At 63.5% G+C, this 265,775-nt stretch overlaps 24 protein-coding genes and 2 non-coding genes across 51 annotated transcripts in view; 13 read left to right on the plus strand and 13 right to left on the minus strand.

The window, feature by feature from the left end:
- The window catches only part of PC (pyruvate carboxylase), a 30,628-nt gene extending 25,530 nt beyond the window's left edge, over positions 1 to 5,098 (plus strand). For all 4 annotated transcript variants that reach the window (XM_071801488.1, XM_071801487.1, XM_071801486.1 and 1 more), the window contains 4 exons: positions 99 to 278; positions 1,089 to 1,346; positions 3,032 to 3,172; positions 4,817 to 5,098. In XM_071801488.1, the coding sequence (XP_071657589.1) occupies positions 99 to 278; positions 1,089 to 1,346; positions 3,032 to 3,172; positions 4,817 to 5,065 (828 nt within the window). In that variant the 3' untranslated portion in view covers positions 5,066 to 5,098. The remainder of the gene's footprint in view (positions 1 to 98; positions 279 to 1,088; positions 1,347 to 3,031; positions 3,173 to 4,816) is intronic.
- A 13,744-nt stretch (positions 5,099 to 18,842) lies between these two features.
- Positions 18,843 to 21,244, plus strand: RNASEH2C (ribonuclease H2 subunit C). Its single transcript, XM_071801513.1, has 5 exons — positions 18,843 to 19,036; positions 20,024 to 20,088; positions 20,473 to 20,573; positions 20,641 to 20,760; positions 21,105 to 21,244. The coding sequence occupies exons 1-5, from the start codon at positions 18,858 to 18,860 to the stop codon at positions 21,147 to 21,149; spliced, it is 510 nt and encodes a 169-aa protein (XP_071657614.1). The 5' UTR covers positions 18,843 to 18,857; the 3' UTR covers positions 21,150 to 21,244.
- Positions 21,245 to 21,575: 331 nt separating this feature from the next.
- KAT5 (lysine acetyltransferase 5) lies at positions 21,576 to 35,759 on the minus strand. Of its 2 annotated transcripts, XM_071801503.1 has the most exons (14): positions 35,697 to 35,759; positions 35,532 to 35,598; positions 34,894 to 34,962; positions 33,564 to 33,694; positions 32,091 to 32,240; positions 30,863 to 30,943; positions 29,495 to 29,569; positions 28,075 to 28,323; positions 26,403 to 26,492; positions 24,836 to 24,976; positions 23,892 to 23,985; positions 23,099 to 23,258; positions 22,352 to 22,433; positions 21,576 to 21,806 (listed from the first exon to the last, which is right to left on the minus strand). In XM_071801503.1, the coding sequence occupies exons 1-14, from the start codon at positions 35,706 to 35,708 to the stop codon at positions 21,672 to 21,674; spliced, it is 1,536 nt and encodes a 511-aa protein (XP_071657604.1). In that variant the 5' UTR covers positions 35,709 to 35,759; the 3' UTR covers positions 21,576 to 21,671. The 2 variants fall into 2 exon arrangements, with proteins under 2 accessions (XP_071657604.1, XP_071657605.1); XM_071801504.1 differs by lacking the exon at positions 32,091 to 32,240.
- Positions 35,388 to 48,037, plus strand: RELA (RELA proto-oncogene, NF-kB subunit). 4 transcript variants are annotated; one of them, XM_071801498.1, is made up of 12 exons: positions 35,390 to 35,977; positions 37,707 to 37,751; positions 38,256 to 38,422; positions 39,224 to 39,372; positions 39,763 to 39,854; positions 40,543 to 40,594; positions 40,638 to 40,674; positions 43,149 to 43,253; positions 44,242 to 44,454; positions 46,104 to 46,184; positions 46,744 to 46,816; positions 47,161 to 48,037. In XM_071801498.1, the coding sequence occupies exons 1-12, from the start codon at positions 35,731 to 35,733 to the stop codon at positions 47,736 to 47,738; spliced, it is 1,839 nt and encodes a 612-aa protein (XP_071657599.1). In that variant the 5' UTR covers positions 35,390 to 35,730; the 3' UTR covers positions 47,739 to 48,037. The 4 variants fall into 4 exon arrangements, with proteins under 4 accessions (XP_071657600.1, XP_071657599.1, XP_071657598.1 ...); XM_071801497.1 differs by having other exon boundaries at positions 40,543 to 40,674; positions 46,104 to 46,162; XM_071801500.1 differs by having other exon boundaries at positions 35,667 to 35,977; positions 40,543 to 40,674; positions 47,161 to 47,580.
- Positions 48,038 to 48,593: 556 nt separating this feature from the next.
- DRAP1 (DR1 associated protein 1) lies at positions 48,594 to 52,459 on the plus strand. Of its 2 annotated transcripts, XM_065862305.2 has the most exons (7): positions 48,594 to 48,742; positions 49,216 to 49,288; positions 49,631 to 49,724; positions 50,599 to 50,718; positions 51,246 to 51,333; positions 51,649 to 51,731; positions 52,045 to 52,459. In XM_065862305.2, the coding sequence occupies exons 1-7, from the start codon at positions 48,701 to 48,703 to the stop codon at positions 52,145 to 52,147; spliced, it is 603 nt and encodes a 200-aa protein (XP_065718377.2). In that variant the 5' UTR covers positions 48,594 to 48,700; the 3' UTR covers positions 52,148 to 52,459. The 2 variants fall into 2 exon arrangements, with proteins under 2 accessions (XP_065718377.2, XP_071657637.1); XM_071801536.1 differs by lacking the exon at positions 50,599 to 50,718.
- A 1,098-nt stretch (positions 52,460 to 53,557) lies between these two features.
- On the plus strand, positions 53,558 to 63,903 carry LOC136116076 (solute carrier family 22 member 6-A-like). The gene is made up of 11 exons (XM_071801435.1): positions 53,558 to 53,715; positions 55,275 to 56,127; positions 57,065 to 57,168; positions 57,956 to 58,110; positions 59,647 to 59,815; positions 59,896 to 60,019; positions 60,089 to 60,204; positions 60,914 to 61,128; positions 62,054 to 62,162; positions 62,264 to 62,467; positions 63,721 to 63,903. Exons 2-11 carry the CDS (start codon positions 55,294 to 55,296, stop codon positions 63,782 to 63,784), a joined length of 2,094 nt encoding a protein of 697 aa, XP_071657536.1. The 5' UTR covers positions 53,558 to 53,715; positions 55,275 to 55,293; the 3' UTR covers positions 63,785 to 63,903.
- Positions 63,904 to 65,061: 1,158 nt separating this feature from the next.
- On the plus strand, positions 65,062 to 82,287 carry LOC136116077 (uncharacterized). The gene is made up of 21 exons (XM_065862302.2): positions 65,062 to 65,567; positions 66,535 to 66,638; positions 67,198 to 67,352; positions 67,932 to 68,100; positions 69,346 to 69,469; positions 70,112 to 70,227; positions 70,323 to 70,537; positions 70,956 to 71,064; positions 71,135 to 71,338; positions 72,163 to 72,234; positions 73,495 to 73,604; positions 74,127 to 74,518; positions 74,710 to 74,813; positions 75,388 to 75,542; positions 76,498 to 76,666; positions 77,203 to 77,326; positions 78,111 to 78,223; positions 78,792 to 79,006; positions 80,225 to 80,333; positions 81,140 to 81,343; positions 82,132 to 82,287. Exons 1-21 carry the CDS (start codon positions 65,172 to 65,174, stop codon positions 82,196 to 82,198), a joined length of 3,426 nt encoding a protein of 1,141 aa, XP_065718374.2. The 5' UTR covers positions 65,062 to 65,171; the 3' UTR covers positions 82,199 to 82,287.
- A 761-nt stretch (positions 82,288 to 83,048) lies between these two features.
- On the minus strand, positions 83,049 to 97,935 carry DPF2 (double PHD fingers 2). Of its 4 annotated transcripts, XM_065862306.2 has the most exons (12): positions 97,795 to 97,935; positions 96,372 to 96,532; positions 94,467 to 94,574; positions 91,995 to 92,158; positions 91,054 to 91,146; positions 89,847 to 89,925; positions 89,284 to 89,325; positions 87,577 to 87,714; positions 87,203 to 87,331; positions 86,028 to 86,140; positions 85,202 to 85,283; positions 83,049 to 84,696 (listed from the first exon to the last, which is right to left on the minus strand). In XM_065862306.2, the coding sequence occupies exons 1-12, from the start codon at positions 97,866 to 97,868 to the stop codon at positions 84,611 to 84,613; spliced, it is 1,269 nt and encodes a 422-aa protein (XP_065718378.1). In that variant the 5' UTR covers positions 97,869 to 97,935; the 3' UTR covers positions 83,049 to 84,610. The 4 variants fall into 4 exon arrangements, with proteins under 4 accessions (XP_065718378.1, XP_065718380.1, XP_065718381.1 ...); XM_065862308.2 differs by lacking the exon at positions 89,284 to 89,325; XM_065862309.2 differs by lacking the exons at positions 96,372 to 96,532; positions 97,795 to 97,935 and adding an exon at positions 95,332 to 95,567.
- Positions 97,936 to 98,595: 660 nt separating this feature from the next.
- On the minus strand, positions 98,596 to 101,963 carry CDC42EP2 (CDC42 effector protein 2). 6 transcript variants are annotated; one of them, XM_071801546.1, is made up of 3 exons: positions 101,738 to 101,963; positions 100,584 to 101,187; positions 98,596 to 100,223 (listed from the first exon to the last, which is right to left on the minus strand). In XM_071801546.1, exon 3 carries the CDS (start codon positions 100,161 to 100,163, stop codon positions 99,540 to 99,542), a length of 624 nt encoding a protein of 207 aa, XP_071657647.1. In that variant the 5' UTR covers positions 100,164 to 100,223; positions 100,584 to 101,187; positions 101,738 to 101,963; the 3' UTR covers positions 98,596 to 99,539. The 6 variants fall into 6 exon arrangements, with proteins under 6 accessions (XP_071657647.1, XP_071657646.1, XP_071657648.1 ...); XM_071801545.1 differs by having other exon boundaries at positions 100,921 to 101,187; positions 101,738 to 101,960; XM_071801547.1 differs by having other exon boundaries at positions 100,921 to 101,079; positions 101,738 to 101,959.
- Positions 101,964 to 103,130: 1,167 nt separating this feature from the next.
- LOC139826291 (uncharacterized) lies at positions 103,131 to 104,759 on the minus strand. 2 transcript variants are annotated; one of them, XM_071801543.1, is made up of 2 exons: positions 104,468 to 104,759; positions 103,131 to 104,400 (listed from the first exon to the last, which is right to left on the minus strand). In XM_071801543.1, the coding sequence occupies exons 1-2, from the start codon at positions 104,757 to 104,759 to the stop codon at positions 103,643 to 103,645; spliced, it is 1,050 nt and encodes a 349-aa protein (XP_071657644.1). In that variant the 3' UTR covers positions 103,131 to 103,642. The 2 variants fall into 2 exon arrangements, with proteins under 2 accessions (XP_071657644.1, XP_071657645.1); XM_071801544.1 differs by having other exon boundaries at positions 103,131 to 104,468; positions 104,507 to 104,538.
- An 11-nt stretch (positions 104,760 to 104,770) lies between these two features.
- POLA2 (DNA polymerase alpha 2, accessory subunit) lies at positions 104,771 to 113,075 on the minus strand. Its single transcript, XM_071801542.1, has 18 exons — positions 112,854 to 113,075; positions 112,140 to 112,267; positions 111,969 to 112,054; positions 111,777 to 111,831; positions 111,572 to 111,675; positions 110,416 to 110,609; positions 110,230 to 110,318; positions 109,991 to 110,146; positions 109,850 to 109,912; positions 109,731 to 109,773; positions 109,532 to 109,650; positions 109,019 to 109,057; positions 108,759 to 108,832; positions 107,585 to 107,693; positions 106,777 to 106,883; positions 105,954 to 106,013; positions 105,703 to 105,829; positions 104,771 to 104,905 (listed from the first exon to the last, which is right to left on the minus strand). The coding sequence occupies exons 1-18, from the start codon at positions 113,029 to 113,031 to the stop codon at positions 104,771 to 104,773; spliced, it is 1,866 nt and encodes a 621-aa protein (XP_071657643.1). The 5' UTR covers positions 113,032 to 113,075.
- Positions 113,076 to 114,194: 1,119 nt separating this feature from the next.
- On the minus strand, positions 114,195 to 127,690 carry CAPN1 (calpain 1). Of its 3 annotated transcripts, XM_071801541.1 has the most exons (22): positions 127,493 to 127,658; positions 125,222 to 125,485; positions 124,403 to 124,472; positions 123,740 to 123,858; positions 121,610 to 121,743; positions 121,360 to 121,528; positions 120,363 to 120,446; positions 119,405 to 119,490; positions 119,254 to 119,328; positions 119,011 to 119,171; positions 118,765 to 118,940; positions 117,984 to 117,995; positions 117,656 to 117,867; positions 117,534 to 117,573; positions 117,392 to 117,457; positions 116,141 to 116,198; positions 115,981 to 116,045; positions 115,800 to 115,868; positions 115,604 to 115,682; positions 115,358 to 115,474; positions 115,167 to 115,225; positions 114,195 to 114,507 (listed from the first exon to the last, which is right to left on the minus strand). In XM_071801541.1, exons 2-22 carry the CDS (start codon positions 125,483 to 125,485, stop codon positions 114,481 to 114,483), a joined length of 2,142 nt encoding a protein of 713 aa, XP_071657642.1. In that variant the 5' UTR covers positions 127,493 to 127,658; the 3' UTR covers positions 114,195 to 114,480. The 3 variants fall into 3 exon arrangements, with proteins under 3 accessions (XP_071657642.1, XP_071657640.1, XP_071657641.1); XM_071801539.1 differs by lacking the exons at positions 114,195 to 114,507; positions 115,167 to 115,225; positions 115,358 to 115,474; ... (5 more) ...; positions 117,534 to 117,573; positions 117,656 to 117,867 and having other exon boundaries at positions 117,902 to 118,940; positions 123,740 to 124,038; positions 127,493 to 127,690; XM_071801540.1 differs by lacking the exons at positions 114,195 to 114,507; positions 115,167 to 115,225; positions 115,358 to 115,474; ... (5 more) ...; positions 117,534 to 117,573; positions 117,656 to 117,867 and having other exon boundaries at positions 117,902 to 118,940; positions 123,740 to 123,906; positions 127,493 to 127,688.
- A 715-nt stretch (positions 127,691 to 128,405) lies between these two features.
- SYVN1 (synoviolin 1) lies at positions 128,406 to 143,791 on the plus strand. 2 transcript variants are annotated; one of them, XM_071801485.1, is made up of 17 exons: positions 128,406 to 128,900; positions 129,090 to 129,178; positions 130,542 to 130,700; positions 131,568 to 131,660; positions 132,611 to 132,763; positions 132,849 to 132,897; positions 133,640 to 133,743; positions 134,643 to 134,769; positions 135,407 to 135,506; positions 136,523 to 136,588; positions 137,105 to 137,221; positions 138,095 to 138,240; positions 138,986 to 139,084; positions 139,723 to 139,833; positions 140,928 to 141,114; positions 142,017 to 142,096; positions 143,396 to 143,791. In XM_071801485.1, the coding sequence occupies exons 3-17, from the start codon at positions 130,569 to 130,571 to the stop codon at positions 143,515 to 143,517; spliced, it is 1,686 nt and encodes a 561-aa protein (XP_071657586.1). In that variant the 5' UTR covers positions 128,406 to 128,900; positions 129,090 to 129,178; positions 130,542 to 130,568; the 3' UTR covers positions 143,518 to 143,791. The 2 variants fall into 2 exon arrangements, with proteins under 2 accessions (XP_071657586.1, XP_071657585.1); XM_071801484.1 differs by having other exon boundaries at positions 128,407 to 128,900; positions 130,566 to 130,700; positions 143,396 to 143,790.
- Positions 143,792 to 146,383: 2,592 nt separating this feature from the next.
- LOC139826253 (pre-mRNA-processing factor 39-like) lies at positions 146,384 to 164,805 on the plus strand. The gene is made up of 14 exons (XM_071801444.1): positions 146,384 to 146,493; positions 147,011 to 147,419; positions 148,394 to 148,519; positions 150,079 to 150,197; positions 152,103 to 152,270; positions 154,783 to 154,957; positions 156,177 to 156,290; positions 157,154 to 157,318; positions 160,103 to 160,229; positions 161,343 to 161,611; positions 163,144 to 163,328; positions 163,913 to 163,987; positions 164,089 to 164,203; positions 164,620 to 164,805. Exons 1-14 carry the CDS (start codon positions 146,384 to 146,386, stop codon positions 164,680 to 164,682), a joined length of 2,220 nt encoding a protein of 739 aa, XP_071657545.1. The 3' UTR covers positions 164,683 to 164,805.
- On the minus strand, positions 164,797 to 166,988 carry MRPL49 (mitochondrial ribosomal protein L49). Its single transcript, XM_071801436.1, has 4 exons — positions 166,872 to 166,988; positions 166,042 to 166,189; positions 165,728 to 165,852; positions 164,797 to 165,020 (listed from the first exon to the last, which is right to left on the minus strand). The coding sequence occupies exons 1-4, from the start codon at positions 166,938 to 166,940 to the stop codon at positions 164,874 to 164,876; spliced, it is 489 nt and encodes a 162-aa protein (XP_071657537.1). The 5' UTR covers positions 166,941 to 166,988; the 3' UTR covers positions 164,797 to 164,873.
- On the plus strand, positions 166,944 to 169,500 carry FAU (FAU ubiquitin like and ribosomal protein S30 fusion). Its single transcript, XM_071801437.1, has 5 exons — positions 166,944 to 167,064; positions 168,757 to 168,837; positions 168,923 to 169,073; positions 169,157 to 169,212; positions 169,320 to 169,500. The coding sequence occupies exons 2-5, from the start codon at positions 168,763 to 168,765 to the stop codon at positions 169,443 to 169,445; spliced, it is 408 nt and encodes a 135-aa protein (XP_071657538.1). The 5' UTR covers positions 166,944 to 167,064; positions 168,757 to 168,762; the 3' UTR covers positions 169,446 to 169,500.
- Positions 169,501 to 170,577: 1,077 nt separating this feature from the next.
- WDR74 (WD repeat domain 74) lies at positions 170,578 to 175,873 on the minus strand. 3 transcript variants are annotated; one of them, XM_071801468.1, is made up of 11 exons: positions 175,770 to 175,873; positions 175,570 to 175,679; positions 175,366 to 175,487; positions 174,600 to 174,663; positions 173,463 to 173,606; positions 172,608 to 172,709; positions 172,421 to 172,491; positions 171,726 to 171,781; positions 171,403 to 171,548; positions 170,894 to 170,950; positions 170,578 to 170,826 (listed from the first exon to the last, which is right to left on the minus strand). In XM_071801468.1, the coding sequence occupies exons 1-11, from the start codon at positions 175,819 to 175,821 to the stop codon at positions 170,701 to 170,703; spliced, it is 1,050 nt and encodes a 349-aa protein (XP_071657569.1). In that variant the 5' UTR covers positions 175,822 to 175,873; the 3' UTR covers positions 170,578 to 170,700. The 3 variants fall into 3 exon arrangements, with proteins under 3 accessions (XP_071657569.1, XP_071657568.1, XP_071657570.1); XM_071801467.1 differs by having other exon boundaries at positions 172,421 to 172,521; XM_071801469.1 differs by lacking the exon at positions 173,463 to 173,606 and having other exon boundaries at positions 172,421 to 172,521.
- A 649-nt stretch (positions 175,874 to 176,522) lies between these two features.
- Positions 176,523 to 176,590, minus strand: LOC139826295 (small nucleolar RNA SNORD31). Its single transcript, XR_011736240.1, has one exon. It is a non-coding gene; the product is annotated as a small nucleolar RNA SNORD31 (small nucleolar RNA).
- A 5,763-nt stretch (positions 176,591 to 182,353) lies between these two features.
- On the plus strand, positions 182,354 to 205,243 carry HNRNPUL2 (heterogeneous nuclear ribonucleoprotein U like 2). Of its 3 annotated transcripts, none has more exons than XM_071801461.1 (15): positions 182,354 to 183,084; positions 187,804 to 187,912; positions 188,018 to 188,091; positions 188,818 to 188,957; positions 190,174 to 190,264; positions 190,353 to 190,465; positions 193,149 to 193,412; positions 195,692 to 195,814; positions 196,753 to 196,881; positions 198,728 to 198,896; positions 201,146 to 201,346; positions 203,173 to 203,258; positions 204,272 to 204,379; positions 204,980 to 205,052; positions 205,187 to 205,243. In XM_071801461.1, the coding sequence occupies exons 1-14, from the start codon at positions 182,442 to 182,444 to the stop codon at positions 205,046 to 205,048; spliced, it is 2,319 nt and encodes a 772-aa protein (XP_071657562.1). In that variant the 5' UTR covers positions 182,354 to 182,441; the 3' UTR covers positions 205,049 to 205,052; positions 205,187 to 205,243. The 3 variants fall into 3 exon arrangements, with proteins under 3 accessions (XP_071657562.1, XP_071657563.1, XP_071657561.1); XM_071801462.1 differs by lacking the exon at positions 205,187 to 205,243 and adding an exon at positions 205,104 to 205,136; XM_071801460.1 differs by lacking the exon at positions 205,187 to 205,243 and having other exon boundaries at positions 204,980 to 205,097.
- A 2,708-nt stretch (positions 205,244 to 207,951) lies between these two features.
- On the minus strand, positions 207,952 to 210,038 carry GNG3 (G protein subunit gamma 3). Of its 2 annotated transcripts, XM_071801465.1 has the most exons (3): positions 209,938 to 210,038; positions 209,202 to 209,307; positions 207,952 to 208,145 (listed from the first exon to the last, which is right to left on the minus strand). In XM_071801465.1, exons 2-3 carry the CDS (start codon positions 209,298 to 209,300, stop codon positions 208,017 to 208,019), a joined length of 228 nt encoding a protein of 75 aa, XP_071657566.1. In that variant the 5' UTR covers positions 209,301 to 209,307; positions 209,938 to 210,038; the 3' UTR covers positions 207,952 to 208,016. The 2 variants fall into 2 exon arrangements, with proteins under 2 accessions (XP_071657566.1, XP_071657565.1); XM_071801464.1 differs by lacking the exon at positions 209,938 to 210,038 and having other exon boundaries at positions 209,202 to 209,706.
- Positions 210,039 to 211,479: 1,441 nt separating this feature from the next.
- Positions 211,480 to 219,352, plus strand: BSCL2 (BSCL2 lipid droplet biogenesis associated, seipin). Its single transcript, XM_071801463.1, has 9 exons — positions 211,480 to 211,780; positions 212,425 to 212,500; positions 213,141 to 213,284; positions 214,707 to 214,841; positions 216,817 to 216,914; positions 217,745 to 217,904; positions 218,482 to 218,542; positions 218,752 to 218,808; positions 218,999 to 219,352. Exons 1-9 carry the CDS (start codon positions 211,506 to 211,508, stop codon positions 219,172 to 219,174), a joined length of 1,182 nt encoding a protein of 393 aa, XP_071657564.1. The 5' UTR covers positions 211,480 to 211,505; the 3' UTR covers positions 219,175 to 219,352.
- A 38-nt stretch (positions 219,353 to 219,390) lies between these two features.
- Positions 219,391 to 221,021, minus strand: LOC139826254 (uncharacterized; the record flags this gene model as incomplete). The annotated part of the gene is made up of 3 exons (XM_071801445.1): positions 219,391 to 219,511; positions 220,109 to 220,546; positions 220,868 to 221,021. Coding segments are annotated over 3 exons (660 nt in total), but the record flags the coding sequence as incomplete, so codon positions are not given.
- A 446-nt stretch (positions 221,022 to 221,467) lies between these two features.
- LOC139826296 (small nucleolar RNA SNORA57) lies at positions 221,468 to 221,599 on the minus strand. The gene has a single exon (XR_011736241.1). It is a non-coding gene; the product is annotated as a small nucleolar RNA SNORA57 (small nucleolar RNA).
- A 2,433-nt stretch (positions 221,600 to 224,032) lies between these two features.
- SIPA1 (signal-induced proliferation-associated 1) lies at positions 224,033 to 236,523 on the minus strand. Its single transcript, XM_071801446.1, has 14 exons — positions 235,858 to 236,523; positions 234,859 to 234,971; positions 234,134 to 234,307; positions 232,981 to 233,155; positions 232,214 to 232,317; positions 231,231 to 231,376; positions 229,503 to 230,094; positions 228,709 to 228,983; positions 227,530 to 228,027; positions 226,772 to 226,829; positions 226,618 to 226,699; positions 225,916 to 226,090; positions 225,349 to 225,421; positions 224,033 to 224,882 (listed from the first exon to the last, which is right to left on the minus strand). Exons 1-14 carry the CDS (start codon positions 236,438 to 236,440, stop codon positions 224,700 to 224,702), a joined length of 3,231 nt encoding a protein of 1,076 aa, XP_071657547.1. The 5' UTR covers positions 236,441 to 236,523; the 3' UTR covers positions 224,033 to 224,699.
- Positions 236,524 to 240,229: 3,706 nt separating this feature from the next.
- LOC139826259 (uncharacterized) lies at positions 240,230 to 249,693 on the plus strand (the record flags this gene model as incomplete). Its single annotated transcript, XM_071801459.1, is given in 13 exon segments — positions 240,230 to 240,745; positions 240,747 to 241,028; positions 241,030 to 241,072; positions 241,518 to 241,695; positions 243,238 to 243,359; positions 243,362 to 243,385; positions 243,962 to 244,131; positions 246,172 to 246,364; positions 246,980 to 247,096; positions 247,212 to 247,266; positions 247,578 to 247,654; positions 248,058 to 248,789; positions 249,053 to 249,693. Coding segments are annotated over 13 exon segments (3,018 nt in total), but the record flags the coding sequence as incomplete, so codon positions are not given.
- A 204-nt stretch (positions 249,694 to 249,897) lies between these two features.
- Positions 249,898 to 265,775, plus strand: part of LTBP3 (latent transforming growth factor beta binding protein 3) — a 23,210-nt gene continuing 7,332 nt past the window's right edge. Inside the window, 18 exon segments of the mRNA XM_071801458.1 lie at positions 249,898 to 250,981; positions 252,607 to 252,936; positions 253,570 to 253,736; positions 253,738 to 253,809; positions 255,187 to 255,292; positions 256,027 to 256,119; positions 256,724 to 256,840; positions 257,336 to 257,494; positions 258,079 to 258,255; positions 258,880 to 258,899; positions 259,685 to 259,757; positions 260,606 to 260,701; positions 261,291 to 261,416; positions 262,168 to 262,299; positions 262,865 to 262,993; positions 263,702 to 263,821; positions 264,308 to 264,433; positions 265,145 to 265,264. Of these exon segments, the coding sequence (XP_071657559.1) occupies positions 250,681 to 250,981; positions 252,607 to 252,936; positions 253,570 to 253,736; positions 253,738 to 253,809; positions 255,187 to 255,292; positions 256,027 to 256,119; positions 256,724 to 256,840; positions 257,336 to 257,494; positions 258,079 to 258,255; positions 258,880 to 258,899; positions 259,685 to 259,757; positions 260,606 to 260,701; positions 261,291 to 261,416; positions 262,168 to 262,299; positions 262,865 to 262,993; positions 263,702 to 263,821; positions 264,308 to 264,433; positions 265,145 to 265,264 (2,464 nt within the window). The 5' untranslated portion in view covers positions 249,898 to 250,680.

Raw genomic sequence — 265,775 nt, forward strand, 5'->3', positions numbered from 1 at the left:
CCCATGCTGACGTCCCCATGGCGCTGTCCCCATGATGTCCCCATGATGTCCCCATGCTGACGTCCCCATGGCGCTGTCCCCACCCTGTGCCCCCCCAGGTGACGCCGTCGTCCAAGGTGGTGGGGGACCTGGCGCAGTTCATGGTGCAGAACGGGCTCTCGCGCCAGGAGGTGGAGGCGCGGGCGGACGAGCTCTCCTTCCCCCAGTCTGTGGTCGAGTTCCTGCAGGGCCACATCGGGACCCCCCCGGGGGGCTTCCCCGAGCCCTTCCGCTCCCGGGTCAGCACTGGGGGCACTGGGAGGGACTGGGATGGACTGGGAGGGGACTGGGGGGCACTGGGAGGGACCGGGAGGGGACTGGGGACACTGAGAGGTACTGGGAAGGACTGGGGGGCACTAAGAGGGAATGGGAGGGACTGGGGGGCACTGGGATGGACTGGGAGGGACTGGGATGGACTGGGAGGGACTGGCGGTAACTGGGAGGGGACTGGGAGGGACTGGGGGATACTGGGAGGGGACTGGGAGGGACTGGGGGATACTGAGAGGGACTGGGGGGAACTGGGAGGGACTGGGGGCATTGGGAGGGACTGGGGGGAACTGGGGTGGACTGGGAGGGACTGGGAGGGACTGGGGGTAACTGGGAGGGACTGGGGGGCACTGGGAGGGACTGGGGAGGACTGGGAGGGACTGGTTGCCATAGCAACACCCCAGGATGCTCCACTCCCTCCCCATGGTAACCAAGGCACGCACTCCCCATGGTAACCATGGCATCCCGCCCCATGGTAACCATGGCAACCATGACATCCCTCCTCATGGTAACCATGGTACCCACTCCTCATGGTAACCATGGTACCCACTCCCCATGGTAACCATGGCATCCCGCCCCATGGTAACCATGGCAACCACTCGCCTTGGTAACCATGGCACCCACTCCCCATGGTAACCATGGCATCCCGCCCCATGGTAACCATGGTAACCATGGCATCCTTCCCCATGGTAACCAAGGCACCCACTCCCCATGGTAACCATGGTAACCATGGCACCCCTCCCCATGGTGACCGTGGTAACCATGACACCCCCCCCCCGCAGGTTCTCAAGGACCTCCCCCGCGTCAAGGGCCGTCCCGGGGCCACCCTCCCCCCGCTGGACTTCGAGGCGCTGGGGCGGGAGCTGGGAGAGGGGCGGGGGGGGGACGGGACCCCCCTGCCCCCCGAGGAGCTGCTGTCGGCCGCCCTGTACCCCAAAGTGTTCCGCGAGTTCCGCGAGTTCCGCGACACCTTCGGCCCCGTCAGCGTCCTGGGCACGCGGCTCTTCCTGGAGGGGCCCGCCATTGCTGAGGAGTTCGAGGTGGGGGGGTGGGGGGTGGGGGGCGCAATGGGGGGATGGGGGTGATGGGGGGTGGGGGGGATTGGGGATGAGGGGGGGAATGGGGGGATGGGGAATGGGGGGATGGAGGGGAGTGGAGGGATGGGGGACAATGGGGGTGATGGGGGAACCCGGGGTGATGGGGGGAGTGGGAGGGATGGGGGACAATGGGGGTGATGGGGGAACTGGGGGTGATGGGGGGAGTGGGGGGAATGGGAGGGATGGGGGACAATGGGGGGGATTGTGCCACCCCCACCCAACCCCACCCAACCACACCCAACCCCACCCAACCCCACCCTGCCCCACCCAACCCCACCCAACCCCACCCTGCCCCACCCAACCCCACCCAACCCCACCCTGCCCCACCCAACCCCACCCAACCCCACCCTGCCCCACCCAATCCCACCCTGCCCCACCCAACCCCACCCAACCCCACCCTGCCCCACCCAACCCCACCCTCCCCCACCCAACCCCACCCTGCCCCACCCAACCCCACCCTGCCCCACCCAACCCCACCCAACCACACCCTGCCCCACCCAACCACACCCTGCCCCACCCAACCCCACCCTCCCCCACCCAACCCCACCCTGCCCCACCCAACCCCACCCAACCACACCCTGCCCCACCCAACCACACCCTGCCCCACCCAACCCCACCCTCCCCCACCCAACCCCACCCTGCCCCACCCAACCCCACCCAACCACACCCTGCCCCACCCAACCCCACCCTCCCCCACCCAACCCCACCCTGCCCCACCCTGCCTCACCCAACCCCACCCAATCCCACCCTGCCCCACCCAACCCCACCCAACCACACCCAACCCCACCCTGCCCCACCCAACCCCACCCTGCCCCATCCAACCCCACCCAATCCCACCCTGCCCCACCCAACCACACCCAACCCCACCCTGCCCCACCCAACCCCACCCTGCCCCATCCAACCCCACCCAATCCCACCCTGCCCCACCCAAACCCACCCAACCACACCCAACCACACCCTGCCCCACCCAACCACACCCTCCCCTACCCAACCACACCCTGCCCCACCCAACCCCACCCAACCACACCCTGCCCCACCCAACCCCACCCAACCACACCCTGCCCCACCCAACCCCACCCTGCCCCACCCAACCCCACCCTGCCCCACCCAACCACACCCTGCCCCACCCAACCACACCCTGCCCCACCCAACCCCACCCTGCCCCACCCAACCACACCCTGCCCCACCCAACCCCACCCAACCCCACCCGACCCCACCCTGCCCCACCCAACCACACCCTCCCCCACCCAACCCCACCCTCGCACCCCTCCCCCTTTCGCCCCTTCCCCCCTCGCCCCTCCCCCTCTCGCCCCTCCCCCTCACACCCCTCCCCCCCTCACACCCCTCCCCCTCACACCCCTCCCCCCCTCACACCCCACCCTCACGCCCCTCCCCCTCTCGCCCCTCCCCCTTGCGCCCCTCCCCCTCACACCCCTCCCCCCCTCACACCCCTCCCCCACCCTCTCGCCCCTCCCCCCTCACAACCCCCACGCCCCTCCCCCTCTTGCCCCTCCCCCTCTCGCCCCTCCCACTCTTGCCCCTCCCCCTCTCGCCCCTCCCCCTCTCGCACCCCTCCCCCTCTCTCACCCCCTCCCCCTCACCCCCCACTCTCCCGCCCCTCCCCCCAGGTGGAGCTGGAGCGGGGGAAGACGCTGCACATCAAGGCGCTGGCGCTGGGCGACCTGAACAGCGCGGGGCAGCGCGAGGTTTTCTTCGAGCTCAACGGGCAGCTCCGCTCCATCCTGGTCCGGGACACCCAGGCCATCAAGGTGGGGGAGGGGACACGGGGGGGGACATGGGGGGGTGGGGGGGATGGGCTCCATCCTGGTCCGGGACACCCAGGCCATCAAGGTGGGGGAGGGGACACGGGGGGGACATGGGGGGGTGGGGGGGATGGGCTCCATCCTGGTCCGGGACACCCAGGCCATCAAGGTGGGGGAGGGGACACGGGGGGGGACATGGGGGGGTGGGGGGGATGGGCTCCATCCTGGTCCGGGACACCCAGGCCATCAAGGTGGGGGAGGGGACACGGGGGGGACATGGGGGGGTGGGGGGGGATGGGCTCCATCCTGGTCCGGGACACCCAGGCCATCAAGGTGGGGGAGGGGACACGGGGGGGACATGGGGGGGTGGGGGGGATGGGCTCCATCCTGGTCCGGGACACCCAGGCCATCAAGGTGGGGGAGGGGACACGGGGGGGGACATGGGGGGGTGGGGGGGATGGGCTCCATCCTGGTCCGGGACACCCAGGCCATCAAGGTGGGGGAGGGGACACGGGGGGGGACATGGGGGGGTGGGGGGGATGGGCTCCATCCTGGTCCGGGACACCCACCCATCAAGGTGGGGGAGGGGACATGGGGGGGATGGGAGGGACATGGGGACATGGGGGGTTGGGCTCCATCCTGGTCCGGGACACCCAGGCCATCAAGGTGGGGGAGGGGACACGGGGGGGGACATGGGGGGGTGGGGGGGATGGGCTCCATCCTGGTCCGGGACACCCAGGCCATCAAGGTGGGGGAGGGGACACGGGGGGGGGACATGGGGGGGTGGGGGGGATGGGCTCCATCCTGGTCCGGGACACCCAGGCCATCAAGGTGGGGGAGGGGACACGGGGGGGGACATGGGGGGGTAGGGGGGATGGGCTCCATCCTGGTCAGGGACACCCAGGCCATCAAGGTGGGGGAGGGGACACGGGGGGGGACATGGGGGGGGGAGGGGACACAGGGATATGGGGGGGACATGGGGGGATGGGCTCCATCCTGGTCAAGCACACCCAACCCATCAAGGTGGGGGACGCTGAGGGGTCCCAAGGCCATGGGGCTTCCTAAGGGTCTTGGGGGGCTCTACAGGGACATTGAGGGGTCCCAAGGCCATGGGGCTTCCTAAGGGTCTTGGGGGGCTCTACAGGGACATTGAGGGGTCCCAAGGCCATGGGGGGTTCCTAAGGGTCTTGGGGGGCTCTAGAGGGACATTGAGGGGTCCCAAGGCCATGGGGGTTCCTAAGGGACTTGGGGGGCTCTAGAGGGACATTGAGGGGTCCCAAGGCCATGGGGGTTCCTAAGGGTCTTGGGGGGCTCTACAGGGACATTGAGGGGTCCCAAGGCCATGGGGGTTCCTAAGGGACTTTTGGGGCTCTACAGGGACATTGAGGGGTCCCAAGGCCATGGGGGGTTCCTAAGGGACTTGGGGGGCTCTAGAGGGACATTGAGGGGTCCCAAGGCCATGGGGGTTCCTAAGGGACTTGGGGGGCTCTGGAGGGACATTGGGGGTTCCCAAGACCGTGGGGGGGTCTGAAGGCCACGGGGGGTTCCTAAGTGACCCGTGTGGCTCTGTGGGGTCACCTTGGGTTCTCGCTGCCCCCCATTGACCCCTCCCCCCCCCCCCAACCCCGTTTTGTTTCCCCTCCCCCACAGGAGATGCACGTGCACCCCAAGGCGCAGCGGGGGGTGAAGGGGCAGGTGGGGGCGCCCATGCCGGGGGAGGTGGTGGAGCTGCGGGTGGGGGAGGGGGAGCGGGTGGCCAAGGGGGCGGCGCTGTGCGTGCTGAGCGCCATGAAGATGGAGACGGTGGTGACGGCGCCCGTGGCGGGGACGGTGACGCGGGTGCACGTGCGCCCGGGGATGAGCCTGGAGGGCGACGACCTCATCGCCGAGATCCAGTAGAGACCACCCCCCAAAATACCCCCAGACCCCCCCCCAAAATAACCCAACACCCCCCCCCCCCAAAACCCATCCGAACGGCGCCTTCGCCAAATGGTGCGCGGGCCCTTTAAGAGAGAGAGAGAGAGAGGGAGGGGCCGCCCCGCTGGAGCGCCCCCTGCTGGGGGGAAAGGGGGTACAGCCCCCCCCCCCCAAATAATGAACCTACACCCCTCACTAACCCCCCCCCGCCCCCCCACAAAACGCCACTTTTGCTAAAGGGTACGCTGGCCCTTTAAGAGAGGGGCCCGCCCCAGCACCCCCTGCTTGGGGGGGAGGAAGGGGGTACAGCCCCCCCCCCCCCCCCCCAACCCATCCCAAAAATCCCCCCCCCCCCGAAAACGCAGCCTCTGGGAAATGGTACGTGGCCCCTTTAAGAGATGCCCCGGAGCGCCCCCTGCTGGGGTAAAGGGGGCACCGGGGGGAGGGGAGGGGGGCTCTTAATTGGGGAGGAGATGCCTTAATTGGGAAAGGGGGTACAGCCGCCCCCCCCCCCCCAAATAATGCACCTACACCCCCCCCCACACTAACCCCCCCAAACTGGCACCTTTACTAAAGGGTACGCTGGCCCTTTAAGAGAGACCCCGCCCCCCCACGCGTAGCTGTGGGGAAGAAGGTACAGCCCCCCCCCCCCCCAATAACCCCCCCAAAAAACCCCCCCCAAGATCCCCCCAAAAACGCAGCCCCTGGGAAATGGTACGTGGCCCCTTTAAGAGATGCCCCGCCCCCCCCCCCCCCCCCCCCCCCCCCCCCTCGCTACAGCGCCCCCTGCTGGGGGAAAGGGGGAACGGGGTGGGGGGGCAGCTCTTAATTATGGGGGGAAACGCCTTAATTGGGGGTCAGCTTCTAATTGGGGCGGCTCAAGGCTTAATTGGGGTCATCCCTTAATTAGGGGTGGCTTCTTCATTGGGGGCATGACCCCTTAATTGGGGGCCGTGGCTTAATTGGGGGGGGGGGGCCTGTTAATTAGGGGTCAACCCTTCATTGGGGGGGACCCGTTAGTTGGGGTTCATTTCGTAATTAGTGCGGGGGGGCCACCCCTTAATTACAGGGTCATTTCTTAATTGGGGGTCACCCCTTAATGGGGCATCATGTCTTAATTGGGGGTCACCCCTTAATTAGGGGGGGGTCACCCCTTAATTAGTTCTCATCTCATAATTGTAGGTCACCCCCTAATTAGGGGGAGGTCACCCCTTAATTAGGTCTCATCTCTTAGTTGTTGGGGGGGCCACCCCTTTTTTGGGGGGTTGGCCCCTTTAAGGGGAGGGGCTTCTCGGGGGCCCCTCCCCCCGCCCCTGTCGTGCTGCCTTAGGGGGGGATGGGACCCCCCCCCCGCCCCTCCCCCATCGCTGCCAAACGCCCCTCCCCACCGTGGGAAAGAGGAGGCGGAGCCTGTGACCAAAGGGGGCGGGGCCGAGACTGGAAAATGGGGAGCAAACCGGAAGGGGGCGGGGCGAATGGAGGCCCCGCCCCCCCCGCGGCGGGCAATAAAGAGACTGGACTAACAGCCACGTGTGGAGCGAGGGGGCGGGGTTGGGACCGAGGGGGCGGGGCCTGGGACCGAGGGGGCGTGTCCATCCCGAGGGGGCGGGGCCTCGACAGACACCGCCTGGTGGTGGCTCAGGGCGTTTAATTCGCGCAGCAGCGGATCCAGAACCCACAATACAGGGGGGACCCCCCCTCCACCCCCCACCCCCCCCCCAAAAATGGGTGTGTCCCCCATTTCCTGTCCCCCAGGTTGGTGTCATCAGGTTCCTGTCCCCCAGTTCCTGTCCCATAGACATTGGTGTCCCCCATGTTCCTGTCCCCCAAACGCTGGTGTCCCCCACTTCCTGTCCTCCCCAGGTTCAAGTCCCTGGGTCCCCCAGAGGTTCCTGTCCCCCCAGGTTGGTGTCCCCCAGGTTCCTGTCCCTCTTCCCCCACTTCCTGTCCCCCCAGGTTCACATCCCTGTCCCCCAGAGGTTCCTGTCCCCCAGTTCCTATCCCCTAGACACTGGTGTCCCTGGTTTCCTGTCCCCTAGACGCTGGTGTTCCCCTATTTCCTTTCCCCCCAGGTTCACGTCCCCGTCCCCTGGGTTCCCGTCCCCCAGTTTCCCATCCCCTAGATGCTGGTGTCCCCCAGTTCCTGTCCCCCCAGGTTCATGTCCCCGTCCTCTGAGTTCCCCTCCCCTAGACGTTGGTGTCCCCCAGTACCTTTCCCCCCGGTTTCACATCCCTGTCCCCTGGGTTCCCATCCCCCAGTGGTTCCTGTCCCCATCATGTTCCCATCCCCCAGAGGTTCCTCTCCCCTAGACCCTGGTGTCCCCCGGTTTCCTGTCCCCCATTTCCCCTCCCCTAGATGCTGGTGTCCCCCAGTTCCTTTCCCCCCAGTTTCACATCCCTGTCCCCTGGGTTCCCATCCCCCAGTGGTTCCTGTCCCCATCATGTTCCCATCCCCCAGAGGTTCCTCTCCCTAGACCCTGGTGTCCCCCGGTTTCCTGTCCCCCATTTCCCCTCCCCTAGACGCTGGTGTCCCCCAGTTCCTTTCCCCCCAGCTTCACATCCCTGTCCCCTGGGTTCCCATCCCCCAGAGATTCCCCTCCCCTAGGCACTGGTGTCCCCTATTTCCCTTCCCCTAGACGCTGGTGTCCCCCAGTTCCTTTCCCCCCAGCTTCACATCCCTGTCCCCTGGGTTCCCATCCCCCAGAGGTTCCCGTCCCCCAGAGATTCCCCTCCCCTGGGCACTGGTGTCCCCCATTTCCTTTCCCCCCAGCTTCACATCCCTGTCCCCTGGGTTCCCATCCCCCAGAGATTCCCCTCCCCTAGGCACTGGTGTCCCCCATTTCCCTTCCCCTAGACGCTGGTGTCCCCCAGTTCCTTTCCCCCCAGCTTCACATCCCTGTCCCCTGGGTTCCCATCCCCAGAGATTCCCCTCCCCTGGGCACTGGTGTCCCCCATTTCCCTTCCCCTAGATGCTGGTGTCCCCCATTTCCTTTCCCCCCAGCTTCACATCCCTGTCCCCTGGGTTCCCATCCCCCAGAGGTTCCTCTCCCCTAGACGCTGGTGTCCCCCATTTCCTTTCCCCCCAGCTTCACATCCCTGTCCCCTGGGTTCCCATCCCCCAGAGGTTCCTCTCCCCTAGATGCTGGTGTCCCCCATTTCCTTTCCCCCCAGCTTCACATCCCTGTCCCCTGGGTTCCCTCCCTCCGAGGTTCCCGTCCCCCAGAGATTCCCCTCCCCTAGGCACTGGTGTCCCCCATTTCCCTTCCCCCCAGGTTCACATCCCTGTCCCCTGGGTTCCCATCCCCCAGAGATTCCCCTCCCCTAGGCACTGGTGTCCCCCATTTCCCTTCCCCTAGATGCTGGTGTCCCCCATTTCCTTTCCCCCCAGCTTCACATCCCTGTCCCCTGGGTTCCCATTCCCCAGAGGTTCCCATCCCCCAGAGATTCCCCTCCCCTAGGCACCGGCGCCCCCCCATCCCCCCTCCCCTAGACTCCGCCCCCGTCGTGCTTGTGGGCGTGGCCGGCGCGGCGCTCGAGCTTGGCCAGCAGGGGGCTGAGCGGGTGGCGCAGGCGCAGGTGCGCCAGGTGCGCGTCCTGGCTGTCGGCCGTGCCGCCGCACTCCTCGCACACGTAGAGCTTGGCGCGCCGCTCCTTGTAGGCGTAGCGCTGCGCCACCCCGTGGATCTTGCGCAGGTGCGACTCCAGCGAGCAGCGCTGCGTGAAGGCCTTGTCGCACAGGCTGCACTTGTAGGGGCGCACGCCTGCAACGAGAGGTTGAGCATCGTCAACATCATCATCGTCGTCATCATCATCAACATCAACATCGTCATCAACATCAATCATCATCGTCATCAACGTCATCATCAACATTGTCATCATCATCATCGTCATCAACATCAACATCATCGTCAACATCATCAATGTCATCATCAATATCATCATCAACATCATCAATATCATCATCAACATTATCATCATCATCATCATCCAGATCATCATCATCAACATCATCATCATCATCATCAACATCATCATCATCATCAATATCATCATCAACCTCATCATCATCAGCATCATCATCAACATCAACATCATCATCCCCAAGGCCTTGTCGCACAGGCTGCACTTGTAGGGGCGCACGCCTGCAACGAGAGGTTGGGGATCGTGAACATCATCATCGTCATCATCATCATCATCATCAACATCAATCATCATCGTCATCAACGTCATCATCAACGTTGTCATCATCATCATCGTCATCAACATCATCGTCAACATCATCAATGTTATCAACATTGTCATCAACATTATCATCATCATCCACATCATCATCATCAACGTCATCATCAACATCATCATCCAGATCATCATCATCAACATCATCATCATCAACATCATCAATATCATCATCAACATCATCATCGTCATCAACATCAACGTCATCGTCAACATCATCAACGTCATCATCATCATCAACATCATCAATATCATCATCAACATTATCGTCATCATCCACATCATCATCATCATCATCATCATCATCAACATCAACATCGTCATCATCGTCATCAACGTCATCATCATCATCAATCATCACTGTAATCAATATCATCATCAACATCAACATCATCATCGTCAACATCATCAACATCATCATCAATGTCATCACCAACATCACCAATATCATCATCAACATTACCATCATCATCAACGTCATCATCATCAACGTCATCATCATCATCAACATCATCATCATCAACATCATCATCAACATTATCAACATCAGCACCATCAACACCATCAACACCATCAACATCACCATCAACATCATCGTCATCATCAACATCATCATCAATGTCATCACCATCAACATCATCATCAACATCATCATCATCATCAACATCATCATCAACATCAACATCATCATCCCCAAGGCCTTGTCGCACAGGCTGCACTTGTAGGGGCGCACGCCTGCAACGAGAGGTTGAGCATCGTCAACATCATCATCATCATCATCATCGTCATCAACATCAACGTCATCGTCAGCATCGTCATCATCGTCATCAACGTCATCATCAACATTGTCATCATCATCGTCGTCATCAACATCAACGTCATCGTCAACATCATCAACATCATCGTCAACATCATCAATATCATCATCAACATTATCATCATCATCAACGTCATCATCATTAACGTCATCATCAACATCATCATCAACATCATCAACATCAACATCATCATCAACATCATCATCAATGTCAAAATCATCATCATCATCCCAATCCCCAACGCCTTGTGGCTGCACTTGTAGGGCTGGACGCCTGCAATGAGAGGTTGAGCATCGTTAGCATCATTAGCATCGTCATCGTCAACATCAACATTGTCATGGTCATCAACATCATCATCATCATCACCATCATCATCATTATCAATGGCATCATCATCAACGTCATCAACATCATCGTCATCATCAACATTATCAACACTGTCAACATCAACTCAACATCATCATCATCATCATCATCGGCATCACCATAACCAACAAACATCATCATCATCATCCTCATCAACATCATCATCATCATCATCATCAACATCATCATCGACAGCCCCAAGGCCGTGTCGCAAAGGCTGCACTTGTAGGGGCGCACACCTGCAATGAGACATTGACCATCATCAACATCATCATCATCATCAACGCCATCAACATCTTCAACACCATCAACATCTTCAACACCATCAACATCATCATCATCATCAACATCAACATCATCAGCACCATCAACATCATCATCATCATCGACGTCAACATTATCAAGATCATCATCATCAACATCATCATCATCATCAACATCATCATCAACATCATCATCTATATCAACATCATCATTATCATCATTATCATTATCAATGGCATCATCATCAATGTCATCAACATCATCATCAATATCATCATCATCAGCAACATCAGCATCATCATCAACATCAGCATCATCAACATCATTATCATCAACATCATCATCATCATCATTATCATTACCAACGGCATCATCATCGATGTCATCAACATCATCCTCTATATCAACATCATCATCATCATAGATCATCAACATCATCATCATCATCATCATCATCATCATCATCATCATCATCATCAACCTCATCATCAACATCATCATCAACATCATCATCAACATCATCATCATCATCATCATCATCATCATCATCATCATCATCAACATCATCATCAACATCATCATCATCATCATCAACCTCATCATCAACCTCATCATCAACCTCATCATCAACCTCATCATCAACCTCATCATCAACATCATCATCAACATCATCATCAACATCATCATCATCATCAACATCATCATCTACCTCATCATCATCATCATCATCAACATCATCATCAACATCATCATCATCATCCTCTATATCAACATCATCATCAACATCATCATCTATATCAACATCATCATCATCAATGTCATCAACATCATCATCATCATCACCATCACCATCACCATCACCATCACCATCATCATCACCATCATCCTCTATATCAACATCATCAACATCATCATCATTATCAACAGCATCATCATCAATGTCATCAACATCATCATCAACATCAGCATCATCCTCATCCAATCCCCATCACCATCTTCATCTTCATCATCTTCATCTTCACCACCTTCATCTCCATCTTCACCCCATCCCACCCCACCCCACCCTTATCCCCATCCCCATCCTCACCTCACCCCCATCTTCACCTCCTCCCCCCCCCCGCCCCTCCCCCTCCTCACCCGTGTGGGTCCGCACGTGCCTCTTGAGGTCGAAGGTGTCATTGAAGCCCTTGGCGCAGAAGGGACAGCGGTGCCGCTTCACCTCGCTGTGACACTTGAGGTGCCGAGTCAGCATCCGTTGGAACCCAAAGCTCTTCTGGCACACGGGGCAGCGGAAGGGCCCCCCCCCTCCCCCACCGGATGTGGGGGGGACACCCCCCCCCACCCCGGATGTTGGGGGGACACCCCCTCCCCCTACGGTTGTGGGGGGAACCCCGGAAATGGGGACCCCACCCGAAATGGGGATGGCGGGGGGGAGGGGGGAGCACAAGGGGCCGGATGGGACCTGTGGGAGAGGGGGAGGGGTGGTGATGGGGATCCCCCCATTTGGGGACAACCCAATGGGTCAGCCCAGCTTGGGACACCCCCATTTGGGGACACCCCCATTTGGGGACACCCCATTGGTTCAACCCAGCTTGGGACACCCCCATTTGGGTCACCCCCATTTGGGACACCCCCATTTGGGGACACCCCATTGGTTCAGCCCAACTTGGGACACCCCCATTTGGGGACACCCCATTGGTTCAGCCCAACTTGGGACACCCCCGTTTGGGTCACCCCATTGGTTCAGCCCAACTTGGGACACCCCCATTTGGGGACACCCCATTGGTTCAGCCCAACTTGGGACACCCCCATTTGGGTCACCCCATTGGTTCAGCCCAACTTGGGACACCCCCGTTTGGGTCACCCCATTGGTTCAGCCCAGCTTGGGACACCCCCATTTGGGTCACCCCATTGGTTCAGCCCAACTTGGGACACCCCCATTTGGGACACCCCCATTTGGGACACCCCATTGGTTCAGCCCAGCTTGGGACACCCCCATTTGGGACACCCCCATTTGGGGACACCCCATTGGTTCAACCCAGCTTGGGACACCCCCATTTGGGGACACCCCATTGGTTCAACCCAGCTTGGGACACCCCCATTTGGGACACCCCCATTTGGGGACACCCCATTGGTTCAACCCAGCTTGGGACACCCCCATTTGGGACACCCCCATTTGGGTCACCCCATTGGTTCAGCCCAACTTGGGACAGCCCCATTTGGGGACACCCCAGTGGTTCAGCCCAGCTTGGGACACCCCCATTTGGGACACCCCCATTTGGGGACACCCCATTGGTTCAGCCCAGCTTGGGACACCCCCATTTGGGACACCCCCATTTGGGACACCCCCAGTTTGGGGACACCCAGACATGGGGACATCCCATCAGGGGACACCCTCATTTATGGGGACCCCCAGTATGGGGACACCCCATTTGGGGACACCCCAGTCATTGGGACCCCCAGTATGGGGATATCCCATTGGGGACATCCCATTTGGGGACACCCCCATTTATGGGGACACCCCCAGTTTGGGGACCCCCCATTTGGGGACGTCTCAATTTGGGGACCCCCCCATTTGGGGACACCCCAGTCATGGAGACCCCCAGTATAGGGACACCCCATTTGGGGACACCCCATTTGGGATTCCCCATTTGGGGACATCCCATTATTTGGGGACACCCAGACATGGGGACATCCCATCAGGGGACACCCCCATTTATGGGGACCCCCCATTTGGGGACACCGCAATTTGGGGACACCCCATTTGGGGACACTCCCATTTGGGGATCCTCCATTTATGGGGACACCCCCATTTGGGGACCCCCCAGTTGGGGACACCCCCAGTTGGGGACACCCCAGTTGGGGATGCCCCCATTTGGGGACATCCCAGTATGGGTACCCCCCATTTGGAGACACCCCCATTTATGGGGATACCCCAGTTTGGGGACATCCCAATTTGGGGACCCCCCCATTTGGAGACCCCCCCATTTATAGGGATACCCCAGTTTGGGACACCCCATTGGGGGACACCCCATTGGGGGACACCCCCATTTATGGGGACAACCCAGTTGGGGACCCCCCATTGGGGACACCCCCACTTATGGGGACACCCCCATTTGGGGACACCCCCTTTCTAGCAACAACAAGCTATGGGGACCCCCCCCCTATCCACAGGGACCCTCCCCCCCATTTATGGGGACCCCCCTATCTTGGGACTCCCCCAATCTTGGGACCACCCCCATTTTTGGGACCACCCCCATGTCCCCATGCCCCCCCCCCCCCCATTTTTGGGGTCCCCCCCTTACCTGGCCCTTGGGGTGCAGGAAGGGGGCGCGGGGGGGCGGGGGGGACGCGGGGGACGCCCCCACAGCCGGTTCGGGGTCCCTGTGCAGGGGACACCCCCCCAGGCAGACTGGGGGGGGGATGAGAGTTGGGGGGGGCCCTGCACCCCCAAACCCCCAGTGTCACCCCATTGTCACCCCATTGTCATTGTCACCCCCCAATAGGGACCCCTTAACATGACCCCCCCCCTTGTCACCCCCCAATGGGGACCCCCCCCAATCTGACCCCCCCAATCTGACCCCCCAAGTGATCCCACCCAATGTCCCCCATGTATCCCCCCATTGTCACCCCCCAATAAGGACCCCCCCCAATCTGACCCCCCAAGTGACCCCACCCAATGTGTCCCCCATTGTCACCCCCCAATAGGGACCCCCCCCAAGCGACCCCCCCCAATATCCCCCCATTGTCACCCCCAAATAGGGACCCCCCCCAAGTGACCCCCCCAATATCCCCCCATTGTCACCCCCAAATAGGGACCCCCCCCAAGTGACCCCCCCCAATGCCCCCCCATGTATCCCCCCATTGTCACCCCCAAATAGGGACCCCCCAAATTCGACCCCCCAAATGACCCCCCCATGTTTTCCCCCCCATTGTCACCCCCAAATAGGGACCCCCCCAATCTGACCCCCCAAGTGACCCCCCCCAATGCCCCCCCATGTATCCCCCCATCGTCACCCCCAAATAGGGACCCCCCCCAAGTGACCCCCCCCAATGTCCCCCATGTATCCCCCCATTGTCACCCCCCAAATTCGCCCCCCCTCCAAACTGACCCCCCCCTAATGACCCCACCCCCCCCCCCCTTCCCAGGAGGAACTGGGGGCCCCTCCCCTCCCCCCCCCCAACCGGTCGAGCGGCTCCGACCATGACGCCCCAAAATTAGGGGTTTCCGGCGGGTGGCGCCGCGTGGGGCCCCGGGGGTGACGCCACCACCCGCCCAGCCCTGGAGGGGACCCAGGCGTCCGGGAACCCCCACCCCCCACCCAGGGACCCAGGAGTCCGGGGGAACCACCCCATAGGGGACCCAGGAGTTCGGGGGAACCCCCACCCCCCCACCCAGGGACCCAGGAGTCCGGGAACCCCCACCCCCCCACCCAGGGACCCAGGAGTCCGGGGGAACCCCCACCCCCCCACCCAGGGACCCAGGCGTCCGGGAACCCCCACACCCCCACCCAGGGACCCAGGAGTCCGGGGGAACCCCCACCCCCCCCACCCAGGGACCCAGGAGTCCGGGGGAACCACCCCATAGGGGACCCAGGAGTTCGGGGGAACCCCCACCCCCCCCACCCAGGGACCCAGGAGTCCGGGGGAACCCCCACCCCCCCCACCCAGGGACCCAGGAGTCCGGGGGAACCACCCCATAGGGGACCCAGGAGTCCGGGGGAACCCCCACCCCCCCACCCAGGGACCCAGGAGTCCGGGGGAACCACCCCATAGGGGACCCAGGAGTCCGGGGGAACCACCCCATAGGGGACCCAGGAGTTCGGGGGAACCACCCCCTAGGGGACCCAGGTGGCTGGGAGTCCCTAAACGTTCAAAAAGGGACCCAGGCGTCCGGGGGCTTGTTGACCCCTGTGACCCTAGAAGGGACCCAGGAGTTCGGGAGGGACCCAGGAGTTCGGGAGGGGACCCAGGAGTTGGGGAGGGACCCAGGAGTTGGGGAGGGACCCAGGAGTTCGGGGGAGACCCAGGAGTTCGGGGGGGACCCAGGAGTTCGGGAGGGGACCCAGGAGTTCAGGGGGGACCCAGGAGTTCGGGAGGGACCCAGGAGTTTGGGAGGGGACCCAGGCGTCCGGGAGGGACCCAGGCGTCCGGGGGGCCCGCCGGGCGGTGGCCGCGTGTCTCCTGCCCCACCCGGGCGGGGCTGAACCCCAACTCTGTCATTAAGGGGGTTTAATCACCACCCGGACGCCTGGGTCCCCCCCGGGGGAGAGTTGGGGGGGGGGGAGAAGAAAAACTGGGTCCCCCCGAACTCCTGGGTCCCCCCCGAACTCCTGGGTCCCCCAAACTCCCACATCCCCCCGAACTCCTGGGTCCCTCCTGAACTCCTGGGTCCCCCCCAAACTCCTGGGTCCCTCCCGAACTCCTGGGTCCCCCAGACCCCTGGGTCCCCTGAACTCCTGGGTCCCCCCGAACTCCTGGGTCCCTCCCCGAACTCCTGGGTCCCTCCCTGAACCCCTGGGTCCCCCCCGAACTCCTGGGTCCCCTCAAACTGCTTTATCCCCCCGAACTCCTGGGTCCCCCTGAACTCCTGGGTCCCCCAAACTCCCACATCCCCCCGAACTCCTGGGTCCCCCCCTCAACTCCTGGGTCCCCCCCAAACTCCTGGGTCCCCCCAAACTGTTTTATCCCCCCGAACTCCTGGGTCCCCCGAACTCCTGGGTCCCCCCCTCAACTCCTGGGTCCCCCCCAAACTCCTGGGTCCCCCCAAACTGTTTTATCCCCCCGAACTCCTGGGTCCCCCGAACTCCTGGGTCCCCCCGAACTCCTGGGTCCCCCCCAAACTCCTGGGTCCCCCAAACTCCTGGGTCCCCCCGAACTCCCGGGTCCGTCCCTGAACTCCTGGGTCCCCCCAAACTCCTGGGTCCCCCCAAACTCCTTCATCCCCCCAAACTCCCATTCCCCCCCCGGACGCCTGGGTCCCTCCCGGACGCCTGGGTCCCCCCGGACGCCTGGGTCCCCCACATACTGGGCACGTAGATCTCCCCGCGCTGCTCGTCGGGCAATTCGCTCCAATTGCGTTTGGCCGAGGCCACGCTCGGCTTCTTCACCAGGAACGCGCGCGGCATCGCGATCGATCGATCGATCGATTGATCCCGATCGATTGATCCCAATCGACCCCCTGCTCAGCCCCCTCCAGATCCGGCTTCAGCTCCACCCCCGGATCCCGGATTCCTGATCAATTCTGGAGTCGGATCTGGATCCTCCGGTGGTTTTGGTGCCGGATCCCGGATTCCTGATCAATTCTGGAGTCAGATCCGGATCCTCCGGTGGTTTTGGTGCCGGATCCCAGATTTGTGATCAATTTTGGTATCAGATCCCGAATTCTTGCTCAATTTTGGCACCAGATCCCGGATTCTTGATCAATTTTGGCGCCAAATCCCGAATTCTTGCTCGATTTGGCTCCCAAATCCCAAATCTTCGACCAATTTTGGTCCCAAATCCTGAATCCTCGGTGAATTTTGGTCCCAAATCCCGGATCTTTGGTGAATTTTGCTCCCAAATCTTCGACCAATTTTGCTCCCAAATCCCGAAACTTCGACCAATTTTGGTCCCAAATCCCGGATCTTCACTCAATTTTCCTCCCAAATCCCGAATCTTCCGCAAATTTTGCTCCCAAATCCCAAATATTCGGCCAATTTTGCTCCCAAATCCCGGATCTTCGATGAATTTTGGCTCCGAATCCCGGATCCTCAATGAAATTTGGTCCCGAATCCCAGATCCTCGATGAATTTTGGCTCCAAATCCCGGATCTTCGCTCAATTTTGCTGCCAAAATCCCAGGTTTTGGGTGAATTTTACTCCCCAAATCCCGGATTTTGGGTGAATTTGGCCCCTAAAATCTCGGATTTTCACTCAATTTGGCCCCAAAAGTGTCGGATTTCGCTGGATTTGGCCCCGAAAGCGCTGGATTTGGCCCCAAAGCGTCGGGTCCAGCCGGGTCGGGTGCGACGGGCGCTCTGGCGGCTCCGGTGCCGCGATCCGGTGCCGGTGGCTCCGTGTCCCCTCCCGGGCGGGGGTGGCGCCGGGACCGGCGGAACTGGTCGCACTGGGTTGAACTGGGACGCGCTGGGGGGGGCGGGGCCGGTTGGGAAATAACGGGGCCACGCCCACACCCCCGGGGACGTGGGGACATTGGGGACATGGGGGGTATGGGGGGTATGGGGGGATATGGGGATATGGGGGGATATGGGGGATATGGGGGGATATGGGGGGATATGGGGACATGGGGGATATGGGGGGATATGGGGGGATATGGGGACGTGGGGGATATGGGGGATATGGGGATATGGGGGGATATGGGGGATATGGGGGGACATGGGGGATATGGGGACATGGGGGATATGGGGGATATGGGGGGATAGGGGGGATATGGGGACATGGGGGATATGGGGACATGGGGGATATGGGGGATATGGGGGACATGGGGGATATGGGGGATATGGGGGGATATGGGGACATGGGGGATATGGGGGATATGGGGGATATGGGGGGATATGGGGGGATATGGGGATATGGGGACATGGGGGATATGGGGGACATAGGGGATATGGGGGATATGGGGGGATATGGGGACATGGGGGATATGGCGGATATGGGGGGATAGGGGGGACTATGGGGACATGGGGGATATGGGGGATATGGGGGATATGGGGGGATATGGGGGGATATGGGGGATATGGGGGGACATGGGGGATATGTGGGGGGACATGGGGGATATGGGGGATATGGGGACATGGGAGATATGGGGACACTGGGGACATTAATGGGGGGACATTAATGGGGGGATATGGGGGACATTGGGACATGGGGGGATATGGGGACATGGGGGGATATGGGGGGATATGGGGGGATATGGGGACATTGGGATATGGGGGGACAGTGGGGGGGACCCTTGTGACACAGGGACCCCCCAACGCGCCCCCACCCCCTCAGCTGGGGCCGTGGCCAAGGTCCCGCCCGGACGCCTGGGTCCCCTCTCTATGGGTTCTATTTGGTTTCTATGGTCTCTATGGTTTCTATTCGAACTCTATGGTCCCTGCAGGCCCCGCCCCCCAGAGCGACAATTCGCATCACAGCCCCCGTCTCCCCGCCCCTTTCCGGCGACGTGCGTGCGTCACTTCCGGCGTGAGCAGCATGGCGGGCGGGACGCGGATCCGCTCGGGGGCTCCGGGGCTCCCGCGGCTGCGGCTGCAGATGCTGCCGTGCCGGTGAGAAACGGGCATGACCGCCTTAATTAGCGGCGTTAATGGGCTTAATGACGGCGTTAATGGGCTTAATAACCGCGGGAATGAGCGTTCGTGGGGCAGCGGCTGCCGGGCCGGTGAGAAACGGGCATAACCGCGTTAATTAGCGGCGTTAATGGGCTTGGTAACGGGGTTAATAACGGGGTTAATGAGCGTTCGTGGGGCAGCGGCTCCGTGCCGGTGAGGAACGGAGACAAGGGGGTTAATTAATGGGGTTAATGGGCTTAATAACGAGGTTAATGAGTGTTCGTGGGGCAGCGGCTCCGTGCCGGTGAGAACGGGAATAACGGGGTTAATTAATGGGGTTAATTAATGGGGTTGATTAATAATGGGGTTGATGGGGTTAATGGTCATGGGGCAGCCGCTGCCGTGTGGGTGAGAATGGGAATAACGGGGTTAATTAATGGGGTTAATTAATGGGGTTAATGGTCATGGGGCAGCTGCTGATGTGTCGGTGAGAACGGGAACAATGGGGTTAATTAATGGGATTAATGGGGTTAATTAATAGGGTTAATTAATGGGGTTAATGTTCATGGGGCAGCTGCTGCTGTGTCAGTGGGAGGGGGAACAACGGGTTAATTAATGGGGTTAATTAATGGGATTAATGGGGTTAATTAATTGGGTTAATGGTATTAATAATGGTGTTAATTAACAGTATTAATTAATGGAGTTAATGGTCATGGGGCAGCTGTTGTCGTGTCGGTGAGAATGGAACAGCAGGGTTAATTAATGGGGTTAATTAGTGGGGTTAATGGTCATGGGGCAGCTGCTGCTGTGCTGGTGAGAATGGGAACAATGGGGTTAATTAACGGGGTTAATGGTGTTAATTAATGGGGTTAATGGTCATGGGGCAACTGCTACCATGTTGGTGAGAATGGAACAAGAGGGTTAATTAAGGGGGGTTAATTAAGGGGGTTAATTAAGGGGGTTAATGGGGTTCCTGCCCTGCAGGATCCAGTTCAATGGGGCTGCGCCTGTGGACAAGTTCATGGGGGAACCAGTGGAGGAGAACGGGGGTGAGTTCATGGGGGACCCAGGAGTTCGGGGGGGACCCAGGAGTTCGGGAGGGACCCGGGAGTTCGGGGGGGACCCAGGAGTTCAGGAGGGACCCAGGAGTTCGGGGGGGATTGGAAGGGATTTGGGGGGTGGGTTGAGGGGCCAATGTGGGGCTGAGGGGGTTATAGGGGTTAACATGGGATTGGGGGGTTAATATGGGGCTGGGGGGGAAATGTGGGGCTGGGGGATGATTTGAGTAGTTAATGTGGGGCTGGGGGTGTTTAGAGGGGTTGATGTGGGGCTGGAGGCATTTGGGGGGCAGTTTGAGGGGTCAGTGTGGGGCTGGGGGGTCGCTATGGGGCAGCTGTGGGTCACTGACCCCCTCTTTTCTCCTCTCCCCCCAGATCTCTGGGCCTCGTTCCGGGGGCGGCGCTTGGGGGGCCGGGAGCTGCTGCTGCCTCATGGATTCCAGGGGCTGGTGCTGCAGGCGGGGGGCGACCCCCAGGTGAGGGCCCTCCCCCCCCGCTGTGGGGCAGAGCTGGGGGGCAGGGCCTGACCCCCAACCCCTGCAGGAGCCGTGGGTCACGGTGACGGGGACGTTCGACCGCGTCATGGACTGGGGGGCGGACACCGTCCCCTCTCCCAACATGGGGCTGGCGCTGGCGCTGCAGTGGGGCCCGGTCGCTGTGGGGGTGAGTTGGGGGGCCCGGACACTGGGTCCACTCTGGGGGGGACATTTGGGGGGCCCGGACGCCTGGGTCCACTTTGGTGGAGGGTTCCAGGGTGCTCACCTGGGGGTCCCGGATGCCTGGTTCCCCTCTTGGGGGGCCCAAATGCCTGAGTTCACTTTGGGGGGACACTTGAGGGGCCCGGACGCCTGGGTCCACTTTGGGGGGGACATTTAGGGGTCCTGGATGCCTGGGTCCCCTCTTGGGGGGGAAACTTGGGGGGCCCGGACACCTGGGTCCACTTTCTGGGGACACCTGGGGGTCCCGGACGCCTGGGTCCCTCCTCACTCTCTCTTCCCTCCCCCCAGATTCACGCCCCAGTTACTGATGATGACGAGGAGGCGGAGCCTTGAGAGACCACACCCACAAACAAGCCCCACCCCTTTGGGGGTGGAGCCAAAACAAGCCCCACCCCCACATTTTTTTACATAAAGGAGCTAAAAGGTGATGAAGTTTCATTATCAAATGTGGGGTAATTAGAGGGGTGCGGCCGGTGGGTGTGGCTTGGGTGGGTGTGGCCACGATGGGCGTGGCCACGATGGGCGTGGCCCCGAGGTGGGCGTGGCCTCATTTTCCCCATTCCCTTCAATTTGGGGGGTAAAATGTTGACGGTTGGTGCTGACGCTGCATCAGCCAAGGGGGCGGAGTTGGGATGGACCACGCCCCCACACGAAGCCCCGCCCCTTTGGGGTGGAGCCAGCAAAGGTCCCACCCCCTTTGGGTGGAGCCAGCAAAGGCCACACCTCCTCCATCCGTTTCTATAACAGCTGCAGACCAGAAACAAGTGACAGCGTTTAATTAATTAACAAGGGGGTAACGAGGGGGTGTGGCCGGTGGGTGTGGCCTGCGGGGGGCGTGTCTGGGGGGGCGTGGCCTCACCACTTGCCCCGTTTGCTCCAGTCCTTGGGGGTGAAGTGCAGACACTTGGCGTCGATGCGCAGGACGCGCTTGAGCATGGCGCGCTCGTGGCCCTCGACGATGTCCTCGGACAGCGTCAGGATGTACTGGCCCTGCGGACCCAGGCGTCCGGGGGACCCAGGAGTTCAGCGAAGGACCCAGGAGTTTGGTAGGGGACCCAGGCGTCCGGGAGGGACCCAGGAGTTTAGGGAGGGACCCAGGAGTTCAGGGGGGGACCCAGGAGTTTGAGGGGGACCCAGGAGTTCGGGGGGGGGGGGGAAACCAGGACTTTGGGGAGGGACCCAGGAGTTGAGGGAGGGACCCTGGAATTTGAGGGGGGACCCAGGAGTTTGGGAGGGACCCAGGAGTTCGGGGGGGGGACCCAGGAGTTCAGGGAGGGACCCAGGAGTTCAGGGGGGGACCCAGGAGTTTGAGGGGGGACCCCGGAGTTCGGGGGGGGGGACCAGGAGTTTGGGGAGGGACCCAGGAGTTGAGGGAGGGACCCAGGAGTTCAGGGGGTGACCCAGGAGTTCGGGGGGGACCCAGGAGTTCAGGGAAGGGACCCAGGAGTTCAGGAGGGGACCCAGGAGTTCGGTAGGGGACCCAGGAGTTCGGGGAGGGGACCCAGGCATCCGGGAGGGACCCAGGCGTCCGGCACCTTGTAGTAGTTGATGAGGTTGAGGTACTGCAGGGTGGATATCACGTCCTCCTTCTTGATACTCGTGATCTCGCTGATCTCGCTGGCGAGGGAGGGGCTGCGCTGGGGGGCGGGGCCACCCCGACCCCGCCCACTCCCCCATAGCTCCGCCCACCCCCCCTCCTGACCCCGCCCCAAAGCCCTGTGCAGCTCCAAGGGTGAAGAGAGGGGCGTGGCCTCAGGGAGAAGGGGTGGGGCTTAGCGCTGGCTGGGCAGGGCCTAAGGGTATTAATTAAGTAGGGGTGGAGCCTTTGGCAAGAAGTGGGTGGGGCCTGAATGGGGCGTGGCAGTGGGTGGGGCCAAAGAGGTGTTTCCTGTCTAATATTGGGAAACTAAAGGGCGGGGGTTTAGTGAGGGGGTGGGGCTTTGTGGAAGGGGTGGAGCTTCAGGAGAGTGGGAGGGGCTAAATGTGAAGTGGGTGGGGCCAAGAGCAGCATCCACCTTATAAAATCGCTGGGGGTGTTTTGGGGGAGACTGAGGGGGGGGGCGGAATTAAGGAGGGGGTGGAGCCTCCTGCAAGGGGGTGGAGCCTTAGGATTGTGGGTGGAGCTTATGCCGAGGTGGGCGGGGCCAAGAGCTGCATGCAGCTCATAGAACATTACCTGGGAGGGGGTCTGGGGGGGGGTAAGGGAGGGTGTGTGTGTGTGTCTGGGGGGCGTGTCCTGTAGGTGGGCGTGTCCCGGTGGGCGTGTCAGGGGCGGGGCTTACTTGATGGTGATCTGGGGCCGCTCCCCCCCCTCGGCCTTGAGCCCCATGAGGATCTCCAGGATGGTTTGGGACCAGTAGCTGCGGTAGCTCAGCAACCCCAGGTCCGACAGCGGCTTCTCGGGGGTCCCCGTTTTGCCCTCCACCTTGGACAGCTCGTAGCCTGGGGCGGGGCCAGGGGGCGGGGTCAGACGGGGGGGCGGAGCCAAGGGGGCGGGGTCAGCGGGGAAGAAAGGGGGCGGAGCAACAGGGGATGGAGACAATGCAGGGGGTGGAGCAAGAGGAGGAGGGGCCAATGGGGGATTGGAGGAAAGGGGGTGGAGTCAAAAAGGGGTGGGGCCAAAGGGGGTGGAGCCAATGGGGGTGTTGCACACAACGGGGTGGAGCCAGCGGGGGGCGGGGCCAATAAAGGGCGAGGCAACGGGGTTCCCGCCACCCCCAGCCCCCAATAAGGTCCCTTTGGGGGATATTTTGGGGGTCTCGCGGGGGTTCCCCGGGGACCTTTTGACCCCCCAGATATATTTTGGGCTCCCCCCCACCCCCCGGTGCATTTTGGCGTCACTTTGAGGGATTTTGGGGTCCCCTGAGATATTTTTGGGGGGGGTCTTTACCCCCCAGGATGCTTTTTGGGGTAATTCTGGGGGATTTTGGGGTCACCACCACCCCCCTTTTCCCCCCTTTTTCCCTTTTTTTGGGGTGTTTTGCAGCATGTGGGTGGATGGGGGGGGCAGGTGGGTCTGGGGGGTGTTTGGGGGTTCGGGTGTAAATTTGGGGGGGTTTTTGGGGGTTCACGCACTGAACTCGATGAGGAGTTTCCCGTAGCCGCGGCGCTGGTATGGGGGCAGTGTCAGGATACACGCCACGTTGTAATCCTCCGTCGACTCCTTCTCCTGGGGGGGGGCACATTACGGACATTGGGGGCTTGTATTCGGGGGAAATTTGCATATTTTTGGGGAAAAAATGAGCAAAAATGGGCACTTTGAGAGGTGCATTTGGGGGCTATTTGGGTGGATTTGGGGCTTGGTTTGGGGCATCTTTTGATTTTGGGGGGGGGAAATTTGGGTTATTTTGGGTGGGGTTTGGGGTTGTTTGGGGTTTGGGGGTGTTGGGGACCCCCCCCCCCGAATTTTGGGGTCCCACCCGAATTTTGGGGTCCCCCCCGAATTTTGGGGTCCCCCCCCCTGAAATTTTAGGCTCCCCCCTGTGTTTTGGGGACCCCCCCAGACATGGAATCACCTGATGATGTCAATGGGGGTTTGGTGCTTCATTGAGGGTTTTTGGGGTGATTTGGGGGTTGGGGGTCAGGGAGGGTGTTGGGGTCCCCCCTTGAATTTTGGGGTCCCCCCCTGTATTTTGGGGACCCCCCCAGACATGGAATCACCTGATGATGTCAATGGGGGTTTGGTGCTTCATTAAGGGCTTTTGGGGTGATTTGGGGGTTGGGGGTCAGGGAGAGTGTTGGGGGTCCCCCCCCTGAATTTTGGGGTCCCCCCCGGAAATTTGGGATCCTCCTATTTTGGGCTCCCCCCTATTTTGGGGACCCCCCAGACATGGAATCACCTGATGATGTCAGTGGGGGTTTGGTGCTTCATTGAGGGTTTTGGGGGCAATTTGGGGGTTGTTAGGGGGGTTATTTGGGGTTGGGGGGGTGTTGGGTCCCCCCCCGAATTTTGGGGACCCCCCCCTTGTATTTTGGGGCCCAAAAAGCCCCCAAATGGCAGGAATTTGGCCCCAAAAGACCTTGGAGAAGTAGCCGACGATGTGGAAGCCTTTGCTGTCGTACTCGGTCATGACGTAGAACAGGAAGGGGTCGGTGTCGTAGTACAGGGTCTTGTGGTCCAGGAAGCACTTGGCCAGGAGGCAGAGGTTCTGGGAGTAGCTCTGGGGGGCACGGTGACGTCACATGGGGGATCGGGAAATTCGGAAAATTGGGAAAAATTGGGAAAGTTTGGAAAAATGTGGAAAATTTTTGAAAATTTGGAAAATTTTTGAAAATTTGGAAAATTTTGAAAATTTTTGAAAATTTTGAGGATTTTGAAAATTTTTGACGATTTTGAGAATTTTGAAAATTTTTGAAAATTTTTGAAGTTTTTCGAAAATTTTGAAAATTCTGAAAATTTTTGAGAATTTTGAAAATTTTTTAAATTTTGAAAATCTTTGGAATTTTGAAAAATTCTGAAAATTTTGAAGAATTCAAAAAATCTGAAAATCTTTGACATTTTGAAAATTTTGAGAATGTTTGAAAATCTTCAGAATTTTAAAAAATCTTCAGAATTTTTGAAAATTTTGAGATTTTTTGAAATTTTGAAAATTTTGGAAATTTTGGAAAATTCCGAAATATTGAAATTTTGAAAAATTCCGAAAATTTTTGAAAATTTTGGAAATTTTGAAAATTTTGAGAATTTTTGAAAATCTTGAGAATTTTTGAAAATTTTCGAAAAACTTGAAAATTTTTGAAAACTGAAAATTTTTGAGATTTTGAGAATTTCTGAAATTTTGAAAATCTTTGTAAATTTATGAAAAATTTCGAAATTTTGAATATTTTTGAAAATTTTGAAAAATTCCGAAAATATTTGAAAATTTTGAAAACTTTGAAAATTTTTGGAATCTTGAAAAATTTTGAAAATTTTTGAAAATTTTTGAGAATGTTGAAAATGTTCCCAAAATTTCCAAATTTTCCAAGATGTCCCAAAATTTTTCAAATTTTTTCAAATTGTCCCAAAACTTTGAAAATCTTCAAAAATTATCCAGATTTTCCAAAATTTTCCAAAATTCTCAAAATCTCCCAAAATTTTCAAGATTTCCGAAATTTCCCCAAATTTTCAAAATTTTTCAAATTTTTCCAATATTTCCCAAAATATCCAAAATTTCCCCAATTTTCCAAAATTTCCCCAAATTTTCAAAATTTTTCAAATTTTTCCAATATTTCCCAAATTATCCAAAATTTCAAAAATTTCCCCAAATTTTCAAAATTTTTCAAATTTTTCAAATTTTTCCAAAATTTCCCCAAATTTTCAGAATTTTTCAAATTTTTCCAATATTTCCCAAATTATCCAAAATTTTCAAAATTTCCCCAAATTTTCAAATTTTTCCAAATTTTTCCAATATTTCCCAAATTAACCAAAATTTTCAAAATTTCCCCAAATTTCCAAAATTTTTCAAATTTTTCCAATATTTCCCAAATTATCCAAAATTTCCCCAAATTTTCAGAATTTTTCAAAATTTTCCACATTTCCCCCAAATTTTCCCAATTTCCCCAATTTCTGGGGCTATTTTGGGGGGGTCCACGGGGTTTTGGGGCCCCCACCTTGTTCTTGCGGCCGTCGATCTCGAAGAAGGAGATGGTGCCCTTGCGATAAATCTCGTTTCCGGGGGGGTGGCGCAAATCGCACTTGGTCTGCAGGAAAATGGGGTGAAACGGGGGGAAATTGGTTAAAAATGGGCGAAAATGGGGCAATTTGGTTGAAAATGGGGAAAAAATTGGTTAAAAATGGGGGATAAAATGGGTTAAAAAGGGTTGAAAATGGGGGTAAAATGGCTCAAATTGGGAAGAAATGGGAGGGGAAAATGGGGAAGAAATGGGGGAAAATGGGTTAAAAATGGGGGGAATTGGTAAAAAAGGCGTCAAAATGGGTTAAAAATGGGGGAAAAGGGTTGAAAATGGGGGTAAAATGGCTCAAAAATGGTGAGAAATGGAAGGTAAGAATGGGTAAGAAATGGGGAAAAATGGGGGGAAATAGGTAAAAATGGGTTGAAAAAGGGGGAAAATGGGAAAAAGGGGGAAAATGGGAAAAAGGGGTCAAAATGGGTTAAAAATGGGGGGAAATGGGTAAAAAAAAGGGGTCAAAATGGGTTAAAAATGGGGGAGAAAGGGTCTATCCCCCCATTTTTGGGGGTGTTCTCCCCTTTTTTGGGCTCTATCTCCCCATTCTTGGGGTCGTTTCTCCCGATTTTGGGGTCGTTTCCCACGTTTTTGGAGGTGTTCTCCCCATTTTTGGGGTCATTTCTCATGTTTTTGGGGTCGTTTCTCCCATTTTTGGGGTCATTTCTCATGTTTTTGGGGTCTCTCACCTGGTGTCTCTGCAGACACCTCAAGCTGTGCCCGTATTTCATGTAAAACTCGCGCAGGCACAAACCCATTCTTGGGCTCTATCTCCCCATTCTTGGGCTCTATCTCCCCATTCTTGGGGTCATTTCTCATGTTTTTGGGGTCATTTCTCCCATTTTCGGGCTCGTTTCTCCCGTTTTCGGGCTCTCTCACCAGGTGCCGCTGCAGACACCTCAAGCTGTGCCCGTATTTCATGTAAAACTCGCGCAAGCACAAACCCATTCTTGGGCTCTATCTCCCCATTCTTGGGGTCATTTCTCCCATTTTTGGGGTCATTTCTCATGTTTTTGGGGTCGTTTCTCCCGTTTTCGGGCTCGTTTCTCCCGTTTTCGGGCTCTCTCACCAGGTGCCGCTGCAGACACCTCAAGCTGTGCCCGTATTTCATGTAAAACTCGCGCAGGCACAAACCCATTCTTGGGCTCTATCTCCCCATTCTTGGGGTCATTTCTCATGTTTTTGGGGTCATTTCTCATGTTTTTGGGGTCGTTTCTCCCGTTTTCGGGCTCGTTTCTCCCGTTTTCAGGCTCTCTCACCAGGTGCCGCTGCAGACACCTCAAGCTGTGCCCGTATTTCATGTAAAACTCGCGCAAGCACAAACCCATTCTTGGGCTCTATCTCCCCATTCTTGGGGTCATTTCTCCCAATTTTGGGGTCATTTCTCATGTTTTTGGGGTCGTTTCTCCCATTTTTGGGGTCATTTCTCATGTTTTCGGGGTCTCTCACCAAGTGTCTCTGCAGACACCTCAAGCTGTGCCCGTATTTCATGTAAAACTCGCGCAGGCACAAACCCATTCTTGGGCTCTATCTCCCCATTCTTGGGGTCATTTCTCCCGTTTTCGGGGTCGTTTCTCCCGTTTTCGGGCTCTCTCACCAGGTGCCGCTGCAGACACCTCAAGCTGTGGCCGTACTTGAGGCAGAACTCGCAGAGGTAGAGCACGGGCAGCGCTGTCAGCTCCTGGGGGTATGGGGAGAAGTACCAGGGCTTGAGGCGGTGGCGGCCCAGCTCGATGCACTCGATGTTCTTCATGCGCGTGACGATGTCGTCGTGGCTCCGGTCCGAAACCAGGCTCCCCGTCATGCGGGGGGCCGAGGGGGCCCCGTCCGACGAGTCCTGCGAGTCCTGGCGGGCAAAGATTCCAATTTCGGGCCATTGGAGAGAGGTTTGGGGGGATTGAGGCCTCAGTTTCCCCATTTCCAGGCTCCTTTCCTGCTCATTTCCCCCCTGTGCTTCAGTTTCCCCCCTGTGCCTCAGTTTCCCCATTTCCAGGCTCCTTTCCTGCTCATTTCCCCCCTGTGCTTCAGTTTCCCCCCTGTGCCTCAGTTTCCCCACCCATTTCCAGGCTCCTTTCCTGCTCGTTTCCCCCCTGTGTCTCAGTTTGCCCCTCCCAGTTCCTTCCAGTTCCCTTCCCAGTGCTTCCAGTTCCCCTCCTATTCCCTCTCAGTGCTCCCAATCCCTCCCAGTCCCTCCCAGTGTCTCCCAGTCCCTTCCAGTGCCCCCAGTGTCCCCAGTGCTCCCAATCCCCCCCAGTTCCCCCCCAGTCCCTTCTATTCCCCCCCAGTCCCTCCCAGTCCCCCCAGTGCTCCCAGTCCCCCCCATTCGCTCCCAGTCCCTCCCAGTCTTCCCCAATCCCCCCCAGTCCCTCCCAGTGTCCCCAGTGCCCCCCGGTGTCCCCAGTTCCCCCCAGTGTCCCCAGTGCCCCCCGGTGTCCCCAGTTCCCCCCAGTGTCCCCAGTGCCCCCCAGTGTCCCCAGTCCCCCCGTCCCCCAGTGTCCCCACTTTCCCCCAGTCCCCCCGGTCCCCCCAGATTCCCCCAGTGCCCCCAGTGCTCCCAGTCCCCCCCATTTGCTCCCAGTCCCTCCCAGTCTTCCCCAATCCCCCCCTGTCCCTCCCAGTGCTCCCAGTCCCCCCGATGTCCCCAGTTCCCCCTGGTGTCCCCAGTTCCCCCCGGTGTCCCCAGTCCCTCCCAGTCCCCCCAGTGTCCCCAGCCCCCCTGGTGTCCCCAGTCCCTTCCAGTCCCCAGTCCCCCCAGTGCCCCCCAGTGTCCCCCCCAGTGCTCCCAGTCCCCCCCAGTCACTCCCAGTCTTCCCCAATCCCCCCCAGTCCCTCCCAGTGCTCCCAGTTCCCCCCGGTGTCCCCAGTCCCTCCCAGTGGCCCCCAGTGGCCCCAATGCCCCCCATCCCCCAGTCCCCCCGGTGTCCCCAGTGTTCCCACTTTCCCCCAGTGTCCCCAGTCCCCCCAGTTTCCCCCAGTGTCCCCAGTCCCCCCAGCACCCCCAGTGTCCCCATTGTCACCTCATCTGTCCCCAAACAGGCCGATTTCCGTTTCCGTCCCGGTTGTGCAGCCGCTGCCCGGCGCGCTGAGCCGTTCTGGGAAAGGGGGGGTCAGCACCCCAAAAACCGGACCCCCCCCCATGGGGACACCCCCTAGAATGGGGACACCCCATGGGGACACCCCAGAATGGGACCCCATGGGGACACCCCAGAATGGGACCCCCCCCATGGGGACACCCCCAAAATGGGACCCTATGGGGACCCCATGTGGACACCCCCAGAATGGGACCCCATGGGGACACCCCAGAATGCGACCCCCCCCCCATGGGGACACCCCCAAAATGGGACCCTATGGGGACCCCCGGGGACACCTCCAGAATGGGACCCCCCCCCCGCCATGGGGACACCCCCAAAATGGGACCCTATGGGGACCCCATGGGGACACCCCCAGAATGGGACCCCATGGGGACACCTCAGAATGGGACCCCACCCCCCATGGGGACACCCCCAGAATGGGACCCTATGGGGACCCCCAGGGACCGCCCCCCCCAGACTTGGGGACACCCCCTAAAATTGGGACACCACCCCCACCCCCCCCCAAGACCTGGGGACCCCTCAGAAATTGGGGACCCCCCCCACCCCCGATTTTGGGGACCCCCCCAGAGAGCGGAGGGGCCTTACTGGTATGACTGGGGGTTACTGGTGTTACTGGGGGGGCTCACGGGGGGGTTACTGGTTGGTTACTGGTCTATACTGGTGTGTACGGGTCTATGCTGGTCTGTACTGGTCTCACCTGTGGGAACAGGGCGGCTGGGGATGTCTTGCTGGGGGGGGTTACTGGTGTGACTGGGGGTTACTGGTGTTACTGGGGGGGCTCACGGGGGTGTTACCGATCGGTTACTGGTGTGTACTGGTCTATACTGGTCTCACCTGTGGGAACAGGGTGGCTGGGGCCATCTCGCTGGCGGGGGTTACTGGTGTTACTGGGGGTTACTGGTGTTACTGGGTGGCTCCCGGGGGGATAACTGGTTGGGTACTGGTCTATACTGGTGTGTACTGGTCTGTACTGGTCTCACCTGTGGGAACAGGGCGGCCGGGGACGTCTTGCTGGGGGGGTTACTGGTGTGACTGGGGGTTACTGGGGGTGCTCCGGGGGGTGTTATCGATTGGTTACTGGTGTGTACTGGTCTATACTGGTGTGTACTGGTCTATACTGGTATGTACTGGTGTGTACTGGTCTCACCTGTGGGAACAGGGTGGCCAGGGACGTCTTGCTGGGGGGGTTACTGGTGTGACTGGGGGTTACTGGGGGGCTCCTGGGGGTGTTATCGATTGGTTACTGGTGTGTACTGGTCTATACTGGTATGTACTGGTGTGTACTGGTCTCACCTGTGGGAACAGGGCAGCCGGGGACGTCTCGCTGGGGGTGGGGACAGGGGTGGCGGGTGACACGACCTCCACCTTGCGCTTCTGCGGGGACAGCACCAGTAAGGACCAGTAAGGACCAGTAAGGACCAGTAAGGACCAGTCCCTCCCCAGTTCCCTCCCCAGTTCCGCCCCCATCCCCCCCAGTGCTCCCAGTTCCCCCCCCAGTCCCCCCTCAGTGCTCCCAGTTCCCCCCCAGTTCCTCCCAGTCCCTCCCGGTGCTCCCAGTTCCTCCCAGTTCCCTCCCAGTGCTCCCAGTTCCCCCCCCAGTAAGGTGACAGGGACATGCTGGGACAAACCCAGGGCCCCCTTGGGGACAGGGACCCACTGGGGACATGGGGGACACTTGGGGACAGTTTGGGGACATCTGGGGGCCCTTGGGGACACCTGGGGACATGGAGGGCACTTTGGGGACACGTGGGACATCTGGGGACATTGGGGACACTTGGGGACATTGGGAACTCTTGGGGACATTTGGGGACCCCTGGGGACATTGGGGACACTTGTAGGCTCTTGGGGACCCTTGGGGACATTGGGGATACTGAAGGACACTGGAAACACTTTGGGGACTCTTGGGGACAGTTTAGGGACATTGGAGACTCTTGGAGCCACTTTGGGGTCACCTGGGGACATTGAGGACCCCTGGGGACATTGGGGACACTTGTGGGCTCTTAGGGACCCCTGGGGGCTCTTGGGGACACTGGGGACATTGGAGACACTTTGGGGACACCTGGGGGCTCTTGGAGACCCTTGGGGACCCTTGTGGGCTCTTGGGGACCCCTGGGGACACTTGTGGGCTCTTGGGGACATTGGGGACACCTGGGGGCATCTGGGGCTCCTGGGGACACTGGGGACCCTTAGGGACCCCTGGGGGCTCTTGGGGACACTTGGGGTCACCTGGGGACATTGAGGACACCTGGGGACACTTGTGGGCTCTTGGGGACCCCTGGGGACTCTTGGGGACATTGGGGACACCTGGGGGCTCTTGGGGACCCTTGGGGACACTTGTGGGCTCTTGGGGACCCCTGGGGGCTCTTGGGGACTCTTGGGGGCACTGGGGACATTGGAGACACTTTGGGGACACTTAGGGACACCTGGGGGCTCTTGGGGACCCTTGGGGACACTTGTGGGCTCTTGGGGACCCCTGGGGGCTCTTGGGGACGTTGGGGACACTGTGGCCGCCGGGCGTTACCGTGGGCAGGTGCCAGCGCAGGGTGACGTGAAGCGGCACCAGCGTCCCCGTCCCCGGCGGTGGCCCCGGTGACACCGGCGCTGGCCCGGGAGGTGACACCGGTGGTGGCCCCGGAGGTGACAGAGTCGTGGCCACATCCTGGCTCTTCCTCTGCGCCGAACAGGAGGGGACATTGGGGACATTGGGGACACTGGGGACACGGTGGGGGGGGACTCGGGGACAAAGCCACCAGGGCTTTGGGGACAATCCTGGGGCCACTAAGGGGTCCGGGGGCCAGGAGGAAGAGGAGGGGACATTGGGGACACTGGGGGACATGGGGACAAAGTCCCCAAAGCGACAAGAGTGTCCCCAAGGATTTGGGGGTGTCCCCAAGGGCTCAGAATGTCCCCAACATGGGGGGATGTCCCTATAGGTGACAGGGGTGTCCCCAAGGCTCTGGGGTGTCCCCAAGGTGACAAAGGTGTCCCCAAGGCTCTGGGTGTCTGTCCCCCCCAGGACTGTCCCCTCCTGTCCCCAGCGTGTCCCCGAGGGCCACCCCCTGTCCCCAAGGTGCCCCCAATCAATGTCCCCATGTCCCCCACGATGTCCCCATTGTCCCCCTGCCCCCATATCCCCAGATTCCCTCGGTCCCCATTGTCCCCCCATTGTCCCCACTGTCCCCCAGCCCTCCCATTGTCCCCCTGTCCCCAGTGTCCCCATGTCCCCCCATTGTCCCCATGATGTCCCCGTGTCCCGTTACCGTGTCCCTGTCACGGGAGCCGGGCTGGGACCCCCTGTTCTTGTCCCCATTGTCCCCATGTCCCCCCACTGTCCCCATTGTCCCCCTGCCCCCATATCCCCAGATTCCCCCGTCCCCATTGTCCCCCCATTGTCCCCACTGTCCCCCAGCCCTCCCATTGTCCCCCTGTCCCCAATGTCCCCATGTCCCCCCATTGTCCCCATGATGTCCCCATGTCCCGTTACCGTGTCCCTGTCGGGGGAGCTGGGCTGGGACCCCCTGTTCTTGTCCCCATTGTCCCCCTGTCCCTGTTACCCCCATGTCCCCATTGTCCCCTGTGCCCTCATTGTCCCCATGATGTCCCCATTGTCCCCCTGTCCCTGTTACCCCCATGTCCCCATTGTCCCCGTGTCCCCCCATTGTCCTCATGAAGTGCCCATGTCCCGTTACCGTGTCCCTGTTAGGGGAGCCGGGCTGGGACCCCTGTTCTTGTCCCCATTGTCCCTGTTGTCCCCATTCTCCCCATGTCCCCCCATTGTCCCCGTGTCGTCCCCATGTCCCCCTGTCCCAGTTACCCCCATGTCCCCGTGTCCCCCCACTGTCCCCATGATGTCCCCATGTCCCGTTACCGTGTCCCTGTCACAGGAACCGAGCCGGGACCCCCTGTTCTTGTCCCCATTGTCCCTGTTGTCCCCATTGTCCCCATGTCCCCCCACTGTCCCCATTGTCCCCATGATGTCCCCATGTCCCGTTACCGTGTCCCTGTCGGGGGAGCCGGGCCGGGACCCCCCGTTCTTGCCGGGGGTGCGGGGTTCCCTGCGGGGCCCCTGCACCCGCTGCAGGTCCAACCGCTCCTGCGTCACCCACTCGTCCAGCCGCTTGTTGACTGGGGACACAGGTGACAAAGGGTGACAATGACACCCCTGGGTCACCCCACATCCCACAGTGTCCCCTGTAGCCCCCAGGAACCCCCATGTCCCCCTGTGTCCCCCCATGTCCTCCGTGTCCCCTCCCCGCTCCTGCGTCACCCACTCGTCCAGCCGCTTGTTGACTGGGGACACAGGGGACAATGGGTGACAATGACACCCCGGGTCACCTCGTAACCCCCTCATGTCGCCCCATGAAGCCCATTGTCCCCCTGTGTCCCCCATGTCCCCCATTGTCCCCGTGTCCCCCATTGTCCCTGTGTCCCCCATTGTCCCCCGTGCCCCCAATGCCTCCGTTGTCCCCCATTGTCCCCCATGTCCCCATTGTCCCCTGTGTCCCCCATGTCCCCATTGTCCCCAATGTCTCCGTTGTCCCCCATGTCCCCATTGTCCCCTGTGTCCCCCATGTCCTTGGTGTCCCCCATGTCCCCATTGTCCCCCGTGTCCCCCATTGTCCCTCAGTGTCCCCCACATCCCCTGTGTCCCCCATGTCCCATGTCCCCCATTGTCCCCCAGTGTCCTCTGTTGTCCCCCATGTCTGCAGTGTCCCCACTGTCCCCCATGTCCCCATTGTCCCCAGTGTCCCCTGTTGTCCCCCACGGCCCCGTTGTCCCCCATGTCTGCAGTGTCCCCACTGTCCCCCGTGTCCTCAGTGTCCCCTATTGTCCCCAGTGTCCCCTGTTGTCCCCAGTGTCCCCCGTGTCCCCACTGTCCCCTGTGTCCTCCACTGTCCCCCATGTGCCCAATGTCTCCATTGTCCCCAGTGTCCCCCACATCCCCTGTGTCCCCCATGTCCCTTGTATCCCCCTGTGTCCCCCGTGTCCCCTGTTGTCCCCCATGTCTTCAGTGTCCCCACTGTCCCCTGTGTCCTCGGTGTCCCCACTGTCCCCTGTGTCCCCAGTGTCCCCCACGTCCCCTGTGTCCCCCGTGTCCCCTGTTGTCCCCCATGTCCCCCGTGTCCTCGGTGTCCCCTACTTTCCCCATTATCCCCAGTGTCCCCTGTGTCCCCATTGTCCCCTGTCCCCCCCGTGTCCTCCCATTGTCCCCCGTGTCCCCCATGTCCTCAGTGTCCCCTACTGTCCCCATTATCCCCAGTGTCCCCCATGTCCCCCGTGTCCCCCATTGTCCCCCCCGTGTCCCCATTGTCCCCCATGCTCACAGTCGATGTAGTGCACGTAGAACAGCTTCCTGCCGCTGATGTCCTTCACACTCAGGATCTCGGCCAGCGCTGGGGGGACACCGGTGTCACCACCCCCCCCGTGGGGACACCCCCAGTGTCCCCAACCCCCCCATGTCCCCATCAACCCACCCCGGGCCCCAAAGTGGCCCCTAAACCCCCCAAATGGCACCAGATCCCCCCAATGGCCCCACCCCCCATGTCCCCAAACCCTCCAAATGTCCCCAAACCCCCCGATGTCCCCAAACGTTCCTCGCCAGGCCCCGCCCCTCCTCGCCAGGCCCCGCCCAGCCAGACCAAGCCCCGCCCAGCCAGACCAAGCCCCGCCCCCAGCCCCCGCCCTCCCGTGACAAACCCCGCCCCGCTTCCCACCTTGCGCACGGACCACGCCCCCTCCCCTAAAACCACGCCCCCTCCCTTTATACCCGCCCGTCCCTGCGCGCAGACCACGCCCCCTTCAAACCCCGCCCCCTCCCCTAAACCACGCCCCCATCCACTTTTAATCCCCCAGTTGCCGCCCCGGCGCGCAGGCCACGCCCGCTCTCCCCAGGCCGCGCCCCCTGCCTTCCCGAGCCCTCTCCCCAGGCCACGCCCCCTGCCGCCCGGCCCCGCCCACTCACGCCACTCATCCTCGTTGTCTTGGTTACGGCGCAGCACGGGCAGGCGGCAGCCCTCGGACACCTCCCCCTGCGGGACGCGGGGACACGGACACAGACACAATGGGGACATTGGGGACAATAAGGACCCCTCCAAACCCCCCGGACTCCCCCCCGCCCCCCACTCACCACCTCCGCCATCTTCCCGGCCTCCTCTTCCGGGATGCGCGCCACACTTCCGGTGCGCACCTCCCCGCCCCTTCCGGTTTTTAGGCATCGTAGCCCCGCCTCCTCCTCGCTCCTCCCCTTCGCGGGGGCGGGGCCTTCCCGGCGGTCACGTGGGGTCGGCGGAGGCGCTTCCGCAAAAAAGCGGCGGCGCGATCGTGTCGCCCCCGCCCCGGGGTCACCGGGACCCTCCTCCCCACCCCGGGGTCATCCCCCACAGCCCCTCCCCCCCGCCATGGAGGACGGTGAGTCCCGCCCCTCCCCCCGGCCCGGGGTTCCCGCTCGGACCGCGCGTGACGTCACGGGCGACGGGGGGGAGGGGGCGTCCGTAGGTTCCAGGGTTAACACGGCGGGTTAAGGGGCGTCAGTAGGTTCCAGGGTTAACACGGGGGGTTAATGGGCGTCAGTAGGGTCCAGGGTTAACACGGCGGGTTAATGGGCGTCAGTAGGGTCCAGGGTTAAGGCGGCGGGTTAAGGGGCGTCAGTAGGTTCCAGGGTTAACACGGCGGGTTAATGGGCGTCAGTAGGTTCCAGGGTTAAGGCGGCGGGTTAAGGGGTGTCAGTAGGGTCCAGGGTTAACACGGCGGGTTAAGGGGCGTCAGTAGGTTCCAGGGTTAACACGGCGGGTTAATGGGCGTCATTAGGTTCCAGGGTTAAGGCGGCGGGTTAAGGGGTGTCAGTAGGGTCCAGGGTTAACACGGCGGGTTAAGGGGCGTCAGTAGGTTCCAGGGTTAACATGGGGATTGAGGGCGGGTTAAGGGCCGTCAGTGGGTTCCAGGGTTAACACGGGGGGTTAAGGGGCGTCAGTAGGTTCCAGGGTTAACACGGGGATTGAGGGCGGGTTAAGGGGTGTCAGTAGGGTCCAGGGTTAACACTGCGGGTTAAGGTGCGTCAGTAGGGTCCAGGGTTAACACGGCGGGTTAATGGGCGTCAGTAGGTTCCAGGGTTAAGGCGGCGGGTTAAGGGGTGTCAGTAGGGTCCAGGGTTAACACGGCGGGTTAAGGGGCGTCAGTAGGTTCCAGGGTTAACATGGGGATTGAGGGCGGGTTAAGGGCCGTCAGGAGGTTCCAGGGTTAACACGACGGGTTAAGGGGTGTCAGTAGGTTCCAGGGTTAACGTGGGGATTGAGGGCGGGTTAAGGGCCGTCAGTATGTTCCAGGGTTAACATGGTGGGTTAAGGGGCGTCAGTAGGTTCCAGGGTTAACGTGGGGATTGAGGGCGGGTTAAGAGTCATCAGTAGGTTCCAGGGTTAATGCGTCACTTTAAGGGGCATCAGTAGGTCCCAGGGTTAACACGGCGGGTTAAGGGGCGTCAGTAGGTTCCAGGGTTAACGTGGGGATTGAGGGCGGGTTAAGGGGCGTCAGTAGGTTCCAGGGTTAACGTGGGGACTGAGCACAGGTTAAGAGTCATCAGTAGGTTCCAGGGTTAATGCGTCACTTTAAGGGGCATCAGTAGGTTCCAGGGTTAACACAGGGACTGAGGGTGGGTTAAGAGGTATCGGTAGGTTCCAGGGTTAACGTGGGGGGTTAAGGGGCGTCAGTATGTTCCAGGGTTAACATGGGGGGTTAAGGGGCGTCAGTATGTTCCAGGGTTAACGTGGGGACTGAGGGTGGGTTAACGGTCGTCAGTAGGTTCCAGGGTTAACACGGGGACTGCAGGTGAGTTAAGGGGCATCAGTAGGTTCCAGGGTTACCGGGACACTTTAAGGGGCATCAGTAGGTTCCAGGGTTAACGCGTGGACTGAATGCGCATTAAGGGTCGTCAGTAGGTTCCAGGGTTAACATGGGGACTGAGAGTGGTTTAAGGGGCATCAGTAGGTTCCAGGGTTAACATGGGGACTGAGAATGGGTTAAGGGGTTAACATGGCACTTTAAGGGGTGTCAGTAGGTTCCAGGGTTAACACGGGGGTCTGTTGGGGGGGGCTGAAGGGTTTTGGGGGGTCACGTGACACCCCCCTTGTCACCCCCCCCCCAGTGACCCCCCCGGAGCTTCTGCCCTTTCTGCTGCAGCAGGACTGGGGTGAGTGGGGACCCAGGCGTTCGGGGGGACCCAGGCGTTCGGGGACACACACACCCCCGGATACTTGGGTCCCTTTATGATGGGGGGGTTCCCCGAACGCCTGGGTCCCTCCCCGAACGCCTGGGTCCCCCCTTCCCGGACACCTGGGTCCCCCCTCCCGATCTCCTGGGTCCCCCCTCCCGATCTCCTGGGTCCCCCCTCCCGATCTCCTGGGTCCCCCTCTCCCAATCTCCTGGGTCCCCCCCTCCCAATCTCCTGGGTCCCCCTCTCCCGAACTCCTGGGTCCGCCCTCCCGAACTCCTGGGTCCCTCCCAAACTCCTGTGTCCTCCCGGACGCCTGGGTCCCCCCACCAACTCCTGGGTCCCCCCACCAACTCCTGGGTCCCCCCACCAGTTCCTGGGTCCCTCCCGAACTCCTGGGTCCTCCTGGACATCTGGATCCCTCCCAAACTTCCGTGTCCTCCCGGACGCCTGGGTCCCTCCCGGACGCCTGGGTCCCCGCAGGCGGCCCGTCCCCGGCCCCGTCCCCATCCCCGGCCCCGTGGGTCGAGATCCTGGAGCAGCCGCGGCCTCGGGGGCTTCGGTTCCGCTACAAATGCGAGGGGAGGTCAGCCGGGAGCATCCCCGGGGAGCACAGCACGGACAGCAACCGCACCCACCCCACCATCCGCGTGAGTACCAGTATAGACCAGTATAAACCAGTATAGACCAGTATAAGTCACTATAGATCAGTGTAGACCAGTATAGAACCCAGGAACCCATCCCCGATCCCCCCATCCCCAGGGCACACAGCACGGACAGCAACCGCACCCACCCCACCATCCGCGTGAGTACCAGTATAGACCAGTATAAACCAGTATAGATCACTATAGGTCAGTATAAACCAGTACAGACCAGTGCAGACCAGTATGAGCTGGGAGGGATTTATAGCCCTTCTAGACCTCCCCCACCCAGCCCTAGGAACCCACCCACTGCTTCCCCACCCCCTTCCAGTCCAAACCAGTATAGACCAGTATAAACCAGTATGAATTGGGAGGGATTTATACCCCTTCTAGACCCCTCCCCCAGCCCCAGGAACCCACCTCCCTGGCTTCCCCACCCCCCTCCTAGTCCAAACCATTATAAACCAGTCCAAACCAGTATAAACCAGTCCAAACCAGTATAAACCAGTATGAACTAGGAGGGATTTATACCCCTTCTAGACCCCTCCCCCAGCCCCAGGAACCCACCCCCCGGCTTCCCCACCCCCCTCCCAGTCCAAACCAGTCCAAACCAGTATAGACCAGTATAAACCAGTATAAGCCAGTATAAACCAGTATGAACTGGGAGGGATTTATAACCCTTCTAGACGCGCCACCAGCCCTAGGAGCCCACCCCCCGGCTTCCCCACCCCCCTCCCAGTCCAAACCAGTCCAAACCAGTATAGACCAGTCTAAACCAGTATAAACCAGTACGGCCGCGTGTCTCCGCAGGTGAACAACTACCGGGGCCCGGGGCGCGTGCGGGTGTCGCTGGTCACCAAGGACCCCCCCCACCGGCCCCACCCCCACGAGCTGGTGGGACGGGGCTGCAGGGACGGGGCCTTCGAGGGGCCCCTGGACCCCACGCGCAGCGTGCACAGGTACCCGGACGCCTGGGTCCCTCCCGGACGCCTGGGTCCCCTCCCGAACTCCTGGGTCCCTCCCGAACTCCTGGGTCCCCACCCGAACTCCTGGGTCCCCTCCCAAACTCCTGGGTCCCCTCCCGGACGCCTGGGTCCCCACCCGAACTCCTGGGTCCCCTCCCAAACTCCTGGGTCCCCCTCCCGAACGCCTGGGTCCCCCTCCCGAACGCCTGGGTCCCCCTCCGAACTCCTGGGTCCCCTCCCGAACTCCGGGGTCCCTCCCGAACTCCTGGGTCCCCTCCCGGACGCCTGGGTCCCCCTCCCGAACTCCTGGGTCCCTCCCGAACTCCTGGGTCCCCCGGACGCCTGGGTCCCCCCCAGCTGACCCCACCCTGGTTTTGGGTGCAGTTTCCAGAATTTGGGGATCCAGTGCGTGAAGAAGCGGGAACTGGAGGCGGCCGTGGCGGAGCGGATGCGCACCAGTAACAACCCCTTCAACGGTACTGGGAGCACTGGGAGGGACTGGGAGGGACTGGGAGGACTGGGGGGGACACTGGGGGACACTGGGGGGGACACTGGGAGACACTGGGGGGGACTGGGAGGGACTGGGTTGGACTGGGGGGAACTGGAGGCGGCCGTGGCGGAGCGGATGCGCACCAGTAACAACCCCTTCAATGGTACTGGGAGCACTGGGAGGGACTGGGAGGACTGGGGGGGACACTGGGGGACACTGGGGGAGACACTGGGAGGGACTGGGAGGACTGGAGGGGAATGGGGGGGAACTGGGAGGACTGGGATGGACTGGGGAGGGAACTGGGGGGGGACTGGGAGGACTGGGCTGGACTGGGGGGAACTGGGAGGGGACTGGAAGGGAACTGGGAGCACTGGGAGGGACTGGGGGTGACACTGGGGGGGATTGGGGGGGAACTGGGTGTTACTGGGAGGCACTGGGAAGGTTCCTGGTTGGGCTCCTGGGTGGTCACTGGTCCCTACTGGTCCCTACTGGTCCCTACTGGTCCATACTGGTCCCAGTTCCTGCAGAGGTGTGAGGGGTGGGCATGGCCTGGGGATGACTGGGGGGGTTCGTGGGGACTGTTACCGGTTCATAGTGGTTTATACTGGTGTGTAGTGGTTTATACTGGTCTGTACCGGTTCCTACTGGTTTATACTGGTTCTTACTGGTCCCAGTTCCGCCCGAGGCGCGGGGGGGCGAGTACGACCTGGCCGCCGTCCGCCTCTGCTTCCAGGTCTGGGTGGGGGAGGGGCCGGGGGGGCTGCGGCCCCTCCCCCCCGTGCTGTCCCAGCCCATCTACGACAACCGTGAGCTGCCCCTCCCCCACCTGGCCCCTCCCCCACCTGGCCCCTCCCCCCCCCTCCCCCCCGACCCCCCCCCCCATCCTGACCCCTCCCCCCCTCCCCCCCTCCCCCCACCCTGGCCCCTCTGCCCCTCCCTCCACCCCCCCCACCTCCATGACCCCCCATGACCCCATGTGTGACCCCATGACCCCCCATGACCCCATGTGTGACCCCCTCGTGACCCCATGTGTGACCCTCCCATGACCCCACATCTGACTCCCCATGACCCCATGTGTGACCCCATGCGTGACCCCTGTGACCCCCATGACCCCATGCGTGACCCCATGTGTGACCCCCTGTGACCCCATGTGTGACCCCCTGTGACCCCATGCGTGACCCCAAGACCCCCCATGACCCCATGTGTGACCCCACGCATGACTCCTGTGACCCCACGTGTGACCCCCCAATGACCCCATGTGTGACCGCATGACCCCATGTGTGACCCCATGTGTGACCCCATGACCCCGTGACCCCATGTGTGACCCCATGTGTGACCTCTTGTGACCCCATGCATGACCCCCATGACCCCACGTGTGACCCCTGTGACCCCCCATGACCCCATGCGTGACCCCATGTGTGACCCCCTGTGACCCCATGCGTGATCCCCCTGTGACCCCGTGCGTGACCCCAAGACCCCCCATGACCCCATGTGTGACCCCACGCATGACTCCTGTGACCCCACGTGTGACCCCCCAATGACCCCATGTGTGACCGCATGACCCCATGTGTGACCCCATGTGTGACCCCATGACCCCCGTGACCCCATGTGTGACCCCATGTGTGACCCCATGCATGACCCCGTGACCCCCCGTGACCCCATGTGTGACCCCACGTGTGACCCCCCATGACCCCACGTGTGATCCCCCGTAACCCCATGCGTGACCTCTTGTGACCCCATGCGTGACCCCTGTGACCCCCATGACCCCCATGACCCCACGTGTGACCCCTGTGACCCCCCATGACCCCATGCGTGACCCCATGTGTGACCCCCTGTAACCCCATGTGTGACCCCCATGACCCCATGTGTGACCCCAAGACCCACCATGACCCCATGTGTGACCCCCTGTAACCCCATGTGTGACCCCCATGACCCCATGTGTGACCCCAAGACCCACCATGACCCCATGTGTGACCCAACGTGTGACCCCCGTGACCCCATGCGTGACCCCCATGACCCCATGCGTGACCCCATGCATGACCCCTGTGACCCCATGTGTGACCCCATGTGTGACCCCATGTGTGACCTCCGTGACCCCACTCGTGACCCCTGTGACCCCCCATGACCCCACGTGTGATCCCCCATGACCCCATGCATGACCCCTGTGACCCCCATGACCGCATGTGTGACCCCATGTGTGACCCCCCAATGACCCCATGTGTGACCTCTTGTGACCCTATACATGACCCCTGTGACCCCCCATCACCCCATGTGTGACCCCATGCATGACCCCTGTGACCCCCCGTGACCCCATGTGTGACCCCACGTGTGACCTCCCATGACCCCACGTGTGACCCCCATGACCCCACGTGTGATCCCCCGTGACCCCATGCGTGACCTCTTGTGACCCCATGCGTGACCCCTGTGACTCCCATGACCACCCATGACCCCATGTGTGACCCCGGTGTGACCCTTGTGACCCCATGTGTGACCCCCCAATGACCCCATGTGTGACCTCTTGTGACCGCATGCATGACCCCTGTGACCCCCCATGACCCCACGTGTGATCCCCCATGACCACATGCATGACCTCTTGTGACCCCATGCGTGACCCCCATGACCCCCATGACCCCATGTGTGACCCCATGTGTGACCCCATGTGTGACCCCATGTGTGACCCCATGTGTGACCCCCATGACCCCCATGACCCCATGTGTGATCCCCCCATGACCCCATGCATGACCCCTGTGACCCCCCATGACCCCATGTGTGACCCCATGTGTGACCTTTTGTGACCCCATGCGTGACTCCCGGTGTGACCCCGGAGTGACCCCCGTGACCCCCGGTGTGACCCCCGTGACCCCCGGTGTGACCCCCGGTGTGACCCCCGGTGTGACCCCTGTGACCCCCGGTGTGACCCCCGTGACCCCCGGTGTGACCCCTGGTGTGACCCCCGGTGTGCCCCCCGTGACCCCCGTGACCCCCGGTGTGACCCCCGGGGTGACCCCCGTGACCCCCGGGGTGACCCCCGGGGTGACCCCCGTGACCCCCGGGGTGACCCCCGGGGTGACCCCCGGGGTGACCCCCGGTGTGCCCCCCGTGACCCCCGGTGTGACCCCCGGTGTGACCCCCGGTGTGACCCCCGTGACCCCCGTGACCCCCGGTGTGACCCCCGGTGTGACCCCTGTGACCCCCGTGACCCCCGGTGTGACCCCCGGGGTGACCCCCGGTGTGCCCCCCGTGACCCCCGTGCCCCCCGGGGCGACCCCGGTGTCCCCAGGCGCCCCCAGCACGGCGGAGCTGCGGATCTGCCGCGTCAACCGCAACTCGGGCTCCTGCCGGGGGGGGGACGAGATCTTCCTGCTGTGCGACAAGGTCCAGAAAGGTCAGCGCCCCGGACGCCTGGGTCCCCTCCCGAACGCCTGGGTCCCCTCCCGAACGCCTGGGTCCCCTCCCGAACGCCTGGGTCCCTCCCGAACTCCTGGGTCCCTCCTGAACTCCTGGGTCCTCCCCTGAACTCTTGGGTCCCACCAGAACTCCTGGGTCCCCTCCCGAACTCCTGGGTCCCCTCCCGAACTCCTGGGTCCCTCCTGAACTCCTGGGTCCCCCCAAACTCCTGTGTCCCTGGACGCCTGGGTCCTCTCCCGAACTCCTGGGTCCCTCCCAAACCCCTGGTTCCCCAAACCCCTGGGTCCCTCCCGAACTCCTGGCTCCTCCCCCGAACTCCTGGGTCCCTCCAGAACTCCTGGGTCCCCCAGACCCCTGTGTCCACAAACCCCTGGGTCCCTTCCCGGACACCTGAGTCCCTCCCAAACCCCTGAGTCCCTCCCGAACCCCTGGGTCCCCCCAGCTGCCTGGGTCCCCCAAACCCCTGTGTCCCCCCCAGCTGCCTGGGTCCCCCAAACCCCTGGGTCCACAAATCCCTGGGTCCCCCAAACCCATGGGTCCCCCAGACCCCTGGGTCCCCCCCGAACCCCTGGGTCCCCCAGACCCCTGGGTCCCCCCCGAACCCCTGGGTCCCCCAAACTCCTGGGTCCCTAAACCCTTGGTTCCCTCCTGGCCGCCTGGGTCCCCCAAACCCCTGGGTCCCCCAAACCCCTGGGTCCCTCCCTCCCGAGCTCCTAGGTCCCCCAAACCCCTGGGTCCCCCTGGCCGCCTGGGTCCCCCAAACCCCTGGGTCCCCCAAACCCCTGGGTCCCTCCCTCCCGAGCTCCTAGGTCCCCCAAACCCCTGGGTCCCCCTGGCCGCCTGGGTCCCCCTGGCCGCCTGGGTCCCCCCCAAACCCCTGGGTCCCCAAACCCCTGGGTCCCCCCCGGCCGCCTGGGTCCCCCCGGCCGCCTGGCTCCCTCCCGGACGCCTGGGTCCCCCCGCAGAGGACATCGAGGTGTGTTTCTGCGCCGAGGGCTGGGAGGCCAAGGGCTCGTTCGCGCAGGCCGACGTGCACCGGCAGGTGGCCATCGTGTTCCGCACGCCCCCCTTCCGCGACCCCGCGCTGCGCCGCCCGCTCACCGTGCGCCTGCAGCTGCAGCGGCCCAGCGACCGCCAGCGCTCCCAGCCCATGGACTTCCAGTACCTGCCCCACCAGGGTACGGCGGGCACGCCCGGGGCCTTTTGGGGCACGCCTGGGTCCCCTGGGGCACGCCTGGGTCCCCTGGGGCACTACTGGGTTCCTCTTGGTAACCCATGGGGAACTCCTGGGTTCCTCTTTGTAACCCTTGGGGCACTCCTGGGTCCTTTTTGTAACCCTTGGGGCACTCCTGGGTTCCTCTTGGTAACCCCTGGGGAACTCCTGGGTTCCTCTTTGTAACCCTTGGGGCACTCCTGGGTCCTTTTTGTAACCCCTGGGGCATGCCTGGGTTCCCTGGGGTATTCCTGGGTCCTTGTGGGGCACTCCTGGGTGCGTTTGGGGCACTCCTGGGTCCTTTTCGGACATGCCTGGGTCCCCTGGGGTACTCCTGGGTTCCTCTTTGTAACCCCTGGGGCACTCCTGGGTCCTTTTTGTAACCCCTGGGGCACTCCTGGGTCCTTTTTGTAACCCTTGGGGCACTCCTGGGTTCCTCTTGGTAACCCCTGGGGAACTCCTGGGTTCCTCTTTGTAACCCTTGGGGCACTCCTGGGTCCTTTTTGTAACGCCTGGGGCAGGCCTGGGTTCCCTGGGGTATTCCTGGGTCCTTTTGGGGCACTCCTGGGTCCTTTTGGGGCATGCCTGGGTCCCCTGGGGCACTCCTGGGTTCCTCTTTGTAACTCTTGGGAAACTCCTGGGTCCTTTTTGTAACCCCTGGGGCATGCCTGGGTTCCCTGGGGTATTCCTGGGTTCCGTTTGGGGCACTCCTGGGTTCCGTTTGGGGCACTCCTGGGTGCGTTTGGGGCACTCCTGGGTCCTTTTGGGCACGCCTGGGTCCCCTGGGGCACTCCTGGGTTCCTCTTTGTAACCGCTGGGGCACTCCTGGGTCCTTTTGTGGTGCTTCTGGTTTCCATTTGGGGTACTCCTGGGTTCTTTTGGGGCACGCCTGGGTCCCCTGGGGTATTCCTGGGTCCCTTTGGGGTATTCCTGGGTCCTTTTGGGGTATTCCTGGGTCCTTTTGGGGCACGCCTGGGTTCTTTTGGGGCATTCCTGGGTTCTTTGTCACTGGTTCTTATTGGGGGTAACTGGTGGTTACTGGTTGTTACTGGGGGTAACTGGGACGTAACTGGTGGTTACTGGGGGATCACTGGTTCTTACTGGGGGGTCACTGGTCTTTATTGGGGGGGTCACTGGGGGTTATTGGTGGTCACTGGTAGTTACTGGGCGGGTCACTGGGTCTTACTGGGGGGGGTCACTGGTTCTTACTGGGGGGTCACTGGGGGTCACTGGTGGTCACTGGTGGTTACTGGGGGGGGTCACTGGTTCTTACTGGGGGTAACTGGTGGTTACTGGGAGATCACTGGTTCTTACTGGGGGATCACTGGGGGTCACTGGTGGTCACTGGTGGTTACTGGGAGATCACTGGTTCTTACTGGGGGTCACTGGTGGATACTGGGGGGGTCACTGGTGGTCACTGGTTCTTACTGGGGGTTCACTGGGGATCACTGGTGGTTACTGGGAGGTCACTGATTCTTATGGGGTGGTCACTGGGGGTTACTGGGGGGTCACTGGGGGTAACTGGTGGTTACTGGGGGGGTCGCTGGGGGGGTCACTGGTTGTCACTGGTTCACACTGGTGGTTACTGGGGGTAACTGGTGGTTACTGGTGCAGGTGACCTGGAGTGCATTGAGGAGAAGCGGAAACGGACCCGCGAGACCTTCCGGGCGCTGGTGCAGAGCAGCGGGCTGCCCAGTAACGGGGGGACTGGGGGCACTGGGAGGGACTGGGGGGGACTGGGAGGGACTGGGGAGAGTTGGGGGGAATGGGGGGATTGGGGGAATGGGGGGACTGGGAGGGACTTAACTGGGGGGACTGGGGGAACTGGGGGGGAATGGGGGGAGTGGGGGAAATGAGGGGGAATGGGGGACATTGAGGGGGAATGGGGGACACTGGGGGGGAATGGGAGGGACTGGGGGGCACTGGAGGGGACTGGGAGGGACTGGGGGGACTGGGAGGGACTTAACTGGGGGGACTGGGGGGGAATGGGGGGAGTGGGGGAAATTAGGGGGAATGGGGGACACTGGGGGGGAATGGGAGGGACTGGGGGGCACTGGAGGGGACTGGAGGGGACTGGGAGGGACTGGAGGGGACTGGGAGGGACTGGGGGGACTGGGAGGGACTTAACTGGGGGGGACTGGGAGGGAATGGGGGGACTGGGAGGCACTAGGGAGTGGGGGGGACTGGGATGGACTGGGAGGAATGGGGGGACTGGGAGGGACTGGGGGGTCCCTGACGTGCCCCTCCCCCTCAGGCCCCGCCCCCTCCCGCCCCCCCCGCCGCATCGCGGTTCCCACGCGGTCCCTCCCCCCCCCCGGAGCCGCAGGGTGAGTGGGGGCGGAGCCAGGAAAGGGGGCGGAGCCAGGGGGAGGGGGCGTGGCCGGGGAGGTGGCGTGGCCAACGGGGTGGAATAAATGGGGGGGGCAATTTGCGGGTTTAATGGGGGTTAAAGGGGGGGGAGGGGGAAATTTGGGTGGGAAATGGGGGGAGGGGTCCACTTGTGGGGGGAAATGGGGGGAGGGGCGATTGGGGGGTAAATTAGGGAGATAATGGGGGGAGGGGCAGGGGGGGAGGGCTGATTTGGGGGGTAAATTGGGGGTTCTGGGGGGCCCAACCCTCCCTTAAGCCTCCCCATCTTACCCCTCCCCCTCTTACCCCTCCCCTCCCACAGCCCCGCCCCCCACCGCCGTGGGGGAGGGGCCGGAAGTGGGGGGTCCCCCCGCCCCTCCCCCCCTGGAGCCGCCGGTGCAGGCGCTGCAGCTGCTGCACTTCCGGGAGGGGGGAGGGGCCGCCCCGCCCCCCGGCCCCGCCCCCCCGCTCATGATGTCATACCCGGAAGCCATCACCCGATTGGTCCAGGGAGGGGCGGGGGGGCAGGACCCCCAGACTGGGGGGGGAGGGGGGAACCAGTTTGGGGCTGGGGATTCCCAGTTTGGGGGAGGCGATTCCCACTTTGGGGGCATTTCCCAGTTTGAGGGGGCGGGGAACCAGTTTGGGGAGGACATTTCCCAGTTTGGGGACATTTCCCAGTTTACGGGGGACATTTCCCAGTTTGTTGGGGACGTGTCCCAGTTTGGGGGGGGGAACCAGTTTGCGGGGGATGTTTCCCAGTTTGGGGGGGATTCCCAGTTTGGGGGTGATTCCCAGTTTGGGGGAGGGGAGTCCCAGTTTGGAGTGGGGGAGGAGTCGCTGCCGTCACTGGGTGAACTGGACTTGACCGAATTCCTACGGCAGCTCCAGTCACCCTAACTGGGAGTTACTGGGAGGTACTGGGAGGCTCTAAGGGGTCACTCGGGGTCATTGGAGGGGTTACTGGGGGTCACTGGGGGTTTACGGGGGGTCACTGGGGGTTGCTGGTGGTCACTGGGAGCAGGTGGGAGGGTCCTAATGGGACTGGGAAGCACCGGGAGGGAACTGGGATGAACTGGGCAGTCCTCACCCCTTTGGCCCCGCCCATCAGCATTAACCCCGCCCCTATCACCCAAGTGCCTGCGGTGGGCGGGGCTTCTGTGGCCACGCCCCCACTCAATAAACGGTTTGATTGACAACTCTGGGGGCGTGGTCGGTGAGGGAGGCGGGGTCTGTGCTGAGGGGGCGTGGCTAGCGCGGGGGGCGTGGTTTGAGCGATGAGGGCGTGGCGGCCTCGGAGGGCGTGGTTTGCTCGGCGGGGGCGTGGTGACTCCGGGGGGCGTGGTTTGAGCCGCGAGGGCGTCGCAGGCTCCGGGGGGGCGTGGTTTGAGCGGCGGGGGCGTGGCGACTCCGGGGGGCGTGGTTTGAGCGGCGGGGGCGTGTCGACTCCGGGGGGCGTGGTTTGAGCCGCGAGGGCGTGGCCGGCTCCGGGGGGGCGTGGTTTGAGCGGCAGGGACGTGGAGACTCCGGGGGGCGTGGTTTGAGCCGCGAGGGCGTGGCCGGCTCCGGGGGGGCGTGGTTTGAGCAGCAGGGGCGTGGCGACTCCGGGGAGGCGTGGTTTGAGCCGCGAGGGCCTGTCCAGCGCGTAGGCTGAGCCAATAGGGTCGCACGAATCGCAGCGCCGCTCCTGCCCGGAAGAGGCGCGGCCTCGGGGCGGAAGTGGGCGGGGCGGAGCGGGCGCTAGGCCGCAGCGGAGCCGGCGGGGCCGGGGAACCGGGGGGACCGGGGGCGGCGGAGCGGGGCCGGAGCGGGGCCGGAGCGGGGCGGGATCCGGCGGGGTCCGGCGGGATCCGGGGGGGGCGATGCCGAGCAAGAAGAAGAAATACAACGCGCGTTTCCCGCCGGTGAGCGGGACAGCGGGGCCGGGGCGAAGGGGGGGGGGGGGTTGGTTACCATGGCAACGGGGGCGCCGCGGCAACGGGGTCTCCGTGGCAACGGGGTCTCCATGGCAATGGGGTCTCCGTGGCAACGGGCCTGGGGGCACTGGGGGGGGCACTTGGGGGGGACTGGGAGTCACTGGGGGGCCGTGGCTTGGGGAGGGGCGTGGCCTCGAGAAGGGGCGTGGCTTGGCTGAGTGGACGGGGCCTCATCCCCTCCTTTCCGTAGCAAATAGGGGCGGGGCTTTAGGGGAGGTCTCGGGGGCGGGACCTGAGTGAGTGGGTGGGGCCTCCATGCCTTCCCAGCCCCAGTGGGGGGTGGAGCCAAAGGGCGGGGCCTGTGTGAGGATGCGGTTTATTGGGGGCGTGGTTTAATCGGGGCGTGGCCTGTGGGGGCGTGGTTTGAGGGGGCGTGGCCGAGCCTCAGTGTCCCCTGGCAGGCGCGGATCAAGAAAATCATGCAGACGGACGAGGAGATCGGGAAGGTGGCGGCAGCCGTTCCCGTCATCATCTGTATCCGCCCGGACGCCTGGGTCCCTCCCGAACTCCTGGGTCCCCTCCTGAACTCCTGGGTCCGTTCCCAAACTCCTGGGTCCCCCCTGAACTCCTGGGTCCCTCCCAAACTCCTGGGTCCCTCCTGAACTCCTGGGTCCCTCCCAAACTCCTGGGTCCCCCCTGAACTCCTGGGTCCCTCCCAAACTCCTGGGTCCCTCCTGAACTCCTGGGTCCCTCCCGAACTCCTGGGTCCCCTCCCAAACTCCTGGGTCCCCCTTGGGGTGGGTGAGGGATCCCAGTCCCCCCAGTCCCCCCCGGTTCTCCCAGTGCTCCCAGTGCTGCGGTTCCTTAGCCGCCCAGCACGGGCGCTCGAGCTCTTCCTGGAGTCGCTGCTGCGCAAGGCGTGTCACGTGACCCAGTCCCGCAACGCCAAAACCATGACGACGTCACACCTGTGAGTGACACCCGCCGCCCGGACGCCTGGGTCCCCCCCGAACTCCTGGGTCCCCTCCTGAACTCCTGGGTCCCTCCCGAACTCCTGGGTCCCCTCCTGAACTCCTCGGTCCCTCCCGAACTCCTGGGTCCCCTCCTGAACTCCTGGGTCCCTCCCGAACTCCTGGGTCCTCTCCTGAACTCCTCGGTCCCTCCCGAACTCCTGGGTCCCCTCCTGAACTCCTGGGTCCCTTCCGAACTCCTGGGTCCCCTCCTGAACTCCTGGGTCCCTCCCGAACTCCTGGGTCCCCCCCAGACTCCTGGGTCCCCTCCTGAACTCCTGGGTCCCCCCCGAACTCCTGGGTCCCCTCCTGAACTCCTGGGTCCCTCCCGAACTCCTGGGTCCCTCCTGAACTCCTGGGTCCCCTCCTGAACTCCTGGGTCCCCTCCCGAACTCCTGGGTCCCCTCCCGAACTCCTGGGTCCCTCCCAAACTCCTGGGTCCCCCGCAAATGCCTGGTTTCCCCAAAACTGTGGGGTCATGGGGGTCACACGGATGGGGCAGGGGTTTGGGACCCAGGGGCGGGGTTTGGGTGCCGGGGGTGGGGTTTGGGACCCGGGGGCGGGGTTTAGGACCCAGGGGCGGGGTTTAGTTTCTGGGGGCGGGGTTTGGGACCCAGGGGCGGGTTTTGGGACCCAGGGGCGGGGTTTGGGACCCAGGGGCGGGGTTTGGGACCCAGGGGCGGGATTTAGGTTCCAGGGGTGGGGTTTGGGAGCCAGGGCGGGGTTTGGGCCCCGGGGGCGGGGTTTGGGCCCCAGGGGCGGGACAAGGGGGGCATGTCCCAAGTGGGTGTGGCCAGTGGGCGTGTCCCTAGGCCCCACCCATTTCCTTTTAAGGAAGCAGTGCATCGAGCTGGAGCAGCAGTTCGATTTCCTCAAGGACCTGGTGGCCGCGGTGCCCGACATGCAGGGGGACGGGGACGAGGCGGCCGGGGACGGGGAGCGGGGGCAGCGCAGGTCAGCCGGATGCCTGGGTCCCTCCCGGACGCCTGGGTCCCTCCCGGACTCCTGGGTCCTCCCCCGGACGCCTGGGTCCCTCCCGGACGCCTGGGTCCCCTCCCGGACGCCTGGGTCCTCCCCCGGACGCCTGGGTCCCCCCCGGACGCCTGGGTCCCTCCCGGACGCCTGAGTCCCCTCCCGGACGCCTGGGTCCTCCCCCGGATGCCTGGGTCCTCTCTGGGGTGGGGTCTCAGTCCCAGTACCCCCAGTGGCCCCAGTAGCCCCCATAGCACCTCCCAGTGCCTCCCAGTGACCACCCCCGAACGCCTGGGTCCCCCCAAACTCCTGGGTCCCCCCTGAACACCTGGGTCCTCCCCAAACTTCTTGGGTCCCTCCCGGACGCCTGGGTCCCTCTGGATGCTTGGGTCCCCCCAAACACCTGGGTTCCCCCCCAAACTCCTGGGTCCCCCCGAACACCTGGGTCCCCCCGGACGCCTGGGTCCCCCCGGATGCCTGGGTCCCTGAGGGGGCGGGGTCTGTTGCAGGGGGCGTCGCCCCGGCCGCAGGAACGGGGGCCCCGGGGGCCCGAAGGGGAAAGACCCGAAACAGTCGGGAACCGACACGGAGCAAGAGGTGGGGGAGGAGCCGCCCCGGACGCCTGGGTCCCCTCGGGAGGTGGGGGGGGGGGAAATCCCCCTGGGGTGGCCCCGGATGCCTGGGTCCCTTGTGGGTGGGGGATGGGTCCACTTGTGGGAGTTGGGGGGGGTTACCCGGATGCCTGGGTCCTTTTTGGGGGTGGTGGGGAGGGGGTCACTGTGTGGGGGGAGGGGAGCCCCGGATGCCTGGGTCCCCTGGGAACGTAGGGATGGGGGTGTGACCCGGACGCCTGGGTCCCTTTCCCGGATGCCTGGGTCCCCTGGGGTCACCCTGTGTCCCCTCCCCCGCCAGGAGGACTCTGAGGACAGTGACAGCGACGGGGACGAGGAGCCAGCGCAGCCCCTCCCCCCACAGCCCCCCCTCGGCTTCCCCAGGTGACGCCCCTCCCCCACTCCCCGGACACCTGGGTCCCCTATGGGGGTCACCCGGACACCTGGGTCCCTTTTTTTTGGGGGGGGTTGGGTTCTCCCCAGGATGCCTGGGTCCCCTATGGGGGATCACCCGGACACCTGGGTCCCCTCCCGGACGCTTGGGTCCCCTATGGGGGTCACTTGGACACCTGGGTCCCTTTTTTTGGGTGGGGTTGGGTTCCCCCCAGGACACCTGGGTTCCCTATGGGGGGGTCACCTGGACACCTGGGTCCCCTCCCGGACGCCTGGGTCCCCTGACCCCCCCCTCTTCCCACAGCCCTGGGCTGCCCTTCCCCCCCCTTGGTCCCGCCCCCATGGCGGGGGGGGGCGGGGCCGGGGTGGGGGTTGGGCTGCCCCCCGCCCCCCCCCCGCGAGGATGAGGATGAGGAGGACGAAGATTACGACTCGTAGCGCCCAGTCGGGCACTGGGAGCGCTGGGGGGGCACTGGGAGCACTGGGAGCGCCCCCCCTCCCCCCCCCCCCCAGCCATGGGGCCGTTCTCAGTGGGGAGGGGGCTCGGCCCGGACGCCTGGGTCCCCTCCCCGGATTCCTGAGTCCTTCCCCGGACTCCTGGGTCCCTCCCCGGACGCCTGGGTCCCCTTTTTGGGTGGGGGAGGAGGGCAATTTTGGGGCCGTTTCGCAGCTTTTAATGAATTTGGGGGGGGTTTTCAATAAAGTTCTTGTTTCCGTAACTGTCCCCCGGATGCCTGGGTCCCTACCCCCGAACTCCTGGGTCCCCCCCTGAACTCCTGGGTCCCCACCCCAAACTCCTGGGTCCCCCCCGAGCTCCTGGGTCCCCCCAAACACCTGGGTACCCCGCCCGAACTCCTGGGTCCCCACCCCGAAATCCTGGGATCCTCCCGAACCCCTGGGTCCCCCCCCGAACTCCTGGGTCCTCCCGAACTCCCGGGTCCCCGCCCCGAACTCCTGGGTCCCCACCCTGAAATCCTGGGTCCCCCCCGAACTCCTGGGTCCCTCTAGACACTCGTGTCCCTTCTCGGCCGCCAGGGGGCAGCAGAGGCCTATAGGGGGTTGTAGGGACCTGTGGGGGTTTATAGGCACCTGTAGGGTTCTGTGGGGGGGGTTTAGGGACCTATAGGTACCTAGGGCGGGTCTATAGGATTCTATAGGGTGGTTTATCCGGGTCTATAAGAATCTATAGGTGGCTGTCAGGACCCAGAGAGGATCTATAGGGGCCTGTAGAGATCTATAGGGGGAACACCAGGGCATTTGAAGAGTTACATAGGGGATCTCTGCGGCATCTATAGGGCTCGGTGGAGGGGCTATAGGGGCTTATGGAAGGCTGTGAGGGTCTATAGGGGGTATTGGAGCCTATAGGGTGTCGGGGAATCACTATGGGGGGGTCTAAAGGCTCCCATGGGGAGCTGGGTGGGGCTATAGGGGCTCTATAGGCGTCTATAGGGGTTCGGGGGAACCTATAGGGCTCCTATGGGGGGTGCGGGGGAACAACAGGTGGGGGGGGTCTGTGAGGGGGAGGGGGTTTCTATAGGGGGTGGGGGAGTCTATAGGGGCTCTATAGGCCCCTCCAGAGACGTATGGGGCAAGTGGGGGGACCCGGGAGCTCGGGAGGGACCCAAGAGTTCGGGGGGGACCCAGGAGTTCGGGGGGGGACCCAGGAGTTCGAGAGGGACCCAGGAGTTCGGGGGGGAGGGGACCCAGGAGTTCGGGGGGGACCCAGGAGTTCAGGAGGGACCCAGGAGTTCGGGGGGACCCAGGAGTTCGGGGGGAACCCAGGAGTTCGGGAGGAACTCGGGAGCTCAGGAGGGACCCAGGAGTTCGAGAGGGACCCAGGAGTTCGGGCACCCGCGGCGCTGGAATCCGCCCCTCCCCCCCGCCCCCCCGCCCGCAGCCGGTGACACTTTAACCAAAAAAGCCGCTTTTCGCCTCATTTCCCGGGAGCAGGAGGGGCCGGGAGGGGACAGCGGAGGTACCGGGGCCGGGGGCTGGGGACACCGAGGGGACATCGAGGGGGACACGGCGGGGGGGACACGGGGGGGTTTGGGACAGGTTGGGGACATCGGTGACAGGTTGGGGACATCGTGGGGGGGTTGGGGACATGGAGAGGGGACACGGGGGGGGTTGGGGACATCGGCAACAGGTTGGGGACATCGTGGGGGGATTTGGGGACATCGTGGGGGGGTTTGGGGACATGGGGAGGGGACACGGGGGGCTTGGGGACAGGTTGGGGACATCGGTGACAGGTTGGGGACATCATGGGGGGACACTGGGGGGGTCGGGGACATCGCGGGGGGGGGGGTGGGGACATCGTGGGGGGGTTGGGGACATAGGGGAGGGGTCACGGCAACCGGTTGGGGACATCGTGGGGGGGCTGGGGACAGGTTGGGGACATGGAGGGACACACAGAGGGGGTTGGGGACCAATTGGGGACATCGCGGGGGAGTTGGGGACATCACACTGGGGACATGGGGGGGTGGGGACATTGGGGATGGGACATGGGGGGGGACACAAGTGTCCCATCTGGCCGGATGTCCCATCCCCAGGGACGCGCTGGGGGGGGGATTGGGGACAAGTGACGCGAGCGGTGACACCGTCCCTGTGTGAGCCCGTGTCCCCATCTTCCCACGATGGCCCCAGGTGTCCCCGAGATGGCATCTGGGTCCCTCCTGTCCCCATGTCCCTATATCCCCATGTCCCACACTGTCTCCATCTCCCCACGATGTCTCGAGGTGTCCCCAGGTGTCCCCACGATGTCCCCATATCCCCATGTCCCCATGATGTCCCCATGTCCCCAAGGTGTCCCCGCAATGGTGTTCGGCTCCGTCCTGTCCCATGTCCCCATGTCTCCAGGTGTCCCCATGTCCCCATAATGTCCCCGTGTCCCCATGATGTCCCCACGATGTCGTTCGGCTCCGTCCTGTCCCCATGTCCCTATATCCCCATGTCCCCATGTCCCCATGATGTCCCCAGGTGCCCACGATGGCGTTCAGGTCCCTTCTGTCCCCATGTCCCTATATCCCCATGTCCCCATGATGTCCCCATGATGTCCCCATGATGTCCCCAGGTGTCCCCATGTCCCACACTGTCCTGGTGTCCCCATGTCCCCATGATGTCCCCGTGTCCCCCACTGTCCCCATGTCCCCATGATGTCCCCGCGTCCCCAGGTGTCCCCATGTCCCCGTGATGTCCCCATGTCCCTGTGATGTCCCCATGTCCCCACAATGTCCCCATGTCCCCAGGTGTCCCCGCGATGGCGTTCGGCTCCGTCCTGTCCCCATGTCCCACACTGTCCCGGTGTCCCCAGGTGTCCCCATGTCCCTGTGATGTCCCCATGTCCCTGTGATGTCCCCATGTCCCCACGATGTCCCCGTGTCCCCAGGTGTCCCCATGTCCCTGTGATGTCCCCATGTCCCTGTGATGTCCCCATGTCCCCACGATGTCCCCGTGTCCCCAGGTGTCCCCATGTCCCTGTGATGTCCCCATGTCCCACACTGTCCCCATGTCCCCACGATGTCCCCGTGTCCCCAGGTGTCCCCGTGTCCCCGCGATGGCGTTCGGCTCCATCCTGTCCCGCGTCGGTGGCCTCGGCCGCTTCCAGCTGCTCCAGGTGTCCCTGCTCTCCATCCCCATCCTGCTCATGGCCTCACACAACCTGCTGCAGAACTTCAGCGCCGCCGTCCCCCCGCACCGCTGCCGCGTCCCCACTGTCACCCCCGGGCTCCCCAGTGCCACCCCCGGTGTCCCCAGTATCCCCAGTGCCACCCCCAGTATCCCCAGTGCCACCCCTGGTATCCCCAGTGCCACCCCTGGTATCCCCAATGCCACCCCCAGTATCCCCAGTGCCACCCCCGGTATCCCCAGTGTCACCCCCGGGGTCCCCAGTGCCACCCCCAGTATCCCCAGTGCCACCCTTGGGGTCCCCAGTGCCACCCTCATTGTCCTCAGTGTCACCCCCATTGTCCCCAGTGCCACCCCCAGTATCCCCAGTACCACCCCAATTGTCCCCAGTGCCACCCCCAGCATCTCCAGTGCCACCCTTGGGGTCCCCAGTGCCACCCTTGGGGTCCTCAGTGTCAACCCCATTGTCCCCAGTGCCACCCCGGAGCCACCCGGCCCCATCTCTGGTGGCACTTTGGGGGCTCCTGGTGGCATCTCAGCAGTTTCCGGCGGCACCTTGGGGACACCTGGTGACACCTTGGGGACACCTGGTGACACCTCGGGGTCCCCCGATGGCACCCTGGGGTCCCCCAATGCCACCCTGGGCTCCTGTCACCTCTACGTGTCCCCCAGCAATGGCAGCGGTGGCCCCGGGGCCATCGAACCGTGTCCCCACGGGTGGGACTACGACCGCAGCATCTACGTGGCCACGATCGTCACCGAGGTGACACGGGGGAGGGGACACGGGGGACACGGGGGTCACTGAGAGCATGGGGGGGACCGTGGGGAGGTGGAACCATGGGGAGATGGAGATGGGACCATATGGAGATGAAGAGGTGGAGGTGGAACCATAAGGAGATGGGGTGATGGAGGTGGAACCATGTAGGGGTTGGTGGGATGGAGATGGGACCATATGGAGATGGGGAGATAGAGGTGGAAGCATCTGGAGATGATGGAACCATCTGGGGAGGGAGAGATGGAGATGGAGACACGGAGGTGGGAGGGCGGAGGTGGAACCGTATGGAGATGGAACGTATGGAGGTGGAGGTGGATCCATGGGGAGATGGTGGGATGGAGGTGGAACCACAAGGAAATGGTGGGATGGAGGTGGAACCATGTGGAGATGGAGGTGGAACCATCTGGAGATGGAGGGATGGAGCTGGAGAGATGGAGATGGAACCATCTGGAGATAGAAATGGAGATGGAACCATCTGGAGATGGAGATAGAAATGGAGATGGAACCATCTGGAGATGGAACCATCTGGAGGTAGAAATGGAGATGGAACCATCTGGAGATGGAGATGGAACCATCTGGAGATAGAAATGGAGATGGAACCATCTGGAGATGGAGATAGAAATGGAGATGGAACCATCTGGAGATGGAGATGGAACCATCTGGAGGTAGAAATGGAGACAGAACCATCTAGAGATGGAGTGATGGAGATGGATGGAGATGGAGAGATGGAACCATCTGGAGATGGAGATAGAAATGGAGATGGAACCATCTGGAGCTGGTGGAACCATCTGGAGCTGGAACCATGTGGGGCTGATGGGTCCATGGGGCTGATGGGCCGGAGCTGTGGGACCGGGGAGCCGGGGGGGGACACGCGGGTGGCCGGGGGGGACACGTCCCCGTCCCCTCACGCTGTCCCCTCCCGCAGTGGGACCTGGTGTGCGGGTACCGGCAGCTGCGCCAGATGGCCCAGTCCATCTACATGGCCGGAGTCCTGGTGGGCGCGCTGCTCCTGGGGGGCCTGTCCGACAGGTACCGCCCCCCGCCTCGCTTGCCCCCTCCCAGTGCTCCTCCCAGTCCCTCCCAGTGCCCCCAGTGCTCCCAGTCCTTCCCAGTGCCCCCAGTGCTCCCAGTTCCCTCCCCAGTGCTCCCAGTCCCTCCCAGTCCCCCCCATTGCCCCCGGTGCTCCCAGTTCCCTCCTCAGTGCTCCCAGTCCCCCCCACTGCCCCCAGTACTCCCAGTTCCCTCCCCAGTGCTCCCAGTGCTCACAGTCCCTCCCAATCCCTCCCAGTGCCCCCAGTGCTCTCAGTCCCCCCTACTGCCCACAGTGCTGCCAGTTCCCTCCCCAGTGCTCCCAGTTCCTCCCAGTGCTCCCAGTCCCTCTCAGTGTTCCCAGTTCCTCCCAGTGTTCCCAGTCCCTCCCAGTGCCCCCAGTGCTCCCAGTCCCCCCCACTGCCCTCAGTGCTCCCAGTTCCCTCCCCAGTGCTCCCAGTCCCTCCCAGTGCTCCCAGTCCCTCCCAGTGCCCCCAGTGCTCCCAGTCCCCCCTACTGCCCCCAGTGCTGCCAGTTCCCTCTCCAATGCTCCCAGTCACCCCCAGTGCTCCCAGTCCCTCCCAGTCCCTCCCAGTGCCCCCAGTGCTCCCAGTTCCCTCCCCAGTGCCTCCAGTTCCCCCCAGTGCCCCCAGTGCTCAAAGTCCCAATCAGTGCCCCCAGTGCTCTCAGTGCCCCCAGTGCCCCCAGTGCTCCCAGTGTTCCCAGTCCCTCCCAGTCCTCCCAGTGCTCCCAGTCCCCCTCAGTACCCCCAGTGCCCCCATTGCAGGTTCGGGCGCAAGGCGCTGCTGCTCTGGTCCTACCTGCAGCTGGGGGTGATGGGCACCTGCACGGCCTTCGCGCCCAACTACGCCTCCTACTGCGTCTTCCGCTTCGCCGGCGGGATGGCGCTGTCGGGCTTCGGGCTCAGCATCGCCTGCCTGGGTGAGGACACGGCACGCGGGACGGGGGGACACGACGGCCATGGAGAAGGGTGACTCAATGGCCATGGTTGGGGACAACTCAATGGCCATAGATGGGCTTGAGCCAATGGCCATGGATGCGGTTGACCCAATGGACATGGATGGGCTTGACCCAATGGCCATGGATGGGGTTGACCCAATGGACATGGATGGGGTTGACCCAATGGCCATGGATGGGCTTGACCCAATGGCCATGGATGGGGTTGACTCAATGGTCATGGCTGGGGACAACTCAATGGCCATGGATGGGCTTGACCCAATGGACATGGATGGGGTTGACCCAATGGCCATGGATGGGCTTGACCCAATGGACATGGATAGGGTTGACTCAATGGCCATGGTTGGGGACAACCCAATAGCCATGGACAGGATGACCCAATGGTCATGGACAGGATGACCCAATGGTCATGATTGAGGACAACTCAATGGCCATGGACAGAGGTGACCCAATGGCCATGGACAGGGGTGACCCAATGGCCATGGACAGAGGTGACCCAATGGCCATGGACAGGGGTGACCCAATAGCCATGGTTGGGCTTGACCCAATGGCCATGGATGGGGGTGACCCAGTGGCCATGGACAGGTGTGACCTAATGGCCATGGTTGGGGACAACCCAATGGCCATGGGCAGGATGACCCAATGGTCATGATTGGGGGCAACTCAATGGCCATGGACGGGGTTGACCCAATGGCCATGGACGGGGTTGACTAGATGGTCATGGATAGGGACAACCCAATGGCCATGGATGGGCTTGACACAATGGCCATGGATGGGGTTGACCCAATGGCCATGGATGGGTTTGACCCAGTGGCCATGGACGGGGTTGACTAGATGGTCATGGATAGGGACAACCCAATGGCCATGGACAGGAGTGACCCAATGGTCATGGTTGGGGACAACTGAATGGCCATGAACAGAGGTGACCCAATGGCCACGGACAGGGGTGACCCAATGGCCATGGTTGGGGACAACCCAATAGCAATGGACAGGAGTGACCCAATGGCCACGGTTGGGGCAACCCAATGGCCATGGTTGGGGTAACCCAATGGCCATGGTTGGGGTAACCCAATGGCCATAGATGGGGGTAACCCAATGGCCATGGACAGGTGTGACCCAATGGCCATGGACGAGTTTGACCCAGTGGCCATGGTTGGGGACAACCCAATGGTCATGGATGGGGTCCACCCAATGGCCATGGATGAGGATGACCCAATGGCCATGGATGGGGACAACCCGATGGCCATGAACAGAAGTGACCCAATGGCCATGGTTGGGGACAACCCAATGGCCATGGGTGGAGACATCACCATGGTCATGGATGTCCCTATGCCATGGAGGGGGACAACCCAATGATCATGGTTGGGGTCACCCAATGGCCATGGACGTCCCCATGGCCATGGAAGCGGGGGGTCACCCTGGCCAAGAAGAACGACGTGGACCCACGGAGGCCACCAGCTGTGTCCCCAACCCCTGAGGTGACCCCGTGTCCCCCTGCAGTGGTGGAGTGGATCCCCACCCCCTACCGCGCTGTCACCGTGGCCATCACCGGTTTCTCCTACACGCTGGGCCAGATCCTGCTGGCCGGGATCGCCTACGCCGTCCCCCATTGGCGCTGGCTGCAGCTCACCGTGTCCCTGCCCTTCTTCGGCTTCTTCTGCTGCTCCTGGTAGGGCCTGGGGACACCCTGGGGACACCCGGGGGACACCCTGGGGGTCTCTCGGTGCCTCAGTTCCCCCATGGCCGCAGGTGGTTGGCCGAGTCGGCGCGGTGGTTGGTCCTGTCCGGGAAGGCCGAGAAGGCCGTGAAGGTCCTTCAACGCGTGGCCAAGATCAACAGGAAGAAGGAGGAAGGGGAGAAGATCACGGTGGAGGTTTGGTGGCACCACTGGGGGGGTGGCGGTGGCCTCGCTGTCCCCTCCCAACCCGCCCCATGTCCCCAGATCCTCAGGTCCAACATGAAGGAGGAGCTGGCGGCGCTCAAGTCGTCGTACACCGTGTCTGACCTGGTCCGGACCCCCGTGATCCGGCACATCTTCTTCTGCCTCTCCATCGTCTGGTGGGGCCGGGGGACAGTGGGGGGGTTGGATGGTTGAGACGATGGTTAGTTGGTCAAGAAGATGGTTGGTTGGATGGTTGGTTGGTTGGTTGATTGGTTGGTTGGTTGGTTGGTTGGTTGGTCAAGAAGATGGTTGGTTGGTTGGTTGGTTGGTTGGTTGGTTGGTTGGTTGGTTGGTTGGTTGGTTGAGAAGTTGGTTGGTTGGTTGGTTGGTTGGTTGGTTGGTTGGTTGGTTGGTTGGTTGGTTGAGAAGTTGGTTGGTTGGTTGGTTGGTTGGTTGGTTGGTTGGTTGGTTGAGAAGATGGTTGGTTGGTTGGTTGGTTGGTTGGTTGGTTGGTTAAGAACATGGTTAGTTAGTTGAGAAGATGGTTAGTTCGTTGGTTGGTTGGGTGGTTGGTTAAGAAGAAGGCTGATTGGTTGGTTGGGTGGGTGGGTGGTTGGTTAAGAAGAAGGCTGATTGGTTGGTTGGGTGGTTGGTTGGGTGGGTGGCTGGGTGGTTAAGAAGAGGATTGATTGGTTGGTTGGTTGGGTGGTGGGTTGGTTAAGAGGAGGGTTGATCGGTTGGTTGGGTGGTTGGTTGGGTGGGTGTTGGTCCTGCAACCCTCTCCCCCCACCTGACACCCTGCCCATGTGACAGTGACACCCCCAAGAAGTTGGTGACACCCTGGAGGGGTCGGTCACCCCACTCAAAGTCCATCTCCCCCGCCAGGTTCTCCATCAGTTTCTCCTACTACGGCCTGGCCATGGATCTCCAGAACTTTGGCGTCAGCATTTACCTCATCCAGGTGATCTTCGGCGCCGTGGACGTCCCGGCGAAGCTGGTGGTGACCGTGTCCGTCAGCTACGTGGGCCGGCGCCTGTCGCTCATGGTCGCGCTCTTCCTGGCGGGGTTGGTCATCATCGCCAACATCTTCGTCTCCACAGGTGGGTGTGGGGGACGCGGGGGATCTGTCACCGGGTCCTCAGCAGGACACGTCCTGCTTGGGGCTTCACCCGTTGGTCCCTTCTCCAGATGTTGGGTGATGCACCTGCATGCATCTCCATCTGTCCATCCATCCATCCATCCATCCATCCATCCATCCATCCCTCCATCCATGTGTCCACCCATTCACATCTGCATCCAACAACCCATCCATCCATCCATGTGTCCATCCATCTGTCCATCATGTGTCCAACCACCCATCCACATCTTCATCCATCCATCCATCCAATGTGTCCAACTATCCAACCACATCTCCATCCAACCACCCATCAACATCTCTGTCCATCCAACCACACCTCCATCCATCCGTGCACCCAACCACCCATCAACATCTCCATCCATCCACTGACATCTCCAACCACCCACCCATCTCCATCCATCCATCATCCATCCATCCATCCCTCCATCCATCAACATCTCCATCCATCCATTGACATCTCCAACCCCCCAACTACATCTCCATCCGTCCGTCCATCCATCCATCCATCCATCCATCCATCCATCCATCCATCCATCAACATCTCCATCCATCCATTGACATCTCCAACCCCCCAACTACATCTCCATCTGTCCATCCATCCATCCATTGACATCTCCAACCCCCCAACTACATCTCCATCCATCCATCCATCCATCCATCCATCCATCCATCCATCAACATCTCCATCCATCCATTGACATCTCCAACCACCCAGCTACACCTCCATCCATCCATCCATCCATCCATCCATCCATCCATCCAACCAACCAACCAACCATCAACATCTCCAACCATCCACTGACATCTCCAACCACCCAACCACATCTCCACCCCCTCCCCTTCTCCCTACTCCCACGGTGTCCCCACGGTGTCCCCACGTCCCCCAGAGCTGCAGACGCTGCGCACGGCCCTGGCCGTCATCGGGAAGGGTTGTCTCTCTGCCTCCTTCAACTGCGTCTTCCTCTACACCACCGAGCTCTACCCGACCCCCATCAGGTACGTCCCACCCCAGGGACACCCCCGGTTTGTCCCCATCGCCGCGGTGACCCCGCGGTGACGTCGCGGTGACCTCGCGGTGACGCCGCGGTGCCGCGCAGGCAGACGGGCCTGGGCTTCGGCAGCACCATGGCGCGCGTGGGCGGCATCGTGGCGCCGCTGGTGAAGATGACGGAGGAGTATTACCCCTTCCTGCCACCCGCCGTCTACGGGGTGGCCCCCGTGGTGGCCGCCGTGGCCGCCGGCTTCCTGCCCGAGACGCTCAACATGCCGCTGCCAGACACCATCGAGGAGGTGGAGAGCAGGTGGGGGAGACGCCGAGGGGTGGGGGCACATGGGGTGGATGGGTGGAGATGGGGTGGATGGGTGGAGATGTGGATGGGTTGCTGATGGTTTGATGATGAATGATGCTTGGAGGAAGGTTGGAGGATGGTTGGATGAAGGTTGGATGAAGGTTGAAGGTTGGATGGTGGTTGGACAAAGGTGGGATGATGAATGATGGTTGGATGAACGTTGGATGATGGTTGAAGGTTGGATGATGGATGAAGGTTGGATGATGGATGAAGGTTGGATGATGATGGATGATGGTTGGAGGAAGGTTGGTTGAAGGTTGGATGATGGATGAAGGTTGGATGATGATGGATGATGGTTGGAGGAAGGTTGGATGAAAGTTGGATGGTGGATGAAGGATGGGTGATGGTTGACAGTTGGATGATGATGGATGATGGCTGGAGGAAGGTTGGACGAAGGTTGGATGATGGATGAAGGATGGGTGACAGTTGGATGATGATGGATGATGGTTGGCTGAAGCTTGGATGGTGGTTGGACCAGGGTGGGATGATGGATGAAGGTTGGATGATGGTTGGATGAAGGCTGGATGATGGACAATGGTTAGATGATGGTTGGACGATGGTTGGATGATGGTTGGCTGATGGTTGGACGATGGACGACGGTTGGATGATGGTTGGATGATGGTTGGATGATGGCTGGACGACGGTTGGACGATGGTTGGATGACGGCTGGATGATGGTTGGATGATGGACGATGGTTGGATGATGTTTGGACAATGGTTGGATGATAGATGATCGTCGGCTGATGGTTGAACGATGGACGATGGTTGGATGATGGTTGGCTGATAGTCGGATGATGGTTGAACGATGGACGATGGTTGGATGATGGTTGGCTGATTGTTGGATGATGGTTGGATGATGGTTGGACGATGGTTGGACGATGGTTGCATGATGGTTGGACCATGGACGATGGTTGGCCAATGATTGGATGATGGTTGGACGATGGACGATGGTTGGATGATGGTTGGACAATGGTTGGATAACAGTTGGACGATAGATGATGGTTGGCTGATGGTTGGACGATGGTTGGCTGACGGTTGGAAGATGGTTGGATGATGGATGATGGTTGGCTGATGGTTGGCTGATGGTCGGATGACGGACGATGGACGATGGTTGGATGATGGACGATGGTTGGATGCTGACAGACGGACAGCTGGACGGACACGGTCCAATCAGGGTCCTGTCCCCACTGGTGGCTCCTCCCCCAGGGCCAGGCGGAAGCCACCGGAGGAGCCCAAGGAGAAGATCCCGCTCCAGCCCCAGGAACCCTGAGGGACCCAGGGGACACGGGGACATGGGGACATGGGGACACGGGGACATGGGACCTGTCCCCACAGCCGGTGACACCACAGGACGTGTCCTGGGCAATAAAGCAGCTCTGGTGGGGACAACGGCTCAGGGTGATGTCTGAGGCCACCAAGGCCACCACCAATGGGTGACACCTGCACCCATGTCTCCAAAGCCACCTCCAATGGGTGACACCTCCACCTGTGTCCCCAAAGCCACTACCAATGGGTGACACCTCCACCCTTGTCCCCATGACCAGAACCAATGGGTGACACCTCCACCCTTGTCCCCAAGACCAGAACCAACGGGGTGACACCTCCACCTATATCCCCAAAGCCACCACCAATGGGGTGACACCTCCACCCTTGTCCCCAAGGCCACCACGATGTCCCCAGCCCCCTTGTTCCACGTCCCACGTGTCCCTTGTCCCCAACCCCGTCAAACATTAACCCCGGTGGAGGATCCGCTGACCGAGCGCGACGACCGCGCCGGCGCCTTCCGGACGCCTTTGGACCCAAAAGCGCTACAATTTAACCCAAAAAAGGGGCTGGTGAAGACCATTCCTTGACCTAAAAGCGCTGAAATTTAACCCAAAAGAGCCCGGCGAAGACCCCTCGTTGCCTTCCCGAGGTGTCCCCAAGAGCCAGATGTCCCCAAAAAACCACTTTTTTCCCCATTGTCACATTTGGTGGTCCCCATTGTCCCATTTGGTGACCCCCATGGGCCCCGTTCTCCCATTTGGTGGCCCCCGTTGTCACATTTGGTGACCCCTGTGGGCCCCGTTCTCCCATTTGGTGACCCCCGTGGGCCCCATTCTCCCATTTGGTGGCCCCCATTGTCCCATTTGGTGACCCCCGTGGGCCCCGTTGTCCCATTTGGTGACCCCCATGGGCCCCATTGTCACATTTGGTGGCCCCCGTTGTCCCACTTGGTGACCCCTGTGGGCCCCATTGTCACATTTGGTGGCCCCCGTTGTCCCATTTGGTGACACCCACAGGCCCCGTTGTCACATTCGGCGACCCCTGCGGGCCCCGTCGTCACACTTTGTGGCCCCCATTGTCCCATTTGGTGACCCCATGGGCCCCGTCGCCACATTTGGTGGCGACTGTTGTCACATTTGGTGACCCCTGTGGGCCCTGTTGTCACATTTGGTGACACCCACAGGTCCCATTGTCACCCTCGCTGGCCTCTTTTGCCCATTTTCACTGGAAATTCACCCAAAACAAAGCCACAAACCCCATCTAGAAAGTCAAAGATTAACCCCAAGGCAACCGTTGACCCGACCGTAGGATCCAGCGCCAGTCGCGCCGCGGCGGCACCGGCAGCTCTTTTTGGGGTGAAACGCGGGGGTTTTGGGGCCGCCGGTGACGTCATGGCCTTCGCGGAGCTGCTGGCGCGCCTGGGGGGGATGGGCCGCTTCCAGGTGGCCACCGTGGCCCTGTTGGCCATGCCGGTGTTCATGATGGCGAGTCACAACCTGCTGCAGAACTTCACGGCCGCCGGTGTCGCCCACCGGTGCCGGTTGCGCTGGGAGGATGGTGACAACGGTGACAACGGTGACAACGGTGACAACGGTGACAACGGCACCGGGGAGTGGCTGCAGGCGTGGGTGCCGGCGGGCGAGCGGTGCCGGCGCTTCGTGGCCCCACAGTGGTGGCTCCTGGAGCCCAACGCGTCGGTGGCCAACGCCACGTGGCCCGAGACGGAGCCGTGCCGGGACGGGTGGACGTACGACCGAGGCGTCTTCAGCAGCACCATCGTCACCGAGGTACGGGGGGACACGGCAGGGACACAGGGGGGGACACGGGGCACTCAACGGAATGGGAGGTGGCTGTTGGTGTCACCATGTCAGTGTCACCATGTTGGTGTCACCGCGTTGGTGTCCCCACGTTGGTGTCCCCACGTTGGTGTCCCCACATCAGTGTCCACATTGGTGTCCCAACATTGAGGTCCCCACGTTGGGGTCCCCACGTCGGGGTCCCCATGTCAGTGTCACCACATTGGTGTCCCCATGTCGGTGTCACTCCATTGATGTCCCCACGCTGGTCTCACCAGGTTGATGTCCCCATGTCGGTGTCACCACGTTGGTGTCCCCATGTCAGTGTCTCAACGTTGAGGTCCCCACATCGGTGTCCCCATGTTGATGTTCCCCACGTCGGTGTCACCATGTTGATGTCCCCACATTGGTGTCCCCATGTCGGTGTCCCCATGTTGGTGTCACCACACTGGTGTTCCCACATGGGTGTCACCATATTGGTGCCACCACATCGGTGTCCCCATGGTGATGTCCCCACCTCGGTGTCACCGCGTTGATGTCCTCACACTGGTGTCCCCACGTCAATGTCACCATGTTGATGTCCCCACGTTGATGTCACCACATGGATGTCCCCACATCGGCGTCCCCATGTCGGTGTCACCACATTGATGTCCCCACATCGGTGTCCCCACGTTGACGTTGTCCAACTGGAGCATCTTCCCAACCTTTGCTGGAGGAACCTGCTGCTCTGAGAGCTCAGGAGGAAAAAGGGGGGACGTGGGGGTCGGTGGCCACCAACAAGGGGACAAAAAGGGACATCTGGCAGGACCTTCAGCCCATGGAGATGCTGGGAAGTGCCACCAAGTGCCGCATCTCGGTGTCACCGTTGGCCAAACGCTGGTTGGGTTGGGTCACCCCGACCCCAGCTCCGGTTTGGGGACATGCGGGGGTGTCCCCACCCGTGTCCTTGTCCCCGCAGTGGGACCTGGTGTGTGGCCAGCGGGGGATGAAGCAGGTGGCCCAGTCGCTCTACATGGCCGGGGTGCTGCTGGGGGGCCTGCTCTTCGGGAGCCTCTCGGACCGGTGAGCTTCGGCCTCCTCCTCCTCCCAGCTTCCTCCTCCTCACCCCCTCTTCTTCCTCCTGCTCTTCCTCTTCCTCCTCCTCCTCACCCCATCTTCTTCATCCCTTCTTCCTCCTCTTTGTCCTACTCATCACTTTCTTCTTCCTCTTCCTCCTCTTCTCCTCCTCCTCATGTCTTCCTTCTCTTCCTCCTCCTCATCCCCTCTTCTTCCTCCTCCTCTTCTTCCACTTCCTCTTCTTCCCCCTTTCTCCTCTTCCTCCTCCTCATCTTCCTCCTCTTTCTCCTTCTTCCTCTTCTCTTTCTCCCCCTTCCTCCTCCCCCTCCACCCCTCTTCCTCCTCCTCCTCTTCCTCCTTTCTCCTCCTCTTCCTCTTTCCTCCTCCCCTTCCTCCTCTTCCTCCTCCCCCTCCTCCTCTTCCTCCTTTCTCCTCCTCTTCCTCCTTTCTCTCCTCCTCCTCCTCCTCTTCCTTCTCCTCCCCCTCCCCCTCCTTCTCCTTCCTCCTCCTCCTCCTCTCTTCCTGCTCCTCCCTCCTCCTCCTCACGGTTCCTCCTCCCGCGCAGGTTCGGGCGCCGCTCGGTGCTGAGCTGGTGCCACCTGCAGCTGGCGGCCATGGGGACGGCGTCGGCCTTCGCGCCCACCTTCGCGTCCTACTGCGCCCTGCGCCTGCTGACCGGAGCCGCCTTCTCGGGGGTGCTGCTCAACAGCGTGTCCCTCGGTACGCGGCGCCGGCCCCCGAGCTGCTCCGTGTCTCTGACCTTCTCCGTGTCTCCGATCTTCTCCATGTCTCCCTCTTTCTCTGTGTCTTGTCCCTGCTTTTCTCCACGTCCCTGCTCTTCTCCATGTCCCTGTTCTTCTCCATGTCCCTGGTATCCATGTCTTGGTGTCCATGTCCTGGTCTCCATGTCTTGGTGTCCACATCCCGGTGTTCATGTCCTGGTCTCCATGTCTTGGTGTCCGCGTCCTGGTGTCCATGTCCCTGGTGTCCATGTCATGTCCCTGGTGTCCACGCCCCTGGTGTCCACGTCCCCGGTGTCCACGTCCCTGCTGTTCTCCATGTTGTGGTGCCCATATCCTGGTGTCCATGTCCCCGGTGTCCACGTCCCTGCTGTTCTCCATGTTGTGGTGCCCATATCCTGGTGTCCATGTCCCCGGTGTCCACGTCCCTGCTGTTCTCCATGTTGTGGTGCCCATATCCTGGTGTCCATGTCCCCGGTGTCCACGTCCCTGCTGTTCTCCATGTCGCGGTGCCCACATCCTGGTGTCCACATCCCGGTGTCCCATCGTGTCCCCCCAGCTCTGGAGTGGATGCCGACACGCGGGCGGGCGCTGGTGGGCACCTTCATGGGTTACTGCTACACGGTGGGGCAGTTCCTGCTGGCCGGGGTCGCCTACGCCGTCCCCCATTGGCGCTGGCTGCAGCTCACCGTGTCCCTGCCCTTCTTCGGCTTCTTCTGCTGCTCCTGGTGAGGAGGAGGGGGGGAAAGATGGACGCACGGACAGACGGATGAATGGAGAGAAGGTGTGAGGATGGGTGGCTGGTTGAAAGGTTGGGTGTGAGAAGGTTGGATGGAGAACATGGATGGAGAAGGATGAACAGAGATGAACGTGGATGGACGGAGAACATGGGTGGACAGAGGAGAATGTGGATGGATGGAGAGAAGGGTTAAGGATGGACAGAAGGTTGGATGGATGGACAGCTGGAGGGTTGGGCAGTTGGACGGTCACGAGGTTGGATGGTTGGACAGTCAGAAGGTTGGACGGTTGGATGGTTGGACGGTTGGATGTTTGGACAGTTGGATGGTCAGAAGGTTGGATGGTTGGACAGTTGGATGGTTGGATGGTCACGAGGCTGGACGGTTGGATGGTTGGACGGTCAGAAGGTTGGACGGTTGGATGGTTGGACAGTTGGATGGTCAGAAGGCTGGATGGTTGGACAGTTGGATGGTCATGAGGTTGGACAGTTGGACGGTCATGAGGTTGGACGGTTGGATGGTCAGAAGGTTGGACAGTTGGATGGTTGGACAGTTGGATGGCTGGATGGTCATGAGGCTGGACGGTTGGATGATTGGACGGTTGGATGATTGGACGGTTGGATGATTGGATGGTTGGATGGTCAGAAGGTTGGATGGTCAGAAGGCTGGATGGTCAGAAGGCTGGATGGTTGGACAGTTGGATGATCAGAAGGTTGGATGGTTGGACAGTTGGATGGCTGGATGGTCATGAGGTTGGATGGTTGGATGGTCAGAAGGTTGGATGGTTGGACAGTAGGATGGTTGGATGGTCAGAAGGTTGGATGGTTGGACAGTAGGATGGTTGGATGGTCAGAAGGTTGGATGGTTGGACAGTAGGATGGTTGGATGGTCATGACGCTGGATGGTTGGATGATTGGACAGTTGGATAGTCACGAGGTTGGACGGTTGGATGATTGGACGGTTGGATGGTCAGAAGGTTGGACAGTTGGCTGAACCCCAGCCTGGTGTGGCACCCTTGGGGCCAACAGAAGCGGGTGGCGGCGGGCCCGCGGCCGCCCGTGTCCGTGTCCGTGTCCGTGTCCGTGTCCGTGCCCGTGCCCGTGCCCGTGCCCGTGCCCGTGCCCGTGTCCGTGTCCGTGTCCGTGTCCGTGCCCGTGCCCGTGCCCGTGTCCGTGTCCGTGTCCGTGTCCGTGCCCGTGTCCGTGCCCGTGTCCGTGCCCGTGTCCGTGTCCACAGGTGGCTGACGGAGTCGGCGCGCTGGCTGGTGATGGTGGGGAGGCCCCAACAGGCGCTGCGGGAGCTGCGCAAGGTGGCCAAGCTCAACGGGAAGGAGGAGGAAGGGGACAAGCTGGACATCGAAGTAAAAGGGGCCCTGGGGCATCTCAGGGGGCTGGTGGGAGTGGGGACCCCCCTTCTGACCTGAGGTCAATGGTGGGGGGTCCCCAAACCCATCTGTCCCCCCAACACCCGTCCATCCCCGTGGACAACTGGCCATCTGTCTGTCCAGCCCTCTCCATCATCTCCAGTTCCTCCATCATCTCCACCATCTCATCTCCATCATCTCCTCCTCCATCTCATCTCCTCAATCATCTCCATCTCTACCATCTTCATCATCTCCATCATTTCATCTCAATCATCTCCATCTCCACCATCTTCATAATCTCCAATTCCTCCATTATCTCCTCCATCTCCATCATCTCCATCTCCTCAATCATCTCCAATTCCTCCATAATCTCCTCCATCTCCATCATCTCCTCAATCATCTCCATCTCTACCATCTTCATCATCTCCAATTCCTCCATCATCTCCTCCATCTCATCTCTGTCATCTCATCTCCATCATCTCCTCCATCTCCATCATCTCCACCATCTCATCTCCATCATCTCCTCCATGATCTCCATCTCCTCCATCTCCCTGCCCCTCAGTCCCCTCTCTGCTCCTCCCACCCCCAAAGGAGCAGAGGAACCCCCATGTCCCCCCATGTCCCCCCGTGTCCCCCCAGACCCTGCGCTCCCACATGCAGACGGAAACGTCGGCGGCCGGGCCGCGGCACTCGGTGCTGGACCTGGTGCGGACGCCGGTCGTGCGCCGCATCTCCTGCTGCCTCAGCTTCGTCTGGTACGGCTGGGGTGTCCTCCTGGGTCCCCCCGAACTCCTGGGTCCCCATCCCTGCGCCCCGAGCTGCTCACCCGTCCCCCACATCCCCCACCCAGGTTCTCCACCAGCTTCGCCTATTATGGGCTGGCCATGGACCTGCAGAACTTCGACTTCGACATCTTCGTGATGCAGCTGGTGTTCGGCGCCGTGGACATCCCGGCCAAGCTCATGTCCGTCCTCACCATCACCTTCGTGGGCCGGCGCTTCACCCAGTCGTTCGCCCTCATCTTGGCCGGTTTGGCCATCCTGGCCAACATCCTGGTGCCGCGAGGTGAGGGGGGCGGTGGCCGCACTGGGTTGAGCTCGGGGTGGTGGCCACGGTGGCCCCTTGGTCTCCAGCAGCACCTGGAAGGTCCAACCTCAACTCAACCCATTGAGAAGTTGGGTTATTTCAACCATTTGCCGGAAATCGCGGTGATTTGGGGTCTCCCCTCCCCGTCCCCCATTGCCAACCCAATGGTGCCACCAAGGTGGTGGTCGCGGCAGCCCCATTGGGTTGACATGGAGGTGGTGGCCACGGTGGCCCCTTGGTCTCCAGCACCACCTGGAGGGACCAAACCAACCTCAGCTCAACCCATTGAGAAGTTGGGTTATTTCAACCATTTGCCGGAAATCGCGGCGATTCGGGGTCTCCTGTCCCCATCGCTTGCCCAAGCGGCACCGCCGCGTGTCACCGCGTGTCCCCGCAGAGCTGCGGACGCTCCGCACCACGCTGGCCGTGCTGGGGAAGGGCTGCTTGGCCGCATCCTTCAACTGCGCCTTCCTGTACACGGGGGAGCTCTACCCGACCGTGATCCGGTGAGACCCGCGGGCGCCGGGGTGGCCACGGCGGCACCGGACGGCCCCTCAGCGTCTCCTGTGCCCACAGGCAGACGGGGATGGGCTTGGCCAACACGCTGGCGCGGGCGGGCAGCATCATGGCGCCGCTGGTGCGCATGGCGGGGGACGCGGTCCCGGCGCTGCCGCTCATCATCTACGGCGCCGCTCCGGTGCTGTCGGGGCTGGTGGCCACGTTCCTGCCCGAGACCCGCGACACCGCGCTGCCGGAGACGATGCAGGACCTGCAGCGGAGGTGGGATGGACGGACGGACGGAACGGGGAGGGATGGAGGGATGGACGGACGGGGGGACGCGGTGGGGAGGGAGAGAAGGGGTGGTGGGGTGTGGGGATGGAGGGACAGATGGACAGAGGGTTGGTGGGACAGGGGGATGGATGGATGGACAGTTGGGTGGATGTGGGGATGGATGGATGGATGGATGGATGGATGGACAGATGGACAGAGGGTTGGTGGGACGGGGGGATGGATGGATGGACAGTTGGGTGGATGTGGGGATGAATGGAGGGTTGGTTGGACATGGGGATGGACAGACAGACAGACAGAGGGTTGGTTGGACATGGGGATGGATGGATGGAGGGTTGGTGTGACATGGGGATGGACAGACAGACGGACAGATGGTTGGTGGAACATTGGGATGGATGGACAGATGGACGGAGGGTTGGTGGGACGTGGGGATGGACAGAGGGTTGGACAGGGGTGTGGATGGATGGACAGACAGAGGGTTGGACAGGGGGGTGGATGGATGGACAGACATAGGGTTGGCCGGGCATGGGGATGGATGGACCAAGGGTTGGACATGGGGATGGACAGACAGACAGAGGGCTGGATGGGGGGATGGACAGACGGACAGTGGCGCGACGAGCAGAGCAAGGGACGGACGAAAGGACGGACAGAGGGACAGACACAGGGATGGACAGAGGGACGGACACAGGGACGGACAGAGGGACGGACACGTCAGTGGGGCAAGAGGGGGGGACAACGACACCAAAACCACCCGGACCCCCCCAACCCCCACCCAACGCCCCCCTGGCCCCTCCCCCACGCTCGGTGTCCCGCAGGCCCCACCCCCGCGATGACGCCGCCGGGAGCCTCCAGGTGCCGCTTCGCGCCGACGTCACCGCGGGGGCCTCGTAGAGCCCCCCCGGACCCCAAATCCCACCCCTAGGCCCCAAATCCCACCCCCAGGCCCCACATTGATGCAGTGGGGGGTGGGGGGGGAGTTGGGGGGCTCCCCCCCCCACCCCGAAGAGCCAAGTGACACCGGTGACATCGACCACCGAGAATCCCCGTGGAGGTTGGGGACAACGTCCCCTCCCCGCCCCCCCCAATAAATGGAGTAAAATAAACGTTTAAAAAGCAGAAAATGGTTCAAAGCGCGGGGGTGGGGACGGGGGGGAGGGGCGGATGTTTTCCCACCCGCGGGGGGTCCCGAGCAGCTGGGCTGCCCCACCCCCAACAGCAACACGGGACCTGCGGGGGGGCAGCGGCCTCGTGACCCCTGCCGGGGGGAGGGGGACGGAGCAGGGGGACCCAGGCGTCCGGGGGACCCAGGCGTCCGGGAGAGCCAGGCGGCCGGGGGGACCCAGGCGTCCGGGAGAGCCAGATGGCCGGGGGGACCCAAGCATCCGGGGGGACCCAGGCGGTCGGGGGGACCCAGGCATCTGGGAGAGCCAGGCGTCCGGGGGGACCCAGGCGTCCGGGGGGACCCAGGTGTCTGGGAGAGCCAGGCATCTGGGGGGACCCAGGCGTCCGGGGGGACCTCGAGGACCCACAGATCCCGGGTATCCCCCCCTTGCCATGTCCCCCTCCATGTCCCCCCGGCTGGGGTTGCGGGTGGGGGGGGCGGAAGCACCCAAGGGTGTCATCGGTTGGGGCGGTTTCGCGTCACCGAACCGCAACGGGGTCAAAGATCAAGGGGGTGGGGGGGGCTTTAAAAGGGGGTGGGGACAATGAAGGGGGCGGGGCCAGCGCCAGAGGGACGAGGGAGCTGCCGGAGCCGGGACTGGGAGACACCGGGAGGAATCGAAGCCGTTACCGGGTGAGTGGACCAATCGGTGATCAATACCTCGATCGGGAGAGGCCAATGGGTGCGCAGGAGGGAGGTTGAGGATCAATAGACTGAGCAATGGAGGGAAGGGGGATCAACAGGGAGGTTATAGGTCAAGAAGGTGATCAATAGAGAGATTGGGATCAATACATTGATCAATAAAAGGATGAGAAAGCAACAGATTGAGATCAAAGATCAATAGATTGAGATTAAAGATCAACAGATCAATCAACAGAAAGCCTGATCAATAGGAATACTATAGGCAAATTGATTGATAGATAAGGATCAATACATTGATTGATCAGATGATAACTCAATAAATCGGTCAATAGATCAATTGATCAAGAGAGAGCGACGGAGCAGTTGATCAATCGATGAAGATCCCAACATTGATCGATAGATTATGGGCCAGTGGGTCGATCAACAGAGACCAATCGATCAATCAATCAAGAGGTTAAAGGTCAATAAATTGATCCATGACCAACCCTTGGGCCAACACTTGACCACCCCTTGGTCACCCCTTGGCCAACCCTTTGGCCAACCCTTGGTCACCCCTTGGCCAACCATTGGCCAACCCTTGGCCAACACTTCCTCACCCATTGGCCAACCATTGGCCATTCTTTGGTCAACCCTTGGGCCAACGCTTGGCCATTCTTTGGCCAACCTTTGGGCCAACACTTGGCCAACCCTTGGCCAACCCTTGGTCACCCCTTGGCCAACCCTTGGCCACCCCTTGGTCACCCCTTGGCCAACCCTTGGCCATTCTTTGGCCAACCCTTGGCCAACCCTTTGGCCACCCCTTGGTCACCCCTTGGCCAACCCTTGGCCACCCATTGGCCAACCACTGGCCAACACTTGGTCACTTGGTCACCCCTTGGTCAACCCTTGGCCAACCATTGGCCAACCGTTGGCCATTCTTTGGGCAACTCTTGGCCAACCGTTGGCCACCCCTCAAGCTCTCCTCCCCTCCCCCAGCTGACCTTGACCTCGCCATGACCTTTGCGGAGCTGCTGGCGCGGCTGGGGGGGATGGGCCGTTTCCAGGTGTGCTACGTGGCCGCGCTGGCGGCGCCGCTGCTCATGCTGCCCAGCCACAACCTGCTGCAGAACTTCACCGCGGGCGTCCCCGAGCACCACTGCCGGCCCCGCGCCGCGGCCAACGGCAGCGCCGCCGCCGTCCCGCTCGTTGTCGCCATCCCCCGCGACGGTCACCAGCGGCCCCAGCGCTGCCGGCGCTTCGTGGAGCACCAGTGGGGCCTCCTGGGCGCCAACGGCACCAACGGCACCGGCGGCGGCGCCGACACAGAGCCCTGTCGTGACGGGTGGACCTACCACGACGGCGTCTTCGCACGCACCATCGTCACCGAGGTCTCGGGGGTCCGGGAGGGACGGGGACCCAGGCGTCCGGGGATGGATGGGGACACAGGCATCTGGGGATGGACGGGGACCCAGGCGTCTGGGAATGGATGGGGACCCAGGCATCCGGGCAGTTGGGGACCCAGGCATCCGGGCAGTTGGGGACCCAGGCATCCGGGGGTGACGCAGCTGTCCCCGGGCAGTGGGACCTGGTGTGCGAGGCCAAGGCGCTGCGGGACGTGGCCCAGTCCATCTACATGGCGGGGGTCCTGCTGGGGTCCATCATCTTCGGGGTCCTGTCCGACAGGTACCACGGGAACTGGGGGGACTGGGAAGAACTGTGAGGAACTGGGAAGGGGTGGGGATGGAGGCACTGGGAGGAACTGGGAGGCACTGGGAGGAGGAGAAGGGGAGAGACGTCTTGTGTCCCCATCCCAGTGCTCCCAGTGCCCTGTGTCCCCATCCCAGTGCTCCCAGTGCTCCCAGTGCCCCATGTCTCCATCCCAGTGCTCCCAGTGCCCCATGTCCCCATCCCAGTGCTCCCAGTGCTCCCAGTGCTCCCAGTGCCCCATGTCTCCATCCCAGTGCTCCCAGTGCCCTGTGTCCCCATCCCAGCACTCCCAGTACCCCGTATCACCCATCCCAGTGCTCCCAGTGCCCCGTGTCACCATCCCAGTGCTCCCAGTGCTCTCAGTGCCCCGTGTCCCCATCCCAGTGCTCCCAGTGCTCCCATTGCCCCATGTCACCCACCCCAGTGCTCACAGTGCCCCATGTCACCCATCCCAGTGCTCCCATTGCGCTGTGTTACCCACCCCAGTGCTCCCAGTGCCCCGTGTCACCCATCCCAGTGCTCCCAGTGCTCCCAGTGCCGTGTCCCGCAGGTGGGGGCGCCGGCTGGTGCTGAGCTGGTGTTACCTGCAGCTGGGGGTGTCGGGGACGGTGACATCGGTCGCTCCCACCTTTGTCACCTACTGTCTGTGCCGCTGCCTGGGGGGCATGGCCATGGCGGGGGTGGCGCTCAACTCGGCCTCGCTCTGTGAGACATGGGGACACGGGGGGGACTGGGGACACTGGGGGAACCTGGGGACACCGTGGGGAGTGGGGACAAGGGGGTGTCTGGTCCCACCACCAGTGACCTTCGGGGGCACCTGCTCTCCCCTCAACCCCTGTGAGGGTCCCAGTTCTCCCAGTTTGGCCCCATTGACCCTTGGGATGACCCAAAATCCAACCATTGACCGTTGGGTTGACCAAACAACCAACCATTGACCCAAACTCCAACCATGGACCCAACAACCACCCACTGACCCTTGGGATGACCCAAAATCCAACCATTGACCATTGGGTTGACCAACCAACCAACCATTGACCGTTAGATTGACCCAACCTCCAACCATTGACACAAATGCCAACCATTGACCATTGGGTTGACCAAACTCAAACCATTGACCATTGGGTTGACCCAACCACCAACCATTGACCCAACCTCCAACCACTGACCCAACCTCCAACCATTGACTCTTGGGTTGACCCAACCTCCAACCATTGACCTGAACTCCAACCATTGACCCTTGGGTTGACCAAACAACCAACCATTGACCATTGGGTTGATCATACAACCAACCCTTGACCCAAACTCCAACCATTGACCCTTGGGTTGACCCAACCTCCAACCAGTGACCATTGGGTTGACCCAACCTCCAACCATTGACCCAACCTCCAACCAGTGACCATTGGGTTGACCCAACCTCCAACCATTGACCCCAAATCCAACCATTGATCATTGGGTTGACCCAACCTCCAACCATTGACCCAACCTCCAACTACTGACCCAACCTCCAACCATTGACCCTTGGGTTGACCCAACCTCCAACCATTGACCCCAAATCCAACCATTGACCCTTGGGATGACCCAACCTCCAACCACGGCCCCTTGGGTCCCCGCCCTCCCGCCATTGCCCCCGGGAGCTCACGGTGACGCGGTTTCCGGGCAGGCATGGAATGGATCCCCACGGGCGCCCGCGCCGTGGTCGGCACCATCAACGGCTACTCCTACACGCTGGGCCAGTTCGTGCTGGCCGGCGTGGCCTTCGCGCTCCCCCAGTGGCGCCAGCTGCAGCTCGCCGTGTCCCTGCCCTTCTTCCTCTTCTTCCTCTACTCCTGGTACGGGGGACCCAGGCGTCCGGGCGGCTGCCCCGCCCCCACCACGCTGGGTTTTGGGGGGGTCCTGGGGGGCCTGTGGAAGGGAGTGGGGACACCTAAGTCCTCAGTGGGTGGTGGAGGGTGGGAAAAGGGACCCACCCCGGATGCCTGGGTCCCTCCCGAACTCCTGGGTCCCCCACTCTCCTGGGTACCCCTGAACTCCTGGGTCCCCTGCACTCCCGGGTCCCCTCGAACTCCTGGGTCCCTCTGCACTCCTAGGTCCCCCACACTCCCGGGTCCCCCACACTCCTGGGTTCCCCCACACTCCTGGGTCCCTCCCGCACTTCTGGGTCTCCCGAACTCCTGGGTCCCTCCCGAACTCACAGGTCCCTCCCACACTCCTGGGTCTCCCTGCACTCCTGGGTCCCTCCCGCACTTCTGGGTCTCCCGAACTCCTGGGTCCCTCCCGAACTCCCGGGTCCCCCGAACTCCTGGGTCCCTCCCGAACTCCCGGGTCCCCCGAACTCCTGGGTCCTCCCGCACTCCTGGGTCCCCAGGCTGCTGCCCGAGTCCGCGCGCTGGCAGGTGATCTCGGGGAGGCCCGACCTGGCCCTCAAGGGGCTCCGTAAAGTCGCTCGTGTCAACGGGAGGAGGGACGAGGGTGACAAGCTCAGCCCGGAGGTGACGGGGGGGCCACCCCCCACCCCAAATCACCATGACACCCCCAGATCCCCCCCACCCCTCAGATCCGCCCCAGATCCCACCCCCAATTCCCCCCAGTTCTCCCCAGTTCCCACCTGGATCCCCCCCATATCCCACCCCCATATCCCACGCCCAATTCCCTCCTGGATCCCCCCCATATTCCACCCCCAATGCCCCCCTGGATCCCACCAGATCCCACCCCCAATTCCCCCCAGTTCTCCCCAGTTCCCCCCTGGATCCCCCCCATATCTCACCCCCGTATTCCACCCCCAATTACCCCCCCAGTTTCCCCCTGGATCCCCCCATATCCCACCCCCAATTCCCTCCTGGATCACCCCCAGATCCCACCCCCAATTCCCCCAAGTCTCCCCAGTTCCCCCCTGGATTCCCCCCATATCCCAGCCCCAATTCTCCCCCAAATCCCCCCAGTTCCCCCCTGGATCCCCCCCGGATCCCACCCCCAATTCACCCCTGGATCCCCCCCTGGATCCCACCCCAATTCCCCCCAATTTCCCCCTGGATCCCCTCCAGAACCCACCCCCAATTTCCCCCCGGATCCCCCCCAGATCCCACCCCAATTCCCCCCAATTTCCCCCTGGATCCCCTCCAGAACCCACCCCCAATTTCCCCCCGGATCCCCCCCAGATCCCACCCCAATTCCCCCCAATTCCCCCCTGGATCCCCTCCAGATCCCACCCCCAATTTCCCCCTGGATCCCCCCCGATCCCACCCCCCGTTCCCCCAACCCCCCGTGTCCCCGCAGGTGCTGCAGACCCTGGGGGTCCCGGGGGTCCCGAGGGGCCCTGGGGGGGCCGTGGCCGCCCTGATCCGCAGCCCCGGGATCCGCAGGGTGAGCGGCGGCGTCGCCTGCGTCTGGCAAGTGATTTGGGGCAAAAAAAGGGCTTTTTGGGAAAAACACATTTTGGGGGAAAACAGCCACATTTTGGGGGGAAATCCCACCGTTTTGAGGGTCCAAACTCACCTTTTTTGGGGGTCAAACCCAACTTTTGAGGGTCAAACCCCACTCTTGTTGGCCAAACCCAAACTCTCGTTGGCCAAACCCAAACTCTCATTGGCCAAACCCCCACTCTCATTGGTCAACCCCCAACTCTCGTTGGCCAAACCCCCAACTCTTGCTGGTCAGTACTCAACTCTCATTGGCCAAAACCCAACTCTCATTGGCCAGTACTCAACTCTCATTGGCCAAACCCCCAGTCCTGTTGGCCAAACCCAAACTCTCATTGGCCAAACCCCCACTCTCGTTGGCCAAACCCCCACTCTCATTGACCAGTACCCAACTCTCGTTGGCCAGTACCCAACTTCTGGTGGCCAAACCCACCTTTTGGTGGCCAAACCCACCTCTTGAGCCCAAACTCACTGTTTGGGTCCCAAAGCGGCCGTTTTGGGTGCCGTGTTCTGAGCGGGACCGCGGGGTTTGGGGCAGGTTCTCCACCAGCTTTGCGTACTACGGGCTGGCCATGGACCTGCAGGGCTTCGGCGTGGACGTGTACGTGAGCCAGCTGCTCTTCGCCGCCGTGGACGTGCCGGCCAAGCTGGCGTCAGCCGTGGTTGCGACGCGCTGGGGCCGGCGCGTGGCGCAGGGCGGCTCCTTGGCGCTGGCCGGGGGCTGCATCCTGGCCAACATGCTGGTGCCCAGCGGTGGGTGCAGGGGATGGGGTGGAGGGGTTGGGGTGGGACGCGATGGGGTGGAGGAGATGGGGTGGGACACGATGGGGTGGGACACGATGGGGTGGGACACGATGGGGTGGGACACGATGGGGTGGAGGGGATGGGGTGGAGGAGATGGGGTGGAGGAGATGGGGTGGAGGAGATGGGGTGGAGGAGATGGGGTGGGACACGATGGGGTGGGACACGATGGGGTGAAGGGGATGGGATGGAGGAGATGGGGTGGGACACGATGGGGTGGGACACGATGGGGTGAAGGGGATAGGGTGGAGGAGATGGGGTGGAGGAGATGGGGTGGAGGAGATGGGGTGGGGTAGAGGAGATGAGGTGGAGGAGATGGGGTGGAGGAGATGAGATGGGGTAGAGGAGATGAGGTGGAGATGAGATGGGGTAGAGGAGATGGGGTGGAGGAGATGGGGTGGAGGTTGAAGGACGATGGGATGGAGGACGATGGGATGGAGGGATGAAGAACAATGGAATGGAGGATGATGGGATGGAAGATGATGGGGTGGAAGACGATGGGATGGAGGACGATGGGATGGAGGACGATGGGATGGAGGGATGAAGAACAATGGAATGGAGGATGATGGGATGGAAGATGATGGGATGGAGGACGATGGGATGGAGGACGATGGGATGGAGAGATGAAAAACAATAGGATGGAGGACGATGGGATGGAGGACGATGGAAGATGATGGGATGGGGAGATGAAGAACAATGGGATGGAGGACGATGGAAGATGATGGGATGGGGAGATGAAGAACAATGGGATGGAGGATGATGAGATGGAGGACAATGGGCTGGAGGACGATGGAAGATGATGGGATGGAGAGATGAAGAACAACGGGATGCAGGATGATGGGATGGAAGTCGATGGAAGATGATGGGTTGAAGGACAATGGGACAGAGGATGATAGGGTGGAGGACGATGGAAGATGATGGGATGGAGAGATGAAGGAGAATGGGATGGAGGATGATGGGATGGAAAATGATGGGGTGGAGGACGATGGGGTGGAAAGAGAAAAGACAATGGGATGGAGGGACAAAGGACAATGGGATGGAAGATGATGGAAGATGATGGGCTGGACGATGATGGGGTGGAGGGTGCAGGGTCACTGGTGGCACCTGGGCCACTCTTTGGTGGGTCCCCGGGACACTGGGGCCGCGGTGCCACCTCCTGCCCCACCCTAGAGCTGCAGCCGCTGCGCTTGACCTTGGCCGTGATCGGGAAGGGCGCCCTGGCCGGCTCCTTCAACTGCGCCTACATCTTCACCGGGGAGCTCTTCCCCACCGTCATCAGGTGCGTGGCCACACCCGGTGGGCGGGGCCACCTGCACTGGGCGGGGCCACCCACAGTGGGAGGGGCCACCACAGGCCAACCTCTGCCCACCCAACTGCTCATCCAGCCATGAACCAACCCAACCAATCAACCCAACCAAACATCCAACCAATCAACCCAACCCACGAACCAACCCAACCAACCAATCAACCCAACCAATGATTCAACCCAACCAACCATCCATCCAACCAATCAACCCAACCAATCAACCCAACCAATCAACCCAACCAATCAACCCAACCAACGATTCAACCCAACCAACGATTCAACCCAACCAACCAATCAACCCAACCAACCAATCAACCCAACCAACGATTCAACCCAACCAACCAATCAACCCAACCAACGATTCAACCCAACCAACCAATCAACCCAACCAACCATCCAACCAATCAACCCAACCAACCATCCAACCAATCAACCCAACCAACCATCCAACCAATCAACCCAACCAACCATCCAACCAATCCAACCAACCAACCCAACCAACCAATCAACCCAACCAACCAATAAACCCAACCAACAATTCAACCCAACCAACAATTCAACCCAACCAATCAATCAACTCAACCAATCAATCAACCCAACCATCCATCCAATCAACCCAACCATCCATCCAGTCAACCCAACCAACCATCCAATCAACCCAACCAACCATCAACCCAACCATCCATCCAACCAACTCAACCATCCATCCAACCAATCAACCCAACCAACCTCCCACCCCCGATCTTCTCCCGTCCCGACCCGCGGCTGTCCTGGCGCAGGCAGACGGGGCTGGGGCTCGGCGGCACCATGGCGCGCGTGGGCGGGATGATGGCGCCGCTGGTGCGCGTGGCCGGCGACGCGGCCCCCGCGCTGCCCCCCGTCATCTACGGGGTGACCCCCGCGCTCTCGGCCCTCCTCACCCTCCTGCTGCCCGAGACGCGCAACGTGCCGCTGCCCGAGACCCTGCGCGACCTGGAGGCGCGGTGAGGGGCTGCGCCGGGGCGACCGGAGCTCGGGGGGACACGGGGGGTTTGGGAACCAGAGTTTGGGGGGAAACAGGGGGGTTGGGAACCAGAGTTTGGGGGGAAATGGGGAGGTTGGGGACCAAGAGTTTGGGGGAAAATGGGGGGTTTGGGAACCAGAGTTTGGGGGAAAAACGGGGTTTGGGGACCAGAGTTTGGGGGAAAACAGGGGGTGTGGGGACCCAGAGTTTGGGGTGAAAAACAGGGAGTTTGGGCAAGAAGGGACCAAGAGTTTGGGGTGAGGAACATGGGGTTTGGGGCAAGAAGGGACCAAGAGTTTGGGGTGAAGAACGGGGGGTTTGGGGACCAAGGGGGGACCAAGAGTGTGGGGGGAAAACAGGGGGTTTGGGGACCCAGAGTTTGGGGGAAGATGGGGGGTTTGGGAACCAGAGTTTGGGGGAAAAACAGGGGGTTTGGGGCAAGAGGGGACCAAAAGTTTGGGGTGAAGAACAGGGGGTTTGGGGACCAAGAGTTTGGGGTGAAGAACAGGGGGTTTGGGGATCAAGAATTTGTGGTGAAACAGGGGGTTTGGGGACCAAGAGTTTGGGGGAAACAGGGGGTTTGGGCACCAAGAATTTGGGGTGAAGAACAGGGGGTCTGGGGCAGGAAGGGATGAGGGGTTTGGGGTGAGAACAGACCAAGATTTTGGGGTGAAAACCAGAGGTTTTGGGTCAAGAAGGGACGGAGGTTTTGGGGTGAGAAGTGACGGAGGTTTTGGGGCAAGAAGTGAGGGTTTTGGGTCCTGGCAGAGCCGGTCACCCCAAGGCCGCCGACGCCACCACCGTCACCGTCCCCCTGAGCGACACCAAAGCCTGACGGGGACGCCGTTATTTAACCAACTTCACCAAAACGCCGGGTTTTCTACCAAACCCAGGGGACCCAGGCGTCCGGGACACCCCCCCCGCCCCAATCAGCTTAATGAGGATTAAGGTCCCCCAATCATTACCCGGCCGCCTGGGTCCCGATCCTGCGGCTCCGGCCTTTGCCCTAACGCGGCTCATTTGGCTGAAAAATAAAGTTGCAGAGGATTAATTTTCACGTCACGCCCCTAATCGGGGGGATTTTACCCCAAAAATGAGGCCACAGTCATTGAGTTGTGGCCCAGAAGCAAAATTGGGGGTTTTAACCCAAAAAATAGGGTGGGAAAAGCTCAGTATCAGCACTCATAGGAGTCACATGGAAGTACCAAAATTGGGGATTTTTAAACCAAAAAACGGTGGGAAAAGCTCAGTCTCAGCACTCACAGAAGCCATAGAAAAGGACCAAAATCGGGGGGTTTTACCCCAAAAAATAGGGTGGGAAAAGCTCAGTATCAGCACTCACAGGAGCCATAGGAAAGGACCAAAATTGGGGGTTTTTACCCCAAAAAACAGGGTGGGAAAAACTCAGTCTCAGCACTCACAGAAACCATAGAAAAGGACCAAAATTGGGGGTTTTTACCCCAAAAATCAGGGTGGGAAAAGCTCAGTCTCAGCACCCACAGAAACCACATGGAATTACCAAAATTGGGGGGTTCTACCCCAAAACCAGCTCTCACAGAAGCCACACAAACGCACCTAAATCGTGGTATTTTACCCCAAATGCAACGCCCCCCGTGCCCCAAACGCCCCCGTTTTGCCCCAAACGCCCCATTTTTGCCCCAAACGCCCCCGTTTTTTCCAAACCGTTGCGTTTTTCTCCATTTTATTACGAAAAGAAGCAGTTTTGGTGCCGTTCTTCGCTCTTCCCGGCGAAAACGCGCCCGGGAAGCTTCGCCGAGGGGGATTTTGGGGGAAAACCCCCCCGTTTTGGGCCATTTGGGCGGCCCGGCCCCGGCGAGGCGCCAAAAATGGGCAACCCCCCCCGTTTTGAACCAAAACGCCTTCGTTTCCACCCAAATCGCGCTCAGGAAGGGGGAAGGGAGGGGGGAGAAACCACCGGGGTTGATTTTTGGTGTCTGGGGGTTTGGTTTGAGGGGGTTTTGGTCAATTTTGAGCGGTTTTGGTTCATTTTGGGGGGATTCTGGGCGGTTTTGGGGCGGTTTGAGGCCCGGTCGGCGCCTCGGGGGGGTCGGAGGTAGGTTTTTTGAGTTGATTTTGCTATAAAACAGGCACATTCAGTCAACGGGACGCTTGGGGGGGCGGGGAGGGGGCGTCAGCGGCGGTTTGGGGGTAAAAAGCGGCTTTTTCGCCCCAAAATCAAACCCTGTGCGACCGTGCCGGAAACCCCAAAATGGGGGGGGGGGTTTGCCCCGTTTTGCGCCAGCGGGGGGGTGGGGGGGACCCCAAAGTGAGGGAATTTGACCCGTTTTGTGCCGCTCGGGGGTTAAGGCCTCGTGGGGGGGGAGGGGAATGGAAAGAAAACCCCAACAATTCACCCCAAAAATGCGGGAAGGAGGAAAAGGCCCCAAAATGTGGGGGGCAAAGGGGCGTTTTGGGCCCCCCACCCCCCCCGCCTCGCTGTGATTTGGGTGGAAAAGCGTGCAAAGGGCGATTTTCCCGCCAAAACCGCCCTGGGGGGGAAAGGTGGTGTTTTGGGGTGAAAAAACGCCCTTTTGGGGGTGGGGAAATGGGGGAAATTGGCGGCGAGGGAGCCAAAAGAAAGTGAATGGACCCAGAATGGGCGGGAAAGTGAGGGAAATGGGGGGAAATGGTGAGGATGAGAACGTTTAAAAACATAAAGTTACAGATCAGGAGGGGAAATGAGAGCAATTACAGGAAATGATGAGGAAATGGTTGGAGGAAATAAGAGGAATTAAAGGAAATTAAGGAAATAAAGAGAAAATCAGAGAAGGGAAAATAAAGGATTAAGAGAAATTGGAGAAAAGAAGAGGAAGGAAAATAGAAGAAAGAAATAAAGGAAAATTTAAAAGGGGGAGGAAATGGAAAGGGAGGAAACGGAAAGGGAGGAAACGGAAAGGGAGGAAACGGAAAGGGAGGAAACGGAAAGGGAGGAAACGGAGGAAACGGAAAGGGAGGAAATAAGAGGAAAGTAGAAGAAAATAAAGAAATAAAGGAAATTTCAAAAGGGGAAGGAAATAAGAATAAAGGAAATAAGAATAGAGGAAATAAGAATAAAGGAAATAGGAGAAAAAAGGAAATAAAAGAGGAGAAAAGAGGGAGAAATTAAATGGGAGCAAAAGAATAGAGAGAAAATAAAGGGAAATAAAAGTGAAATAAAGGGAAGTAATGGGAAGTGATGGGAAATAAAAGGAACTAAAGGCAAGCGGAGGGAGCGCGGAGCGGGGGCTCAGGCGCTGGGCTGGCCCTGGTGGTTCTGGTAGATTGAGGCCTTGTCCTTGAGCAGGTCCAGACACAGGTGGCAGCTCCAGCTCCCTGCAATTAGCGCAATTAACACTCATTAACGCTCATTAACACCCGGTACCGCCCAGGGAACCCACGGGGAGCCCAAACGCTCCCATCCCCCCCCTCGTTAACCCCGAACGGGCCGCGCGTTGATCATCAACCACCGGGTTTATTAAGCGTGGGGATAATTAACCAGGGGGTTAATTAACAGCGGGGATAATTAACCAGAGGGTTCGTTAAGCAGGACCATTTTGGGGGGGGGGGGGGCATGAATCAGCATGAGGGGGGAGGGGGGAAGCCCCAAAATGGGCCAAAAGCCAAAGGTTTGGGGTGCGAGTGACGTCAGCCACAGGTTTTGGGGGGAAAAAAGGCCTTTTCAGTCAAAACTGAGCATTTTGGGGTACAAGGGACATCAGTGATGGGTTTTGGGGTGAAAAGAGGCCTTTTTGGCCCAAACTGAGGCGTTTTGGGGTACAAGGGGCAGCAGTGATGGGTTTTGGGGTGAATTTGGGGGGTTTTGGCCCCGCTCGCTCACCTTCGGGGGGCTCGGCCATGGGGGGGGTCAGGCAGTACATGTGGTACCCGCGGTCACAGTCGTCGCAGAAAAGCAGCTGGTCCTGCGAAAATGCCCAAAATCCAGGTTTTAGCCCCAAAAATGCTTTTCCTGGATCCCGCCGAGCGCTAAAACACGGGGATTTTCACCCAAAATGACCCCACGGAAGACGAAAAGCACAACGATTTCCCCCAAAAAAGACACCGCTGTGGTCTAGAGATGATTCAGATATAGAGATTTTCCCCCTAAAGGCTTTTTGCTGGGGTTTTGGGGTGAAATGTGGGGGTTTTGGGGCTGAAACACGGGGGTTTTGGGGTGAAACGTGGGGGTTTTGGGGTGAAACAGGGGACTGGATGATTTTGGGGTGCATCCCGTGGGTTTTGGGGCACTCACGTCGTTCTCGGAGGTGCCGCAGATGCTGCAGCACTTGCACTCGATGCATTGCCAGCGGTTTTGGGGTGAAACGCGGGGGTTTTGGGGTGAAATGTGGGGGTTTTGGGGGTGAAACACAGGGGTTTTTGGGGGCAATCGTGGGGGTTTTGGGGTGAAACGCGGGACTGGGTGATTTTGGGGTGAATCCTGCGGGTTTTGGGGCACTCACGTCGTTCTCGGAGGTGCCGCAGATGCTGCAGCACTTGCACTGGATGCATTGCCAGTGGTTTTGGGGTGAAACGCAGGGGGTTTGGGGTGAAACGTGGGGCTTTTGGGGTAAAACGCGGGGGTTTTGGGGCTGAAACGCGGGGGATTTGGGGCTGAAACGGGGACTGGGTGATTTTGGGGTAAATCCTGCGGGTTTTGGGGCACTCACGTCGTTCTCGGAGGTGCCGCAGATGTTGCAGCACTTGCACTCGATGCACTGCCAGCGATACGTCTTCACCGCCGCCATCATCACCGGCGTGAACTGCAGGCACGATGGGTGGCCTGGGGACAGGACAGTGAGGATGGGGACAATGGGGACAATGGGGACAGGGGGGCACTGGGGACAGGGGGAAAATGGGGACAGGGGGACAATGGGGGACCGAGGGACACTGGGGACAGTGGGACAATGAGAGATTGGGGGACAACGGGGGACACTGAGGACAGGGCGACACTGAGGGACAATGGGGATGGGGGGACACTGGGGACAGGGGGACACTGAGGGACAATGGGGGACACCGAGGGACAATGGGGACAGGGGACACTGGGGGACACTAAGGGACACTGGGGGACAGGGGGACACTGGGGGACAATAAGGACAGGGGACACTGGGGGACACTAAGGGACACTGGGGGACAATGGAGGACAACAGGGACAGGGGACACTGGGGGACACTAAGGGACATCGAGGGACAGAGGGACACTGGGGATGGGGAACACTGGGGGACAATGGGGGACAGGGAGACACTGAGGGACAATAGGGACAGGGGACACTGAGGGACAATAAGGGACACTGAGGGACCGCGGACACTGGAGGCAGGGACAATGGGGGCAGGGGGACACTGAGGGACACTGAGGGATAGGGGGACACTGGGGGACGATAGCGACAGGGGATCAACGGGGACACTGAGGATGGGGACAATGGGGACAAGGGACACTGGGGGACATGGGAGATACTGAGGAATAGGGGGACACTGGGGGACGCTGAGGGATAGTGGGACACTGGGGGACAATAGGGACAGGGGGACGCTGGGGGACAATGGGGACACTGGGGGATAATGGAGGACAGGAGGACACTGAGAGACGGGAGGACACAGAGATGGGGGGACACTGGGGGACACTGAGGGACACTGGAGGACAGGGGGACACTGAGAAATGGGGGGACACTGAGGGCGCTGGGGACAGGGGGACACTGGGGATGGGGAACACTGGGGGACACTGAGGGACAGGGAGACAGTGGGGGATAATGGGGGGCAGGGGGACACTGGGGACAGGCACAAGCAGCCCCTACCCCCCCAAACACCCCAAGGCCCCTTTCCCGGCCCGTTTTGGGTGCTCTCCCGCTCACCCGAGCGGCCGCAGTCGGAGCACGAGACCAACTCCTCGGGCTGCCCCGTCTTCTTGTTGATCTTGGAGTCGCCCAGGCAGAAATCGCAGTAATTGTTGGGCAGCGCTAGCCCGTCGGGGCCTTTTTTGGCTGCAAAAAGGGCGAAAACGGGATTAACGGTCATTTTCCCTCCCAAAAACGGGGCAAAACGGGGAGAAACGGGGAAAGAACGGGGAGAAATGGGGCAAAACCGCCCCCGCGGCGCCAACCCCGACACGCGCAGCGGCTCTTGCGGCAAACACCGTGCTGCAAAAACCCCCTTTTTGGGTGGGTTTTTTGGGGTGTTTTCAGCAGATTGAGGGCGTTTGGAGGGAAAGGAAGGAGGTTTCGCTCACACTTGTGCTCGTCGGAGCGCTGGGACACGGGGGTGGGCGGCTGCGAGTCGTCCTTGTCGTCACCCTCCTCCTCGGCCAAGTGCGAGTGCGCGTAGTGGTAGCTCAGGCCCGGGCGGTTCTTGTAGCGTTTGCCGCAAACTGCGCCAAAAGAGCGGAAAATGGGGCGTTTTCACCCCGAAAAGCAGTGAGGCCCGCAGCCCCGCGGTTGCGGAAACCACCCCCGATTCCATGCGCTTCGGGTCGTTCCGGTTGTTTGTCAACGGGGGTTGGTTTGGGGGTAAAACGCGCGGGTTTGGTGAAAGGGCGGCCGGTGGTGGTGGAAACGGCGGGAAAGGGGGTTTCCCGCCCAAAATTCGGCTCCTGAGGCAGCGGGGAAATAGGGGAAATGGAGTTTTGGGGGGATTTTTGGGCCTGATCCAATCATAATTTCCCTGCTTTTCAGCCATTTTTAGACAATCGGGGTTTGTTTGACCTCCCCTGGTTGATAACGAACCAAATTCTGCCTATTTGTGGGCAGGAGGCCCCAAAATCCCCTGTTCTCCCCCACTCCAGGTCGGCACGAAGCCGGCGCCGACCTCAGGGCTGTTTTGGGGTAAAACCCCCCAAAAATGAGCAAAAACGGGGTGTCCAGAGCGCGGCGGATGTGTTGAAATGTTATTTCTCCCACAAAAATCAGGGAAAAAAGGCGATTTGGGGAGAGTTTGGGGAATATTTTGATCGTTCCCAGGCTAAAAATAAAGAGGGAAACAGCCCAATGAGGCAAAAAGGGGTTGGAGGCACCAAAAAGAGCCCGGCACAAGCAGCCGGGGTTGTGGTTTGGGGTGAAAAGCCCCGAATTCCGCCCGGATTGAGGGATTTGCGGCGAATTTGGCAGCGGTGGGGGGAAAACGAGAGCAACAGCAGCAATTACAAGGTTATTACAGCGAATTCCACGGTTGGAGCCGCCGGTGTCACGGGGTCGGCCACGCGCTGCGTTCCGCCCCCCGCCGAGTCGCCAAATCGACCTTTTCGCCCCCAAAACAGCAGCGGGAGGCGGTAAAACAAGGGGCGGGTTCCGCTCCGGCAACGGCGATGGAAACGGGGCATTTCCAACGGGTTTGTTCACCCAAACCCCCCCTGCTCGGCCCGTGCCGGGGCTTCTTTAAACCAAAAAGGCTTTGGCGTAAAAAGCCGGGAGTTTGGCACAAAAGGGTGGGGGTTTTTAATCCCAAATGGCTCTTTTTTACCTCGAAAAGTCAGGGTTTTCCCTCACGGAGTTGGTTTTAGTAAATAAGTTGGGTTTTTTGGTACAAAATGGTGTTTTTTCCTCACGACAACGCCTGGATTTAACCCCAAAGCGGCGCTTTCCGTCCCGAGGCCGCGGCGCGGGGGGAGCGGCGAGGTTCTGGGTGGAAAAGGCGTTTTTGGCGCATTCCGCGGCGCGGCGGGGGGGTTGGTTAATCCGCATTATGTTTGTTTGGGGGGGGTTGAGGGGAGAAGGGTGTTTTGCTGCGCTCCGCGCCGCCGTGGGGGGTTAATCCGCATTACGGGGGGGTTTTGGGTGGAAAGGCGTTGTTTTTGTTGCGTTCCGCGGGCCTGATCCGCGTGGGGGCTCAAGGCCTGGGTTGGTTTCCCCCCTCCCGCCACCTCGGGGCCGATTTGGGGCCGAACTCCTGGGTTTTGAGAAGGAAAAGGCGGAAAAGGAGCAGAGAGAGACAGAGCGGATACCTCGGTCGGGAGGTTTCAGGGAATGCTTTTGTTTGTAAGTGTCTGAAAGACAGAAAGAGAGTCGTGAGAAACGCACACAGAGCAACCAGAGCAACCAGAGGGAGCGCGGCTCGGGCAGAGGCAGCGACAGAAGGACAGAGACAGGACCTTTGGAAGGCTCCACGGCCCCTTTGGCCCTCAAAAGTGGCTCTTTTGGGAACAAACGGAGGAGGAAGAGGGAGGGGAGGAGGAAGAATCAGCTCACGGAGAAGGAAAGACAACATTGCTTCCCACAAAGCGGATTTTCAGCCAGAGCGGGACGCGGTGGGGCCTGGAAACCAGTTTGACGGACGAGGTTTATCCTCCTCTTTACGTGACGTGGGGGGCGCTCGACCCTTAATTTGGGGTCAAAACGCCCGTGGAAAACATCCAAACGCCTTCGGTTTGGTCACAAAACACCCCCCCCCGGGTGTGGAAATCATCGTTTCGGGGGTTTAAGGCCCAAATTTCAGCGGGTGAAGCGATGGGTTTAAAAGCTACCGCAGCCCGGCTCTCGGGAAGCAGGGGAGGCCTGCGCCACTCACTGTCGCACGCGTAGGGCTTGTCCCGATCCTCCAGGATGGCGGCGTCCAGCTTCTTGCGAGCGCCCCCGACACCTTTGCCCTGAGAAATCAAGGGGGAAAAGGCAATTTTAGGGAGAAATGGGGTGGATGGGTGATTGGGGAGGGAACGGTGATCCCACAGCGCCACGCCGTGGGGAGATGCGGAAGCGGAGGTGCGGGCCCGACCCTGCTTAGCTTCCCAGATCAGACGAGACGGGGTGTTCTCAGCCTATATTTATTTAATGTATGTATATGTATATGTTCCTCAGGTATATTCTGATAGTATCTGAGCTCAGCCCACAGCACCCAGCTGGTCTCCCATCCAAGCACTGACCGGGCCCGACCCTGCTTAGCTTCCCAGATCAGACGAGACAGGGCGTTCTCAGCCTATATTTATTTAATGTATGTATATGTATATGTTCCTCAGGTATATTCTGATAGTATCTGAGCTCAGCCCACAGCACCCAGCTGGTCTCCCATCCAAGTCCTGACCGGGCCCGACCCTGCTTAGCTTCCCAGATCAGACGAGATGGGGCGTTCTCAGGCTATATATATTACATTAAGTATATATATACGTTCCTCAGGTATATCCTGATCGTATCTGAGCTAAACCCTTATTTCAAGAGCAGAGCAGAGGGGCAGGAGAACCTCTCTGACCTACTGAGCCCCACTTCTAATCCCCAACAGGTCCCATTGGCTTCCTGGCCACCAGGGCCCAGTGCTGGCTCAGCCCACAGCACCCAGCTGGTCTCCCATCCAAGCACTGACCGGGCCTGACCCTGCTTAGCTTCCCAGATCAGACGAGACGGGGCATTCTCAGCCTATATACATTACATTACGTATATATATATACGTATATATGTTCCTCAAGTACATCCTGTTAGTATCTGAGCTAAACCCTTTTTCAAGGGCAGAGTAGAGGGGCAGCAGAACCTCTCTGACCCACTGACCACCCCTTCTAACCCACCCCAGGTCCCATTGGCTTCCTGGCCACCAGGGCCCATTGCTGCCCCATGGTCACCCTGCTGTCCCCAGATCCGGGCCTCCAGTTGGACTCGCCAACCTTCGTTAGCGCCTAACGAACACGACTTCGAGGTTACAAACACCCTGACTGTGCCCCAAATGAGGTCCCCAAGAGGCGCCCGGGCTGCTCTGGCGCCGGGGCCGGGGCTGGTTGGGCAGGACCCACCTTGGCCTTGCCCTTCCCGCGCCGCTTGGGGGTGTCCTCCTCGTAGTCCTCGTCGTCCAAGTCGTCCAGGAAGTCCTCCGGCTCCAGAATCCGCTGCGGAAGCAACCAAAGGGGTCAATTCGGGTTCCAATAACTCATTTTAGCCTGAATTCCAGTTCCAATAACTCCCTTTATCCCGAATTCCAGTTCCAAGAACTCCTTTTATCCCAAATTCCAGTTCCAATAACTCACTTTATCCTGAATTCTGGCTCCATTAACTCCTTTTATCCTGAATTCTGGTGCCAATAACTCATTTTATCCCAAATTCCAGTTCCAATAACTCACTTTATCCTGACTTCTGGCTCCATTAACTCCTGTTATCCTGAATTCTGGCCCCATTAACTCCTTTTATCCTGAATTCTGGCTCCATTAACTCATTTTATCCCGAATTCCGGTGCCAATAACTCACTTTATCCCAAATTCCAGTTCCAATAACTCACTTTATCCTGAATTCTCGTTCCAATAACTCATTTTATCCCAAATTCTGGTGCCAATAACTCACTTTATCCCAAATTCCGGTTCCAATAACTCATTTTATCCCAAATTCTGGTGCCAATAACTCACTTTATCCCAGATTCCGGTTCCAATAACTCATTTTATCCCAAATTCCAGTTCCAATAACTCACTCTATCCTGAATTCCAGTTCCAATAACGTATTTTATCCTGAATTTCAGCTCCAATAACTCCTTTTACCCTGAATTCTGGTTCCAACACCTCCTTTATTCCCTGAATATGAGGCCAGAATCCCCCTTTTCATTCAGGAGCGGAGTCTCTAATTGGACCACAAGGCAGCAAAACCCCCAGGGGACGGGACGGTGGGTGCAAAACGAGCCCATTTTCCCGCGTTTTAGGGACCTCGCGGACCCGTGTTTGGGGTGGAAAGGGGGGTATTGTGTGGGTACCTTCCTGGCGCGGCTGTTGGCCCCGGGGAACTCGGCCGAGTCGTCGTCGCCGCGCGGATCCGGCAGCGCCCGCTTGTCCAGAGCGTCGGTGCGGAGGAGCAGGGCCTCCAGGCTGCTGCCATCCGCCGGCAGCGCGCCCTCCTTCTTCACCCCCGAGTCCGCTTCTGACACGAAAACACGGAAAATACCACAAATACATTAAAATAAAACCTTCATTCTTCACCCCCGAATCTGATTTTGATAGAAAAACTGCAATTAAAACAAACAAATTAAGAATAAATAGGTTCATGTGCAGCGGCAGGGCCTCCAGGCTGCTGCAGTCTGCAGGCAGCGCGCCCTCCTCCTTCACCCCCGAGTCTGCTTCTGACACGAAAACATGGAAATAATTATAAATAAATTAAAATAAACCCATCCTTCTTCACACCTGAATCTGATTCTGAGAGGAAAACAGCGATTAAAACAAATAAATTAAGAATAAAGGCGTTCGTGTGCAGCGGCAGCGCCTCCAGGCTGCTGCGGTCTGCAGGCAGCGCGCCCTCCTTCTTCACCCCCGAGTCCGCTTCTGACACGAAAACACGGAAAATACCACAAATACATTAAAATAAACCCTTCCTTCTTCACCCACCAATCTGATTTTGATAGAAAAACTGCAATTAAAACAAATAAATTAAGAATAAATAGGTTCATGTGCAGCGGCAGCGCCTCCAGGCTGCTGCCATTCACAGGCAGCGCGCCCTCCTTCTTCACCCCCGAGTCCGCTTCTGACACGAAAACACGGAAAATACCACAAATACATTAAAATAAACCCTTCCTTCTTCACCCCCGAATCTGATTTTGATAGAAAAACTGCAATTAAAACAAATAAATTAAGAATAAATGCGTTCATGTGCAGCGGCAGCGCCTCCAGACTGCTGCCATTCTCAGGCAGCGCGCCCTCCTCCTTCACCCCCACCTCCCCTTCTGACAGGAAAACATGGAAAATACCATAAATACATTAAAATAAAACCTTCCTTCTTCACCCACGAATCTGATTTTGATAGAAAAACTGCAATTAAAACAAATAAATTAAGAATAAATGTGTTCATGTGCAGCGGCAGCGCCTCCAGACTGCTGCCATTCACAGGCAGCGCGCCCTCCTCCTTCACCCCCGACTCCCCTTCTGACAGGAAAACATGGAAAATACCATAAATACATTAAAATAAAACCTTCCTTCTTCACACCTGAATCTGATTCTGACACAAAAACTGCAATTAAAACAAATAAATTAAGAATAAATGCGTTCATGTGCAGCGGCAGCGCCTCCAGACTGCTGCCACTCACAGGCAGCGCACCCTCCTCCTTCACCCCCGACTCCCCTTCTGACAGGAAAACATGGAAAATACCACAAATACATTAAAATAAAACCTCCCTTCTTCACCCCCGAATCTGATTTTGATAGAAAAACTGCAATTAAAACAAATAAATTAAGAATAAATGCGTTCATGTGCAGCGGCAGCGCCTCCAGACTGCTGCCATTCTCAGGCAGCGCGCCCTCCTCCTTCACCCCCGACTCCCCTTCTGACAGGAAAACATGGAAAATACCATAAATACATTAAAATAAACCCTTCCTTCTTCACCCCCGAATCAGATTTTGATAGAAAAACTGCAATTAAAACAAATACATTAAGAATAAATGTGTTCATGTGCAGCGGCAGCGCCTCCAGACTGCTGCCACTCACAGGCAGCGCGCCCTCCTCCTTCACCCCCGACTCCCCTTCTGACAGGAAAACATGGAAAATACCATAAATACATTAAAATAAACCCTTCCTTCTTCACCCCCGAATCTGATTTTGATAGAAAAACTCCAATTAAAACAAATAAATTAAGAATAAATGCGTTCATGTGCAGCGGCAGCGCCTCCAGACTGCTGCCATTCTCAGGCAGCGCGCCCTCCTCCTTCACCCCCAACTCCCCTTCTGACAGGAAAACATGGAAAATACCATAAATACATTAAAATAAAACCTTCCTTCTTCACCCCCGAATCTGATTTTGATAGAAAAACTGCAATTAAAACAAATAAATTAAGAATAAATAGGTTCACGTGCAGCGGCAGCGCCTCCAGACTGCTGCCACTCACAGGCAGCGCGCCCTCCTCCTTCACCCCCGACTCCCCTTCTGACAGGAAAACATGGAAAATACCATAAATACATTAAAATAAACCCTTCCTTCTTCACCCCCGAATCTGATTTTGATAGAAAAACTGCAATTAAAACAAATAAATTAAGAATAAATAGGTTCATGTGCAGCGGCAGCGCCTCCAGGCAGCTGCGGTCTGCAGGCAGCGCGCCCTCCTCCTTCACCCCCACCTCCCCTTCTGACAGGAAAACACGGAAAATACCACAAATACATTAAAATAACCCCATCCTTCTCCCCCCCGAGCGTTCCCTGCCCGGAGCAGCAGCAAGAAGCGCAGGGCAGGAGCGCGGGCCGTACCGGGTTTGATGGCGGGGAAGGCGAGGCGCGGGTCCTCGGGGGGGTGAGCGCGGCGTCGCTTCCTCCAGCGCCGCGCGGGGTACGAGTAGAGCTGCCCGGCGGCCAGACCTGCCCAGACACCACGGGTTACGCCAACCAGGGTGAAATAACCCAAAATCGCCATGAACGGCCCCAAACTGCACCGGGGCTGCGGTGTTGGGGGCGTAAAATAACCCGAAATAGCCATAAACGGCCCCAAATGGCACCGGGGTTGCGGTGTTGGGTGCATAAAATAACCCTAAATAGCCATAAACGGCCCCAAATGGCACCGGGGTTGCCGTGTTGGGTGCATAAAATAACCCTAAATAGCCATAAACAGCCCCAAATGGCACCGGGGTTGCGGTGTTGGGTGCATAAAATAACCCTAAATAGCCATAAACTGCCCCAAACGGTGCCCAGGCTGCGGTGCTGGGTGTGTGAAATAACCCTGAATAGTCATAAATTGCCCCAAATGGTGCCCAGGTTGCGGTGTTGGGTGTGTGAAATAACCCTAAATAGCCATAAACGGCCCCAAACGGTGCCCAGGCCGCAGTGTTGGGTGTGTGAAATAACCCTAAATCGCCATAAATTGCACCAAATGGTGCCCAGGCTGTGGTGTTAGGTGTGTGAAATAACCCTAAATTGCCATAAACGGCCCCAAACGGCACCAGGGTTGCGGTGTTGGGTGTGTGAAATAACCCAAAATTGCCATAAACTGCACCAAATGGTGCCCAGGCTGCAGTGGGTGGGTTGGTGGGTGCAGGGAGGGCTGTGGGTGCATTGGGGGGTTCAGGGGGTGGTTTTGGGGGTTCAGGGGGTGGTTTTGGGGGTGTTTTTGGGGTCTCACCCGGCCCCCGGTGCCGTTTCTCCATCCAGATGTAGCAGTTGCTCTGGGTGGGTGTAAGGGGGCTGTGGGTGCACTGGGGGTTCAGGGGGTGGTTTGGGGAGTTCAGGGGGGGTTCAGGGGGTGTTTTTAGGGGTTCAGGGGGTGTTTTGGGGTCTCACCCGGCCCCCAGTGCCGTTTCTCCATCCAGATGTAGCAGTTGCTCTGGGTGGGTGTTTGGAGATTCAGGGGGTGTTTGGGGGTGCAGGGGGGCTGTGGGTGGGTTGGTGGGTGCAGGGGAGCTGTGGGTGCATTGGGGGTTCAGGGGGTGGTTTTGGGGGTTCAGGGGGTGGTTTTGGGGGTGTTTTGGGGTCTCACCCGGCCCCCAGTGCTGTTTCTCCATCCAGATGTAGCAGTTGCTCTGGGTGGGTGTTTGGAGATTCAGGGGGTGTTTGGGGGTGCAGGGGGGCTGTGGGTGGGTTGGTGGGTGCAGGGGAGCTGTGGGTGCATTGGGGGTTCAGGGGGTGGTTTTGGGGGTTCAGGGGGTGGTTTTGGGGGTGTTTTGGGGTCTCACCCGGCCCCCGGTGCCATTTCTCCATCCAGATGTAGCAGTTGCTCTGGATGGGTGCAGGGGTGCTATGGGTGGTTTGGTGGGTGCAGGGGAGCTGTGGGTGCATTGGGGGGTTCAGGGGGTGGTTTTGGGGGTTCAGGGGGTGTTTTGGGGTCTCACCCGGCCCCCGGTGCCGTTTCTCCATCCAGATGTAGCAGTTGCTCTGGATGGGTGCAGGGGGGCTGTGGGTGGGTTGGTGGGTGCAGGGGAGCTGTGGGTGCATTGGGGGGTTCAGGGGGTGGTTTTGGAGGTTCAGGGGGGGTTCAGGGGGTGTTTTGGGGTCTCACCCGGCCCCCGGTGCCGTTTCTCCATCCAGATGTAGCAGTTGCTCTGGGTGGGTGCAGGGGGGCTGTGGGTGGGTTGGTGGGTGCAGGGGAGCTGTGGGTGCATTGGGGGGTTCAGGGGGTGGTTTTGGGGGTTCAGGGGGGGTTCAGGGGGTGTTTTGGGGTCTCACCCGGCCCCCGGTGCCGTTTCTCCATCCAGATGTAGCAGTTGCTCTGCGCCACGCCGGTCTGCGAGTCCAGGAAGGGCAGGCGCACGCTGCGCTCGGCGCAGAGCCGCGCGTTGTAGCTGTGGCACTGCTCCATGGCGTCGCGGTAGTACTGCTCGCCCAGCCTGCAACACCACCACCCTATGGATCCCATAGGAGCCCCCCCGGCAACGCCTGGCTCCCAAAGAGCCCCATGGGCTACGCGCACCCCCTGGGATATAGAAGATCCTCTCACAGGGATCTATAGAGATGAACTCTCCGCTTTGGGTTCTACAGGACAGAGGGGTCTATAGGGATGTATAGATCCCCCTGCTTTGAGATCTATAGAATCCTCTCAGAGGGGTCTATAGGGATGTATAGAACCCCCCGCTTTAGGATCTATAGGACACTCTCAGAGGGGTCTATAGGGATGTATAGATCCCCCCGCTTTGGGATCTATAGGACACTCTCAGAGGGGTCTATAGGGATGTATAGATCGCCCCGCTTTGGGATCTATAGGACACTCTCAGAGGGGTCTATAGGGATGTACAGATCCCCCCACTTTGGGATCTATAGAACCCTCTCAGAGGGGTCTACGGGGACGTACAGATCCCCTCACTATGGCCTCTGTGTGACCTTCTCAGAGGGGTCTATAGGGATGTATAGATCCCCCTGCTTTGGGACCTATAGGACCCTCTCAGGGGGGTCTATAGGGATGTATAGATCCCCCTGCTTTGGGACCTATAGGACCCTCTCAGGGGGGTCTATAGGGATGTATAGATCCCCTCGCTTTGGGCTCTACAGGACCCTCTCAGAGGGGTCTATAGGGATGGACAGATCCCTCCTCTTTGGGATCTATAGAATCCTCTCAGAGGGGTCCATAAGGATGTATAGATCCCCCCTCTTTGGGATCTATAGGACACTCTCAGAAGGGTCCATAAGGATGCATAGATCCCCCCTCTTTGGGATCTATAGGACACTCTCAGAGGGGTCCATAAGGATGTATAGATCCCCCCGCTTTGGGATCTACAGGACACTCTCAGAGGGGTCCATAAGGATGTACAGATCCCCCCGCTTTGGCCTCTGTGGGACCCTCTCAGAGGGCGATGGGGAGGAACCCCCACCCTGTGGCCTCTATAGACCTCCCTCTCAGCGGACCCCACCCTATATCCTCTATAAGCGCCATACGGGGGGGTTTCCCCTCACAGAACTCTTCCCCCCTCCCCAAAAAAGTTCCCCCCGAACAATGAGCGCGTCCCCCCCCCACCCCCACCCCCCTCCCGCCCACTTGGTCCCGCCCGCCGGCGCCGCGCCGAGGGGGAACCCGCGCCGGGCCGCACCATTCCCAGCCCCGCGGCGGGGGGGGACACACACAACACACCACAACACACACACCAAACGCACTTACAGCTTCACCACATTCTGTACCACCGCCGCCATCTTCCCTCCGCCGCCGGGGCCCTGCGCCCCCTCAGCGCGCATGTGCGGCCGGGGAGCGGCGGGGGAAGCGGCCGCTTCACGGCTGCGCAGGAACACAACTGACCCCCCCCTCCCCTGTGTGAGGATGCGCAGTGGCACCTCCCCGGGGCGGGAAGCGGCGCATGCGCAAAGCGCCATGCGTGGCTCCTCCCCCCGCATTGCGCGTGCGCGGCGCGAAGGGCGGGAAAAAGGTGAAGGGGGAGAGGCGCGAAAATGGCGGAGGCTGAAAAGCGCGATGGGGGAGGCAAGTGAGGGAAAAATGGGAATAAAAGGGGCGGGGGGGGGGAACGGGTGGTGAGAGGGGGGCGAGGGGCAAAGCGGAGCGCGGTTAAAGGTGGGAAAATGAAGATCGGAGGGGAAGGAAAAGGGTCGTTCCCCCCCCACCTGTAAAGCTGAGGGGGGTGGAGGTGGAGGAGAAGGGGAAAGATCAGGAAAAGGGGTGCAGGAAGATGGGGGGAGGGAGGGAAAATGAGGGTTGGGACGGGAGGGGTGTAATATTATAAATACACTTATATCTTTGTATTTACACTGAGACCTTTAGTCTGTATTGGGGTTCCCCATTGATTTTGGTGCCGTGTGCCGTCCCCCCAGGGCTTTCTCTAGAAATCAATGTGGAAAATGCGCATTTTTGAGCCCTTTTTATCCATTGTGAATTAAGCAGCGATCTCCCACCCCCCCCGCAGGAAACCCAGGGTTTAATGCTCATTTATTGCTGAGAAATAACTACGAATTAAATAAGAAATTGTTTATATTTTGCAGCTAAGACAGTGCCTGGAAAAATGGGGGGAAAAAAAAGGATTGGGATAATTTCAGGTGGTTTACGTGAAATAAAGACAAATTAAAGCGATCCTTTCATTGAACCCCTTGCAAATTTTCCAATTTGGGGGAAAAAAGAGGGATTTGGGCTGTTTTGGTGGGAACTGGGAATGTGGGGAAGTTGTTACCTGGATGCTCGTTGAGGTTTTGTAATTAATGTAATTAATCACCATCCCAGCGCCATTTAATTCACTAATTGAGGTGAAACCCATGAAAACAAGCGCAGCCTCATCAGCGCAAGGTGAGAAATGAGCCAAATGCTCTGAAAATCACCCAAAATGACCCATTCCGGGTTCTCTTTCCCCCTCTGGTTGTGTGACCGATGCCGTATGGATGGGATTGGGAAACTGAGGCACAACCCCCGTCAAAATACATCGTTATCAGGGTAAATTAACGACAAACGTTAATGACTCGTTAATTAACGACGCTGGTACAAAGCAGCAATCAGCGACTCCCACCCCGAGCTCCGGCCGTGGGCTCGGTCGCCAAAATTCAGCCCCAAAGCCTTTTACCACATAACCCCCAAATTCGGTGGCATAAAGAATTCGATGGTGCGCGTGGTCGCTGTGGTGATACCGGGGTTTGGTTCACCCCGACCGACCCCCTCCATGTGAAAAACCCACAAAACACCCCAAATTTGGGGTTGGGCGATTCCCCCGTCGCCGCTTTCACCGCGTCCGGTTCATCCCGGTTGGATCCATCGCCACCACGAGTCGATCCGGGCAAAGGGGGGAGAAGCGCTCGGTGTCTCCGCGGTTGGAACCGAAGCGGCGCGGCTGAAATTCCAGATCTACCGCGGAGAAAACCGCCCAAATGGATAATAATGGTTGGTTGTAACGTTTTCACCTGCAGGTGCCCTCACGTGGGGGTCTCGTGGTGTTTGTCCATCACGCGCAGAACGTCCTCCAGGATGGACGGGCCCAGGTCCACGTGCAGCGACAGGAGGGAGCCGGTGGGCGGCGCGGCGCCGTGTCCGTCCCCGGCAACGCCGCCGTTGGCCGCGCGTGAGGGCTCTGGAAACAACGCCTCCGGGAATGGTTCTGGAAACGGCTCCGGGAACACCGCGACGCGTCCACCGTTGTCCTCACCACGGCCCTGTTGCGGCGCCTTCTTGTCCAGCCGCAGGCGCGGGGGTTTGGGCGGCGCGGGCGGCAGCGTGAGCGCGCGCGGCCCCGCGATGACGGGCAGCGACATGGCGTTCTTGAGCAGCGGCGACGGCGCCGCCGTAACCGCGGGGCGGCCGCTCAGCGTGGCCGTCCTGGCCATGGCGGCCGGCGGCTCGCGGGCGCACGGGAGCAGGTGGAGCTTGCCCTGCAGGAAGGAGACGTCGCCGAAGGTGTCGCCCGCGCCGCCCACGTGGATGGTGTGGCGGAAGTCGCCCAGCGGCGGGCTGATCATGTCCCGCGACAGCAGGTCGCGCAGCTTCTCCTTCTTGCCCTTCCGGCTGCCTCGCTTCAGGTAGATCGGGGCCTTGGCCGACATCTCCGCGCTGGGCTCAACGGGAGGATCCGGGCTCCGCCGAGCGCCGCGATGCTCGGTAATCTGTGAAACCAAAGCAACAATCGCTTAAAACCAAGCTCTACCAAGATGGCAGCTCCTTGGCCAACATCACCGCAACGCCCTCCGAACCAAACCCGAGGATTGGGGCTCCCCCAAGCGCCGTGATGCTCGTTAATCTGTACAATTAAAGCAACAATCGCTTAAAACCAAGCTCTACCAAGATGGCCGCGCCTTGGCCAACATCACCGCAATGCTCCCCAAAACCAACTGCAAAGATTTGGGCTCCCCGAGCACCGCGGTGCTCATTAACCTGTACAATTAAAGCAACAATCACTTAAAACCAAGTTCTACCAAGATGGCAGCGCCTTGGCCAACATCACCGCAACGCCCCCCGAACCAAACCTGAGGATTGGGGCTCCCTTGAGTGCCGCGATGCTCGTTAACCTGTACAATTAACCACTTGAAGCCGAGTTCTAAGAGGATGGAGACGCCCGACTCATCAGCACAGCCCAGCAAATGAACTCCAGGCCTCCCCGAGGTTCGTTGGCGGCGATACCGGTAACGAGATAACTCGGGTAATTAAACACAGGCGCCCGGAGCTTTGTGTCCGGGGGAACCCGAGGGGGTTGTGGTGGGAAAGAAAGTGCTGGAAAACGGCTTTTGGAACCAAATGGTTTGGATTCCCCACCCCACAACCAGCAAACGCCGGGCCCGGAGGGGAAGGGACGTGGTTCTTTACCGGAGTTTAGGGGTGTTTGTCCCCCTCTGACGCTCAACGCCGCTAAAACAACCGTCGCTCTCGCTTTGGTAGGGGTTTTATCCCAAAATCGCCTCTTTTCGGTGCCGAAAACCAGCGCTGTGTGTGTTGGTGATCCCGGCGCCTCCGCCCAGCGAAATCCTGACGGCGCAGAATTCGGCGTCGTTAATTAAGCCGGGTGGATTAATGAGGGCCTGAAATGCTGGAGGCGGGGGGGTGGTGACGGTGCAGCCGCGTTTGCCGAAATTCCTGCCGGTCGGGGAGGCAGAAAATGGGGCTTTTGGGTGGGGGAGACTCTTGGGGATCATCCAAATAGTTTGAATTATAGTTTGAATTATAGTTTGAATTATAGTTTGAATTATAGTTTGAATTATAGTTTGAATGATAAATTGTTTTCATGGCTCAGGAAGATCCCAAGAGGAGGAAACAGTGGGAACTTGGCCCCCCCCCCGTGCCTCAGTTTCCCCACAAACCGAAACCAGGAGGGAAAAGCGGGGTAAAAAGCATTAAAAGCAGGAAAAGCAGCTGAATTGGGCTCACAATTCGCTCCGGTTCCGCCCTCAAAGTGCATTTTTTGTGTGAAATCATCCCAAAATCCCTCGTTTGGACTTAAAATTGTTCTCCTAACGAGCAACTGGAGCGGGAGCCGCGTCTGTCCCGAAACGGCCGTTTTGGGGTTTCTCGGGGGGTTTTGGGCTGGAAAAGCACGAAGCGAAGGGAAAGAGGCGGAATTTCCCTCCCCCCAAAGCGGCCAAAGCCCCCGGAAATGACCCAAATTTGGCGCCGCGCGGGGTCTCACCGGACTGGGTTCAGCCCCAAATGCACGGTGTTGGTCGTCCCGTTGTGTTCCTGTTGTGTTCCCGTTGTGTTCCCGTTGTGTTCCCGTTCCGTTCCCGTTCCGTTCCCGTTGTGTTCCCGTTCCGTTCCCGTTCCGTGGCGTCAGCGCAGGCCCCGCCCCCCGCCCGGGAAACCACCAAAGCCACCCAAAATCACCCAAACTCACCCCAAACCAGGCTGGGAACAGGAAACAAACCGGGCGCTTGGAGCCGAAGGAGCCGCGGCGCTGGCGTTTGGGTCGTTAAGGGGGAATTAAGGGGGAATGAGACGCCGGCTGCTGCGGTTGGAACCCCCAAACCCCCCCCCAGAGCCCCAAATCCCCCCAAAACTCCTAAATATTCCACTGAAAACACCAAATCCCCCCCAAAAACTCAAAATCCCCGCCAAGACCCCCCTGAAACCCCCAAATCCCCCCCAAACCCCCCTGAAACCCCAACCCCCCCAAAACCTCCAAATCCCCCCCAAAACCCCACCAGAAACCCCCAAAACCCCTCAAATCACTCCCCAAATCCCCTCAAAACCCCACTGGAAGCCCCCAAATCCCCCCCCAAAACCCCTCAGGAAACCCCCAAATCCCACCCAAAACCCCCAACCCCCCTGAAATCCCCCCTGAAACCCCCAAATCCCCCCCCAAATCTCTCCTGAAACCCCCAAAACCCCTCTGGAAATGCCCAAAACCCCCCAAATCCCCCCTGAAATTCCCAAAACTCCTAAATCTTCCCCCCCAACCCCCCAGAAACCCCCAAATCACCGCAAAACCCCCCTGAAGCCCCCAATTCCCCCCATGAAATCCCCCCTAAAACCCCCAAATCCCCCCCCCCGCCAAAACCCCCAAGCCCCCCCCAAATCTCCCCTGAAACCCCCCAATCCCCCCCAAAACCCCTCTGGAAATGCCCAAAATCCCCCCCGAAGTCCCCAAAACTCCTAAATCTTCCCCCCCAAACCCCCTGAAATCCCCAATTCCCCCCCAAAACTCCCTCCAAACCCCCAAATTCCCCCCAAAACCTCGCAGAAACCCCCAAATCACCCCAAAACCCCCCTGAAACCCCCAATTCCCCCCATGAAATCCTCCCTAAAACCCCCAAACCCCCCCCGAAACCCCCAACCCCCCCCAAATCCCCCCTAAAACCCCCAAAACCCCGCTGGAAATGCCCAAACCCCCCAAGACCCCCTGAAACCCCCAAATCCACCACAGACAGGGCTGGAAGGAGCAGGTAATTAAGCAACCAATTAACGAAGCTCCGACTGCCGAGGCCCCTGCGCCTCCACCCACACAAACCAACCTTTTTTCCCCAAAAACGCCATTTTTCCCCCCAAAAAGCCCCTTTTTCCCTCTCTTTTTGGCCAGAACCGACCACAGAAGGACAATTTTAATTAATTTTTCTTTAAATCGTTACCAATTTGAGGCGAAATCCAGCAGAAAATCCCCCCCTGACCCAAACCGCTGTTTTCTTGCCCCGATCACTAATTAATTTGCGTCTCATTAAGCTCCGTGTCCCTAACGAAGCTCCGCATGGACATCGCCAGGATTCCGGCCCCTTTGATGGGAAAATCTTCGTTTAATCTTCATTTTCCTAACGAGCGGGTGGGGAAACGATCCCTCCGGTTCACGAGTGACCGAAAAGCGCTGTTTGTCAGCCCAAAAATCGCTGGTTTTCAGCCCAAAAATCACTGTTGGGTGTCCCCAACACCTGTAGAAACCCCCATGAGCTGTTGCCCCCTCGTTAGTTAATTAGTGATTAAACGAGCGACACAAAAACAAGGATCCATGGCCCAAAATTCACTGCTTGTCAGCCCCAAATTCGCTGTTTCTCAGCCCAAAATTCGCTGTAGGAACCCCCGGGAGGTCCTGCTGGTTCTTAATGGATCAATTAGTGATTGATAACGAGGTCTTGGGGTGTTCAGGGGCCAAACAGGCGCACGCAGGCGTCCGGGCGGGTGTTCTCGGTGTTGGGTCCGGATGGCCATGGGGGGCCATCGGGGCCGGTGTCAGATCCAGATGGCCATGGGGGGCCAGTGTTGGGTCCGGATGGCCATGGGGGACCATGGGGGCCGGCATCGGGTCCGGGGGGCCATGGGGGCCGGTGTTTGGTCCGGATGGCCATGGGGGGCCATAGGGGCCAGTGTCAGGTCCAGATGGCCATGGGGAGCCATAGGGGCCGGTGTCAGTTTCAGATGGCCATGGGGGGCCATGGGGGCCGGTGTCGGGTCCACATGGCCACGGGCAACCATGGGGGGCCATGGGGGCCAGTGTCAGATCCAGATGGCCATGGGGGGGCCAGTGTTGGGTCCGGATGGCCATGGGGGTCCATGGGGGATGGTGACAGGTCCGGATGGCCATGGGGGCCGGTGTTGGGTCCAGATGGCCATGGGGGGCCATGGGTGCCAGTGTCAGATCCAGATGGCCATGGGGGGCCAGTGTTGGGTCCGGATGGCCATGGGGGGCCATAGGGGCCGGTGTCAGATCCAGATGGCCATGGGGGGCCATGGGTGCCAGTGTCAGGTCCGGATGGCCATGGGGGTCCATGGGGGATGGTGACAGGTCCGGATGGCCATGGGGGCCGGTGTTGGGTCCAGATGGCCATGGGGGGCCATGGGGGCCGGTGTCGGGTCCAGATGGCCATGGGGGGCCATGGGGGCCAGTGTCGGGTCCGGATGGCCATGGGGGCCAGTGTTGGGTCCAGATGGCCATGGGGGGCCATGGGGGCCGGTGTCGGGTCCGGATGGCCATGGGGGCCAGTGTTGGGTCCAGATGGCCATGGGGGGCCATGGGGGCCGGTGTCGGGTCCAGATGGCCATGGGGGCCAGTGTTGGGTCCACATGGCCATGGGGGGCCATGGGGGCCGGTGTTGGGTCCAGATGGCCATGGGGGCCAGTGTTGGGTCCAGATGGCCATGGGGGGCCATGGGGGCCGGTGTCAGGTCCAGATGGCCATGGGGGGCCATGGGGGCCGGTGTCGGGTCCAGATGGCCGTGGGGGTCCATGGGGGCCGCTGTCAGATGCGCACGACCTGGGCGGCCACGCTGGGGGTCCCGTCGGCCCCGCGGCGCAGGGACAGGCGGCCGAACGTGCCCCCGGCGCGGCCCTTGGCCAGGCGGCCGGGGTTGAGGCACACGCAGCCCAGCACGTCCTGCGGGCGGGAACGGAACGGGGGTCACAGTGGTGCCACGGTCACCCCAAAAATGGCGCCAGAGTCGCCTCAGGGGCCAAAATGGCGCCAAAATCGCCCCAGGGCTCAAAACGGCGCCAAAATCACCCCAGGGCTCAAAATGGCGCCAAAATCACCTCAGGGCTCAAAATGGCGCCAAAATCGCCTCAGGGCTCAAAATGGCGCCAAAGTCACCTCAGGGGCCAAAATGGCGCCAAAGTCACCTCAGGGCTCAAAATGGCGCCAAAGTCTCCTCAGGGGCCAAAATGGAGCCAAAATCGCCTCAGGGCTCAAAATGGCGCCCAAAATCACCTCAGGGGGGCAAAATGGCGTCAAAATCACCTCAAGACTCAAAACGGCGCCAAAATCGCCCCAGGGCTCAAAACGGCGCCAAAATCGCCCCAGGGCTCAAAATCACTTCAGGGAACAAAATGGTGCCAGAATCGCCTTGGGGGGCAAAATGGTGCCAAAATCACCTCAGGGCTCAAAATGGCGCCAAAATCACCTCAAGACTCAAAATGGCGCCAAAATCGCCTCAAGACTCAAAATGGCGCCAAAGTCACCTCAGGGCTCAAAATGGCGCCAAAGTCACCTCAGGGCTCAAAATGGCGCCAAAGTCACCTCAGGGCTCAAAATGGCGCCAAAGTCGCCTCAGGGCTCAAAAAGCCCAGGTTTTTGCCCAAATTTGTGGGAAACGGGGTGTTCTGGAGGTTTTGGGGGGGGTTTTTGCTGGTTTTTGGGGTGTTTTGGGGGTGTTTTGGGTGTTTTTTGGGGCGGACCTTGACGAAGTAGCGCAGGTCGGAGGGGGTGACGAGGACGTGGGGGGTGACGGGGAGGGACCCATAGCTGTAGAGACTCTCGTAGTCCACGTTCAGCTCCTCCGAGGGGGGGTACAGCGGGTAATAACTGCCAAAAAGAGCCGAAAACGATGGGTTTTGGGTTAAAAAATGACTTTAGAGGGGAAAGGCGGTGAAAACGGCGCGGGGTTTTGGGCAAAAAAGGGCGGTTTTGGGTGGTTTTGCGGCCTCACCTGCGCTGCGTCAGGAGGTGCTGGAGGATCCGCGTGAAGCGGTCGGAGCCCCCGGCCGATCTGGGGAGAAAATGGGTCAAAAAGGGGAGAAAATGGTTAAAAAGGGGGAGAAAAGGGTGAAAAACCACTGCGGGTGGTGCTGATTAATTAGACTAATTAACCATCTGACAGAGAGGGGCGGCTCGGCCTCTGTTAGGTGTGAGGGGAGGGAAACAGGAGCCGCCCCCCCGGGTGAGGGTTTTGGGGGGAAATCTGGGGGATTTGGGGACCCAACTGATTTTGGGGGGAAATGGGGGGATTTGTGCCCACCTGCTGGTTTTGGGGTGAGTTTTTGGGGTGATTTGGGGTGAATTCGGGGGGTTTGGGTACCTGTTGGTCTCCTCAGCTCCCAGGTGCAGCAGGAGGTTTGGGGTGAGTTTTTGGGGTGATTTTGGGGTGAATTTGGGGTGATTTGGTACCTGTTGGTCTCCTCAGCTCCCAGGTGCAGCAGGAGGTTTGGGGTGAGTTTTTGGGGTGATTTTGGGGTGAATTTGGGGTGATTTGGTACCTGTTGGTCTCCTCAGCTCCCAGGTGCAGCAGGAGGTTTGGGGTGAGTTTTTGGGGTGATTTTGGGGTGAATTTGGGGTGATTTGGTACCTGTTGGTCTCCTCAGCTCCCAGGTGCAGCAGGAGGTTTGGGGTGAGTTTTGGGGGTGATTTGGGGTGATTTTGGGGTGAATTTGGGGTGATTTGGTACCTGTTGGTCTCCTCAGCTCCCAGGTGCAGCAGGAGGTTTGGGGTGAGTTTTTGGGGTGATTTGGGGTGAATTTGGGGTGATTTGGTACCTGTTGGTCTCCTCGGCTCCCAGGTGCAGCAGGAGGTCGGTGGAGGTGACGCCCAGGACGGTGCCACCAAGCTCCAGGGTACAGGGGTTGGGGACCAGGAGCACGCGCTGCGGGTGGCACCGTAATTGCACCCCAAAATGACCCAAAACCACGCCAAAACCCCCCAAAATGTCCCCAAAATGCCCCAAAACCACCCAGAAACCCCCCAAAATGCCCCCAAACCACCCCAAAATGCCCCAAAACCACCCAGAAACCCCCCAAAACGCCCCCGAATGTCCCCAAACCACCCCAAAATGTCCCCAACCCCATCCCAAAATGTCCCCAAACCCACCCCAAATGCCAAAGCTGCACTAAAATGTCCCCAAACCTTCCCAAAATGTCCCCAAACCACCTAAAATGCCCCAAAGCCTCCCCAAAATGCTCCCAAAGCTGCACTAAAATGTCCCCAAACCACCCCAAAATGCTCCATAAACCACCCCAAAATGCTCCCAAACTTGCCCCAAAATGCCCCATAAACTGCCCCAAAACTGCACTAAAATGTCCCCAAACCACCCCAAAATGTCCCCAAACCACCCAAAATGCCCCAAACTGCCCCAAACCGCCCCAAATCGGTGCTAAGTCACCCCACCCTGCCCTAAAACATCCCAAACCCGCCCCCAAACTGTACTTAAACCACCCCCAAAAGTGCCCCAAAACCACCTGAAAATGCCCCAAACCCACCCCAGAACCCCCCCAAAAGGCCCTAAAACACCCCAAAACAGCCCAAAATGCCCCAAACGATGGAGATTTGGGCGAGCGGGGCCGGTACCGTGCGGTCGGCGCGGGGGAGGTCGGGCCAGGGCAGCGGGGGCTGCGGGAACACGGGGGGCAGCGCCACGTCCCGCGGGGACGGCACCACCACCAGGGGGGGGCGCCAGCTTTGGGGCGAAAAACGGGGAAAACGGGCAATTAGGGACAATGGGAATGGGGACGGCACCACCACCGGGGGGGGGGCGCCAGCTTTGGGGCGAAAAATGGGGAAAACGGGCAATTAGGGACAATGGGAATGGGGACGGCACCACCACCGGGGGGGGCGCCAGCTTTGGGGCGAAAAACGGGGAAAACGGGCAATTAGGGACAATGGGAATGGGGACGGCACCACCACCGGGGGGGGCGCCAGCTTTGGGGCGAAAAACGGGGAAAACGGGCAATTAGGGACAATGGGAACGGGGACGGCACCACCACCGGGGGGGGCGCCAGCTTTGGGGCAAAAAACGGAGAAAACGGGCAATTAGGGACAATGGGAATGGGGACGGCACCACCACCGGGGGGGGGCGCCAGCTTTGGGGCGAAAAACGGGGAAAACGGGCAATTAGGGACAAAAGGAATTAATGAGGAATGGGGGGAAGGAACCAAATGGGGCTGGGGGGGGAGGCAAAGAAACCAAATGGGGGGGAAGAAACCAAACTGGGGCGGGGGGGGAGACATGGGGGAAAAACCAGGGAAAATGGGCAATTAATGAGGAATGGGGGGAAGGAACCAAATGGGGCTGGGGGGGAGGCAAAGAAACCAAATGGGGGGGAAGAAACCAAACTGGGGGGGGGGGGGGGGGGGAGACTGGGAAAATGGGGAGAAATGGGGGAAAAACCAGGGAAAATGGGCAATTAATGAGGAATAGGGGATGGGGGTTTGGGGGAAAAAATGAGGAGCTGAGAGATGGTGGTTTTGGGGTAAAAAAGGGGGAAAATGGGCAATTAGGGGACACAACTGGGGAATGGGGAGAAGCCCAGACTCCACTTTTTGGGGCAAAAAGCCCCATGAACCATTCCTGGTTATCCCCCCGCGGATTTTTTGGGGCGGAAAAGCCCAAATTGAGACCTGAGCCGCGTCCCTGAACCAAATCTGACGGTTTTCACCCCTTTTGTTCCGCAGGGAGCGGTGGAGGCGCCGTGCGGAGCCCGTTTGGGGTGAAAAGCGGGGATTTTGGGCAAAAGCAGCCGTACCTGCGGGTGCTGTCCAGGATGCAGCGCAGGCAGAGCCTGAAGACCTCGCCGAAGGAGCCGGGGAGCTCACAGCGCTGCCATTTGGGCGGAAAAGACCCATTTTGGGGTGTTTGTTCACCCTGTTTCGGGGTGCTCGCCCCGTTTTGGGGTGTTTGTTCACCCTGTTTCGGGGTGTTCGCCCCGTTTTGGGGTGTTTGTTCACCCTGTTTCGGGGTGTTCGCCCCGTTTTGGGGTGCCCAGGCCCCCCCAGCACCCCTCACCTGCACCTGCTCGTGTCTGGCGTCCAGGAACGGCCCCAACTGGCGGGAAACGATTTGGGATGAAAACAGCAGGAATGCGGTAAAACAACCAGAAAAGGGGGTGGGATCGGCGTGAATTCCGCTCCCATTTGAGCCCCCAATTGGGGCAAATTCGGAACAAAAAGGGACAGAAAGCCGGCGGGGTCGGGCCAGTCCCCCCATGTCCCCCATGGTGTCCCCACCAGCAGACACAGGTTGGGCTGGTCCCATGTCCCCCATGGTGTCCCCATGTCCCCCATGGTGTCCCCACCAGCAGACACAGGTCGGGCTGGTCCCATGTCCCCCATGGTGTCCCCATGTCCCCCATGGTGTCCCCATGTCCCCCATGGTGTCCCCACCAGCAGACACAGGTCGGGCCAGTCCCATGTCCCCAGTGGTGTCCCCGTGTCCCCCATGGTGTCCCCACCAGCAGACACAGGTCGGGCCAGTCCCATGTCCCCAGTGGTGTCCCCATGTCCCCCATGGTGTCCCCACCAGCAGACACAGGTCGGGCCGGTCCCGCTCGATCACATCCAGCAGGTCCCTCAGGGGCTCGAAGGCGACGCCGTCCGAGGGGGTGAAGGGGCCACAGGCCACAAGCACCGAGACCTGATCTGGGGACAGAAACGGGGGCTTTGGGGACAACGGGGCTTTGGGGACAAATGGGGGCTTTGGGGCCACATCCCGCTCTAACCTGGCAGCGGCTCCGTGGGCGCGTGGAAGGGAAGGGGAACCCCCTGCGGAAAAACCACCAGTGACCCCCAAATCCTCCTTTTCCAGCCCAAAGCGGTTGCGGCCGCCGCGCGGCGTCACCTCGTAGATCCTGGTCACCCTCATCCTCCTCCCGGTGCTGTTGGTTCCCTCCAGCGCCACGATCTGCGCGAGAAGGTGAGAAACCCGCGGTTCGGCTCCGCGTTTGGGGCAAAACTCGGGGTTCCCCCCCAAAATCCTCACCTGCCCCGGAAAAAGGGAGAATTCGGTCAATTCCGAGAGGTCCAGCGGGATCTGCGCCCCCCCTGCGTGGGCCGCGTCGCCCACCAGCAGCACCGAGTGCGCGTTGAGCTTCCCGGCGCTGTCGCACGCGATCTGGCCCAGCACCGTCACCGGCTCCTGCGGGAAACGGCCCCAAAAGAGCAGCTTTTTAGCCCAAAAAGTGACCTTCCAAAGACTCCTTTGGAGCGCGGGGACGTCACCTGCGCCGGGAGCGTCACCGGGGCGAAGTCCTCCAGCTGGTGGTGGCGCTTGAGGGCGTCCCCAAGCTCCTCCATCCGCCACAGCATCACTGTCCAAAACACCCCGAATCCCCCCAAATCAGCGCCCGGGCGGGGGTCACCCCGTGTCCCCCCCCATTGTGTCCCCATTGTCCCCCCCGTTGTCACCTTCGCGCACGTCCAGTGGCTTCTGGAACATGAACTTGTAGGGTTTGCTCAGGTGCCGCTCGGGGGGCCCGAAGAGCCGGGGGGTGCAGCTGGGGGTCCCGAGGCTGCTCCACGGTGTCCCCGGCGCGTCCCCGAACGTGGCCACCACGTCCCCCCGGCCCCCGCGTGACGCGTAATGACGGGACGGGGTGACGCTGCGGTACAGCAACGGGGTCACCGGGAGCACCCGTGACACCAGTGACACCCCACGAGTGTCACCGGGAGCACCGGTGACACAGTGACACCCCACGAGTGCCACTGGGAGCACCAGTGACACCAGTGACATCACTGTGAGCATCAGCAACACCTCCAGTGACACCAGTGACATCACTGTGAGCACCAGTGACACCCCCATGACCCCAGTAACACCCCCAGTGACACCAGTAACACCCACACCCCAGTGACACCCCCAGTGACATCACCATGAGCACCAGTGACACCCCCACAACCCCAGTGACACCCCCAGTGACATCACCATGAGCACCAGTGACACTCCCATGACCCCAGTGACACCCCCAGTGACATCACCATGAGCACCAGTGACACTCCCACGACCCCAGTGACACCCCCAGTGACATCACCATGAGCACCAGTGACACTCCCACGACCCCAGTGACACCCCCGGTGACATCGCTGTGAGCACCAGTGACACCCACACCCCCAGTGACATCACCATGAGCACCAGTGACACCCCCACAACCCCAGTAACATCACCATGATGCCAATGACATCACCATGAGCACCAGTGACACCCCCAGTGACATCACAGTGAGCACCAGTGACATCACCATGAGCAGTGACACCCCCACGGCCCCAGTGACATCACTGTGAACACCAGTGACACCCCCACCACCCCAGGAACACCCGTGACATCACTGTGAGCACCAGTGACACCCCCACAGCCCTAGTGACATCACCATGAGGAGTGACACCCCCATGGCCCCAGTGACATCACTGAGCACCAGTGACACCCCCATGGCCCCACTGACATCCCTGGTGACACCCCCACGGCCCCAGTGACCCCACTGAGCCCACTGACATCCCCAGTGACACCCCCAGTGACACCCCCATGGCCCCAGTGACATCACTGGTGCCATCACCGGTGTCACCCACTGACCTGGGGGAGAAGCTCCCGGGCGAGAAGGCCCCGAGGGGGCTGCGGCCCGGGAGCCGCTTGTGCCGCGGCTGCTCCGGGCTGGAGTTGCTGCGTTTCCGGGCCCCCTGTGCCGAACCCAACATGCGGTGAGCGCGGGGACCTTTTGGGGCAGAAAAGGCTCAATTTTGGGGTGGAAAACCCTAAATTTGGGGGCACTTTGGGTCACCTTGGAGGGCGTGGTGTAGGCGTCCAGCAGCTCGTCCTCGTCCTCCTCCTCAAGGCTGGCGCCTCGTTAAGGAACCCGCTAATTACCCAGTGCTAACGAGGCCTTGCTCGCAGGGGAGGGGCCAAACGGGACCACCTAAGTAACCCTAACACCCCCTTTTTTTGGTGTTTCACCCCAAATCCATGCGGATACAGGTCCTGCAGCGATTGGATGTCGTGGAGGCCCCGGTGGGGACGGTCCCCGCGCCGGGGGACGCGGCTGCTGCGCCGGGACAGGACCTGGGGACACGTGGTGAGTGACCCACACATCCCCCCCTTTCAGGGGCGGGTTTTGGGGACATGGGGACACCGGGGACCCCGTCACCTCGTGCTCGAAGGCGTCGAGCGTGTGGGCGCCGAGTTGTGTCCCCAGCTCCTTGGTGGTGACGAACGCCAGCAGCTCGTTGGCCAACGTCACCGGGCCCAGTGCGTGGGTCACACACAGCTCCAGCACTGGGGGGACACGGGCTTGGGGACCCTGCACCCCAAAACTGCCCCACGGCCCTGGGCACCCCCAAAACGACCCCCTGGGAACCCCAAATGTACCTGACACCCCCATAATGGACACCCTGGGAACCCCAAAACAACCCCCCGGGAACCCCAAAGGTACCTGACACCCCCATAATGGACCTCCTAGGACCCCCAAAACAACCCCTGGGACCCCCAAAGGTACCTGACACCCCCATAATGGACACCCTGGGAACCCCAAAACAACCCCCTGGGACCCCCAAAGGTACCTGACACCCCCATAATGGACCCCCTGGGAACCCCAAAATCACCTGACACCCCCATAATGTCCCACCAGGGACCCCAAAACCCCCTGGCACACCCCAAACACCTCCCCTGCCACTCCCAAATTACCCTAAACCCCCGAAATAAACCTCCTGATACCCCAACACCCCCTTGGACACCCCGAATCCCCCGAACCCTGCCACCCCCAGACCCCCAATAACCCTCCGGACACCCCAAGCCACCCAACGCTCCCCAAATCCCTCCCGTGCCACCCCCAGACCCCCCCAGTATCCCCCGGTTCCCTCACGCCTGCCGGGCACGTCCTCGCCGTCGCAGCGGAGCTCGAACAGCTCCAGCTCCCGCAGAACCGCCTCGGCCGACACCGCCCCGGGCTCGGGCTCCGGTTCCCCCCCGGGCTCCGGTTCCACCTCCGGTCCCCGCTCCGGTTCGCCCCCCGGTTCTGCTTCCATCCCCGGCTCCGCCATCCCCGCGGCGAAAAGCCCGCGCAGCCGCGACAGCGCCGCGCTTGACGGCAACGGGGAGGGGAGTGGGCGGGGCCGCGCCTTATTAGGAAACACCTGGGCGGTGCTTTAGGGGCATAGGCGTGGTTATGCAAATGTACGTGCGAGCAGGCCAATGGGAAGGGGAGAGGCGGGGAGGGGGCGTGGCCGGCGGTGGGAGGAAAAGGGCGCGAATTTTCCCGCCCCGCTGGGGGTTTCCAAAGGGAAGCGGATGCAGGGACTGCGGGGCGATCTGTGACGGGATCCACTCGGGTCCCCGACGGGATCCACCCGCGTTCTTCACAGGATCCACCCAGCTCCCTGACAGAGTCCCCAACGGGATCCACCCGGGTCCCCGACGGGATCCACCCGGGTCCCTGACGGGATCCGCCCGCTTCCCCGATAGGATCCACCCGGGTCCCCGTCAGGATCCACCTGCGTCCCCGATGGAATCCACCCAGGTCCCCGAAGGGATCCACTCGGGTCCCTGACGGGGTCCACCTGGATCCCCAGCGGGATCCACTCGGCGCCTTGATGGGATCCACTTGGGGCCTTGACGGGATCCACCCGGATCCCCGACAGGATCCGCCCGGGTCCCTAACAGGATCCACCCAGGTCCCTGACAGGATCCACCTGCATCCCCGATGGAATCCACCCAGGTCCCCCATGGGATCCACTCGGGTCCCCGACGGGGTCCACCCGGATCCCCAACAGGATCCACATGGGTCTCCGACAGGATCCACCCGGGGCCCTGACAGGATCCACTCAGGGCCCTGACAGGATCCACCCGGATCCCCGATAGAATCCACCCGTGTCCCTGACAGGATCCACCCATGTCCCCGACAGGATCCACCCGGATCCCTGATAGAATCCACTTGGGTCCCCGACAGGATCTGCCCACGTCCCCAACAGGATCCACTCGAGTCCCTAACAGGATCCACCTGGATCCCTGACAGGGTCCCCCCGGATCCCCAACAGGATCCACTCGAGTCCCTAACAGGATCCACCTGGATCCCTGACAGGGTCCCCCCGGATCCCTGACAGGATCCACCCAGGGGCTGGGGGATCTGGTGGATTTACCCTGGGGCAAAGCCGGAGCAGTGAGGGGGGGTAGAGGAGCAGTGAGCGAAACCTTCGATTTTAATGACTTTGGTTTTAACTTCTATTTAATCGATTTGATTTAAAAACCCACGATTGCGGCACAAGATCCCTGATTGAGGCACCGCCCCCCCCGGCCCGCGGCAGCAAACAGGCACGAAAACACGGGGAATTCCCCCGAAAACGCCGCGGGGAAGGGGGCGACTCTTTGGCAAAGCGCGAGGGGACCCGGGACCACCCCCGAAAGGCAAAACCAACAAAAAACAACAACAAAAAACCAACAAAAAAAGGGACAAATCCGGCGTGGCGGGTGTTGGCGAAGGCACCGGGGGCTGCTCAGGCGAACATGGTGAACTGGAGCCACTGCAGGACGAGGAGGAGGAGGAGGAGGAGGAGGGAGGTCAGGGGGCTCAGGGAACCCCCAGGGGGCTCAGGGGGGTCAGGGAACGCCTTGGGGGGTCGGGGAACCCCCAGTGGGGTCAGGGAACCCCCGGGGGGTCAGAGGGGTGGGGGAACCCCTGGAGGGGTCAGGGAGGTTGGGGAACCCCCAGGGGGGTCAGGGAACCCCCGGTGGGGTCAGAGAACCCTCAGCGGGGTCAGGGAACCCCTGGGGGGTCAGGGAGGTCGGGGAATCCCCAGGGGGGTCAGGAAACCCCCGGTGGGGTCATGGGGGTCAGGGAACCCCTGGGGGGGTCAGGGGGGTCGGGGAACCCCTTGGGGGATCAGGGGGGCCAGGGAACTCCTGGGGGGGTCAGAGGAGTCAGGGAACCCCCAGGGGGGTCGGGGAACCCCTGCGGAGGTCAGGGAACCCCTGAGGGGTTTGGGGGAACCCCTGGGAGTTGGGGAGGTCAGGGAACCCCTGGGGGGGTCGGGGAACCCCTGGTGGAGTCAGGGGGGTCGGGGAACTCCTGGGGGCCTCAGGGAAGCCCCGGGGGGTCAGGGGGGTCAGGGAACCCCTTGGGGAGTCGTGGAACCCCCGGGGTTTGGGGGAACCCCCAAGGGGGTTTGGGAACCCCAGGTACCTGCAGCAGATCGAACGTGACGACCCCGTCCTGATCCACATCCACGGCCTGGAAAAACCCTGCGGGAAAACGGGGTTATGGGGAAAACTGGGGGGAAAACGGGGAAAATTGGGGCTTTAGGGGAAAAATCGGGGGTAAACCAGCGGGATTTTGGGGTGAAAGGGCGGGATTTTGGGACAGAGGCGGCTCACGGAACATGGTTTCCAGGCGCACGAGGCAGCAGACGAAGCTGTCGAAGTCGAGCGCCAGGTCGGGCTCCGCGTAGCGCGTGATGATCAACTCGTGCAGCTTCTTGTTCAGTTTGTACCCTTTCCAGCGCAACCCCCCCCCCAAAACGGGTTATTAACGAGAAGCCAGGCGGCGCTAACGAGGCGCGGGGTTCATTAGGGAACCCGGCGCTAACGAGGCGCGGGGTTCATTAGGGAACCCGGCACTACCTGCGGCTTCCAGCGCCAACCGCATCTCGTAGGCGCTCATGCTCCCCGACTTGTCCACGTCGAACTTGCGGAAAATGGCCTGAAAGCCACAAACCCCCCCAAAAAACACCAACGCAAGGAGGGGTCACCCGTGGGGGAGGGACCCAGGAATGCCCCAACCCCCGCCCCGTTTCACGCCGCGCTCCCCCAGCCCCACCAGGTAATTGCGGATGCGGTTCCACAGCACGTTGAACTCCACCAGGCCCAGTTTGCCGTTGCCGTCTTTCTGTGGGTTGGGGGGTTAAGGAAATTAGGGGGATTTGGGGGTTTTTTGGGGGGTCCTGGGGGTGTCACCCCCCATGGGGACGGCGGTGTCCCCCCAAAACCGCGGTGGATACATCCATGAGGTTGACCATGCTGCGGCACGACTCGATGCTGAAGCCTTTGGTGCGCAGGTCTTTGTCTGCAATGAAGCGCGAGGGCGTTAACGAGCCGCGAGAGCAATTAGTAACCCCAAAATTGGTTCTTCTTCCGCAGGGTGAAGCCCCAAATTCTCACGTTTGGCGATGATGCGGTTGAGGATGGTCTGGAGCTCCGCCACGCTGATCTCCATGTCCTGGGGACACAAACGGGGTTCATATGCTGTCACCTGTGTTGCCTGCGTCACCCGCTGTCACCTGTGTCGCCCACATCACCTGCTGTCACCTGTGTCACCTGCGTCACCCGCTGCCACCTGTGTCACCTGCGTCACCTGCTGTCACCTGTGTCACCTGCGTCACCCGCTGCCACCTGTGTCACCCACATCACCTGCTGTCACCTGTGTCACCTGCGTCACCCGCTGCCACCTGCGTCACCCACATCACCCGCTGCCACCTGTGTCACCTGCATCACCCGCTGTCACCTGCGTCAGCCACATCACCTGCTGTCACCTGTGTCACCTGCGTCACCCGCTGTCACCTGCATCACCCACATCACCCGCTGCCACCTGTGTCACCTGCGTCACCCGCTGCCACCTGTGTCACCTGCGCCACCTGCTGTCACCTGCGTCAGCCACATCACCCGCTGCCACCTGTGTCACCTGCGTCACCCGCTGCCACCTGCGTCACCCACATCACCCGCTGCCACCTGTGTCACCTGCGTCACCTGCTGCCACCTGTGTCACCTGCACCACCTGCTGTCACCTGCGTCACCCACATCACCCGCTGCCACCTGTGTCACCTGCGTCACCCGCTGCCACCTGCGTCACCCACATCACCCGCTGCCACCTGTGTCACCTGCGTCACCTGCTGCCACCTGTGTCACCCACATCACCTGCTGTCACCTGTGTCACCTGCGTCACCCGCTGCCACCTGCGTCACCCACATCACCCGCTGCCACCTGTGTCACCTGCGTCACCCGCTGCCACCTGCGTCACCTGCGTCACCTGCTGTCACCTGTGTCACCTGCGTCACCTGCTGCCACCTGTGTCACCTGTGTCACCTGCGTCACCCGCTGCCACCCGTGTCACCTGCATCACCTGCTGTCACCTGCGTCACCCGCATCACCCGCTGCCATTCGTGTCAACTGCGTCACCCACTGTCACCTGCGTCACCCGCTGTCACCCATGTCACCTGCGTCACCCGCATCACCCGCTGCCACCCGTGTCACCTGCATCACCCGTGTCACCTGCGTCACCCACATCACCTGCTGCCACCCATGTCACCTGTGTCACCCGCTGTCACCTGCATTACCCTCATCACCTGCTGCCACCCGTGTCACCTGTGTCACCCCCATCACCGCTGTCCCCCATGTCCCCCGTGTCCCCCTCACCGGCCCCGCCAGCTGCTTGAAGAGCTGCTTGAAGTTCTCGTCGATCTCTCCCTCCGAGAGCACTTTCTGAGGACAAACGCGCCCGTTTTGGTGACCGGGTGCCACCGCGGTGGTGCCGATCGTCCGGCTGCGCCCGTCTCACCTCGTCCGGCAGCGTCGCCTGGATCCCGTCGTCCATCTCCCTGCGGGACAGCGCGGGTGAGCCCGGGCGCGGGGGCGGCTCGTTAGCGCTAACGAGGCGGCGTCGCCGGCGGCGTCGCTTACTCGGTGCCGGCCCGTTTCTCGGAGAAGACGCGCAGCACGAAGTCGGCCTCGCGGTCGGGCTCGAAGGTGGACGGCACCACCAGGTACTCGCCGGGCGGCAGGCGCAGGCGCGCGCTGACCTCGCGCAGGTTGATGAACTGCTCCGAGCGCGCGCGCGACGCGTTGGCCAGGAAGAACTCGCGCTTCAGGTGCAGCCCCGACTGCCCCACCAGCTGAAAACGCCCCCCAGCCCCACGGCGGGGCCGGGAAAGTGGGGGGACGGTCAGGTCAGGGGGGCCGGGCAGCGGGGTTGACCCACGGGAATGGGGGCGCCGAGGATGGGACCAACCTCAGGAGGGACCTGTGGGGACAGCAGAGAGAGGTCACACCGGGGACGACGACTGACACTGTGTGGTGGCTCTGAGTGACACCAGGGGATGCCGACTGACACCGTGTGGTGGCACTGACAGATGCCGACTGACACCGTGTGGTGGCACTGAGTGACACCGACTGACACCATGCGGTGGCACTGACGGATGCCGACTGACACCGTGTGGTGGCTCCAAGTGACACGTGGTGACACCGACTGACACCGTGTGGTGGCTCTGAGTGACACCAGGGGATGCCAACTGACACTGTGCAGTGGCTCCGAGTGACACCGACTGACACCGTGCGGTGGCTCCGACTGACACCGTGCAGTGGCTCCGACTGACACCGTGCGGTGGCTCCGACTGACACCGTGCGGTGGCTCCGACTGACACTGTGCAGTGGCTCCGAGTGACACCAACTGACACTGACTGACACCATGCAGTGGCAGTGAGTGACACTGGGGGACACCGACTGACACTGAGTGACACCAGGGGACACCGACTGACACCAAGTGTCACCGACTGACACTGTGCGGTGGCACCGAGTGACACCGGGTGACACCAACTGACGCTGACTGATAGCAGGGGACACTGATTGACACCAGCTGACACCGAGTGACACCAACTGACACTGTGTGGTGGCACCGACACTGGGTGACACCAACTAACACTGAGTGACACTAACACCATGTGACGCCGACTGATGCCATGCGGTGGCACCGAGTGACGCCGGCTGACCCCGCGTGCCGGCGCGGCCGTTACCTCGTAGACAGCGAATCCAATGGTCTCCATGTCCTTGCCGTAGCGGCGCTCGCGGCGCCGGTGCTTCTGCATCAGCGCCAGCAGGAAACTACAGCCGCGCTCCCCGTCACCGTCCCCATCGCCATCGTCCACCTCCTCCAGCCGGATCTTGAACTGCGGGTTGATCCAGAAAGTGGCTGAGGACCCAAAGCCGCGTTGAGTTGCAGCTGAAGCCGCCGTTGGCGGGGGGTCCTGGGGTGTGCGCACCGGGGAAGTTGCGGCAACCGCCGGCGGTGCTACCGCGGCGCCACGAGCCCTCCAGCAGCTGCGTGTTCCAGGCGCGGAAGCGGCGCGACTGCAGCGCGTCCGGCGTCAGGTTGCAGATCTCCAGCCGCGTGAACTCCCGCAGGAAATCCGGGAACGCCATCCTGACCGCGGACCAGCCCGCCGTGAGTTACCCCAAAACCGCGGCCTTTTTTGGGGTGGGGGATTCCATGGCGTTTCGCTCACCAAAACTCGCCGTCCTCCATCTTCACCAGGAGCTGCTGGCGCAGCGCCGGCTCCACCGCGGCCCACTCGGCCGAGCTGCGGGACGCCGGCGCTAATCAGCCGCCGCGCTAACGAGCCGCGCTAATTAGCGGGGATGGGGTGCGGGGCTCACCTGTCGCTCCAGGGCCCCGTCCACTCCACCTCGCCCCAGGGGTTGCGCACGCGCACCAGCGGCAGCGTCTGCCCGCGGAACGGGACCTGCGGCGAGCGCCCGCTAAGCCAAAAATGGCTGTTTTCACCCCAAAATGTGGCCCCGCGCACCCGCCGGGCGCCCAGCACCGAGTACACGTGGCCCTAAAACCGCTGTTTTCACCCCAAAAATGGCTGTTTTCACCCCAAAACGCAGCACCACACACCCACTGGGCACCTGGCACTGAATATGTGTGGCCGTTTTCACCCCAAAACTGCCCATTCCACCCCAAAACCGTCCGTTTTCACCCCAAAACGCGGCCCCACGCACCCACTGGGTGCCCGGCACTGAGTACATGTGGCCCCAAAAGCACTGTTTTCACCCCAAAACGGCCATTTTCACCCCAAAAATGGCTGTTTTCACCCCAAAACTTGGCCCCACGCACCCACCAGGTGCCCGGCACTGAGTACACGTGGCCCCAAACCCACCGTTTTCACCCCAAAACCGCCCATTCCACCCCAAAACCGGCCGTTTTCACCCCAAAACACGGCCCCACGCACCCACCAGGTGCCCGGCACTGAGTACGTGTGGCCCCAAAACCACCGTTTTCACCCCCAAAACGGCTGTTTTCACCCCAAAACACGGCTCCACGCACCCACCAGACACCCGGCGCTGAGTACCTGTGGCCCTAAAACCACCATTTTCACCCCAAAAAAGGCTGTTTTCACCCCAAAACACGGCTCCACGCACCCACCAGACACCCGGCGCTGAGTACCTGTGGCCCTAAAACCACCATTTTCACCCCAAAAACGGCTGTTTTCACCCCAAAACACGGCTCCACGCACCCACCAGACACCCGGCACTGAGTACCTGTGGCCCTAAAACCACCATTTTCACCCCAAAAAAGGCTGTTTCCACCCCAAAACGTGGCCCCGCTGACCTGTCGGGCGCCTGTCACCGAGTACGCGTGGCCCTTCACCAGCTGCCTGAAGGTCACGGCCTCCATGTCCCGTGCGCTTGTGATCTGCGGAAAACACCCAAAAACGGGCACTTTGAGACCCAACAGTGGGGGTTGGAACACCCGGAAACGGCCACTTTGGGGAGTTGGAACACCCGGAAACGGCCACTTAGGGACCCAAAGGTGGGGGGTTGGAACACCCGGAAACGGCCACTTTGACACCCAATGGTGAGGGTTGGAACACCCGGAAACGGCCACTTTGGGGAGTTGGAACACCCGGAAACGGCCACTTTAGGGACCCAAAAGTGGGGATTGGAACACCCGGAAATGGGGATTTGAGACCCAACAGTGGGGGTTGGAACACCTGGAAGTGGCCACTTTGGGGAGTTGGAACACCCGGAAACGGCCACTTCGGGGACCCAATGTGAGGAGTTGGAACACCCAGAAACGGCCACTTCGGGGACCCAATGTGAGGAGTTGGAACACCCAGAAACGGCCACTTCGGGGATCCAACGTGGGGAGTTGGAACACCCGGAAACGGCCGCTTTGGGGAGTTGGAACACCCGGAAACAGCCACTTTAGGGACCCAAAGGTGGGGATTTGGAACATCCGGAAATGGGGATTTGAGACCCAACGGTGGGGGTTGGAACACCCGGAAACGGCCACTTCGAGGACCCAACATGGGGAGTTGGAACACCCGGAAACGGCCACTTTGAGACCCAATGTGGGGAGTTGGAACACCCGGAAACGGGCACTTTGAGACCCAATGTGGGGAGTTGGAACACCCGGAAACAGCCACTTCGGGGAGTTGGAACACCTGGAGTTTTCCCCCAAAACTCACATGGATGGAGCAGCCAGAACCGCACTTTAAGCCCCAAACCCACGAGATTTCCCCCCAAAACTCACATCCATGGAGCAGCCGAGCAGCCAGAACCGCACTTCGAGCCCCAAAATGGCAGGTTTTCCCCCCGAAACTCACGTCGATGGAGCAGCCGAGCAGCGAGCCGCGCTCCAGCGCCTCCAGCACGATGCCGAAGAGCCCGCGCGGCGGGCGCCGCAGGTCGAAGCTCTCGGTGACGCCGCCGGTGAAATCCTCGAAGCCCTCGGCCGTGCTGCCGCCCGCCAGCGCCTCGTAGCACCCGTTGACCCTGCGGGACGCGGTTTCACCCAATCCGGGGGGTTTTCAGCCCAAAATGGGGGGGAATTGGGGCTGGAGGGGGGGTGGTTACTTGGCGTAGGCCTTTTCCAGGAGCGCCGACCAGAACTCGGAGCCCTCGGCCGAGTGGACGAAGAGGAGGCGCCCGTCCCGCGTGGGCAGCAGGTCGTCGACTACCACGTCCAGCCACTCGCCAAACTGCCAGATCTGACCCCAAAATGGGGGGAAATGGGGGGACGTGGGGGGAAATGGGGGGACGTGGGCAGCAGGTCGTCGACTACCACGTCCGGCCACTCGCCAAACTGCCAGATCTGACCCCAAAATGGGGAACATGGGGGGACGTGGGGGGAAATGGGGGGAAATGGGGGGACGTGGGCAGCAGGTCGTCGACTACCACGTCCAGCCACTCGCCAAACTGCCAGATCTGACCCCAAAATGGGGGAACATGGGGGGAGGTGGGGGGAAATGGGGGGACGTGGGCAGCAGGTCGTCGACTACCACGTCCAGCCACTCGCCAAACTGCCAGATCTGACCCCAAAATGGGGGGAAATGGGGGGACGTGGGGGGAAATGGGGGGAAATGGGGGGACGTGGGCAGCAGGTCGTCGACTACCACGTCCAGCCACTCGCCAAACTGCCAGATCTGACCCCAAAATGGGGGAAATGGGGGGACGTGGGGGGAAATGGGGTGACAACCGTGTCTGGCCATGTGGGAAATGGCCAGATCTGACCCAAAAATGGGGGGAAATGGGGGAACATGGGGGGAAATGGGGGGACGTGGGCAGCAGGTCGTCAACAACCACATCCGGCCACTCGCCAAACTGCCAGATCTGACCCCAAAATGGGGGAAATGGGGGGACGTGGGGGGAAATGGGGTGACAGCCATGTCTGGCCATGTGGGAAATGGCCAGATCTGACCCAAAAATGGGGGGAAATGAGGGGAGGTGGGGGGAAATGGGGGGATGTGGGGGGAAATGGGGGGACGTGGGCAGCAGATTGTGAACAACCACGTCCGGCCACTCGCCAAACTGCCAGATCTGACCCCAAAATGGGGGAAATGGGGGGACGTGGGCAGCAGGTCGTCAACAACCACGTCCGGCCACTCGCCAAACTGCCAGATCTGACCCCAAAATGGGGGGAAATGGGGGGACGTGGGGGGAAATGGGGTGACAGCCATGTCCGGCCATGTGGGAAATGGCCAGATCTGACCCAAAAATGGGGGGAAATGGGTATTGGGGGAAATGGGGGGAAATTGGGGGAAATGGGGTTTGGGGGAAATGGGGTAAAATGGGGTTTGGGGGGAAATTGGGGTTTGGGGAAATGGGGGCTCAGGTGGAAAATGGGGTGAAATGGGGGGAAATGGGGGAAATGGGGGGAAATGGGATTTGGGGGAAATGGGAAATTGGGGTTTGGGGGGAAATGGGGTTTAGGGGGAAATGGGTATTGGGGGAAATGGGGGGAAATTGGGGGAAATGGGGTTGGGGGAAATGGGGGTAATTGGCGGAAATGGGGGTTTGGGGGAAATGGGTTGAAATTGGGGGAAATGGGGGCTTGGGGGAAATGGGGTGAAAATGGGGGAAATGGGAAATGGGAGCTTGGGGGGAAATGGGGTTTGGGGGAAATGCGGTGAAATTGGGGGAAATGGTGGGAAATGGGGGTTTAGGGGGAAAATGGGGGGAAATTGGGGGAAATGGGAAATGGGGGTTTAGGGGGGAAATGGGGTTTGGTGGGGAAATGTGGTGAAATTCGGGAAAATGGGGGGAAATGGTGGGAAATGGGGTTTGGCGGAAATAGGGGTTTGGGGGGAAATGGGGGTTAAGGGGAAAATGGGAGGAAATGGGAGTTTGGGGGGAAATGGAGGTTTAGGGGGGAAATGGGGTGAAATTGGGGGAAATGGGAAATGGGGGTTTAGGGGGGAAATGGGGTTTGGGGGGGAAATGCGGTGAAATTGGGGGAAATGGTGGGAAATGGGGTTTGGGGGAAATGGGGGGAAATGGGGGGTTGGGGGAAATGGGGTTTAGGGGGAAATGGGGTTTAGGGGGAAACGGGTATTGGGGGAAATGGGGGTTTGGGGTGAAATCGGGGGCACCGGTTTTGGGGTGAAATGGGGGGTTTGAGTGAGGAGAGCCCCAAAATGTGGTGGAAACCCCCAAAGGGTGGTGAGGAGCCCCAGATTGGGCGGAAACGGGGGGGTTTTGGCTGACCTGGAAGTGGAAGATGCCGGCGTAGCCGCGCTGGAAGCTCTGACCCGGCGGCACCACCCGGTGCAGCAGCGCTGGGCTCAGCGTCAGCGACGCGATGGCCGCCAGCAGCCAGCAGTCGCCTTTGGGGCCAAAACAGGGGAAATCGGGCAAAACCACACGCGATTGGGCTGGGGAAATGGAGCCCGAGTTGGGGGAATTGAGCTCCATCTGGGGAGGCCCCGTTTTGGGGCAAAAAGGAGGGAAATTGGGCAAAACACGCATAGGGAGAGGGAGCGATGGCGCCAGCAGCCAGCAGTCGCCTTTTGGGGTAAAAACATAGGAAATTGGGCAAAAATACACGGGATTGGGGTGGGGAATTGAAGCCCGAGTGGGGGAAATGGAGCTCGATTTGGGGAAATGGAGCTCGATTTGGGGAGGCCCCGTTTTGGGGCAAAAAGGAGGGAAATTGGGCAAAACACGCATAGGGAGAGGGAGCGATGGCGCCAGCAGCCAGGAGTCATTTTGGGGTGAAAACACCCAGATTTGGGCAAAAATACACGGGATTGGGGTGGGGAAATGAAGCCCGAGTGGGGGAAATGGAGCTCGATTTGGGGAAATGGAGCTCGATTTGGGGAGGCCCCGTTTTGGGGCCAAAAGGAGGGAAATTGGGCAAATGGGTCGTACCCAGAGCCCCCTGGCAAACGTCGGTGCGGGTGGCGCCGTCCACGATGAACTGGGGGTTGGGGCACAGCTCCTGGAACAGCCAAAATGACCCAAAATCAGCCCAAAATGACCCAAAATCACCACGAGGAGCTGGGGGTTGGGGCACAGCTCCTGGAACAGCCAAAATGGCCCAAAATGACCCAAAAAAAGCCCCAAATGACCCCAAATCAGCCCAAAATGACCCCAAATTGCCACCCACCATTGCCATTAATTGGTTCACTAATTAACCCCACCCACCATTGCCTTTAATTAGTTCATTAATTAACCCCACCCACCATGAGCCGTTAATTAGATCATTAATAAACCCCACCCACCATTGCCGTTAATTGGTTCATTAATTTACCCCACCCACCATGAGCCGTTAATTAGATCATTAATAAACCCCACCCACCATTGCCGTTAATTGGTTCATTAATTAACCCCACCCACCATTGCAGTTAATTAGCTCATTAATTAACCCCACCCACCATGGCCGTTAATTAGTCCATTAATTAACCCCTCCCACCATGAGCCGTTAATTAGTCCATTAATTAACCCCACCCACCATGAGCCGTTAATTAGTCCATTAATTAACCCCACCCACGTGGGCCATTATTCCCTTCATCAATTAACCCCTCATTCCCCACCCACCGTGGGCTGTTAATTAGTTCATTAACTAACCCCACCCACCGTGGGCCATTAATTACTTCATCAACTAACCCCTCATCCACTCCCCGCCCCCTCAGTGCCTCAATTAACCCTCGGTTAATTAACGCTCGTTAGCGCTGATTGGCCGCTGACCGTGGGCCGCTTCCAGGTGACGCCCCGGGTCTTGGCGCTCGCCGGCCCGAGCTCGCGGAAGCCCAGGGAGGCGGGGCCAGCGGGGAAGGCGGGGTCACGGAACAGCGCCCCCGAGCGCCGCGCCTCCTCCGCCAGCCGCAAGTAGTCCTGGCCCTGGAACCGCAGCGCCGCCTCGTGCCGCCCGGATCCCTCCGCCCGCGCCCGCGCCCGCTGCAGCTGCGCCGAAACCCCGGAGCAGAACACGGGCACGATGGGATCGGACATCTGCGGAAAAATGGGGGGAAAACGGGGGAAATCGGTTAAAACGGGGTTCAAATGAACCCGGAGCGGAACACGGGCACGATGGGATCGGACATCTGCGGAAAAATGCGGGGAAAACGGGGGAAATCGGTTAAAACGGGGTTCAAGTGAACCCGGAGCGGAACACGGGCACGATGGGATCGGACATCTGCGGAAAAATGCGGGGAAAACGGGGGAAATCGGTTAAAACGGGGTTCAAGTGAACCCGGAGCGGAACACGGGCACGATGGGATCGGACATCTGCGGAAAAATGGGGGGAAAACGGGGGAAATCGGTTAAAACGGGGTTCAAATGAACCCGGAGCGGAACACGGGGACCATGGGATCGGACATCTGCGGAAAAATGGGGGGAAAACGGGGGAAATCGGTTAAAACGGGGTTCAAGTGAACCCGGAGTGCAACACGGGGACCATGGGATCGGACATCTGCGGAAAAATGGGGCAGAAACGGGGGAAATCGGTTAAAACGGGGTTCAAATGAACCCGGAGCGGAACACGGGGACCATGGGATCGGACATTGGGGAAAAAGGGGGGAAAACGAGGGGAAAAAAGGGGGAAATCGGTTAAAATTGGATTCAAATGAACCCGGAGTGGAACATGGGGACCATGGGATCGGACTTTGGGGGAAAACGATGGGAAAATGGGGGAAAAACGGGGGAAATCGGTTAAAATTGGGTTGAAATGAACCTGGAGTGGAACATGGGAACCATGGGATCGGACATTGGGGAAAAATGGGGCAAAAACAGGGAAAATTGGTTAAAATTGGGTTCAAATGAACCTGGAGTGGAACGCGGGAACCATGGGATCGGACATCGGGGAAAAATGGGGCAAAAACGGGGAAAATTGGTTAAAATTGGGTTCAAATGAACCCGGAGCGGAACGCGGGAACCATGGGATCGGACATTGGGGAAAAACGATGGCAAAATGGGGCAAAAACGGGGAAAATTGGTTAAAATTGGGTTGAAATGAACCCGGAGCGGAACATGGGAACCATGGGATTGGACTTTGGGGAAAAACAATGGGAAAATGGGGCAAAAACGGGGGAAATTGGTTAAAATGGAATTTTGGAGGGAATCGGGGTGAAGATTTTGGGGAAAAAGCCCCAAAAAAGTGAAAACGGCCAATTCTGGGGGCCCCAAAATGTGAGGAAATGGCCCCAAAACTGGTGGGGCTGTGGGCGCCTCGTTAACGCCTTAATTAACCATGGAGGCGCTTAATTAACCATGGAGGTGTTTAATTAACCATGGAGGGTTTTAATTAAGCATTGGGGGAGCTTCATGAAGCGTTGGGGGGGTTAATGAAGCACTGGGGCCGTTAATTAAGCAGTGAGAGTGTTAATGAAGCATTGGGGGGTTAATGAAGTATTGGGGGGGTTAATGAAGTATTGGGGGGTTAATGAATCTCTGGGGGGTTTAATGAAGCATTGGGGGGGGTTAATGAAGCTCTGGGGGGGGTTAATGAAGCTCTGGGCGTTAATTAAGCATTGGGGGGGTTAATTAAGCACTAGGGGGGTTAATGAAGCATTGGGGGGGTTAACGAAGCTCTGGGAGTGCTAATGAAGCTCTGGGGGGTTAATGGAGCATGGGGGGGTTAATTAAGCATTGGGGGGGTTAATGAAGCTCTGGGGAATTAATCATTGGGGGGCTTAATGAAGCTCTGGGGGGTTAATTAACCATTGGGGGGGTTGATTAACCATTGGGGGGTTAATGAAGCGCTAATTAGAGCTGCTTGGGGGGGGCAGGGACACCCCAATTATCCCTAAAAGGGGGGGGGGGCAGGTTTTGGGCCCAATTTGGGGGAGCAGCGTTGGGGGCGATTCCTCATTAACAACTTCTCGCTAATGAGTTTCCTCATTAAGAGGGTGTCACCCCCAACCCCCCCCCGGTTCCCCACCCGAACCCCCGCTGCCGTTTTTTGCCCGTTTCCGCCGTTTTTCCCCCCGTTTTCTGGCCGGGGGGGGACATGGGACGTACCTTGGGGGGGGGGAGGGGCCGCGACGCTCCCAAAGTCGCCGATTTTGGGTAAAAGCGGGAGAAAAAAACCCCCACCCCCAAAATGTGGGTGGAAGCGGCCGGTGGAGCAGGAAGGAGGAAGCGGGGTGACCCCCCCCGCCCCGCCCCGAATGGTCCCGCCCAAGGGCGCTGGCGGGGAATTGGGGGGAAAACGCGGGAATTAGGGGGAAAACGCGGGAATTGGGGGGGGATTTTGGGGCAGTTTGGGCGGGTTTGGCGCCTCCTGGGGCTGCGGGGGTTTTGTCGCATTGCAACGGGGGGGGGGCGGGGACAATGAGGGGGGGACATGGGGACACGGGGGGGTGGGACATGGGGACGCTCAGCTTGCCCGTTTTCCCCTCTTTTTGCATGAAAACGGGGCTTGGGGGGGGGCTCAGTGTCCCCAGGGGGGTGTCACACCCCCCCCCCCAAACTTTTGGGCTGAGAGGGGAGTTTTGGGGTTAAAAATGGGCAGAAAAGCCGCGATTTAGGGCAAGAGCGACTCACGGGGGTTTGGAAATGGGGGGGAAAGTGATCAAAATAGGGAATAATAAGGGAAAAAAACGCCATAAATTCGAGCGATTCGGTTCAGCGCAGGTGGATTTTGGGTTAAAAACCCGCGATTTGCCCACTTTGAGGGGAAGAAAAAGGGCGTTGAGGGCGTGGCCCAGTTGTGGCCGATTCCCAGACGCGTTTTGGGGTGAAACCGGAGGCTTTTGGGGCCAAAGTTCGGTGGGTTTGGGGGCGAGTTCAGCGGGTTTTGGAGCGGGACCAGGAGGTGCCCCCCCCGGAGGCGGGGCCAGCGTTGGGCGTGGCTAACACGGTGGGGGCGTGGTCAGAGCGGGGGGCGTGGCGCGACAGCGGAGGCGTTGACAGTGGGGGCGTGGCGCGGCAATGGGGGCGTGGTCAACACGGGGGCGTGGCCCGGTAATGGCGGCGCGCGCACTGGGGGCGTGGCCAGCACATGGGGGCGTGGCCCCGCTGTCGTCTGGGGGCTCTCCCGCCTCCACGCCCCGTACCCGTATCTGTCGACATCACCTACGGGGTTTTGGGGGAAAAACAGGCGGTTTTGGGGTCACCCACTCCCCCCGCAGCGTTATTTGGGGGCTCATCCCCCCCCGTGGTATATTAAATTAATTTAATTAAATTAAACGTTTTTCAGCAGAGAGTTGGGCTAAAAAAGGCAAATCCGAGCCAGTTTGGGTCCCTCCTCGCTCCTCCCGCCCCTCACCTGGCAACAGCTGCCGCTTCAGCGGGGCCGCGCGGGGGATTTTTCTGATTGGCCGAGCGCCGCGCGGGCCGACCAATGAGAGCGAGACACGGGCCCTTCGGCGTTCCCGCCCACCCAGGCTGAGGCTGCGGGGCAGCTCGGACCGTACCAAGCGCGGCGGTGAGGGGTGGGGAAACCCAGCGCTTTTGCGGGCGTTCGTGGGACCCGCACGCCGCGCGTGGGGGTGCAGGCGGGGAAGGAGAGCCCTCAGCGTCTCCCTCGGGAGGGGCCGTTATGGGGAGTAGAGTAGGGAGCGTGGGGCGGGGACGTGACACCCTGTGATTTCCCCCCTTTCCGCGGGTGGTGCAGCTCGGGCGGAAGTGAGGTGTCGCGCGGAGGCGCTTCCGGTGGAGGAGCGGCCTGAGGGAGGCGGCGGCGGCTGCTCCGGCTCCATCCGAGTGAGTTGGGGACAATTGGGGACAATTGGGGGCGCGGGGACAACGCGGCCGGAGGGAGGGGGAGCGGCGGGAGCGGCACAGGGGGCCCGGGGACCCGGGGACGCGTTGGGCCCCTCGGTGGGGGAGAGAGACGTGAGGGCTGGGGGGCTGAGGGGGGACAGGGACACTGGGGGGGTGGGGGGCGGGACAGGGGGACGTGGGGACACTTGGGGAGGGGGGTGGGAAAGTTGGGGCCGAGGGGGGAGAGGGGGGTGGGGACAGGGAGAAGGGGGCGCTTGGTGGGAGTGGGGGACAAACAGGTGACGTTTGGGGGAAGATTTGGGGACAAGGGGGCGACATTTGGGGCCAAGCAGGTGACATTTGGGGGGGGAAGATTTGGTGACAAGGGGGTGACATTTGGGGACAAGGGGGTGACATTTGGGGGGGGAAGATTTGGGGACAAGGGGGTGACATTTGGGGCCAACCAGGTGACATTTAGGTGGAAGATTTGGGGACAAGGGGGTGACATTTGGGGGAACAATTTGGTGTCAAGGGGGCGACATTTGGTGCCAACCAGGTGACATTTTGGGGGGGGAAGATTTGGGGGCAAGGGGATCACATTTGGGGGGACAATTTGGTGACAAAGTGGTGACATTTGGGGGAAGATTTGGTGACAAGGGGGTGACATTTGGGGATAAGGGGGTGACATTTGGGGGGAAGATTTGGGGCCAACCAGGTGACACCTGGGGGAAGATTTGGTGCCAAGGGGGCGACATTTGGGGGGAAGATTTGGGGACAAGGGGGTGACATTTTGGGGGGGAAGATTTGATGCCAACCAGGTGACACTTGGGGGAGGATTTGGTGCCAAGAGGGCGACATTTGGTGCCAACCAGGTGACATTTGCGGGGGGAAGATTTGGGGACAAGGGGATGACATTTGGGGGGACAATTTGGAGACAAGGGGGTGACATTTGGGGCCAACCAGGTGACATTTGGGGGGGAAGGTTTGGGGACAAGGGGATGACATTTGGGGGCAAGATTTGGGGCCAACCAGGTGACATTTGGGGGAAGATTTGGTGACAAGGGGGTGACATTTGGGGACAAGGGGGTGACATTTTGGGGGGGAAGATTTGATGCCAACCAGGTGACATTTGGGGGAAGATTTGGGGACAAGAGGATGACATTTGGGGGAAGATTTGGGGACAAGGGGGCAACATTTGGTGCCAACCAGGTGACCCTTGGCTCCACAACAGCCGCTGCCACCGGCTTCATTTCACGCTCTCCTTGTCCCATTGGCTCCGAATCCCCCCCGAGCACCCGGGGCCGGCTGTTTAAGGTCCGACTGTGCAGCGGGTGTCGCGTGCTTGACGCCGGGTGTCGCTCAGGGTGTTGCTGGGGTGTCGCTGCAGGCCATGCTGTGCACGGCGGCGGTGATGGCCGGCAGCCTGGCGCTCACCACGGCCGTGGTGGCGCACGCCTATTACCTCAAGCACCAGTTCTACCCCACCGTGGTTTACCTCACCAAGTCCAGCCCCAGCATGGCCGTGAGTCCCCGTTTGCTCGTTAACAGCGCGGGATTAATTAACGAATGGGGGAGCTCTGTGGTGCGGAATGGGGGGGGGGGTGATCGCGGCGACTTCTGCTTTTTGAGGCCAAAACGGGGTGTTTGGCGTTAACCGAAACGCCACGGACGCCAAACGACACACGTGGGGACACGGGGACGTTGGTGGCGCCCCCCTGGGAGCCCCAAAGCTGCCTGGGGACCCCGTGGCTGCTCCCCCAAATTCATGTGGGGACCCCATGGCTGCTCCCCCAGCCCCAAACCCCCGTGGGGACCCCACTGCTGCTCCCCCAGCCCCAAATTCATGTGGGGACCCCATGGCTGCTCCTCCAAACCCACATGGGGACCCCATCGCTGCTCCCCCAAATTCATGTGGGGACCCCATCATTGGTCCCCCAGCCCCAAACCCCCGTGGGGTCCCCACTGCTGCTCCCCCAGCCCCAAACCCACGTGGGGACCCCACGGCTGCTCCCCCAGCCCCAAACCCACCTGGGGACCCCACTGCTGCTCCCCCAGCCCCAAATCCCCATGGGGTCCCCATGGCTGCTCCCCCAGCCCCAAACCCACCTGGGGACCCCATGGCTGCTCCCCCAGCCCCAAACCCACTTGGGGACCCCATGGCTGCTCCCCCAGCCCCAAAGCCACGTGGGGACCCCACGGCTGCTCCCCCAGCCCCAAACCCACCTGGGGACCCCATGGCTGCTCCCCCAGCCCCAAAGCCACGTGGGGACCCCGTCACTGCTCCCCCAGCCCCAAAGCCACATGGGGACCCCACGGCTGCTCCCCCAGCCCCAAAGCCACGTGGGGACCCCATGGCTGCCCCCCCAGTCCAACCCCCCATTTGTCGCAGGTCCTGTACATCCAGGCCTTCGTGCTGGTTTTCCTGCTGGGCAAGTTCATGGGGAAGGTGTTTTTTGGGCAGCTGCGGGCGGCCGAGATGGAGGTGAGAGCCGTTTGGGGGGGCACCGACGGTTGGTGCCGCTTTTGGGGGGTTCTGAACCCCAAGAAGGTTCTGGTGCCTTTTTTGGGGGGGATTCTGAACCCCAAGAGGCTTTTGGTGCCCCTTTTGGGGGGATTTTTAACCCATTTTTGGGGGGATTTTGAACCTCAGGAAGGTTCTGGTGCCACTTTTGGAGGGATTTTGAACTCCAAGAGGGTTCTGGTGCCGTTTTTGGGGGGACTTTGAACCCCAAGAGGGTTCTGGTGCCATTTTGGGGGGGATTCTGACCTCCAAGAGGGTTCTGGTGCCATTCTGGGGGGACTTTGAACCCCAGGAGGGTTTTGGTGCCATTTTGGGGGGCATTTTGAACCCATTTTTGGGGGGGATTCTGAACCCCCAGAGGGTTCTGGTGCCATTTTGGGGGAGATTTTGAACCCCCAGAGGGTTCTGGTGCCATTTTGGGGGAGATTTTGAACCCCCAGAGCCTTCTGGTGCCATTTTTGGGGTGATTTTGAACTCCAAGAGCTTCTTTGTGCTATTTCGGGGGTGGGATTTTGAACCTTGAGGGGCTTTTAATGCCATTTTTGGGAGTATTTTGAACCCCAGAGGCTTCTGGTGCCGCTTTTGGGGGCATTTTGAACCCATTTTGGGGGCATTTTGAACCCCAAGAGTCTTTTAATCCCCTTTTGGGCCACGATTTTGAACCCCAAGAGCCTTTAATGCCCTTTAGGGGTGCAATTCTGAACCCCAAGAGTCTTTTAATACCATTTTTGGCCAGTTTAGAACCCGAAACGCCTTTTATCCCCATTACAAGAGCGATTTTGGACCCCGAGGGCCCTTCAGCGCCGCTTTTTGGGGGTTCCCATGAACCGCAGCCCGCTCTGCGTTGCCCACCGGGGGGCGCGGGATCGGGGGTGTCCCCCCCACAGTTTCACCCGTTGTTTCGCCCCCAGCACCTCCTGGAGCGCTCGTGGTACGCGGTGACCGAGACCTGCTTGGCCTTCACGGTGTTCCGCGACGACTTCAGCCCGCGCTTCGTGGCGCTCTTCACCCTCCTCCTCTTCCTCAAGTGCTTCCATTGGCTGGCCGAGGACCGCGTGGACTTCGTGAGCGCGGGGGGCGGCGAAACGGGCCCGAAAACGCCGCTTTTGGGGAAAAAAAGCCCTGATTTCCACCCCCCCTTTTTGGCAGATGGAGCGGAGCCCCAACATCTCCTGGCTCTTCCACTTCCGGATCGTGTGTGAGTGACCTTATTAGCGTGGGCTCGTTAACGAGGGAGCATTAATGACATTGGTGGGGTTAACGAGGAGGTGTTAATGACACTGGTGGGATTAACGAGGGAGCGTTAATGACACCGGTGGGGTTAACAAGGGAGCGTTAATGACACCGGTGGGGTTAACGAGGGAGCGTTAATGACACTGGTGGGGTTAACGAGGGAGCGTTAATGACACTGGTGGGGTTAACGAGGGAGCGTTAATGACCCCGTGGGGTTAAGGAGGGAACGTTAATGACCCCGTGGGGTTAAGGAGGGAGCGTTAATGACACCGATGGGGTTAACGAGGGAACGTTAATGACCCCGTGGGGTTAACGAGGGAGCGTTAATGACCCCGTGGGGTTAAGGAGGGAACGTTAATGACACCAGTGGGGTTAACGAGCTTGCAAAGGGACGAGATTTAGGACTCAAAACTGATTTATTTGGAGCAATTTTGGTGCTTTTTGGTGGCCGTGAGGATGCAAGAAGCAGAAAAGGCTCCAAACACGGCAGCGTTAGCGGGAGTCGTTAATTAAGCCCTTCATTAGTGGGGTGTATTAATTAAATCATTCATTAGCGTGATGTTTTAATTAAATCTTTCATTAGCACGGGGCCCTTAGACCCCTTGAGGAGCGAGGGATCAGTTTTGGGGTGCGACCTTCAGAGCTTTAGTTCTCGGGGTCCCCCCCGAGCTCGCGGTTCGTTAACGCCTCGCCCTAATTAACCCCAGCGCTGATGTTGCTCCTGGGCGTCCTGGACTTCCTGTTCGTTAACCACGCCTACCACAGCATCCTAACGAGGGGGGCGTCCGTGCAGCTCGTCTTCGGATTCGAGGTGGGTGCCGGCGTCACCGCGACACCGGGGGTGTCACCGCAACACCGGGGGTGTCACTGCGTCACCGGGGGTGTCACCGCGGGTGTTGCTGCGACACTGGGGGTGTCACCGCGTCACTGTGGGCGTCACCGGGGGTGTCACTGCCTCACTGGGGGTGTCACTGGGGGCGTCACCGTGACACCTGGGGCGTCACCTCGGTGTCACCGTGACACTGGGGGTGTCACCGGGGGCATCACCGCGTCATTGGGGGCGTCACTGAGGGCGTCACTGTGACACGGGGGGCGTCACTGGGGGCGTCACGGTGTCACTGGGGGCATCACTGTGGGCGTCACCACGACACCGGGGGCGTCACCACGTCACCGGGGGTGTCACCATGGGCGTCACCACGATGTCACTGGGGGCGTCACTGTGACACCCGGGGCATCACTGTTGGCGTCACCAGAGGCGTCACTGCAACACCAGGGGGGTCATCGGGGGTGTCACCACGTCACTGGGGGTGTCACCACATCACCACTGGTGTCACTGGGGGCACCACCAGGGGCATCACTGCATCACTGGGGGTGTCACCGTGGGCGTCACCACCACGTCACCGCGTCACCAGAGGCGTCACCGTGACACCGGGGGTGTCACCACGATGTCACCGGGGGCGTCACCGCTGGTGTCACCGGGGGCATCACTGGGGGCATCACCACATCACCGGGGTGTCACCGTGGGCGTCACCACAACGTCACTGGGGGCGTCACCGTGACACCGGGGGCATCACCACGATGTCACCGGGGGCGTCATCGCGTCACCGCTGGTGTCATGGGGACGTCACCACGACGTCACCACGACGTCACCACGACGTCACCACGACGTCACCGCGTCACGGCGTGCCCCACGCTCCCGTGTCCCCCCAGTACGCCATCCTGGTCACCATGGTGCTCACCGTGTTCGTCAAGTACGTGCTGCACTCCATCGACCTGCAGAACGAGAACCCGTGGGACAGCAAGGCCGTCTACATGCTCTACACCGAGCTCTTCACCGGTACCACCGCCTCCGCTCGCCCAATTTCGGGGGGTTTGGGGTCTCTCCTGCTTGGGCTTGGTCCCCCGGAGCTCGTTACGGAGCTCAATTAGTCAGAGATTAACGAAGACGGTAGACACCATGTAATGGTTGAACTGGGAGGTTGAGTGCAAGTCAACGGTGAAGGTCCCATGACCTTGGAGGTCCCATCCACCTCAACCAACCTTTGGTTGACCAAGAACATGGGCCCAGTTGCCCCCAAAGGTCCCAGTTGCCCCCGGAGGTCCCAGTTGCCCCCAGAGGTCCCAGTTGCCCCCAGAGGTCCCAGTTGAGCCCAGAGGTCCCATCCCCCCTCAAGCAACCTCTGGTTGACCAAGAACATGGAACCTGATGCCCTTGGAGGTCCCAGTTGACCCCAGAGGTCCCATCCCACCTCAACCAACCTCTGGTTGATCAAGAACATGGGCCCAGTTGCCCCCAGAGGTCCCAGTTGACCCCAGAGTCCCATCCCACCTCAACCAACCTTTGGTTGACCAAGAACATGGTCCCAGTTGCCCCCTGGAGGTCCCAGTTGCCCCAGAGGTCCCGGTTGCCCCCAGAGGGCCCATGCCACGTCCGTCTGTCCGTGACCTTGACCGTGTGTCCCGTTGTCGCGCAGGGTTCATCAAGGTCCTGCTCTACATGGCCTTCATGACCATCATGATCAAAGTGCACACCTTCCCGCTCTTCGCCATCCGCCCCATGTACTTGGCCATGAGGTCAGTTGGCTTGCGGTGGCACCTCCGGCGTCACCGGCTGCTTGGGACCCCCCAGTTGGACCCCCCAGTTGGGATCCCACAAGTTGAGGTCCCCCCAGTTGGTTCCCCAGTTGGATCCCCCCAGTTGGATCCCCCCAGTTGGGACCCCCCCGTTGGGTCCCCCCAGTTGGATCCCCTCCAGTTGAATTCCCAGTTGGATCCCCCCTAGTTGATCCCAAGTTGGTCCCCAGTTGGTCCCAGTTGGATCCCCTGAGTTGATCCCCAGTTGGATTCCCACAGTTGGATCCCCAGTTGATTCTAGTTGGTCCCCACTTGGATTCCCCCAGTTGGATCCCCTCAGTCCCAGTTTATCCCCAGTTGCTCCCCACTTGGATCCCCCAGTTGCTCCCCGGTTGGATCCCCAGTTGGATTCCCCCAAGTTGGTCCTCAGTTGGTCCCAGTTGGATTCCCTCAATTGATACTGAGTTGGTCCCAGTTGGATCCCCAGTTGATCCCCAGTTGGATCCCCTAAATTGGTCCCACTTGGATACCCCCAGTTGGTCTCCAGTTGAGTCTCCCCAGTTGGGTCCCCAGTTGGGTCCCCCCTGTTGGGTCCCCAGTTGAATCCCCAGTTGGATTCCCCCCAGTTGATCCCCAGTTGGATCCCCCCAGTTGATCCCCAGTTGGATCCCCACAGTTGGATCCCCAGTTGGTTGCAGTTGGTCCCCAGTTGGATCCCCCCAGTTGGATCCCCCCAGTTGGATCCCCCCAGTTGGATCCCCTCAGTTAGTCCCAGTTTACCGCAGTTGGTCCCAGTTTATCCCCAGTTGGTCCCAGTTGGATTCCCTCAGTTGGATCCCCAGTTGGGTCCCCCCAGTTGGATCCCCTCAGTTGATCTCCAGTTGGATCCCCGCAGTTGGTCCCAGTTTATCCCCAGTTGGTGCCAGTTGCATCCCCCCAGTTGGTGCCAGTTGGATCCCCCAGTTGGTTCCAGTTGGATCTCCCCAGTCGATCCCAGCCGGTCCCTGTCGTTGCAGGCAGTTCAAGAAGGCCGTGACCGACGCCATCATGTCGCGCCGCGCCATCCGCAACATGAACACCCTGTGAGTGCCGCGGCGCTGCCGCCCGGTCCCCCGCTCCGGAACACCCAAAGTTGATGGAAAACGCCGGGGGGGCCACGCTCATGGGCGTCTGACACCCCTGGAGGTCCCAGTTGACCCCAGAGGTCCCATCCCACCTCAACCAACCTCTGGTTGACCAAGAACCTGGGCCCAGTTGCCCCCAGAGGTCCCAGTTGACCCCAGAGGTCCCATCCACCTCAACCAACCTCTGGTTGACCAAAAACATGGGACTTGATGCTCTTGGAGGTCCCAGTTGCCCCTGGAGGTCCCAGTTGACCCCAGAGGTCCCATCTACCTCAACCAACCTCTGGTTGACCAAGAACCTGTGCCCAGTTGCCCCCAGAGGTCCCAGTTGCCCCCAGAGGTCCCAGTTGACCGCAGAGGCCTCATCCCACCTCAACCAACCCCTGTTTGACCAATCACATGGGCCCGGTTGACCCCTCCAGGGCCCCCAAACGCTGGCAGAATGGCCATTTTGGGTGTTTTTGCCCCAATCAGCTACCCCGACGCCACCCCCGAGGAGCTGCAGGCCGTGGACAACGTCTGCATCATCTGCCGCGAGGAGATGGTGACGGGCGCCAAGCGCCTGCCCTGCAACCACATCTTCCACACCAGGTACGCGCCGCCCCCACCCCGATTTGGGGCTCTGGGGACCCCCAGCATCGCCCTGTGTCCCTGCACCCCCGATTTGGGGGGGTTTTGGGGACCCCCATCGTCACCCTGTGTCCCTGCACCCCCGATTTGGGGGGTTTTGGGGACCCCCATCATCGTCCTGTGTCCCTGAAGCCCCAATTTGGGGCGGTTTTGGGGACCCCTGTGTCCCCGCACCCGCGATTTGGGGCGGTTTTGGGGACCCCCATCGTCGCCCTTGTCCCTGCACCCCCAATTTGGGGGGGTTTTGGGGACCCCCATCATCGTCTTGTGTCCTTGCAGCCCCAATTTGGGGTGGTTTTGGGGACCCCCAGCATCACCCCATGTCCCTGCACCCCCGATTTGGGGACCCCACTCATCACCCCATGTCCCTGCAGCCCCAATTTGGGGACCCCCCTCATCACCCCATGTCCCCACACCCCCAATTTGGGGACCCCCCTCATCACCCTGTGTCCCCGCAGCCCTGATTTTGGGGGGTTTTGGGGACCCCCATCATCACCCCATGTCCCTGCACCCCCAATTTGGGGACCCCCATCATCACCCCCGTGTCCCCGCAGCCCCAATTTGGGGTGGTTTTGGGGACCCCCATCATCACCCCATGTCCCTGCACCCCCAATTTGGGGACCCCCATCATCACCCCATGTCTCCGCAGCCCCAATTTGGGAGGGGTTTTGGGGACCCCCATCATCACCCCATGTCCCCACAGCCCTGATTTGGGGCAGTTTTGGGGACCCCCATCATCACCCCGTGTCCCCCCAGCCCCAGTTTGGGGGTTTTGGGGTTCGGGGACCCCCGCGATCGCCCCGTGTCCCCCACGATCGCCCCGTGTCCCCCCAGCTGCCTGCGCTCGTGGTTCCAGCGCCAGCAGACGTGCCCCACGTGCCGCATGGACGTGCTCCGCGCGTCGCTGCCGCCGCCGCCGCCGCCCCCCGAGCCCCCCGCGCCCCCCGCGCAGCCCCCCCCGGCCCCCCAGCCCCCCAACTGTGAGTCTCCGACTGCTTTGGGGGCCTGGAGCCGCATTTTGGGGGGCGGGGATGCTTGAAAATGCCTTTTGTGCAGTGGGGAGCCTTGAAACTGCTTCTTGGGATGGGGGAGTCCCAAAACCGCCCTCTGGTGCAGCAGGGGGGCTTGAAACTGCCTTGGGTACAATGGGGGGCCCTGAAACTGCCTCTGGGATATTGGGGGGACCTGAAACTGCCCTTGAGATATTGGGGGGGGCTGAAACTGCCTTTGGGATATTGGGGGGCCCTGAAACTGCCCTTGGGATATTGGGGGAGCCCTGAAACTGCCCTTGGGATATTGGGGGGGGCCCTGAAACTGCCCTTGGGATATTGGGGGGCTCTGAAACTGCCCTTGGGATATTGGGGGGAACCTGAAACTGCCCTTGAGATACTGGGGAGACCTGAAACCGCCCTTGAGATATTGGGGGCCCTGGATCTGCCCTCTGGATATTGGGGGGCCCTGGATCTGCCCATGGGACACTGGGGGGCCCTGGATCTCCCCTTGGGATATTGGGGGGCCCTGGATCTGCCTCTGGGATACTGGGGGGCACTGGAACTGCCCTTGGGATATTGGGGGGCCCTTGGGATATTGGGAGGCCCTGGATTTACCCTTGGGATATTGGGGAGCCCTGGATGTGCCCTTGGGATACTGGGGGGCCCTGGATGTGCCCTTGGGATATTGGGGGTCCCCAATGCCGGCAATTGGGGGCACTCTGGGGTCCCCCAGTTCCGCAGGGGCTGCTGCCGCCCTTCCCCCCGGGGATGTTCCCGTTCTGGCCGCCGGTCGCCCCGTTCCCGCCCCCCGGCTCCGAAACCGGCGCCCCCGGTGAGTCCGATCCCCAAAACCCCCCAAATGGCCCCAAATTGCCCCCCACGGCCGCGCTCACGTCACCTTTGTCCCCGCAGCCCTGATTTGGGGGGGGTTTCGGGGCCCCCGTGTCCCCACACCCCCAATTTGGGGCGGTTTTGGGGACCCCCATCATCACCCCATGTCCCCACACCCCCAATTTGGGGGGATTTTGGGGACCCCCTTGTCCCCACAGCCCAAATTTGGGGGGATTTTGGGGCCCCCCGTGTCGCCACACCCCCAATTTGGGGTGGTTTTGGGGACCCCCATATCCCCACACCCCCAATTTGGGGGGGTTTTCAGGACCCCCATCATCACCCCGTGTCCCCGTGGACCCCGATTTGGGGACCCCCATCATCACCCCGTGTCCCCACACCCCCAATTTGGGGGGATTTTGGGGCCCCCGTGTCCCCACACCCCCAATTTGGGGTGGTTTTGGGGACCCCCATCATCACCCCGTGTCCCCACACCCCCAATTTGGGGGGATTTTGGGGCCCCCGTGTCCCCACACCCCCAATTTGGGGCGGTTTTGGGGACCCCCATCATCACCCCGTGTCCCCACACCCCCAATTTGGGGTGGCTTTGGGGACCCCCATCATCACCCCGTGTCCCCACAGCCGCCTCCCGCCCCGGTGACACCAATGGCGCCGCCAGCACGGAACCGACGGCAGCGCCGGGGCTGCCGCTGCCCCCCCCCTGGCTGGGGACGCCGTGGCCGCCGGTTTTTGGTAAGAAAACGGCCGCTTTTGGGGTCTTTTCGCCGCCTGTTGGGGGGGAGCGTGGGCTGTGACGGGACCCCCATCGCTCAGCCCATTGTCACCCAGTTTGAACCCATTTCACCCCAATTTCACCCCATTTCAGGGCTCCCCCCCGTGCCCGGTGACACCCGGGGTTAGGGGTTTGGGGTCTGTACCGGTGCCACTGGCTGGATGAGCCCATTTCACCCCTTTTTACCCCATTTTTAACCCATTTTCACCCCATTTTCAGGGCTCCCCCCGTGCCGGTGCCGCCGGCTGGATGAGCCCATTTTTCACCCATTTTTCACCCATTTTTCACCCATTGTTCACCCGTTGTTCACCCGTTGTTCACCCGTTGTTCACCCGTTGTTCACCCATTGTTCACCCATTTTTACCCTATTGTTCAACCATTGTTCGTCCATTGTTCACCCGTTTTTCCCCCATTGTTCACCCGTTGTTCACCCTTTTTTCACCCATTTTTCACCCGTTGTTCACCCATTTTTACCCCATTTTTAACCCATTTTAACCCATTTTTTACCCATTTTACCCCATTTCCCCTGTTCCAGGGTTCCCCCCCATGCCGGTGCCGCTGGCTGGATGAGCCCATTGTTCACCCGTTGTTCACCCGTTGTTCACCCATTGTTCACCCATTGTTCACCCATTGTTCACCCGTTGTTCACCCATTGTTCACCCATTGTTCACCCATTTTTCACCCATTTTTACCCTATTGTTCACCCATTGTTCACCCATTGTTCACCCATTTTCAATCAATTTTTCACCCATTTTCACCCATTTTTCACCCATTTTCACCCATTTTTCACCCATTGTTCACCCATTTTCAATCCATTTTTCACCCATTTTCACCCATTTTCACCCATGTTTACCTATTGTTCACCCATTGTTCATCCATTTTTCACCCATTTTCCCCCACTTCCCCCATTCCAGGGCTGCTGCCGATGCCGGTGCCACTGGCTGGATGAGCCCATTGTTCACCCATTTCCACCCATTTTCCACCCATTTTCCACCCATTTCCACCCATTTCACCCATTTGTAACCCCTTTTCCCGCGTTTCCTCCCCATTCCAGGGCTGCCGCCGATGCCGGTGCCGCCGGCCGGGTTCGCGGGGCTGACGCCCGAGGAGCTGCGCGCCATGGAGGGGCAGGAGCGGCAGCACCTGGAGGCGCGGCTGCAGTGCCTGCACAACATCCACACGCTGCTGGATGCGGCCATGGTGCAGATCAACCAGTACCTGGGGGTGCTGGCCACCCTGGGGTGAGCAACACCCGGTTCCGGGTGACAAATGGGGTGACACACAGGTGATACACGGGGCGAAACACAGGGGTTTGGGGTGACACACGGGGGTTTGGTGCAGGTGAACCAGTACCTGGGGGTGCTGGCCACCCTGGGGTGAGCAACACCCGGTTCCGGGTGACAAATGGGTGACAAACAGGGTGACAAAGGGGTGACACATGCGGTGAAACACGGGGGTTTGGTGCAGATCAACCAGTACCTGGGGGTGCTGGCCACCCTGGGGTACGCAACACCCGCTTTGGGGTGACACACGGGGGTTTGGGTGAAACACAGGGGTTTGGGTGACACTCAGGGTTGGGGGTTTGGGTGACACCCGGGATTGGGGTTTGGGTGACACCCGGAGTTGGGGGTTTGGGTGACACTTGGGGTTTGGGTGACACCCAGGGTTTGGGGGTTTGGGTGACACCCAGGGTTGGGGGTTTGGGTGACACCCGGGATTGGGGGTTTGGGTGACACCCGGGGTTTGGGGGTTTGGGTGACAGCCAGGGTTGGGGCTTTGGGTGACACCCGGGGTTTGGGTGACACACAGGGTTTGGTTGACACTCGGGGTTTGGGGTTGGGTGACACGCACGGTTTGGGTGACACCCGGGGTTTGGGGGTTTGGGTGACACCTGGGGTTGGGGGTTTGGGGTGACACCCAGGGTTTGGGTGACACCCGGGGTTTGGGTGACACGCAGGGTTTGGGTGACACCCGGGGTTTGGGGGTTTGGGTGACACTTGGGCTTTGGGTGACACCCAGGGTTTGGGGTTTGGGTGACACAGGGGGTTTGGGGTTTGGGTGACACCTGGGTTTGGGGTTTGGGTGACACCTGGGTTGGGGTTTGGGTGACACCCGGGTTTGGGGGTTGCTGATGTCTCCCCAGGTCGCCCCGGCCGGCCCGGCCCAGCGACCCCCCCGGTGCGGAGCCCGAGCCGCCCGGAGCCACCGCGGGCCCCAGCACAGGTGAGTGCGGGGGACTGGGCTGTACTGGTTCATACCGGTCTGCACTGGTTCATACCGGTCTGCACTGGTTCGTGTTGGTCTGTACCAGTTCATACCGGTCTGCACTGGCTCATACTGGTCTGCACTGGTGTATACTGGTGCATACTGGTCTGTATTGGTGCATACCAGTCTGCACTGGCTCATACTGATCTGCACTGGTTTGAACCAGTTTGAACTGGTTTGAACTGGTTTGAGCCGGACTGATGTGTTTGAACCGGTTTGAGCCGGTTTGATGGGTTTGAGCCAGTTTGAACCGGTTTGAACCGGTTTGAACCGGTTTGAACTGGTTTGATGGGTTTGAACCTGTTTGAACCGGTTTGAACTGGTTTGATGGGTTTGAACCGGTTTGAACTGGTTTGATGGGTTTGAACTGGTTTGATGGGTTTGAACTGGTTTGAACCGGTTTGAACTGGTTTGATGGGTTTGAACTGGTTTGAACTGATTTGAACCAGTTTGAATGGGTTGAACCGGTTTGAGCCGGTTTGAACCAGTTTGAACCGGTTTGAGCTGGTTTGAAGGGTTTGAACCGGTTTGAGCTGGTTTGAACCGGTTTGATGGGTTTGAACCGGTTTGAACTGGTTTGAACCGGTTTGATGGGTTTGAGCTGGTGTGAACCGGTTTGAGCCGGTTTGAACCGATTTGATCGGTTTGAACCGGTTTGATGGGTTTGAGCTGGTTTGAACCGGTTTGAGCTGGTTTGAACCGGTTTGAGCCGGTTTGAACCGGTTTGAGCCGGTTTGAACCGGTTTGATGGGTTTGAGCCGGTTTGAACCGGTTTGAGCTGGTTTGAACCAGTTTGAGCCGGTTTGAACCGGTTTGAGCCGGTTTGAACCGGTTTGAGCCGGTTTGAACCGGTTTGAGCCGGTTTGAACGGGTTTGATGGGTTTGAACCGGTTTGAGCTGGTTTGAACCGGTTTGAGCCGGTTTGAACCGGTTTGATGGGTTTGAACCGGTTTGAGCTGGTTTGAACCGGTTTGAGCCGGTTTGAACCGGTTTGAGCCGGTTTGAACGGGTTTGATGGGTTTGAACCGGTTTGAGCCGGTTTGAACCGGTTTGAGCCGGTTTGAACGGGTTTGATGGGTTTGAACCGGTTTGAGCCGGTTTGAACGGGTTTGATGGGTTTGAACCGGTTTGAGCTGGTTTGAACCGGTTTGAGCCGGTTTGAACCGGTTTGAGCCGGTTTGAACCGGTTTGAGCCGGTTTGAACGGGTTTGATGGGTTTGAACCGGTTTGAACTGGTGTGCCCGGGTGCTCCCGCAGGCTCTGGCGCGGCGGGTGAGGCCGAAGCGGAGGAGGAGGCGGCGGAGCAGGAGGAGGAGGAGGAGCCGGATGCGGCCGAGCTGCGGCGCCGGCGCCTCCAGAAGCTGGCGGCTCCGCTCTGACCCCGCTCCGCCCTCTGCACCGCGATTGGCCCCCGGAGCCCTCGGGGGGGACCGGCGCTTCCCCTCCCCTTCCGCTTCCCCTTCCGCTTCCCCTTCCGCTTCCGCTTCCCTTTCCCCTTCCCCCTTCCCCTTGCACTTCCCCTTCACCCTCCCCTTCCCCCTCCCCTTCCGCTCCCCCCTCCCCTTCCGCTTCCCCCTCCCCTTCCGCTTCCCCTTCCCCCTTCCTCCTCCCCTTCCCCTTCCCCTTCCCCCTTCCTCCTCCCCTTCCCCCTCCTCCTCCCCTTCCCCTTCCCCCTTCCCTTCCCCCTCCCCTTCCCCTTCCCCTTCCCCCTCCCCTTCCCCTTCCCCTTCCCCTTCCCCCTCCACTTCCCCTTCCCCCTTCCCTTCCCCCTCCCCTTCCCCTTCCCCTTCCCCCTCCCCTTCCCCTTCCCCCTCCCCTTCCCCCTCCCCTTCCCCCTCCCCTTCCCCTCCCCCTCCCCTTCCCCTTCCCCTTCCCCTTCCCCTTCCCCTTCCCCCTCCCCTTCCCCTTCCCCTTCCCCCTCCCCTTCCCCTTCCCCCTCCCCTTCCCCCTCCCCTTCCCCTTCCCCTTCCCCCTCCCCTTCCCCTTCCCCTTCCCCCTCCCCTTCCCCTTCCCCCTCCCCTTCCCCCTCCCCTTCCCCTTCCCCTTCCCCTTCCCCCTCCCCTTCCCCTTCCCCTTCCCCTTCCCCTTCCCCTTCCCCTTCCCCTTCCCCTTCCTCCTTCCCTTCCCTTTCCTCCTTCCCTTCCCCTTCCCGCTTCCCCTTCCGCTTCCCCTTTCCCTCCCCCTCCTGCTCCCCTCCCTCTCCCCCTCTCCCTTCCCCTCCCCCTCCTCCTCCACTTCCCCTTCCGCTTCCCTCCCCCTTCCCCTCCCCCTTCCCCTCTTTCCACTTCTCCTTTTCCCCCATTTTTCCCCCATTTTTCCCCCGATTTCCCGATTTCCCCCCTTCCCCTCCCCCCTCTGTTTTTTTTTCACTTTTTAATTGATTTTTTTCACCCCCTTTTTCCCATTTCCCTCCCCGTTTCCCCCCCATTTCCTCCCCCATTTTCCCCCCATTTCCCCCCCATTCCCCCCCCATTTCCCCCCATTTCCCCCCCATTTCCCCCCATTCCCCCCCCCCACTTCTCTACCTCCCCCCTGAAGCCGCGGGTGCCGCTCCGAGTTGCCCCAAATCGCCCTTTGAACCCCAACCCCCCTCGTTAGGCAAGGAGCTCGTTAACAGTGTTAACCCCCCCCCCCCCCCCCCAAAACGCCGCTTCCGGCCCCCAAATCCGCCCCCCGGCTCCTCAACCCCGGACCCCTGCTCCCCCTGACCCCTCCCAAACTGCTCCAAACTGCTCCGTACTGGTTTGTACTGGTCTGTACCGGTTCATACTGGTCCAAACTGGTCTGTACTGGTCCAAACTGGTCCATGCTGGTCTGTACTGGTCATACTGGTTCATACTGGTCGTACTGGTCCATGCTGGTCTGTACTGGTCCATACTGGTTCGTACTGGTCGTACTGGTTCGTACTGGTTGTACTGGTTCATGCTGGTCTGTACTGGTTCATACTGGTTTGTACTGGTTCGTACAGGTCTATACTGGTCTGTGCTGGTTCATACTGGTCTGTGCTGGTTCGTACTGGTCTGTGCTGGTTTGTATTGGTTCATACTGGTCTGTACTGGTCATACTGCTTCATACTGGTCTGTACTGGTTTGTACTGGTTCATACTGGTCTGTACTGGTCATACTGGTTCATACTGGTTCATACTGGTCTGTGCTGGTTCATACTGGTCTGTACCGGTTTGTACTGGTTCATACTGGTCTGTGCTGGTTCATACTGGTCTGTGCTGGTTTGTACTGGTTCAGACCGGTCTGTACTGGTCCATACTGGTCCATACTGGTCCATACTGGTTTCATGTCCCCACTGGTGCCGGGAGGCGGATTTTCGGGTCATTTTGGGGTCACTTTTGGGTCATTTTGGGTCCTTTTCGCCCCATTTTCCGGTGCCTCTTGGACCCACAAAAGGGCTTCGAGGAGCCCAAAAATCTCAGGGAAACCCATTTTGGGGCGGAACGCGGCGTTTTTGGGGCAAAACGCAGCATTTTTGGGGCCGACCGCGGCGTTTCGGGGCGGAAATGGTGATTTTTGCTAACGAGCCCGATCTGCTCTTTTTCTCCCCAATTTTGGCCCTCGTTGCCCAAACCTGGCGCGTTTGACGCCTTTTTGCGTTCATTTTCCCTTTCCCACCCATTTTGAGCCAAACCGCTGGGTTTTGGTGGCCGTTTCTCCTCGAGTTGGGTTTGTCGGGGTTTTTTTTGGGCTGAATCGCTGAAATTTTCCTTCATTTTGGGGCGAAAACCCGAATTTCCCTTCGTTTTGGGGCGCGAAAGCCGTTTGACCCCAAACCCGCTCCCTTTTGCCCCAAAACCGTTTCCTTCCCCCCCGCGGGTGACGTCGGCGTTGGGAGAATTATTTAATTTGTAAATAATGTATAAATTTTTCATAGCTTGATTGTAAATACGGCACAATAAAGGTTGCAAGTAAAGGTTGGCGCTTGGTCCTCCACCAAGATGGCGGTCGGCCGCTCTAGGCCTCTCCTACCGTCTCTATGGTCCCTTTCGCTGTGTTTCTCCGAGCGCCGCTTGGCCGCTCTGATCCGTCTTCCTCCCGGCGTCTCTATGGTTCTGGGTCCTCCGGGCCGCTTCGTGGCTTTGGAAGCGAACCCGGAAGTCTCTATGGTGCAGCCCGCGTTGCTGCGGCTCCTCCAGGCCGACAGGCGGCGCTGCAGCCCCCCCGCCGCCGCTCTGGCCCTGTCACCGCCTCCTCGCTGGCTTCCTCATCCGGGTCCCCGGTGGGAGGCGGGAGCGCGATGGCGGCCGAAGGAGCGGAGGCAGCGGCGGCCACGGGCGGGAACGGGAGCGGGAGCGGGAACGGGAGCGGGAGCGGGGGCGGCAGCACCGACCCCCCCGGTGAGCGAGGGCGGGGCGGGGGGGGAGGGGGGCTGGGGGGGGGGGGGATTTTGGGGGGTTGGGGGCACAATGCGGGGGACCCTGCCCGGGTTTATGGGACCCCCCCCCACCCATGGAATCGCCCATGTATGAAAACCCCCCACTATGGGACCCCCCCACCCATGGAATCTCCCATCTATGGGAACCCCCCCCACCAAGGGACCCCCCCCACTACGGGATCCCCTCATTTCTGGGACCCCCCAGCCATGGGACCCCCCCAACCCATTGGACCCCCCACCCATGGAATCGCCCATGTACGGGAACCCCCCACCATGGGATTCCCCACCACCCTGGGACCCCCACCCTTGGGACCCCCCCTACCCATGGAATCGCCCATATATGAAAACCCCCTACTGTGGGACCCCCCCTTCCACCATTGGATCCCCCCACCCCTGGGACCCCCCCACCCATGGAATCTCCCATCTATGGGAACCCCCCACCAAGGGACCCCCCCACTATGGGATCCCCTCTTTTCTGGGACCCCCCAGCCATGGAATCTCCCATGTACGGGAACCCCTGTCCCCCCCATCCCCCCCAATTAACGCCACCTCCTCATCCCCCCCCAGCCCCCCTGTCCGAGCCGCCCCCCCCCGCCCCCCTCCCCTCCCCCCCCCCTCCACAGCCGATCCCGGAGCCACCGCCGCCCCCCAACCCCCCCAGAGCTGCAACGGCGCTGCCGCCGCCCCCCCCGAGGAGCCGCCCCCCCAGGAGCTGCCGCAGGAGCCCCCCCAGGAGCCCCCGCAGGAGCCGCCCCCCCAGGAGCCCCCCCAGGAGCCCCAGGGGCCCCCCCAGGAGCCGCCGCTGCCCCCCGAGCTGGAGAAGCTGTGGCAGGCGGCTCAGAGCAACCCCCACGACTTCAGCGCCTGGACCGAGCTGCTGGCGCTCGTGGAGCAGGAGGTGACTGCAGCTCGTTAGCGCTTCCTCGTTAACACGCAGCTCATTAGGGCCTTGGGTGGTTAACCCAGAGCTTGTTAGGGCTGCCCGAGTTAACCTGCTGCTCGTTAGGGCCTTGGGTAGTTAACCTGCTGCTCGTTAGGGCTTCGTAATTAACCTGCTGCTCGTTAGGGCCTTGGGTAGTTAACCTGCTGCTCGTTAGGGCTTCGTAATTAACCTGCTGCTCGTTAGGGCTTCGTAATTAACCTGCTGCTCGTTAGGGCTTCGTAATTAACCTGCTGCTCGTTAGGGCTTTGTAATTAACCCACAGCTTGTTAGGGCTGCTGGAATTAACCTGCAGCTCGTTAGGGCCTTGGGTAGTTAAGCTGCTGCTCATTAGGGCTTCATAATTAACCTGCTGCTCGTTAGGGCTTTGTAATTAACCCACAGCTTGTTAGGGCTGCCCGAGTTAACCTGCAGCTCATTAGGGCCTTGGGTAGTTAAGCTGCTGCTCATTCGGGCTGCGGTAGTTAACCCACAGCTTGTTAGGGCTTGGTAATTAACACAGAGCTTGTTTGGGCCCTGTTTAAACCTTCATTAAACCCAGCTCAAATCTATGGTCCCGTTAAAAGCTTCGTTAAACCCAGCCCAAGTCTATGGCCCCATTAAAACCTTTGTTAAACCCAGCTCAAGTCTATGGCCTAGTTTAAATCTTCATTAAACCCAGCTCAAGTCTATGGCCTAGTGTAAACAGTCATTAAACCCAGCTCAAATCTACGTCCCCATCAAAACCTCTGTTAATCCCAGCTTAAACCCGCGGCCCCACTGAAACCGCAGTGCGAACCCCCCAGAACCCTCCCTCCCGGAGCCGCTTCCCGCAGCCTCAATCCCGCTCTAATTAGGGCCCTAACGAGCAGCGGGGGGGGGGGCGCGGAGCGGGGCTCCGGGGTGACCGCGCTGTCCGTCCGTCGGTCCCGACCGCGTCCGTGTGTCCGCAGAACCAGCTGGGGGCCGCCCGCCGCGCCTTCGACGGCTTCTTCGCTCACTACCCCTACTGCTACGGCTACTGGAAGAAATACGCGGACATGGAGCGGCGCCTGGGGGGCGACCAGCGCGCGCAGGAGGCCGGTGGGGCCGGGGGGGCGGGGGGGCGGGGGGGCGGGGTCACCCCCCTCGGGGGGCGGGTGGGGGTTTGGGGGGGTCCCTGTGCAGTTATTGGGGTGTCCCCCCCACTAGGACCCTCCTTGGGGGTCCCTGTGCAGTTATTGGGGTGCTACCCCCTTGCTTTGCCCTGTTTGCAATGAGGCAATGGGGCTCTTAGGGGTCCCTGTGCTATTTGGGGGTCTCCCCCCCACTGGGACCCCCCTGGGGGATCTGGGGGTTCCCTGTGCTGTTATTGGGGTGTCCCCCCCTTGCTTTGCCCTGTTTGCAATGAGGCAATGGGGCTCTTAGGGGTCCCTGTGCTATTTGGGGGGGTCCCTGTGCTACTTTGGGGGGGTCAGCCCCCTGCTCCCCCAGGTTTTGGGCAGACAGGGACATTCTGGGGCTCTCTGTGTTATTTTTGGGGCTCCTTACGCTGTTTTTGGGGCTCCCCGCGCTGGTTTTGGGCTCAGTTTTCCCGCCCAAACGCTGTTTCCTCAGCACTCCCGCCCATTTCCTGCCCATTTCCCGCCTGTTTCCTGCTTGGTTTCCACCCATTTCCTGCCCACTTCCCACGCGTTTCCCACTCATTTCCCGCTCGTTTTCTGCCCGTTTCCCGCCCATTTTCCACCCCGTTCCGGGTGACGTTTCCCGGTGCCGTTTGGGGCTGTTGGGGATGTTCCGGGTGTTGTTTCCGGGTGTTGTTTCCAGGTGTTTGAGCGCGGTCTCCCATCCATTCCGGGTGACGTTTCCCGGTGCCGTTTGGGGGTGTTTGGGTTGTTTTGGGTGTTTCCAGGTGTTTGAGCGCGGTCTCCATTCCGGGTGACGTTTCCCGGTGCTGTGCGGGGCTGTTGGTGACGTTCCGGGTGTTGTTTCCGGGTGTTTGAGCGCGGTCTCCATTCCGGGTGACGTTTCCCGGTGCCGTTTGGGGGTGTTGGTGACGTTCCGGGTGTTGTTTCCGGGTGTTTGCGCGCGGTCTCCATTCCGGGTGACGTTTCCCGGTGCCGTGTGGGGCTGTTGGTGACGTTCCGGGTGTTGTTTCCGGGTGTTTGAGCGCGGTCTCCATTCCGGGTGACGTTTCCCGGTGCCGTGTGGGGCTGTTGGTGACGTTCCGGGTGTTGTTTCCGGGTGTTTGAGCGCGGTCTCCATTCCGGGTGACGTTTCCCGGTGCCGTGCGGGGCTGTTGGTGACGTTCCGGGTGTTGTTTCCGGGTGTTTGAGCGCGGTCTCCATTCCGGGTGACGTTTCCCGGTGCCGTGCGGGGCTGTTGGTGACGTTCCGGGTGTTGTTTCCGGGTGTTTGAGCGCGGTCTCCATTCCGGGTGACGTTTCCCGGTGCCGTGCGGGGCTGTTGGTGACGTTCCGGGTGTTGTTTCCGGGTGTTTGAGCGCGGTCTCCATTCCGGGTGACGTTTCCCGGAGCCGTGCGGGGCTGTTGGTGACGTTCCGGGTGTTGTTTCCGGGTGTTTGAGCGCGGTCTCCATTCCGGGTGACGTTTCCCGGTGCCGTGCGGGGCTGTTGGTGACGTTCCGGGTGTTGTTTCCAGGTGTTTGAGCGCGGTCTCCAGTCCATCCCGCTCAGCATGGACCTGTGGATCCACTACATCTCCTTCCTGCAGAGCTCGCTGGACATGAGCCGCCCCGAGGCCGCGCCGCGGATACGGGGGTGAGCACGGGGGTCCCCAAACGTGTGACACCGCCTGTGTCCCCAAATGTGTGACACTGTGTCCCCAGATGTGTGTGACACCGCCTGTGTCCCCAAATGTGTGACACTGTGTCCCCAGATGTGTGTGACACTGTCTGTGTCCCCAAATGTGTGACACTGTGTCCCCAAATGTGTGACACTGCCTGTGTCCCCAAATGTGTGACACTGTGTCCCCAGATGTGTGACACTGTGTCCCCAGATGTGTGACACTGTGTCCCCAGATGTGTGTGACACCGCCTGTGTCCCCAAATGTGTGACACTGTGTCCCCAAACGTGTGACACCGCCTGTGTCCCCAAATGTGTGACACTGTGTCCCCAGATGTGTGTGACACCGCCTGTGTCCCCAAATGTGTGACACTGTGTTCCCAGATGTGTGACACCGCCTGTGTCCCCAAATGTGTGACACTGTGTCCCCAAACGTGTGACACTGCCTGTGTCCCCAAATGTGTGACACTGTGTCCCCAAACGTGTGACACTGTCTGTGTCCCCAAATGTGTGACACTGTGTCCCCAGATGTGTGTGACACCGCCTGTGTCCCCAAATGTGTGACACTGTGTCCCCAAACGTGTGACACTGCCTGTGTCCCCAAACGTGTGACACCGCCTGTGTCCCCAAATGTGTGACACTGCCTGTGTCCCCAAATGTGTGACACCGCCTGTGTCCCCAAACGTGTGACACTGTGTCCCCAAATGTGTGACACTGTGTCCCCAGATGTGTGTGACACTGCACCACGGATATGGGGTGAGGACGGGGGTCCCCCAATGTGTGACACCGCCTGTGTCCCCAAATGTGTGACACTGTGTCCCCAAATGTGTGACACTGCCTGTGTCCCCAAATGTGTGACACTGTGTCCCCAAATGTGTGACACTGCCTGTGTCCCCAAATGTGTGACACTGTGTCCCCAAATGTGTGACACTGTGTCCCCAGATGTGTGTGACACTGCACCATGGATTTGGGGTAAGGACGGGGGTCCCCCAATGTGTGACACTGCCTGTGTCCCCAGATGCGTGACACAGTGTCTGTCTGTCCGCAGCGTGACCCGTGTCTGTCTGTCCCCGGGGTGTGACACGGTGTCCGTCTGTCCCACGGTGTGACCTGTGTCTGTGTGTCCTGCAGCGTGATCCGTGGTTGTCTGTCCGTCTGCAGGGTGTGACGTCCGTCTGTCTGTCCGCAGGGTGCGATGTCTGTCTGTCTGTCCATGTGTCTGTCCGCAGGGTGTTGGAGGCGGCGGTGGCGGTGTGACCCGTGTCTGTCTGTCTGTCCCGCAGTGTGACCCACGTCTGTCTGTCTGTCCATCCATAGGGTGTGACCCATGTCTGTCCGTCTGTCCGTCCGTAGAGTGTTCAAGGCGGTGGTGGCGGTGTGACCCATGTCTGTCTGTCCCGCAGTGTGACCTGTGTCCGTCTGTCCTTAGGGTGTTCAAGGTGGTGGTGGTGGCTGGGCTGGACACCCCAGTGTCCCGCGGTGTGACCCGTGTCTGTCTGTCTGTCTGTCCGTGTGTCCCGCGGTGTGACCCGTCCATCTGTCTGTGTCAGTCCATGTGTCCCGTGGTGTGACCCGTGTCTGTCTGTCTGTCCCACGATGTGCTGTCCGTGTGTCCGTCCGTAGGGTGTTCGAGGTGGTGGTGGCGGCCGGGCTGGACACCCCAGTGTCCTGTGGTGTGACCCCTGTCTGTCTGTCCGTGTGTCCCGCGGTGTGACCCGTGTCCGTCCGTCCGTCTGTCCCACGATGTGCTGTCCGTGTGTCCGTCCGCAGGGTGTTCGAGGCGGCGGTGGCGGCGGCCGGCCTGGACACCCCAGTGTCCTGCAGTGTGACCCCTGTCCGTCCGTCTGTCCCCCGGCGTGACGTCCGTGTGTCCGTCCTTAGGGTGTTCGAGGCGGCGGTGGCGGCGGCCGGCCTGGATTTCCGCTCGGACAAGCTGTGGGAGCTGTACGTGGAGTGGGAGCGCGAGCAGGGGGAGCTGCGCGCCGTGACGGCCATCTACGACCGCGTGCTGTCCATCCCCACGCAGCTCTACGGCCAGCACTGGGAGCGGTGAGAATCGGGGAGAAATACAGCCGAAACGGGAAAAAACGGGCCAAAAACGGCCAAAAACGGGCAAAAACGGGCCAAAAACGGCCAAAAACGGGCCAGAAACGGGCAGGAACGGGCTAAAAATGGGCAGAAACGGGCAGGAAGGGGCCAGAAACGGGCAGGAACGCTGCCCATCCCCACACAGCTCTACAGCAGCACTGGGAGCCCTGAGGAGAAAATGGGGTGAAAACGGGAAAATGGGCAATAATGGGCCAAAACCAGGCAAAAACGGGCCAGAAACGGGCAAGAAATGGGCAGAAACGGGCCAGAAACGGGCAGAAACGGGCCAGAAATGGGCAGAAACGGGCCAGAAATGGGCCAGAAATGGCCAGGAACGCTGCCCATCCCCACACAGCTCTACAGCCAGCACTGGGAGTGGTGAGAATCGGGGAGAAATCCGCCCGAAACGGGAAAAACGGCAAAGAACGGCCAAAAACGGGCCAAAAACGGCCAAAAACGGGCCAAAAACAGCCAGGAAGGGGCAAGAAATGGGCAGAAACGGGTAGAAAATGGGCAGAAACGGGCCAGAAACGGGCAGGAACGCTGCCCATCCCCACACAGCTCTACAGCAGCACTGGGAGCGGTGAGAACCGGGGAGAAATCCGCCCGAAACGGGAAAAAACGGCAAAAAATGGCCAAAAACGGGCCAAAACCGGCCAAAAACGGGCCAAAAATGGGCAGAAATGGGCAGGAACACTGCCCATCCCCACACAGCTCTACAGCAGCACTGAGAGCCGTGAGGAGAAAATGGGGTGAAAACGGGGGAAACGGGCAAAAACGGGCCAAAAACGGGAAAAAACGGCCAAAAAATGACCAGAAATGGGCAAAAAATGGGCAAAAACGGGCCAAAAATGGGCAGAAACGGGCAGGAACGCTGCCCGTCCCCACACAGCTCTACAGCAGCACTGGGAGCGGTGAGGAGAAAATGGGGTGAAAACGGGGGAAAACGGGCAAAAACCGGGGTGAAATGGGCCTTGTTTGGGAAGTGAGGTAAAAACGTGAGGTAAAGTGGCTCTCAGGGGAAAGAAAATGGGGGAAAATGGGCTTTTGGGGGAAAACATGAGGTGAAACGTGAGGGAAATGGCGGGAAAATGACCCCACAGAAAGTGACGGGAACATCCTGGCACCATTTTGTGCCCATTTTTGCTCATTTTCCCCCATTTGCCCCCCATTTCCAAGCACCACGTCCTCCAGCACCCCAGGTCCCTCCCGCCCCCCATTTTGTGCCCGTTTTTGCCCATTTTCCCCTATTTTTGCCCCATTTTCCCCAGGTTCAAGGACCACATCCTCCAGCACCCCAGGTCCATCCCACTCCCCATTTTGTGCCCATTTTTGCCCATTTCTGCCCCATTTTCCCCCATTTTCCCCCCATTTCCAAGCATCACGTCCTCCAGCACCCCAGGTCCATCCCACCCCCCATTTTGTGCCCGTTTTTGCCCATTTTCCCCTATTTTTGCCCCATTTTCCCCAGATTCAAGGACCACATCCTCCAGCACCCCAGGTCCCTCCCACCCCCCATTTTGTGCCCGTTTCTGCCCATTTTCCCCCATTTTCCCCCCATTTCCAAGCATCACGTCCTCCAGCACCCCAGGTCCATCCCGCCCCCCATTTTGTGCCCATTTCTGCCCCATTTTCCCCCATTTTCCCCATTTCCAAGGACCACGTCCTCCAGCACCCCAGGTCCCTCCCACCCCCCATTTTGTGCCCATTTCTGCCCATTTTCCCCCATTTTCCCCCCATTTCCAAGCACCACGTCCTCCAGCACCCCAGGTCCCTCCCACCCCCCATTTTGTGCCCGTTTCTGCCCCATTTTCCCCCATTTTCCCCCCATTTCCAAGCACCACGTCCTCCAGCACCCCAGGTCCCTCCCACCCCCCATTTTGTGCCCATTTCTGCCCATTTTCCCCCATTTTCCCCCCATTTCCAAGCACCACGTCCTCCAGCACCCCAGGTCCATCCCGCCCCCCATTTTGTGCCCATTTTTGCCCATTTTCCCCAATTTTTCCCCCATTTCCAAGCACCACGTCCTCCAGCACCCCAGGTCCATCCCACCCCCCATTTTGTGCCCGTTTCTGCCCATTTTCCCCCATTTTCCCCCCATTTCCAAGCATCACGTCCTCCAGCACCCCAGGTCCCTCCCGCCCCCCATTTTGTGCCCGTTTTTGCCCATTTTCCCCTATTTTTCCCCCATTTTCCCCAGGTTCAAGGACCACATCCTCCAGCACCCCAGGTCCATCCCACCCCCCATTTTGTGCCCGTTTTTGCCCATTTTCCCCTATTTTTCCCTGATTTTCCCCATTTCCAAGGACCACGTCCTCCAGCACCCCAGGTCCCTCCCACCCCCCATTTTGTGCCCGTTTCTGCCCCATTTTCCCCCATTTTCCCCCATTTCCAAGCACCACGTCCTCCAGCCCCCCCGGTCCCTCCCGGCCCCCACTTTTGCCCATTTCCCCCGTTCTCGCCCCGTTTCCAGGTTCAAGGAGCACGTCCACCAGCACCCCCCCAAGGACATCCTGTCCCCCGAGGAGCTGCTCTGGGTGCGCTCCAAGCTCTCCGCCGAGCCCCCCAAGGCGCCGGAGCCGCCCGAGCCCCCCAAGGCGCCGGAGCCGCCCCCCAAGGAGCCCCCGCAGACCGAGGGGGGCGCCCAGGTACCCTCCTCCCTCTTTTTGGGTCATTTTGGGGCGAAAATCCAAGTGTTTCCATGGGGAAGATCCACATTTCTGTGCGGAACCATTCACTCACGTTTCACCCTTTAAATGTTCAAGTTTTACCCCAAAATGAACGTTTACATGAAGATCAAGAATAGCCAAACAATTTTGGGGTCCCCCAGTGTCCCCATATAAAAACCCAGGGGATTTTGGGGTGGTTTTCGTTGCAAAACTCAATATTTTAATAACTTGGAGCTCTGAAAACGTTCAGTTATTCCCAGGATACGTTTGCTGCTGTTTCTGGGTTTAAATAGCGAAGTTTTACCCCAAAATGAGCGGTTCTATGAGGATAAATAACAGTAAAAGAGTTCTGGGGTCCCCCCGTTTCCCTGTGGGGGTGTTGGGGTCCCCCCCCCCATCAAAAGTGGCTTTTGGGGGGTGTTTTGTGGCGCAAAACCAAAGGGTTTGGTACCTCCCAGCTCTAAAATGGGCGGTTTGTGCTGTAAATGGTGATGGGGGTTTGGGGACCCCCCCGTACCCCTTTGGGGACCCCCCCGTGCCCCCTTTATGGACCCCCCCATGCCCCCTTTGGGGACCCCCCGCCCCGTACTCCCCCCCCCACCTTGTGGACCCCCCCGTACCCCCCCGGCCCCCTTTGTGGACCCCCCCATACCCTTTGGGGACCCCCCCCATACCCTTTGGGGACCCCCCCTTAGTGACCCCCGAGACCCCCCCATACCCCCTTTTGTGACCCCCCCCATACCCCCTGTGAGCCCCCTATATCCCTCTGTGACCCCCACTTTGGGGACCCCCCCCGTACCCCTCTGTGACCCCCCCGTACCCCCATTTGGCTGCAGGAAGAGCCGGAGCCGGATCAGGAGCAGATCCGGGAGCTGGTGATCTCCCTTTGTGACCCCCCCCGTACCCCTGTGACCCCCCCGTACCCCCTGTTAACCCCTCTTTGGGGACCCCCCTGTACCCCTGTGACCCCCCTGTACCCCCATTTGGCTGCAGGAAGAGCCGGAGCCGGATCAGGAGCGGATCCGGGAGCTGGTGATCTCCCTTTGTGACCCCCCCTGTACCCCTGTGACCCCCCCGTACCCCCATTTGGCTGCAGGAAGAGCCGGAGCCGGATCAGGAGCGGATCCGGGAGCTGGTGATCTCCCTTTGTGACCCCCCCGTACCCCTGTGACCCCCCCGTACCCCCATTTGGCTGCAGGAAGAGCCGGAGCCGGATCAGGAGCGGATCCGCGAGCTGGTGATCTCCATGCGGCAGCAGATCCACGCGCACAACGAGGCCGAGGTCGGCAAGCGCTGGAGCTTCGAGGACGGGGTGAGGGACGCCCCCATGCACCCCCAGTTCACCCCCATTCACCCCCATTCACCCCCAGTTCACCCCCAGTTCACCCCCAGTTCACCCCCAGTTCATCCCCAGTTCACCCCCATGCACCCCCAGTTCACCCGCAGTTCACCCCCAGTTCACCCCCAGTTCACCCCCACTTCGCCCCACTTCACCCCCAATTCACCCCCAGTTCACCCCCAGTTCACCCCCAATTCACCCCCATTTCACCCCCAATTTACCCCTTTGCACCCCCCAGTTCACCCCCATTCACCCCCAGTTCACCCCCAGTTCACCCCCAGTTCACCCCTTTGCACCCCCACTTCACCCCCATTCACCCCCAGTTCACCCCCAGTTTCTCCCCCAATTCCTCCAGTTTTTATCCCCCCAATTTCCCCCCAATTTCCCCCCCATTTCCAGCCCCTGCACCCCATTAATCCGGATTAAACACCCCAATTCCCACGTGAAATCACTGGAGCCCCAGTCCCCCCATTTCCAACCCCTGCACCCCATTAATCCGGATTAAACACCCCAATTCCCACGTGAAAACACTGGAGCCCCAGTCCCCCCATTTCCAACCCCTTCACCCCATTAATCCGGATTAAACACCCCAATTCCCACCCGAACCTGCTCCAACCCCCCTGGTCTGTCCCGTCCCCCATTTCTGAGCCTGCCCCCCGTTAATCCAGATCAAGCGCCCCTATTTCCACGTGAAGCCGCTGGAGCCCCATTGTCCCCATTTCCAACCCCTGCACCCCATTAATCCGGATTAAACACCCCAATTCCCACCCGAACCTGCTCCAACCCCCCCGCCCTGTCCCGTCCCCCATTTCTGAGCCTGCCCCCCGTTAATCCAGATCAAGCGCCCCTATTTCCACGTGAAGCCGCTGGAGCGGGCGCAGCTGCGGAACTGGCGCGAGTACCTGGACTGGGAGCTGAGCGGGGGGAACCACGACCGCTGCATCGTGCTCTTCGAGCGCTGCGTCATCGCCTGCGCCCTCTACGAGGAGTTCTGGGTCAAGGTGAGCCCAAAATCCCAGGAATTCACCCCAAAACGCGCCCCCAGCGCTGCGTCATCGCCTGCGCGCTCTACGAGGAGTTCTGGGTCAAGGTGAGCCCCAAATCCCGGGAATTCACCCCAAAACGCGCCCCCAGCGCTGCGTCATCGCCTGCGCGCTCTACGAGGAGTTCTGGGTCAAGGTGAGCCCCAAATCCCGGGAATTCACCCCAAAACGCGCCCCCAGCGCTGCGTCATCGCCTGCGCGCTCTACGAGGAGTTCTGGGTCAAGGTGAGCCCCAAATCCCCCCGATTTCACCCCAAAACGCGCCCAAAACCACCCCAAAATGCACCCCCAGTGCCACGTGATCATGTATGTGCTGTATGAGGAGTTCTGGGTCAAGGTGAGCCCCAAATCCCCCCGATTTCACCCCAAAATGCGCCCCCAGCACCGCGTCATCGCCTGTGCCCTCTATGAGGAGTTCTGGGTCAAGGTGAGCCCCAAAAACCCTTGAATTCACCCCAAAACCGCCCCAAAACGCACCCCCAGTGCCACGTGATCATGTATGCGCTGTATGAGGAGTTCTGGGTCAAGGTGAGCCCCAAATCCCCCCGATTTCACCCCAAAACGCGCCCCCAGCGCCGCGTGATCATGTATGTGCTGTATGAGGAGTTCTGGGTCAAGGGGAGCCCCAAACCCTGGGAATTCACCCCAAAACGCGCCCCCAGCGCCGCGTGATCGCCTGTGCCCTCTATGAGGAGTTGTGGGTCAAGGTGAGCCCCAAAATCCCCCCGATTTTGCCCCAAAACACACCCAAAACCACCCCAAAATGCACCCCCAGTGTTGTGTGATCGCCTGCACCCTCTATGAGGAGTTCTGGGTCAAGGTGAGCCCCAAATCCACCAGAATTCACCCCAAAACGCACCCCAAAACACCCCAAAATGCACCCCCAGTGCCACTTGATTGTGTATGCACTGTATGAGGAGTTCTGGGTCAAGGGGAGCCCCAAATCCCGGGAATTCACCCCAAAACGCGCCCCCAGCGCCGCGTGATCCCCTGTGCCCTCTATGAGGAGTTCTGGGTCAAGGTGAGCCCCAAATCCCCGATTTCACCCCAAAACGCGCCCAAAGTTCAGCACGTGGCCCCAGATCGGAGCCGTTCCGGATCCAGGAGAGCTGGGGGGTTTTGGGTGATTTCTGATGGATTTTGGGTGATTTCTGATGGATTTTGGCCGATTTTGGGTCGATTTTTGTGCGATTCAGTCCATTGGGTTCCTGGAGCCACAGAGTGGGGATTTGGGGGCATTTTGGGGTGGTTTTGATGGATTTTGGGGTTAATTTCCCTCTATTTCAGTACATTTGGTTCCTGGAGCTGCAGAGCTTGGATCGGGGTGATTTCTGATGGATTTTGGGGTTGATTTTGGGCTCATTTTGGGCTCATTTCCCTGTATTTCAGTCCATGCGGTTCCTGGAGCCGCAGAGCCTGGATTTGGGGGGATTTATGATGCATTTCTGATGGATTTTGGGACATTTTTGGCTCATTTTGGGCTCATTGCTCCCTGTTTTTCAGTCCATGTGGTTCCTGGAGCCGCAGAGCCTGGATTTGGGGGGATTTATGATGCATTTCCGATGGATTTTGGCTCATTTTTGGCTCATTTTGGGCTCATTTCTCCCTGTTTTTCAGTCCATGTGGTTCCTGGAGCCGCAGAGCGCGGCTTTGGGGGGATTTTGGGGTAATTTTGCTGTATTTTTGGGTGATTTTGGGCTCATTTCTCTCTGTATCACAGTCCAGCTGCTTCCTGGAGCCGCAGAGCGCGGCTTGGGGTGATTTCTGATGGATTTTGGGCTCATTTTGGGCTCATTTTGGGCTCATTTTGCTCTGTTTCAGTCCATTCGGTTCCCGGAGCCGCAGAGCGCGGCTTGGGGCGACTTCTGATGCATTTCTGAGGCATTTATGACGTATTTTTGGGTTCATTTCCCTGTATCTCAGTCCATTCGGTTCCTGGAGCCACAGAGCGTGGATTTGGGTGATTCCTGATGGATTTTGGGCTCATTTTGGGCTCATTTTGCTCTGTTTTAGTCCATTCGGTTCCCGGAGCTGCAGAGCGCAGCTTGGGGTGATTCCTGCTGCATTTCTGATGGATTTGGGGTGATTTTGGGCTCATTTTGGGCTCATTTTGCTCTGTTTCAGTCCATTCGGTTCCCGGAGCCGCAGAGCGCGGCTTGGGGCGACTTCTGATGCATTTCTGAGACATTTATGACGTATTTTTGGGTTCATTTCCCTGTATTTCAGTCCATTTGGTTCCTGGAGCTGCAGAGCGCAGCTTGGGGCGACTTCTGATGCATTTCTGATGGATTTGGGGTGATTTTGGGCTCATTTTGGGCTCATTTTGCTCTGTTTTAGTACACTCACGTTCCTGGAGCCGCAGAGCACGGCTTGGGGTGATTCCTGATGGATTTTGGGCTCATTTTGCTCTGTTTCAGTCCATTCGGTTCCCGGAGCCGCAGAGCGCGGCTTGGGGCGACTTCTGATGCATTTCTGGCACATTTGGAATGTATTTTTGGGTTCATTTCCCTGTATCTCAGTCCATTCGGTTCCCGGAGGCGCAGAGCGCGGCTCGGGGTGCTTCCTGCTGCACTTCCGATGGATTTGGGGTGACTCGGGCTCCTTTCCCCGTTCCACCCCCTTCCCGGAGGCGCAGAGCGCGGCTTGGGGCGCCTCCCGAGGGCTCCGGGCCGGCCCGGGGGTGTTTTGGGGCGCTCTGTGCGTATTTGGGGCTGATCCGGGGCGGTGGGCCCGTTCCCGCAGTACATCCGCTTCCTGGAGCCGCAGAGCGTGCCCGGCGCCCGCAGCGTGTTCCAGAGGGCCTGCGGGTACCACCTGCCCCGCAAGCCCAGCCTCCACCTGCTCTGGGCCGCCTTCGAGGAGAAGCACGGTGAGGGGGGGGGTGGTTTGGGGGGGGGGGGGGACCCCAGTTCCCCTGTTCCTCCCGTTCGGGCCCCAGCCCCCCCCACTTCCCCCCCCATTCTTCCCCAATGCTTTAGGACCCCCCCCCAACACCCCCCGTGGTTCAACCCACACCCCCCGCTGACCTCCTGATGCCTCCACGGAGCCCCCAGGACCCCCAGCACCCCCCCAGGACCCCCAATGCCCCCCCAGGACCCCCAATGCCCCCCCAGGACCCCCAGCACCCCCCCAGGACCTGAGACCCCCCCAGGACCCCCAAACCCCCTAAAGACCCCCCCGATGCTTCCAGGGACCCCCATAGACCCCTGTGACGCCCCCATAGACCCCTGGGACACCCCATAGACCCCCACAGACCCCCGTGACCCCCATTCCCCCCCAGGTAACCCCGAGGAGTCGCGGCGCATCCTGCGCAGCCTGGAGGCGGCGGTGCAACCCAGACCCATAGACCCCCATAGACCCCCATAGACCCCCGTGACACCCCATAGACCCCTGGGACACCCCATAGACCCCCATAGACCCCTTTTCCCCCCATTCCCCCCAGGTAACCCCGAGGAGTCGCGGCGCATCCTGCGCAGCCTGGAGGCGGCGGTGCAACCCAGACCCATAGACCCCCATAGACCCTCCTGACCCCCATAGACCCCTGGGACACCCCATAGACCCCTGAGATACCCCATAGACCCCTGGGACACCCCATAGACCCCCATAGACCCCTGGGACACCCCATAGACCCCTGAGATACCCCATAGACCCCTGGGACACCCCATAGACCCCCATAGAACCCCATAGACCCCCGTGACACCCCATAGACCCCCATAGACCCCTTTCCCCCCATTCCCCCCAGGTAACCCCGAGGAGTCGCGGCGCATCCTGCGCAGCCTGGAGGCGGCGGTGCAACCCAGACCCATAGACCCCCATAGACCCCTGGGACACCCCATAGACCCCCATAGACCCTCCTGACCCCCATAGACCCCCGGGACACCCCATAGACCCCCATAGACCCCTGGGACACCCCATAGACCCCACAGAACCCCTGGGACACCCCATAGACCCCCATAGACCCCTTTCCCCCCATTCCCCCCAGGTAACCCCGAGGAGTCGCGGCGCATCCTGCGCAGCCTGGAGGCGGCGGTGCCCGGCCTGGCCATGGTGCGGCTGCGCCGGGTGAGCCTGGAGCGGCGCCTGGGCGACCTGGAGGCGGCGGAGCGGCTGCTGCGCGAGGCCATGCTGGCCCACCAGGGGCTGCCGCTCGCCTCCTTCTTCGCCATCAAGCTGGCCCGGCAGGCGGGCAAGGTGCAGCGCAACCTGGGCAAGGCCCGCCGCGTGCTGCTGGACGCGCTCGACAAGGAGCCGGTGAGGAACCAGCTTAACGAGGGGCTTAATGAGCCGCCTCATTAATGGGGGAGCCGGCATTAATGGGGGAGCTCTCATTAATGGGGGAGCCGTCATTAATTGGGGAGCCATCATTAATTGGGGGGAATGGGCGGCAAGGTGCAGCGCAACCTGGGCAAGGCCCCCTGGGTGCTGCTGGACGCGCTGGACAAGGAGCCGGTGAGCACGGGGCTTAACGAGGGGCTTAATGAGCCGCGTCATTAATGGGGGAGCCGTCATTAATGGGGGAGCCGTCATTAATGGGGGAGCGCTCATTAATGGGGGAATGGGTGGCAAGGTGCAGCCAACCTGGGCAAGGCCCCCTGGGTGCTGCTGGACGCGCTCGACAAGGAGCCGGTGAGCACTGGGCTTAACGAGGGGCTTAATGAGCCGCGTCATTAATGGGGGAGCCGTCATTAATGGGGGAGCTCTCATTAATGGGGGGAGCCCTCATTAATTGGGGGAGCTCTCATTAATGGGGGAGCTCTCATTAATGGGGGAGCCATCATTAATGGGGGAATGGGCGGCAAGGTGCAGCCAACCTGGGCAAGGCCCCCTGGGTGCTGCTGGACGCGCTCGACAAGGAGCCGGTGGGGAATGAGCTTAATGAGCGGCTTAATGAGCTGTGTCATTAATGGGGGAGCTCTCATTAATGGGGGAGCGCTCATTAATGGGGGAGTCGTCATTTATGGGGGAGCTCTCATTAATGGGGGAGCCATCATTAATTGGGGGGAATGGGCGGCAAGGTGCAGCCAACCTGGGCAAGGCCCCCTGGGTGCTGCTGGACGCGCTCGACAAGGAGCCGGTGGGGAATGAGCTTAATGAGCGGCTTAATGAGCTGTGTCATTAATGGGGGAGCTCTCATTAATGGGGGAGCTCTCATTAATGGGGGAGCCGGCATTAATGGGGGAGCTCTCATTAATGGGGGAGCCGTCATTAATTGGGGAGCCATCATTAATTGGGGGGAATGGGCGGCAAGGTGCAGCCAACCTGGGCAAGGCCCCCTGGGTGCTGCTGGACGCGCTCGACAAGGAGCCGGTGGGGAATGAGCTTAATGAGCGGCCTAACGAACCCCCTGTAGTGACCCTCAGGGACCCCCAAATCCCTCAGGGACCCCCAAACCCCTTTAGTGACCCTCAGAGACCCCCAAACCCCTCAGGGACCCCCAACCCCCTTTAGTGACCCTCAGGACCCCCCAAACCCCTCAGGGACCCCCAACCCCCCTTAGTGACCCTCAGGGACCCCCAAACCCCTCAGGGACCCCCAGACCCCCTCGGTGACCCCCAGACCTCATTAGTGACCCTCAGGACCCCCCTGAGCCCCCTCAGTGACCCCCAACCCCCATTGGTGACCATCACTGACCCCCAACCCCCCTTAGTGACCCTCAGGACCCCCCAAACCCCTCAGGGACCCCCAAACCTCTCAGTGACCCCCAAACCCCTCAGTGATCCCCAGAGCCCCTCGGTGACCCCCAGCCCCCTTTCGGGACCCCCAGTGACCCCCGTTTCCCCCAGGACAACGCGCGGCTCCACGCCAACCTCCTGGAGCTGGAGTTCGGGGCCGACGTGCGGCAGAACGAGGGGAACACGCTGCGCTGCCTGGAGCGGGCGCTGCGCTCGCCCCTGGCGCCCGACGCCAAGCTGCTCTTCTCCCAGCGCCGCCTCGAGTTCCTCGAGGACTTCGGCTCCAGCATCCACAGGTTTGGGAAGAACACCCCCACAGGGACCCGCTGACCCCCCCGTACACCCCCCAAAAACCCCCCCAAAATTGGGAAAACACCCCAAAATGGGCTGCCCATCCCCAGCCCCTCAGTGCTGACTCAAGGTCCTCGAGGAGTTCGGCTCCAGCATCCACAGGTTTGGGGAGAACACCCCCAGAGGGACCCGCTGACCCCCCCGTACACCCCTCAAAAACCCCCCCAAAATTGAGAAAACACCCCAAAATGGGCTGCCCACCCCCCAACCCTGAGTGCTGACTCGAGTTCCTGGAGCACTTTGGCTCCAGCATCCACAGGTTTGGGGGAGCACACCCTGAGAGTCCCCCCCCCACTGACCCCCCCGTACACCCCCCAAAACACCCAGAAAATGCCCCAAAAGGGGCCACCCCCCCACCGCCCCCCCAGCACCACTTGAAGTTCCTCAAGAACTTTGGCTCCAGCATCCACAATTTTGGGGGTAAAAACCACAGGAAAACGCCCCAAAAGGGGCCACCCCCCCCACTAACCCCCCCTGTCCCCAAAATAACAATAAGCCCCCCCAAAATTGACCCCCCCCCCCATTGCAGCCTGCTGACCGCCTACGACGACCACCAGCGCATCCTCAAGCAGCACGCGGCGCGCAAGCGGGCGCTGGAGAACGGGTGAGACCCCCCCCAAGCCCCCCCCCGCCCCCCCCTTTGTCCCATTCCCCCCCATTGTTGCTTTTGCCCGATTTGCGCTGATTTTGCCCCGTTCTCCCCAGCTCGGAGGAGCCGGACGACAAGCGGCTCCGGCCCGATGACCCCTCCCTGCTCACCCCCCTCGGCCTCTCGGGGGGGGACGGGGGGGGCAACCCCTCCTACAGCTACTGGTACCAGGTATGGGGGGCACTGGGGACACTGGGGGGCACTGGGAGGACCTGGGGGGCACTGGGAGGAAACTGGGAAGAATTGGGGGGGAACTGGGAAGTATTGGGGGGCACTGAAAGGAACTGGGGACACTTGGGGGGGCACTGGGAGGAACTGGGGGGGCAGTGGGAGGTACTGGGGGGCACTGGGAAGAACTGGGGACACTGGGGGGGCACTGGTAGGAACCTGGGGGGGCCACTGGGAGGAACTGGGGGGGCACTGGGAGAAATTGGGGGGCACTGAGAACTGGGGACACTGGGGGGGGCACTGGGAGGAACCTGGGGGGGGGCACTGGAAGGAACTGGGGGACACTGGGGGGAATTGGGGGGCACTGGGGGGAATTGGGGGGCACTGGGGGTCCCCCCCTGACCCCCCTGCCCCCCCAGCACGGCTATGGCTACAACTACCAGACCCCCTGGAACTACAACCAGTACTACGGGCAGAGCTGAGCCGGCCCCCCCAATTAACACCCCCAATTAACACCCAATTAACACCCCCCAATCACCACCCCCCAATCGCCACCCCGCCTGCCCCCTCCCCCGTGTAAATAAAGCGGCGGCAGCGCAGCCCCACACGCGTTTAATTGGGTCTGGGGGGGTTACATGGGGGGGTTTCGGGGTCCCCCCCGTTTTGGGGGGCGCTAGAAGCCCCGGAGCAGCAGCCACTGGCGCAGCTGCGCCCCCCAGTGCCCCCCCAGGCGCAGCGTCCCCGTCACCTCGTTCACCTGCACGCGCGGCTCCGGCCCCCCCGGGCCCCCCAGGAACGCACACAGGTCCCGAGCCAGCGCCTGCGGAGGGGGGGGGTCAGCGCCCCAAAAACACCCCAAAAACCCCCCCAAAAACACCCCATGGACCCCCCCAGGAACGCACGCAGGTCCAGTGCCTGTGGGGAGGGGGGGTCAGCACCCCAAACCCCCCCACACCCCCAAAATCCCCCTACACCCCAAAACCCCCATCCCCAAACCCCCCCCCCCATGGTATCTCAAGAACCCCCCACCCCCAAATCCTCCTGTGCCCCAAACCCCCCCCCGTACCCCAAACCACCCCCATGCTCCCCCCAGACCCCAACCCCCCCCGTACCCCAACCCCCCCCGCACTCCAACCCCCCCCGCACCCCCAAGCCCATGTACCCTGACCCCCTGTACCAACCCCCCTGTACCCCAAAACCACCCCCATGCTCCCCCCAGACGCCAACCCCCCCGTACCCCAACCCCCCATATCCCAAACCCCCCATGCTCCCCCATACCCCAGACCCCCCTGTACCCCAAACCCCCCTGCACCCCAAACCCCCCATACTCCAAACCCCCCCTGCACCCCAAATTGCCCCCCATACCCCAAACCCCTCCTGCACCCCAAATCACCCCAACCCCCCCCGTCCCCCAGACCCCCCTGTTCCCCACCCCCCCGTACCCCAAACCCCCCCGTCCCCCAGACCCCCCTGTTCCCCACCCCCCCCCCTGTTCCCCAGCCCCCCCGTCCCCCACCCCCCCCGTACCTGCAGGTCCCCCTGCGCCCCCCTGAGCTCCGTCAGGCGCCGCCGCCCGTCCCCCCCCCTCAGGTACACGGGCAGGTTGTGGAACCGGGACCGGCGCACGAAGTACGGGAGACCCGGGGGGGGCCCTGGGGGGCAAACACCGCGGGGGGGCAATTAACACCGCGGGGGGGGCAATTACCCCCCAGTGCTAATTACCCCTTGGGGGGTAAACCCCTCTTGGAGCCGCAAGTGTTCCCCTTGTTGCCCCCCAGGGGTGAATCCCCCCACCCCCCAAGGGGTGAATCCCCCCCATTGGTCCCGGGGGGGGCTCTGACCTGCGGGGGGGCTCCAGCCCGAGGGGGCGGGCGCGGGGGGGCGCGGGGGGGGCGCGGGCACGCGGGTCGGGGGCAGCAGCCGCTCCACCAACGCGAACTCCGCCGTGGATTCTTCAAACTGGGGGGGGGCGGGCGCCCCCGGGGGGGTCTGCGGGGGGAGGGGGGGGAGCACACAGGGTGCGGCAGCACCCCCCCAAATCACTCTCAGACCCCCCAAATCCCCCAGATCCCTCCAAATCACCCTCAGCTTTTCCCCCCCCAGACCCCCTCAGCTCTTCCCCCCCCATCTCAGGACCCCCCCAGATCCCCCTCAGCTTCCCCCCCACCTCAGGACCCCCCCAAATCCCACTCAGTTCTCCCCCCCCCCACCTCAGGACCCCCCCAAATCCCACTCAGTTCTCCCCCCCCCACCTCAGGACCCTCCCAAATCCCACTCAGTTCTCCCCCCCCCACCTCAGGACCCCCCCAAATCCCACTCAGTTCTCCCCCCCCCACCTCAGGACCCCCCAAATCCCACTCAGTTCTCCCCCCCCATCTCAGGACCCCCCAAACCCCCAGCTCCCCCACCCCCCCATCTCAGGACCCCCCAAACCCCCTCAGCTCTCCCCCCCCCAATCTCCAGACCCCCCCAAACCCCCCAGATCCCCCAAACCCCCCCAGCTCCCCCTCATCTCTTCCCCCCCATCTCAGGACCCCCCCAAAACCCCCTCAAACACCCCCAGATCCCTCCCCCTACAGGCGCCCCCCCACAAGAAGCCCCCAACTCCCCCCACACCCCCCAGGACCCCCCAAATCCTTCCCCCCCCACACTTATAGACCCCCCCCCTCACCTTGACCCCCCTCATCCCCATCCGCACGCTCCCGCTCAGCTCCCGCAGCCGCCTCCCCAGCGCCGCCATCTTGGCCGCGTCCCCCCCCTCCCCGCTTTGCGTGCGTACGTACGTACGCGTGACGTCAGCGCGCCGGCGCGTGCGAGGCCCCGCCCTTTCCGCGCCAGCCGCCGCCGCCTGAGGAGCCGCTGAGGTGAGAGCGGGAAAACGGGGGGAAAATGGGGGGATTTGGGGGGTCCAGGGGGGGCTGGAGGGGTCGGGGGGAGCCCTAAGGGGGCGCTGAGGGGGTTTGGGGGCGTCCGAGAGGATTTGGGGGACCCGGGGGGTTATTGGGAGTCTGGGAGGCCTTGCGGGTGGGGGGGCGGGGGAATCCTGAGGGGAAACTGAGGGGAAATTGGGGGCGCTGAGGGGAAATGGGGGTCTGGGGGGGTCCTGAGGGGATTTGAGGGGTCTGGGGGGTTCGTGAGGGGATTTGGGGAGTCCGCGGTTTATTGGGGGGTCTGGGGAGTTATTGGGGGGGCGGGGAGGCCTTAGGGGGATCCTGGGGGGGGGGTGGAGGGCTCAGGGGATCATTGGGGGAGCCCTGAGGGGATTTGGGGGTCCGGGGGGGTCATTGGGAGAACCCGGGGGGTCTGGGGGGGACCTGAAGGGGACAAAAGGGACGAATGGAGGCGCTGGGGGGGGGGGCGGCCGGTTCCCCCCCCGTGCTGTCCCGGCCCTTGGTCCCCAGGTCCCTTTGTCCCCAGGGCCCTTTGCCAGGGGCCAAAGTCCTTGTGGGCGGGGAGGGGCTGGGAAACACCCCCCCCCGACCAATTTCAGCCCAGTCGATGCAATCCACCCCCCCCAACAAAACACAGCCCAGTCGATCCAATCCACCCCCCCCAACAAAACACAGCCCAGTCGATCCAATCCACCCCCCCAACAAAACACAGCCCAGTCGATCCAATCCACCCCCCCCAACAAAACACAGCCCAGTCGATCCAATCCACCCCCCCCAACAAAACACAGCCCAGTCGATCCAATCCACCCCCCCAACAAAACACAGCCCAGTCGATCCAATCCACCCCCCCCAACAAAACACAGCCCAGTCGATCCAATCCACCCCCCCCAACAAAACACAGCCCAGTCGATCCAATCCACCCCCCCCAACAAAACACAGCCCAGTCGATCCAATCCACCCCCCCCAACAAAACACAGCCCAGTCGATCCAATCCACCCCCCCAACAAAACACAGCCCAGTCGATCCAATCCACCCCAATGATTCCACCCCCCGCAACAAAACACACCCCGGAGAACCCAAACACCCCCAATAAATCCAATACCCCCCAATAAATCCACCCCCTCAATAAATCCAAACACCCCCCCAATAAATTCACCCCCCAAATAAATTCACCTCCCCCACCAATTAATGCACCCCCCCATAAATCCAATCCGCCCCTCAATAAATTGAATCCCCCCCCATCATTTGAATCCCCCCCAGTCAATCCAGTGCCCCCCCAATAAATCCAACCCCCCCAATCAATCCAACCCCCCCCCAATCAATCCAATCCCCCCCATCAATCCAACTCCTCCCAATCAATTCAATGCCCCCCCAATAAATCGAATCCCCCCAATAAATCCAAACCCCAAATCTACCCCCAATACATCTAATCCCCCCCATCAGTCCAATCCCCCCCAATAAATCCAATACCCGCAATATACCCCCCCCCCCCAGAATAAATCCCTATTCCCCACATTTCCCCCCAAACAATTCCAGCCCCTCAAAACCCCTGCAGACGCCACCCCCCCTTTTCCTGGGGTTCCCTGCTTTTCCTGGGGTTCCCCCCTTTCCCTGGGGGTCCCCCCTTTGAAGGGGTCACCCCCTAACCCCCCTGTGCCCCCCCAGCCCAAAATGCAGCTGTTCATCCGCGCCCAGTCCCTGCACACCCTCCAGGTCTCGGGCACCGAGACCGTCGCCCAACTCAAGGTGAGTCCTGCGCCCAGTTCGGGGTGTCCCCCCCCAATTGAACCCATTTTTGGGTGTCACCCCCCATCGCCTGTGTCCCCCCCAGGAGCGCGTGGCGGCTCTGCCGGGCGCCCCCCCCGCCGAGGAGCAGGTTCTGCTGTTCGCCGGGACCCCCCTGGACGATGAGAACGTGGTGGGACAGACCCCCCCGCTCCCCGAATTCGCCACCCTGGACGTCACCACCCGCCTGCTGGGGGGTGCGTGTCCCCCTTCGTTACCCCCCCACCTAATTAGGCTCATTAACCACCCGCACCCCCCATAACACCACATTTCCCCCCAGGGAAGGTCCACGGCTCGCTCGCCCGCGCCGGCAAAGTGAGGGGCCAGACCCCCAAGGTGAGTTTTTGGGGGTCCCACCCCATTTTTAACACTTTCCTCACCCTTTGTGGGTGCTCCCACATTATTCCCCCCCCCTAATTTTTTGGGGACCCCCCCTTTTGCAGGTGGCGAAGCAGGAGAAGAAGAAGAAGAAGACGGGGCGCGCCAAGCGGCGCATGCAGTACAACCGGCGCTTCGTCAACGTGGTGCCCGGCTTCGGCAAGAAGAAGGGGCCCAACGCCAACTCCTGAGCGAGTAAACGGCGGAAGCGGGGCCGCTCGCCCCTTTTCGCCTCTTTCGGGGCTCTTTTTGGGTTCTTTTCTGGTGGTTTTTAGCGTTTTTGGTTCGGGTTTTGTAGGGTTTGGGGCGTCCTGAAGTGCTCGTGGTTCCGAGGAGCGGAAAGGGCCGAGCGCTGGCGGAAATACCCGAGTGGCGCCGAGGGAGGGGCGGGGCGAGCCGAGCGCGGCCGGAAAGAGCCGAAGTGGGAGGGCGGGAGGAGCCGAGCGCGACCGGAAAGAGCCGAAGTGGGGCCGGAAAGAGCCGAAGTGGGGGGGCGGGAGGAGCCGAGCGCGACCGGAAAGAGCCGAAGTGGGGCCGGAAAGAGCCGAGTGAGGCCGGAAAGAGCCGAAGTGGGAGGGCGGGAGGAGCTGAACGAGGCCGGAAAGAGCCGAAGTGGGAGGGCGGGAGGAGCCGAGCGAGGCCGGAAAGAGCCGAAGCGAGGTGGGGGGGTGGAGACTAAACGTGAAAGGATCGGGGCTGTTTTCGCCTCTTTTTTGGGCTGTTTTCGGTTCTTTTTCGCCCCTTTTTGGGCTCTTTTCACCTTTTTGGGCTCTTTTCGCCTCTTTTTGGGCTCTTTTCTGGGTGTTTTTAGCGTTTTTGTTGGAGGTTTTGTCGGCTTTGGGTGGGGTCCCGAGGCGTTAATGGGGTGAAAAGCTTGACGGGGGGGGGTTGAGGCGGGTCCCGGCGCATCTGGGGTGTGGTTAATGAGCTCAGTGGAGGGCGGGGCTAATTAGCGTTGATTAGGTGTTAATTACAGACGGGAAATGGTTCGGAGGAGCGGAAATGGCCGAGCGCTGGCGGAAATACCCGAGTGGCGCCGAGGGAGGGGCGGGAAGAGCCGAGCGAGGCCGGAAAGAGCCGAGTGAGGCCGGAAAGAGCCGAAGTTGGCGGGCGGGGGGGAGGAAGAGCCGAGTGAAGCCGGAAAGAGCCGAAGTTGGGGAGGGGGGGAGGAAGAGCCGAGTGATGCCGGAAACAACCGAAACGCGACACGGGGAGACCCGAATGGCTCCGGAAACACCCGAAGCAGCGCCGGAAAGAGCCGAAGCGAGACTGGAGGGGCGGGGCGACCCGAGCGTGGCCGGAAAGAACCGAAGCGACACCGGCTCTGAAAACAGCGTTTATTTGTCCTAAAAACCCCGTTATTCGCCCCATTTTGTGTGTCACGAGCCCGGGGGAGGGCGGGGGAGTCCTGCCCCCCCCCTCCCACAACGGGGGGGTCCCTGGGGGTCAGGGTCCCAAAGCCTTGCGTTTGGTGCCCCGTTTTGGGGAGGTGGGCACGGTTTCCAGTGCGTCCCACAGCGCGTCCCCTCCCCCCTCTTCCGGCTCCTCCGGCGGGGGGGGCTCCTCCTCGTCCTGGGGGGGTAAAGGGGTTGGGGGGGGCACAAAACACGGGGACCCCCCCCCAACCCCCAGGTCTCACCTGCCAGGGGTGGCGGGAGCTGAGCAGCAGACACGTCAGGGGGGACTTCAGGTAGACCTGGGGGGCAAGGGGGGAGATGGGGGGGTCAGGGGGCACAGATGGTTAATTGGGGGGGGGGCTTCAGGTGGTTTTGGGGGGAAATGGGCAATTTGGGGTGTCCAAGAAGTGATTTGTGGACTTGGGGGGCAGCCCTCAGGACCCCTCCAAACCCCTGGGGGAGGGGGGCATTTTAAGACCCTCCCAGCCCCCCCGCCCCAAAAACCCCCGGGGATCATTTTTAACCCCCCAAACCTCCTGGACCCCCCCACCGGGTTGCCCTGTTCTCTCCACACCCCCCCCCCCCCCCCCCACTTCACCCCCAGACCCCCCCCCATCCCCCTCACGGGTCCCCGGGTCCCTGTGTATTGGGGGGGGTCCCAGGTGTATTGTGGGGGGGGGTCCCTGTGTATTTTGGGTGGGGGTCCCTGTGTATTTGGGGGGGGGGTCCCTGTGTATTTGGGGGGTCCCACCTTGGAGCGCAGCGCCCCCCCCCGCAGGTCGTGCACGCGCAGGAATCGGTCGAGGCCGCAGGAGACGACGAGAGGGGGGTCGGGGGGGGGGCAGAGCAGCCCCCGCACCCCCCCGGCCACGCCCTTCAGGGAGCGCAGCAGCCGCCCTGGGGAGAGGGGGGGTCAGGGGGCGGGGGGGCACAACGGGGGGGGGGGGGGGGGGCAGAGAGTGGGGGGGGTCATGGACACGTGTGGGGGGGGGTCAGAGGGTTGGGGGGGGTCAGAGGGTTTGGGGGGGGGGGTCAGAGGGTTTTGGGGGTCTCAGAGTTGGGGCCCCCCCTCACCTTTCCTGAGGTCGATGACCCCGATCTCCCCCCGGGCGCTGCCGACGATCACGGAGCTGGGGGGGGACACGGGTGTGACCCCAAACATGGACCCTGGGACCACCCCCCCCCATGGACCCCGTGACCCCCAAACATGGACCCTGGGACCCCCAAACATGGACCCCGTGACCCCCAAACATGGACCCTGGGACCCCCCCCGAAGCCTCAGAGCACCCCCAGACACCCTGAGTCCCCCAAACTGTGCGACCCCCCCCTCAACTCCCCCCATGGGCCCCCCCACCCCCCAAAATCCCATGAGATCCCCAAGTGCCCCCCAGAACCCCCCAAAACCCCTGGGGGGGCGTTTTAAGACCCCCCCCGGACCCCCCAGAGCCATTGAGAACCCCCCAAAATGCCCTGGACCCCCCCTCAGGGTCACCCCATTCCCCCCACCCCCCCCCTCCAGGGTCACCCCATTGTCCCCAACACCCCCCAGGGTCACCCCACCCCCCCACCAGGGTCACCCCATTCCCCCCAACACCCCCCCAGGTTATTTTATGACCCCACCCCTCAAACCCCCTGGACCCCCCCAGGGTCACCCCAACCCCCCCCAGGGTCACCCCATTCCCCCCAAGGCATTTTAAGACCCCCCCCCCACCAGGGGTCACCCCCTTGTCCCCCCCCCAGGGTCACCCCATCCCGCCCCCCCCACTCACGTGTCCGTGGGTCCCAGCGCCAGGGTGCTGAGCGCCCCCTCCCCAAACGTGGCCTCCAGCACCGGGCGCCGCTGGGGACACGCGGGGTCGTACACGCGCACCTGGGGGCACGACCGCTGCGTGACCCCGTGACCCCGCGGTGACCCCCGTGACCCCCCGTGACCCCGCGGTGACCCCGTGACCCCACCTGGCGGTGCGCCGTGCAGGTCACCACTTTGTCACCGTGGGGCAGGAACGCGAGGTCCCGGTCCCACACGGGGACGCGCAGGTCCAGCCAATCATTGCGCACCTGGGGGGATGGGGGCGCTGGGGACATGGGGGGTGTTGGGGACACTGGGGGGCGTTGGGGGCATGGGGGACATGGGGGGCATGGGGGACATGGAGGGGTGTTGGGGACACTGGGGGCATTGGGGGTGTTGTAGACATGGGGGATATGGGGGACATTGGGGACATGGGAGATATGGGGGACATCGGCGGACATGGGGGGCATTGGGGACATGGGGTGCGCTGGGGACATGGGGGACATGGTGGGCATTGGGGATATGGGGGAGCATGGGGGGCATGGGGGGGGCATGGGGGGCACTGGGGGACATGGGGGGACATTGGGGACATGGGGGGATATAGGGGTGTGTTGGGGACATGGGGGAACATGGGGGGCATTGGGGACATGGGGGGACATGGGGGACACAGGGGGACACTGGGGTGCCATTTGGGGCCATTTGGGGACACCCACGTTCTTGGCGCTGAACAGGGGGGACATTTGGGGACATTTGGGGACATTTGGGGACACCCACGTTCTTGGCGCTGAACAGGGGGATGTTTGGGGACACTGGGGGACATTTGGGGCCATTTGGGGACACCCACGTTCTTGGCGCTGAACAGGGGGATGTTTGGGGACATTGGGGCCATTTGGGGACACCCACGTTCTTGGCGCTGAACAGGGGGATGTTTGGGGACATTGGGGCCATTTGGGGACACCCACGTTCTTGGCACTGAACAGGGGGGATGTTTGGGGACATTGGGGACATTTGGGGACACCCACGTTCTTGGCGCTGAACAGGGGCTCCTGGGGGCGCTGCAGGTCCCAGAGCTTGAGCGCGTTGTCCCTGCCCCCCGTGCCCAGGCGCTGCGGCCGCTGCGGGTGCTGGCGCATGCGGGACAGACGGGGACCCGCCTGGATTGTCACCTGGGGACGGGGGACACATGGGGACATGGGGACAGGGGACATGGGGACAGGGGACATGGCGCATGCGGGACAGACGGGGACCCGCCTGGATTGTCACCTGGGGACGGGGGACACATGGGGACATGGGGACACACATGGGGACAGGGGACATGGCGCATGCGGGACAGACGGGGACCCGCCCGGATTGTCACCTGGGGACAGGGGACACATGGGACATGGGGACACACATGGGGACATGGGGACAGGGGACATGGCGCATGCGGGACAGACGGGGACCCGCCTGGATTGTCACCTGGGGACGGGGGGACACACGTGGGGACATGGGGACACACATGGGGACAGGGGACATGGGGACAGGGGACATGGCGCATGCGGGACAGACGGGGACCCGCCTGGAGTGTCACCTGGGGACAGGGGGACACACATGGGACATGGGGACACACATGGGGACACACGTGGGGACATGGGGACAGGGGACATGGGGACAGGGGACATGGCGCATGCGGGACAGACGGGGACCCGCCTGGAGTGTCACCTGGGGACAGGGGGACACACATGGGACATGGGGACACACATGGGGACACACATGGGGACATGGGGACAGGGGACATGGGGACAGGGGACATGGCGCATGCGGGACAGACGGGGACCCGCCTGGATTGTCACCTGGGGACAGGGGGACACACATGGGGACATGGGGACAGGGGACATGGGGACAGGGGACATGGGGACAGGGGACATGGCGCAGGCGGGACAGACGGGGACCCGCCTGGATTGTCACCTGTGGACAGGGGGACACACGTGGGGACATGGGGACAGGGGACATGGGGACACACACGGGGACACACATGGGACATGGGGACACACGTGGGGACATTGGGACACACATGGGGACACAGGGGGACATGGGGGGGACACGGGGATGTGGGGACACAGGGACACGGGGGGACACACAGGGGGTGCTGAGGTCACCCCGCCCCGGCCCCCCCTCACGTCCTCGGTGCCGTCCTCGCGCCACACGGTGACCACGCCGGACTCCACGCACGTGACGATGGAGCTGGGGAGACGGGACCCCCATAGCACCCAGGGACCCCCTACAGAACCCAACGACCCCCCCATAGCACCCAGGGACCCCCTATAGCACCCAGGGACCCCTATAGCACCCAGGGACCCCCCCATAGCACCCAGGGACCCCCATAGCACCCAGGGACCCCTATAGCACCCAGGGACCCCCCCATAGCACCCAGGGACCCCTATAGCACCCAGGGACCCCCCCATAGCACCCAGGGACCCCTATAGCACCCAGGGACCCCCCCATAGCACCCAGGGACCCCTATAGCACCCAGGGACCCCCCCATAGCACCCAGGGACCCCTATAGCACCCAGGGACCCCCTACAGAACCCAACGACCCCCCCATAGCACCCAGGGACCCCCTATAGCACCCAATGTCCCCCCCATAGCCCCAATATCACCCCCATAGCCCCCAGTGACCACCCCATAGCCCCCAATGACCCCCCCATAAAACCCAATGACCCCCAATACCCCTCCTATAGCCCCCAATGTCCCCCCCATAGAACCCAACGCCCCCCCCATAGTCCCCCATATCCCCCAACGCCCCCCCATAGCCCCCACCGCCCCCCATAGCCCCCACCGCCCCCCCATAGCCCCCACCGCCCCTCCATAGCCCCCATAGCCCCACCGCCCCCCCGTAGCCCCCACCGCCCGCACCGCCCCCCCATAGCCCCCCCGCCCCCCTACCCCCGCAGCGCCGCCACCCCGCAGAACGGCCCCTCCCCCCCGGGGCAGCGCCGCCCGCCGCAGAATTTCCCGCTCTCGGTGCTGAAGCGATGGACGAAGCGATCGCGACAGGCGACCAGGATCTGGGGGGGGACACACACATGGGGGGGGGTCAGGGGTGTCCCCCCACCCCCCCCGCCCCTCCCCCCCCGCCCCGCCCCTCACCTCGCGCTCCGCCGGGTCCGCCCAGCCCAGCGCGCAGACGCCGCCGCTCCGGTTCAGCCCCCCCCCGCCGCACACGTGGTTCGTCGCCTGCTTCCGGCGCAGGTTCACCTCTGGGGACACGGGGGGGGCATTGGGGACACTGGGGGGGGGGCATTGGGGTGTGACCCCCCCCCCTCCCCAAATCCCGCCCCCCCCCGCACCTTTGAGGGCGCCGTTCTCGGCTCCGACCCAGACGAGCCCGCCCGCCGCCATCTTGGGTGAGGGCGCTGTGAGGGGAGAGCGGGAGCGGAAGTGAGGAGGCGGGTTCCGGGCGGCGGCCAATCGGAGGGTTAAGGGCGGAAGCAAAGGGCGGAAGGGATTGGGGCAGCGCGCTAAGGCTCCGCCCACTCCGGGTGGGAACAGCGGAGACCCCGCCCCTAGCCCGCGTGACGAGCGAAGGGCCCAACCCCGAGGGCGGGGCTTAGGGAGACACGCCCCCCAGAGGGCGGGGCTTATGGGAGACACCACCGCCCCATTTCCCTCCAAATTCAACACAAACTCCGCTTTTTAACCAAAATAACCATTTTTATTCACAAAAATCTCCACAAATGAACTGAAGGAGTCAAACTGTTGTGCCCCCCCACCATGGGGAAGCGCTCGCTCCCAAACTCCAGCGTTTTGCACCCAAAGTGGCGTCCTCCGGCCGCCCGGGACCAGCAGGGGCGTTCTGGGCTGAAAAGGGGAAAAAAAAGGTGTTAAAAAGGTGAAAAATGGGGAAAAGAGCCCCCCCCCCCCCCCGAAGAAATGGGAGAGCCCAATGGGGCGGGGCCTACACAGTGGCACTGCAAAGGGGGCGTGGCCTAAGCCGAGGCCACACCCAGCAGGGGTCGGAGCTTACAGGACACACCCCCTCTGAGCTATAAAGTGTTTTTTGAACCAAAATGTGCGGTTTTTGCCTTATTTTGCGCCCCCCCGGCGCCTCAGGGGGTTCCACTCAGTCAGGGGGATCAGCCTGGGGCGGGACTGGCTCATCCTCGGCGGGGGGGGCGCGGTGACGTCATCAGTGACGTCACCCCCATTCACTCACCTCATCCAGCACCCACCAGCACCTGTGGGGACACAAGGGGGGGTTAAACCAATCACAATGGGGGGGAAAAGGGGGAGTGACCCCCCCCCCGTGGAGACCCACCCAGTGGGGACCCCAAAATCACCCCAATTCCACCCAAAAATCCCCAAACACCCCCCCTGAAATGACCCAAATCGTCCCCAAAAATCACTCAAATGCCCCCTGAAGTCACCCAAATGGTCCCCAAAAAACGGGCAAATCCATCCCTAAAAGTGGGGGGGGGCACCCAAATATCACCTCCCCCCCACCCCACGGGGGTGCACCCACAACCCCCCCCCCCCCCAAATCGCTGTGGTCCCGCGGGGGGTCCCTGTGGCCCCGCCCCCTCAGCCGTCCCCTCTGGGTGTCCCCATTGTCCCCCCCGTGTCACCAGTGGGTTCAACCTGGGTCAGGTTCTGGCGCCGGGGGGGGGTCGGACACAGGGGGGGTTTCCTCATGGGGGGCTGTGGAGACAAAGGGGGGGTCAGGGGGGCCGGGGGGGGCGGGGGGGCGCCCCCCCCTGGGGGTCCGATCAGGGCTTTGGTGACGGAGCTGCCATCGGACGCGCGTCCTCAGCCCGGGGGGGTCATCCCTTCGAACCGCGGCAGGGGCGGGGCGCCGGGGGGCGGGGCTTACGGGCGGGGCTGCGGGGCGGGGCTTCTGCCGGTCCGACATCACCTGCCAATTAATCACGTTAATTGCCGTTTAAAACCCTTCCATTCCGAGTTTAAGCAGCTACATCTCACACCCAATACTCAAGATTCAACCCAAAAAATATACTCAGTTATTTGAATTCCATGCCAATATCTAAATATTAAAATTTTAAACATCAATTTCAATATAAATTAATATAAACGTAACATAAATGTTAAATATGAGTTTTTAAAATGTTTATTAATTATTATTTAAGGTTCTAAACTGAACGGTTTAATGGTTGGAATCTTCCAGTTCAAATTAAACAAAACCCAACAAAACCTGAAAATTTTACTCCTAAAATTTTGAATTTTACTCCTAAAATTTTAAATTTTACTCCTAAAATCTTAAATTTTACTTTTAAAGTTTTAAATTTTACTCAAAGTTTTAAATTTTACTCTTAAAGTTTCAAATTTAAAATCCCAGATTTTGAAAACTTAAGTTTCAAATTTTCAAAGGTTAAGGGCAAAACATCTTGAATTTGAATTTCAAATTTTGAATATTTAAGACTCAAATTTCAAACGTTCAAATTTCTAAAACTTGAAAACTTAAAAGATTCCAAACTTCAAAATTTAAATTTTAAGTTGAAAAACTCAACTTGCAAACTTCAAAAATTCCATTTTCAAACTTCAAAAGTTCAAACCTCAAACTTCAAAAATTCAAATTTCAAACATTCAGAAATTCAAATTTTCAAATTTCCAAATTTCCAATTTCCCGTTTCCCCCCCCCCGCGTTCTCAGGGCTCTCGGGGCCGGGTTATCAATGAACATCTGAGGCTCAAAACCCAACGCTTTCCAACCTTCAAATTGAAATTAAAAATCCCCCAAATCTGAGACTTTTAAAATTTTAAATTCAAAATTCCCAGCTTTGAAAATTTAAATTTCAAATTTTGAAAGCTTAAGTGTCAAATATTTTAAATTCAGACTTTAAGTTTTAAATATTTCAGCTCCACATTTTCAACGTTCAAATTCTAAAAGTCGGAAGTTTTAATTTTTAACGTTCAAATTGCAAATCGCAAAATTTAGGTTTCAAATCACGAAAACTCGAATTTCAATTTTCAAACTGCAAAAAATTCAAATTCCAAAATTCAAATTTTGAAACGTGAAAATTCAAATTGCGAAATTCACATTTTGAAATGTCAAAAATCAAATTTTGAAAATTCAAATTTCCAAATTTCAAAACTTCCAAATTTCAAATTCAAATTCCAAATTTGAAAAACACAAAATCTGAATTTCAAATTTCCAATTTCCGATTTCCCACTGTCAGATTTCCCCTCCCCGCCGCGTTCTCAGGCTCTGGTGGCATCAGGGTCCCTCAGCCATATGCTTGTCACTGTCACTCGTCACCGAACGGGGCGGGGGGGACACACCAGACCCCCGGTGACATCATCAATGACATCACACCCCTCTCGCTCACCTCCTCCTGCTCCGGTGTCACCTGTGGGGACACAAGGTGGGGGTCTCAGCCACCCAAGCGGAACACAGACCCCCCAACTCACCCCGGAAATGGGGGGGACCCTCCTGCGGCCCCGCGGGGGGTCCCTGTGGCCCCGCCCCCTCAGCCGTCCCCTCTGGGTGTCCCCATTGTCCCCCCCGTGCCACCAGTGGGTTCAACCTGGGTCAGGTTCTGGCGCCCGGGGGGGTCGGACACAGGGGGGGTTTCCTCATGGGGGGCGGGGCTTGCGGGAGGGGGGGGGCTTACCGGAAAGGGCGTGGCTTACAAAAGGGGCGGGGCCTCCGTTTTGGGGTGAATTCAGGTGGTTTGGGGCTCGATACCTGTGGGGGGGTCGCTGCCCCACCTGCGAAAACCATTGAAACGCTTCATTATATCATGGACAACGTTAATTGCTGATTAACCCCCCCAATTTCCCCCTTTTTCTGGCGCCCCCCCCCAAATTTTCAGCCATCACGAGTCTTTTCAGGGGGGTCAAGGTGAGCTAGGTGACGTCATCACTAAAAATGGGGGGGGCACGTTATTTTAAGGAATAGCAAATAAAACCTGGGATCACAACCCCCCCACTTCATTCACCTCAGCCCCCCCCCATTTCACTCACCTCATTGTGCTCCCCCCAGCACCTGCGGGGACACAAATGGGTTAAACCACCCTGATCGGGGGGGGGGGGGGGGCGGTGGGTGCCCCCCCCGGGTCAGTGTCAGGGGGTGGGGGGTCAGTGTGGGGGAGGGGGAGTGGGTGACCCCCCCGGGTCAGTGTTGGGGGGGAGGGGTGATCAGTGTGGGGGTGGTGGGGGGGTCGGGGTCAGCGGGTGCCCCCCTGGGTCAGTGTCGACGGGTGGGGGTCTGCGGGTGCCCCCCGGGTCAGTGCCGATGGGTGGGGGTCTGCGGGTGCCCCCCGGGTCAGTGCCGATGGGTGGGGGTCAGTGCCGATGGGTGGGGGTCTGCGGGTGCCCCCCGGGTCAGTGCCGATGGGTGGGGGTCAGTGCCGATGGGTGGGGGTCTGCGGGTGCCCCCCGGGTCAGTGCCGATGGGTGGGGGTCTGCGGGTGCCCCCCGGGTCAGTGTCGATGGGTGGGGGTCTGCGGGTGCCCCCCGGGTCAGTGCCGATGGGTGGGGGTCAGTGCCGATGGGTGGGGGTCAGTGCCGATGGGTGGGGGTCAGTGCCGATGGGTGGGGGTCAGTGCCGATGGGTGGGGGTCAGTGCCGATGGGTGGGGGTCTGCGGGTGCCCCCGGGTCAGTCTCGGATCCTCATCAGCAGCATCAGCCGAACGAGATTCTCAGAGCAGCATCACCCCCGGCACCCAAAACCGCCCCAATTCACCCCAAAAGGGTGGAACGACCCCAACCCCCCCAATTCAGCCCCCCCGCACTCACCAGGAGCCATTTGGAGCGCGGGAACGCTGCAAAACGAATAAAACATTAAAACCGGGGCAAATTAACGAGCCCCCCCCCACCCCCAGCACCTTTTTTTTGGGGGGGAGGTTCTCAGAGCCACAAAAGCAGCGTCAGCCCGCGGTCAGCTCAGGTCTGTGAACGCTCATCACTGATCGACCCCCCCCGGGGTCCCATGGACCCCCCCGGGGACCCAACACCCCCCCAGGGGTCCCATTGACCCCCCATGGTCCCATTGATCCCCACCCGGGGACCCAACAACCCCTCCAGGGTCGCATTGACCGCTCATGGTGCCATTGACCCCCCCAAGGGGACCCAAGGAACCCCCTCTGGGGTCCCATTGACCGCTCATGGTCCCATTGACCCCCCCCAGAGAACCCAATGGGTCCCATTGACCCACCCCCAGGAGTCCCATTGACCCCCCAAGGAGACCCAATGAGCCCCCCTGGGGTCCTATTGACCCCCCATGGTGCCATTGAACGCCCCCCAGGGGTCCCATTGATCCCCACCCGGGGACCCAACGCCCCCTCCGGGGTCGCGTTGACCGCCCATGGTCCCAATGACCCTCTCAGGGGTCCCACTGACACCCCCGGGGGTCCCATTGACCCCCACACGGGGACCCAACACCGCCCCCCAGGGTCCCATTGACCCCCCCGGGTCCCACCGCTCCTCCTCCGATCCTAACGACCCTGCCTGGGTCCCATCGACCCCACAGGGTCCCGGTTCCCACCGCCTGGGGTCCAATTGAGCCCCCAGGTCCTACCACCCCCCCCCGCCCGGGTCCCCGTTCCCACCGCCTGGGGTCCCATTGACCCCCCCAGTTCCACCGCCTGGGGCCCCACTGAGCGCCCCAGGGTCCCATCGACCCCTCTGGGTTCCGGTTCCCATCACCTGGGGTCCCATTGACCCCCCCGGTCCCACCGCCTGGGTCCCCACTGACCCCCCCGGTCCCACCAACCCCCCCGCCCCGAGGGCGTGAGGAGCCGCGAAATGGCGGCCCCGCGCCCGACATCTTAAAGCGCCCCTACCGCACGGACACCGCCCGGGACGCGCCCGGGGGTGCCAGACGGGACCCCCCCGGGCCATTTCACCGGCCCCCCCAGCCGTTCCACGCCCGCCGAACGCGCCCGGAGCGGGCGGGAGGAGCTGGGCCCGCACCCCCTCACCCACCGATGCTGCAGCGACGAAATGGCCGTCGCGCCCCCGCCCGCGCGCTTAAATAGGCCGCGGGGCATGCTGGGAAGGAAGGGGCAGGGCCACGGCGCTGGCAGGGGCGGGGCCACGGCGACGGGGAAGGGCGGGAAACGGGGGATGCGCACGTTGGGGTTTGGCGGGAAAAGGCGCCGCGAGGGGGCGGGACCGGCCCGGGGGGCTCCCGGAGGACCCCCCGCCACTCCCGCGTGCACCGGGGGAGCCCCCCCAGGGCTGGTGGGGCCGTTAAAGCGTTAACGGCAGCGAGGAGGGGGCGGAGTGGCAGCGGGAGCGGGTGGGCGGTGCATGCAAATCGCTCCCGAGGTGGGCGGGGCAACGGGACGGCGGGGGGCGTGGCGAGCGCAAATGTGGGCGGGGTTTAGCGCCGCCGGGAGGCGGGGCTCCATGCCAATCAGCGAGCGGAGCGGGAGGCTGAGTGCGAGGGGGCGTGGCCGCGCTTTTGGGGCGGGGTTATGCTAACGAGGCGCCGCTCGCAGGGGCCGCCGGGAGGCCCCGCCGCGGCCGCGCTGCCCCCGCTGGGTGTCCCGCAGCCCCCAGCGCCCTCCCCCGGCTCTTCCCGCCCCACCCCCCCAGGCTGCAGTTGCTCTAAATCCATATTTTCCCCACCAATTCTCCACCGCTTTCCGCTCCCCCCACCACGCACCCAAACAAAATGGCGTCGGCGGCGCGGCGGGCGGGAAACCTCGCGTCGCGCCCCCCCCCGCTCCCCATCAACCAATCGCCGCGCCGCTTTTCCCCGTCGCCAGGCAGAACGCGGCCTCTCCGCTTTCCCATAGGGCGGCGCGCAACCAATCACAAAATAAACCAGGGGGGGCGCCGCGCCACTGGGAGCGCGACCGCGGGAGCGCGGGCTCGGCTGTTCCCCCCCCCCGTTCCTCCCCCACCTCCCTTTCCCCCATAACCCCGCGCAGCGCGCTGCAGGCCCCGCCCCTCCCGCCGGCTCTTCCGTCGTCCCGCCCGCGCCCCCCGCCGCCGCCGCCGCTCAGCCCGCGCTTCCGCTTCCCCCCCGCCCTCTTCCCGCCGCCGCCGCCGCCGCCATGGACGTGAAGCGGCTGAAGGTGACCGAGCTGCGCGCCGAGCTCGGCCGGCGCGGCCTGGACGCCCGCGGGCTGAAGGTGGAGCTGGCGCAGCGGCTCCAGGAGGCCCTGGACGCCGAGATGCTGGCGGCGGGGCCCGAGGAGGGAGGAGGAGGCGGTGGCGGCCCCGCCGGGCCCGGCACCGCCGGCGAAGCGGCCGCGCCCCCGGTGCTTCATCCCGGAGGGGGCGGCGAGGAGGAGGAGGAGGAGGACGAGGAGGAGGAGGAGGAGGAGGACGAGGAAGCGCTGCTCGCCGATGAGGACGCGCCCGCCGGGGCTGCGGGCGCCGCGGAGGAGGCGGCTCCGGCCGGGCCCGCCGAGGAGGAGGAGGAGGAGGAGGAGGAGGAGGGCGATGGGGAGGAAGCGGCCGCGGAGCCCGCGTCCCGGGAGGAGCCGCCGGAGGAGCCCCCGGAGCAGCCCCAGGAGCCGGCGGAGGAGCCGCGGGAGGAGCCCCGGGAGGAGCCCGAGGCCGCGGAGCCGCCGGCGGGGCCCCAGGGCGGAGTGAACGGCGCGGAGCGGCCGCCCGAGGAGCCCCCGAGCGGGGACGAGGCCGCGGCCGCGGGGGCCAAGGACGACGAGGAGGAGGAGGAGGGGGCGCCGGCCGGTGAGCGCGGGGGGGCCGGACCGCGAGGCCCCGGTCCCGACCCCCATTCCCGGGGTGGGCGCCGGTTCCTCACCCCCGGTACCCCCCTCGTTCTTGGGGTGGACCCTCCCCGGTTCCCCCCCCCCCCGTTCCCGGGATGGACCCTCCTGGTTCCCCCCCTATTTTTGGGATGGATCCCCCATAGTTTCCCCCGTTCTTGGGATGGACCCCCCCGGTTCCCCCCCGGTTCTCGGGATGGACTCTCCCGGTTCCCCCTCCCCGTTCTTGGGATGGACCCCCCCGGTTCCCGGGATGGACCCCCCCGGTTCCCCCCCCCCCCCATTCCCGGGATGGACCCCCCCGGTTCCCCCCCCCCCCATTCCCGGGATGGACCCCCCCGGTTCCCCCCCCCCATTCCCGGGATGGACCCCCCCGGTTCCCCCCCCCCATTCCCGGGATGGACGCCCCCGGTTCCCCCCCCCCCATTCCCGGGATGGACCCCCCCGGTTCCCCCCCCCCCCATTCCCGGGATGGACCCCCCCGGTTCCCCCCCCCCCCATTCCCGGGATGGACCCCCCCGGTTCCCCCCCCCCCCATTCCCGGGATGGACCCCCCCGGTTCCCCCCCCCCCCATTCCCGGGATGGACCCCCCCGGTTCCCCTCCCCCCCATTCCCGGGATGGACCCCCCCGGTTCCCCTCCCCCCCATTCCCGGGATGGACCCCCCCGGTTCCCCCCCCCCCCATTCCCGGGATGGACCCCCCCGGTTCCCCCCCCCCCCATTCCCGGGATGGACCCCCCCGGTTCCCCTCCCCCCCATTCCCGGGATGGACCCCCCCGGTTCCCCTCCCCCCCATTCCCGGGATGGACCCCCCCGGTTCCCCTCCCCCCCATTCCCGGGATGGACCCCCCCGGTTCCCCCCCCCCCCATTCCCGGGATGGACCCCCCCGGTTCCCCTCCCCCCCATTCCCGGGATGGACCCCCCCGGTTCCCCTCCCCCCCATTCCCGGGATGGACCCCCCCGGTTCCCCCCCCCCCATTCCCGGGATGGACCCCCCCGGTTCCCCCCCCCCCCATTCCCGGGATGGACCCCCCCGGTTCCCCTCCCCCCCATTCCCGGGATGGACCCCCCCGGTTCCCCTCCCCCCCATTCCCGGGATGGACCCCCCCGGTTCCCCCCCCCCCATTCCCGGGATGGACCCCCCCGGTTCCCCTCCCCCCCATTCCCGGGATGGACCCCCCCGGTTCCCCTCCCCCCCATTCCCGGATGGACCCCCCCGGTTCCCCCCCCCCCCATTCCCGGGATGGACCCCCCCGGTTCCCCCCCCCCGTTCCCGGGATGGACCCCCCCGGTTCCCCCCCCCCCCCATTCCCGGGATGGACCCCCCCGGTTCCCCCCCCATTCCCGGGATGGACCCCCCCGGTTCCCCCCCCCCATTCCCGGGATGGACCCCCCCGGTTCCCCCCCCCCAATTCCCGGCATGGACCCCCCCGGTTCCCCCCCCCCCATTCCCGGGATGGACCCCCCCGGTTCCCCCCCCCCCCCATTCCCGGGATGGACCCCCCCGGTTCCCCCCCCCCATTCCCGGATGGACCCCCCCGGTTCCCCCCCCCCCCCCCAATTCCCGGGATGGACCCCCCCGGTTTCCCCCCCCATCCCCCCCGATCATTTTTACGTTTTGCCCGTTTTTGCCGGTTTTGAGCCCAAAGCCGGCGCCGCCGCTTTCGCTTTCTGAGCCGCGGTTTGAGGCAAAACCCCGGGGTTTAGGGGCTTGTGGAGTTGGGGCCTGGTCGGGGGGTGGGGACTTTGGGGCAAAACCCCCGGTTTGGGGCGTTTTGAATGGGGGGGAGCAGAAATCGCTGGGATTGGTCAGAATTATTAATGAATATTATTTATCATAATTTTTAAATTATTGGGTTTTGTTTGGCGGGAGAACCAAAACGTGGGTTTTATACCCATATTTATACATTTAACCTCTTGTTTTGGCCCAAAAACACCAAAAGCGGGCACTTTCACTTTCACCGTCGTTAACGAACCCCGGGTGACGACCCCGCTTTCCCTTTCTCAGCCCAAACCGGGGTTGAATTGCTGGGTTTGGGCTTTTTTGGGCGTTTTGTTGGGGTTTTGCGCCTGGGAAGGAACCGGAAGGGCCGGAAAACGCGGGATTTGGGACCAAAACCTTGGCAGGGGTGGGAGTTTGGGGTTTGGGGTGGAAGTTTGGGGTTTGGGGTGGGAGTTTGGGGTTTGGGGTGGGAGTTTGGGGTTTGGGGTGGGAGTTTGGGGTTTGGGGTGGAAGTTTGGGGTTTGGGGTGGGAGTTTGGGGTTTGGGGTGGAAGTTTGGGGTTTGGGGTGGAAGTTTGGGGTTTGGGGTGGGAGTTTGGGGTTTGGGGTGGGAGTTTGGGGTTTGGGGTGGGAGTTTGGGGTTTGGGGTGGGAGTTTGGGGTTTGGGGTGGGAGTTTGGGGTTTGGGGTGGAAGTTTGGTGGTTTTGGGCATCAAAATGTTCAGAATGGGGGAAATTGGGTGTTTTTTGGGTTTGAACCCTCGGAACGGTGTAAATTTGGGCGTTTTTGGGATCGAAACGTTGGGAACGGTGTAGATTTGGTGTTTATGGTGTAAATTGGGCGTTTTCGGGCGTCAAATCGTTCAGAACGGTGCAAATTTGGTGGGTTTGGGGGTTGAGACGTTTGGAACGGTGCGGATTTGGTGGTTTTGGTGCGGATTTGGTGGTTTTGGTGTGGATTTGGTGGGTTTGGTGCGGATTTGGTGGTTTTGGTGCGGATTTGGTGGGTTTGGTGCGGATTTGGTGGTTTTGGTGCGGATTTGGTGGGTTTGGTGCGGATTTGGTGGGTTTGGTGCGGATTTGGTGGGTTTGGTGCGGATTTGGTGGTTTTGGGGTCAAAACGTTTGGAACGGTGCGGATTTGGTGGTTTTGGTGTAAATTCGGTGGTTTTAGTTTTCAAACACTGCGAATTTGGTGGTTTTGGGCATCAAAACGCTCAGAACGGTGCAAATTTGGTGGTTTTGGGCGTCAGAACGTTCAGAATGGTTGAAATTTGGTGGTTTTGGGTTTCAAACGCTTGGAACGGTGTAGGTTTGGTGTTTTGGGGCTCAAAATGCTCGGAACGGTGTAAATTTGGTGGTTTTGGGCATCAAAACGTTCAGAACGCTGTAAATTTGGCGTTTATGGTGTAAATGGGGTGTTTTGGGGCTCAAAATGCTTGGTATGGTGTAAATTTGGCGATTTGGGGCATCAAAACGTTCAGAACGGTGTAGATTTGGCGTTTTTGGGCTGGAAATGGTGTAAATTTGGTGGTTTTGGGCATCAAAACGCTCAGAACGCCGTAAATTCGCTGTTTTGGGGCATCAAAACGTTCAGAATGGTGTAAATTTGGTGGTTTTGAGCGTCAAAGCGTTCAGAACGGTGCAAATTTGGTGTTTGCGGTGCGAATTTGGCGTTTTTGGGGCTCAAAACGTTCAGGATGGTCTGAGTTTTGTGGATTTTGGGGTTTCAAACACTGGGAACGGTGCGAATTTGGTGTTTGTGGTGTAAATTGGGTGTTTTGGGCATCAAAACGTTTGGAACGGTGCAGATTTGGCGTTTTTGGGCATCAGAGCCTTCAGAACGGTGCAAATTTGACGTTTGTGGTGTGAATTTGGTGGTTTTGGGCGTCAAAACGTTCAGAACGGTGTGAATTTGGTGGTTTTGGGGCTCAAAACATTCAGAAAGGTGCAGATTTGGCGTTTTTGGGCATCAAAACGTTCAGAACGCTGTAAATTTGGCGTTTTTGGGGCTCAAAACGTTCGGAACGCCGTGAATTTTGTGGTTTTGGGGTTTCCAACGCGTGGAACGGTGCGAATTTGGCGTTTATGGGGTAAATGGGGTGTTCTGGGCATCAAAACGTTCGGAACGGTGCAGATTTGGCGTTTTCGGGACTCAAAACGTTCAACGCCGTAAATTTGGCGTTTTCGGACATCAGAGTGTTCAGAACGGTGCAAATTGGGCGTTTTTGGGCTCAAAACACTCAGAACGGTGCAAATTTAGCGATTTTGGGCATCGAAATGTTCAGAACGCGGTAAATTTGGCATTTTGGGGCTCAAAACGTTCAGAACGGTGTGGATTTGGGGGTTTCAAACACTTGGAACGGTGTGAATTTGGCGTTTATGGGGTAAATGGGGTGTTTTGGGCATCAAAACGTTCAGAACGGTGCAAATCGGGCGTTTTTGGACATCAGAGTGTTCAGAACGGTGTAAATTGGGTGTTTTTGGGCATCAAAGCGTTCAGAACAGTGCAAATTTAGTGGTTTTGGGCATCAAAACATTTAGAACGGTGTGAATTTGGTGTTTATGGGGTAAATTGGGTGTTTTGGGCATCAAAGCGTTCAGAACGGTGCAAATCGGGCGTTTTTGGGCATCAAAATGTTCAGAATGCTGTAAATTTGGCGTTTTTGGGCTCAAAACGTTCAGCACGCCGTAAATTTGGTATTTTTGGTGTAAATCTGGCGTTTTTGGGCTCAAAACGTTCGGCACGCCGTAAATTTGCCGTTTCCGGGCGCCGAAGCGTTGGGAACGGCACCAATTGGCCGCTCGCGGTGCGAATTCGGCGTTTTTGGGGCTCAAAACGCTCGGGAGGCCGCGAATCGCGCGTTTCTGGGTCAATCCGGGCGTTTCTGGCGGGGGCGGCCCGGGCCGGGGGGTTTCCCCGTTCCCGGCGTGACCGGGGGTCCCTGGGGTCCGGCAGGCGCGGGGGCCCCGGACGGCGAGCGGCGGGGGCTGAAGCGCCCGCGGGACGAGAAGGACGAGCACGGCCGGGCCTTCCACGAGTTCCGCGAGGAGGCGCACAGCAGCCGGTCAGCCCCGCTCATTAACCCCGCTCATTAACGCCCCCTCATTAACGCCTCAAGTGGCCCCGCCCCCCTCATTGACCCCGCCCCCTCGTTGGCCCCGCCCCGCAGCTCCAAGTCGCCGCCCCCCCCCGAGGAGGAGGCGCGGGAGGAGGAGGACGAGAGCCTGGTGCTGATCGACACCTGTGAGGGGCCCGCCTGGGGCACATTCCCGCCGTTTGGGGCAAATCCGGGGGGGGGGGGGCGCGGATGCGGCGCGGGGGTTGGGGGGGGTTGGGGGGGTTTTGGGGTGGGTTGGGGTGGGTTGGGGTGGTTTTGGGGGGCGGTTTTGGGGTGGGTTGGGGTGGTTTTGGGGTGGGTTGGGGTGGTTTTGGGGGGGGTTTTGGGGTGGGTTGGGGTGGTTTTGGGGGGCGGTTTTGGGGTGGTTTTGGGGGGCGGTTTTGGGGTGGTTTTGGGGGGCGGTTTTGGGGTGGTTTTGGGGGGCGGTTTTGGGGTGGGTTGGGGTGGTTTTGGGGGGCGGTTTTGGGGTGGGTTGGGGTGGTTTTGGGGTGGGTTGGGGCGGTTTTGGGGTGGGTTGGGGTGGTTTTGGGGGTGGTTATGGGGTGAATTGGGGCGGTTTTGGGGGGTGGTTTTGGGTGGGGGGTTTGGGGGCGATTTTGGGGTGAATTGTGATGTTTGGGGGCAGTTATGGGGCGGTTTTGGGGTGAATTGTGGTGGTTTTGGGGGGTGGTTATGGGGTCGGTTTCAGGTCCCTTTCGGGTCCCTTTCGGGTCGGTTTCGGGTCCATTTCGGGTCGGTTTTGGGTCGGTTTTGGGTCGGTTTTGGGTCGGTTTCGGGTCGGTTTCGGGTCCATTTCGGGTCGGTTTCGGGTTGTCCGTTGCTGATTTTGGGTGTTTTTCCGGTTTGCGCAGACACGTCGGACCTGCAGTTCCAGGCGTCGCGGGACGGGTACGGCGGGCGGCCCCTGCTGGCCGAGCGCTTCCCGGGGCTCTGGGCCGGCGCGCGCTGCACCCACGGCGTCCGCAGCGGCCGCGTCTGCTTCGAGGCCAAGGTGCGACGGCCGCTTCCGGGGCTCCTGGGGACGCTTCCGGGGTCTTGGGGCCATTTTGGGGGCTGTTTCCGGGGTCTTGGGGGCATTTCCAGGGGCGTTTCCGGGTCCCTTGGGGGCATTTCCGGTGTCTGGGAGGCCACTTCCGGGACTCTTGGGGCCATTTCCGGGCTCCTGGGGCTGTCTTGGGGGCATTTCCAGGGCCGTTTCCGGGTCCCTTGGGGGCATTTCTGGTGTCTGGGAGGCCATTTCCGGGTCCCTTGGGACCACTTCCAGGCTCCTGGGGCCGTTTTGGGGGCTGTTTCCGGGCTCTTGGGGGCATTTCCAGGGGCGTTTCCGGGTCCCTTGGGGGCGTTTCTGGGTCCCTTGGGGGCATTTCCGGTGTCTGGGAGACCACTTCCAGGGCTCCTGGGGACACTTCCGGGGTCTTGGGGGCATTTCCAGGGCCATTTCCGGGTCCCTTGGGGGCGTTTCCGGTGTCTGGGAGGCCACTTCCGGGGCTCCTGGGGACACTTCCGGGGTCTTGGGGGCATTTCCAGGGCCATTTCCGGGTCCCTTGGGGGCGTTTCCGGTGTCTGGGAGGCCACTTCTGGGGGTCTTGGGACCACTTCTGGGGTCTTGGGGCCGTTTCCCAGCATTTGGGGAGCGTTTTGGGGGCATTTCCCGGGTGTTTTGGGGGTGTTTCCTGATGATTTCCAGGGGGCATTTCCCAACGTTTCCTGGGTGTTTTGGGGGCGTTTCCCAGTGTTCTGGGGGGTGTTTCCTCGGCGTTTTGGGGGGCATTTCCCAGCATTTTGGGGGCGTTTCCCAACGTTTCCTGGGCGTTCAGGGGGCGTTTCCTGGGTGTTTTGGGGGTGTTTCCTGATGGTTTGCAGGGGGCATTTCCCAACGTTTCCTGGGCGTTTGGGGGGCGTTTCCTGGGCGTTTCCTGGGCATTTTGGGGGCATTTCCCAACGTTTCCTGGGCGTTTGGGGGGCGTTTCCTGGGTGTTTCCCGGGCATTTTGGGGGCATTTCCCAATGTTTCCTGGGCGTTTGGGGGGCGTTTCCCGGCGTTCGGGGGGCATTTCCTGGGCGTTTCCTGGGCGTTTTGGGGGCGTTTCCCGGGCGTTGTGGGCGCGTTTGGCGCCGTTTCCGGGCGTTTCCGCGCCCCCCCCGTCGCTCCCGGTCCCCCCGAGCCGTGGGGCGCGGGCCGTGGGGCGACGGGGCCGTTTGGCGCAGGTGGCGCAGAGCCTGCCGGGGCCGGAGGGCAGCGCGGCGGTGCCGCTCTTCCGCGTGGGCTGGTCCGTGGATTTCTCGCACTCGCAGCTCGGTAACGGCCGCCCCTCCCCCGCCCCGCCCCCTCCCCCACCCCGCCCCCCGTCCTCGTTAGCGGGCGCTGACGAGCGATGGCGGCGCAGGGGAGGACGAGTTCTCCTACGGCTACGACGGGCGGGGGCTGAAGGTGGAGAACGGGGCCTTCGAGGAGTTCGGGCCCAGCTTCGGCGAGGGGGACGTCATCGGATGCTTCGCGGTGAGGGGGGAGGGGGAAGGGGCGGGGGGGAGGGGGGGTGGCGGGAGAGGGGAAGGGAGGGGGAAAAAGGGGGGGAAGTGAGAGGAAAAAGGGGGAAAGTGAGGGGAAAAAGGGGGGGAAGTGAGAGGAAAAAGGGGGGGAAGTGAGAGGAAAAAGGGGGGGAAGTGAGAGGAAAAAGGGGGGGAAGTGAGAGGAAAAAGGGGGGGAAGTGAGAGGAAAAAGGGGGGGAAGTGAGAGGAAAAAGAGGGGGGAAGTGAGGGGAAAAAGGGGGAAAGTGAGGGGAAAAAGGGGGGAATGAGAAGGAAAAGGGAAATGAGAGGGAAAAGGGGGAAGAGTGAGAGGAAAAAACGGGGGGAAGTGAGGAAAAGTGAGAGGAAAAAGAAGGGGGGAAGTGAGAGGAAAAAGGGGGGGAAGTGAGAGGAAAAAGAAGGGGGGAAGTGAGAGGAAAAAGGGGGGGAAGTGAGAGGAAAAAGGGGGGGAAGTGAGAGGGAAAGGAGGGAAGTGAGGGGAAAAAGGGGGGAATGAGAAAAGGGAAATGAGAGGGAAAAGGGGGAAGAGTGAGAGGAAAAAACGGGGGGAAGTGAGGAAAAGTGAGAGGAAGAAGGGGGGGAAGTGAGAGGAAGAAGGGGGGGAAGTGAGAGGAAAAAGAAGGGGGGAAGTGAGAGGAAAAAGGGGGGGAAGTGAGAGGGAAAGGAGGGAAGTGAGGGGAAAAAGGGGGGAATGAGAAAAGGGAAATGAGAGGGAAAAGGGGGAAGGGTGAGAGTAAAAGGGGGAAAAGTGAGAGGAAAAAACGGGGGGAAGTGAGGAAAAGTGAGAGGAAAAGGAGGGGGGAAGTGAGAGGAAAAGGAGGGGGGAAGTGAGAGGAAAAGGAGGGGGGAAGTGAGAGGAAAAGGAGGGGGAAGTGAGAGGAAAAAGGGGGGAAATGAGAGGAAAAAAGGGTGGAGCCGCCCTGTTGACGTTCTGGACGGGACCTCCGTGGGCGCTGTGCCGATGTCTCCCTGTTGTGTGCAGGACCTCAATGGCCGTTGTGCTCATGTCCGTCTGTCCCTCACAGGACCTCAGTGGCCGTTGTGCTCATGTCCGTCTGTCCCTCACAGGACCTCAGTGGCCGTCGTGCTCATGTCCGTCTGTCCCTCACAGGACATCAATGGCCATTGTGCTCATGTCCGTCTGTCCCTCACAGGACCTCGATGGCCGTTGTGCTCATGTCCGTCTGTCTCTCACAGGACCTCAATGGCCGTTGTGCTCATGTCCGTCTGTCCCTCACAGGACATCAATGGCCGTTGTGCTCATGTCCGTCTGTCCCTCACAGGACCTCAGTGGCCGTTGTGCTCATGTCCGTCTGTCCCTCACAGGACCTCAATGGCCGTTGTGCTCATGTCCGTCTGTCCCTCACAGGACCTCAATGGCCGTTGTGCTCATGTCCGTCTGTCCCTCACAGGACCTTGACGGGGAGGCGCTGGAGCCGCCATGTTGATGTTTCCGTGTTTCTCACAGGATTTCAGTGGCCGTTGCGTTCCCATTTCTCTGTCTCTCGCAGGATCTTGATGGGGAGGCGGTGGAGCCGCCATGTTGACGTTCTAGACAGGATCTCAATGGCAGCCATACTGATGTGTCTCTGTCTCTCGCAGGACTTTGAGGGGAAGGCGGTGGAGCCGCCGTGTTGGCGTTCTAGACAGGACCTCAATGGCCATTGTGCTCATGTTCCTCTGTCCCTCACAGGGCCTTGATGGGGAGGCGGTGGAGCCGCCATGTTGACGTTCTAGACAGGATCTCAATGGCAGCCATACTGATGTGTCTCTGTCTCTCGCAGGACTTTGAGGGGAAGGCGGTGGAGCCGCCATGTTGACGTTCTAGACAGGACCTCAATGGCCGTTGTGCTCGTGTTTCTCTATCTGACACAGGACTTTGAGGGGAAGGCGGTGGAGCCGCCGTGTTGACGTTCCAGACAGGACCTCAATGGCCGTTGTGCTGATGTCTCCATGTTCTATGCAGGATTTCAATGGCCGTCGTGCTGATGTTTCCTTGTCTCTCACAGGACTTTGAGGGGAAGGCGGTGGAGCCGCCGTGTTGACGTTCTAGACAGGACCTCAATGGCCGTTGTGCTCATGTTCCTCTATCCCTCACAGGATCTTGATGGGGAGGCGGTGGAGCCGCCATGTTGACGTTCCAGGCAGGACCTCGATGGCAGCCATACTGATGTGTCTCTGTCTCTCGCAGGACCTTGATGGGGAGGCAGTGGAGCCGCCATTGTCACATTTCCATGTTTCTCACAGGACCTCAATGACCGTTGTGCTCGTGTTTCTCTATCTGACACAGGACTTTGAGGGGAAGGCGGTGGAGCCGCCATGTTGACGTTCCAGACAGGACCTCAATGGCCATTGTGCTCATGTTCCTCTGTCCCTCACAGGACCTTGATGGGGAGGCGGTGGAGCCGCCATGTTGACGTTCTAGACAGGATCTCAATGGCCGTTGTGCTCACGTTTCCCTGTTTCTCACAGGACCTTGATGGGGAGGCGGTGGAGCCGCCATGTTGACGTTCTAGACAGGATCTCAATGGCCATTGTGCTCACGTTTCCCTGTTTCTCACAGGACTTTGATGGGGAGGCGGTGGAGCCGCCATGTTGACGTCCCAGACAGGACCTCGATGGCCGCCATACTGACGCGTCTCTATCTCTCGCAGGACTTCGAGGGGGAGGTGGTGGAGCTGTCGTTCTCCAAGAACGGGGCGGCGCTGGGCGCGGCGTTCGCGGTGCCGCGGGCGGCGCTGGGGGGCCGCGCGCTGTTCCCCCACGTCCTGTGCCGGAGCTGCGCCGTGGAGCTCAACTTCGGGCAGCGCGAGCAGCCCCTGCACCCCCCGCCCCCCGGCTTCGCCTTCATCCACGCGCTGCCCCCCGAGCTGCGCGAGCGCGCGCCCCGGCCGCCCCGCGGCGCCGACGACTGCGAGGTGAGCGCCGCTTCCCGTGGGGGGTCCGTGGGTCCCCGGCGCCCCGGGCGCTCCTCGCCGTGGGGGGTCCGTGGGTCCCCGGCGCCCCGGGTGCTCCTCCCCGTGGGGCGGTCCGTGGGTCCCCGGCGTCCCGGGTGCTCCTCGCCGTGGGGGGTCCGTGGGTCCCCGGCGCCCCGGGCGCTCCTCGCCGTGGGGCGATCCGTGGGTCCCCGGTGTCCCGGGCGCTCCTCGCCGTGGGGGGTCCGTGGGTCCCCGCTGTCCCGGGCGCTCCTCGCCGTGGGGCGATCCGTGGGTCCCCGGTGTCCCGGGCGCTCCTCGCCGTGGGGGGTCCGTGGGTCCCCGGCGTCCCGGGCGCTCCTCGCCGTGGGGGGTCCGTGGGTCCCCGGTGTCCCGGGCGCTCCTCGCCGTGGGGGGTCCGTGGGTCCCCGGCGTCCCGGGCGCTCCTCGCCGTGGGGCGATCCGTGGGTCCCCGGTGTCCCGGGCGCTCCTCGCCGTGGGGCGATCCGTGGGTCCCTGGTGTCCCGGGCACTCCTCCCCGTGGGGTGATCCGTGGGTCCCCGGTGTCCTGGGTGATCCGTGGGTCTTCACCCCGACCCCTTTTTCCCCCTTTTTCACCCCAGAAACGCCGCTTCTTCCTCACCCCGAGCCCTTTTTCCCCCATTTTTCCCCATTTTCAGGTGTTTTCTCTCACATCATTCCCCATTTTCGGGTGTTTCCTCCTGCGTTTTCACTCACAGTGCCCATTTTCGGGCGTTTTTGGGCGTTTTCTCCTGCATTTTCACTCACAATGCCCGTTTTTGGGCGATTTCGCGCACGTTATTGCCTGGTTTTGGGCATTCTCGCTCATGTTGTTGCCTGTTTTGGGTGTTATTGCCCATTTTGGGCGTTGTCGCTCATGCTGTTGCCCGTTTGGGGCGTTCTCACTCACATTATTGCCTGTTTCGGGTGTTCTCGCTCATGTTATTGCCCGTTTTGGGTGTTATTTCCCGTTTTGGGCACTTTGGGTCACATTATTGCCCGTTTGGGCGTTATTGCCCGTTTTGGGTGATTTTGCTCAGATCATTGCCCGTTTTGGGCGTTATTTCCCATTTTGGGGCGCTTTGGGTCCCATTGTTGCCAGTTTTTGGGTGCTGTGCCCCGCAGGTGCTGCTCATGGTCGGGCGTTGTTGCCCGTTTTGGGCGCTTTGGGTCACATCCTGGCCCGTTTGGGCGCTGTGCCCCACAGGTGCTGCTGATGGTCGGGCGTTGTTGCCCGTTTTGGGCGTTATTTCCCGTTTTGGGCGCTTTGGGTCCCATCCTGGCCCGTCTGGGCGCTGTGCCTGCAGGTGCTGCTCATGGTCAGGTGTTCTTGCCCGTTTGGGCGCTTTGGGTCACATCCTGGCCCGTTTTTGGGCGCTGTGCCCGCAGGTGGTGCTGATGGTCGGGCGCTCTTGCCCGTTTTGGGTGATTTTGCTCCCATTGTTTGCTCGCATTGCTCACATCACAGGTGCTGCTCATGGTCGGGTGTTATTGCCCGTTTGGGCGCTTTGGGTCACATCCTGGCCCGTTTGGGCGCTTTGGGTCACATCCTGGCCCGTTTTTGGGCGCTGTGCCCGCAGGTGCTGCTCATGGTCGGGCGTTCTTGCCCGTTTTGGGCGCTTTGGGTCCCATTGTTGCCCGTTTTTGGGCGCTGTGCCCCACAGGTGCTGCTCATGGTCGGGCGTTGTTGCCCGTTTGGGTGCTTTGGGTCCCATCCTGGCCCGTCTGGGCGCTGTGCCCGCAGGTGCTGCTGATGGTCGGGCGTTGTTGCCCGTTTTGGGTGCTTTGGGTCCCATCCTTGCCCGTTTTGGGCGCTGTGCCCGCAGGTGGTGCTGATGGTCGGGCGTTGTTGCCCGTTTTGGGGCGCATTGGGTCCCATCCTGGCCCGTTTTGGGCGCTGTGCCCGCAGGTGGTGCTCATGGTCGGGTGTTCTTGCCCGTTTTGGGCGCTTTGGGTCACATCCTGCCCGTCTGGGCGCTGTGCCCGCAGGTGGTGCTGATGGTCGGGTGTTATTGCCCATTTGGGCGCTTTGGGTCACATCCTGCCCGTCTGGGCGCTGTGCCCGCAGGTGCTGCTCATGGTTGGGCGTTATTGCCCGTTTGGGCACTTTGGGTCCCATCCTTGCCCATTTTTGGGCGCTGTGCCCGCAGGTGCTGCTCATGGTCGGGCGTTATTGCCCGTTTGGGCGCTTTGGGTCACATCCTGGCCCGTTTGGGCGCTTTGGGTCCCATCCTGGCCCGTCTGGGCGCTGTGCCCCACAGGTGCTGCTCATGGTGGGGCTGCCGGGCGCGGGGAAGACGACGTGGGCCCAGCAGCACTCGCGGGAGAACCGGGAGAAGCGCTTCAACCTGCTGGGCAGCGAGGGCGTGCTCAGGCAGCTCCGGGTGGGCCAGGGGGACCCCAAAAACATGGGGGGGGACCCCAAAATGGGGGGGGACACGGGGGCTGGGCAGCGAGGGCGTGCTCAGGCAGCTCCGGGTGGGCCAGGGGGGACCCCAAAAACGGGGGGGGTACGGGGGGGCTGGGCAGCGAGGGCGTGCTCAGGCAGCTCCGGGTGGGCGAGGGGGGGGACCCCAAAATGGGGGGGACCCCAAAAACATGGGGGGGGACACCGGGGCTGGGGAGCCAGGGCGTGCTCAGGCAGCTCCGGGTGAGCGGGGGGGGACCCCAAAAACATGGGGGGGGACCCCAAAGATGGGGATATGGGGGGGGTTTCCACATTTGCACCCTTTTGGTCCCCAAATCCCCCCTCATTGTCCCCCATTTCCCCTCCCAACCCCCACGTTCCCCCCTCACCTGTGTCCGTGTGTCCGTCCCCGTGTCCCCTAATGGTGTCCGTGTGTCCATCCCAATATCCCCTGTGTCCGTGTGTCCGTCCCCATGTCCCCAGCTGTGTCCGTGTGTCCATCCCCATGTCCCCCAACCGCGTCCGTGTGTCCGTCCCTCTGTCTGTGTCCGTCCCCCTGTCTGTCCCCTGTGTGTGTCCGTGTGTCTGTCCCCTTGTCCCCTGACCATGTCCGTGTGTCTGTCCCTGTGTCTCCTGATTGTGTCCACGTGTCCATCCCTGTGTTCCCTGACTGTGTCCGTGTGTCTGTCCCCATGTCCCATGTCCCTTGACCACGTCTGTGTGTCCGTCCCCGTGTCCCCTGACCGTGTCCGTGTGTCCGTCCCTGTGTCCCCTGACCGTGTCCCTGTGTCCATCCCCGTGTCCCATGTTCCATATCCCCTGTGTCCGTGTGTCCGTCCCCGTGTCCCCCGGCCGTGTCCGTGTGTCCGTCCCCGCGTCCCCGCCCCCTGACGGCGTCCGTCTGTCCGCCCGCAGCCCCGCGGTCCGTCTGTCCCCGAGCCGGACGCGGCGGCGCGGGATCTGCTGACTCAGCAGGCGGCGCAGTGCCTCAGCAAACTGGTGCAGATCGCCCCGCGCGCCCGGCGCAACTTCATCCTCGACCAGGTGCTCGTTACCGCCCCCCTAATTAACGCCCCCCCCTTCATTAACGCCCCCCCCAACTTCATCCTCGACCAGGTGCTCGTTACCGCCCCCCCCTAATTAACGCCCCCCCCAACTTCATCCTCGACCAGGTGCTCGTTAGCGCCCCCCCCTAATTAACACCCCCCCAACTTCATCCTCGACCAGGTGCTCGTTAGCGCCCCCCCTAATTAACGCCCCCCCCAACTTCATCCTCGACCAGGTGCTCGTTAGCGCCCCCCTAATTAATGCCCCCCCCAACTTCATCCTCGACCAGGTGCTCGTTAGCGCCCCCCTAATTAACGCCCCCCCAACTTCATCCTCGACCAGGTGCTCGTTAGCGCCCCCCCCTAATTAACGCCCCCCCCAACTTCATCCTCGACCAGGTGCTCGTTAGCGCCCCCCCCTAATTAACGCCCCCCCGCTTCGTTAACGCCCGCGCGGTTCATTAACGACCCCCCCCGCTTCATTAACACCCGCAGGGTTCGTTAATTAACGCCCGCACACCCGCTCCTCCCTGGGGGCCGCGCCCCAAAAGGGGCGGTTTGGGCGCCATTTTTGAACCGGTTTTGGCGCCATTTTTTGAACTGGTTTTGGCGCCATTTTTGAGGCAGCTTTGGCGCCATTTTGAGCCCCTGAGGCGGTTTTGGCGCCATTTTTTGAACCGGTTTTGGTGCCATTTTTGAGGTGACTTTGGCGCCATTTTTGAGGCAGCTTTGGCGCCATTTTGAGCCCCTGAGGCGGTTTTGGCGCCATTTTTTGAACTGGTTTTGGCGCCATTTTTGAGGCAGCTTTGGCGCCATTTTGAGCCCCTGAGGCAGTTTTGGTGCCATTTTTTGAGATTATTTTGGTGCCGTTTTGTCCCTGAGGCGGTTTTGGCGCCGTTTTTTGAGGTGGATTTGGTGCCATTTTGGCCCCTGAGATGGTTTTGGTGCCATTTTTGAGGTGGTTTTGGGGCCATTTTGAGACCTGAGGTGACTTTGGCGCCATCTTTGCGGCACTTTTGGCGCCATTTTTGGAGCTGTTTTTGGCGCCATTTTGCGGCGCTTTTGGCGCCATCTTTGCGACGGTTTTGGCGCCATTTTTTGAGCTGTTTTTGGCGCCATCTTGCGGCGCTTTTGGTGCCATTTTGCAACAGTTTTGGCGCCATTTTTTGAGCTGTTTTTGGCGCCGTTTTGCAGTGGTTCTGGCACCATTTTTTGAGCTGTTTTTTGCGCCGTTGGGGCCACGGTTCTGGCGCCATTTTTTTAGCTGTTTTTGGCGCCATCTTTGCGGCGCTTTTGGCACCATTTTGCGGCGGTTCTGGCACCATTGGGGCTGCGGTTCTGGCGCCATCTTTGCAGCGGTTCTGGCGCCATTTTTTGAGCTGTTTTTGGCGCCATCTTTGCAGCGGTTCTGGCGCCATTTTTTGAGCTGTTTTTGGCGCCATCTTGCAGCGGTTCTGGCACCGTTGGGGCCTCGGTTCTGGCGCCATTTTTTGAGCTGTCTCTGGCGCCGTCGGGGCCTTGGTTGTGGCACCACCTTGCGGCGGTTCTGGCGCCATCTTGCGATGGTTTTGGTGCCATTTTTTGGGCTGTTTTTGGCGCCATTGGGGCCTTGGTTCTGGTGCCGTTGGGGCTGCGGTTGTGGTGCCACCGTGCGGCGGTTCTGGCGCCATTGGGGCCTTGGTTCTGGCGCCATTGGGGCCTTGGTTGTGGCGCCACCCTGCGGCGGTTCTGGCGCCATTGGGGCCGTGGTTGTGGCGCCATCTTGCGGCGGTTGTGGCGCCCCCGTGCGGCGGTCGTGGCGCCATTGGGGCCGCGCCCCCGCTGACGCGCGCTGCGTCCCGCAGTGCAACGTGTACAACTCGGGGCAGCGGCGCAAGCTCCAGGCCTTCCGGGGGTTCCAGCGCAAGGTGGTGGTCGTGGTGCCCGACGAGCAGGAGTGGGAGCGGCGCCTGGGGCTGCGCAGGGAGGCCGAGGGCGAGGACGTGCCGGCCTCCGTCATGCTGGAGATGAAGGGTGCGGGCGGGGGGGCGGGGGGGACATGGGGACATGGGGGCGATGGGGACACTGGGGGTGATGGGGACATTGGGGACATGGGGGGCCATGGGGACATGGGGGGTGATAGGGACATTGGGGACATTGGGGGTGATGGGGGCGATGGGGACATGGGGGTGATGGGGACATGGGGGTGATGGGGACATGGGGACATGGGGGTGATGGGGACATGGGGACATGGGGGTGATGGGGACATGGGGGTGATGGGGACACTGGGGACATGGGGGGCGATGGGAACATGGGGGGTGATAGGGACATTGGGGACATTGGGGGTGATGGGGGCGATGGGGACATGGGGGCGATGGGGACATGGGGGTGATGGGGACATGGGGGTGATGGGGACATGGGGACATGGGGGTGATGGGGACATGGGGGTGATGGGGACATGGGGACATGGGGGGTGATGGGGACATGGGGGTGATGGGGACACTGGGGACATGGGGGTGATGGGGACACTGAGGACGTGGGGGTGATGGGGACATGGGGGCAATGGGGGTGATGGGGACATTGGGGGCGATGGGGACACTGGGGGACATGGGGGTGATGGGGACACTGGGGCCATGGGGGGCAATGGGGGCCATGGGACAATGGGTTCGATGGGAGTGATGGGGACAGTGGGGGCGATGGGGGCATTGGGGATGATGGAGACATTGGGGGCGCTGCGGGCCATGGGGGTGATGGGGACACTGGGGACATGGGGGGCGATGGGGACAATGGGGGTGATGGGGACATTGGGGGCAATGGGGGGATGGGGACAATGGGGGCGATGGGGACATGGGGGCAATGGGGACACTGGGGGTGATGGGGACATGGGGGTGATGGGGACAGTGGGGGCTGTGAGGGCAATGAGGGCATTGGGGGCAATGGGGGGGATGGGGACAATGGGGACATGGGGGGCAATGGGGACAGTGGGGACAATGGGGGCGATGGGGACATTGGGGGCAATGGGACAATGGGGGTGGTGGGGACAGTGGGGGTGATGGGGGCGATGAGGACATTGGGGACAATGGGGCAATGGGGACATGGGGACGTTGGGGTCGATGGGGGCACTGGGAACCCTGACGGGCTCTGCCCCCCTCCCCACTTTGGGCCCAATTCCCCCATTTTCCGTCCCATTTCCCCCCAGTTCCAGTCTCCCCACCCCCACTGAACGGGGGGGGAGCCCCTTCCCCCATTTTGGGCTGAATTCCCCCGTTTTTGGTCCATTTCCAGTCAACCTCAGCCGCCCAGAGCCGGGGCCGCGGGCCCACTTTGGGCTGAAACCCCCAGGCTTTGCCGCCATTTTGGGCCCAATTCCCCCACTTTTTCTCCCATTTCCGCCCAACTTCCGCCCCCCCCACCCCCCCAGTGCCCGGGGGGGTCCCCTTTGGGTCCAAACGCCGCGTTTTTGGTGTTTCCAGCCCATTCCAGCCCCACTGAACCCCTGAGGAGCTTTCCCGCCATTTTGGGCTGAGTTCCCTGCACTTCCCGAATGCACCAGTGAGGCCCCTTCCCCCATTTTGGGTCCAACTCCCCCATTTTGGGCCGAATTCCCCCATTTTCCGTCCCATTTCCCCCCACCCCCACCCCCAGTGCCCAGGGGGGGTCCTGTTTGGGTCCAAACGCCGCGTTTTTGGTGTTTTAGGCCAATTCCAGCCTCCCAGAGCCGGGGCCGCGGGCCCACTTTGGGCTGAAACCCCCAGGCTTTGCCGCCATTTTGGGCCCAATTCCCCCATTTTGGGCCGAATTCCCCCATTTTCCGTCCCATTTCCCCCCACCCCCGCCCCCAGTGCCCAGGGGGGGTCCTGTTTGGGTCCAAACGCCGCGTTTTTGGTGTTTTAGGCCAATTCCGGCCTCCCAGAGCCGGGGCCGCGGGCCCACTTTGGGTTGAAACCCCCAGGCTTTGCCACCATTTTGGACCAAATTCCCCCATTTTCCGTCCCATTTCCCCCCAGTTCCAGTCTCCCCACCCCCACTGAACACGGGGGGGTCACTTTGCTCTCATTTTGGTCTGAATTCCCCCGTTTTTGGTCCATTTCCAGTCAACCTCAGCCGCCCAGAGCCGGGGCCGCGGGCCCACTTTGGGCTGAAACCCCCAGGCTTTGCCGCCATTTTGGGCCCAATTCCCCCACTTTTTCTCCCATTTCCGCCCAACCCCCGCCCCCCCCACCCCCCCAGTGCCCGGGGGGGGTCCCGTTTGGGTCCAAACGCCGCGTTTTGGGCGTCTGTAGCCAATTTCAGCGTGCCGGAGCCGGGCGAGCAGGCCGCGCAGGTGCTGTTTGCGGCGCTGCCCCGCGAGGCCGCGCTGGCCCTGGTGCAGCGGCTGCGCGAGGAGGCCCGGAAGATGCTGCCCCCCCCCGAGAAGCGGCCGGGCCGGCGCAACAACCGCAGCAAACGCAGCCGGCAGAACCGGCAGCGCGGGCACGGATACGGTGGGGAACGGGGCCAAAACGGGGGGAAATGGGGGTGGAAATGGGGGGGGAAATGGGGGGGAAATGGGGGGAGGGGAGGGGCGGGGGGGCCGGCGCAACAACCGCAGCAAACGCAGCCGGCAGAACCGGCAGCGCGGGCACGGATACGGTGGGGAACGGGGGGAAATGGGGGGGGAAATGGGGGGAAATGGGGGGAAACGGTGGGGAAATGGGGGGGAATGGGGGAAATGGGAGGGAATGGGGAGGGAAATGGGGGGGGAAATGGTGGGAAATGGGGGAAATGGGGGGGGAACGGGGGGAAATGGGGGGAAATGGGGCGGAAATGGGGGGGAAATGGGGCGGAAATGGGGGGGAAATGGGGTGGAAATGGGGTGGGAAATGGGGGGGGGGAGGGGCGGGGGGGCCGGCGCAACAGCCGCAGCAAACGCAGCCGGGAGAACCGGCAGCGCGGGCACGGATACGGTGGGGAATGGGGCCAAAACGGGGGGAAATGGGGGGGAAATGGTGGGAAATGGGGGAGAAATGGGGGGAAATGGGGTGGGAAATGGGGTGGGAAATGGGGGGGAAATGGGGGGGAAATGGGAAATGGGGTGGGAAAGGGGGGGAATGGGGGAAATGGGGGGGAATGGGGGAAATGGGGGGGAAATGGGGTGGGAGTGGGGGAAATTGGGGAAAACGGGGAATGGGGGAAATGGGGGGGGGTGGGGGGTGGGGGGGGCGAAAACGCGGGGGAAATGGGGTGGAGCATGGGGGTTTGGGGGAGAAAATGGTGATGGGGTGGGGGAGGGGTGCGGGGAAAAATGGGGTGAAAAATGGGGGTTTTGGGTTTCCTGTGTGCTTGGTGCCAATGGCGGCGTTTCTGGGGTTAACCGCGGTGGTTTTGGGGTTAATCGCGGTGGTTTTGGGGTGAATCGCGGTGGTTTTGGGGTGAATCGCGGTGTTTTGGGGCTGATCCGGTGTTTCTGGTGCTGTGCCCAGGGGGCGGGCAGCGCTGTGGTGGTTTTGGGGTGAATCGCGGTGGTTTTGGGGTGAATCGTGGTGGTTTTGGGGTGAATCGCGGTGGTTTTGGGGCTGATCCGGTGTTCCCGGTGCTGTGCCCAGGGGGCGGGCAGTGCTGTGGTGGTTTTGGGGTGAATCGCGGTGGTTTTGGGGCTGATCCGGTGTTTCTGGTGCTGTGCCCAGGGGGCGGGCAGTGCTGTGGTGGTTTTGGGGTGAATCGCGGTGGTTTTGGGGCTGATCCGGTGTTTCTGGTGCTGTGCCCAGGGGGCAGGCAGCGCTGTGGTGGTTTTGGGGTGAATCGCGGTGTTTTGGGGCTGATCCGGTGTTTCTGGTGCTGTGCCCAGGGGGCGGGCAGCGCCGTGGTGTTTTGGGGTGAATTGCGGTGGTTTTGGGGCTGATCCGGTGTTTCTGGTGCTGTGCCCAGGGGGCGGGCAGCGCCGTGGTGTTTTGGGGTGAATCGCGGTGTTTTGGGGCTGATCCGGTGTTTCTGGTGCTGTGCCCAGGGGGCGGGCAGTGCTGTGGTGGTTTTGGGGTGAATCGCGGTGGTTTTGGGGCTGATCCGGTGTTCCCGGTGCTGTGCCCAGGGGGCGGGCAGTGCTGTGGTGGTTTTGGGGTGAATCGCGGTGGTTTTGGGGCTGATCCGGTGTTTCTGGTGCTGTGCCCAGGGGGCGGGCAGTGCTGTGGTGGTTTTGGGGTGAATCGCGGTGGTTTTGGGGCTGATCCGGTGTTCCCGGTGCTGTGCCCAGGGGGCGGGCAGTGCTGTGGTGGTTTTGGGGTGAATCGCGGTGGTTTTGGGGCTGATCCGGTGTTTCTGGTGCTGTGCCCAGGGGGCGGGCAGCGCCGCGGGTTCGACAGCCGCGCGTACGGGGGGCAGCAGCAGCAGCCGTACTGGGGGCAGCCGGGAAACCGAGGGGTGAGACCCCCAAGTAACCCCCCCATTGACCCCCATTGACCCCCATTGACCCCATAGACCCCATTGACCCCCATTGACCCCCATAGACCCCCATTGACCCCAGTACTGGGGGCAGCCGGGAAACCGAGGGGTGAGACCCCGAATAACCCCCATAGACCCCCATAGACCCCCATAGACCCCCATAGACCCCATAGACCCCCATAGACCCCATTGATCCCCATTGACCCCATTGACCCCAGTACTGGGGGCAGCCGGGAAACCGAGGGGTGAGACCCCAAATGACCCCCATTGACCCCCCCCATTGACCCCCATAACACCCCATAGACCCCATAGACCCCATAGACCCCATAGACCCCATAGACCCCATAGACCCCATTGACCCCCATAGACCCCATTGACCCCAGTACTGGGGGCAGCCGGGAAACCGAGGGGTGAGACCCCAAAATGACCCCCATTGACCCCCATTGACCCCCATTGACCCCATAGACCCCATTGACCCCCATTGACCCCAGTACTGGGGGCAGCCGGGAAACCGAGGGGTGAGACCCCAAAATGACCCCCATAGACCCCCATAGACCCCCATTGACCCCCCCATAGACCCCCATAACACCCCATTGACCCCCATTGACCCCCATTGACCCCAGTACTGGGGGCAGCTGGGAAACCGAGGGGTGAGACCCCAAAATGACCCCCCCATTGACCCCCATTGACCCCCATTGACCCCCATTGACCCCCATTGACCCCATTGACCCCATTGACCCCCATTGACCCCAGTACTGGGGGCAGCCGGGAAACCGCGGGGTGAGACAGACCCAGGATGCCCCCACGTCCCCCCCACATCCCCCCCACTTCCCCCCACTTCCCCCCACGTCCCCCCCCACTTCCCCCCACGTCCCCCCCCCACGTCCCCCCCCACTTCCCCCCACGTCCCCCCCCACTTCCCCTCCACTTCCCCCCACGTCCCCCCCCGCGTTCCCCCCGTCCCCCCCCCGTGACGCCGTCCCCGTTGCCAGGGCTACCGCAACTTCTACGAGCGCTACCGCGGGGACTACGAGCGCTTCTACCCGCGGGACTACGAGTACAACCGCTACCGGGACTACTACCGGCAGTACAACCGCGAGGTAACGGCCCCGCCACAGCCGCGCCCCTGCCCGCCGGGACCACCCCCGCACCCGCTGCAGCCAGCCCGAACCACCCCCGGGTCACCGTCACCACCGGTGACAGCCCCCATACCGGCTACAACCAACCCGAACCACCCCCGGGTCACCGTCACCACCGGTGACAGCCCCCATACCGGCTACAACCAACCCAAACCACCCCCGGGTCACCGTCACCACCGGAACCACCCCCGCACCGGTTACAACCAACCCAAACCACCCCCCTGTCACCGTCACCACCGGTGACAGCCCCCGGTGTCACCGTCACACCCGGAACCACCCCCACACTGGTTACAACCAACCCAAACCACCGGCCCCACCCCCTGGGCGGCCCCACCCCCTGGGCGGCCCCACCCCCTGGGCGGCCCCACCCCCTGGGCGGCCCCACCCCCTGAGCGGCCCCGCCCCCTGAGCAGCCCCGCCCCCTGAGCAGCCCCCTCCCCCTGGCCGGCCCCTCCCCCTGGCTGGCCCCGCCCCCTCACCAGCCCTGCCCCCTGGCCGGCCCCGCCCCCTCACCAGCCCCGCCCCCTGGCGGCCCCGCCCCTGACGGCCCCTCCCCTGCAGTGGCAGAGTTACTATCAGGACCGGGAGCGCTACTACAGGAACTACTACGGCTACCAGGGCTACCGGTGAACGGGCCCACCGCGGGGGGGGGCAACGGCCCCCACCGCGGGGGGGGGGAAACAACCCCCCACCATGGGGGAGGGGCAACAACCCCCCCCACCGCGGGGGAGGGGCAACAACCCCCACCATGGGGGAGGGGCAACAACCCCCCCACCATGGGGGAGGGGCAACGACCTCCACCGCGGGGGAGGGGCAACAACCCCCCCACCATGGCGGAGGGGCAGAACCACCCCCAACCAACGTGGGGGGAGGGGCAGAACCACCCCAAACCACCATGGGGGGAGGGGAAGGACCCAAACCAACATGGGGGGGAGGGGCAAAAATACCCCAAACCACCATGGGGGGGAGGGGCAGAACCACCCCAAACCACCATGGCGGGGGGGGAGGGAGGGGCAAAAATACCCCAAAAATTGTAAAAACCCCCCAAAAAACGTCGTTTGTTTCCTTTTTTTTTTTTTTAAAGTTTGTTGGAAAAAAACAACAAAAAAAACACCAAAAAAAAAGACAAAAAAAAAGACAAAAAAAAAGACAAAAAGCCCCAATTGTTGTAAAATTTGTGAAAAAAACAAAAACACCGCAAAAAAAAAAAAGAAAAAAAGGCGGGAAATTTGTAGCGGGGGGAGGGGAGGGGAGGGGGGGGTGGGGGAGGGGGTTCCGGCGGGAGGGGGCGGGGCGGCGCGGGCGGGTTCGTTGCCCCAAATCCCCGCTGATCCCGTGGGGGTTTCCTCATTTGGGGGGGGGGGCGGGGTTTGGGGTGAAAAGCGGCGATTTGGCCACTTCGGCTGCAAATGCCGGGAATTCCCCTCCCCCCCCCCCCCCCCCCATTAAATTTCCCTTCAAAAACAACAAAAAAACCACAAAATCGGGACTTTTGTCTTTTTTTCCGCGTTTTTCATGGGGTTTGGATTCGTTAATTGAGGGGGGAGGGGAGATCTGGGGTCTCCCCCCCTCCCCCCCCCTCCCCTCCCCCCCATTGATTCCTCAGGGAGCGAAATCTCGTTAGCGGGGCCTTAATTAACGAGGGGAGCTCCCGGGTGGGCGAATTAATGGGGGGGGGGTAATTAAGGGGGGGGGGGTAATTAAGGGGAAATTGATCATTTTTACCCATTTTCCTCATTTTTGGGGGGTTTTTTTCTGCTTTTGTTCCCTTTTTCACCCATGGGGGAGGGGAGGGGAGGGAGACCCCGCCCCCCCGCCCCCTCCCCCACCCCACGTGAGCTGTACCGACCCCGCCCCTCCCCCACCGACCCCGCCCCTCCCCCACCGACCCCGCCCCTCCCCCACCGACCCCGCCCCTCCCCCCCCCGTTTTTAGAATAAAACTCAAGTGCTGACCCAGCCCCGGCTGCTCCTTGGGGGAGGGGCGGGGGGGCCAGGCCGGGGCTGGGGGGTTTAGGCCTGGTCTGGGGGGTTTAGACCTCGTTTGGGGGGTTTAGGTTGGGTCTGGGGGGTCTAGGTCTGATTTTGGGGGTTTAGGCCTGGTCTGGGGGGTTTAGGTTGGGTTTGGGGGGTTTAGGCCTGATTTGGGAGCTTTAGGCCTGGTCTGGGGGTCTAGGCCTGATTTCAGGGCTTTAAGCCTGGTTTGAGGGGTTTAGGCCTGGTCTGGGGTTTTTAGGCCTGTTTGCAGGGTTTAGGCCGGGTTTGGGGTTTTTAGGCCTGGTTTGGGGGATTTCGGCCGGGTTTGGGGTGTTTAAGCCTGGTTTGGGGTGTTTAAGCCTGGTTTGGGGTGTTTAGGACTGGTTTGGAGGGCTGGTGTGGGTTTGGGGGCTTTAGGCCTGGTCTGAGGGGTTTAGGCCTGATTTTGGGGGTTTAAGCCTGGTTTGTGGGTTTTAGGCCTGGTCTGAGGGTTTAGGCCTGGTTTGGGGGCTTTAGGTTGGGTCTGGGGGTTTTAGGCCTGATTTTGGGGGTTTAGGCCTGGTCTGAGGGGTTTAGGCCGGGTTTGGGGGGTTAGGACAGGTTTGGGGGGTTCAGGTTGGGTCTGGGGGCTCTAGGCCGGGGTTGGGGGGTGGGGGTGACCCTGGGCCTGTTTTGGGGGTTGAGCCTGGGTTGGGGGTCCAGGCCTGGCCGGAAGGGGGGGGGGGGGGGGGGTCTCCATGGCAACCACGTGGGCAGCGCCGCCATCTTGGAACGGGCGCCGCCATCTTGGGACGGGCAGAGGGGGCGGGGGAGGGGGCGGGGTGACCGGGGGGGGGGGTGGGGGGGGTGGGGGGGTGGGGGGGGTGGGGGGGGTGGGTCCCCCCCGAACCGCTGGGGACCCCCCCGCGAGGCCCCTCCCCCCGCCATTGGCACCAATCAGAGCCCAGAGAACCCGATGACGTTTTATTCTGGTGCTGGGGGGTGGGGGGTGGGTTCACTATGGGGATGTGGGGCTGCCCCCCAAGTTCTGGGGCTGCCCCCCAAGTGCGGTGAATAACGTGACAACCCCCCCAGTTATGGCCCAGCCGCCCCATGACCGCTTGGACCCCCAAGCTATGGGGCAGCCCCCCAAGCCATGGGGTGACCACCCAACCATGGGGCAGCCCCCCAAGCCATGGGGAAGCTCCCAAAGCTATGGGGCAGCCCCCACCCATGGGTCAGCCCCCCACCCATGGGTCAGCCCCCCATCCATGGGTCAGCCCCCCATCCATGGAGTGCCCCCCACCCATGGGTCAGCCCCCATCCATGGTGCAGCCCCCCCATCCATGGAGCACCCCCCATCCATGCAGTGCCCCCCATCTATGGGTCAGCCCCCCATCCATGGAGCGCCCCCCATCCATAGGGTGCCCCCCATCCATGGGGTGCCCCCCATCCATGGAGCACCCCCCATCCATGGAGCACCCCCCATCCATGGTGCAGCCCCCCATCCATGGGTCAGCCCCCCATCCATGGACCAGCCCCCATCCATAGGGTGCCCCCCATCCATGGGGTGCCCTCCATCCATGGTGCAGCCCCCCCATCCATGGGGTGCCCCCCACCCGTGGGGCGCCCCGCCCGTGGGCTCAGAGCAGGGCGCAGAAGAATTTCTTCTCGCGGAACGGGTTCTCGGAGGTGGGCACGGGGGTGATCAAGGGGTCCTCGCAGGCGTGGGCGTCGCAGTACGAGAGCAGCTCGGCCGCCGCCTTCGACACCTGCGGGAGACCCCCAAGTGTGGGGCGGGGGACACCCAAGTGTGGGGTGACCCACACGTGTGGGGTGAGGGACCCCCCAGGGTGGGGTGAGGGACCCCCAGGGTGGGGCGGGAGACCCCCAGGGTGGGGTGACCCACACGTGTGGAGCAAGGGACCCACAGGTGTGGGGTGAGAGACCCTCAAGTGTGGGGTGAGAGACGCCCCCAGGGTGAGGTGACCCACACACGTGGGGTGAGGGACCCAGAGGGTGGGGTGAGAGACCCCCAGGGGTGGGGTGACTCCCCAAGTGTGGGGTGAGAGACCCACAAGCATGAGGTGACCCACACGTGTGGGGTGAGAGACCCCCAGGGTGGGGTGAGGGACCCCCAGGTGTGGGGTGAGAGACCCCCAAGTGTGGGGTGACCCATGCGTGTGGGGCAAGGGACCCCCAGGGTGGGGTGAGAGACCCACAAGCGTGAGGTGGCCACCACGTGTGGGGCACAGACCCCCAAGTGTGGGGTGAGAAACCCCCCAGGGTGGGGTGAAGGACCCACAGGTGTGGGGTGAGAGACCCCCCTGGAGTGGGGGGACCCACAAGTGTGGGGCACAGACCCACAAGTGTGGGGTGACCGACTCCCCATAGTGGGGTTACAGACTCCCCAAGTGTGGGGCACAGACCCCCAAGTGTGGAGTGACCCCCGAGTGTGGGGTGAGAGACCCCCAAGTGTGGGGTGACCCCCAAGCGTGGGACACAGACCCCCAGGTGTGGGGTAACCAACCCCCCATAGTGGGGTGACCCCCCCCCAGAGTGGGTTAACAGACCCCCCCAAGTGTGGGGTGAGCGACCCCCAAGTGTGGGGCGGTGCCCCCAAGTGTGGGGCGGTGCCCCCCAAGTGCGGGGCGGTGCCCCCAGGTGCGGGGCGGTGCCCCCCAAGTCCGGGGTGGTGCCCCCCAAGTGCGGGGTGAGCGACCCCCAAGTGTGGGGCGGTGCCCCCAGGTGCGGGGCGGTGCCCCCCAAGTGTGGGGCGGTGCCCCCCAAGTGCTGGGCGGTGCCCCGAGCGCGGGCGGCGCCCCCACCTTGATGCGGCACATGCTGGCCTCGATCTTGAGCTGCTCCACCATCTTGCGCGCCTGCCCGATGCTCATGGTGCTGTTCACGGGGGTCTCGCCCTTCATGGGGGGGCTGGGCACGGAGACCGGGGGTGACCCCTCCCCCCACCGCCACATCACCCCCCCAAATCTGGGGGAAAGTGGGGGCTCCCCCCCAAAAACAGGCGGGGGTGGTAACGTCTACCCCATTGACCCCTATGGGATGGGGGGTGGGATCGCCCACCCCATTGACCCCTATGGGAGGATGGGAACGTCACCCCCCCTAAAAATACCCATAATAAGGGGGGGTCTGGGACTCTACCCCCCCCCAACCCCATAGCGTGGGGGGCTGGGGTGCCCCCATAATACGGGGGGGCCTGGATCCTGATCCCCCCCCCAAATTACCCGAAAATGGCGGGGGGGGCTCAGCGCCCTCCCCAATACAAACGGGGGGGATATGGGGGTGACCCCCCCCAAATGCTCCGGAACGGGGGCCTTGGCGCCCCCCCCCCAAACCCCGATGTCCCCATCCCCCAATTCCCATCTCCGCCTCCCCGAACCCCCCCGGTTTCGCCCCAAATCCCCCCGGTGCTCAACCCCCGCCCCCCCCCCCATTTCCACCCCCACCCCAGGCCCCCAACCCCCGCCCCCCCCCAATTTCCACCCCCACCCCAACCCCCCCACCCCCCCCAGCCCCCCAGCCCCCCAACCCCCGCCCCCCCACCTCTGCGGCGCTCGGACCGGAGCTCGGAGCGGGCGGAACCACCGGGGGCGGGGGGGGCGGGGAGGGAAGGACCGGCCCGGCCCCTCCCCCCGCCCCGCCCGGATCTGGGGGCTCCCGGGGGATGGGGGGAGGGGAGAAGGGACCCCCCCCCTCATTATACCCACCTCCCCCATTCCCCAGACCCCTCCCCCAGCCCCCCATGTCCTATGGGTCCCCCCATACCCTATAGCGCTCCCTATAGGACCCCCCACCCCTATGCCCCCCCCCCCGCCCAGATGGTTCCGCCCGCCCCGCCCGTTGCCGTGGGGACGAGGGGGCGGAGCCCGCAGGACCCGCAGTGGGCGGGGACTCGCCCAGAAGGGGCGGGGCCTGGGCGGGGGGAGCGGCTGCGGGTAAAGACCCCGAACCCGGGACCCACGGATCTGTGGGGCTGGGGGGGGTGGAGCCGTGGAGTCTGTGCCCCATGGATCTGTGGGGCTGGGGGGGATGGAGCCGTGGAGTCCGTGCCCCACGGATCTGTGGGGCTGGGGGGGATGGAGCCGTGGAGTCCGTGCCCCATGGATCTGTGGGGCTGGGGGGGTGGAGCCGTGGAGTCTGTGCCCCATGGATCTGTGGGGCTGGGGGGGGTGGAGCCGTGGAGTCTGTGCCCCACGGATCTGTGGGGCTGGGGGGGATGGAGCCGTGGAGTCCGTGCCCCATAGATCTGTGGGGCGGGGCTGGTGGTGCCGAATCCATGGGGCTGAGCTGGGGGTGCGGAGCTGCTGCCCCACGGATCCGTGGGGCTGGGGCTGCCCGGGCGCCCCCCGACCCAGCTGTGGGGCATGGCCCCGCCCATCCCGGGCCCCGCCCATCCCGGGCCCCGCCCACCTCTGACCACACCCCGCTCTGACACCGCTCACCCCACCCGGCCCCGCCCTCCCGCCCCGCCCCTCTCCCTTTGCAGCCAATGGAGCTCCGGGGCGCTCCGCGGCCCCGCCCCTGACCCCGCCCCTCTCCGTTTGCAGCCAATGGGGTTCCCCATTACCCCTATGGAATGTAGGGTGTAACATCCACCCCCATTACCCCCTATGGGATGGAGGGCGGCAACGTCTACCCCATTAACCCCTATGGGATAGAAGGTGCCAACATCCACCCCCATTAACCCCTATGGGATAGAAGATGCCCCATTAACCCCTATGGGATAGAAGGTGTCGATATATACCCCATTAAACCCTATGGGATAGAGGGTGTCGATATATACCCCATTAACCCCTATGGGGTAGAAGGTGCCCCATTAACCCCTATGGGATATAGGGCGACACCGTCTACCCCCATTGACCCCTATGGGACGCAGGGCGGCACCATCCACCCCCATACAACCCGCATAGAACTCCTGGGTCCTCCCTTGGCCCCGCCCCTCGCCGCAGCCGACGGGTCCCCGGCCCCGCCCCTCTCCCCTCCCAGCCAATGGGGCTCTCCCCGGCGCCACCCTGACCCCGCCCCTCTCCCCTCCCAGCCAATGGGGCTCCCGGCCCCGCCCCTGCCCGCCCCTCCTGACGGCGCTCGGCGTCGCCCCCGCTCTTCCCGCGATGCCCGCGGCCGGGCCGGGGGTCCCGGGCTCCCGAGCGGGGCCTGCGGGGGCTCCGGGGGCGGGCGCGGCGCCCTGGGCCGCGCTGGGGCTGGCGGGGCTGCCCGGGCTGGCGGGGCGGGCGCGGCGGGCGCTGCTCCGGGCGCTGCTCCGGGCCGGGGTGGCGGCGGCGGCGCTGCTGCTGCTGCTCTGGGCCGCGCTTTTCCTCTACGGCTCCTTCTACTGCTGGGCCGTGCCCGCGCTGGCCGAGCTGCGGCCCGTGCACTTCACCTTCCGGTGGGTCTGGGGTCTATGGGGTCCATGGGCCCGTGCACTTCACCTTCCGGTGGGTCTGGGGTCTATGGGGCAGGGTCTGGGGTCTATGGGGTCCATGGGCCCGTGCACTTCACCTTCCGGTGGGTCTGGGGGATCTGTGGGTCCATGGGGTCCATGGGGCGGGTGTGGGGTCCATGGGCCCGTGCACTTCACCTTCCGGTGAGGGGGGTCTGGGGGGTCTATGGGCCAGGGTCTGGGGTCTATGGGGCAGGGTCTGGGGTCTATGGGGTCCATGGGCTGTGCACTTCACCTTCCGGTGGGTCTGGGGTCCGTGGGGTCTATGGGGTCTGTGGGGTCCATGGGGTCCATGGCCCGTGCACTTCACCTTCCGGTGGGTCTGGGGGATCTATGGGTCCATGGGGTCTATGGGGCGGGCGTGGGGTCCATGGGGCAGGGTATGGGGTCCATGGGCCCGTGCACTTCGCCTTCCGGTGAGTGGGGGTCTGTGGGGACTGTGGGGTCCATGGGGCGGGTGTGGGGTCCATGGGCCCGTGCACTTCACCTTCCGGTGGGTCTGGGCTCTGTGGGGCAACGGTGTGGGGTCCATGGGGCGGGTGTGGGGTCTGCACCCCGGTTTTGCCCCATTTCCCCCCATTTTCGGGCAGGACCGACTGCGACCCCCCCGGCCCCGAACTTTGCTCCTTCCCCAGCGCCAACGTCTCCCTGGGGGGCAGGGACAAGGTCAGTTGGGGGGCGCCCCATAGATCTGGGGGGCAGGGGGGGGCGGGGGGAGCTTGGATCTGTGGAGCTTGGGGCATCCCCATAGATCTGGGGGGGCTGGGGAGTCCCATGGATCTGTGGCGGGGGCTGCCCCATAGATCTGTGGGGCAGGACCTGGATGGGGTGGGTCCCATAGATCTATGGGGCTGGGATTTGGGGGAGTTCTGCCCCCCAGATCTATGGGGCAGGAGCTGTGTTTGGGGGGTGGGGGGGGGTGTGACACCCCATAGATCTGTGGCGTGGGGGTTGGGGGGAGTCCCATGGATCTATGGGGCTGTGTCAGGGGGTCCTGCCCCATAGATCCATGGGTCAGCCCCACATCTCCCACAGCTGGGGGAGCTGCACCGTGTGTCTCTGGGGCTGGATTTGGGGGCTGCCCCATAGGTCTGTGGGTCAGGGGGTGCATTTAGGGGGTCCTGCCCCACAGATCTATGGGTCAGCCCCATAGATCCATGGGTCAGCCCCACATCTCCCACAGCTGGGGGAGCTGCACCGGGTGTCCTAGGGGCTGGATTTGGGGGGTTCGATGTCTCCCAGCTCCGTGGGGCTGTGTCGGGGCCCTGCCCCACAGATCCGTGGGTCAGCCCCACACGTCCCGCAGGCGCTGCAGCTGGGGCAGCTGTACCAGGTGTCGCTGGAGCTGGAGCTGCCGGAGTCGCCCGCGAACCGAGCGCTGGGGATGTTCCTGGTCAGCGGCACCGCCTACGGCCCCGGGGGGCGCCCCATAGCGACGGCGCAGAGAGCGGTCAGTGCCCCACACATGGGGGGCAGGGGAGCGGTCAGTGCCCCACACCTGGGGGGCAGGGGAGCGGTCAGTGCCCCACACATGGGGGGCAGGGGGAGTGGTCAGTGCCCCACACTTGGGGGGCAGGGGAGCGGTCAGTGCCCCACACATGGGGGGCAGGGGGTCCCCATAGTGAGCGGTCAGTGCCCCACACTTGGGGGGCAGGGGAGCGGTCAGTGCCCCACACCTGGGGGGCAGGGGGTCCCCATAGTGAGCGGTCAGTGCCCCACACCTGGGGGGCAGGGGGTCCCCATAGTGAGCGGTCAGTGCCCCACACTTGGGGGGCAGGGGGAGCGGTCAGTGCCCCACACATGGGGGGCAGGGGGTCCCCATAGTGAGCGGTCAGTGCCCCACACATGGGGGGCAGGGGGTCCCCATAGTGAGCGGTCAGTGCCCCACACATGGGGGGCAGGGGAGCGGTCAGTGCCCCACACATGGGGGGCAGGGGGTCCCCATAGTGAGCGGTCAGTGCCCCACACCTGAGGGGCAGGGGGTCCCCATTTTTTGGGTCCATTTTCTCCATTTTTTGGGTCCATTTTCCCCATTTCTGGGTCCGTTCTCTCCATTTTTTTTGCCCATTTTTGCCCGTTTTCACCCCAATTCCAGGCTCCGGGCCCTGCACTCCCTGCTGTTCCCTGACCCGGTTTTGCCCGTTTTCGCCCGTTTTCGCCCCATTTCCAGGCCCTGCTCCATTACCGCTCCCCCCGCTCCGGGCCCTGCACTCCCTGCTGTTCCCTGACCCGTTTTTGCCCGTTTTCGCCCGTTTTCGCCCCATTTCCAGGCCATGCTCCATTACCGCTCCCCCTGCTCCGGGCCCTGCACTCCCTGCTGTTCCCTGACCCGTTTTTGCCCGTTTTCGCCCGTTTTCGCCCCATTTCCAGGCCATGCTCCATTACCGCTCCCCCTGCTCCGGGCCCTGCACTCCCTGCTGTTCCCTGACCCGTTTTTGCCCGTTTTCGCCCGTTTTCGCCCCATTTCCAGGCCCTGCTCCATTACCGCTCCCCCTGCTCCGGGCCCTGCACTCCCTGCTGTTCCCTGACCCGTTTTTGCCCGTTTTCGCCCGTTTTCGCCCCATTTCCAGGCCATGCTCCATTACCGCTCCCCCTGCTCCGGGCCCTGCACTCCCTGCTGTTCCCTGACCCGTTTTTGCCCGTTTTCGCCCGTTTTCGCCCCATTTCCAGGCCATGCTCCATTACCGCTCCCCCCTGCTCCGGGCCCTGCACTCCCTGCTGTTCCCTGACCCGTTTTTGCCCGTTTTCGCCCGTTTTCGCCCCATTTCCAGGCCATGCTCCATTACCGCTCCCCCCTGCTCCGGGCCCTGCACTCCCTGCTGTTCCCTGACCCGTTTTTGCCCGTTTTCGCCCGTTTTCGCCCCATTTCCAGGCCATGCTCCATTACCGCTCCCCCCTGCTCCGGGCCCTGCACTCCCTGCTCTTCTCGCTGTGGCTCCTGGGGGGGCTCATGGAACAAAAGCAAACGCTGCGCGTGGAGCTGTTCGAGGGCTACAGGGAGGACCCGGTAGGGGGAGGGGCGGGGGGGGGGGGGGGCGGGGGGGGGTGGGGGATGTGGGGGAGGGGGAGCTTGGGGGCGTGGGGGGATGGGGAGGGGGGAGTGGGGGAGGTGGAAGGTGGGGGATGGGGGGATGGGGGATGGGGAGAGGGGAGTGGGGAAGGTGGGGGGATGGGGGGGATGGGGGAGGGGGGAGTGGGGGAGGTGGAAGGTGGGGGGATGGGGGGGGATGGGGGATGGGGAGAGGGGAGTGGGGAAGGTGGGGGGATGGGGGGGATGGGGGAGGGGGGAGTGGGGGAGGTGGAAGGTGGGGGGATGGGGGGGATGTGGAGGGGATGGGGGAGGGGGAATGGGGGTGATCTGGGGGGATGGGGGTGGGGGGGGGCGGGATGGGGAGTTTGGGGGGATGGGGGGGGATGGGGGGGATGTGGGGGAGGGGAAGTTTGGGGGCGTGGGGGGATGGGGAGGGGGGAGTGGGGGAGGTGGGGGATGGGGGGGATGTGGGGGGGAGGGGGGAGGGGGAATGGGGGTGATCTGGGGGGATGGGGGGGGGGATGGGGGGGGGGCGGGATGGGGAGTTTGGGGGGATGTGGGGGGGATGGGGGAGGGGGAATGGGGGTGATCTGGGGGGAGTGGGGTGGGGGGTGGGGGGATGGGGGTTTGGAATGGGGGGGCGGGATGGGGAGTTACGGGGGATGGGGGATGGGGGGAGATGGGGGGAGGGGCGGTTTTGAGGGGTGGGGGAATGAGGGGGAGGGGGGGATGGGGAGTTTGGGGACATGGGGGATGGGGGGGATGGGGAGATGGGGGGAGTGGGGGAGATGGAGGGGGGGGATGGGGAGGGAGGGGAGAGGGGGGAGGTGGAAGGTGGGGGGATGGGGGGGATGTGGGGGAGGGGGGGAATGAGGGGGATGGGGGAGATGGGGAGTTTGGGGGCGTGGGGGGATGGGGAGGAGGGGAGATGGGGGTGGGGATTGGGGGGGATGGGGGTTTGGGGGAGGGGGGATGAGGGGGTGGGGGAGAGGGGGGGTGGGGGGTTTGGGGGGGATTGAGGAGGGGGTGGGGGTGGGGAGATGGGGGGATGGGGGTGGGGGTTTGGGGAATGGGGTTTGGGGGAATGAGGTGTGGGGGCTTTGGGGGGGATGGGGGGGATGGGGGCTCCCTGGGGAGGGTTTGGGGGGACCCTGGGGGGATTTAGGGGGCTCCTGGGGGAGGTTTGGGGGCGTTTTGGGGGGATCTGTGGGGTGCTCTATGGGTCCTGCCCCCCATGTTCCCCAGTCTGTCCCTGTGGGTCTGGGGGTGTTTGGGGGTCCCTGTGGGCTGTTCTGTGGGTCTGGGGGTGCTCTATGGGTCCTGCCCCCCATGTTCCCCAGTCTGTCCCTGTGGGTCTGGAGGTGTTTGGGGGTCCCTGTGGGCTGTTCCGTGGGTCTGGGGGTGCTCTATGGGTCCTGCCCCCCATGTTCCCCAGTCCGTCCCTGTGGGTCTGGGGGTGTTTGGGGGTCCCTGTGGGGTGTTCCGTGGGTCTGGGGGTGCTCTATGGGTCCTGCCCCCCATGTTCCCCAGTCTGTCCCTGTGGGTCTGGGGGGGGTTTGGGGGATCTGTGGGGTGTTCTGTGGGTCTGGGGGTGTTTGGGGGTCCCTATGGGCTGTTCCGTGGGTCTGGGGGTGCTCTATGGGTCCTGCCCCCCATGTTCCCCAGTCTGTCCCTGTGGGTCTGGGGGTGTTTGGGGGTCCCTGTGGGGTGTTCCGTGGGTCTGGGGGTGCTCTATGGGTCCTGCCCCCCATGTTCCCCAGTCTGTCCCTGTGGGTCTGGGGGGGGGTTTGGGGGATCTGTGGGGTGTTCTGTGGGTCTGGGGGTGCTCTATGGGTCCTGCCCCCCATGTTCCCCAGTCTGTCCCTGTGGGTCTGGGGGTGTTTGGGGGTCCCTGTGGGCTGTTCCATGGGTCTGGGGGTGCTCTATGGGTCCTGCCCCCCATGTTCCCCAGTACGTCCCCACGGAGCGGCTGCAGCTGCAGCTCCAGAGCAAGCGGGTCCAGATCTATGGGGCGCAGCTGCGGTTGCACGCGCGGCTCTCGGGGATCAGGTACCGACCCATAGAGACCTGCCCCATAGACTGACCCATAGAGACCTGACCCATAGACTGACCCATAGAGACCTGACCCACAGACTGACCCATAGAGACCTGCCCCATAGACTGACCCATAGAGACCTGACCCACAGACTGCCCCATAACCAGGCTCTCGGGGATCAGGTACCGACCCATAGGGTGACCCATAGAGACCTGCCCCATAGAGTGACCCATAGACTGACCCATAACCCTGACCCACAGGCCTGCCCCATAGCCCTGACCCATAACCCTGACCCACAGGCCTGCCCCATAGCCAGGCTCGCGGGCATCAGGTACTGACCCATAACCCTGACCCATAGAGTGACCCACAGAGTGACCCACAGACCTGCCCCGTAGCCCTGAACCACAGCCGGCCCCATAGCGTGACCCATAGATCAGCCCCATAGTGTTACCCATAGCATGACCCATAGTGTGCCCCATAGATCAGCCCCACAGCCTGCCCCATAGTGTGACCCAGAGCCTGCCCCATAGCATGACCCATAGATCAGCCCCATGGCGTGCCCCATAGATCCACCCCACAGCCTGCCCCAGAGCTTTACCCATAGCTTTACCCATAGTGTGCCCCATAGATCTGTCCCACATCCTGCCCCATAGATCAGCCCCATGATGTGCCCCATGGTGTGCCCCATAGATCTGCCCCATAGCTTTACCCATAGCATGACCCATAGATCAGCCCCATGTCCTGCCCCATAGCTCTGCCCCATAGCTCTGCCCCATAGCTCCGCCCCCAGCTCCGCCCCCAGCTCCGCCCCCAGCTCCGCCCCAGCTCTGCGCCCGCCCCCCAGGTACCTCCTGTACCATTTCCCGCTGAGCTCGGCCCTGGTGGGCGTGGCCGGGAACTTCGCGCTGCTGAGCGCGGCGCTGCTGCTGGGCTGCCTGCGCTGGGCCCCGCCCCCCCGACGGGAGAGGCCCCGCCCCCCGCCGCAGACCCCGCCCCCTGCACGGGTGAGGCCCCGGGCGCGAACCCAGACCCCGCCCCCAACCCAAACCCCGCCCCCTGTCCCGGTGAGACCCCACTCACCAACCCAGACCCCGCCCCCCAACTCAGACCCCGCCCCCAAACAAGACCCCGCCCACTAACCCAGACCCCGACCCCTGTCCCGGTGAGACCCCGCCCACCAAACCAGACCCCGCCCACCAACACAAACCACACCCCGCCCACCAACCCAGACCCCGCCCACCAACCCGGACCCCACCCCACCCACCAACCCAGACCCCGCCCCCCAACCCAGACCCCGCCCCACAACCCCGCCCCCCACCCGGGTGAGGCCCCACCCACCAACCCAGACCCAGCCCCCCGCCCACAAACCTCAAACCCCACCCATAACCCCACCCACTACCAAGCCCGGCCCAGAACACAAACCCCGCCCACAAGCCAAACCCCGCCCACACCAAAGCCCCGCCCACAAACTATGGACCCTGCCCACAAACCCCAAACCCCGCCCACAACCCCAAACACGGGAGGGGGGGGGCAGAGTGGGGGAGGGGCCTCACTCACCTGCCCCTCCCCCCCCCCCCCCAGGCTGAAGGCAGCGAAGGGGCCGGAACCGCCCAGAGGGGGGAGGAGCCAAAGGAGGAGGAAGGTGGGGGAGGGGCGGGGGGAGGGGCCAAAGGAGGAGGAAGGTGGGGGAGGGGCGGGGGGAGAAAGGTGGGGGAGGGGAAGGGAGGGGGAGGAGCCAAAGGGGGAGGAGGGTGGGGGAGGGGCGTGGGGTGATCAGGGAGTGGGGGAGGGGAATGAAGGGTGGGGGGTCTGGGGGGGAGGGGCTCTGACTGATTCCCCTCCCCCCCGCAGGCCCCGCCCCCACGCGGGAGGAACCGGAAGTTGTGGGAGCGACGGAGCCGAGCGCAGGTGGGGGAGGGGCCGCCCCAAATCCCCCCCGAGGAGTGCGGGAGGGACCCAGGAGTTCGGGGCGGACCCAGGAGTTCGGGGGGGGACCCAGGAGTTCGGGGGGGACCCAGGAATTCGGGGGGGGACCCAGGAGTTCGGGGGGGACCCAGGAGTTCGGGGGGACCACATCTCCCCTCCCCCCCCCGCCCAGAGCCCGAACCCCCCCGGGAGGAGGAAGAGGAAACCAAACAGGAAGAGGAAGTGGAAACCAAACAGGAAGAAGAGGAGGAAGAGGAAGCCTCGCCCACCTCGCCCCTCCCCCACGATGGCCACGCCCACCCCCCCGGCCCCTCCCCCCGGCGCCGCCTCCTCTGCTCCAGCTCCTGACCCCGCCCCTCCCCCCCCCCGTGCTTGTGGCCTTAGCGGGGGAGGGGCTGACACGCCCATATCACATGACCCCCCCTCCCCCCCCCCCAACCACCCACCACCACGTGACCAAACCCGGAAGTGCCGCTGCCAATCGGGGGTTCCACCCCCCCCCAGTAAATAAACGGAACCAGAGGAAGTGGAGGCGGAGCCGCTTTATTGTGACCCCTCCCCCACCCGGGGGTACAATGGGGGGAAGGGGGGGTCACGGGGGTGGGGGAGGGGCGCCCTCAGGGCTCCTTGCGCAGCTGCTTCCCCACCGGGTCCACCAGGATCACGACGCCCCAGGCCCCCACGCCTGGGGGGACACGGGGTCACGGTCACACCCCCCCCCCCCCCGTTACCATGGGGACCCCCGGGCTCCTCCCTCCCCGCTGGCCCCGCCCTCCCCACCCCTCCCTGCTGCCCCACCCCTCAGAGCCACGCCCCTCATTGCTGGTTCCTCCCTGCTGGCCCCGCCCTTCAACGATGGCCCCGCCCTCCCCTCACCACTTCCCCGATGGCCCCGCCCCTCCACGCTCCCCCTGCCCCTTCCTGCTCGCCCCACCTCTCCTCGATGGCCCCGCCCCCCCGGCCCCGCCCCTCCCCGGTGGCCCCACCCCTCCCCGATGGCCCCTCCTCTGCCCTATGGCCCCGCCTCCAAACGCTGCCCCCGCCCCCCCGGCCCCGCCCCTCCCGCCGGCCCCGCCCCTCTCCGATGCCCCCGCCCCTCCCCGCTGGTCCTGCTGCTCCCCGTTGGCCCCGCCCCTCCCCGCCGGCCCCGCTCCTCCCCGATGTCCCCGCTCCTCCCCGATGTCCCCGCTCCTCCCCGATGGCCCCGCCCCTCCCAGCCGACCCCGCCCCTCCCCGCCCCTCACCGATGGCCCCGCCCCTCACCGATGGCCCCGCCCCTCACCGATGGCCAGCGTGATCTGCGCGATGGTCGCCATGGTGGGCGGGACCCCCCTCCTGAGGCTGCTCCGGGGGCCCCGGTAAATCCAGAGCGCGGCCGCCAGGAGCCCCGCGCCGCTCAGGACCCGGCAGCTCCAGCAGCGCCCGAACAGCGCCCGCCGCTCCGGGCCCGGCCCGGGACCGCGATCCGAACCGGGACCCGAACCGGGATCCCACCCGGGCCCCGAGCCGGGACTCGAACCTGGAGCGGCCATGGCGAGGGCACCGGGGGGGGTGGGGTGGGGGTTGGGGGGGCGGGTCCCGAGCTGCGTCACTTCCGCCAGGGCACGGGCCGGCGCGCCACGTTGTCCCCGGTCTCGGCGGCTTCGCGCAGCGCGGCCCCGATCAAACGGTTCAGGCGCTCCCGCTCGGCCACGAGTTCGGGACCAACCTCGGGCAGCGCCTGCGGGGACGGGGGGTCAGGGACCCCAAACCACCCCAAACAACCCAACCGGGGGTCAGGGACCCCAAACCACCCCAAACAACCCCCCCACCAACCGGGGGTCAGGGACCCCAAACAACCCCCCCACCAACCCCCACCCAACCCCCAACCCAACCAACCCAACCCAACCCCAACCCCAACCCAACCCCCCTTCAGCCGCTCCCGCTCGGCCACGAGTTCGGGACCAACCCCGGGCGGCGCCTGCGGGGACGGGGGGTCAGGGACCCAAAACCACCCCAAACAACCCAACCCCCCCCCCCCCCCCGTCCGCCCCGCCCCCACCTTGAGCCGCTCGCGCCGCCGCTCCTCCCCCGCCCCCAGCGCCGCCCACAGCGCGACCCCCACGGCCACGGGCACCGCGCCCCGCGCCAGCGCGCGCGCCCACGCCATGGCGGCCAGAGCGCCGCTTCCGGTGGCGCTTCCGGCGGCGCTCTACCCACCCCCTTCCCTTCCCCCCTTCCCCGTCCGCCTACCATAGAGAGCGGGGCTGGGACGACGCGACACCCACCCCCCGGTGTTCACCCACCCCCCCCGCTACCGGGACACGCGTGGAACACGAGGCGGGAACCACAACGAGGCGACGTTTATAATGAGCTTTATTGGCCGTCAACCGCACTCCTGGGTCCCCCCCACACTCCTGGTCCCCCCCGAACTCCTGGGTCCCTCCCGCACTCCTGGGCCCCCCCCGAACTCCTGGGTCCTTCCCCGCACTCCTGGGTCCTTCCCCGAACTCCTGGGTCCCTCCCGAACTCCTGGGTCCCTCCGTCCGTCCCTCGGCGGCTCCTGCGGGAGGAAAAGGCGGCGTTGAGGCGGCGGAGCCCCCGGGAAGGACCGGGAGGGACCCACGCAGCCCCGGGGAGCCCCGCGAAGCCCCCACGCACCCCGTGTCCCGGCCCACGAGGGTAGAACCGGCGGACGCGGCCGCCGGCACCGAAGACTTTGGCACCGGTCGCTGCTTTTCCTCCGCGCACACCGGGACCGGCACGGAACGCCGGGACCGCCAAGAACGGGAGGGACCGGACCCCCCCCCCCCCCCAAAAACCGGACGCCCAGGAACGGGAGGGACCCCGAGACCCCCAAACCGGACCCCTCCCCCCAAACCGGACCCCCCAGGAACCGGAGGGGAACCGAACCCCCCCAAACCGGACCCCCCGGAACGGGAGGGACCCCGGGACCCCAAACCGGACCCCCCAGGAACGGGAGGGACCCGGACCCCCCACCCCCAAACCCGATCGCCCCCCCCCGATCGCCCCCCGTCCCGCACCCCCGGTTCCTCCCCCGGGAAAGCGGCGCCGCGGCCCCGAGCGGCGCCTTTAAACCCAGCGCAATGGGCGGGGCCTGCGCGGACCAATCAGAGCTCGGAGCGCAGGGCCCCGCGGTCCCACGTGAGGTGGGAGGAGCCTGGGGGTCCCCAAACCAAGGGGACCCCAAACCCCCCCCCACGGGACCCCAACCCAGGGACCCCAAACCAAGGGGGGGTCACCCTGCAAACAACGTGTCCCCAATGTCCCCAATGTCCCCATAAACGGGGGAGGCCCCACCCCCCAAAACTCACCCGACTGCTGCTGCTCGTTGGGGGGCACGGGGGGAGGTGGGGACCCCCTCCCGGACTCCTGGGTCCCTCCCGGACTCCTGGGTCCCTCCCGGACTCCTGGGCCCTCCCCGAACTCCTGGGTCCCTCCCGGACTCCTGGGTCCTCCCCCGAACTCCTGGGTCCCCCCCGGACGCCTGGGTCCCTCCCGGACTCCTGGGTCCGCCCCCGAACTCCTGGGTCTCTCCCGAACTCCTGGGTCCCTCCCGAACTCCTGGGTCCCCCCCCGAACTCCTGGGTCCCTCCCCGAACTCCTGGGTCCCTCCCGAACTCCTGGGTCCCTCCTGAACTCCTGGGTCCCTCCCCCGAACTCCTGGGTCCCTCCCGAACTCCTGGGTCCCTCCCGAACTCCTGGGTCCCTCCCGAACTCCTGGGTCCCTCCCCCGAACTCCTGGGTCCCTCCCGGACTCCTGGGTCCGCCCCCGAACTCCTGGGTCTCTCCCGAACTCCTGGGTCCCTCCCGAACTCCTGGGTCCCTCCCGAACTCCTGGGTCTCCCCCCCGAACTCCTGGGTCCCTCCCGAACTCCTGGGTCCCCTCCCGAACTCCTGGGTCCCTCCCGGACTCCTTGGCCCTCCCCGAACTCCTGGGTCCCTCCCCCGAACTCCTGGGTCCCCTCCCGAACTCCTGGGTCCCTCCCGGACTCCTGGGTCCCCTCCCGAACTCCTGGGTCCCTCCCGAACTCCTGGGTCCCCTCCCGGACGCCTGGGTCCCTCCCGAACTCCTGGGTCCCTCCCGGACTCCTGGGTCCCTCCCCCGAACTCCTGGGTCCCTCCCGAACTCCTGGGTCTCTCCCGAACTCCTGGGTCCCTCCCGAACTCCTGGGTCCCCCCCCGAACTCCTGGGTCCCTCCCCCGAACTCCTGGGTCCCTCCCGGACTCCTGGGTCCCTCCCGAACTCCTGGGTCCACCCCCCGAACTCCTGGGTCCCTCCCGAACTCCTGGGTCCCTCCCCCGAACTCCTGGGTCCCTCCCGAACTCCTGGGTCCCTCCCCCGAACTCCTGGGTCCCTCCCGAACTCCTGGGTCCCTCCCGAACTCCTGGGTCCACCCCCCGAACTCCTGGGTCCCTCCCGAACTCCTGGGTCCCTCCCCCCGAACTCCTGGGTCCCTCCCGAACTCCTGGGTCCCTCCCGAACTCCTGGGTCCCTCCCCCGAACTCCTGGGTCCCTCCCGAGCTCCTGGGTCCCTCCCCCGAACTCCTGGGTCCCTCCCGAACTCCTGGGTCCCTCCCGAACTCCTGGGTCCACCCCCCGAACTCCTGGGTCCACCCCCCGAACTCCTGGGTCCCCCCCGAACTCCTGGGTCCCTCCCGAACTCCTGGGTCCCACCCCGAACTCCTGGGTCCCTCCCGAACTCCTGGGTCCCCTCCCGAACTCCTGGGTCCCTCCCGAACTCCTGGGTCCCTCCTGGACTCCTGGGTCCACTCCTGAACTCCTGGGTCCCTCCCGAACTCCTGGGTCCCTCCCGGACTCCTGGGTCCCCAAACTCCTGGGTCCCTCCCGAACTCCTGGGTCCACTCCTGAACTCCTGGGTCCCTCCCGAACTCCTGGGTCCCCTCCCCGAACTCCTGGGTCCCCTCCCGAACTCCTGGGTCCCTCCCGGACTCCTGGGTCCCCTCCCGAACTCCTGGGTCCCCTCCCGAACTCCTGGGTCCCTCCCGGACTCCTGGGTCCCTCCTGAACTCCCGGGACCCCCGGGACCGCCCCAGAGCCCCCTGGGACCCCTGTAGGGGGCAGCTGTGAGGGGGGGGGGGTCTATGGGATGGGGGGTTCTATGGGGTGTGGGCTCTATAGGGACTCTATAGGGGGCTCTATAGGGCTCTATAGGGGTCCGTGGGTCCCATCGCCCACTGAGGCTGCTGATGCTGAAGTTTTATTGCTGGGGGGTCCCCGTTGCCCCCCCACGCGGGGGGCGGGGTCACACGGGGTCACACGGGGGGGGGGGGGGGGGCCGTCACAGTTCAGGTTCCGGTTTCACAGTCAGTTCCGGGGGGCGGGGCCGAGGGCGGGGCCAGCGGAGGGTGCGGCCGCCAGGGGCGTGGTCGGAAGAGCGCGCGAGGGGGCGTGGTTAGGGAATGGGCGTGGCCAGCGGAGGGTGCGGTCGATGGGGGCGTGGTCGGCAGAGCGCGAGGGGGCGGGGCCAAGGGCGGGGCCCTCGGGGGCGTGGCCAGCAGAGTGCGTGAAAAGGGGGCGTGGCCAGAGAGGGGCGGAGCCGAGGAAAGGTGTGGCCGGCGGGGGCGTGGTCGGCAGATAACGAGGGGGCGTGGCCAGCGGGGGGCGTGGCCAGCAGAGCGGGTGAAGGGGCGTGTCCAGTAGAGCGCGTGAGGGGGAGCGTGGTTGGTGGGGGCGTGGCCAGCGGGGGGCGTGGCTGTAAAAAGGGCGTGGTTTGTGGAGGGCATGGCAGAACTTGTGGTGGGCGGAGCCAGAGAGGGGCGGGGCCAGCAGAGGGCGGGGCCAGGGAGCCCCACACATGTGCCCCCCCACCACAGCCCCACAGGGAATTTGGGGCGGTTCCTGGGGGGTCTCAGGGTCCCCCCACATCCCTGGGGGGCTCAGGGGTCCCTGTGGCCCCAGGGGGTCCTGGGGGGGGCTCAGGGGTCTCAGGGGTCCTGGGGGGTCCCAGGGGGTCCTGGGGGGTCCTGGTGCTCCTGAAGCTGCGCTGGAGGCTCCGGAGCTCGGCCCGGAGCTGCTGCTGGGCCTGCTGGCCCTGCCCCACACATTGACCCACAGATCAGACCCTGCCCCACACATTGACCCACACATCAGACCCTGCCCCACACATTGACCCACAGATCAGACCCTGCCCCACGCATTGACCCACAGATCACACCCTGCCCCACGCATTGACCCACAGATCAGACCCTGCCCCACACATTGACCCACAGATCACACCCTGCCCCACACACTGACCCACAGATCACACCCTGCCCCACACACTGACCCACAGATCACACCCTGCCCCACACATTGACCCACACATCAGACCCTGCCCCACACATTGACCCACAGATCAGACCCTGCCCCACACATTGACCCACACAGACCCCCAGTGCTCCCCCAGCCCCCCCGCACCCCTCAGCCCCACAGTGCCCCCCAGCCCCATCGTGACCCCCCAGCCCCACACCGCCCCCCCCAGCCCCATGGCGCCCCCCATCCCCCATCCCATCCCCCACCTCGTGCAGGTCCCCCTGCAGCCGCCTCAGCGCCGCCTCCAGCTGCGCCACCTTCTCCGAGAGACCCCGGGACCTGGGGGAGGGGGGACCGTCACCCCTCCCCCCCCACACCCCCATCCCCAACCCCCCCATCACCCCTCCCCCCCCACACCCCCACCCCAACCCCCCCATCACCCCTCCCCCACCCACACCCCCATCCCCCCAGAACCTCCCCCATCCCCCACCCACACCCCCATCCCCCACCCACACCCCCAGACCCCCCCCAGTGTCCCCCAGAACCCCCTGGCCCCCCCCATAGACCCCCCCATCCCCCCCAGTGTCCCCCCATCCCCCATAGAAACCCCCATCCCCCCATCCCCCCCAGTCACCCCCAGAACCCCCCCAGTGTCCCCCAGAACCCCCAGTGTCCCCCATCCCCCACCGACACCCCCATCCCCCCCAGGCCTCCCCAGTGTCCCCTTTGTCCCCCCATCCCCCCCCAGTGTCCCCTTTGTCCCCCCATCCCCCCCAGTGTCCCCTTTGTCCCCCCATCCCCCCCCAGTGTCCCCTTTGTCCCCCCATCCTCACCGGTCGGGGGTGCTCGGGGGGTCCCCGTTGCCGGGGGGGTCCCCGTTGCCGGGGGGGCCCCTGGGGCCGCCCCTCCCCCTCCCCCCCGCCAGCGCCTCCAGCACCGAACTGCAGGCCGAGGCCAAGCGGGCGATGGCGTCCCACTCGGGGTCAAGGTCACCGGGCCCCGGCAGCACTGGGGGGACACGGGGACAGGGACAGGGGGACAGGGACATGGGGACACCCCTGGGGACATGGGGACAGGGACATGGGGACATCACAGGGGACATGGCGACATCACAGGGACAGGGGGACATCACAGGGACAGGGGGACATCCCTGGGGACATGGGGACAGGGACATGGGGACATCACAGGGACATGGGGACATCACAGGGGACATGGGGACAGGGACATGGGGACATCACAGGGACATCACAGGGACATGGGGACATCATGGGGACATCACAGGGACAGGGGGACAGGGACATGGGGACATGGGGACATCACAGGGACATGGGGACACCCCTAGGACATTGGGCACATGGGGGGGACACAGGGGGGAAACGGGGACATGGGGACACCCCAGGGGACACAGGGGGGGACACAGGAGGGGACACGGGGGGGGGACACGGGGGGACAGGGAGGGACACAGGGGGGGACAGAGGGGACATGGGGGGGCCAGGGGGGACAGAGGGGACATGGGGGCCGGGGGGGCCACTCACGCCTGCCCAGCGACGGCCGCAGCGCCAGGGGGGGTCCGGGCTCAGGGGGGGACGCGGGGACCCCGGCGTCCGGGGGGGGGCCCTGAGGACGGGGGGGTCAGTGGGGACATGGGGGGGTCACGGGGGGGTCACGGGGGGTCACGGGGTCACTCACCGGGGGGCGGGGCCGGTGCGGCAGCAGGAGGTCAGGGGTGGGGTCAGCCAGGGGCCGCCTGGGGTCACCGAGGGGTCACGGTCAGAGTTGGGGTCACCGAGGGGTCAGGGGGTTCCCAGGGCATTGGGGGTCCCAGGGGGTCCTGTGGGTCTGGGGGGTCCCAGGGGTCTGGGGGGTCCTGTGGGTCTGGGGGGTCCCAGGGGTCTGGGGGGTCCTGTGGGTCTGGGGGGGTCCTGTGGGTCTGGGGGGTCCCAGGGGTCTGGGGGGTCCTGTGGGTCTGGGGGGTCCCAGGGGTCTGGGGGGTCCTGTGGGTCTGGGGGGTCCCAGGGGTCTGGGGGGTCCCAGGGGTCTGGGGGGGTCCCGGGGGGTCCTGGGTGTCACTCACGGGCTGGGGGGGGTCCCAGGGGGTTTTGAGGTCCCAAGGGGGTTTTGGGGTCCCAGGGGTCTGGGGGGGTTCCCAGGGGTCTGGGGGGTCCTGGGGTCACTCACAGGCTGGGGGGGCTTGGGGTCCCCGCCCGGGGTCAGGGGGGTCCCAGAGGTTCCCAGGGGGTTTGGGGGGTCTGGGGGCGTCCCAGGGAATTTGGGGGATCCCGGGGGGTCCCAGGGGCTTGCGGGAGTCCCAGGGGTTCCCAGGGGCTTTGGGGGGTCCCAGGAGATTTAGGGGGGTCCCAGGGGTCCGAGGGGGTCCCGGGGGTCCCTCACGGGCTGGGGGGGGTTTGGGGTCCCAGGGGGTTTTTGGGGTCCCGGGGGTCACTCACGGGCTGGGGGGGCCGGGGGGGGTTTTGGGGTCCCCCCCGGGGGGCTGGGGGGGGCTCTCCTGGGCCAGCGCCAGCGAGCGCAGCAGCTGCAGCGTTTGGGGGCGCAGCCCCCCCGGGGCCCCCCCGGCGCCATCGTCGCTGTCACCGACGTCCCCGATGTCCCCAACGTCCCCAATGTCACCAACGTCCCCAACGTCCCCGATGTCCCCAACGTCCCCGGTGTCCCCAACGTGCCCAACGTCCCCGATGTCACCGACGTCCCCAATGTCCCCGGGGTCCCCGACGTCCCCAATGTCCCCGACATCCCCGATGTCCCCGATGTCCCTGATGTCCCCAATGTCCCCCACGTCCCCGCTGTCCCCATCGGAGCCGCCGCTGTCCCCGCTGTCCCCATCGTCCCCCGAGCCGCTGCTGTCCCCGATGTCCCCGATGTCCCCGGTGTCCCCTCCCCCGCCCCGGCCCCGCTCCAGTGACAGCGCGTACAGCTCCGAGAAACTCCTGGGGACACGGGGACACGGGGGATGGGGACATGGGGGGGATGGGGACATGGGGACATTGGGGGACATGGGGGGGATGGGGACATGGGGGGGATGGGGACATGGGGACATTGGGGGACATGGGGGGGATGGGGACATGGGGGACATGGGGGACATTGGGGGGGATGAGGACACATGGGGGGATGGGGACATGGGGACACCTGAGTGTCCTGGTCCTGTTTCTGTTTGTCCCCCATGTCCCCCCCACCCCCCAATCCTCCCCCCACCCCCCCACCCCCCATCCCCCAACCCCCCCACCCCCCCATGCTCCCCCCATCCCCCCCACCCCCAACCGCCCAATCCCCCAACGCCCCCCAGCCCCCAATCCTCCCCCCACCCCCAATACCCCCCATCCCCCCACCCCCCCATGCTCCCCCCATCCCCCCACCCCCAACCGCCCAATCCCCCCATGCCCCCCAGCCCCCAATCCTCCCCCCACCCCCAATACCCCCCATCCCCCCACCCCCCATGCTCCCCCCCACACCCCTGATCCCCCAACCCCCCCACCCCCCATGCTCCCCCCCTACCCCCCACACACTCCCCATCCCCCCATCCCCCAATCCCCCCCCATGCTCCCCCCACCCCCAATACCCCACATCCCCCACCCCCCCCGCTCCCCCCCTTCCCCCCCCGCCCCCCCCACCTCCTGGGCCGCCCGCGGCTCTCGGGGGGCAGCACGGTCAGGCTGAGCTTGGGGGCCCCGCGCAGGAGGCGGCGCAGGCGGTGGCGCCGCAGCCCCGCCAGGGGGCGCCCGTTGGCGCGGAGCACGCGCGCGCCCGGCGCCAGCCCCGCGGTCTCGGCGAACGAGAAGCGCGCGACCCACGTCACCACGCCCGCGCCGTCCACGCGGAACCCGCGCGCGCCCGACGGCCCACGCGGCAGCGCCAGCTCCCGCGCCTCGCACCCGCGGGTCACGGCCTGGGGGGGGGGGAGGGGGGGAGGGGTCAGTGACCCGGGGGGACCCCCACGTGACCCCCACACTGACCCCACGTGACCCCCACACTGACCCCCAAGGGACCCCCACACTGACCCCACGTGACCCCCTGGGGACCCCCACACTGACCCGGGGCGACCCCATGGGGACCCTGACATTGACCTGGGGTGACCCCCAGGGGACCCCCACACTGACCTGGGGTGACCCTGACATTGACCCGGGCTGACCCCATAGCAACCCTGACATTGACCTGGGGTGACCCCTGTCACATTGTTCCCCCAGTTCTACCGCTCATTGCCCCCATCCCCACCCCATTGCCCCCATCCCCACCCCATTGCCCCCATTTCCCGCCCCATTGCCCCCCATTCCCCCCATTTCCCCGCCCCACCGCCCCCCATCCCCCCCCATCCCCACCCCATTTCCCCGCCCCCCCGCCCCCTCCCCCCCCACCCCCCCCTCCCCCCCTCCCCCCCCACCCCCCCCTCCCCCCCTCCCCCCCTCACCTGCAGCCTCCTCACGACCTGGGGGGCGGCGCCGGGCGGGAGGCGCAGCGCGAGCCGCCCCCCCGCCCCGTGGAACAGCGCGAGCCGCCCCTCCCCGAAGCTCCAGCCCAGCACGTCCCGGCACGCGCAGCTGAACAGCGCCCCGCCCCCCCCCGCCCCCGCCCCGCCCCGCGCCACCAGCACCACGCGCTCCGCCGCCACCCCCAGCAGGCACCGCGCCCCGCCCCCCCCGCCCGCCCCCTCCACCCGCGCCCCCCACACCAGCGCCCCCGCCACCACCCCTGCCCCGCCCCCCTCCGCCCCGCCCCCCCCCCGGCGCCGCCCCCCCGCCCCGCCCCCCAGCGCCGCGAGCCCGCGGGGGGGCTGCGCCAGGGGGGGCCCGGCCGCGTGCGCCCCCAGCAGCTCGCGCAGGTACTGGGCCCGCGTGCGCGCGGCCATGGCCCCCAGGCGCCCCCCCCGCGCCGCCGCGTTCTCCCCGTTGATCGCCTTGGCCACCAGGAACTCGCGCAGCCCCGCCCCCCCCCGGAACACGGCCCCCGGCGGCAGCGGCGGCCCGAAGGGGGGGGCGTCCGAGGGGCGAACCACGGCCACCCTGGGGGGGGGGCACGGTCAGGGGCCCCCGGAATGGGACAGACCCGGAGAGACCCCCCCCGGAATGGGACAGACCCGGAGAGACCCCCCCCACCTGGGAAATGGGACAGACCCCCCCAGAATAGGAAACCCCCCCCCCCGGAGACACCCAGGACCCCCAGAACCTACAGGAGGGTGGGGCTTGCAGGGGGCGGGGCTCCTAGAGGGGTGGGGCTTGCACGGGGGTGTGGCTTGGGGGGGGCGGGGCTCCTACAAGGGCGGGGCTTACACGGGGGTGTGGCTTGGGGGGGCGGGGCTCCTACAAGGGCGGGGCTTTCACGGGGGTGTGGCTTGGGGGGGCGGGGCTCCTACAAGGGCGGGGCTTACACGGGGGTGTGGCTTGGGGGGGCGGGGCTCCTACAAGGGCGGGGCTTACACGGGGGTGTGGCTTGGGGGGGCGGGGCTCCTACAAGGGCGGGGCTTACACGGGGGTGTGGCTTGGGGGGGCGGGGCTCCTACAAGGGCGGGGCTTACACGGGGGTGTGGCTTGGGGGGGCGGGGCTCCTACAAGGGCGGGGCTTACACGGGGGTGTGGCTTGGGGGGCGGGGCTCCTACAAGGGCGGGGCTTTCACGGGGGTGTGGCTTGGGGGGGCGGGGCTCCTACAAGGGCGGGGCTTTCACGGGGGTGTGGCTTCCCGGGGGCGGGGCTCCTACAAGGGCGGGGCTTTCACCGGGGTGTGGCTTGGGGGGGCGGGGCTCCTACAAGGGCGGGGTTTACACGGGGGTGTGGCTGGGGGGGCGGGGCGTACACAGGGGCGGGGCTTCTACAAGGGCGGGGCTCCCCAGCCCCTCTGGATCCCCCATGACTCCCGATGACCCCACCCACCCTATGACCCCCATGACCCCGTGACTCCATGACCCCCATGACCCTGTGACCCCCCATGACCCCATGACCCCTCCATGACCCCATGACCCTGTGACCCCCATGATCCCCCATGACCCTGTGACCCCATGATCCCCCATGACCCTGTGACCCCATGACTCCCCATGACCCCGTGAGCCCCCATGACCCCTGTGACCCCATGACTCCCCATGCCCCCATGACCCCCCAGTGACCCTGTGACCCCCCGTGACCCCCTGACCCCCCGTGCCCCCACCGGTAGTCGCGGGGGGGCCGCTCGCGCACGACGAGGAACACGTGCTGGAAATGGGAGCGCAGGGCGCGGGGGGAGAACGGGCGGGCCCCCTCCTCCTGGAACACGATGGTCACGATGTCGTTCCCGATGTGGCGCTTGCGCAGCAGCTGGGGGGGGACACCCCGAAATGAGCACATGGGGGGGGGGACACCCCAAAGTGAGCACAACAGGGGGGGACACCCCGAAAATGAGCACAACGGGGGGGGACACCCCGAAATGAGCCCATGGGGGGGGACACCCCGAAATGAGCCCATGGGGGGGGACACCCCGAAAATGAGCACATGGGGGGGGACACCCCGAAATGAGCCCATGGGGGACACCCCGAAGCGAGCCCAGCGGGGGGTGGGGTGAAGGGCGGCACAACGGGGACCCCCCCCTGGTCCCACGAACTCCCCCCGGCCCCCCAGGACCCCCTGTGACCCTGTGACCCCCCCGTGACCCCTGACCTGCTGGGGGTTGTGGGGGGTGAAGGGCAGCATGGTGCACACGTGGAACATCACCCGGACCACCCCGTGACCCCGTGACCCCCCATGACCCCGTGACCCCTGACCTGCTGGGGGTTGTGGGGGGTGAAGGGCAGCATGGTGCAGACGTGGAACATCACCCGGACCACCCTGTGACCCCGTGACCCCCCGTGACCCCGTGACCCCCATGACCCCGTGACCCCTGACCTGCTGGGGGTTGTGGGGGGTGAAGGGCAGCATGGTGCACACGTGGAACATCACCCGGACCACCCCGTGACCCCGTGACCCCCCGTGACCCCGTGACCCCCCATGACCCCGTGACCCCCCCGTGACCCCTGACCTGCTGGGGGTTGTGGGGGGTGAAGGGCAGCATGGTGCACACGTGGAACATCACCCGGACCACCCCGTGACCCCGTGACCCCCCGTGACCCCGTGACCCCCCGTGACCCCGTGACCCCCCATGACCCCGTGACCCCTGACCTGCTGGGGGTTGTGGGGGGTGAAGGGCAGCATGGTGCACACGTGGAACATCACCTCGTAGCCGTGGTACCGCGTGTACAGGGAGTGCGTGCCCGTCGAGTCCGCTGGGGGCGGGGGCAGGGCCGCGTCACCCCCGGCCCCACGGCCACGTCACCCCCGGCCCCACGGCCGCGTCACCCCCGGCCCCACGGCCACGTCACCCCCAGCCCCACGGCCACGTCACCCCCAGCCCCATGGCCACATCACCCCCGGCCCCACAGCCACGTCACCCCCCGGCCCCATGTCCCATGTCCCCATATCCCCCCTGTCCCATGTCCCCATGTCCCCCTGTACCCTCATGTCCCCCATGTCCCCATGTCCCCATATCCCCCCTGTCCCATGTCCCCATATCCCCCATGTCCCCGTGTCCCTGTGCCCCCCCATGTCCCCATGTCCCCTGTCCCCCATCTCCCCATGTCCCCCATGTCCGTCTGTCCCCCCCCCCATGTCCGTCTGTCCCACTCACTGCGCGTGTCCAGCTGGGCTCTGTAGTGGGGGAACCCCCCGTGCCCCCCATGTCCGTCTGTCCCCCCCATGTCCGTCTGTCCCCCCATGTCCGTCTGTCCCCCCCCCATGTCCGTCTGTCCCACTCACTGCGCGTGTCCAGCTGGGCTCTGTAGTGGGGGAACCCCCTGTGCCCCCCATGTCCCCCATGTCCGTCTGTCCCCCCCATGTCCGTCTGTCCCCCCCTGTCCGTCTGTCCCCCCCCGTCCGTCTGTCCCACTCACTGCGCGTGTCCAGCTGGGCTCTGTAGTGGGGGAACCCCCGCAGCCGCACGCGCGTCCCCAGGAGCCCCAGGAAGCGCGAGAAGGGGGCCCCGGCCCCCCGGTTGTTGTACATCTCCTCCTCCGAGCCCTGCCCCCCCCGGCAGTACAGCACCCCCACCTTGCGCTGGAAACACAGCTGGGGTACGGGGTCAGGGGGTCAGGGGGTCATGGGGTCACGGGGGTCACGGGGGTCCCCATGTCCCCTGCCCCCCCCGGCAGTACAGCACCCCCACCTTGCTCTGGAAACACAGCTGGGGGGAGTACGGGGTCAGGGGGTCAGGGGGTCACAGGGGTCAGGGGGTCACAGGGGTCATGGGGTCACAGGGGTCACGGGGGTCACAGGGTCACGGGGTCACAGGGGGTCATGGAGGTCACAGGGGTCATGGGGATCACAGGGTCATGGGGTCACAGGGGGTCGTGGGGGTCACAGGGGTCATGGGGGTCACAGGGTCATGGGGTCACAGGGGTCATGGAGGTCACAGGGGTCATGGGGATCACAGGGTCATGGGTCACAGGGGGTCGTGGGGGTCACAGGGGTCATGGGGGTCACAGGGTCATGGGGTCACAGGGGGTCGTGGGGGTCACAGGGGTCATGGGGGTCACAGGGTCATGGGGTCACAGGGGGTCGTGGGGGTCACAGGGGTCAAACAGGGGGGTCATGGTGGGGTCACAGGGTCACAGGGGGTCACATGGGGGGTTCATGGTGGGGTCACAGGGGGGGTCACACAGGGATCGGCCCCCAGAGACACACGGACCCCCCATGGACCCCCATGGACCCCCATGGACCCCCACGGACACACCCCCCGTGTGAGCCCCGCCCCGAGCCACACCCTGACCAAGCCCCGCCCCACGTGCCACACCCTATCAAGCCCCACCCTCACTAAGCCCCGCCCCTGCGCCACACCCTCCCAAGCCCCACCCCTCTGCCACACCCTAACCAACCCCACCCTCACTAAGCCCCGCCCACGTACCACACCCTAACAAGCCCCGCCCTCCCAAAGCCCCACCCTCCCAAGCCCCGCCCCATGCGCCCGCCCTCCCAAGTCCCACCCAACGCGCCCCACCCTCCCAAGCCCCGCCCCCCGCGCCCCGCCCCCCGGCCCCGCCCACGGACCCCCTGCTCGTCCAGCTTGAGCAGCGTGTCGGGCACGGCGGGGGAGGGGCGGGCGGGGCGCAGCGCCCCCACCCCCAGCCCGGGCAGCAGCAGCTCCAGCAGCCTGCGGGGGGGGGCGCCCCTCCCCCCGGCCGGCAGCGCCTCCTCCAGGACGGACGCGCGCAGCGCGCGCAGCTGGGGGCGGGGCCAGCTCAAACCCCGCCCCCGGCCCCCCCGATAGAGCCCCCCCCAAACCCCCAGCCCTGACCCCCCCGACCCCCATCGCCCCCCAGCACCCCCTGGGGAGCCCCCCAAGCCCCTTTTGGGGACCCCCCCCCCCCGGCCCCTGTTCCCCCCCTGACCCCACTGGCCACACAGGACCCCCCCAGGGTCCTTTTGGGGACCCCCCGAGCCCCCCCATCCCCCCCCAAACCCCCCGCCCTTACACTCCCAGGACCCCCCCAGTCCCCCCTCATCCCCCCCACATCCCCCCCCGCCCCCCCGCCCCCCTGGCCTCCCCCAGCCCCCCATCCGCACCCCCCCCACCCCCCTAGCACCCCCAGCCCCCCCACCTGGGCGCAGCGCAGGACGAGCCCCAGCACCCCCCAGCACCCCCGGACCCCCCAGCACCCCCAGCACCCCCAGCCCCCCCCAGCGCCCCCACCTGGGCACAGCGCAGGATGAGCCTCAGCAGCCCCAGCCCCCCCAGCCCCCCCAGCCCCCCCCAGCACCCCCAGCGCCCCCACCTGGCTGCAGCGCAGGATGAGCCTCAGCAGCCCCCCCCCGCCTTTGTCCTCGCGCCGCAGGGAAACGGCGACCGGGCCCAGGCGGGGGTCCTCCCCAAGGAAGTTCTGGTGCTCTGGGGGGACACACGGACACCCGTGGACACACGGACACCCAGGGACCCCCCCATGGACACACGGACACCCATGGACACATGGACACCCAGGGACCCCCCCATGGACACACGGACACCCAGGGACACACGGACACCCAGGGACACACAGACACCCCCTATGGACACACGGACACCCATGGACACACGGACACCCAGGGACCCCCCCATGGACACACGGACACCCATGGACACACAGACACCCAGGGACCCCCCCATGGACACACGGACACCCATGGACACACGGACACCCCCTATGGACACACAGACACCCCCTATGGACACACGGACACCCATGGACACACGGACACCCATGGACACACGGACACCCAGGGACACACAGACACCCCCTATGGACACACAGACACCCATGGACACACGGACACCCCCTATGGACACACAGACACCCCCTATGGACACACGGACACCCATGGACACACGGACACCCCCTATGGACACACGGACACCCATGGACACATGGACACCCCCATGTTCACACAAGCACCCCGCCCCCCCATTGTGCCCCCCCCCGCTGTTCCCCCCCCGTGCCCCCACACTGTGCCCCCCCATTGTGCCCATGACGCCCCGCCCCCCGAGTCTCCCAGGCCCCGCCCCCCCGCGGCCCCGCCCCCCGCGTCTCCCAGGCCCCGCCCCCCAGCGGCCCCGCCCCCGCGCCCCCCCCGAGGCCCCGCCCCCCAGCGGCCCCGCCCCCGCGGCCCCGCCCCCGTCCCTCCCAGGCCCCACCCCCCGAGGCCCCGCCCCCCGTGTCTCCCAGGCCCCGCCCCCCCGAGGCCCCGCCCCCCGCGCCTCCCAGGCCCCGCCCCCCGAGGCCCCGCCCCCCGCGCCCCACCTTTCCCGTAGAAGAAGCGCCGGTAATAATCGGCGCCCGCGTCGCTGTGCTCGATGGGGTGGGGGGGCCGCCCCCCCGGCGCCGGCTCCTCCAGCACCGCCACGGCCGCGGGGGGGAGCTGCGCGGGGCCCCCCCGGGGGCGCCCCCCCCGCCCCCCGCCCGTCTCGCAGCAGAAGCGGGGGCAGCTCAGCACCAGCGCCTCGGGGTCCGGGGGGGGCGCCCCAGGCTCCGCCCCCTCGCCCTCGGGGGGGGGGTCGAGGTGCGCGGCCGAGGCCCCCGAGGTGGGGGCGGGGGGCGCGGGGGGGGGCTCGTCCGGGTCGAACAGGATGCTCTGCACGTCGTAGTGGGCGAGGAGGGGGCTCCAGGGGGGGCGGGGGAAGTCATCGGGGTCCCCCCCCGCATCGGGGGCCGCCCCCCCCTCCCCCTCCAGCCCCAGCAGCAAGAGGGGGTCGTGGAAACGGGGGGAGGGGGGGGGGCCCGGGGAGGGGGGGGGCGAGGGGACCCCCCCGGGGGGGAAGGGGGAGGGGGGGGGCCGGGCCGAGGGGCCCCGCATCTTGCGGAGGAAAAGGTCGTCGGATTGCATGGCCCCCCCGGGACCCCCCCGAACCCTCAGGGACCCCCCGGGACCCCCCAAAGTCTCAGGGACCCCCTCAAACCCTGAGGGACCCCCCGAGTCCCCCCGAACCCTCAGGGACCCCCCAAACCCTCAGGGACCCCACGGGACCCCCCTCCCGCCCCCCCCACCAGGACCCCCCACAACCAAACCCGAGGAGTCCGTTTGTCAATGGGAGCGTGGGAACGGGCCCCGCGCCCTGATTGGCTGCCCCGGGACTCCCGCGCGCGGGAGCTCCGCCCCCTGTTCCCACGCTCCCCCCGCCCGGGCCGGGTCAATGGAGGGGACGGGAGCCGGAGGGGGACACGGGGCTGCGGCGCTCGCTCGGGGACCTGGGGGGGACACGGGGGTCAGGGTGGGGGGGATATGGGGGTCAGTGTTGGGGGGCATGGGGGTCAGGGGGGGGGGACACGGGGGTCAGTGGGGGGGGACAAGGGGGTCAGTGTGGGGGGGACACGGGGGTCAATGTGGGGGGGACATGGGGGTCAGTGTTGGGGGGCATGGGGGTCAGGGTGGGGGGGACACGGGGGTCAGTGGGGGGGGACAAGGGGGTCAGTGTGGGGGGGACACGGGGGTCAGTGTGGGGGGCATGGGGGTCAGTGTGGGGGGGACACGGGGGTCAGTGTGGGGGGGACACGGGGGACAGTGTGGGGGACACATGGGGGTCAGTGCAGGGGGACATGGGGGTCAGTGTGGGGGGGACATGGGGGTCAGTGTGGGGGGATCCCCTCATTGCCCCCCCCAACCCCCGCTGTGCCCCCCCGGCTCCTTGGGGGGGTCTGGGGGAGTTCGGGGGGGGAGCCGGGGTGGGGGAGGGGTCCCCCCTCCCGGACGCCTGGGTCCCCCCTCCCGGACGCCTGGGTCCCCCCTCCCGGACGCGGGCGGTTTCCTGCCCTACGGGAAGTGGCGCCCGACGGCCCCCCCGCCCCTCCCCCCCAGTGCTGCCCCCTCCCCGAACTGCCCCCCCCGAACTGCCCCCCCCCCGAGGATCCCCCCACCCTGAGCCCCCCTGACCCCGTGAACCCAGGCGTCCGAGGGACCCAGGCGTCCGGGCCCCTCCCTCCCCCCATTAAGGACCCCGGCGTTGGGTGTGGGGGGGAGGGGGCCTGAGGTCGTGACCCCGTGCAACGGCCTCGCACGAGGGGTCTTGCACGAGATGGGGTCACGTGGGTGCGTGCGCCCTCGTGCAACGACCCCCCCCGCGTGCAACGAACCCCCGCGTGCAACGACCCCCCCGCGTGCAAAGCCCTCGTGCAAGCGCCCCCCCCCCCGTTTCACCCCCTCTCGCCCCTACCTCCGGTCCCTCGTGTCCCTGTGACCCGCGTGGGGGGACCCAGGCGTTCGGGGAGGGGACCCAGGCGTCCGGGGAGACCCAGGAGTGTGGGGGGGGACCCAGGCGTTCGGGAGGGGACCCAGGCGTTCGGGACCCGCCGCCGGAGCTGGGAGGGGACCCAGGCGTCCGAGCTTCCCCCCCCCGCCCCCGCCCTTCCCCTCCGGCGCCGCTTCCTCTCGCCAGAGAGAACCCAGGCGTCCGGGGGGGACCCAGGCGTCCGGGAGCGGGGACCCAGGCGTCCGGGAGGGGGGGACCCAGGCGTCCGGGGGGGGTCCCAGGTGTCCCGGAGGGGGGACCCAGGCGTCCGGGAGCGGGGACCCAGGCGCCCGCCCCCCCGGTTGGGAAAACACGAGACGCGACTTTTTGAACCGTTTTTTGTTCTTTTTGACGTCATTTGTATCGAACCCCCCCCCAAAACCCCGAATCCAAACCGGGGGGGGTCGGCAGCCCAGGGGGCGTTGGGAGGGGGGTGGAGGTCCCATGGCGGGGGGGGCACCGAGGGGCTCGTGGCTTTGGGGGGGGGGCACAGGGGTCGAGGGGCGCGTGCAGACCCCGGGGATCCCAAAACCCCCCCAGCCCCCCCCCGGGGACCCCCCCTCCCCCCCCCCCCCCCGGCTCGTGCTCCGGAGCGCGCGCGCCCGCGCCTCTGACGTCACGCACGCGCGCGGGGTGCGGGGGGAACCGTTAAAGAAGCGCGCGGCGCGCGAGGGCCACGCCCACTCCCTCCCGCCCCACCCTCGGGCGGGACCCACGCATGCGCGGTGCGCGCGGGACGACCCGGGGGGCGGGGCCGGGATCCCCCTCCCCGCGGCCACAGCGCCCCCCAGCGGCGGCGGGGGGGACACACCGGGAGGGGGGGGGAGGTCACCCCGTTATCGCGCACCCCCCCCCCCCCCAGCAGTGACCCCACGGTGACCCCCGCGCTGCACCCCCCCCCCCCGCTCCCACCCGTGTCCCGCGGCCCCCCCTCGTGTCCCCCCCTCCTCCCCCCCCCGGGCGTCCGGTCCCGAGTGTGCGCGGCCCCCACCCCCGCGTCCGGTCCCCCCGGTCCCGCCCCGTCCGGTCCCTTTGTCCCGGTGACAATGCCCGCCCCGCCCCCTCCCGCCGCCGCGCCCGGGGCCGCACGGGCCCCCCCCAGCACCGGGGTCGCCGCAGCCGCCGCTTCTCCCCCCCCAGCACCGGCGCCACCGGCGGGACCAGGCGGGGACGCGCGGGGGCGGGGACGCGCGGGGGCGGGGACGCGCGGGGGGGGGCGGGGGGACCGGGGGAGGGGACGGCGCGGGGGGGCTGGTGCGGCCGGGGGGGCGGAGGGACCCGCGGGGCCTGGAGGGGCCATAGGGACCTGTAGGGACCTCCTGAGACCTATAGGGGCCATAGGGATCCGCTGGGACCTATAGAGGCATTAGGGACCCCCCGGGAGCTATAGGGACCATCAGGACCTATAGGGGCCATAGGGACCCGCTGGGACCTGTAGGGACCCCCTGAGACCTATAGGGGCCATAGGTACCCCCTGGGACCTTTAGGGAACCCCTGAGACCTATAGGGGCCATAGGGACCCCCTGGGACCTATAGGGGCCATAGGGACCCCCTGGGACCTCTAGGGACCCCCTGAGACCTATAGGGACCTGCGGGGCCTATAGGGGCCATAGGGACCCCCTGGGACCTGTAGGGACCCCCTGGGACCTGTAGGGACCCGCAGGGCCTATAGGGGCCATAGGGACCCCCTGGGACCTGTAGGGACCAGAGAGACCCACAGGGACCTATAGAGGCATCAGGGACCCCCCGGGAGTTATAGGGGCCATCGGGACCTATAGGGGCTATAGGGACCCCCCGGGAGCTATAGAGACCAGAGAGACCCCCCCAGGAGCTATAGGGACCATCGGAATCTATAGGGCCCATAGGGCCCCCCTGGGACCTGTAGGGACCAGAGAGACCCACGGGGGGCCTATAGGAGCCATTGGGACCTACAGGAGCTATAGGGACCCCCTGGGACCTATAGGGGCCACAGGGACCCCCTGGGAGCTATAGGGGCCATTGGGACCTACAGGGGCTATAGGGACTGCCAGGGACCATGGAGACCCACGGGGGCCTATGGGAGCCATAGAGATCACTGGGGACCTATAGGGACCAGGGAGACCCACGGGGACCTATAGGAGCCATAGGCATCCCCTGGGACCTATAGGGACCAGGGAGACCCGCAGGGGCCTATAGGAGCCATAGGCATCCCCTGGGACCTATAGGGACCAGGGAGACCCGCAGGGGCCTATAGGAGCCATAGGGATCCCCCGGGACTTATAGGAGCCATAGGGATCACTGGGGACCTATAGGGACCATAGAGACCCGCAGGGGCCTATAGGAGCCATAGGGATCCCCTGGGACCTATAGGGTCCAGGGAGACCCACGAGGACCTATAGGAGCCATAGGGATCACCGGGGACCTATAGGGACCATAGAGACCCACAGGGACCTATAGGCCCCCCCAGCACCTGCAGGACCCCCCTGGGACCCACAGACCCCCCCAGCACCCATAGAATCCATAGGGTCCCCCAGCACCGCTTGGGGGGGAGGGGGAGCGCCCATGGAGTCCCGTTCCCCCTCCCCTTCCCCTCCCCCTTCCCCCCGGGGGGGGTCGCGCTCCCCCTCCCCCCCCTTCACGTTACCGGGGGGGTCCCCGGGGGGGTCCCGCTCCCCCCTCCCCCCCCTTCACGTTACCGGGGGGGTCCCCGGGGGGGTCCCCGTCCCCTCCCCCCTCCCCCCACTCCCCATTACCGGGGGGTTCCCCAGGGGGTTCCCCGGGGGGGTCCCCGGGGGGGTCCCCGCCCCCGTCCCCTCCCCCCTCCCCGCCGCCCGGCCCCCCCCCCCCGCGTGCGCTTCTCGGAGCTGCGCCTGCGCGAGCAGATCGGCGCGGGGGGGTTCGGGCGCGTGTTCCGGGGCTCGTGGCGGGGGGGGGGAGGTGGCGGTGAAGGTGTCGCGGGGGGGGGAGGGGGGGGACGCGGCGCTGCGGCGCGAGGCGGCGCTGCACGCGCGCCTGCGCCACCCCAACGTGGTGGCGCTGCGGGGGGTGTGCCCCGGCCCCCCCCGCCTCTGCCTCGTCATGGAACTGGCCGCGGGGGGGCCGCTGTCCAGGGTGCTGGCGGCCGGCGCGCCCCCGGGCCCCCCCGCGCTGCTGCTGGACTGGGCGCGCCAGGTGGCGGCGGGGATGCGGTACCTGCACGGGGGGGGGGCACGGCGGCGCCCCCCTGCTGCACCGGGACCTCAAGTCCAGCAACGGTGAGGGGGTTGGGGGGCATGGGGGGGGTGGGGGGACATGGGGACATGGGGACATGGGGATATGGGGATGCGGTACCTGCACGGGGGGGGGGCACGGCGGCGCCCCCCTGCTGCACCGGGACCTCAAGTCCAGCAACGGTGAGGGGGGGCGGGGGGACATGGGGGGGTATGGGGACATGGGGACATGGGGGGATGTGGGGGGGCCATTGGGGTACATTGGGGATCATAGGGGCATTGAGAGAGACACACGTGGTGGGGACAGTGGGGGGACAAGGGGGACAGGGACAGACGTGGGGGGGCATGGAGGGGGGACCGGGGGGGGTGGGGACACGGAGAGGGGACCCAGGGGGTGGGGACGTGGAGAGGGGAGCCGGGGGTTCCCATCCGGGGGTGTCCCCGCCCCCGGTGCCCCCCCCGATGACCCCGCCCCCGGCCCCGCCCCCAGTGCTGCTCTCGCGGCCGCTGCGCGGTGACGTCACGGGGGTGACGCTGAAGATCTCGGACCTGGGGCTGGCGCGCGAGTGGCAGCGAACGACCCGCATGAGCGGGGGGGGCACCTACCCCTGGATGGCGCCCGAGGTCATCCGGGCCTCGCGCTTCTCCCGCGGCAGCGACGTGTGGAGGTGGGGTCACGGGGTCACGGGGTCACCGCGGGGTCACCATGGGGTCACTGGGGTCATCCGGGCCTCGCGCTTCTCCCGCGGCAGCGACGTGTGGAGGTGGGGTCACCGCGGGGTCACGGGGTCACCGCGGGGTCACCGCGGGGTCACTGGGGTCATCCGGGCCTCGCGCTTCTCCCGCGGCAGCGACGTGTGGAGGTGGGGTCACCGCGGGGTCACGGGGTCACCGCGGGGTCAGGCACCATGGGGTCACTGGGGTCATCCGGGCCTCGCGCTTCTCCCGCGGCAGCGACGTGTGGAGGTGGGGTCACGGGGTCACGGGGTCACCGCGGGGTCACCATGGGGTCACTGGGGGTCATCCGGGCCTCGCGCTTCTCCCGCGGCAGCGACGTGTGGAGGTGGGGTCACGGGGTCACCGCGGGGTCACGGGGTCACCGCGGGGTCACCATGGGGTCACTGGGGTCATCCGGGCCTCGCGCTTCTCCCGCGGCAGCGACGTGTGGAGGTGGGGTCACGGGGTCACGGGGTCACCGCGGGGTCACGGGGTCACCGTGGGGTCACTGGGGTCATCCGGGCCTCGCGCTTCTCCCACGGCAGCGACGTGTGGAGGTGGGGTCACAGGGTCATGGGGTCACCACGGGGTCACCATGGGGTCAGGCACCATGGGGTCACTGGGGTCATCCGGGCCTCGCGCTTCTCCCGCGGCAGCGACGTGTGGAGGTGGGGTCACGGGGTCACGGGGTCACCGCGGGGTCACTGGGGTCATCCGGGCCTCGCGCTTCTCCCGCGGCAGCGACATGTGGAGGTGGGGTCACGGGGTCACCGCGGGGTCACAGGGTCACCGCAGGGTCACGGGGTCACCATGGGGTCACTGGGGTCATCCGGGCCTCGCGCTTCTCCCACAGCAGCGACGTGTGGAGGTGGGGTCATGGGGTCACGGGGTCACCGCGGGGTCACGGGGTCACCATGGGGTCAGTTACCGTGGGGTCACTGTGGGGTCACTGTGGGTCACTCTAGGGTCACTATGGGGGGTCCCAGCGCGTGGGGTTCAGCGCCGGACGCCTGGGTCCCTGTGCGTGGGGGTCACTCTGGGGTCACTATGGGGTCACTCTAGGGTCACTATGGGGTCACTATGGGGGGGGGGGCCCTGCTCATGGGGGTCACTCTAGGGTCACTAGGGGGTCACTGTAGGGTTACTATGGGGTCACTCTAGGGTCACTATGGGGTCACTATGGGGTCACCATAGGGTCACTGTGGGGTCACTATGGGGTCGCTCTAGGGTCACTCTAGGGTCATTATGGGGTCACTCTAGGGTCACTATGGGGTCACTATGGGGTCACTATGGGGTCGCTCTAGGGTCACTCTAGGGTCACTATGGGGTCGCTATGGGGTCACTATGGGGTCACTCTAGGGTCACTCTAGGGTCACTCTGGGGTCACTCTAGGGTCACTATGGGGTCACCGTAGGGTCACTGTGGGGTCACTGTGGGGTCCCTAGGGGGTCCCGGCGCGTGGGGGTCGGTGCCGGACGCCTGGGTCCCCGCAGCTTCGGGGTGCTGCTGTGGGAGCTGCTGACCGGGGAGGTTCCGTACCGGGGGCTCGAACCGCTGGCCGTGGCCTACGGGGTGGCCGTGAACAAGCTGACCCTGCCCGTCCCCTCGGGCTGCCCCCCCCGCTGGCGCGGCTCATGGCAGGTGGGGGGGCCACATCGGGGCCCTGGGTTGGGGGGCCTGGACGCCTGGGGCACTCCTGGGTCCCCTGGGGCACTCCTGGGTCCCTTGGGGCATTCCTGGGTCCCCTGGGGCATTCCTGGGTCCCCTGGGGCACTCCTGGGTTGGGGGGGGAGGTGAGAGGAGCCCAGATGCCAGGGTCCCTTTTTGGGGGGTGGGGGGGTGCCGGGACACCTGAGTCCCCTGTGGGGCATTCCTGGGTCCCCCGGTGCACTGCTGGGTCCCCTGGGGCACTCCTGGGTTCCCTGGGGCATTCCTGGGTCCCCGGGGCATTCCTGGGTCCCCTGGGGCACTCCTGGGTTGGGGGGAGAGGTGAGAGGAGCCCAGATGCCAGGGTCCTATTTTGGGGGGTGGGGGGATCCCCGGACACCTGGGTCCCCCGTGGGGCATTCCTGGGTCCCCTGGGGCATTCCTGGGTCCCCCTGGGCACTCCTGGGTCCCCTGGGGCACTCCTGGGTCCCCCGGGGCACTCCTGGGTCCCCCTGGGCACTCCTGGGTCCCCGGGGCACTGCGGGACCCCGGACGCCTGGGTCCCCGCAGCGTGCTGGGCGCAGGACCCCCACGGGCGGCCGGGGTTCCCGAGCATCGAGCGGCGCCTGGGGGCGCTGCAGCCGGGGGGGCTGGGGCCCCCCGAGTCCTTCCCGTCCCGGCAGCTGAGCTGGCGCCGCGAGGTGCAGGGGCTGTTCCAGGAGCTGCGCGACAGGGACAAGGTGACCGGGACCCCGCGGACACCCCCGGGACACCGGGGACACCCCCAGGGACACCCCCAGGGACACCACGGACACCCCCAGGGACACCCCCGGGGACACCCCCGGGGACACTTGGGGACACCCCCAGGGACACCCCCAGGGACACCCCCAGGGACACTTGGGGACAGCCCCAGGGACACCCCCGGGGACACCCCCGGGGACACTTGGGGACACCCCCAGGGACACCCCCAGGGACACCCCCGGGGACACTTGCGGACACCCCCGGGGACACCGGGGACACCCCCGGGGACACCCCCAGGGACACTTGGGGACAGCCCCAGGGACACCCCCGGGGACACCCCCAGGGACACTTGGGGACACCCCCAGGGACACCCCCAGGGACACCCCCAGGGACACTTGGGGACACCCCCAGGGACACCCCCAGGGACACCCCCAGGGACACTTGGGGACACCCCCGGGGACACTTGCGGACACCCCCGGGGACACCCCCGGGGACACCCCCAGGGACACTTGGGGACAGCCCCAGGGACACCCCCGGGGACACCCCCAGGGACACTTGGGGACACCCCCAGGGACACCCCCGGGGACACCCCCAGGGACACTTGGGGACACCCCCAGGGACACCCCCGGGGACACCCCTGGGGACACTTGGCGACACCCCCAGGGACACCCCCAGGGACACCCCCAGGGACACCCCCAGGGACACTTGGGGACATCCCCAGGGACACCCCCAGGGACACCCCCAGGGACACTTGGGGACACCCCCAGGGACACCCCCAGGGACACCCCCAGGGACACCCCCGGGGACACCGGGGACACCCCCAGGGACACCCCCAGGGACACCCCCAGGGACACCTGGGGACACCCCCAGGGACACCCCGGGCGTCCCCCCAGGGTGGGCCCGATCCTGGCCCGGGGTGGTGGGGGGGTGTCCCCGCGTGTCCCCACGTCCCCAGGTCCCCGTGCCATCGCGTGTCCCCAAGTCCTCGTGTCCCCCCGTGTCCCCCGACGTCCCAATGCCCCCTGTGACCCCACTGTCCCCACTGATCCCAGCACCCCCACTGATCCCAACGCCCCCATTGACCCCCATGTCCCCATCGCCCCCATTGTCCCCACTGTCCCCATTGCCCCCACTGTCCCCATCGCCCCCAATGTCCCCACTGTCCCCATTGCCCCCAATGTCCCCATTGCCCCCACTGTCCCCATCACCCCCAATGTCCCCACTGTCCCCATTGCCCCCACTGTCCCCATCGCCCCCAATGTCCCCACTGTCCCCATTGCCCCCAATGTCCCCATTGCCCCCATCGCCCCAAATGTCCCCATCGCCCCCATCACCCCCAATGCCCCCATCGCCCCCATCTCCCCCATCGCCCCCAATGCCCCCATTGCCCCCAATGTCCCCATCGCCCCCATCGCTCCCATCGCCCCCATCACCCCCAATGTCCCCATTGCTCCCATCGCCCCCATCACCCCCAATGCCCCCATCGCCCCCATCGCCCCCATTGCCCCCATCGCCCCCATCGCCCCCATCACCCCCAATGCCCCCATCGCCCCCATTGACCCCATTGCTCCCATCGCCCCCATTGCCCCCAATGCCCCCAGTGTCCCCATTGCTCTCATCACCCCCATCACCCCCATCGCCCCCATCGCCCCCATCACCCCCAATGTCCCCATCGCCCCCATTGCCCCCATCACCCCCAATGCCCTCATTGACCCCAATGCCCTCATCACTCCCATTGTCCCCATCGCCCCCATTGTCCCCATCGCCCCCAATGTCCCCATCGCTCCCATCGCCCCCAATGCCCCCATCGCCCCCAATGCCCCCATCGCCCCCAATGTCCCCATTGCCCCCATCACCCCCATCACCCCCAATGCCCCCATTGCCCCCATCACCCCCATCACCCCCATCGCCCCCATCGCCCCCAATGCCCCCATCGCCCCCATCGCCCCCATCGCCCCCATCGCCCCCAATGCCCCCATCACCCCCAATGTCCCCCTCGCCCCCTCGCCCCCTCGCCCCGACGTCCGCGGTGTCCCCAGGAGCTGGTGACGCGCTCCGAGCGCCTGCAGCAGCGCGAGGCCGCGGTCGCGCGCCGGGAGCTGGAGCTGCTGGAGCGGGAGCTGAGCCTCCTGCTGCGCGGCCCCCCCCGCGCCCCCCCCGGGACCCCCAGGCGCCGCCGGGGACCCCAGTTCCGCAGGAGGGGCCCCCCCGGGAGCATCGGGGCCCCCCGGGGTACGGGGGGGAATTGGGGGCAAGGGGGGGTGCGGTGGGTTCGGGGGGGGGTTGGGGGACCCTGGGGGGGCCGGGGGGCGCTGGGGGGGGAGGAGGATTGGGGGGCTTGAGACTTTGGGGGGACCCAGAGAATGTGGGGGGTCTGGGGGGGTCTGGAGAGCTCTGGGGGGGTGTGGGGGGCTCGGGGGATCTGAGGGGTCTGGGGGGCTCTGGGGGCTCTTGGGGGGGCCTCGGGAGTTTTGGGGTGTCAGGGGGGGTCTGGGGGGCTCTGGGAGCTCTTGGGGGGTCTGGGGCTCTGGGGGGGTCTGGGACGTATTGGGGTTTTGGGGGGGCTCTGGGGTTTCGTGGGTCTCTGGGGTGTTGGGGGGTCTGGGGGCTCTGGGAGGCCCTGGGGGTTTTGGGGTGTCGGGGGGGCTCTGGGGGGTGTGGGGGGTATTGGGGTTTCGTGGGTCTCTGGGGTGTTGGGGGGGTCTGGGGGCTCTGGGGGGTGTGGGGGGTATTGGGGTTTTGGGGGGCTCTGGGGTGTCGGGGGGGTCTGGGGGCTCTGGGAGGCCCTGGGGGGTTTTGGGGTGTCGGGGGGGGTGGGGGCTCCCCTGACCGCCCCTCCCCCCGCAGACTTCAAGCACCGCCTGACGGTTCAGGCGGCCCCGGGGGGGGACCCCGAAAGCCGCGACCCCCAGGAGGGGCCGGGGGGGGGGTCCCCGCCCTTCCCCCGCCTGCGCGCCATCCAGCGTGAGTGACGTCATCGGGGTGACGTCATTTGGGGGGGGGGGGTGTTTTGTGATGACGTCACACAGTGTTGGGTGTGACATCACGATGACATCACAATGACATCACCCCCCCCCAGTGGAGCCGGAGGAGGAGGAGCCGCCGTGGGGAAGGGGCGGAGCCAACAACGGCAGGTGGGGGCTGGGGGTCCTGACCCCCCGCTCGGACTCCTGGGTCCCTCCCGAACTCCTGGGTCCCTCCCGAACTCCTGGGTCCCCCCAGATGCCTGGGTCCCCCCACATGCCTGGGTCCCTCCCGAACTCCTGGGTCCCTCCCAAATTCCTGGGTCCCCCCAAACTCCTGGGTCCCTCCCGAACTCCTGGGTCCCCCTGAACTCCTGGGTCCCCCCAGATGCCTGGGTCCCTCCCAAATTCCTGGGTCCCTCCGAACTCCTGGGTCCCTCCCGAACTCCTGGGTCCCCCCGGACGCCTGGGTCCTCCCGCAGGTGGCGCCCACACCCAGACGAGCCCCCCCGGACCCCCGACAGTGAGGAACTGAGCCCGGGGGACACGACCCCCAATGGTGAGTCTGGGGGGTCCCGGGGTTGGGGGAATCACGGGGTAGGGGTCCCTAGGTTGGGGTGCCCTGGGTTGGGGTCCCAGGGTGGGGGGTCCATGGATTGGGGTCCCAAAGGTGGGGGTCCCTGGGGGGGGTCCCGGGGTGCACCTGGGGGTCTTGGGGTGGGGGTTCCCAGGGTGGGGGTCCTGGGGTTGAGGGTCTTGGGGTGGGGGGGTCCCTGAGTTGGGGTCCCTGGGGTTGGGGTTCCCGGGAGGGTCCTGGGATGGGGGGTCACAGGGTGGGGGTCCCGGGGTGGGGGGGTCCCTGGGTTGGGGTCCCTGGGGGGGTCCCGGGGTGGGGGTCCCTGGGGGGTCCCGGGGTGCGCGTGGGGGTCTCGGGGGGGTGCGCTGACCGCCCCTCCCCCCAGGTGAGGCCGAGGAGCCGCGCGGGGGGGGGTCCCGGGGGGGGACCCCTCGGCTGCTGCGCCGGGCGCTGCTGCGGGGGTCGGCGCTGCTGGCGTCGCTGGGGCTGGGGGGGCAGCGCGACACCACCCCCCCCCGCAGCGCGCCCCCCTCCCCCCGCGCCCCCCGCGCCCCGGGGTCCCCGCAGCTCAGCCCACCCGGGACCCCCGAGAGCCCCGGGACACCCGAGATGGGGGGCACCCGGACGCCTGGGTCCCCCAGTCCAGGGGGCGCCCGGACGCCTGGGTCCCCTGAACCAGGGGGCGCCCGGATGCCTGGGTCCCCCATTCCAGGGGGTGCCCGGACGCCTGGGTCCCCTGAACGAGGGGGCACCCGGATGCCTGGGTCCCCCATTCCAGGGGGTGCCCGGACGCCTGGGTCCCTCAGTCCAGGGGGCGCCCGGACGCCTGGGTCCCCTGAGTTGGGAGGTCCCCGGACGCCTGGGTCCCCGGAACAAGGGGGCGCCTGGAGCCCCAGGACCCTGAAGTTGAGTTTGCCCGTGACCCCCAAGCTGGGGGGCGCCCGGACGCCTGGGTCCCCTGGGACCCCCAAGCTGGGGGGCGCCCGGACGCCTGGGTCCCCCGATCCAGGAGGCGCCCGGATGCCTGGGTCCCCTGGGACCCCCAAGTTGGGGGGCGCCCGGACGCCTGGGTCCCCCGATCCAAACCGAGTCCGGATCCCCAAGAGCCCCGGGTGGGGTGAGTGGGGCTGGGGGGCTGGGGGGCAGTTGTGGGTCTGTTATGGGCCTGGGGGGGTTATGGGGCAGTTGTGGGGCTGGGGGGGCTATGGGGCAGTTGTGGGGCTGGGGGGGGCTATGGGGCAGTTGTGGGGCTGGGGGGGGCTATGGGGCAGTTGTGGGGCTGGGGGGGCTATGGGGCAGTTGTGGGGCTGGGGGGGGCTATGGGGCAGTTGTGGGGCTGGGGGGTCCCCATGACCTCCTGACCCCTCCCCTCCCCCCCAGGCCCCGCCCTGCCCAGTCCCCCCCCCCTCCCCCCGCCCCCCCGGCCCCCCCGGCCCCACGGGGCGGCCCCGCCCCTCCCCCCACCGCCCCCGCATCGACCCCTGGAGCTTCGTGTCCGCGCGACCCCGCGACCTCCGACCCCCCGGCGACCCCCGTGCCGGCCAATGAGCGGCCGCGACCCGTGGGCGGGGCAGGAAGTCCCGCCCCCTGCAGGGAACGCCCCGCCCCCTCTGCGGCGTGACGGACAGCTGGCGACCAGGAGGCCCCGCCCAGTCACGTGCCTCACAGGCGGGCGCGAAGGGCGTGGCAGGAAGCCCCGCCCACTTCTGGCAGGGGAACCCAGGAAGCCCCGCCCTCCATTAATGGCGGGAACAGGAGGTCCCGCCCCCATCCATGGGGCGAAATGGGAAGTCCCGCCCCCGTTGGGCGGAAACAGGAAGCACTGCCCCATGGGGGGGAAAACAGGAAGTCCCGCCCCCTGTGGTGGGGGGAAGCGGAAGCCCCTCTGATGGGACAAACCGGAAGTCCCGCCCCCTTGGGGGGGGGGGCTGATCAGACACTGGAGGGGGGTTCGCGACCCCTCCCCCGCCACGTGGGGGGAGGGGCAAATGGAGCCAAATAAACACTTGAGACCCCCCCCAGAGCCGCCTCCTGCGCCCCTGGGGGGGACCCAGGCGTCCGGGAGGGACCCAGGCGTCCGGGAAGGACCCAGGAGTTCGGGAGGGACCCAGGAGTTCGGGGGGGACCCAGGCGTCCGGGGGGGACCCAGGCGTCCGGGGAGGGACCCAGGAGTTCGGGAGGGACCCAGGAATTCGGGGGGGACCCAGGAGTTCGGGAGGGACCCAGGCGTCCGGGGGGGACCCAGGAGTTCGGGGGGTACCCAGGCGTCCGGGAGGGCCCCATCACCGTACGTGGGGACCCAGGCATCCGGGCGCCCTCCCCCCCATCCAGCTCGGGCCTCCCCCCAGCGCTGGAAGGGGGACCCAGGCGTCCGGGAAGGGACCCAGGCATCCGGGCTCCTCCCCTCCCCCAACCTTCCCCCCCCCCCCCCCCCAAAATTCCTGGAGAGGACCCAGGCGTCCGGGCTCCCCGCCCACCCTCCCCCGCTCCGGCGGGAACCCAGGCGTCCGGGCCCCCCCCCGCCCCCATCGCAGAGAGGACCCAGGCGTCCGGCGGGAACCCAGGCGTCCGGTGAGGGGGGACCCAGGCGTCCGGGAGCCCCCCAGGAAGGGACCCAGGCGTCCGGGAGCCTCCCCAGGAAAGGACCCAGGCGTCCGGGACTCCCCCCAAGAAGGGACCCAGGCGTTCGGGTGCCCCCCTAAAGGGGACCCAGGCGTCCGGGACTCCCCCCAGGAAGGGACCCAGGCGTTCGGGAGGGGACCCCGGCATCCGGGACTGCCCCCGGGAGGGGACCCAGGCGTCCGGGAGCGCCCCTAAAGGGGACCCAGGCGTTCGGGACTCCCGCCAGGAAGGGACCCAGGCGTCCGGGACTCCCCCCAGGAAGGGACCCAGGCGTTCGGGCGTCCCCCTAAAGGGGACCCAGGCGTCCGGGACTGCCCCCGGGAAGGGACCCAGGCGTCCGGGAAGGGACCCAGGCGTCCGGGAGGGGACCCAGGCGTCCGGGCGCGATGCGGCGCGGGGGGGGCCGCTGGGGGGCGCTGCTGGCGGCGCTGGCGGCGCTGGGGGCGCTGCGGGGGGAGGGGGCGACGGGGGGCGGGGCCGGGGGCGGGGCCGGGGGCGGGGCCGGGGGCGGGGGGGCGGCGCTGGCGCGCGAGCGCTTCCGGGTGGTGGTGGCGCCGCTCGTGTGCCGGCGCACGTGCCAGCGCGGGGGCGCGTGCCGGGACTCGTGCCGCGCGGGCTCCAACACCACGCTCATCGGCGAGAACGGGCACGCGGGGGACACGCTCACGGGGCCCGGCTTCCGCGTGGGTGAGTCACGTGGGCGGGGGGGGCGCGGGGGGACACACGGGGGGACACGCTCACGGGGCCCGGCTTCCGCGTGGGTGAGTCACGTGGGCGGGGGGGCGGGGGGGGCGCGGGGGGACACACGGGGGGACACGCTCACGGGGCACGGCTTCCGCGTGGGTGAGTCACGTGGGCGGGGGGGCGGGGGGGCGCGGGGGGACACACGGGGGGACATGGGGATATGGGGGGACATGGGGATATGGGGGGACATGGGGATATGGGGGCATGCGGGGGGACATGGGGACGCAGGGGGACACGGGACACGGGGGGACATGGGGATACGGGGGGACATGGGGATACGGGGATACAGGGACACGGGGGGACACGGGGACGTGGGGGGACATGGGGATATGGGGGGACACAGAACACACGGGGACACAGGAGACAGGGGGACATGGGGACATGGGGACACGGGACACGGGGGGATACGGGAACGTGGGGGGACAGGGGACATGGGACATGGGACACGGGGGGATACGGGAATGTGGGGGGACAGGGGACACGGGGGGACATGGGGACAGGGTCAAGATGGGGACAGGAGGGAGCTGGGGACAGGTGACATGGGGACAGGGTCAAGATGGGGATGGGTGACATGGGGACAGGGTCAAGATGGGGACAGGGGGGAGGTGGGGACAGGTGACAAAAGGACAGGGTCAAGATGGGGACAGGTGACATGGGGACAGGGTCAAGATGGGGACAGGGGGGAGGTGGCGATGAGGTGGGACAAGGGTGGGATGTGATGGGATAGGGATGGGGACAGAGGAATGAGGTTGGGGACAGAGGTGGGGACGGGATGGGGACATCGGGGATGGGGACAGGGATGGGGACACGGGGATGGGGACAGGGATGGGGACACGGGGATGGGGACATGAGGGTGGGGATAGGGAGATGGGATTGAGGACATGGATGGGGACAGAGGTGGGAACGGGATGGGGACATCAGGGATGGGGACGTCAGGGATGGGGACAGGGAGATGAGGTTGGGGACAGGAATGGGGCCACAGGGATGGGGACAGGGAGATGAGGTTGGGGACATGGGGATGGGGACACAGGGATGGGGACAGGGAGATGAGGTTGGGGACATAGGGATGGGGACAGGGATGGGGACAGGGATGGGGACACGGGGATGGGGTCAGGGAGGGGCTGGGGCAGGGGACAAGGATGGGGACAGGGATGGGGACAGGGAGATGAGGTTGGGGACAGGGATGGGGACACAGGGATGGGGACACAGGGATGGGGACAGGGATGGGGACACAGGGATGGGGACAGGGAGGGGCTGGGGCAGGGGACAAGGGTGGGGACAGGGGTGGGGCAGAGTGAGCAGGGTCAGTGGGACAGGGGTGGGGACAAAGGGGGGGACAGGAGGGGACGGGGTGGGGAGAGGGGCTGGGGGTCCAGGGGTTCGGGTGGTTTGGGGGTTCAGGGGGTGTTTTGGGGTGCCCTGACCCCCGTTTCCCCCCCCCCAGTGGTGCCCCCTCCCGTGCATGAACGGGGGGCAGCGCAGGGACCGGGGGTTCAGGGTGGGTTTGGGGGGGTTTTGGGGTCGGGGGTGTTTTGGGGTGCCCTGACCCCGTTTCCCCCCCCCCCCAGTGGTGTGCCCCCTCCCGTGCATGAACGGGGGGCAGTGCAGCTCCCGCTCGCACTGCCTGTGCCCCCCCAGCTTCACGGGCCGGTTCTGCCAGGTGCCCGCGGGGCCCCCCCCGGAGCCGCCCCCCCCGGACCCCCCCAAGGTGGCGGTTTACGCCGTGCACGTGATCGCCGACGGCCCCGCCCCCCCCGAGCCCCCCGCCCACGGCGCGGGGGGGGGCGGGGCGGGGCCGGCCGGGGCGGGGGGGGCGGCGTCCCCCGCGGGGGGGGCGGGGCACGTCAGCCACGCCACGTTCGTGGTGCCGCTGGGGCCCGGGCAGCTCTCGGCTGAAGGTACCGGGGGGGGGCGGGGGGGATGGGGGGGGGGTTGGAGGGGCGTGGGGGGAGGGGCTCTGGGGGAGGATGGGGGTTTGGGGGGATATAGGGGGTGGGGATATGGGGGGGCTTGGGGGGTGGGGGGGATATGGGAATGGGGCTTGGGGGGAGGTTTGGGGGGCAGGGGGGATATGGGGGTGGGGCTTGGGGCGGGTTTGGGGGGATACGGGGGTGGGGGGATGTGGAGGTGGGGGCTTTGGGGGGGGTTTGGGGGGGATATGGGAGTGGGGGTTTTGGGGGTGTTTGGGGGCAGGGGGGGATGGGGGGTGGGGACTTAGGGGGGTTTGGGGGGCAGAGTGGGATGTGGGGGGCTTGGGGGTTTAGGGGGGAGGGGGGGATGTGGGGGTGGGGGGGTTTGGAGGGGGTTTGGGGGGGATAGGGGGGTTCAGGGGGGATTTGGGGGTTCAGGGCAGTTGGGGGTTCAGGGGGTGGGGGGGCTCTGGGGGTTTTAGGGGTCCCGTTCCCGGGGGTCCTGGTTCTGGGGGGGTTGGGGTCCCATTTCCAGGGGGGGCCCGTGGGGGGGCCCGGGGGGATCTGGGGGCCCGGGGGGTGCGGGGTCCCGTTCCGGGGTCCCACGCGCGCCCCCCCCAGCGCAGGCCCCCCCGCTGCTGAACGTGCGCGTGCACCACCCCCCCGAGGCCTCGGTGCAGGTCCACCGGCTGGAGCCCCGCCCCCCCCCGCCCCCCCCGCCCGAGGGCGGCGCCCCCCCGCCCCTCCCCCGCCTGCTGCTGGCGCACCCCGCCCAGCCCCCCCCCCTCCCCCGCGCCCCCCCGCCCCCCCACCCACAAACCGCTGGGGCGCTGCTTCCAGGAGACGCTGCCCAAGCACTCGGTGAGGGGGCGGGGGGCGCGGGGGGACATGGGGGACATGGGGGTGCAGGGGGGAATATGGGGGGACAGGGAGGACATGGGGGTTGGGGGTGCAGGGGGGGACATGGGGGGGCATGGGGGGGCGGGGGGACATGGGGGGACGTGGGAGTTGAGGGTGCAGGGGGGATTAGGGGGACATGGGGGTGGGGGGTGCAGGGGGAAATGGGGGACATGGGGGTGCAGGGGGACATGGGGGACGTGGGGGTTGAGGGTGCAGGGGGGAATATGGGGGGACATGGGGGTGCAGGGGTGCGAGGGGCACGTGGGGGTGTGGGGGTGCAGGGGGGATTGGGGGGACATGGGGGATTGGGGGTGCAGGGGGGGACATGGGGGGAAGGGGGGACATGGGGGTTCAGGGGTGCGGGGGGCAAATGGGGTTTGGGGGTGTAGGGGGATATGGGGGGACATGGGGGGACATGGTGCAGGGGGACATGGGGGGAAAGGGGGGACATGGGGGTTCAGGGGTGCGGGGGGCAAATGGGGTTTGGGGGTGTAGGGGGATATGGGGGGACATGGGGGGACATGGTGCAGGGGGACATGGGGGGAAGGGGGACATGGGGGTTCAGGGGTGCGGGGGGCAAATGGGGTTTGGGGGTGTAGGGGGATATGGGGGGACATGGGGGGACATGGTGCAGGGGGACATGGGGGGAAAGGGGGGACATGGGGGTTCAGGGGTGCGGGGGCACGTGGGGGTTTGGGGGTGCAGGGGCACATGAGGTTTGGGGGTGTAGGGGGGATTGGGGGGGCATGGGGGGACAGGGGGTTTGGGGGTGCATGGGGACATGAGGTTTGGGGGTATTTTGGGGGACATGGGGGTTTGAGGGTGCAGGTGTTTGGGGTGTGGGTGTTTTGGGTGCAGGGGGTGTTTCGGGGTGTGGGTGTTTCGGGGTGCAGGGGGTGTTTGGGGTGCAGGTGTTGGGGTGCGGGTGTTGGGGTGCAGGTGTTTGGGGTGCAGTTGTTTCAGGGTGCAGGTGTTGGGGTGCGGGTGTTGGGGTGCAGGTGTTTGGGGTGCGGCTGTTCGGGGTGCAGGTGTTTGTTTGGGGTGCGGGTGTTGGGGTGCGGGTGTTTCGGGGTGTGGCTCTTTGGGGTGCGGGTGTTGGGGTGCGGGTGTTTCGGGTGCGGGTGTTGGGGTGCGGGTGTTTCGGGTGCGGGTGTTGGGGTGCAGCTGTTCGGGTGCGGGTGTTTCGGGGTGCGGATGTTTTGGGGTGTGGGTGTTGGGGTGCGGGTGTTTCGGGGTGCGGGTGTTGGGGTGCGGGTGATGGGGTGCGGGTGTTGGGGGTGCGGGTGTTGGGGTGCGGGTGTTGGGGTGCGGGTGTTGGGGTGCTGACCCCCGCCGCAGTGCGGCAGCAACCCGCTGCCCGGGCTGACGAAGCAGGAGGATTGCTGCGGCAGCGTGGGGACGGCGTGGGGACAGAGCAAGTGCCACAAGTGTCCCCAGCTGCACTGTGAGTGGGACCCCCCAACCCCCCCACAACCCCGGGCATGCAGGGGCCCCGCGGGGACCCCGGCGTCCGGGGGACCCCGGCATGCAGTGGCGGTGGTGGTGGCGGTGGCGATGGCGGTGACGGTGGGGGTGGCAGTGATGGTGACGGTGGCAGCGGTGGTGGCGGCGGTGGTGGTGACGGTGATGGTGACGGTGGCAATGGCGGTGATGGTGACGGTGGCGGTGGCGGTGGCGGTGGCGATGGCGGTGACGGTGGGGGTGGCAGTGATGGTGACGGTGGCAGCGGTGGTGGCGGCGGTGGTGGTGACGGTGACGGTGGCGGTGGCAATGGCGGTGACGGTGGCGGTGGCGGTGATGGTGACGTTGGCGGTGGCGGTGATGTTGGCGGTGGTGGTGGCAGTGATGGTGATGGTGGCAGTGATGGTGACGGTGGCGGTGGCGGTGACATTGGCGGTGGTGGTGGCAGTGATGGTGATGGTGGCAGTGGCGGTGACGTTGGCAGTGGTGGTGGCAGTGACGGTGGCGGTGGTGGTGGCAGTGATGGTGACGGTGGCGGTGGCGGTGACATTGGCGGTGGCGGTGGCGGTGACGGTGGCGGTGGCGGTGACATTGGCGGTGGCGGTGGCAGTGATGGTGACGGTGGCGGTGGCGGTGACATTGGCGGTGGTGGTGGCAGTGATGGTGATGGTGATGGTGACGGTGGCGGTGGCGGTGACATTGGCGGTGCCGTTGCAGATGCGGGGGTGCACAAGTCGGGGTCCCCGCGGGGGGAGCAGCTCGGGGATTGTCCCCAGGGCTACAAGCGGCTCAACAGCAGCCACTGCCAGGGTAGGATGTGGGCGGGGCCGGGGCGGGGCTCGGGGTGGGCGTGGTCAGGCTGTGGGCGGGGCCGGGCCGGGGCTTGGGCTGGGTGAGGGCGGAGGTGTGGGTGGAGCCTTGTGCGGTGTGGGCGGGGGCTGAGTGTGGGCGGGGTGTGGGCGGAACTTGGCTGTGGGCGTGGCCTGATGTTGGGCGGGGCCGTGGTGTGATGCGGGCGGATCAAGGGCGTGGGGCGGGCGTGGCAGAGGTGTCAATGTCGCCAGTGATGTCCCTGATGTCCCCAACGATGTCTCCATGTCCCCATTGATGTCCCTAATGTGCCAGATGATGTCCCGAATGTCCTCATGTCTCCATGTCCCCATGTCCCCAATGATGGCCGCAATGTCCCCAACGTTGTCCCCATGTCCCCAACGCTGTCCCCATGTCCCCGATGCTGTCCCCATGTCCCCAGTGATGTCTCCAGTGTCCCTGATGATGTCCCCAGTGATGTGCCCATGTCCCCAATGATGTCCCCGATGTCACCGTGTCCCCAATGCTGTCCCAATGTCCCTGATGCTGTCCCCATGTCCCCGATACTGTCCCCGTGTCCCCAACGCTGTCCCCGTGTCCCCAGACATCAACGAGTGCGCGCTGCCCGGGGTTTGTCCCCTGGGCGAGTGCCTGAACAGCCCCGGGAGCTTCCGCTGCGCCTGCGCCGTGGGGCACGGGGCCCCCCGGGGGGGCTGCCTGGGTACGGGGGGCTATGGGGGCTATGGGGGGCTGTGGGGCACGGGGCCCCCCGGGGGGGCTGCCTGGGTACGGGGGGCTATGGGGGGGCTATGGGGGCTATGGGGGGCTGTGGGGCACGGGGCCCCCCGGGGGGGCTGCCTGGGTACGGGGGGCCCATGGGGGGGCTATGGGGGGCTGTGGGGCACGGGACCCCGGGGGGGCTGCCTGGGTACGGGGGGCCCATGGGGGGGCTATGGGGGGCTGTGGGGCATGGGACCCCCGGGGGGGCTGTGGGTTTTGGGGGGCTGTGGGGGGGTCCCATGGGGCTGGGGGGTCCATGGGGTTTGGGGGGCTCTGAGGGGGGGCCCATGGGGCTGGGGGGGGCTGGGGGTCCTGGGGGGACTGTGGGAGGGTCCCATGGGGCTGGGGGGGGCTGGGGGTCGCAGGGGGGGCTGCGGGGGCCTGTGGACTCTGGGGGGGCTCAGGGCCGTTTTGGGGTGCTGACCCCTCCCCCCAGCGGAGAAGGGCGAGGAGCGCGGGCTGTGCTTCCGGCTGGTGGGGGGCGGGGGGCAGTGCCAGCACCCCCTCCCCACGCGGCTGAGCCGCCAGACCTGCTGCTGCAGCGTGGGCAAGGCCTGGGGGGGGCGCTGCCTGCGCTGCCCCCCCGACGGCACCGGTGCGCCCGGGGACATCGGGGACCGGGGGGACCTGGGGGGGCGGGGGGGACCCGGGGGCGGGGGGAGTTGGGGGACATGGGGGACATCAGGGATGCGGGGGGAGGGGGGGACATGCGGGACATGGGGGGACGTGGGGACATGGGGGGTAATGAGGACATGGGGGACATGGGAAGGTATTGGGGACATGGGGGACATTGGGGATACGGGGGGCAAAGGGGGGTATGGGGACATGGGGGACATGGGGGGTAATGGGGACATGGGGGACATGGGAAGGTATTGGGGACATGGGGGACATTGGAGATACATTGGGGAGTCAGTGGGGTTCAGGGGGGTCAGTGGGGGTTTGGGGGGTCCGGGAGGGTTTGGGGGGGTCAGGGGGGTTTGGGGGGGTCTGGGGGGTCATTGGCAGTTCAGGGGGGTCAGTGGGGTTCGGGGGGGTTCAGGGGGGTCAGTGGGGGTTTGGGGGGTCCGGGGGGGTTTGTGGGGGTCTGGGGGGGTCATTGGCAGTTCAGGGGGGTCCGTGGGGGTTCAGGGGGCCCGGGGGTGTCGGGGGCGGGGGGCGGCGGCGCTGACCCCCCCGCAGCGGCGTTCAAGGCGATCTGCCCGGCCGGGAAGGGCTACCACGTGCTGACCTCGCACCAGACGCTGACGATCCAGGGCGAGAGCGACTTCACCCTGCAGCTGCACCCCGACGCGCCCCCCCGCGCCCCCCCCCGCGCCCCCGCGCCCACCGAGGCCCCCGCGCCCCCCCCGCTGCCAGGTGGGTGCCCCGCCCCCCCCGCCCCCCCCGCGCCCCCGCGCCCACCGAGGCCCCCGCGCCCCCCCCGCTGCCAGGTGGGTGCCCCGCCCCCCCCCGCGCCCCCCCCGCTGCCAGGTGGGTGCCCCGCCCCCCCCCGCGCCCCCCCCGCTGCCAGGTGGGTGCCCCGCCCCCCCGCGCCCCCCCCCCGCGCCCCCGCGCCCACCGAGGCCCCCGCGCCCCCCCCGCTGCCAGGTGGGTGCCCCCGCCCCCCCCCCGCGCCCCCGCCGCCACCGAGCCCCCCACACCCCCCCCGCAGCCAGGTGGGTGCCCCCACCCCCCCCACTCTGCAACCCCAGGCCCCCCGTGTCCCCCCACGACCCCTCTGTGCCCCCCCCGTCCCCGTGTCCCCCCCATGACCCCTCTGCACCCCCACCCCTGCAACCCCCGAGCCCCCCCTGCCCCCCCAAGCCCCCCCGCAGCCAGGCGGGTCCCCCCGTGTCCCCACGCCACCCCCTGTACCCCTGCGTCCCCCCCGTGTCCCCCCCATGTCCCCCATGACCCCTCTGCACCCCCACCCTGTCCCTGTGTCCCCCCCCATGTCCTCCAAGCCCCCTCCCCGTGTCTCATCACCCCCTTCCCCCACAGCTGCCACCCCCCCGGCCATGGTGAGTGCGGGGACATGGGGGGTGTTGGGGACATGGGGGGTGTTGGGGGGACAGGGGGGGTGTTGGGGACACAGGGGGTGTTGGGGGGACAGGGGGTGTTGGGGGACATTGGGAGATATGGGGGGTCTGGGGGGACGTGGCGGGGGTTGGGGACACAGGGGTTGGGGACACAGGGGGTCTGGGGGACACGGGGGTTGGGGACACAGGGGTTGGGGACATGGGGGGTCTGGGGGTCACGGGGGTTGGGGACACGGGGGGTCTGGGGGACACGGGGGGTCTGGGGGACACGGGGGTTGGGGACACAGGGGTTGGGGACACGGGGGGTCTGGGGGACACGGGGGTTGGGGACACGGGGGGTCTGGGGGACACGGGGGGTCTGGGGGACACGGGGGTTGGGGACACGGGGGGTCTGGGGGACACGGGGGTTGGGGACATGGGGGGTCTGGGGGTCACGGGGGTTGGGGACACGGGGGGTCTGGGGGACACGGGGGGTCTGGGGGACACGGGGGTTGGGGACACGGGGGGTCTGGGGGACACGGGGGTTGGGGACACAGGGGTTGGGGACACGGGGGGTCTGGGGGACACGGGGGGTCTGGGGGACACGGGGGTTGGGGACACAGGGGAAGTGGGGACACGGGAGGTCTGGGGGACACGGGGGGTCTGGGGGACACGGGGGTTGGGGACACGGGGGTTGGGGACACGGGGGGTGTGGGGGACACGGGGGTTGGGGACACGGGGGTTGGGGACACGGGGGTTGGGGACACGGGGACACTGTCGCCCCCCAGCTGCCGGCGTTTTGGGGCCACGCGGAGGAGATGGAGCAGCAGCCGGGGAGCAGCGACCCCCCCCGGTACCCGGGTGAGGGACACGGGGCACGGGGACATGGGGGGACATGGGGGGACATGGGGACATTGGGGGGAGCAGCGACCCCCCCGGTACCTGGGTGAGGGACACGGGGCACGGAGACATGGGACATGGGACGTGGGGGGACATGGGGGGACATGGGGACATGTCCCTGTCCCCAGAGGTGGTGGCCCGTCCCACCACGGCCGTGGGGGCACCGGGGTGACTGTCCCCATGTCCCTGTCCCCAGAGGTGGTGGCCCGTCCCACCACGGCCGTGGGGACACCGGGGTGACTGTCCCCATGTCCCTGTCCCCAGAGGTGGTGGCCCGTCCCACCACGGCCGTGGGGGCACCGGGGTGACTGTCCCCATGTCCCTGTCCCCAGAGGTGGTGGCCCGTCCCACCACGGCCGTGGGGACACCGGGGTGACTGTCCCCATGTCCCTGTCCCCAGAGGTGGTGGCCCGTCCCACCACGGCCGTGGGGACACCGGGGTGACTGTCCCCATGTCCCCTGTCCCCAGAGGTGGTGGCCCGTCCCACCACGGCCGTGGGGACACCGGGGTGACTGTCCCCATGTCCCTGTCCCCAGAGGTGGTGGCCCGTCCCACCACGGCCGTGGGGACACCGGGGTGACTGTCCCCATGTCCCTGTCCCCAGAGGTGGTGGCCCGTCCCACCACGGCCGTGGGGACACCGGGGTGACTGTCCCCATGTCCCTGTCCCCAGAGGTGGTGGCCCGTCCCACCACGGCCGTGGGGACACCGGGGTGACTGTCCCCATGTCCCTGTCCCCAGAGGTGGTGGCCCGTCCCACCACGGCCGTGGGGACACCGGGGTGACTGTCCCCATGTCCCTGTCCCCAGAGGTGGTGGCCCGTCCCACCACGGCCGTGCTCTGGCGGGTGGTGGCCGAGCAGCTCCCGCGCGGCGCGGCCGAGATGGCGCCCACTCAGGTCACCGGTGAGGGACCCGGCCCCAGGACCCCCCGGGACCCCCCTGGGACCCCCCCCGGACACCCCAGGACACCCCAAAACCCCCCGGGACACCCTGACCCTCCCAGGGACCCCAAAACCCCCCCAGGACCCCCTGGGACACCCAGACCCCCCCAGGACCCCCCCAGGACACCCCAAAGCCCCCCCCGACCCCCTTGGACACCCCAACCCCCCCCGGGACAGCCCTGGGACACCCGAGCCCCCCCAGGACACCCAAACCCCACCCTGGGACCCCCAGCCCCCCTGGGACCCCCCAGGACACCCCAAAACCCCCTGGGATCCTCTGGGAGCCCCCAGGACACCCCCATGGACACCCCAAACCCCCTGGGACCCCAAAATCCCCCCCAGGACCCCCTGGGACACCCCGAACACCCCAGGATCCTCTGGGATCCCCCGGGACACCCCAACCCCCCAGGACACCCCAAACCCCCCCTCCGGACCCCCAACCCCCCTGGGACCCCCCAGGACACCCCAACCCCCCCAGACACCCCAACCCCCCAGGACACCCCAACCCCCCCATTTCCGCCCCGACCCCCCCCGTTTTCTGTGCCCCCCAGAGACGGACGAGTGCAAACTGAACCGGAACATCTGTGGCCCCGGGGAGTGCCTGATGGGCCCGGGGGGCTTCAGCTGCCACTGCCACCCCGGCTACCGCTGGAACCCCGCGCGGCGCCTCTGCACCGGTACGGGGTCAGGGGTCACGGGGGGTCAGGGGTCACGGGGTCATGGTCGCGGTCACTGCCACCCCGGCTACCGCTGGAACCCCGCGCGGCGCCTCTGCACCGGTACGGGGTCAGGGGTCAGGGGTCACGGGGGGTCAGGGGTCACGGGGGGTCATGGGGTCATGGTCACGGTCACTGCCACCCCGGCTACCGCTGGAACCCCGCGCGGCGCCTCTGCACTGGTACGGGGTCAGGGGTCACGGGGGGTCAGGGGTCACGGGGGGTCACGGGGTCATGGTCACGGTCACTGCCACCCCGGCTACCGCTGGAACCCCGCGCGGCGCCTCTGCACTGGTACGGGGTCAGGGGTCACGGGGGGTCACGGGGTCATGGGGTCACGGTCACTGCCGGTACGGGGTCAGGGGTCACGGGGGTCAGGGGTCACAGGGTCATGGTCACGGTCACTGCCACCCTGGCTACCGCTGGAACCCCGCGCGGCGCCTCTGCACCGGTACGGGGTCAGGGGTCACGGGGGTCAGGGGTCACGGGGTCATGGTCGCGGTCACTGCCACCCCGGCTACCGCTGGAACCCCGCATGGCGCCTCTGCACCGGTACGGGGTCAGGGGTCACGGGGGTCAGGGGTCATGGTCATTGTCACTGTCCCTGAGGCCCCATGTGGCCCTGTCACACGTGTCACTGTCACACGTGTCACCGTCACACGTGTCACTGTCACTGTCACACGTGTCACCGTCCCACGTGTCACCGTCACAGACGTGAACGAGTGTGAGCTGGAGCCGTGCGGGCCCGGGCGGGGCGTGTGCATGAACACCGGGGGCTCCTACACCTGTCACTGTCACCGGGGCTTCCAGCTGCGCCTCAGCAAGGGCGTCCGGGCCTGCGCTGGTGAGGGACGGGGACACGGGACAGGGGACGGGACAGGGGACACGGGACAGGGGACACGGGACAGGGGACATGGGTGGGGAACAGGGGGACACGGGGACAGGGGGACACGGGACAGGGGGACACAGGACGGGATTGGGGACAATGATGGGGACATGGGATGGCGTTGGGGTCAAGGATGGGGTTGGGGACACAGGATGGGGTTGGGGACAATGATGGGGATGTGGAACAGGTGGGTTTGGGGACGTGGGTTGGGGACATGGGGTTGGGGACACAGCATGGGTTGGGGACACGGGACAAGGTTGGGGACACGGCTGGGGACACGGCTGGGGACACAGCTGGGGACGAGGTTGGGGCCATGTTTGGGGACATGGTTGGGGACACAGTTGGGGACACGGTTGGGGCCACGTTTGGGGACACGTTTGGGGCCACATTTGGGGCCACGTTTGGGGCCACGTTTGGGGCCACGTTTGGGGCCACGTTTGGGGACACGTTTGGGGCCACGTTTGGGGACACGTTTGGGGACACGTTTGGGGCCACGTTTGGGGACGGCGGCGCCGTCGCGCAGACATCGACGAGTGCGCCAAGGCCGGGATCTGCGGGGACGGCGGCACCTGCACCAACGTCCCCGGCCACTACAGCTGCGAGTGCCACCCCGGCTACCGGCGCAGGGGCGCGCGCCACCCGCTCTGCGAGGGTGACAATGGGGACATCGGGGGACATCATGGGGACATGGGGGGACAGACACGGGCGCAGGGGCGCGCGCCACCCGCTCTGCGAGGGTGACAATGGGGACATCGGGGGGACATGGGGGGGGGACATGGGGGGACAGACACGGGCGCAGGGGCGCGCGCCACCCGCTCTGCGAGGGTGACAATGGGGACATCGGGGGGGGACATCATGGGGACATGGGGGGACAGACACGGGCGCAGGGGCGCGCGCCACCCGCTCTGCGAGGGTGACAATGTGGACATGGGGACATGGGGGGACATGGGAGGGACACTGGGGCGCGTGGCACCCGCTCTGCAAAGGTGACAATGGGACATCGTCGGGACATGGGGACATGGGGGGACATGGGGCCATGAGGACATGGGGGGACATGGGGGCATGGGGGGACATGGGGACACCGGGGTGCGCGGCACCCGCTGTGTGAAGGTGGCAATGGGGACATGGGGACACTGTGGGGACTTGGGGGGGACACCAGGGCTCAGAGCACCTGCTGTGTGAAGGTGACAATGGGGACACTGCGGGGAGATGGGGGCGGGGGGGACACAGGGACACCAGGGATGGGGGACCCCTGATAACAGAGTTCCCTCTGTGTGCCCAATGTCCCCCTGTCCCCCTGTCCCCCTGTCCCCCCTGTCCCTGTCCCCAATGTCCCTGTCCCCAATGTCCCCGTCCCCAGACATCGACGAGTGCCAGGACGGGGGCTCCTGTCCCGACTCCAAGTGCGAGAACCAGCCGGGGGGGTTCACCTGCACCCCCTGCCCCCCCGGCTTCCGGGGACTCAACGGCGCCTGCCTGGGTGAGACCCCCCCAGACCCCCTGGGGCCCCCCAAAACACCCCTGAACCCCCCAGGACCCCCCAAACCCCCTGGGGCCCCCAAAACACCCCTGAACCCCCAAACCCCCCCGGACCCCCAGGACCCCCTGACCCCCCTAGGACCCCCCAAACACCCCAGGACCCCCCCAAACACCCCTGAACCCCCAAACCTCTGAACCCCCAAACACCTCTGACCCTCCAAACACCCCAGACCCCCCTGAACCCCCCCAGACCCCCCCCGACCCCCCTGAACCTCTTTTTACCCCCCGGGATGCTCCCAAATCTCCCTGGGACCCCCCATGACCCCCCAGGAATCCCCTTGACCCCTCTGACCTTCTTGGGGACCCCCAGCCCCCTCTGGGCCCCCAACCCCCTGAGCCCCCCAGCACCCCCGAGCCCCCTCTAGACCCCCCGCCCCTTGGGGTCCCCAGGTGTCCCCCCGTGACCCCCAGGCCCGTGTCCCCCCAGATGTGAACGAGTGCGAGGGGGCGGCCGCGTGTCCGGGGGGGGGCGTCTGCGTGAACACCCCCGGCTCCTACAGCTGCCAGTGCCCCCCCGGGACGCAGCCCGCGCGGGACCCCCCCCGCTGCCAGGGTGCGCTCGGGGGGCGCTGGGGAGGGGGGACTTGGGGGGATGGGGGGGATGGGGGGCTATGGGGGATGGCGGGGGATGGGGAGGTATGGGGGCTATGGGGGATGGGGAGGTATGGGGGGCTATGGGGGATGGGGGGGATGAGGGATGGGGGGGGATGGGGGATGGGGGGCTATGGGGGGCGGTGGGGGATGGGAGGGTATGGGGGGGCTATGAGGGATGGGGTATGGGGGATGGGGGGCTATGAGGGATGGGGGGGATGGGGGATGGGGGGCGATGGGGGATGGGGGGGCTGTGTAGGGGCTTGGGGTGGGTCTGGGGGTCTTTAGGGGTCAGGGGATTTTCGAGGGGTTCTATGGGGGCTTTATAGGGGCCAGGAGGTTCTGTGGGAGTTCTATGGGGGCTCTATAGGGGTCGGGGGGCTCTGGGGGTTCTTTGGGGGCTCTATAGGGGTCGGGGGGTTCTATGGGGGCTCTATGGGGGCTCTATAGGGGTCGGGGGGCTCTGGGGGTTCTATGGGGGCTCTATAGGGGTCGGGGGTTCTATGGGTGCTCTATGGGGGCTCTATAGGGGTCGGGGGGTTCTATGGGGGCTCTATGGGGGCTCTATAGGGGTCGGGGGGCTCTGGGGGTTCTATGGGGGCTCTATAGGGGTCGGGGGGTTCTATGGGGGTTCCCCGGGGGTCCCATGGCCGTGACCCCCCCGTTCCCACAGACATCGACGAGTGTGAGTTCCCGGGCGCGTGCGTGGGGGGCGAGTGTGTGAACAGCCCGGGCTCGTTCCGCTGCGTGTGCAAGGCGGGGTTCGCCCTGCGGCACGGCCGCGCGTGCCACGGTGAGTGTGCAAATGAGTGTGCAAACGGGTGTGCAAGGCGGGGTTCGCCCTGCGGCACGGCCGCGCGTGCCACGGTGAGTGTGCAAATGAGTGTGCAAACGGGTGTGCAAGGCGGGGTTCGCCCTGCGGCACGGCCGCGCGTGTCACGGTGAGTGTGCAAATGAGTGTGCAAGGCGGGGTTCGCCCTGCGGCACGGCCGCGTGTGTCACGGTGAGTGTGCAAACGGGTGTGCAAGGGGGGGTTCGCCCTGCGGCACGGCCGCGCGTGTCACGGTGAGTGTGCAAATGAGTGTGCAAGGCGGGGTTCGCCCTGCGGCACGGCCGCGTGTGTCACGGTGAGTGTGCAAACGGGTGTGCAAGGGGGGGTTCGCCCTGCGGCACGGCCGCGCGTGTCACGGTGAGTGTGCAAATGAGTGTGCAAACGGGTGTGCAAGGCGGGGTTCGCCCTGCGGCACGGCCGCGCGTGCCACGGTGAGTGTGCAAACGGGTGTGCAAGGCGGGGTTCGCCCTGC

Source organism: Patagioenas fasciata, chromosome 39 (genome assembly GCF_037038585.1).
Source record: "Patagioenas fasciata isolate bPatFas1 chromosome 39, bPatFas1.hap1, whole genome shotgun sequence".
In the NCBI taxonomy this organism is placed as follows: Eukaryota; Metazoa; Chordata; class Aves; order Columbiformes; family Columbidae; genus Patagioenas; species Patagioenas fasciata.

Excerpts from the sequence above, each read along its gene's own strand:
- CAPN1 (XM_071801539.1), bottom strand. The coding sequence starts at position 125,485 with ATGTCCGATCCCATCGTGCCCGTGTTCTGCTCCGGGGTTTCGGCGCAG. Across the intron at positions 119,491-120,362 it reads CGGTGACAGGCGCCCGACAG|GTCCCGTTCCGCGGGCAGAC; the intron begins GTCAGCGGGGCC and ends CGCTCGCCGCAG. Across the intron at positions 118,941-119,010 it reads CGGTTGCCGCAACTTCCCCG|CCACTTTCTGGATCAACCCG; the intron begins GTGCGCACACCC and ends TTGGGTCCTCAG.
- FAU (XM_071801437.1), top strand. The coding sequence starts at position 168,763 with ATGCAGCTGTTCATCCGCGCCCAGTCCCTGCACACCCTCCAGGTCTCG. Across the intron at positions 168,838-168,922 it reads AGACCGTCGCCCAACTCAAG|GAGCGCGTGGCGGCTCTGCC; the intron begins GTGAGTCCTGCG and ends TGTCCCCCCCAG. Across the intron at positions 169,213-169,319 it reads TGAGGGGCCAGACCCCCAAG|GTGGCGAAGCAGGAGAAGAA; the intron begins GTGAGTTTTTGG and ends CCCCTTTTGCAG.
- SIPA1 (XM_071801446.1), bottom strand. The coding sequence starts at position 236,440 with ATGCAATCCGACGACCTTTTCCTCCGCAAGATGCGGGGCCCCTCGGCC. Across the intron at positions 233,156-234,133 it reads TCAAGCTGGACGAGCAGGGG|CTGTGTTTCCAGCGCAAGGT; the intron begins GTCCGTGGGCGG and ends CCCGTACCCCAG. Across the intron at positions 226,700-226,771 it reads CGCACCGGCCCCGCCCCCCG|GGCCCCCCCCCGGACGCCGG; the intron begins GTGAGTGACCCC and ends CCCCGTCCTCAG.
- HNRNPUL2 (XM_071801461.1), top strand. The coding sequence starts at position 182,442 with ATGGACGTGAAGCGGCTGAAGGTGACCGAGCTGCGCGCCGAGCTCGGC. Across the intron at positions 193,413-195,691 it reads GCGGCGCCGACGACTGCGAG|GTGCTGCTCATGGTGGGGCT; the intron begins GTGAGCGCCGCT and ends TGTGCCCCACAG. Across the intron at positions 198,897-201,145 it reads CGTCATGCTGGAGATGAAGG|CCAATTTCAGCGTGCCGGAG; the intron begins GTGCGGGCGGGG and ends GGGCGTCTGTAG.
- LOC136116076 (XM_071801435.1), top strand. The coding sequence starts at position 55,294 with ATGGCGTTCGGCTCCATCCTGTCCCGCGTCGGTGGCCTCGGCCGCTTC. Across the intron at positions 59,816-59,895 it reads GGCTTCTTCTGCTGCTCCTG|GTGGTTGGCCGAGTCGGCGC; the intron begins GTAGGGCCTGGG and ends CCATGGCCGCAG. Across the intron at positions 62,468-63,720 it reads ATCGAGGAGGTGGAGAGCAG|GGCCAGGCGGAAGCCACCGG; the intron begins GTGGGGGAGACG and ends CTCCTCCCCCAG.
- POLA2 (XM_071801542.1), bottom strand. The coding sequence starts at position 113,031 with ATGGCGGAGCCGGGGATGGAAGCAGAACCGGGGGGCGAACCGGAGCGG. Across the intron at positions 105,830-105,953 it reads CACCTCCTGACGCAGCGCAG|TTATTACCCGCTGTACCCCC; the intron begins GTGAGGCCGCAA and ends TCTTTTTGGCAG. Across the intron at positions 104,906-105,702 it reads ACCTGCGCTACTTCGTCAAG|GACGTGCTGGGCTGCGTGTG; the intron begins GTCCGCCCCAAA and ends TCCCGCCCGCAG.
- KAT5 (XM_071801503.1), bottom strand. Across the intron at positions 28,324-29,494 it reads CCTGTTTGGGGACAGATGAG|GACTCGCAGGACTCGTCGGA; the intron begins GTGACAATGGGG and ends TTTGCCCGCCAG. Across the intron at positions 23,259-23,891 it reads GAAACTCCTCATCGAGTTCA|GCTACGAGCTGTCCAAGGTG; the intron begins GTGCGTGAACCC and ends GCCCCGCCCCAG.
- LOC139826291 (XM_071801543.1), bottom strand. The coding sequence starts at position 104,759 with ATGGACCCCCACGGCCATCTGGACCCGACACCGGCCCCCATGGCCCCC. Across the intron at positions 104,401-104,467 it reads ACCGGCCCCCATGGCCCCCC|CATGGCCATCTGGACCCGAC; the intron begins ATGGCCATCTGG and ends CCCATGGCCCCC.
- GNG3 (XM_071801464.1), bottom strand. The coding sequence starts at position 209,351 with ATGTGGCGGTGGGGGGAGGGGTCACCCCCGGTCTCCGTGCCCAGCCCC. Across the intron at positions 208,146-209,201 it reads CCAGCATGTGCCGCATCAAG|GTGTCGAAGGCGGCGGCCGA; the intron begins GTGGGGGCGCCG and ends GGTCTCCCGCAG.
- RNASEH2C (XM_071801513.1), top strand. The coding sequence starts at position 18,858 with ATGGTCCCTGCAGGCCCCGCCCCCCAGAGCGACAATTCGCATCACAGC. Across the intron at positions 20,089-20,472 it reads ACCAGTGGAGGAGAACGGGG|ATCTCTGGGCCTCGTTCCGG; the intron begins GTGAGTTCATGG and ends CTCTCCCCCCAG. Across the intron at positions 20,761-21,104 it reads GGGGCCCGGTCGCTGTGGGG|ATTCACGCCCCAGTTACTGA; the intron begins GTGAGTTGGGGG and ends CCCTCCCCCCAG.
- RELA (XM_071801497.1), top strand. The coding sequence starts at position 35,731 with ATGCGCGCCACACTTCCGGTGCGCACCTCCCCGCCCCTTCCGGTTTTT. Across the intron at positions 38,423-39,223 it reads GCACCCACCCCACCATCCGC|GTGAACAACTACCGGGGCCC; the intron begins GTGAGTACCAGT and ends GTGTCTCCGCAG. Across the intron at positions 40,675-43,148 it reads CCAGCCCATCTACGACAACC|GCGCCCCCAGCACGGCGGAG; the intron begins GTGAGCTGCCCC and ends CGGTGTCCCCAG.
- CDC42EP2 (XM_065862311.2), bottom strand. The coding sequence starts at position 100,163 with ATGTCGGCCAAGGCCCCGATCTACCTGAAGCGAGGCAGCCGGAAGGGC.
- DPF2 (XM_065862306.2), bottom strand. The coding sequence starts at position 97,868 with ATGCGCGCTGAGGGGGCGCAGGGCCCCGGCGGCGGAGGGAAGATGGCG. Across the intron at positions 92,159-94,466 it reads CTTCCCCGCCATCAAACCCG|AAGCGGACTCGGGGGTGAAG; the intron begins GTACGGCCCGCG and ends TTTTCGTGTCAG. Across the intron at positions 87,332-87,576 it reads GCGCTCCGACGAGCACAAGT|CCAAAAAAGGCCCCGACGGG; the intron begins GTGAGCGAAACC and ends CCCTTTTTGCAG.
- MRPL49 (XM_071801436.1), bottom strand. The coding sequence starts at position 166,940 with ATGGCGGCGCTGGGGAGGCGGCTGCGGGAGCTGAGCGGGAGCGTGCGG. Across the intron at positions 166,190-166,871 it reads TGGGGATGAGGGGGGTCAAG|ACCCCCCCGGGGGCGCCCGC; the intron begins GTGAGGGGGGGG and ends CTCCCCCCGCAG. Across the intron at positions 165,021-165,727 it reads GGGCGCAGGGGGACCTGCAG|GCGCTGGCTCGGGACCTGTG; the intron begins GTACGGGGGGGG and ends CCCCCTCCGCAG.
- BSCL2 (XM_071801463.1), top strand. The coding sequence starts at position 211,506 with ATGCCCGCGGCCGGGCCGGGGGTCCCGGGCTCCCGAGCGGGGCCTGCG. Across the intron at positions 211,781-212,424 it reads CCCGTGCACTTCACCTTCCG|GACCGACTGCGACCCCCCCG; the intron begins GTGGGTCTGGGG and ends ATTTTCGGGCAG. Across the intron at positions 218,543-218,751 it reads GGAGCCAAAGGAGGAGGAAG|GCCCCGCCCCCACGCGGGAG; the intron begins GTGGGGGAGGGG and ends TCCCCCCCGCAG.
- LOC139826253 (XM_071801444.1), top strand. The coding sequence starts at position 146,384 with ATGGCGGCCGAAGGAGCGGAGGCAGCGGCGGCCACGGGCGGGAACGGG. Across the intron at positions 152,271-154,782 it reads TACGGCCAGCACTGGGAGCG|GTTCAAGGAGCACGTCCACC; the intron begins GTGAGAATCGGG and ends CCCCGTTTCCAG. Across the intron at positions 156,291-157,153 it reads GCTGGAGCTTCGAGGACGGG|ATCAAGCGCCCCTATTTCCA; the intron begins GTGAGGGACGCC and ends CCGTTAATCCAG.
- WDR74 (XM_071801467.1), bottom strand. The coding sequence starts at position 175,821 with ATGGCGGCGGGCGGGCTCGTCTGGGTCGGAGCCGAGAACGGCGCCCTC. Across the intron at positions 175,488-175,569 it reads CGGACCCGGCGGAGCGCGAG|ATCCTGGTCGCCTGTCGCGA; the intron begins GTGAGGGGCGGG and ends GTCCCCCCCCAG. Across the intron at positions 171,782-172,420 it reads GCGCTGGGACCCACGGACAC|CTCCGTGATCGTCGGCAGCG; the intron begins GTGAGTGGGGGG and ends GTCCCCCCCCAG.
- SYVN1 (XM_071801485.1), top strand. The coding sequence starts at position 130,569 with ATGCTGTGCACGGCGGCGGTGATGGCCGGCAGCCTGGCGCTCACCACG. Across the intron at positions 135,507-136,522 it reads CCCATGTACTTGGCCATGAG|GCAGTTCAAGAAGGCCGTGA; the intron begins GTCAGTTGGCTT and ends CTGTCGTTGCAG. Across the intron at positions 139,085-139,722 it reads CTCCGAAACCGGCGCCCCCG|CCGCCTCCCGCCCCGGTGAC; the intron begins GTGAGTCCGATC and ends GTGTCCCCACAG.
- DRAP1 (XM_065862305.2), top strand. The coding sequence starts at position 48,701 with ATGCCGAGCAAGAAGAAGAAATACAACGCGCGTTTCCCGCCG. Across the intron at positions 49,289-49,630 it reads AGCCGTTCCCGTCATCATCT|CACGGGCGCTCGAGCTCTTC; the intron begins GTATCCGCCCGG and ends TTAGCCGCCCAG. Across the intron at positions 50,719-51,245 it reads GGGGAGCGGGGGCAGCGCAG|GGGGCGTCGCCCCGGCCGCA; the intron begins GTCAGCCGGATG and ends GGTCTGTTGCAG.
- LOC136116077 (XM_065862302.2), top strand. The coding sequence starts at position 65,172 with ATGGCCTTCGCGGAGCTGCTGGCGCGCCTGGGGGGGATGGGCCGCTTC. Across the intron at positions 74,519-74,709 it reads CACGCACCATCGTCACCGAG|TGGGACCTGGTGTGCGAGGC; the intron begins GTCTCGGGGGTC and ends GTCCCCGGGCAG. Across the intron at positions 77,327-78,110 it reads GTGACAAGCTCAGCCCGGAG|GTGCTGCAGACCCTGGGGGT; the intron begins GTGACGGGGGGG and ends GTGTCCCCGCAG.